Source organism: Lotus japonicus, chromosome 3 (genome assembly GCF_012489685.1).
Source record: "Lotus japonicus ecotype B-129 chromosome 3, LjGifu_v1.2".
Taxonomy (NCBI): Eukaryota; Viridiplantae; Streptophyta; class Magnoliopsida; order Fabales; family Fabaceae; genus Lotus; species Lotus japonicus.
The window spans coordinates 84,387,309-84,628,659 of record NC_080043.1 but is presented as its reverse complement, the minus strand read 5'-3'; the positions used below and the strand labels follow the sequence as shown (position 1 = coordinate 84,628,659).

At 36.1% G+C, this 241,351-nt stretch overlaps 27 protein-coding genes, 3 long non-coding RNA genes, 21 other non-coding genes and 2 pseudogenes across 56 annotated transcripts; 27 read left to right on the top strand and 26 right to left on the bottom strand.

Moving 5' to 3' along the window:
* The first annotated feature begins 4,383 nt into the window (after nt 1-4,383).
* On the top strand, nt 4,384-8,153 carry LOC130746679 (transketolase, chloroplastic). Its single transcript, XM_057599373.1, has 7 exons — nt 4,384-4,915; nt 5,341-5,431; nt 5,558-5,663; nt 5,763-6,045; nt 6,309-6,457; nt 6,547-6,700; nt 6,980-8,153. Exons 1-7 carry the CDS (start codon nt 4,436-4,438, stop codon nt 7,937-7,939), a joined length of 2,223 nt encoding a protein of 740 aa, XP_057455356.1. The 5' UTR covers nt 4,384-4,435; the 3' UTR covers nt 7,940-8,153.
* Nucleotides 8,154-11,210: 3,057 nt separating this feature from the next.
* On the top strand, nt 11,211-17,606 carry LOC130746680 (3-phosphoshikimate 1-carboxyvinyltransferase 2). Its single transcript, XM_057599374.1, has 8 exons — nt 11,211-11,795; nt 12,183-12,424; nt 12,771-12,924; nt 13,549-13,763; nt 13,844-13,961; nt 15,679-15,889; nt 17,042-17,103; nt 17,190-17,606. Exons 1-8 carry the CDS (start codon nt 11,442-11,444, stop codon nt 17,406-17,408), a joined length of 1,575 nt encoding a protein of 524 aa, XP_057455357.1. The 5' UTR covers nt 11,211-11,441; the 3' UTR covers nt 17,409-17,606.
* Nucleotides 17,607-21,943: 4,337 nt separating this feature from the next.
* Nucleotides 21,944-24,304, top strand: LOC130746682 (UDP-glucuronate 4-epimerase 3). The gene has a single exon (XM_057599379.1). It carries the CDS (start codon nt 22,520-22,522, stop codon nt 23,834-23,836), a length of 1,317 nt encoding a protein of 438 aa, XP_057455362.1. The 5' UTR covers nt 21,944-22,519; the 3' UTR covers nt 23,837-24,304.
* A 7,795-nt stretch (nt 24,305-32,099) lies between these two features.
* LOC130746683 (probable rRNA-processing protein EBP2 homolog) lies at nt 32,100-33,995 on the bottom strand. 2 transcript variants are annotated; one of them, XM_057599380.1, is made up of 2 exons: nt 33,891-33,995; nt 32,100-33,251 (listed from the first exon to the last, which is right to left on the bottom strand). In XM_057599380.1, exon 2 carries the CDS (start codon nt 33,244-33,246, stop codon nt 32,380-32,382), a length of 867 nt encoding a protein of 288 aa, XP_057455363.1. In that variant the 5' UTR covers nt 33,247-33,251; nt 33,891-33,995; the 3' UTR covers nt 32,100-32,379. The 2 variants fall into 2 exon arrangements, with proteins under 2 accessions (XP_057455363.1, XP_057455364.1); XM_057599381.1 differs by having other exon boundaries at nt 33,766-33,895.
* A 3,809-nt stretch (nt 33,996-37,804) lies between these two features.
* LOC130709709 (U5 spliceosomal RNA) lies at nt 37,805-37,920 on the top strand. The gene has a single exon (XR_009010183.1). It is a non-coding gene; the product is annotated as a U5 spliceosomal RNA (small nuclear RNA).
* A 1,516-nt stretch (nt 37,921-39,436) lies between these two features.
* Nucleotides 39,437-44,052, bottom strand: LOC130746676 (uncharacterized). Its single transcript, XR_009022170.1, has 3 exons — nt 41,465-44,052; nt 41,000-41,245; nt 39,437-40,473 (listed from the first exon to the last, which is right to left on the bottom strand). It is a non-coding gene; the product is annotated as an uncharacterized LOC130746676 (long non-coding RNA).
* LOC130709708 (U5 spliceosomal RNA) lies at nt 39,835-39,950 on the top strand. Its single transcript, XR_009010182.1, has one exon. It is a non-coding gene; the product is annotated as a U5 spliceosomal RNA (small nuclear RNA).
* Nucleotides 40,608-40,798, top strand: LOC130709701 (U2 spliceosomal RNA). Its single transcript, XR_009010178.1, has one exon. It is a non-coding gene; the product is annotated as a U2 spliceosomal RNA (small nuclear RNA).
* Nucleotides 41,766-41,926, bottom strand: LOC130709606 (U1 spliceosomal RNA). The gene has a single exon (XR_009010086.1). It is a non-coding gene; the product is annotated as a U1 spliceosomal RNA (small nuclear RNA).
* LOC130709712 (U5 spliceosomal RNA) lies at nt 43,368-43,483 on the top strand. Its single transcript, XR_009010185.1, has one exon. It is a non-coding gene; the product is annotated as a U5 spliceosomal RNA (small nuclear RNA).
* A 243-nt stretch (nt 44,053-44,295) lies between the features above and the next one.
* LOC130709704 (U2 spliceosomal RNA) lies at nt 44,296-44,466 on the top strand (annotated as a pseudogene).
* A 1,120-nt stretch (nt 44,467-45,586) lies between these two features.
* On the bottom strand, nt 45,587-45,747 carry LOC130709652 (U1 spliceosomal RNA). Its single transcript, XR_009010130.1, has one exon. It is a non-coding gene; the product is annotated as a U1 spliceosomal RNA (small nuclear RNA).
* Nucleotides 45,748-49,028: 3,281 nt separating this feature from the next.
* LOC130709706 (U5 spliceosomal RNA) lies at nt 49,029-49,146 on the top strand. Its single transcript, XR_009010180.1, has one exon. It is a non-coding gene; the product is annotated as a U5 spliceosomal RNA (small nuclear RNA).
* An 853-nt stretch (nt 49,147-49,999) lies between these two features.
* On the top strand, nt 50,000-50,195 carry LOC130709675 (U2 spliceosomal RNA). The gene has a single exon (XR_009010152.1). It is a non-coding gene; the product is annotated as a U2 spliceosomal RNA (small nuclear RNA).
* Nucleotides 50,196-52,300: 2,105 nt separating this feature from the next.
* Nucleotides 52,301-52,418, top strand: LOC130709713 (U5 spliceosomal RNA). The gene has a single exon (XR_009010186.1). It is a non-coding gene; the product is annotated as a U5 spliceosomal RNA (small nuclear RNA).
* A 669-nt stretch (nt 52,419-53,087) lies between these two features.
* On the top strand, nt 53,088-53,283 carry LOC130709664 (U2 spliceosomal RNA). Its single transcript, XR_009010141.1, has one exon. It is a non-coding gene; the product is annotated as a U2 spliceosomal RNA (small nuclear RNA).
* Nucleotides 53,284-54,558: 1,275 nt separating this feature from the next.
* LOC130709629 (U1 spliceosomal RNA) lies at nt 54,559-54,719 on the bottom strand. The gene has a single exon (XR_009010108.1). It is a non-coding gene; the product is annotated as a U1 spliceosomal RNA (small nuclear RNA).
* Nucleotides 54,720-55,742: 1,023 nt separating this feature from the next.
* On the bottom strand, nt 55,743-55,845 carry LOC130709716 (U6 spliceosomal RNA). Its single transcript, XR_009010189.1, has one exon. It is a non-coding gene; the product is annotated as a U6 spliceosomal RNA (small nuclear RNA).
* A 9,240-nt stretch (nt 55,846-65,085) lies between these two features.
* On the bottom strand, nt 65,086-66,666 carry LOC130744885 (uncharacterized). The gene has a single exon (XM_057597045.1). It carries the CDS (start codon nt 66,664-66,666, stop codon nt 65,086-65,088), a length of 1,581 nt encoding a protein of 526 aa, XP_057453028.1.
* A 1,472-nt stretch (nt 66,667-68,138) lies between these two features.
* Nucleotides 68,139-81,418, top strand: LOC130746675 (uncharacterized). Its single transcript, XR_009022169.1, has 4 exons — nt 68,139-69,951; nt 78,663-78,818; nt 79,501-79,712; nt 81,168-81,418. It is a non-coding gene; the product is annotated as an uncharacterized LOC130746675 (long non-coding RNA).
* LOC130709715 (U6 spliceosomal RNA) lies at nt 68,256-68,358 on the top strand. The gene has a single exon (XR_009010188.1). It is a non-coding gene; the product is annotated as a U6 spliceosomal RNA (small nuclear RNA).
* LOC130709698 (U2 spliceosomal RNA) lies at nt 69,577-69,772 on the bottom strand. The gene has a single exon (XR_009010175.1). It is a non-coding gene; the product is annotated as a U2 spliceosomal RNA (small nuclear RNA).
* LOC130709707 (U5 spliceosomal RNA) lies at nt 70,557-70,672 on the bottom strand. Its single transcript, XR_009010181.1, has one exon. It is a non-coding gene; the product is annotated as a U5 spliceosomal RNA (small nuclear RNA).
* LOC130709618 (U1 spliceosomal RNA) lies at nt 71,394-71,554 on the top strand. Its single transcript, XR_009010097.1, has one exon. It is a non-coding gene; the product is annotated as a U1 spliceosomal RNA (small nuclear RNA).
* Nucleotides 73,076-73,276, bottom strand: LOC130709687 (U2 spliceosomal RNA). Its single transcript, XR_009010164.1, has one exon. It is a non-coding gene; the product is annotated as a U2 spliceosomal RNA (small nuclear RNA).
* Nucleotides 74,302-74,417, bottom strand: LOC130709714 (U5 spliceosomal RNA). Its single transcript, XR_009010187.1, has one exon. It is a non-coding gene; the product is annotated as a U5 spliceosomal RNA (small nuclear RNA).
* On the top strand, nt 77,535-77,695 carry LOC130709640 (U1 spliceosomal RNA). Its single transcript, XR_009010119.1, has one exon. It is a non-coding gene; the product is annotated as a U1 spliceosomal RNA (small nuclear RNA).
* On the bottom strand, nt 79,881-79,998 carry LOC130709710 (U5 spliceosomal RNA). Its single transcript, XR_009010184.1, has one exon. It is a non-coding gene; the product is annotated as a U5 spliceosomal RNA (small nuclear RNA).
* A 1,895-nt stretch (nt 81,419-83,313) lies between the features above and the next one.
* On the bottom strand, nt 83,314-85,654 carry LOC130746674 (40S ribosomal protein S13-like). The gene is made up of 5 exons (XM_057599372.1): nt 85,496-85,654; nt 85,325-85,397; nt 84,449-84,587; nt 84,184-84,370; nt 83,314-83,482 (listed from the first exon to the last, which is right to left on the bottom strand). The coding sequence occupies exons 1-5, from the start codon at nt 85,516-85,518 to the stop codon at nt 83,449-83,451; spliced, it is 456 nt and encodes a 151-aa protein (XP_057455355.1). The 5' UTR covers nt 85,519-85,654; the 3' UTR covers nt 83,314-83,448.
* Nucleotides 85,655-90,788: 5,134 nt separating this feature from the next.
* LOC130746673 (pentatricopeptide repeat-containing protein At2g45350, chloroplastic) lies at nt 90,789-92,933 on the bottom strand. The gene has a single exon (XM_057599371.1). It carries the CDS (start codon nt 92,772-92,774, stop codon nt 90,897-90,899), a length of 1,878 nt encoding a protein of 625 aa, XP_057455354.1. The 5' UTR covers nt 92,775-92,933; the 3' UTR covers nt 90,789-90,896.
* A 3,835-nt stretch (nt 92,934-96,768) lies between these two features.
* Nucleotides 96,769-98,282, top strand: LOC130746672 (uncharacterized). The gene is made up of 2 exons (XM_057599370.1): nt 96,769-96,976; nt 97,369-98,282. The coding sequence occupies exons 1-2, from the start codon at nt 96,917-96,919 to the stop codon at nt 97,993-97,995; spliced, it is 687 nt and encodes a 228-aa protein (XP_057455353.1). The 5' UTR covers nt 96,769-96,916; the 3' UTR covers nt 97,996-98,282.
* An 8,827-nt stretch (nt 98,283-107,109) lies between these two features.
* On the bottom strand, nt 107,110-109,416 carry LOC130744884 (uncharacterized). Its single transcript, XM_057597044.1, has 5 exons — nt 109,408-109,416; nt 108,951-109,088; nt 108,560-108,859; nt 107,605-108,466; nt 107,110-107,437 (listed from the first exon to the last, which is right to left on the bottom strand). The coding sequence occupies exons 1-5, from the start codon at nt 109,414-109,416 to the stop codon at nt 107,427-107,429; spliced, it is 1,320 nt and encodes a 439-aa protein (XP_057453027.1). The 3' UTR covers nt 107,110-107,426.
* A 709-nt stretch (nt 109,417-110,125) lies between these two features.
* LOC130746671 (uncharacterized) lies at nt 110,126-113,174 on the bottom strand. Its single transcript, XM_057599369.1, has 2 exons — nt 110,982-113,174; nt 110,126-110,844 (listed from the first exon to the last, which is right to left on the bottom strand). Exons 1-2 carry the CDS (start codon nt 111,036-111,038, stop codon nt 110,242-110,244), a joined length of 660 nt encoding a protein of 219 aa, XP_057455352.1. The 5' UTR covers nt 111,039-113,174; the 3' UTR covers nt 110,126-110,241.
* Nucleotides 113,175-113,311: 137 nt separating this feature from the next.
* LOC130746670 (uncharacterized) lies at nt 113,312-116,609 on the bottom strand. Of its 3 annotated transcripts, none has more exons than XM_057599367.1 (6): nt 116,090-116,609; nt 115,825-115,985; nt 115,670-115,750; nt 115,039-115,114; nt 114,865-114,933; nt 113,312-113,685 (listed from the first exon to the last, which is right to left on the bottom strand). In XM_057599367.1, the coding sequence occupies exons 1-6, from the start codon at nt 116,427-116,429 to the stop codon at nt 113,534-113,536; spliced, it is 879 nt and encodes a 292-aa protein (XP_057455350.1). In that variant the 5' UTR covers nt 116,430-116,609; the 3' UTR covers nt 113,312-113,533. The 3 variants fall into 3 exon arrangements, with proteins under 3 accessions (XP_057455350.1, XP_057455348.1, XP_057455349.1); XM_057599365.1 differs by having other exon boundaries at nt 114,865-114,945; nt 116,090-116,601; XM_057599366.1 differs by having other exon boundaries at nt 114,865-114,945; nt 115,825-115,982; nt 116,090-116,597.
* A 1,294-nt stretch (nt 116,610-117,903) lies between these two features.
* On the bottom strand, nt 117,904-122,188 carry LOC130746669 (probable protein S-acyltransferase 14). Its single transcript, XM_057599364.1, has 7 exons — nt 121,715-122,188; nt 121,151-121,370; nt 120,971-121,062; nt 119,893-120,016; nt 119,736-119,821; nt 119,333-119,398; nt 117,904-118,646 (listed from the first exon to the last, which is right to left on the bottom strand). Exons 1-7 carry the CDS (start codon nt 121,922-121,924, stop codon nt 118,527-118,529), a joined length of 918 nt encoding a protein of 305 aa, XP_057455347.1. The 5' UTR covers nt 121,925-122,188; the 3' UTR covers nt 117,904-118,526.
* A 7,611-nt stretch (nt 122,189-129,799) lies between these two features.
* LOC130746666 (protein BRI1-5 ENHANCED 1-like) lies at nt 129,800-132,718 on the top strand. Its single transcript, XM_057599363.1, has 4 exons — nt 129,800-129,951; nt 130,907-131,449; nt 132,143-132,338; nt 132,434-132,718. The coding sequence occupies exons 1-4, from the start codon at nt 129,825-129,827 to the stop codon at nt 132,576-132,578; spliced, it is 1,011 nt and encodes a 336-aa protein (XP_057455346.1). The 5' UTR covers nt 129,800-129,824; the 3' UTR covers nt 132,579-132,718.
* Nucleotides 132,719-132,901: 183 nt separating this feature from the next.
* On the top strand, nt 132,902-143,811 carry LOC130746665 (protein transport Sec1a-like). Of its 2 annotated transcripts, XM_057599362.1 has the most exons (21): nt 132,902-134,352; nt 134,502-134,557; nt 134,660-134,741; nt 135,304-135,382; nt 136,970-137,020; nt 137,169-137,265; nt 137,362-137,394; nt 137,813-137,938; nt 138,908-139,099; nt 139,178-139,261; nt 139,354-139,452; nt 139,536-139,612; nt 139,848-139,944; nt 140,166-140,291; nt 140,386-140,481; nt 141,049-141,165; nt 141,371-141,451; nt 141,841-142,049; nt 142,158-142,248; nt 142,335-142,424; nt 143,533-143,811. In XM_057599362.1, exons 1-21 carry the CDS (start codon nt 134,271-134,273, stop codon nt 143,584-143,586), a joined length of 2,019 nt encoding a protein of 672 aa, XP_057455345.1. In that variant the 5' UTR covers nt 132,902-134,270; the 3' UTR covers nt 143,587-143,811. The 2 variants fall into 2 exon arrangements, with proteins under 2 accessions (XP_057455345.1, XP_057455344.1); XM_057599361.1 differs by having other exon boundaries at nt 137,169-137,394.
* A 311-nt stretch (nt 143,812-144,122) lies between these two features.
* Nucleotides 144,123-144,195, bottom strand: TRNAK-CUU (transfer RNA lysine (anticodon CUU)). The gene has a single exon. It is a non-coding gene; the product is annotated as a tRNA-Lys (tRNA).
* A 1,233-nt stretch (nt 144,196-145,428) lies between these two features.
* Nucleotides 145,429-151,268, bottom strand: LOC130746664 (ATP-dependent DNA helicase 2 subunit KU80). Its single transcript, XM_057599360.1, has 12 exons — nt 151,027-151,268; nt 150,785-150,877; nt 150,635-150,686; nt 149,637-149,768; nt 148,609-149,012; nt 147,674-147,960; nt 147,372-147,567; nt 147,046-147,252; nt 146,567-146,734; nt 146,183-146,488; nt 145,906-146,036; nt 145,429-145,806 (listed from the first exon to the last, which is right to left on the bottom strand). The coding sequence occupies exons 1-12, from the start codon at nt 151,039-151,041 to the stop codon at nt 145,755-145,757; spliced, it is 2,043 nt and encodes a 680-aa protein (XP_057455343.1). The 5' UTR covers nt 151,042-151,268; the 3' UTR covers nt 145,429-145,754.
* Nucleotides 151,269-154,613: 3,345 nt separating this feature from the next.
* LOC130742848 (uncharacterized) lies at nt 154,614-157,038 on the top strand. The gene is made up of 7 exons (XM_057594942.1): nt 154,614-154,912; nt 155,013-155,069; nt 155,205-155,330; nt 155,983-156,052; nt 156,214-156,306; nt 156,421-156,534; nt 156,782-157,038. The coding sequence occupies exons 1-7, from the start codon at nt 154,761-154,763 to the stop codon at nt 156,833-156,835; spliced, it is 666 nt and encodes a 221-aa protein (XP_057450925.1). The 5' UTR covers nt 154,614-154,760; the 3' UTR covers nt 156,836-157,038.
* A 1,619-nt stretch (nt 157,039-158,657) lies between these two features.
* LOC130746663 (proteasome subunit beta type-1) lies at nt 158,658-161,897 on the bottom strand. The gene is made up of 7 exons (XM_057599359.1): nt 161,718-161,897; nt 161,521-161,628; nt 161,204-161,285; nt 159,443-159,572; nt 159,221-159,363; nt 159,042-159,128; nt 158,658-158,965 (listed from the first exon to the last, which is right to left on the bottom strand). Exons 1-7 carry the CDS (start codon nt 161,762-161,764, stop codon nt 158,891-158,893), a joined length of 672 nt encoding a protein of 223 aa, XP_057455342.1. The 5' UTR covers nt 161,765-161,897; the 3' UTR covers nt 158,658-158,890.
* Nucleotides 161,898-167,885: 5,988 nt separating this feature from the next.
* LOC130746661 (pentatricopeptide repeat-containing protein At1g09220, mitochondrial) lies at nt 167,886-170,197 on the top strand. The gene has a single exon (XM_057599358.1). The coding sequence runs from the start codon at nt 167,931-167,933 to the stop codon at nt 169,476-169,478; it is 1,548 nt and encodes a 515-aa protein (XP_057455341.1). The 5' UTR covers nt 167,886-167,930; the 3' UTR covers nt 169,479-170,197.
* A 37-nt stretch (nt 170,198-170,234) lies between these two features.
* On the top strand, nt 170,235-171,952 carry LOC130746662 (ribosomal RNA-processing protein 14-C-like; annotated as a pseudogene).
* A 456-nt stretch (nt 171,953-172,408) lies between these two features.
* LOC130746660 (uncharacterized) lies at nt 172,409-177,809 on the bottom strand. Its single transcript, XM_057599356.1, has 9 exons — nt 177,395-177,809; nt 176,842-177,306; nt 175,704-175,820; nt 175,193-175,340; nt 174,879-174,968; nt 173,920-173,974; nt 173,532-173,654; nt 173,054-173,110; nt 172,409-172,922 (listed from the first exon to the last, which is right to left on the bottom strand). The coding sequence occupies exons 2-9, from the start codon at nt 177,006-177,008 to the stop codon at nt 172,798-172,800; spliced, it is 882 nt and encodes a 293-aa protein (XP_057455339.1). The 5' UTR covers nt 177,009-177,306; nt 177,395-177,809; the 3' UTR covers nt 172,409-172,797.
* A 1,118-nt stretch (nt 177,810-178,927) lies between these two features.
* Nucleotides 178,928-183,966, bottom strand: LOC130746659 (AT-hook motif nuclear-localized protein 1-like). 2 transcript variants are annotated; one of them, XM_057599355.1, is made up of 7 exons: nt 183,815-183,940; nt 183,621-183,670; nt 182,583-182,993; nt 182,221-182,288; nt 181,539-181,670; nt 179,837-179,998; nt 178,928-179,565 (listed from the first exon to the last, which is right to left on the bottom strand). In XM_057599355.1, the coding sequence occupies exons 3-7, from the start codon at nt 182,944-182,946 to the stop codon at nt 179,254-179,256; spliced, it is 1,038 nt and encodes a 345-aa protein (XP_057455338.1). In that variant the 5' UTR covers nt 182,947-182,993; nt 183,621-183,670; nt 183,815-183,940; the 3' UTR covers nt 178,928-179,253. The 2 variants fall into 2 exon arrangements, with proteins under 2 accessions (XP_057455338.1, XP_057455337.1); XM_057599354.1 differs by lacking the exon at nt 183,621-183,670 and having other exon boundaries at nt 183,815-183,966.
* A 4,814-nt stretch (nt 183,967-188,780) lies between these two features.
* Nucleotides 188,781-192,014, bottom strand: LOC130746658 (pentatricopeptide repeat-containing protein At5g39710-like). The gene is made up of 2 exons (XM_057599353.1): nt 189,853-192,014; nt 188,781-189,085 (listed from the first exon to the last, which is right to left on the bottom strand). The coding sequence occupies exon 1, from the start codon at nt 191,918-191,920 to the stop codon at nt 191,327-191,329; it is 594 nt and encodes a 197-aa protein (XP_057455336.1). The 5' UTR covers nt 191,921-192,014; the 3' UTR covers nt 188,781-189,085; nt 189,853-191,326.
* Nucleotides 192,015-196,178: 4,164 nt separating this feature from the next.
* LOC130746655 (uncharacterized) lies at nt 196,179-198,613 on the top strand. The gene has a single exon (XM_057599351.1). It carries the CDS (start codon nt 196,360-196,362, stop codon nt 198,235-198,237), a length of 1,878 nt encoding a protein of 625 aa, XP_057455334.1. The 5' UTR covers nt 196,179-196,359; the 3' UTR covers nt 198,238-198,613.
* Nucleotides 198,614-198,851: 238 nt separating this feature from the next.
* LOC130746657 (uncharacterized) lies at nt 198,852-202,342 on the top strand. The gene is made up of 3 exons (XR_009022168.1): nt 198,852-200,195; nt 201,395-201,554; nt 201,671-202,342. It is a non-coding gene; the product is annotated as an uncharacterized LOC130746657 (long non-coding RNA).
* LOC130746656 (LOB domain-containing protein 19-like) lies at nt 201,566-205,847 on the bottom strand. The gene is made up of 2 exons (XM_057599352.1): nt 205,397-205,847; nt 201,566-202,112 (listed from the first exon to the last, which is right to left on the bottom strand). Exons 1-2 carry the CDS (start codon nt 205,688-205,690, stop codon nt 201,768-201,770), a joined length of 639 nt encoding a protein of 212 aa, XP_057455335.1. The 5' UTR covers nt 205,691-205,847; the 3' UTR covers nt 201,566-201,767.
* A 10,955-nt stretch (nt 205,848-216,802) lies between these two features.
* Nucleotides 216,803-222,416, top strand: LOC130746654 (LOB domain-containing protein 30-like). The gene is made up of 2 exons (XM_057599350.1): nt 216,803-217,820; nt 221,574-222,416. The coding sequence occupies exons 1-2, from the start codon at nt 217,512-217,514 to the stop codon at nt 221,958-221,960; spliced, it is 696 nt and encodes a 231-aa protein (XP_057455333.1). The 5' UTR covers nt 216,803-217,511; the 3' UTR covers nt 221,961-222,416.
* Nucleotides 222,417-222,871: 455 nt separating this feature from the next.
* LOC130746653 (protein phosphatase 1 regulatory inhibitor subunit PPP1R7 homolog) lies at nt 222,872-225,769 on the bottom strand. The gene is made up of 7 exons (XM_057599348.1): nt 225,148-225,769; nt 224,821-225,051; nt 224,595-224,741; nt 224,250-224,392; nt 224,048-224,162; nt 223,178-223,322; nt 222,872-223,075 (listed from the first exon to the last, which is right to left on the bottom strand). The coding sequence occupies exons 1-6, from the start codon at nt 225,535-225,537 to the stop codon at nt 223,242-223,244; spliced, it is 1,107 nt and encodes a 368-aa protein (XP_057455331.1). The 5' UTR covers nt 225,538-225,769; the 3' UTR covers nt 222,872-223,075; nt 223,178-223,241.
* Nucleotides 225,770-227,090: 1,321 nt separating this feature from the next.
* On the top strand, nt 227,091-238,203 carry LOC130746651 (brefeldin A-inhibited guanine nucleotide-exchange protein 2). The gene is made up of 11 exons (XM_057599346.1): nt 227,091-228,545; nt 230,717-231,034; nt 231,269-231,614; nt 231,705-232,127; nt 232,216-232,508; nt 232,905-233,178; nt 233,879-234,381; nt 235,208-235,529; nt 235,646-236,027; nt 236,196-236,878; nt 237,393-238,203. Exons 1-11 carry the CDS (start codon nt 227,344-227,346, stop codon nt 238,002-238,004), a joined length of 5,358 nt encoding a protein of 1,785 aa, XP_057455329.1. The 5' UTR covers nt 227,091-227,343; the 3' UTR covers nt 238,005-238,203.
* A 522-nt stretch (nt 238,204-238,725) lies between these two features.
* LOC130746652 (probable calcium-binding protein CML18) lies at nt 238,726-240,348 on the top strand. Its single transcript, XM_057599347.1, has one exon. It carries the CDS (start codon nt 239,364-239,366, stop codon nt 239,970-239,972), a length of 609 nt encoding a protein of 202 aa, XP_057455330.1. The 5' UTR covers nt 238,726-239,363; the 3' UTR covers nt 239,973-240,348.
* The last annotated feature ends 1,003 nt before the right edge of the window (nt 240,349-241,351 follow it).

The following is a 241,351-nucleotide window of genomic DNA, read 5'->3' as shown; positions in this document are numbered from 1 at the left end:
CTGAAGCCCCAACCAAACAGAACAGGAGCTCTTTCAAGAAGAGAGAAGAAAATCAAAGAGACCAGAATCATATCACAACTAATCACTAATCAGCCTCAATGCCTCATTAACCAGTAAAAATCATAGAGAAACAAGAACAAGAAAATATATCAAAAGCTAAGAAGGGTCAACGTTGATGTATCAGGTTGTCAACTTTTTCACCATTAACAAACACAACTGAGTTTAGTGAGTTCCATGAAACCTAACTATCAAGTCTGGCCGGGTAGAAACATTAATTAAGGGTATAGAAATCGGGAAGAAAAAGGAGAATAGAACACTTTTTTTTGATTCAGATAATGAAAAATCCATTAAAAAGTCTTTGGAGAACAATTGAGATCATTACTAAATCTGAAACATTCCTCAAATTTTCAAGATTCAGACCTGCATCTCTCAATTTTTCTCGGACCCCAAAACAAAACCACAATATGAAAACATTCAAAATGAAAACTTTCAATAACAAAGTAGCAGATCGAGCCAACTCTTCCCCTCAACCACAGAAAATGGCGGGTGGGAGGGGTAGCTCACTTGGTTGAGCTAAGGGTAGAAGTAGGTGTTGGAGACTTGGTTGAGCTAAGGGTAGAAGTAGGTGTTGGAGATGGAAGTCCAGGGTTCGAACCCTGAGAAGGAACATTTGTAATTGCTAACAACTAACCACTAACATTTGCCTATCCAAAAAAAAAAACCACAGAAAAGGACTTTTTTGTAACATTACATTTTTATCTTTTTTATTTTTTTTCATCAACAAGTCACTACACCTGCTGTACCAGGTAATTTTGGTCTTTCATGGTGAAAGACCTATTACTCTCATCCACCCTAGAAGCCACCATGTAAAAATAATATAAAATTTACTTCTTATATAAAATTTACTTTGAGATTGTCAAAACGTATTTTGATATAACTTCACAAAAACTGTCCAAAAAGAAACTAAATATGATTCTAATATCAATCTTACAATATAATTAAGTTCACAGGAATGAATTTAGTTTGTGTAAATAATTTAATGAAAAACTAAAGTTAAATTACTAGTTCACTAATCTTAAATATTACTAGTTCACATAAAACTAAGATTGTGATAACTAGAGTTAAATTATCATAGTATTAAGTAGATCAATAATATTTAAGATAAGTAAAATATATAGTCCACTAATCTTAAATATTACTAGTTCACATAAAACTAAGATTGTGATGAATCAGCCCAAGTTTTCTTAAGATCAGTTAAATCAAACACTTCGAATAAATCAATCTTAAGGTTAACACATACATATCTTTTTATGCTGGTGTAGTAATGAAACTAAAAACTACAACAAATAAAAACAAATGGTATCTATAAAATTAATTAAAATAAATTTATTAATCGTCGAGAATAATGATTAATTATTTATGATTTCTTATTAATAATTTTGATTTTACTATCTAGGTTCATGTCACTTAGGGCCCGTTTGGTATGCTGTATAGTATAAGGTCTGATAGTATAAGACCTGATTGTATTAGGCCTGATAGTATAAGGCCTGATAAAAATTTAATAATATACAACGTTTGGTGTGACATTGTATAACTTATTGTATTGTTTAACTTAATACAATCATATGTTTGGTGAAGTAATGAATAGTGATGGATAGTATAAAAAATAAATGTTTGTACAAAATTACCCTTTAACAAATAGTCAATAGTCAATATCACACCCAGGAAACTCAAGTGGCCAAGCCAAAACCCAACCCCATGTTATAAAGCACAAGTCCAGAAATAAAAAAGGAGAAAAATTGGTTCCCTTTTCCAATTGACAGATAGTACAGTCAGAACCTTGGTTCCCTTTCCCATAGGACAGTCACGCTCAGTAGCACAATAACAGATAACCTTGGTTCCCTTTCTAATTGATAATAAGAAAAATTGAATATTTTTACCCAGGATTTGAGCCAAACCTAGAGAGAATATGTTATTTTTCTTTGAATCTTGGTGATATGAGGTTAAAAAAAAGCCTAGAGGGTCAAGAGCCTGCAGAAAAAAGGTTCTGGAATTTTCCCGGCTTCGCCGGAGAAGAAGGCTGATAATGGCGGAAAGCGGCGGCAAAACTCGTCGTAGATGAAAAAGCTAAAGGGGATTGTTCCTCTCTTCAATCTGATTACTATGGTGACATTTTCGTGGCCAATGGAGATTGGAGAGGAGAGATATCGTCAGTTGCAGGTCGAGTTGCTCGCGGGGAAGCGTCCAGATCGCGGCAGAGCTTCTTCTGATGGGTTCCTGGCTTGTTCCTCTTCATGTTGGATGTTAGAAGCGGTGATTTTGTGGAGGTTTTGGGTCTGGTTCGAGAGCCACAGATCCCACAATCGATTTGGGGGAAATTAAAACAGCGTGAAAGGTGAGAAGGTGAAAGGAAGAAGAAGAGGAGAAAGGGCTAGGAGAAAAAATAGAACAGAGGAGGAAGAAGAGGAACGTGGGAGGAAGAAGAGAAGGGTGAAATGAGGAAGAAGATGAATGAAGGTATAGCAGAGATGGAGAGGAACGTGACAACGTGAAAGATGAATGGGGATAGGGTTGGAATATTTGTTAAATAGCTAATACATCAAAACTTATCAGGCCTTATCCTCCCTTTGGGTGATGGATTAAGTTATCCATCATTTTAATGTATTAGAAGAGATTGATGGATAAAGTTATCCAATACGATGTAAGCTCCAAACAACTGATAAAACCATAACGTATTGTATAAGCTTTTACAATCAGGCCTAATACGGTGCACCAAACGGACCCTTAGTTTTTGTTTGAAAATACAAGTGTCTGCCACATAAACTTTACTAAATGATGCAGACAATATAACATAAGCATTTATCGAACATTTGAACATCTTGTCCGAGTTTAGTTTTAGGTGAGAATTAGAATCAAATAGCCGTATGACTAAAGTGTAAATTTGCTCAACGGAGAACCATAATAAAAAAAAAGTCTTAATTCCAGTTTGGGTCCCTAATGTTTCAGAAATGGGCGATTTGCACCCTCATGTCTAAAAGTTGCGGTCAAGGTCCCTTTTGTATCCCAACTGTGCTAACGAAGCCCTTCCGTTAGCTTCCGTCCGTTGACCAAACGGAAATGGCTTACGTGTAATTTTATTTTCTTTAAACATTTTTTTTGTCCAAAATCATTCCCCAATTCATCAAACCCGATTCCCCCCAAAATTTTCTCAAATTGAACCCTATATTTCCAATTGAACCCTAATTTCATCCATTTTTTTTGTATTTGATGGATCGCCATCGTTCAAGAAATGGTTGTATATCTTTCCTGATAAATATTTTGTTATCACCTTTTTTTTAAAGAATTTTGTTATCATTTTTTTAAAAGAATTTTGTTATCATCTTTGCTCAAACATGAATTTAGAAACAAAATTAGTTTTAGTTGTGTGTATCCAAACATCATATTTCCCTACCAAATCATGTTAGAATAGACTGAAAGTGATTTCGATTAGTTCTCTTCTGAATCCAAACAAAATGACTTTGCTCCCCAACCAGTATTTTATCATAGAAAGAAACAAAAAATAAAACAAAATCAAAAGAATAAGAAAAAGGCCATCTGAAATTGGCCACACCACCAAACCACCAACCCCAAATACAATTTTAATAATCTTTCCAAAATAAATAAATAAATTGATAGCAATATCAACACTCTACTTTTAACACTTTATTTTTAGTTTCTACTGTTGAAATTCATGTAGGTCTCACAAAGTGAGATTCATATTTTTTATGGACTCACATGAATTCAACAAATAAAAAAAAAGTGTTGGATCAAATAATGTCCAACTCAATTGATAAAATTAGTTGAGTTGCTTAAGCACTTAAGCCCCGTTTGGAAGAACTTATTTGAGTTTATTTAATACCATAAACACTTATATCAGTGTTTGGGAAAGCTTATGCAAACAGCTTACGGTAAGCTATAAGTTGTTTTGAGCTTATTTTCATAAGCTATTATGAATAGCTTATGAAAAAAATGCTTATGTCTATATATAACGTATTTTCAATTTATTTCAATAAACTTTTTAAAATAGCTTATGAATAAACGTTTATGTGATACACGCCTATAACCATAAGCGTTTAACTAAGCTGCTTTCTCAAACATGACTTTAGCCGGGGTTTGATCTGATCTTTGAGCGATATGTAATGGTAAATGATCTGTTCAGAGAGATTTATCTCATCAATATAATTTTCAAATCTCAAGAAGATTAATCTCGTGGATGTCCGCTCTCGGTTAAAAAATATTATTTGATTTCTCTTTCTAACACTATAGTCCACACCAGCTCTCTTTGGGCGACATCATCAACGTCTCTCTACAAAACCAAACACTCACATCTGCAAAATGAACCCTTCTTCTTCTTCTTCTTCTTCTCATTCTCACTCTCTCTCTCACTTCACCAACCATGGCTTCTACCTCAACCTCCCCCTCCCTCTCTCTCTCCCAAGCCCTCCTCACGCGCCCCTCTTCCCTCCCCTCCTCCACGCGCCTCTCCCTCCCCGCCTTCTCCGGCCTCCGCCAATCCACCACCCTCTCCCTCTCCCTCTCCCACACTCCAACCACTCACCGCCGCCTTCCCGCCGCCGTCAAAGCCTCCGTTGCGGCGGAGACTGCGAAGAAGGTGACCACTGATGAGTCGCTGGTGGACAAGTCGGTCAACACGATCCGGTTCCTGGCTGTGGATGCGGTGGAGAAGGCGAATTCCGGTCACCCGGGTCTCCCCATGGGTTGCGCTCCGATGGGTCACGTGCTCTACGATGAGATCATGAGGTACAACCCCAAAAACCCCAAGTGGTTCAACCGCGATCGGTTCGTTCTGTCTGCGGGTCATGGTTGCATGCTCCACTATGCTCTGCTTCACCTTGCTGGCTTCGACAGCGTTAAGGTAATCCAAAAAACTCTATCTGGGTCGGGTTGGTTTTGTGAAAAGGTTGAAGCTTCGGTGTTTGGAGTGGAAATCCTATCTGGGTTTGAGAAATTTTGTTATATGGGGTTTAGTGTTCTGGTAGTTTAGTCTGAAAATTGTGTTCAGATCTAATGGGTTTGTGTTTGTGATTGTTTCTCTGCATGTTGTTGACTTCTGAGTGTGTGGGAATTTGTTTACAGTCATAGTTTCTAACAAGTCAATTTAATTTATGATGAGATTACTTCTGAAAAAAGAGTGAGGATGAACTACTGAGAAAGAGTGTATTAAAAAGAGTGTGGTATATGTATTCTTCTTTTGTTTATGATCTGTTTGTGGGAAGTATTATCTTGAATATCTTGATCAAAGACTTAATTGAGGTTGATGTATTGGGGTTCGATGTTTAGGAAGAAGATTTGAAGGAATTCCGGCAATGGGGGAGCAGAACTCCGGGACATCCTGAGAACTTTGAGACCCCTGGAATTGAAGTCACAACAGGTTAGATATAACTTTGACTTTATATACTAGCATAGTGCCTGCTATGACTTGTGAGTTTCATTTAGTTTTCTGATTTTCTTTTTCTTTTTAATGTTTATTTACCATGTATTATTGCAAAATTTGCAGGTCCTCTTGGTCAGGGGATTGCCAATGCTGTTGGTTTGGCCCTTGCAGAGAAGCACTTGGCAGCAAGATATAACAAGCCTGACAGTGAAATTGTTGATCATTACACGTAAAATAGCTAAATCCTATGCCTCCCCCTTCCCCCCTTTTCTCCAAATTATAGGTGCTAGTTGTTTGACATTTTGCTTGTGGCATATGTTTTCTGCAGGTATGTTATATTGGGTGATGGTTGTCAGATGGAGGGGATTGCAAATGAAGCATGCTCACTTGCCGGTCACTGGGGACTGGGGAAGCTTATAGCATTTTATGATGACAATCACATTTCTATTGATGGTAACACAGATATTGCATTCACTGAGAGTGTTGATAGTCGTTTTGAGGGACTTGGATGGCATGTTATTTGGGTGAAGAATGGAAACAATGGCTATGATGATATTCGTGCTGCTATTAAGGAAGCAAAAGCTGTCCCAGACAAACCCACATTGATCAAGGTTAGTTTTAATACGGCAATATATATATATATATATATATATATATATATAGGGTTTTAGCGTGTAATTGTAGCTAGCAAAGTCTGATGTGTTGATATTTTACTCTACATGTTGATGAATTCTTTTAAACTGAAGCTACCAACTTGATTTCTTTTGCTAAAGAATGCATAGTTCTCCTTTGAGAAACTGAAAGCTATAGATGTGAAATTAAAGTAGGAAGTGCTGGTGGTCAGTATTTGCTGATTCTTTTATCCATTCCACAGGTCACAACAACCATTGGTTTTGGTTCTCCTAACAAAGCTAACTCCTACAGTGTGCATGGAAGTGCACTTGGTGCCAAAGAAGTTGAAGCCACCAGAGCGAACCTTGCATGGCCGCATGAGCCTTTCCATGTGCCTGAGGATGTCAAAAAGTATGCATGATGGGTTTAGATATTTCTTTGTTTTCTATCTCTGTTGAGATTTATATGATACTGAACAAGAATTGCTTGTCTGTTCCCAGACACTGGAGTCGCCATATCCCTGAGGGTGCTGCACTTGAGGCTGAGTGGAATGCCAAGTTTGCTGAATATGAAAAGAAATACAAGGAGGAAGCTGCAGAGTTTAAGTCTATTATTAATGGTGATTTACCTGCTGGTTGGGAGAAAGCACTTCCGGTGAGTATTCAAATTTTTATAGGTTGTTCATAATCTTTACATGGAGGTAACTTATTAAGGTTTACACTTTACACTGCGTACTATCCAAAATTGATCTTGACTGATGTCAACAAGTGTCTTGATTAGATAAACCTGTTATTTAATTTTTTTTACACACACATTCAGTTGCTGTCTGTATGGCAATATAAGCTTTATAATATTGTTCAAATAAGAAAATCTGGCAACCAACGAATTATGTCTCCGATATCAATAATGATTACTCTTCCAATTTGATTTCAGACATACACTCCAGAGACCCCAGCTGATGCCACCAGAAATCTGTCTCAGACTAACCTAAATGCCCTTGCAAAGGTTCTTCCTGGTCTGCTTGGTGGTAGTGCAGATCTTGCTTCTTCCAACATGACCTTGCTGAAAATGTTTGGGAACTTCCAAAAGGACACTCCGGCGGAGCGTAATGTCAGATTTGGTGTTAGAGAACATGGAATGGGAGCTATCTGCAATGGTATTGCTCTTCACAGCCCTGGACTGATTCCTTACTGTGCAACTTTCTTTGTTTTCACCGACTACATGAGAGGTGCCATAAGGCTTTCTGCCCTGTCTGAGGCTGGGGTTATATATGTCATGACCCATGATTCCATAGGGCTCGGAGAGGATGGGCCAACCCACCAGCCGATAGAGCATCTTGCGAGCTTCCGGGCAATGCCGAACATCCTGATGCTTCGTCCTGCAGATGGTAATGAAACAGCTGGAGCTTACAAAGTTGCTGTGGTTAACAGGAAGAGACCCTCTATCCTTGCCCTTTCCAGGCAAAAATTGCCCAATCTTCCTGGAACTTCAATTGAAGGAGTTGAAAAGGGTGGGTACACCATTTCCGACAACTCAACCGGCAACAAGCCCGATGTCATTCTGATCGGAACTGGTTCTGAGTTGGAAATTGCTGCCAAAGCTGCTGATGATCTAAGAAAGGAAGGGAAGGCAGTTAGAGTTGTTTCCTTCGTCTCATGGGAACTTTTCGATGAGCAATCAGAAGCTTACAAGGAGAGTGTTCTACCTTCCGCTGTTTCAGCTAGAGTTAGCATTGAGGCAGGGTCAACATTTGGGTGGGAGAAAATTGTTGGAAGCAAGGGGAAGGCAATAGGTATTGATCATTTTGGAGCCAGTGCTCCTGCGGGGAGAATATACAAGGAGTTCGGTATCACTAAGGAAGCTGTTATTGCTGCAGCTAAAGAGCTTATCTAGATTGTATTAGTTTCTGCACATTTTGAACTTTCTGTTTTCCTTCTGATTTCGGGTTTGATATTTACAGAGAGGGCTGTTTCAAGAGCATTCCGTTGCTTGAATAAGAAAAGGTTAGATTACTGTTGCTTGGGATTGTAAGTGAAGCAACATAGATCAAAGAAGAGTGTAATGCAACTAATAAATTTTTATGAACTCGGATTGTCACTTGTTTGAATTTTCATGCCCGTTCATCTAGTCCTTCAAGTATGCTTGTGTATTTTCTTTCACTCTTTGGCAGTGTACAATTATAGATGCATTTGAATAATTTGGAATCCCTGCAGGAAATACTAAAATCACGTAGTCAAAGAATTTGAGCTATTCGATCAAAATCATATGGCTTAAATTTTGAGTTTATATGAGCTTTCTGATCTCTAATGAAACCTATCAGCTATCTGATTTTGATAGAATGGCCAAGATTACTTGAATGCTTGAATTTAAGATTGTCTTGACTGCAGGTAACTCAAATGTTGAATTCTAAATGTTCTGAATACATGAAACACCTATGTGAATATCTTTAAAGGGACATCAAGAATACTTCCCAGTAAAGTTCTAACTTTCCAAGGCATAACAATGGTTCCACAATACTATATGATTATGAAATTTGTTTTATTGTTTTTCTTACTTATCAGTTGATTTTAAAATTTGTTTGTTTTATGTTATTTAATAAGATAATGCTAATTGCGAAGCAAATAGCTGTTAGATAGACAAAGAAAGCGCCACTATTACATATAAGAGAAGTGTCTAAACATTTTTTAACCTATGTATATTTCTTTACCAAATATAAATTCCTTTGATATTAACTTACAGAAAAAAAAACTATGATACAAATATGGGAGTGTTGAAGAATAAAAAATAAGAAAGTTTCTTTTAAACATTGTGCAAAAGAAAAGGGAAACACTAGCAAATAAGTTGATTCATGTGATACTTACTTAGTCCCCCTTAAGTAATATTTTGAATTCTACTCAAATAGTCTGTTTAAGCCTCTAGGTAAGGGTTCGATTCTATACCAGAGTACCGAAACACATACCATTTTAAGGCAAAATAGTCACAAGTGATTTAATTTTTTTATTTTATTTTTAATATCATTTCTTAATAATGATATTAAAAGGTACAAATCATCACACTTTCCACGAATGGGTTTGGTAAGAGTCGCAGCCAGCCACTAGTGACTACACAGACCGTCGCTGGCTCACCAACCCAAAGTGGGACACCTTTTACCAAATAATTTTTTTGGTGCACCGAAAACACCTTTTACCAAATACTAATAATAACAATTGTTCCAAACTTTTTTTTAAAAAAAAAATTAGTTGCTCCATTATCCATGAAGATGGAAAGTTATAGGAGTTTTTTTTTTCTACATCGGAATATTAACAACGAAACGAAAAAAACTAAGGAAGAGCCAAACGATCCCTCAAGACAAGGATTTTTAAGTCCGACGGCGGGGTATCTAGGATACACAACGCCATGGATGAAGTGAATGCCCCTCTCCTGGCTAGCCAATCCGCCGATTGATTGCAGTCCCGACTAATATCAGAAATAGATACCTTCCACGGTCAACTGATAAGCTCTCGGATGTCGCTAAGAATGGGGAAGAATATGTGTCTTCATCCTCCAGCGTCCGAATCAGTTCGCTGCAATCCACACTGCAATATACCTCCCTGAATCCGCGATCCCACACTACCTGCAAGCCAAGTTTCAATGCCCTTGCTTCCGATAGCATAACACTGCCACCTGCAAGATAATTGTGGAAACCGCAGACCCACTGCCCCTGATGATCACGAACTAGTCCACCAGAACCCATAAACCTGCCAGCGTGATTAAAGCTTCCGTCGACACAGAGGCTAATCGATCCTTTCGGTGGTGGCAGCCACTTTCTCAGCATCCAATTTCCATCATCATCGTTCATCCCCTTCTTGATTTCATCGTGATCCTGGCACACCCGACGCCAAGCCTCGCCGCTGGACCACGGAGCCTCTTAAAAAATCATATTGTTCCGCCACTTCCAACAACCCCACAAACAAGCCACAAACTGAGTTCCATGCCTTCCCTGTATTTGACGCTTAACCCAAGACCCACATCCATGCTGCAGAAATCCTAGCCAAGACAAGGCTCCAGCGCGCATCCAAATCTCTTTTGAATGAGGGCAATCCCTCAGGCAGTGGATTGCGTCTTCATCTGATGCAGAACAACGAGAACAGCTAGGGGTCGCTGCCATATTACAGTTAAAGCGACACCGATTCGTTTGTTGTTTGACTATCTGAAAAAAATTAAATAATAATATAGACAATACTCCCTCCGTTCCTATTTATAAGAACCAAACTAATATTTCACGCCCCTTAAGAAAGTGGTTGGTAGTATTAAACTTATTCAAATTTATCTCAACTTTCCAAAACCACCCCAACTTATATTTTTATATTTCTATTTATCATTAATGAGTTGCATAGTGGAAAGAAAGAGAAACCTCTATTAAATGAGGGTATTTTTGCAAAAAAATAATTAATGTATCTTAAAATTTGAATTGGTTCTTATAAAAAGGACCAAGTTACACCTTCATTTGGTTCTTATGAATAGGAACGGAGAGAATATTTGATTTTAAAATAATTGAACTATCTCTTGTAACCAACAAAAAAAAATTGAACTATATATATATATATATATATTTTACATGGAGGGGACAATTGAACTATATTTTATTCTAATAATTTAGTTATTCTAATAGCTAAATTATAATGAATTTAATTTGTATGCACTAATTGATAGTGTAAAAAGTTTTAACCATGCAACCATTATCATTTTTTCATTATTAATTTTTAATTAAAAACATGTTAAATCAATGAAATCTAATTGAATAAGTGTGTAAAACTTTTACAATGTTATTCCAAGAAAGTAAACTCAATTACAATTAGTGTCATCATATACTGAAGAGGAGTAGCTCTGTTGACAATGTATGCTGAGTGTGTGGGAAGAGCTCTCGGGTTCGATCCCTACAAAATACACTCTAGGAGAGAGATGATAAGTCTTAACTGTGATTAAATTTCGAATCTGAGTGGATCCAAATGGTGGTTTGGTACTGGATGTTTATAAAAACAAATTAGTGCCATCATATGCCTTGAGCCTCTTAAATTATTTTATAGTTCTCAAACATAATTATGTGACACTCATTTTTCTTTAAAGAAAGGCAATATAATTAGTATATTACTCTAATGGTAGGTGAGGTTCATATACTTACACCATGTTTTTTTTTCCTCAATTATTTTGGTGTAAAGAATTCAGCATCATGTTAGTTGGTAACTAAAACTCTCTTCATCTCATCTGAGTCACAGTCAATCCAACAACCACTACTCTCACCAACCCCAATCTATAGTTCTCACAAAACCCTCCATTGCAGAGAGAGAAACTCAACAACAAAGTATTGAGGAGGAAGAAACTAGGAACAAAGTTTAAAACTTTGAACAAAACTGAAATGGCCCAGGTGAGCAGAATCCACAATCTACCTCAAACCACTCCAATCCTTCACCATTCTTCCAACCCCCAGAAACCCAAATCAGCAAACTCAATTTCATTGAGGTCACACCTTTGGGGTTCCTCAAAATCATGGAGCTTGAAGCATAAAAATGGAGGCTTTATAGGAAATTGTGATGTGGGTAACGGCTATTCGGGTGTGTTTAAGGTTTCTGCCTCAGTTGCTGCGGCGGAGAAGCCGTCAACGGCGCCGGAGATCGTGTTGGAACCCATCAGGGAAATTGCTGGCACCATCACATTGCCTGGTTCCAAGTCTTTGTCCAATCGAATTCTGCTTCTTGCTGCTCTCTCTGAGGTGAAGCTTGTTTGTTCAATTGTATCTATATTTTTTTGTATTTATTCATTTTGGGGTTCTATGATTAGGAGCTGAAGTTTGATATGCTATTGATTTTTGAATATTTATATAGTGAGAAATGGGGTAATATGAAGTCACTAACTTTGTCTGGAATGGATGATATTAATATACTTACTCTTGTTTTGGACTTCATAAAAATTTGGCATGCAAGATCTACAATAAAAAGTTATAAATCAACATTTGGATTGATTTAAGCTTTTCTTTACTCGGCGGGCACTTGGAGTGGTGTGTCAAGTTCAGTTCCATTCTCATTGTATTATTTTAACAGCTTATAATTACTTAATAGATGTGTTGTTGAGTAGAAATAGTTCTGTTATTTTTATTCAGGGAACAACTGTTGTAGACAACTTGTTGAATAGTGAGGATGTTCATTACATGCTTGGTGCATTGAGGACCCTTGGACTGCATGTGGAAGATGACAAGGCAACGAAACAAGCAATTGTGGAAGGCTGTGGGGGGTTGTTTCCCACTAGTGAATCTAAAGATGAAGTTAATTTATTCCTTGGAAATGCTGGTACCGCAATGCGACCTTTGACAGCAGCTGTGACTGCTGCAGGTGGAAACGCAAGGTTTGTCTTCAATGTATTTAATTCATCCTGATTTTTGAATTACTCCTCGTATGACTAACCACAACCTAGTACTGATTCTCCTTCTATCTTGTTATAATCTAAAAATCTCATCCAGATTAGTCAAGTTACTACTTAAAAGGCACTTTTAGTTACAGATGTGTTTAACATGAAATTGAATGTCAATTTCTAGCATATAAATATATACTGTGAGGAATGTGCCAGAGGGCCTTCCAACTGATTGTCCTCAACCTCACTACTTTCTTCAGTTGGAACTTGGAATTATATCTTCTAGCATGAATGCACGTCTGAGTCTCTAAATTGCTATTTCATGTTCTATATATCTCAGCTACATACTTGACGGGGTTCCCCGGATGAGAGAGAGACCGATTGAGGATTTGGTAACTGGTCTTAAGCAGCTTGGTGCAGATGTTGATTGTTTTCTTGGTACAAAGTGTCCACCTGTCCGTGTAATTGGCAAGGGAGGACTTCCTGGGGGAAAGGTGAGGTTTGCATCAGCTTTGATTAGATGCTGCATCAATTGCTCTATCTATGCTTTTGTGTTAATTATATTGCCCCTGCTGGTACCATAGTTTTTCTCTTTTTTTAAGACACTTTCACAGAACACCAGATTCTGTACCAGAGTTTCACGATAATTGAAGTTAGAATTATCACGGTCTTGAGTTTTGACATGTTAGAAGTTAGAACAAGTCAAATTTCACAACTTCTTTTAACATATGAGCTTTCACTATTGGGTGAAAAAATAAATAATTTAAGGAGCTGCCATTCCACCTCTTCTTTAGATTGACTTATATAGCTTTTGGATTCGATTTTTGAAGGCCAGATGGATATTTTCCTTTACAGAAGTTATCCCTCACCTGTATATTTCTACTCTTCAAATGTCCATTGTGCATCGAGACATTACCTTTCCTTTGAAAAGAAAGTTTACTTAATTTCTAACTGATAACCTCATTCTTAAACTTTACATATAATCATTTAAATCATACTTAATTTTAAAAATACTAAGCATTTTTAGTTCTCTTCCCCACTTTTAATCTCTCGAAAGGAATTTTTGTAATGATTTTTGTTTGATCCATTTTGAATTTTTTATCCCATCTCACATGCAGGTGAAACTGTCTGGATCAATTAGCAGTCAATACCTGACTGCTTTGCTTATGGCAGCTCCTTTGGCTCTTGGTGATGTGGAGATTGAGATTATTGATAAACTGATTTCTGTTCCATATGTTGAAATGACCTTGAAGTTGATGGAGCGCTTTGGAGTCACTGTGGAACACAGTGGTAATTGGGATAAGTTCTTGGTTCGTGGAGGTCAAAAGTACAAGTAGGTTTCTTTGGTTTAGAGGTGAATCACTTTTTTAGCATCTGAATGCAATGAGATTAAAACCTGACATGTCCTACCAGGTCTCCTGGCAATGCCTTTGTTGAAGGTGATGCTTCAAGTGCCAGTTACTTCCTAGCTGGTGCAGCAGTTACTGGTGGGACTATCACTGTTCATGGCTGTGGGACAAGCAGTTTGCAGGTATTTGTGCTTGACATTAATTACAGATATTTTATATTTTCTGGCCTGTACTGTATCTGTCCTAATTATACCCTCTTCTTTTCTCTTCCCCCTGGCTCCTGAAAGAAGAGTCCATCATTGTATTATTAGTAGCTCTTGGATGTACTGTTTCATCTATTGAGTAGATTCTTCTGTGATTATGAAATTATCCTTTGTAGTAAACTCCTCCCTCTCTTTAACAATCAATATCATCATGTGAACTCTAAGACCATCTTTGACCTCCCTCTTTCTTTATATGTTTGATAGGGTTAGTAGGATGAATAAGCCTCCTATTGCTTAAGTGTATGTGAGAGTTAGTTGAGAAGGAATAGTATAAATAAGAGAAAAGGGTTTCTCGGAGTTAGTTTTTGGAATGTTTGGGTTTTGGGATAACTGTATTGGGATTCAGTTAGGGCTCTGTTACTGCTCAACTGAATTGGGATTCAGTTGACAGTTCTATCTCTAATTCTTCATCTTCTCCAGAATAATATTCAGTTTCTACTTGGAAATCTCAGATTCCTGTGCAGGTTCTTCCCCTGTTGTTGTTCTTCTGTGCAGAATCATTACTAGTTCTATCAATGTTTTTTCATTACTCTTATCGTTTAAAAGTAACAAAATAATTGTCAAGTGAAAAATGTAGCGCCTCAAATATCGATGTTTTGATACTGGAACTGTTGAAACAGCTGCATAATACATTGCTTTCGGACTTTCGGTACGAATTGGCATGTAGATAACTTTATACCCACCTTAAAGCTTATTCTGAAATAAAATCTCTGTATTTAAACTGAATTTGAGAGTTAGGTTAATAAGACACAAAGCTTGCTTTTGAAAGAATTCAGGACGAATCTGAGAATTTTGTTTTTTAGTACTGAGGACAATAACAAGTTTCAAGGCTTGAGGAAGAGGAATTCATTTTGACAATATAGTTATAAGTTATAACGGATAGGTAAAATGTGAACTTCAGCTTAGACCTTTAGGCTACCGACCATGAGAGGATGACCTACAAGGTGTTGCCTGTTATGGTGTTGATGAAAAGCAATGGACTCAAACTTGGCCAGATGGTGAGGAGAAGTACCTTTGATAAATGGGAAAACAAGTCCTAAATATTTTTCCCTTCACAATCCTTCAGATAAGAATGGCAGGGGTAGGGTATGATTGGCTTGTTCTTGGTGGAGTATGGATGCTTGTAATTATAAACTTGGAATCTTTTCACTCCGTTTTGTTTGGAACATCATAAGGTTTTAAGTCCTTTGGTCTTCTTCATGACTTCATGGGATTCTACTGTTGTCTGTGTTTCTGTTTTCTTTTTTTAAGGTCTCTCATCTCCCCTTCCTTCCTTCTCAATAACTTTTTTTAAACTTTTTCTCCCCCTTTTTTCTTTCCCATAATATCTTTCCAAATAAAGAAGAGAAAATGCCTCAATTATTCATTGGAACTGTTTAAGTAAACAAATAAGTTCAAGCCAGGAAACGGAAGCATATTGCAGAGATTATTTTTAATTGGTTATTATCAGATTCTATCATTTTGCAATATGAAGTTCAAATCATGCAAAAGTAACTTTGATTTCATATATTCATTTAAAAGGGATCCATGGTGTGAATAATTACTGATACCACTGAAAGATCAACCCAATGCAGCCATTTTAAATTCTATTATTTTTTAATTTGTGATTCTAATTAACTTTTGCTATTTTTTAAAGGGAGACGTAAAATTTGCTGAAGTTCTTGAAAAGATGGGAGCTAAAGTTACATGGACAGAAAACAGTGTCACTCTTACCGGACCTCCACGAGATTCTTCTGGTCGTAAAGTCTTGCAAGGCATCGATGTCAATATGAACAAGATGCCAGATGTTGCAATGACACTTGCTGTTGTAGCCCTATTTGCTAATGGTCCCACTGCTATAAGAGATGGTATGTTTTAGCTGTTTGTGCTCTAAGATCTTGTTTTAGCATATTTGTTTTGTTGTGGTTAATGAAACTAGCATAGCTACATTGATATTTTTATTGGATTACCCACTATGTCCATATAACTATGTAAAATGCTTGAACTTTTAACTCGTAAACTTAATTTTTGGGTAGTACAGCTGTGGGTACTTTCTCTGAGTCTGCGTAGTGCAGCTGACATAAACATACTGCACTATGTGCTCTTCTAAACTTTGTTCATAGCTGAATAACCTGGATCACCAGGTCTTAGTGCCTATCAGGACCTCACTAATGACAGTTTTTTCGCAAACGGGTCAAACCTGAGTGACCCATCAACCCTCCCAGACTGGCCTGAACCCCATTTTTTTCTTTCTAAATTAAGTTTCAGAAAAGCTACTTGAAGATTTGAACACGGTACATGAATGATCCCTGTGCTGTAATGCATTTTGCCATTATACCCCGTGTCCTCTTGAGTTATGTTCTCAGTTTTTAAATTTATATCATTATCAAACCAATCTGAAATTTCAAACATAACTGGGCAATTATTATAGCTATTTTGGTTACATCATACTATACTTTTTTCTTATGTTCATTGTATATTTTCATGAAGTTTCTAATATTTATTTATTTTCTTCCTCTTTGTTTGGGTTTTATGCTTTGATGGTTAACCTAACGACCTGGTCTTTTTATTGGGTTGACTTCTGGTTTGGATTATACAACTATGCTCTGCTTGACTTATAGATAGTGTTAAGCAACTCTATAAGCTTTGGAAGCCCCATGGTGCAAGCAATTTCACATGGTTCTTTTTTGCCATCTTGAGTATAAACTAGATATGACCTTGTTTGTGGGGGGGTAAGAACCTAAGGAACATGAAAGCTTCGTTCTGAGCTTATTTATCTTAAGGAACATGAAAGCTTCGTTCTGAGCTTATTTATCTTTTTTTTATAAATCTCTTTAATACTTCAAAGGTGCTAGTTTCATCCAAAAGGGAATAAAGAAAGGGGTAAACTTTTCTCTTGTAAGCATGATGGGTGCATTTTATGTCATTCTTTATTTTATGCATTTAAAATATCTACTATACCATTTAGCTGAGACTTGTTTGCAGCACTCCCATTTATTCTTTGTTTGCTCTATTTTCAGTGGCAAGTTGGAGAGTTAAAGAGACAGAGAGAATGATAGCAATCTGCACAGAACTCAGAAAGGTAAATGTGTTGCTGTTTCCTTTGCGATTTCTAAGTCACTTTTTTTCTTTTCATCTCACTGGCCTACTACTATCTTGGTATTTCAGCTAGGAGCAACAGTTGAAGAAGGTCCTGATTACTGTGTGATAACTCCACCTGAGAAATTGAATATCACATCAATAGACACGTACGATGACCATAGAATGGCCATGGCATTTTCTCTTGCTGCTTGTGGAGATGTTCCAGTAACCATCAAGGATCCTGGTTGCACAAGGAAAACATTCCCTGACTATTTTGAAGTCCTTGAGAGGTTTACCAAGCATTAAGTTTTCCTGTACATTCAGTAGTGTAAGAGAGAGAGAGAGAGAGAGATAAAACACTCACAAATCTGTGAGATGGCTTGGTTTTGTTTCTATATATTCCCTTAAAGGACTTGAGATAATTTATATTGTTGAAATGAGGCATTGGTCCTGTTGTGTGAATGTAACTTAATCCTGAATACTGACTCAAGCGTTATTTCTTCATACTTTGTGGTGTGATATTGGCTTCATAATCAATTTTAGAATGTAGTGCATCTTAGCTGTTTATTCCATGTCACTTCATCACTTGGGAGCTGGGAGGGGACCTTGTCTTTTTGTTATTAATTTTGATTTTTGAGCCAAAGATACCAGATAATTTGTGGCCAAGAAAAGAGTCTAGTTTCTCCTCATAACTCAAGTGGTAGTAGAGCTAGAGGACATAAACTAATTGCATGTTTGGTTATGCCTTGAGAGTCTTGCAATCAATTGAGTAAGTGTAGCTTTTGGAGTTACTGTATTTTGAATTGTGTATCAGCCACTAATCCAAAACACGCATTGAGTGTAGAGTTCAAATAATGTAATCTCTTAAAATATCATTTCCTCCTCTCTGACTCCATCCCTATGTCCCCACCTCTATAGATGAAAAGAAAAAGAAGAAGAGTCCAGTTAGCAAATGGGCCATGTTTGAGTCAAGAAAATTGTAGTATTTGGCATCCAAACATAATGAAACAAAGTTATATGTTATGTTTTGTTTCATTCTAATCTCTTCACTGACATAAAATTACAAGTTTGAGTGCTCTGCAACAAATAGCAATGCAAGTGTGAACCTGGCTGTAACGTACCATAATGTGCATCCTACTGAGTTTTTGTTATGATGACATTCTTGGCAATTGCAATACAAACAAAATGTGGTACTCGTGAAATTCACCGTAGAATTCATAGCCCATGGAACATTTTTGACTAATCTAATCAATGATGTGCGGCAAAATGTTTCCCTTCCTCATGTGATAAAGTACAAGCCAAGTTCATTATTCTGGTTCACATGGCCATCTCATGACTAAAAATTCATGTAGCAGCAGCACCAGTGTGGGTGTTTAACTAGATGCATGTGATCCTGCATTAAATATTTTATGGTTATAAACAGTCTGGTTTGATAATAAAATATTTGTAAGGTCCAGCTTAGGTTAACTCCAATAAATCATGGAAAATGATGATACATGGATTAAAAAGAAAGAAAATCATGATGGTTTTATAACATTTTTTTTCTCCAGAATTTTGTTTGTTCGGATTGCACATGGGAAGGGATACTGACTCACAAGGGTTATCAATTTTTGTCCCTTACCTAAAAAGTGATCAGGAGAAAATCAATATATAATTAAAAACAGTACCACTAGTCCACTAGTCACCTTTAAAATTTGTTCTGTTTTTAACTTTTTACTCATTCATGTGTTGTGGGCTTCGGATAGCTTCGAATATCATGATTTTTTTTTAATTTGAATATCATGATATTATGTTGTCAGAAAGGTACAAAGTAAATTATACATAGATGTTGTTCCTATGAGAGTATGGAGATTCTCCCATCAATTCTGGTGGTGCAAGATGATGAAAATGACTGAGAACACGATAGCGCAATGTGAATCCATAGCGGAGTAGGTACTGCAAAATGTATTTTGATGCTTAGTTCTAGAAGAGCATTATGAAAATAATTATGAGTAATGCATAGCTTATAATATGATTAATTAAGGTTGTATATATAGAGGTATGAATGAATAGTGATCGAAATGTTTACCTTTTGCCAGGTTGTTGTATAGCTAATATCAGATAAAATATGTAAGTTATGTGTTTGTCGTTTTGCTGCCCAACTTGACAGTGATCACTTGATCATGTAGTTATTTGGACCGATCAGAACGATGTTGGGTTGTGTTTCATTTGGGTTGATCACAATTCACAATAATAGAGAATGAGATTTTAGTCCAAAACAATTTCTGTTATCACTTTGTAAATTTGGTGGGAATTAAGTTTCATTGTTGAGATTGAAGGAGTGAGAATATGAAGCTAATCATGAAGGAAATAACACTAACCCAAAAGAATGAGACATTTCTGCATTACATACACATCTTCCAAGATGATTTTTTCATGTAAGAAGGACAAGTGAAGGGAAAGAAACATATGAAATCTCATGTAAGATCTCACTGATTACAATATGACACGCATGACCAATGGTGGCTATTATATTAGTGATTAGTTACACTAGTTTTTCACAAAACCAGTAGTGCATTTTTTCCTTCACTATTACTCTTCTTCCCTTGAATATTTATGAGTCAAAAAAATCCTCAAGGACCTTGTGAGTGAAGCAATCTTGTCCTCATCTTTGAGATTGTTCTACATTAACCCTTACGTGTACTGGCGCACATGATACTTTGCTGCCCCAAACATGAATATAATTGTACCATATGGATTCTTTGGGAGATGCTTTTCCCCTCATTTTCAAATTTGTTTTGCACTTCAAGTTGCTCATTCAACGCATTCTCATTCCTTTCTGGGGCCCCTTCTCTTCTCTCTAACTCACACGCACTCTAGCAAGTCGACAACAATAAGTATATGGGTTTCATTAATTTTATATATATTTCACAAACAAATTTTATATACGGTTTACTATATTTATATCTACACCAACATCATAACCGCTTTCGTAAGAGTTTATTTGAATTTGTCCTATAATATAAATATTTATGTGTTTGAGAAAACTTTTATTATTTACCTTACAAGTTATTTTGAGCATGAGCTCGTATGGTCTATAGTTGAAATGGTTTTGCTCAACAATTCATCTGACATGTATCTACAAAGATGACAAATTAATCGAGTTTAAAGACACAAATCACTTTTTCTAAGGCTCAGAGTCTTAGGGCTTATGGGCCGATATGATGGAAGATTGAGGAGCCTAAGTTTAGGCTAGAAGACTGTTATCTCCTAATTAGTGAATTATTGCTTTAGCCATCTATTCGTAGAAAGTCAATTATGTGTATCTACATAAATTTTTATTAGGCAAGAATGACAGAAAAAAGTAAGTTAAATCATTTTTTACCTTAGCTTGGTCTCTTTATTCACTGTATGAACAAGACTAATTTTTATGATATGTTCAAATTAGTTTATGAGTAAATATTTATGTCTACTTATAACATATTTTGAGTTTTTTTCAATAAGGTTCCTAAATTAGCTAATAAATAAACACGAATCGTTATAAACACTTAATTAAGTTGTTTAGTTAAATATATAGGGCGTTATCATTGCTTATAAAAACATATATCGACCCTTATCATTAATTATCATGATAATAAGACTATTTCATGCTTTGAATGTAAGTTTTTTTTTTCTGTAAAGTGTTCACTTAAGTTAAGTTTGTCTTGGCTTTCCATGATCTTTAGGGGACATAGAAGAAAAGAGAAGAAAAAAAAAGGAGGACTACAAGTACAACAGCTAATACTAAGACCCACAAAGTGGACCTTATCTAGTTAGCAGCTATCACAAATTAAGCATGGTAAGAAAATGGGGTAAGAAAAGATATAATAAATTATGCTTTAACTATTGGATGCCTTTGTTGATGGAAATGTTTCTGCTGAATCTCTACTTCTAAGAAGATATACATGTCTGGGAAAATAAGGAATTTTTCTTTACATTGGTGATCAGTTTGAGCCTTCAAAATGATCATTTGACTCAGTTGAGTTGGATATAAAGGGAAAATCAGTAAGTCTCTTGATGAGAAAGTTACATCAAAGTATCAAATACACTTTATGCTCACCGTTTACTTCGATTATAAGTAATGCATGTTATTAATGAGCATCTCAATTATTTGAAGCAACTAACTGCAAGTAATTTTCCACCAAAAATGCTCAAGTTAACTTTTTTTAAAATTAAATGAAGTAATGCCTATTAAGTGAAAGTCCTCAAATTTCAACATCTACTCTATATCATGTTAATTAGACACGAATTTAATTAATCTGAGGTGTCAAGTTTAGAATATATTTTATCTCTACAATAGATTTTTTTAGCATGACTTTCATCCCAAATTAGTAAAAATGAGTAGTTGTTTGTAGTTTGACTCTCTAGAAGTTTAATAATGGAGATATCTAATTTAAGAAATCAACAAATTTTCAGTCTTAAACAAAAGAATTCACACCCTTTAAGGTGATCTAAATTTCAAACTCCCACAAATTTCACACGCTTATTCTAGTGGTGAAGAAATAGAGACTCCTTTAATAGCAAAAAGCCTCAAAATATCATCCATTGTATTTGCAAATTCAACAAGCCACCCGTTATCATGTTCCTTAAATTCCAAACTTGAAAACTCCCATCCCCAATTAAAAATAAGAACTTTCCTCCACTCAATTACATCCTTAAACAAAGAGTGCACATAAAATCCTTATTTAAAACTCCTAAATTCAAGGATCTCCAGCCAATCAAATTGGCAATCAGCATTTTTTTAGAGAGATGAGAAAATAGACACCTTTGAATTTTGCGACTACCCCACCCACTTATATTGCATTTCTTCAATAGACACATTTTGTTCTTGTTGTTGTTGTTTCTAAGAAGCAAAGGAGAGACAGTGACTAAAAAACTACACAAAATCCTAGTCCCATTAACATGTGCTAAGTTTTTCAACCCTCTCCCAATCTCCCTGATTTAACATTCATTAAAATCAAAATCAAATCTTGAAGCCTTTTTTGTCTATTAAACCCAAAAGAGAGTGGCCTCCACCTCCAACCCATCTCTTCAAGAAACAACAAGATTCTCCCAAATACAGCTTGGAAGAAAAAAGTGTCTCTTTTGAAAAAAACAACTCACCCCCATTCACCAAAACCCTCACTTTTTTTTCTTTATTCCTTTGCAATTTTTTTCAATTTTGGATTCCCTCCGTCACTTTCCTCATCTCAGAACCAAACAAGGAGAAAGAAGAAACACCATCATCATTTTTTCTGCAATGCCTAATTTCTGAGATAGAAACCCTAATTTTGAATTTCTGACACCTGAATTGGGTGAAATTGAAAGAACAAACCCAGAAGCTAGAACCGTGAATCTGCATCGAAACAGAGGAAGAAAAATCGTGGGCACCCTTCAAAATCGCATTTTTTCCCGTGGAGATGTCTCAGCTGAAGCAAATGTCGCACACCGATAGTGCCCCTTCGACGCCGGGGAAGTTCAAGATGGAGAAGGCCTCCTACTTCAACCGCGCACGGTGGCACGCCTCGCCGGCGAAGCTCGCCTTGTGGTCAATCGTTTTCTCGGCGGCGATCTTGATCTTCTTTTTCCGGTCGCCGGCGACGTCATCTATCTCCGCTGATCCCTCCCGGCGTTCCCTCAGGACATCCAACTGGGGCGGTCCGGTCTGGGAGAAGAAGGTTCGGTCCTCTGCCAGGGTCCGGTCCAGGAATGGATTCTCCGTTCTGGTCACCGGCGCCGCGGGTTTCGTCGGGACACATGTGTCCGCCGCCTTGAAGCGCCGCGGTGATGGGGTGCTGGGAATTGACAACTTCAATGACTACTATGACCCTTCTCTGAAGCGTTCACGCCAGGCCCTGTTGGAGCGTACCGGGGTGTTCATTGTGGAAGGTGATATCAATGATGCTGCGCTGTTGAAGAAGCTCTTTGAGGTTGTGCCGTTCACGCATGTGATGCATTTGGCTGCTCAGGCTGGTGTGAGGTATGCTATGGAGAATCCTGGCTCTTATGTGCATAGTAACATTGCTGGTTTTGTCAATTTGCTTGAGGTTTGTAAGACTGTGAACCCTCAACCTGCTATTGTGTGGGCTTCTTCTAGCTCAGTTTATGGGTTGAATACTAAGGTCCCCTTTTCTGAGAAGGATAGGACTGACCAGCCTGCTAGCTTGTATGCTGCTACTAAGAAGGCTGGTGAAGAGATTGCTCATACTTATAACCATATATATGGCCTTTCCTTGACCGGTTTGAGGTTCTTCACTGTTTATGGACCTTGGGGTAGGCCTGACATGGCCTACTTCTTCTTCACTAAGGATATTTTGAAGGGGAAGAGCATCCCCATCTTTGAGGCTGCGAATCATGGCACCGTTGCTAGGGATTTTACTTACATTGATGACATTGTGAGGGGCTGCTTGGGTGCGTTGGATACCGCGGAGAAGAGCACTGGCAGTGGCGGGAAGAAGAAGGGGCCGGCGCAGTTGAGGGTGTTCAATCTGGGGAATACTTCTCCTGTCCCGGTGAGTGAGCTTGTGAGCATTTTGGAGAGGCTGTTGAAGGTTAAGGCGAAGAGGAACGTGATGAGGTTGCCGCGGAATGGGGATGTGCAGTTTACTCATGCAAACATTAGCTACGCGCAGAGGGAGCTTGGGTATAAGCCTGTCACAGATCTTCAGGCTGGTTTGAAGAAATTTGTGCGGTGGTACCTGAACTACTATTCTGGTGGGAAGAAAGCTGTTGAGTGACAGATTCTTTTAGCCACATGATTGGATCTTTGAATTCTTGTTCATTGTGATTCTTGTGATTGTTCCTTAATTAGCATTTCTTTGTTAGTTGCATGATCACCATGTTTCATAGCTGTCAAAGATACCATATCAGGAGGAAACAAGGTTCCTGCACTGAGGAAGTTTTGTTGCCGGTGGAGACTGGAGATTAATGCCTCTGGGAACCTATTTCCAGTGTCAAAGAAAACAAGATACATCATATTCTCTTTTATTCTTTTTTCCTGAATGTAATTGTTGTAGTTTTAGAAATGTAGCATTCATGACTGATAGAGCATATGCTGATTGGTGGCAGTGTATAATTGTTAAGAAAAAATGAGTAAAATCATACAATAGTTTGATTTCCAGTTTTCGGACTGAATGAATCAATAAGACATGTATTTTATTTGCATATGTAATTTTTCAGCTATAAATGAACTCCTGTATTAGTAATTTTGTGCACAACTCTACTACTTTCTATGTTGCTATTGTTTTTGTAGGTGGCTTAGTGCACCAGGCACCCTTTTTCCTGGAACAACCTGCCTGCATTTATATTTTTATCAGTAGAATTTTAGAAAGATCATGAATGTTGCTACACATACTTGAATTTATTATATAAGTGGAGAAGGATCTTTAATGAAGCATGATCATCTTGCTGTTGACGCTTTATTACTATTTGGAGATCAGTTTTTTAAATAACTTGAGGTATGAACTTGGAATTTCATAGCTTTTTTGGCAAGTTCATATGAACTTGCCATTTCCATAGCCTTTTGTTTTTTCTATATTTGCTTGTATCACCATACTTTTGTTGGAGTCTTGCTGTTTTAAGAACCTACTTATACATTAATTAGGAAATTTTACAATATATTCCTAATATAACCTTTCTAACTTTATTTCCCTGTCCTTTATGCCTGGATTCCAAGTTTCACCCTTTGGGAATGTAGAGTTATGATGTATGAGTTTGATCTTGGGGAGAATGTGTTGGTATGAGATGTTGCTTCCGGACATTCACAGTTTATCTGGAGTTCTGAATTTCACCTCTTCCTTTGCCCATTTACATGTATGTTTGGTAAACTTTCCATTTATGTGAGTAATGAAGGCCTTTTGCTAGAAGTAATGAGGTTTCTACTTTCTACAAATATTTAAGCATGTGATTCTTGTCCTAAAGAAGTGAGCAATTTTGAATATTTGTTGGTCATGAAGATTGAATTATTCTTGTTGGAAGTTGGAACTTACAAGTTATCAATTGTTGTCTTATCCCATGTGCTATAATTAGATTAGGATATAAATGGATTGAAATCTCTGGCAATGTAAATTAAGCCAATAGTTATATCATCATATATCATGCCTTAGGTATCTATTAAGCAAATGAATGTTGCTTGGAAGTTTGGATATCCTGTTACATTCCATTGCTAGATTAGAATTATGAACCTTCCTTGTTACTTGCTACTACCGCATTACTTGCCACTTGGTTGCATTTAATTTAGCAAGATTTGAATTGTTATTTTCGTGCTAATATGTTCAGACTGATGGAAAGGGATGAAATGGAGTAGAACAGGATAAAATTATATAGGGTTCCATTGCTTGGTTAGTTCAAAATATGATGGAATGAAATTGAGCATGGTGGAATGAAATTCATCCTATTTCATCCAATGCTCCACTTTTTTCTCCTCCAAGTTGGGAGGAAAGGGATGGATTAAGTCTTTTACTCTCTTCTATGATTATATATTCAAATAGTGGAGTGTGTGTTTGGATACAAGCCAAAAGGACTATCAAGCTATCAGATCAACTAAGATTTTTTTACTTTTTCGCTCGAATTTCATATTAATGTACCTTCACATTGAAGAAAACTGGTCTCTAGAGTGGTAACTTTGTTCTATTCCATATCATTCTGTACTCTTTTAAATGTCTAAACATGCAGGTTTACCATCTATCCACCTTCACTGTATAACTTGTAGAACACCAATTATATATCTTCTTCCAATTATAATGTTTCTCATTAACTAAGATCATAAGAATGCTTGCTAGTTGCTACCTATGCTGGAATTTACTTACTGCAAAAATGTGCTTACAACATGAAGATTACTATTTTCATTTTTTTATGTTTTTGTTGGGGGTGATGGATGGGGAATGAGTTAAAGGCTGAATTCACCTGCACCTGCTACAACCATACCTGATATTTCCAAGCTAGTGAAATGTAATTGAAGTTGCAAGACAAGCGCGCATGTGTTCTCACCTAAATTTCCTTTTGTAGTTTTTTTCTTCCCCTTCTTTTCCTAATGGAATAAATGCCTGATTACACAGATCTGCATTTACAACTTAACACATGACTCAATCACAGTTCAACATGTGACTGAAAAAGTTAACAATCTTTTCAAGAATTCGGTGCTGTTTGGAGGTTAGGTGGACAATGTGGTTTGGCAATTGCATAACAAAGTGACCATTACCAATTAACCATGGAGATGCTCACACATACACTTATAATATTTTTGTGAATAACATTACTTGCATTGCAGCCACGTTTTCGCCCCAATTATTCTGATCGAGGAATATCCATATTCTGTGTCATTCTCTGAAATGCATCCATCTTCTCTACACGTAATACTGGTCCAACTACAATGGTTTGAGTCTTTGAGATATATTTTTATAATCACTCTACCTACCGCTCTTGAGCAAATGGCTTCAATTACTGATTAAGTTTGTTATACTTCTTTTGTATTGACCCAATTCATATTTTATTTATGATTATATAAAAACATTATAGTAGCCAATGCCGTGCTTAACACGACCAAGTAGAAGTTATGATTTCAGTATTTAGTTTATAATTATAGATAATATGAAATTATTCTATGTGTATTTATTCATTAACTTAAATTTTTAAAATAGTTGGTTCTCAATATGTATGAGAGTCTCTATGACAAAGTTGTATAGAGGCTGATTCTTAGTGTCCTTATTATTTCTAATACAAAATTGCTTGATCAGCACAAGCAATGTGGACTTGCGCATTTTCCACAGTTCTTAAGTCTTAACTAATGAACTCTTGCATGAGGAGTAGTGTTAGAACATAGAAAGTGTTTATGAATTGTTTATTGCCATCTCCACATTTCTACGTTTTTTTTCATTAGAATTGGAAATCATGATTTTTTAAGGTGGAAATGTGAAAGCAACTTTAGGATTGAGCATCCATGTTTCAAGAGCGTTTTTACAAACACTTAGTGTGTGTTTGTCTACATTTCATCCTCAACATATTAGTTAAGATGATCCTTCCTCCACCTTGCGTTCACGTTTTTTGCATTCCTCACTGAGGTTTACGTTTTTGGTACATGGAAATCTGCCCCAATGGGTTGTAACGAGAAAACAAGCGTACCTTTAGTGGATTCGGATCCTCTTAGTCTTAGGTATAGATTTTCTCTTTTTTCAAGTTAAAATTTTATGTTTATCTCTCCTTATATATTAAATAGGTGAGATCCTAGATAGACACAATGTTTCAATTAACATATCAATTCACAGATGATATTCCACCCTTAGTTCTCTAGATTGAAATGTTAGAATGACATATGACAGAGTTTTGCGGTTTTCTTAGGCGAAAAAAACAGTGAATCAAAGTTGTTGGATTAAACTCAAAGTTGGTTTTTCTTAACTTGTGTTAAACGTTTCAAACACACCCTTAAGCTATTGGGATAGATTATTCATGACAATTTTTTTATCAACTTTTTTCATGTGTGACTAACATCAAAATGAAATTCTCAAAATTATTGGTTGAAAGTGAAGGGTCTTCTTGCCTTGTTCTTAGTGTGTTTGAATTTCTGTTTAACTCAATATGGATTAAAGTTGAACTAGACGTGACAAAACTCTTCTTCTCCAATCCACATTAAACTGAACATGTCATATACGTTTCTCCGTTAATACCTTAACGTATGTGAAATCATGTTTACTTTTGCAATAACGCCAAACTAAACATACACCATCATGGAAGATAAAAAGACAAAGGAAGTACGAGAAGTGTAGATGGTTACTGTATGAAAATAGTGCTGTTTCATGCAAGTTCTTACTTCAATCAATGCTCATAATTGACATGCCTACTTGGTCGGTGCTCTTGCAGGGACAGAGTATGATAAAGCCTCTGTCTGTGCATGGAAGGCAGCAAGTCCATAATTCAATGGGCAGACCCACTTGAAACATGCAATTGGGTCATGTTGAACAGGTAACTTTTTTTGGATGCATTTCATAAATGTACTTTTATATGATTGATTTGAAGGTGGTGGAAATAAAAACGGATAATTGATACAAAATTTCTTCAACAAAGTTAATCAAGAATACCTAGTCCAAGAAAAAAAAATGCATCATAAAATGGCACTTATGGACATATCGGCTAAGTGAAATATGATATAGATTTATTGAAATGTATGGCAATGCAAATTAATAAAACAGAGTTAAAATGCTTTAATTTGGGCACTTTTGTGCATTCTATTTGATTCCACTGCAAGCTAAGATTTATAAACCTATCTTAGTTTGTTATATAATTACCCACTAGAGCATTAAGTGTCATATGGATGCATTTAATTTAGCAAGATTAGAATTGCAAAATTTCTGCTTCAGCATAAACACAGTGTTATCAGCTATTTTCCTAACACAAATTATATATAGCTTCTTCCAATCCTTCACTTCCTGGTACAAAATGAAGTTTCTGATATAGATTTTTATTTGTTTTCATTGGGGTGATGACTGATGAGTGGGGGAGAAAGTAAAGACTGATGAAATCTCTCTGGTCTCTCATTTCGGTTTTTTTATCTGTTCTTTGTAATAAAATAAATGCCTCCTTACACAATTTTGCATTTTAGAACTGCATACGTGACTTAATTCAAATTCAACATGTGACTGCAAAAGTTAACATTTGTTTATTAAGGTGTCCAAGTATGGAGAAACTCGTTCATTATGTATATGCTTGTACACATTATTATATGCCTTAACTTTGACTCTGCATTAAAGCTTAAAAAATAGTAGAAATGTGCAGGGACATTCTAATAACTTCGTTAATCCATATTGAATTGCATGTTTCAACTTTCAATTAGACCTACTTCACAGGAGGACCAAAACAAATGTAAAATCATAGTTAAAACTTAAATAGCCCTTGTTCTACATTTCACTATGAACACAATTTCTGAGTACGCTGATGGTTCTTCTGAAAAGCTAGTCTGCATCATTGTGGAAGTAAATCAACCCTCCAAGATAATTAACATGTACATATTATTATGTGCTTTAACAAGTTAGAATTCCAAGGTTAAATACTATGACTTGGCATCCAAAGTATGACACAACTTCAATATCAATTTTACATTATTACATTTTTCCAACTTTTGGATTGTTTCCTTTAGTGAGGGAGTCACTTCAAGATTGAAGTACAAACACACTCATTGATTAAGAAATCAATGATTGATATTGTCATCACAGTCTATATTGCTGATGAATTGGCCACATTTGACATATGTGGATAAAAGAAACCAGGGAATTGAATAATAGGATTACGTAGAGAATTGAAGAAATTAGAGAATTATGATCATTCTGACAGTTTGAGGGTTGAGAATCCAATTGAAGAAAACAAATGGAATTAAATTGATTGGGTTCCATCTGTGTAAGGGAAAACGGAAATATAAATATCAGAATTTCGGAATATAAACAAGAGCCCGATTGGATATATACTTGTCGGAGCTTATCTACTAGAAAAAACACTAGATAAGCTCCAACAGTTGCTCCTTGGTTTGCATCCAAACGGGTTGGCTCTAACCTAAGAAGATGAAAAAATTGAAGCTCAGTTGTGTGAAAATAATTTTCCATTACACGACAATAAAACATAAAACAAAAGGGCCCTTGCAAGAACTGAGTTTCTCTTTTGTCAAAAGAACTGAGTTTCTAAGACAAATAGACAATAACAAATGACCCAACAACCTCATTTGGGTTTTGTCAACATGTAACAAAGCCGAAGACCCCCTTGATAAGTTGCCAATAAGATAAATGGTACAATCCAAGTTGCCAATAATGTTGGCTCATAGACAGTGATGATATAGTTTAGGAATTGGGACGTGTATAGGAATGACCAGGGTTCAGCGCTGAATCCTACACATAAGAATAAGGACGAGCACTGACAGAGATATGAGGGACAATGCATGTGATAGTTACTACCACCAGGCTTAAGGGAAACTACTACCATTAGCAAACAACAAATACTTCAGTTGCTACACCAGAATATATTCTTGGGTTAAATATGTTTATGGTCCATGTGTATTGAGGACAGTTTGAGTTTGGCCCCTATTTTTTTCAAAGTAAAGCAACCATCCCTCCGATTACACTTTTCGTAACAAACCACCCTTAACTCCGCCAGTCCTTGCCAAATGCCATCACCTGAGGGGCAACTTTCTTTTTGGTCCACCGGTGCTCCATGGGCATTTTAGACTTTACATTCAGGGGCTTTTAGACTTTTCCCCTTTTCTCCTTCTCCCTCTCACTCTCTCTCCTCTCACTTCAATCATCTCCAACAGCACCCTCTCATGGATTCTTTGTTTTCTCTAACCCCAAAACTCTTATCATTGAATTGCAACCCTCTTCACCCTCTTCTTCAAAATTAACCCACTATCACTATGTCGATTTCATAACAACTCTATGCAGGAACCAATACTCATAACGTTATCTCAAAACTCTTACTAAATGAAACCACAATCCAAATAACACTTGAGAGCAGCAAGAACCCAGCAAAAAAAATGAACAGGACAAACTTTGCAACATTACTCTATAAAGATCAACTAAGCTTCATGGGCATCAATTTCAAGTTTCAACCTCGCAAAACAGAAACTCAAGATTCAAGACCTGAGAATCATAAATCCCCAACTTATCAGAGAGCTTGCTGCAAGCCTGAGAATCACAAATCCAGAAATCAATCGTTACATTTCTGCACAGAAAGGAAAAAGGAAAAAATGGTGAATGGATTTGGGAACGAACAGTGCGACGGTCGGGGACGCAACCGACGGCGACGAGGAGCTCGCCGATGGCATCGAAGGCGCCTTCGCTGTCGAGTCCGAAATCGAGGTCGTCATCAGCGAGGACGTTGACGATGTAATCGACGATTGGCTCAGAGAACTATGTTTTCTCCAAAAACAAAATCTAACAACAAATTCAGCGCTGACAGATCTAACCCAGATCTTGCTTCAACCCAGAACTTGCTTCACCTTGGCTCTCTCTGATCTCATCTCTGTCTTTCTCCTGAATCTCTCTTTCTCTCACAATGTCTATATTGCAGATGTGGTTTGAAAACCCTGGTTCTCTTCTTAGACACATGGCTTTGGTACAGAGGTTGGGAAGTGAGGTTATGGTGGGGTATATGACAAGGTTGATGGAGGCGAAGAACCTCGTACTGCTGCGGTTAGGGTCACGGTGGCTGGAAGGTGGTGTTGGGTTCTTGCCTTGGTGGTTTATGCGTTCTTGCCTTCTGGTTTCTGGGTTCTTCCTGTGGTGGTCAGGGTCAGTGAAGATTGGTTGGGAAAGATGGGTTTCTCATTTACATTTTTGCCCTTTTATCATCCATTAAATCCTGGCCATTTAATTGAAAAATATTTCAAGATGCTAAGATCTGATGGTTATAAATAATGGAGTACCGGTGGACCAAAAAAAAGGTTACTCACCCTAGTGGCATTTGGCAAGGACTGGCGGAGTTAAGGGTGGTTTGTTACGAAAAGTGTAATCGGAGGGATGGTTGCTTTACTTTGAAAAAAATAGGGGTCAAACTCAAACTGTCCTCAATACACAGGGACCATAAACATATTTAACCCTATATTCTTTATATTGAGTGCTCAAATCTTTGATTTTTATCTGCATTTGTTTTCATTTAATATGAAGAAGAAGCATGCAAGAGCCATCACTCATAATCAGGGTAGAGAGATAAGGCCTTATTCATAAAGAACATTATTGATTTATACAGATAATGCTACTCCTCAGTAAGGGTTTTCACAAGAAATGGTCTAAAGCCAATTACTCAGCCACTTGCTATTTGACAAAAGCAGCAAAATGAACATGACCGCATATAGTCAATTACATTATTGTCAATGGGGACAACTTTAATGCATTTTGATGGTTTGGATTATCATAGTGCAGCCCAAAAGCTGGAAATTTTTAATTCATTCTTTGTCTTAAAGGTAAATAACATGGAAATAAAACCTATATTAGTCTATTCAGATAAAAGCATAAGAAAAACCAGTACTTGTTCAAACAATAAATTGAAAAAAGAAAGTACTAGAAATATATGTCTACATTACACTACTCATGAGCCACATCATATAGCAATGGGCAGCATAACCAAACAGATCATTTAAAAAAGCATCAAAATTGAATAGATTCATAATTGTTGATAAAGCTATAGATCTATCATAAGTCCAACAAAGAAAAGGAACTAAAACAGTAGATAAAAAATCCCAAGATAGGACCATTGGCACAATTGATGACATCGCTTCCTCGGATAACAAATTGAAGAAGATTGCATTTTACCTCTTTCTCTTCCTATCTCCTGCAACAGCACCCTTGTTGAATGTCTTGAAATCATTAGTGGTGTCAGCTGAATTCTGCTTCTTCCCTCCCTTCTTGCCCCCAAAACCATATCTAGATTCCCTAGCCTCCCTTTTTTGTGGTTTCTTTCCTTGCTTTGCCTTACCACCTGCCTTACCTCCTGACCGATCACCTGGAGACACTCCTGGCCTTTTTTTGTTTGCCCTCGTGAACACTTTTCCATCCTCAAAGTTAAAAGTACTATCTGCATCATTGCCATTGTCAGCAAACCCACTCTGTTGCCTCTGCTTCCTCCATATCTTAACAGATTCGATATTCTCCTTCTTCTGCTTGGCCCTTTCTTTTAATTTCTGGGCCTGAACCTCTTTGGCCAATCTCTTGGCCTCCCTGGCCTTTCTTCTCTCATCAGCCTCCTCCATCTTCCGCTTCTCTGCTAATATCCGACCTTTCACCTTTACCATATGGCTATCTGTCTTCACCATCTCAGCATAGTAATCTGCAGGTCTCAGAAAAGGGAGACCCATTGACTGAAGTTTCTCAAAGGCCTGCCTAGTTCCCTCCAATGCCTGTGTGTAAAATGCAAGCTCTCGTTTCAAGTCATCATTGACATCTACTTCCTCCTCTTGATCAATATCAATGGAGAGTTTGTGTATCCATTCCACATTTTCAGGCCAACTTATGTCTCCTAGTTTATCCAAAAGACCATCTCGGTTATACACTGCAGTTTTAGATGGTTCAGCTAATTTCACATCTTCTTCAGAATCAGATTCAGATTGTGACATTTCCTCATTCCTATCTTCAGTTTCACCATCAACCATCGTATCATCACTTACCAAAGGCGCCATTTAACCTATACAAATATTAAAAAAAATTCATTTTAGACCAAAATAGTCCAGTACAACATCATTCACAACTAAACTTGATAATTCATATTCTGGAAATAAATGTTAAAGGAGCCCGCATATATCATACTGGATGAGACAACACAAGAATCAAAATTAATTTTCATGACCGTGATTCTACAACCAAAACAGATCACTTTCACACATAGCAGGTAAATTGACACACAAAAAAATCAACATAAGCATAATAACTATTACTAATGCACAATAACAGACAAAAAATCAGAACAAGTGCAACACATAATTCTTTTCTTTCAATACAGAGAGTCCAATCCTTTCAATAGATACAGGAAACAAAAGGGGAGAAAAACAATTATCTGATTATTGAAGCCTCATACCCAAAAACAAAATGAACATTCATACTCCTAGATCTGTCTAAAATCATCCAAAATTAAAAAATCAAAAAGCACAGAAAAAAGGGGGTTTTGTAATTTTTGGCATAAACCCTAAAATTTGAATCACCTAGAGTCACTGAGCAAAGCGAAATCCAAGGAAACGAGAGCAGATAATAACGAAGGAATTATGTTGGATTAAAGCATGATGAAGAAGCAAGAATTAGAGCAGAAGAGAGTGAAGAAATCAATCACCTTGTTGGAAGAGAATGAATCTCGAGTTTTAGGGTTTAGAGGGAGTGGCTGCACAATCACGGTTTTGGGTTTTAGCCTTATGGACTATTTTTCTTCTCATATTTTAATACCCAAAAAACCCTCATCACTTTTTTTTTTTTACTTTTATAGTTTTATTATTATTATTATTTTGAAACCACAAAATCAGTCTTTAATCTTAATAGGAGATCGATACGTTGTTAATTAATAAATTGGAGAATATAATATATATATACATTAAAAAAATTTATATATACAAGTGTTTTTTTAAGAATATATATACAAGTTTAAATTGACTTTAACCAAGCATGATGAACTAAGAGGATATGATTATTTATAAACAAATATTTAAAATTTACAGCTCACTTAATTTTAAATATTATTGGTGCCTATAAGATTTGGATGATTTAACACAACAATCTCCTATGTATACACTTGAAATATAAAACTGAGTGAATTGAGGTAGTGGTCAGAAATGTGCCCCTTAAACAAGTACTAGGGGTTCGATTCTCTACTTTTGTGAATAACAAAATTTCATTGGTCAATCTCTTTTTTTTTCTTAAAGGACATAATGATGAATCGCTACGCCAACTCACTTACTTATTTTGGTCATCCGCCTACCACTCAATGCATCAACTATGAGATGAATGATTAATCTCGTGACTACCGGTTGTGAGGTGCTTTTACCAAGACAAAAAAATGAAAATATTAAAAGGAAATATGAATGATTTTTATTATCACATCATTTGAGAAAATCACATCTCAAACATCTTTGAAATGTAATCAATTGACATGGTTAAAGATTAAGCCATGTTTGGAATAACTTATTTTTTAGCATAAGTGCTTATGTAAGTTTTTGAGAGAGCTTATATAAATAACTTATGACTTACTTATAAGTTGTATTGAGCTTGTTTTCATGAACTCTTTAGATTAGCTTATGAATAAGAGTTTATGCTTATTTATAACTTATTTTCAGCTTATTACAATAAGTTTTTCAAATATCTTATGATTAAACGTTTATTGTCATAAGCACTTAATTAAGTTATTTACCCAAACGCACGTTAAAAGTCATTTGATCATCGTGAATATCAATAAAGAGAAGTGTTAGCAACACTAACTTTAATACTCTCATTAATTGATGATCCACTAAATTATTTTTCTCGCTCTCAGTGTGGGGTGCGTATTGACTTTAAAGTTTAAAGCCACTTTTGTAGGTGGTTGTTAGGGTGCAAGTGCACCCTAGGTCTTGCATGGTGCAAGACCAAAAAATATCTGCTATAACAGGTATATTTGACCGGTTGTAATAAAAAAAGAATTAAATGATTTAGTTAGTACCATTTTTACCCTTATGGGTTGACCCAATTGAATATACTTTACTGACTCAATTCACCATTTCCACCGAACACACAGAAGCCAAAATCTCCATTGAAATGAGTTGAACCAGATATATTCCTCACCATTACTCCTCATGTCTAAAATTTCGTTCCTTTTTGTATCATAAAATTTCTTTTCTTTTGCCATTCGAAATCAGATATGTTCAGTGGCTGATATTGTTCTAAGATTGTAAGATAATAACGTGGGTAGTCTCTTGGATCTAGTTTGAACACATTGTGGGTAGTTGCAGACTGCTCTGGTTCATGTGGCTCAGCTGCGAACCCAGAAAATCCCATCTATAAAATGAGTACTTACTTTCAATAGAAGGAAAACTGAGAGCTAAGCAGATACCATAGTCAGAGCACTAAGGGCCCGTGTCATCACCCCCTGAGGTTGTTGCAATTCCGCTGGTAGTACCAAGAGCTGCCTATCACTTGTAGAGTTCGCAATAGATACCAGTTGAGAATGACTAGCAGAGGATGAGAGATCTGGTGCGGAAGATCCCCCTTTTCTTGGACCTCCCTCTAGGTCGACCACAGGGTCTGATTGTGTGTATTACAGTGGGAGATTGAAGTGTGTCTCCTGAAGCACTGGTAGTAAAATCATGAATCAAGGGTAACATAGCCTACAATAATCGAAATCATTTCCAGACTAGAATTCAGTCCAACTACATAACCATGATTCAACATAATATATCATTTTGGTTAAAAGAAAGAGAAGAAGAGAGTTGGAAGAGACTCACTCACTCGGTTAGTAGTGGCGGTGGAAGAAATAGTTCCGTGAAAGTGACCAAATCCACCATCGCAGGGCTCCGACCAAATCAACCACCGCACGACGGCCTCAATCCATCAAAATCAGGGATTGCACGACATGTCTCAAGCCATCTCAAGCAGAAACATCAAACCCATGAAACCTGACCCATAATACCCGACCCAAGAACCAAAACATGAAGGGGCTTTCTTGTCATATACACATTTAATTAAAAAAATAATTTTTTTATCCTTTAACAGTCAAATACGGTAACCAGTTCCACACCTAGCCAGATGGCATAATCTAATTGGGTCTCGCCTATCTTGCACCGGTGCAAGACCCACATCCTATTACACCTTATCCTCCACCACTTTTGTAAACGAAAATGCTTTTTGGTACGATAGTACCATCGACAAACACAAACAAATTAAGTCAATTGGTTGATATATCCTCAAATTTACGCTGAACACAAAATTGGATTTTTTCAAACAATCAATAAAATTACAATAGGTCAGCATTTGGCGGTTTCGTTATAAAAATATTTTGTGGTCTATTGCATTGCTCTTTTGTAAAAAGATATGTTCTTTTACTGAACTAGGGTCCCAAGCTCATGGATAAAGTCTAAGCTTAGGGCTTGTGATTAGTGTTAGAGTGAGTTCATTTTCCTTGGTATTGTGCCTCTTATGATAAGCCCATTTTGTCTCTTGGCCTCCTGGTGTACCTCTAACCAACCATAATGGTGATTATAATTCTTATTGAATATGGGGTGGTTATGGGCAGCTATTCGCTACCCCTTGGAGGTCGAGGGTTTCCATTAATGTGTTGTTACGTTTACCATTATGTTGTCTACTTTGCTCTCTTTTGGTAAACGATTCAATAGTTTGAATAATTCTTACCAGTTCGGTTATGTGTTGTACCTTAGCCCGTGAATCTATAAGCTTATTAAGCCTAACTTGAGTTTTGGGGGAATCATAGCCCCAAGCCCATAAGCGTGGGCGTTTATTGGGCTTAAATTAAGTTTTAGGAAAATCGAGATATTTTAGTATGTGAAAATAGTAAATTGTGCATGTGCAAGAAGTTAGTTACAATACTCTCCCCTTCTATAGAATCAATCAATTTGCCACTTCAATTTTTAAATTGACTTTGGACTAACCTTGGAATGTGGACATGAAATCTGTGAAATTATAAAATCATTTTTCATTTGATTGATTAGTTCAATTACTTAGATTAATGGACAACTGACTAAATGATGAGGTCTTGACTTATAGTCATTTGAGTAGTGACATTAGAACAATCGTTTGAACACAAGAGGTAGTCAAACTTGTTGATTGAAGGTGCTTGTCTCACGCATTGCTCTTCCACCTATAGAGAGGTGAGAAGAAAAGTGAATCAAAAGATATTTCTACAAAAATTGGATAAGAACAAAAAAAATAATAGTATGATGTCGAATGATAGCTCAAATGGTAAAGAGTTAGGTCACATGAGGGTTGGGTAGGGGAGGTTCAGGATCAAACCTTAGAGGAAGCAATTTATCTTTCCAATGTACCAAAAAACAGTATGACACCATGATATTACATAATATTTTCCAATTAGTAACTTAAAATGATAATTACAAAGAGTTCAAGCCATAGTTATAGAAGATAAACACTGTTTTTGTAAGTGAAACATGATTTGCCTAATTGTAATTAAGTCCCACACCGAAAAGCTTCTAAGAGTTCATAGCATGAGAATATATATAAAAACTAATGTTGTGATATTGATCAAAGGCATGGAGCCATGTAGTGTGCACAGAGCGAACTATTCTTTCGCCTTTTACTAAAGAATACCGTGTGCACTCTACTTCAAGTGGCATACGTTAATTTTTGAATGGTCTTCCCTTTCAAGGGCGACCTACAAATCAAGTTTAAAGAATTGGTTCATGTTGGTTTCTGGCATTTTTGGTTTGTTTGATCCAGTTTTCATGTTTGCAGTTTTATGTGGTGCGGTTTATGTGTGAACATGTAAACACGGGCTTTTTTACATAAATGGTGTAATTTGAATTGGTCATTTGCTCTACTAGATAATTGTCAAAATAAATTCAGAGACAAAAAGTTAATTGAATACACGATGAGGCCAATCTTTTCAAAGCTAAAATTTTCAGTGTTAAAAAATCTTCAAGACTTCAACCAAACATTTTAAATTTTCAGTATTCTAAAAAGTACATGTTACAAATATTTTACATAATGAATGTTTAGTGTTAAGTTGCCCGATTTGTTATGCTACACTACTTTTGAAACCTAAGTACAGGAAGCAAATCTTAAATTAAATTGAAAGGAAGTTGAAAAAAATAGCATATTCTCATGAGTTTGGAAGTGTACTTGAGCATTTGGGGAGAGAGGGGTCATTTTATTAACAGGTGCGGTTTTAAGATCTAAATCATCAAGAAGTTTGTCAAAGGGTCTCACCATAGTCATCCTATTTTGTCCATAGTACTTAATTACTTATCCTTGTAGTTGTAGCCTTCCCCTTGAGCCTGCTATGTTTGCTGTGTTTTTTTTTAAGAAGCAACTTGTACATTTTCTGTCATTCATTAGCATAAAAAAGAATGTGAGCACAATGAAATAAGTCTCAGCATAATTGAATTATTTTAACATAAACAAGTTCAAAACTCATCAATTTATAAAAAAACTGCTCTCGCATCTCTTTATCGAAAAGAATTAGATTCATTCTCATTATAATTTTCAAGAACACTAGCAGTTGCACCAAACGTGTTTATCAAACTTGTTATTGATTTAAATTGTGAACTTCATCTAGTTTCACCACGACATTGTAGAGTATCATTTTGATTCAAACATGTTCCTCAACTATCTTGACTGTTTGTTGCTCTGTAACTTAACATGGCTTTTTAGTGAAACACAAACCACATTGATTATATCAACTAATTTTTTAAAAAACTCCTGAATTTCATCAAATTATTTAACCCCTACAACAAGTATTAGTTGAAGTAAATTGACAAAACAATGAATATAATAGCATACTTACATTCTGAAAAATCTACAAAAGGACTAAGAATAAAAAAGTTATATATATAAATATGTATAATCCGTATGAAAAATACTTGGGGGCCGTGACCCATGCTTGCCCCTTGCTAGATAGCCTCCAATGTTTGCTGTGTTGGTTTTGAAGTGTCACTCATGACCATTAAAAAGAATTTGAGTAATGCTAGCAAATATCCACAATGAAATAAGTTTCAGCATAATGTTTCAACAACTACAAATACATACTAATTTCTTTTTGAATAACATCTTTTTGTTGGGAGTGCACATAGTTAAAATTAGTAGGAAATCAGACATTGATTTGTAAAAGCAACTTGAATTTTCATTTAACATTGGATGATACAAGCTTTAGATTTCCAGACACTAACATATGCCTACAAGCTACAAATGTAAATTTGTCATCCTACAAGCTGCAAATGTAAACATGTTCAACATTTAATCTAACTTACCCCTTGCACTCTTCAACCTGTAACTACTATGTCTCATGTTTTTGCAATGACAATTGAGTCTTCAACCATTGTATGTTACAGGATTTTTCTCACCTAATGCCTAGACAGCTTACCTTTCTTCAAATTATTTAAGAATCCTTAACTCAGAATGAAAACTACCAAAGATCAGGGCATTATCATAGAAGACAAAAGAATGACAAGTTGTGACTTGAACATGGTATGCTTACTTGTAATTAAGTCCCACACCGAAGAGTTGCTAACAGTTCCTAGCTTGAGAATATATATAAAAGCTATGATGCTATGTTGATAAAAGCACGGAGCCATGTAGTGTGCACAGAGCGAACTATTCTTTCGCCTTTTACTAAAGAATACCGTGTGCACTCTACAATTAGTGGCATACGCTAATTTTTGAATGGTCTTCCCTTTCAAGGGTGACCTACAAATCAAGTTTAACTTTAACTTTTTCAAGGGTAGTCACAACCTCATTATCTTGTTGCAGCCAAGGTAACATGTGCAAAGAACAATGATTCTTGAAAATTCCATGTATAAGCACCAAGTCTTGAAAAGTTCCTGAATGTTTGCCAAGGAGATTGAGATTCTGTATCACATGATGCCATAGTTCATAAGGGGATCCATTGAACCACTCTCAGAGCACACTTGGGTTAGAGACAGACTCATCAATACCGAGCTCAATCAGATTGTCTTGGCACATTAAGGACAGATATTAGCATATGCTTGAGGAACCATCTACTTAAAGGAAAAACAACAATCAACTTGCTTAAAGATCTCATAGCCACACACAGACAACACAAAAGATGGAAGAACTGCTGGAGTGAAAACCTACTTGCTTAAAGATCTCATAGCCACAAAACTTCTTTTGATGTCTGTGGGGATGGAAAAGGACACGCATCCAAAGGAAGCCAAGTAAAAGTGTTCATGATATAGTAACCAGAACTACTGCAAATAAATATAAAAGTGTTAATTATATACTCAATGACATATGTATTACCTCTCATGTCCCACATTGCTTGTGTATCACAACTGAAGCACATGCATTAGAATAAAAGGAGAGGCATGGCATTGTTAGAAGCATACCTTTCTCAGCCTTTTGGCTAAGATCAAGTGTAATATCTGTTCTTATCAGTTTAATATCTGATATGTGAGTCAATGACTCACACGGTATTAAATTAATTTCTTTAGGGGGAAGGTCCATTACAGTAGCTTGCTGCTGGGATCTTCAAGCGTCTGCCTTACACTATTGCAAGGGCCTGGCGCACCCCACCCAAACCTAGTTCAACATTTAGATTTCTAAAAGCATTATGCCATTCTCTCTCTTTAGTGCATATTGTTCTCCCCACTTGTAATTCTATCTAAGATACTTTCTATAAAAACATGACACAAGAATTGGAAATTTCTTAGTATTGGCAAATATCCAGAATTAAACAAGTCTCAGTATAATGTTTCTACAACTGCTAAAACATACCAATTTCTTTTTGAATCACATCTTTTGGTTGAGGGAGCAGAGTTAAAATTAGAAGGAAACCAGACATTGATATGTAAAAGCAATGACAATTGGGTCTTGAAACATGATTCTAGCCTCATCCTTGGATCTAACTGTAATACTCTGCTTCAACCAGAAATTTATATCTTCCTCATGGCCTAGAAGAGCCATCGATTCCTTTTTATGTTGTTGGGAAGAAAACATCATTATTCTGCAAACCACATCTAACTGCAACAGTATTAGAGGACAATGAAAGATAGAGGACAGTAAAAAATTAAGTGGAATCAAAATAGTAAAGAATTTCTCTCTAAGTACTATTCACAAGATAGCTCAACCTTCTTCTAACAAAGGGAATCCATAATTATAAAAGACAAGAGGACTTGTGACTAAAGAGATGCTGACAATTCATAGCATGAGAACTTATATAAAAGCTCTAATATGGTGTACCTGACTGGTTGCCAAGGAAATTCTGCATAACATGACAACAATGCATAAATGCTAATGTTTCTCCAGTGTGGGACTAAATAAATGCTTCGATCTCAACTTTCATCTATCAACTCAACGTGCCCCTAATACTTCTCCAGTATGGGACCAACTCTAGTGCCAATATGTCATTAATCGCAATTGTAACTTGTCTAATTTTTTCTTGATTTTGGCCTGGCTCTCAAGTTTTTCAGGTTCACTCACAGAAAAGCGTTGGACCAACACAGAAGGCTGAGGGGGAAATCGAAAGTTTTAAATAAAATTGGAGGGGGCCGCGCGAACGCAGGCCCCCACTACCACAAATTATGACGTAGGCTCCACCACTTGGGTAGACCTTAGAGTGGCACCCTTCCTAAGTGCAATGGAAGTCACCACCCTAGGCCATGGTCCTTCTTGATCAACCATTGACCCCGTCCAGGTAAGTATGTTGTAACGTTGAACCTACCTTCTCTCTTATACCACACTCTACACTCTCCCTTCTCATGCTTCTTCAGTGTGGGACTAAATACTTCAACCTTCTCACTTCAACTTGGTAACAAGGATGCTGCTGATTGCTGCCTATTATCAATGTAGTATCTTCTTTTTTCTTCTAATACACTCTTAAGTGGTAAGGATACTAAAACATCAAGCAAGCACGCAAAGCAAAACATGCTCTCAGACACCAAGCAATTCTTAAAACTGTTTAGTCCTTATAAAACCTGATTCCATCTTCCTGTTGGTATCATCTGGAATCTGGATGACCTTATCCTCCTTATTATATCCATTGCTCAACTGAAATTGATGTATCTTATGTTTTTGTAAGGGCAATTGGGTCTTCAACCATGACTTATCCCTTGGCATCAGCCTTGATTCGTAACAACAGTTCAGCAATATTATCCCTTGGTATCAGCTCCATTTTTCTGGGATGATTACATATCATAAAGTGGGAACAACAATAATTCAAAACAATTATTGACATCCACCAGAAAAGGATAAGCTGAAACTGAAAACAATTTCAAAGAAGCTAGAACAATTTTTTGAGGAAGCACCAAGATAAAAAAAAAATCCTATTCTACTCATGCAATTTGGAGAGATTTCCTTATTATTGTGACAAGGACAGTCAGGTTCTTGTACTCGTCTAAAATGATATGTTGATATAGAAAAATTCAAGCTGCATAATCTGTCTATTATCTTATGTGGAATCAGGTTATCCTTTAGTCCCTATAAATTTGCGCCAAGCCTTCTTTAAGTTCTAATAACTAAGGCCTTTTGCCTTCTTTTAGAGTTAAAGGCAAGAGTTCACCTCTTACTCCAAATAGGAAAATAAGTATGCATAGTTATGATCAGTAGAGAAAATACTTGAATGAGTGGAAAACTGGAAATACCATCCCCAGCCAGAGCTAGTATACAATTATGTATTTTAGAAAATAGGAAAGTATCAGATTGCAATATTTGTGAAGATGATAATAGTCACAAGGCTATGCACCTTCTTTACTTTCCCAGTACAATGCAATGCAAAAGCAAACATGATTGCTGATAGAATCCCAACTAGATAGTTTGATCCCTGGGCCTAAATTGACTAACCAATATTCTGCCAACCACTTGTAAGTTCTAACTGCATCACCATTGGGTAAGAACAAAAGAAAGAATAGTATGGTTACAAAATCTTTTTCAGCTAATGCACAGAACCTTTGTTCAAATTAAGTATCAGTAACGGGAAATGATAATTACCAAGAATTCAAGACATATCTGTAGATGACAAAAGCAGTGTTTGTAAGTGTAGCATGATTTGCCTACTTGTAACTAAGTCCCACACCGAAGAGTTGCTAACAGTTGCTAGCATGAGAATATATATAAAAGCTATGATGTTGTGTTTATGAAAGCACGGAGCCATGTAGTGTGCACAGAGCGAACTATTCTTTCGCCTTTTACTAAAGAATACCGTGTGCACTCTACTTCAAGTGGCATACGCTAATTTTTGAATGGTCTTCCCTTTCAAGGGTGACCTACAAATCAAGTTTAACTTTTTCAAGGGTAGTCTCAATCTCCTTATCTAGGTGCAGCCAAGGTATCATGGTCACTGAACAATGACCCTTGAAAATTCTAAAATCCTATGCATAAGCACCAAGTCTTGAGAAGGATTCTGTATAACATCACATCAGTGCTATTATCTGGAACAATTTGAACCTGCTTTCCAAGTATCTTGAATATATCAACAACATAGCTTGGATTACTCTTGTTGAAGCTTGCATTCTATCAACATAAGAGTTCATAAGGGGATTCATTCATTGCACCACTCTTAGAGCAAACTTTGGCTATAGACTCATCTACGCCGAGCCCAACCAGATTGCTTGGGCACATTCAATACAGATATTAGTATGCATGAGGATCCATCTATTTAAAGGAAATACTGCAATCTACTGATTTAGGGTGAGAGAAAGGGTAACAAGAGTAAAATGGAAAGTAAAGCTGAAAAATTTAAGTGAGTATAAAATAAAAAGCCCCACATTGGGTGGAAGTGAGAGTTAACAGACCATAAGGAGTTACATCTCATCCAGAGGTAGAGATTTTTGTCAATAAACACTACTTTATTTTTGTAAATTGATCCTTCGAGTTTATGTAAGATAGTTTCTTCCAAGAACAAACAGTTAATAGACCATACGGACTAAGTGTAAAATCTTTCCCACAAGCATAGAAAAAAGTAGAGGGGGATATAACACACAATAGGATTAGGACACTTTCACATGTAGTAGTATAAAGAGAGTAAAGGAGTATAATTAGAGCATATGAGCAAGCAAAACTTCTGAGTGAATGACATTTCTTCCTCTCACTATTCTTATCAGTTTAATATCTGATATGTGAGTCAATGACTCACACGATTTTAAATTAATTTTTTCAGGGAGAAGGTTCACTACAGTAGCTTGCTGCCTGGGTTCTTCAAGCGTCGTCCATGCCTTACACTACTGCAAGGGCCTGGCGCACTCGACCCAAAACTAGTTCAACATTTTTAATTCTGAATGTAGTAAGTAATATTATATGTTAGTGTTCATCCAATTCTGTATATCATTTACAAGATCCAACAATATGAAGTACCTAAGCCTATACATCGACGGAGTTAAGTTGATATTCTTATCTTTCCCTGCCATCCAAACTCCATCTCTCAACCATATCAAAATTGTAAATGAAAAATCTACTAATTTAATGACTTTTTCCAACTATAGGTTGGTACTTACGACAAAATATGGCATCTAATTGGGCTGTAAGCATGTATTTTGGTCATGTGATTTTGCAATAAAAAATTGCATTTAACCCCTTGTGTTCCCTCCGTCCATGTCCCTGAAGAGACAGAAACGTGTTTAGCACTTGTTTATAAGCACTAATAATTTGTTCAGCTTAGGCAGTGTGGGGCTCATACAAAGCTGAAGAAACACAAATCCTGCTCAGCCTCAACATGAGAAGCATAATAATTTATCAATTAAAAACAGGACTATAGTACATCAGATATGAAGGCTAATTTAAGTGGTGAGCATAATAAAACATCAAGAAAGCAAGAAAAGCAAAACATACTATCAGACACCAAACAATTCTATAGAAGTTAAGAAAACAACATTTGCAAATAATCAGCAGTTGCTTACACTCAACATTTACAAACATGACATTGCGACATTGCTTACCACATGAGAAATGTATATATAATCATGGCTGTACAGTGTTCAGTGCAAAGAATAAAAAAAGGAGATCTGAAACATTATAGAACACTTTGACGCATTGTATTGAAGGCAGGAACCATTCTTAAATGAAGGGACACTCTCTGGTGTTATTGAATTATAGACTCTGTCTAATTTTGGTTGCCTAAATCAGGAATTGAATTTTAAAATAAATATAGGTAACTCCTCAACCCATCATCACAAACAAAAGGGATTAAGTACCTACCATACTATTTCTTTTATGTATCATCTTCTGCTTGCTATAAAACCATTATTCAACGTTTTTACTTTGGAGAGGCACTAAATCTACTAATTTAGTCAGGGACCAAATTACATGTCCAAAATATTTTTATTAATTGGGATGAAAAATTGGGAAATTAAAAAATTTGAAATAATATTGGAGGGGGCCGCGCGAACGCAGGCTCCCACTGCCACAAATTATGACGTAGGCTCCACCACTTGGGTAGACCTTAAAGTGGCACCCTTCCTAAGTGCAATGGAAGTCACCACCCTAGGCCATTGTCCTTCATGATCAACCATTGACCCCGTCCAGGTAAGTATGTTGTAATGTTGAACCTACCTTCTATTATATAGCAGACTCTACCCTCTCCCTTCTCATGCTTCTTCAGTGTGGGACTAAAATGTGAGGGAGGAAGGATGCTTCTTCAGTGAAGGACTAAATGCTTCCATCTCAACTTCAACTTCAATTTGGTAACAAGCATGCTGCTGATTGCTTCCTATTATCAATGTATTATCTTCTTCTTCTTATTTCTAAACACTATTAAGTGGTAAGCATCATAAATCATCAAGCAAGCAAGCAAGAAAAACACACTCTCAGTCTCAGACACCAAGCAATTCTTAAAACTGTTTACTCCTTATAAAACCTGATTTCATCTTCCTGTTGGTATCTTCTGGACAATCTTATCCTCCTTATTTGATCCATTGCTCAACTGAAATTGATGTATCTAATGTTTTAGCAATGGCAATTGGGTCTTCAACCATGATTCTAGCCTCTTCCGGGAACCTAATTGTGTTCCTGTCAAGCTCATTCAGCGTTGATGCGTAACAGTTCAGCAATATTAACCCTTGGCAGCAGCTCCATTTTTATGGGATGATAACATCATATCAAATTTGGGAAGAGCAACAATTCAAAACAATTATTAACATCCACCCGAAAAGGATAAGCTGAAACTGAAAACAATTTCAAAGAATCTAGAATCTTTTTTGAGGGAATAAATAATCATGCACGTTTAGCAATCTTCATAAACAAGATAAAAGAATCCTATATATCTTCTCATGCTATTTGGAGAGATTTCCTTATTATTATGATAAGGACAGTCAGGTTCTTATGTTCTACCATATGATATACTGATATAGACAAATTCAAGCTGTGTATGATGTGGAGTCAGATTATCCTTTAAGCCATCTCACCGAGCCTTGTTATGCAGAGTCATACCCTTCATTTGTTGGAATCCTTTGGCCACAACTGTGACGCATTCTACACTGAAGTTGCTTCTCAGAAGCTTCATGAGGACTTGGTTCGGTTGGTTGATAACCCGCACAGCGATTATAGCAATCGAAGGAGGGCTTTCAGGTTGTTAATGGCTTGGGCTGAGTCACAGGAAGTTGCCCGTGGTGGTGCGTTTCGTCATGTTTATTGTGTCAGTTTCTTTTGACTCATGCTATAACTTCATCCATGTTTAAGTTATTATGAGCTTATTTCTATAACTTGTTCCTAATAGCTTATAATGAATAAGACTTATGTTTACTTATGACATATTTTCAGCTTAGTTTCTCAATTTAAACACTTGTTGACATAAGCATTTTCAGACATTCAATACTATAAAGTGACATTGGTTTTATGACATGGTGGTAAATTTTCCTTTGATCACAAATATGTCCAGAGCATTACTATGAGTTACATCTCCCTCTATCTATCCGTTAATGCTATGATAGATTCTAGATACCTGCACTGTGTGGTTTGTTATATACTATGAATCTATGATTCCCGATTCTGACATCCAAGCCTGTGAATTTGCATGCCTGCACTGAGGCATCTTGTTTAACCTGCATTCTATGCAGACCATGTTGAGCAACTCTCACGTCTTAGATAGTTTTTGAGCTAGAGTCGAACTTCCCGAATTCTAATAGGAGAAATGCGGTGTTACCTGAATGAGTTGGTGTTTGGTTTACTACTTTATGATGTTTACCTGAACTCTTGAATAAAGTTGCTTTTCAATGCCCTCCTATTCTTATGGAGAAGGGTGAAGAGAGAAAATGGTTTTCCCCCACCCTCTTTTCCTCCATGTTATCCAATTAGAAATGTTAGAGAATTACAATATCACTATCTGCTCCGGCCTCCATGTTATCCAATATCACTTGGTCTATTGTATGCAGCCTTACCTTGTTTTTTTTTATACAAGAGATTGTTTCCAGGACTTGCACCTGTACCATATTTCAAATTTGCTGATAGAATTTCAATTTCTATATCTATATAGATAAGAGTTGTATTTGCTGATAGAATTTTCACATTACATTATTTGTATGTGGTTGTAGGAATATTTAACTTTGAGGTGGTTGGATAGGTGCAAGAAATCACTTGATGTCATCAGGGATATTTGGGAAACCAGTACAAAGGATGAACTTGAAGAAGTGTGGCTTGAGGCTGTAGGTCTTAATGATCAGCTAGAACGGGTAATTGACAAATATTGGAAGCTGGCAGCTGCTGAGATGAACGTGGCTGAACAACCTCAAAAGGCTGGCCTTACCAAGCATGACGGTGAAGCTGTTCACCTCAATGAACTAGCTATCTGAAAGATGTGAAGGTGATGAATCTGAAACTGCTCAGAATAGAAAGCTGAAGTAATATTAGTATATGTAACTAAGAAGTGAGTTCTATAGTGACACTACGAGCCACCTAGTTAGAAATTGTAAGGCTGAGAGGCCTTTCAGTCTTTTATTTATTCCTTTTAGCCTTTACTTTAAGTTTTATGCTTTATTATTTTGATATTTTAGTTATTTATTAGTCCCTACAAGCTGCAAATGTAAACTTGTCAGTACCCTACAAGCTACAAATGCCTGTAAGCATGTTAACATTTAATTTAAATTACCATTTATTATATTAGTAAAAGTAAAAGTCAGTGACGACTCAAGGTCCTTAACATTTGCACTGTCTCTTAACCTGTAACTATTATGTTTCATCTTTTTGCAAAGACAATTGGATCTTCAACCATGATCTTCTAGCCTCATCCTGGGATTCAACTGTGTTCCTGTTAAGCTCATTCGGTCCTAACTGCAAGGAATATTTTCCCTCGTTCAGTAATACTCTGCTTCCACCAGCAATAATATCTCTTCCTCATGGCAAAGAAGTACCAATTCCTATTTTTTTTTGTTGGGCTGATAACATATCAGGATTTGGGAAGAGCAATAACATAAAACAAATATAACATTTATATGAATAGGGTAAGCTGAAACTGAAAACAATTTCAAAGAAAGCTAGAATCAACTTTTGAAGGGAAAAAACACATTTAGAAGTCTTAATACAAAGAAGATAGAAAAATAGAGAAGTATTAGATGATTGCAATTTTTGTGAAAATGACAATAGTCACAAGGCTATGCAAAACAAGGATCTTATACATTCCCAACACTATGCAATACAAAAGCAAATAAGATAACTGATTGAATCCAGCTACATAACGTTTTTTTTAGATTGACTAACATAACTACCAAAGTCCCGCATTGAAGAGTTTTTGATGCAAAAGTCCCACATTGAGGAGTTGCTGACAATTCATAGCATGAGAACTTATATAAAAGCTCTAATATGGTGTCAGGTATAAGCACGGAGCCATGTAGTGTGCACATAGCGAACTATTCTTTCGCCTTTTACTAAAGAATACCGTGTGCACTCTACAATTAGTGGCATATGCTAATTTTTGAATGGTCTTCCCTTTTTAGGGTGACCTACAAATCAAGTTTAACTTTTTAACTTTTTCAAGGGTAGTCATTAGCACTAAGGTATCATGGGCACATAAGCTTGAGAAGTACCTGAATGTTTGCCAAGGAGATTTTGTATAACATGGCGCCAGTGCTATTATGTGGAGCAATTTGAACCTGCTTTTCAAGTATCCTGAATAGATCAACAACATAGCTTGGATTACCCTTGTTGAAGCTTTTGTATTCTCTCAACACAAGAGTTCATAAGGGGATTCATCCATTGCACCACTCATAGCAAACTTGGGCTATAGACTCATCTACACCGAGCCCAAGCAGATTGTCTTGGCACATTCAATACAGATATTAGCATACATGAGGATCCAACTATTTAAAGGAAAAACAGCAATCAACTGATTTAGGGTGAGGGAAAAGGTAACAAGAGTAAAATGGAAAGTAATGTTGACAATTCAAGTGAGTACAAAATAAATAGGAGACCCACATTGGGTGGAAGTGAAAGTTAACAGATATTAGCATGCATGAGGTTCCATTCCATCTATTTAAAGAAAAAACAGCAATCAACTTGCTTAAAGATCTCATAGCCACATACAGACAACACAGAAGATGGAAGGACTGCTGGAGTGAAAACCTACTTGCTTAAAGATCTCATAGCCACAAAACTTCTTTTGATGTCTCTGTGGGGATGGAAAAGGACACACACATCAGAAGGAAGCCAAGTAATAAAAGTGTTCATGATATATAGTCACCAGAACTGCAAATACTCAATGAATTTGTATCACCTTTCATGTCCCACACTGCTTGTGCATGACAACTGAAGCACATACAATAGATATAAAAGCAGAGGCATGGCAATGTAAGAAGCATACCTTTCTCGGCCTTTTGGCTAAGATCAAGTGTAGTATCTGTTCTTATCAGTTTAATATCTGATATGTGCGTCAATGACTCACATGATATTAAATTAATTTTTTTAGGGGGAAGGTCCATTACAGTAGCTTGCTGCTGGGATCTTCAAGTGTCGCCCATGCCTTACACTACTGCAAGGGCCTGGCGCACCCCACCCAAACCTAGTTTAACATTTTGATTTCTTAAAGCATTATGCCATACTTTAATGCATATTGTTCTGCCCACTTGTAGGACTTAACCCAACATAACAAAATGACACAGAAGAAGTATTGGCAAATATCCAGAATTAAACAAGTCTCAGTATAAAGTTTCTACAACTGCTAAAACATACCAATTTCTTTTTGAATCACATCTTTTGGTTGAGAGAGTAGAGTTAAAATTAGAAGGAAACCAGACATTGATATGTAAAAGCAATGACAATTGGGTCTTGAAACATAATTCTAGCCTCATCCTGGGATCTAACTGTGTTCATGTCAAGCTCATTAAGCCATTTAGGGAAATTCTTTCCTTGTCCTAAGTCCCAATTGCTAGGAATATTTTCCCTTCTTCAGTAATACTCTGCTTCAACCAGAAAGAGCTATCAATTCCTGTTTTAGTTGGGCAGATAACATCATTATTCTGCCAACCTGATAGGAACCCAAATATTAGTAGTCCTAGTATTGCTAAGGTATATGTTAGGAAGGGTAGAAGGAGGAATAAAATTGATTCCCACTAGTGATAACTGCCAAGCTGATGTGGCAGTATCTTCAGGGTGCTAGGAGTGTGAAAGAGAGAGAATGCTGAGATGAGAATGAGTATATAAGCATGTATTGGGAGAGAGGGGGGTAGGCTTGATTGGGATTAGGCTTGGGAGAGTAGCGACATTCTCGAAATGCCTCAGTTTCTTTTTTGTTGTTCTCTGTAAATTCCCTAAATTGGATCTGAGGTTTTCTCAGTTTCCAGTACCAACCAATAGAAAACCATTTCAATTCATTTTCCTTTCTCTGGATTTCTGGGTCCTAACACAACCACATCTAACTGCAACAGCATTAGAGGACAATGAAAGATAGAGGACAGTAAAAAATTAAGCGGAATCAAAATAGTGAAGAATTTCTCTCTAAGTACTATTCACAAGAAGGCTCAACCTTCTTCTAACAAAGGTTTTGAAGTGTCACTCATTACCATTAAAAAGAATTTGAGTAATGGTAGCAAATATCCACAATCAAATAAGTTTCAGCATAATGTTTCAACAACTACAGATACATACCAGTAGGAAATCAGACATTGATTTGTAAAAGCAACTTTGAATTTTCATTTAACATTGGATGATACAAGCTTTAGATTTCCAGACACTAACATATGCCTACAAGATACAAATGTAAACTTGTCATCCTGCAAGCTGCAAATGTAAACATGTTCAACATTTAATCTAAATTACCCCTTGCACTCTTCAACCTGTAACTACTATGTCTCATGTTTTTGCAATGACAATTGAGTCTTCAACCATGATTCTAGCCTCATCCTGGGACCTAATTGAGTTCCTGTGAAGCTCATTCAGCCTTAATGAGAAACAGTTTGACTAACTCAATATTCACCCAACCACATATAAATGCACCAGCATAAGAGGACAATGAAAGATAGAGGACAGTAAAAAATTAAGCGGAATCGAATCAGCGAAGAATTTCTCTCCATATTTCTCTCTATGTACTATTCACAAGAAGGTGTACAAACTCTGAGAGATCCCCCAGAATTAACAAAACAAATGTTCAAAAGATGTTTTCAGTTTGAATATATCTATAAGAGCTAATTTGCCCTTTATCTCTTAACATCTTGTCAAAGTTTGAGGGTTGAAGGTGTTTAATTCACACATTTTTTTGCTGATGAGGAGTCAAATTCACCAATTGGTTATTTACACCATTTTCTAACTTTCAAGGACTGATCAGGCGTGAAGAGAAGAAAAGTGGATCAAAAGAACTGAAATAGTTGGTATACTCTAATTTTCTCTAAAGCTAGGGTTAAGAACAAAAGAAATAATTGTATGTTACAGGATTTTTCTCGCCTAATGCCTAGACAGCTTACTTTTCTTCAAAATTAAGAATCCTTAACTCAGAATAATAACTAACAAAGATCAGGGCATTATCTTAGAAGACAAAAGAATGACAAGCTGTGACTTGAACATGGTATGCCTACTTGTAATTAAGTCCCACATCGAAGACTTGCTAACAGTTCCTAGCTTGAGAATATATATAAAAGCTATGATGCTGTGTTGATCAAAGCACGGAGCCACGTAGTGTGCACAGAGCGAACTATTCTTTCGCCTTTTACTAAAGAATACTGTGTGCACTCTACAAATAGTGGCATACGCTAATTTTTGAGTGGTCTTCCCTTTCAAGGGTGACCTATAAGTCAAGTTTAACTTTTACTTTTTCAAGGTTAGCCACAACCTCATTATCTTGTAGCAGAGTCTTGAGAAGTACCTGAATGTTTGCCAAGGAGATTGAGATTCTGTATCACATGATGCCAGAGTTCATAAGGGGATCCATTGAACCACTCTCAGAGCACACTTGGGTTAGAGACAGACTCATCAATACCGAGCTCAATCAGATTGTCTTGGCACATTAAGGACAGATATTAGCATATGCTTGAGGATCCATCTACTTAAAGGAAAAACAGCAATCAACTTGCTTAAAGATCTTAAAGCCACATACAGACAACATAGAAGATGGAAGAACTGCTGGAGTGAAAACCTACTTGCTTAAAGATCTCATAGTCACATACAGACAACACAGAAGATGGAAGAACTGCTGACGTTAAAACATACTTGCTTAAAGATCTCATAGCCACAACTTCTTTTGATGTCTCTGTGGGGATGGAAAAGGACACACATCAGAAGGAAGCCAAGTAAAAGTGTTCATGATATATAGTAACCGGAACTGCAAATAAATATAAAAGTGTTAATTATATTCTCAATGACATTTGCATTACCTCTCATGTCCCACACTGCTTGTGCATCAAAACTAAAGCACATGCATTAGATATAAAAGCAGAGGCATGGCATTGTTAGAAGCATACCTTTCTCGGCCTTTTGGCTAAGATCAAGTGTAGTATCTGTTCTTATCAGTTTAATATCTGATATGTGAGTCAATGACTCACACGATATTAAATTAATTTTTTTAGGGGGAAGGTCCATTACAGTAGCTTGCTGCTGGGATCTTCAAGCGTTGCCCATGCCTTACACTACTGCAAGGGCCAGGCGCACCCGTCCCAAACTTAGTTTAACATTTTTTATTCTAAATTGAATAATTAATTCTTTATGTTAGTGTTCAAACAAATATATTCTATATAATTAACAAGATCCAACCAAAGTGATTTTGAAATAATGTTCTTACAGATAAAGGAATCTGCTTAAAGAGATCATATTCTTCAACAATTCCAATACTGCGAGTTGAGATCTGGTTATAAATCATGTTTCCATGCCATCTAAACTTGATCTCTCAACCATACCAAAATTGTGAACAAAAGATCTCTACATTCAATGGCTTTTCAGTTTTCTCCAACTATATGGTACTTATGACGAACCATGGCATCCAATTGGGCTGTAAGCATGTGTTCTGGTCATGTAATTTTGCAATGACAAATGGTATTCAGCCCTTGTGTTCCCTACATGTCTCCTTTCTTCTCAAATTCAGTGGCATTTCACTGCAACACATTTATTTTGGAATACACTCTTCCTTCAGCACTGAATACCCCATCCTCTGCTACCATAACTATTACACCAACACTCCCTTAAATTAAACAACTAACAAACATCAAAATTTACTCCAAAGGTCCATTCTCTCTCCATATTGCTCTGCCAAAATGAGATTCTAAGATACTAAACTGAACCAAAAATTATTGAAAAACAAAATGACACAGAAGAACTGGAAATTTCTTTGAATTCTGGGAAATAAAGAAGAAGAAAAAAACCAATATTTTGTAACTCCGCATTAATTGTGCACTTGTTTATGATTACTAGTAATTTGTTAAGATCAGCCGATGTGGGACTCATACAAAGCTGAAGAAACAAATCCTGCTCAGCCTCAAAACAAGAAGCATCATTTATCAATTAAAAACACTAGATTATAGTACATCAGATGTAAAATGGCAAGCAAAGTAAAACACTCAGTCTCAGACACCGAACACTAAAAGAAATAAGAGAGATCTGAAACATTATCGAGCACTTTCACGCAAATGGCATACACTAATTTTTGAATGGTCTTTCCTTTTTAGGATAACCAACAAATCAAGTCCAACTTTGATATTGAGAATTGGCAGTCACAACCTCATTAAGGTGCAGCCAAGGTATCATGGGAATGAACCTTGAAGATTCTAAAATCCAATGCATAAGCATAAAAATTGTAGTTCACATCTATATCTTATCTGATAGTGTACCTAAATGGTTGCTAAGGAAATTCTGCATAAATTATAATGCTTGTTCATTGTGGGACTGAATAAAATATATAGCCTGAGGGTAAAATAAAAAATTTAGTACTAATATTGGAGGGGGCCGCGCGAACGCAGGCCCCCACTACCACAAATTATGACGTAGGCTCCACCACTTGGGTAGACCTTAGAGTGGCACCCTTCCTAAGTGCAATGGAAGTCACCACCCTAGACCATGGTCCTTCATGATCAACCATTGACCCCGTCCAGGTAAGTATGTTGTAACGTTGAACCTACCTTCTATTATATACCACACTCTACCCTCTCCCTTCTCATGCTTCTTCAGTGTGGGACTAAAATGTGACGCATAATAAAACATCAAGCAAGCAAGCAAAGCAAAGCAAAACACACTCTCAGTCTGAGACACCAAGCAATTCTTAAAACTGTTTACTCCTTATAAAACCTGATTCTATCTTCCTGTTGGTATCTTCTAGACGACCTTATCCTCCTTATTATAACCATTGCTAAACTGAAATTGATGTATCTTATGTTTTTGCAATGGTAATTGGGTCTTCAACCATGATTCTAGCTTTTTTCCTGTGACCTAATTGTGTTCCTCTAAAACTCATTGCAATGGCAATTAGTTATGATGCAAATGAAGGAGCTATAAAAGTTCAAAATTGTCAAAATTTAGGAGCTATAAGTTTAGTACAAGTACTGGACAAAGATATATACCTAAAGAACCTTAAGCCTCCCACTGTCAACACCGTATACATCATGACTAGAAGACACAAGCCAGCCCTTTAACTTAAGATTAATAAGTCAATCATGAATAGTTCAATCTGCTTAAAGAGAAAAAGTAATCTGCAAAGCATGTATGTATTCTGGACTTCTGGTCATGTGATCTTGCAATAACAATGTATTCACAATGAAATTATTTTCACCTGTTAATCCAAAAGCCTTAACTATTCCTTCAGCAGTCAACATCCCCTCCTCTGGTGTCATAGGTATTAAGCCCTGTGAAGAAGAAAGAGATAAAAAAAGGCAAGTTTGAATGAGAAATAGAAAGAAATTGTTAAGCTCAGCAGGTGTGGGACTCATACAAAGCAAAGCTGAAGAAACACAAATCATGCTCAGCCTCAACAAAAGAAGCATCATTGATCAATTGAAAACAACAGAACGGATGTAAAGGCTAAACCATCCATTCTTAAAGGAAGAAGAACAAGAACAAGAACAAAGTAAGGTTGGTTAATGCAGAGTTCAAAACACAGCAACTGAAAGGGTATGAAAAGGAAAATCAAAAAAATTCGGACCATTTCTCGATTTGTGCGTGTCATCCTTGCGCAGGGGCCATGCTAATCTTCTCTGTATCATTCCAATTTTATCGGATGTCCCCGAAGGGACGAACCATGATGCTCGGCATTTGATTATAAACACTTGTATTGTTGAAGGTTCAACCGATGTGGGACTCAGAGACCTTAAAACACAAGAAGACTGATGCTCTGCTCTGCCTCAACATTATCAGCATCCAAACCCAAACTCCTCCTTTCCTTCCTTCGTGTGTTAGGAAGATCAAGTTAGGAACACACACACAGCATCTTCTCCCAAAAAATATTGTGTTGCTTTTCCAAAACTATAGATAGTTATAAGTGCAAAACGACAACGTTTCAACACACTATGATTAGTGTGGAGTCATTTCAAGTCTCACACACCTCCAGAAGATGGTCACAGAGCTGAGTACATAGGCTGATAGGCCTCTGTAGCCTCTTCATTACACTACTGTGTGACTGTGTCGCGTGCATCCTTGGACTTGACATCTAATTTTGAACTTTTTTTATTTTATTTTAAAACATTTTTTCCTCCAAAATTTATATAGGAACGCTCCACACTATAAAAATAATACAATAAAGTCTTATTTACACTCTAAATTCCATCAAATATAGAAAGAAAAAAAAAATAGCAGCTTGAAGAACCTAATGTTCAGCTTGATCTAACGGTAAATAAAACGGCAGTGACAAATCAACCACCGTTGTCATGAGTATAAGCGAGAATGTTTTCTCTCATCTTCTCTTTCACTTTTCTATTCCCTCACTTGCCAAAATAAACACACGTTTTTACTATAATCTAACCTATCTACGTAAGAATATGTGAGACAATTTTACTTTTACAAATGCTTTGTTTGGTAGAGAAGAGAGAGATAGAAAAGAGAGAATAGAGAAGAGAGAAGTTGAGTAGAGAGAAATAGGTGAGAAATAAAGTAGATTTAGATGTTGTTTGGTATGGTAGAGATAAAGGAGAGAGATAAAAAATAATGAAGTGGAAGAAAGAGAAAATATTAACTATTGATTAAAAAAGCATTTTTAAAAACAAAAAAGTCAAAGAAAGCAAATAGTGGCGGTTATAAACTGCCACTAAATATGACAGACTTGAAAAAAAAATTATAAAAATTGGCCTCCCCGTTCACTGTTCATTTTCTCTCCAATTTGGGGAGACCAAATAAAAGCATGGGGCCCACCATTTAAACTCTCTCTTCTCTCATCTCTTCACCAACCAAACAAGGGTGCTTTGGGTTTCTCCACCCTATTTCTCTCTCCCCTCAATCTCTTCTCTATCTCTTCAACACCAAACACAGTGTTTATGTCTTTCTCCATATAAGAAGAAAGTGTAAAATTAAATAAGTCACTCCTCACAAGTCACAATTAAACGAAGATGATCGCCAAGTCGGAGTCTCACGAGTGTTAAACTTCGAGGGACTCAATGCACGCTCTAATTTTTGTGTAGAATTGTGACTAGTGTAGCTTGCTGCATTTGACAATAATTTAACCCTAAAAATTCATTATTTGAGATATTTGTAATATGCACTTTTTAGAGTATAATCATGTATTTTCTTAAAAAAAAATTAAAAGTATTTTTCATTGAAATAATCATATTCGAGCTTAAGTAAAATTTTATGAATAATAAAATTGCAGGGTCTACAACAACGACCTCAAACGGAACAGACTTTAGCCGAGACAGTAGAGATTGAGAATGTTTTGGATGTACTCCTCGAACAGGAGGAGGTGGTTTGGTGTCAGCGGTCCAGAGCCAATTGGTTACATTATGGAGATAAAAACACTCACTTCTTTCATTCCAAAGCGTCACAACGCCGTAAGCGTAATTCGATTGAGGAATTAAAAGATGAACGTGGCCGCACCATGGTGGAAGACAAGGATATTTACAGGGTACTAGCAGACTATTTTATGGAGCTTTTCTCGTCTAGTGCACCTACCAATATTCCTGCGCGCAGTGACGTCTCTTGTGGCTGGTAGGGTTACACCGCACCACCTACAGCTGCTAGCCGAGCCTTTTACAAGGGAAGATGTTGAGGAAGCCCTAGCCCAGATGCACCCAACCAAGGCACCGGGGTGCGATGGGCTACCCGCTTTGTTTTACCAAAAATTCTGGCATATTATTGGGGATGATGTTTCTTCTTTTTGCTTGCGAGTCCTTCATGGCGAGGTGTCACCAGGTATTATAAACAAAACTCTCCTTGTTCTAATACCTAAAGTTAAGAAACCCATGCATGCAAATCAGTTTAGGCCGATTAGTCTGTGTAACGTTATTTTTAAAATTATTACTAAGACTATGGCGAACAGATTGAAACTCATATTGCCTGACATTATTTGTGAATCCTAAAGTGCTTTTGTTCTAGGCCGTCTAATTACGGATAATGCCTTAGTGGCGTTCGAGTGCTTTCACTATATGAAGAAAAAAATATGTGGTCGTAATGGCGTGATGGCTCTGAAACTAGACATGTCAAAAGCCTATGATAGAGTTGAGTGGCATTTTTTTTGCGAGTGTTTTGGAACAAATGGGGTTCCCCCCCAACTGGGTCCATTTGATCATGTCATGTGTTACTACAGTTAACTTCTATATTATGCTGAATGGTGCGCCTCAAGAGGCATTCTCCCCAAATAGAGGCTTAAGACAGGGAGATCCTCTCTCTCTCCTTATCTCTTTATTTTGTGTGGAGAAGTGTTTTCTGCTTTGATTAATCAAGCTGTCTTATCTTCAGCTTTGCATGGCATTAAGATTGCGCGTTCTGCCCCAGTAATCTCACACCTGTTGTTTGTAGATGACAGTGTTGTCTTTGCTCGTGCTACGACGCAAGAAGCACTGACAATTAAGGCTATTCTAGCCTCATATAAGCAAGCTTCTGGGCAAGTCATTAACCTTGATAAGTCTATGCTCTCCTGTAGCCGAAATGTGCCTGAGAATCGTTTCCATGAGCTTAAACAGTTATTGAATGTAAAGGCAGTGGAGTGTTATGACAAGTATCTGGGACTTCCTACCATCATAGGTAAGTCAAAAACCCAACTTTTCTCTTTTGTCAAGGACCGGGTTTGGAAGAAGCTAAAAGGGTGGAAGGAAAAGTCTCTCTCACGAGCAGGTAGGGAGGTTCTTGTTAAGGCTGTGGCTCAATCCATTCCATCCTATGTTATGTCATGTTTTTTATTGTCTGATGGTATATGCTCAGATATTGAGGGGATGATTAGCCGTTTTTACTGGGGTGGTGACGTCACTAAGCGTGGTATGCATTGGTTAAGTTGGAAATCATTGTGCAAATCAAAGGATCGTGGTGGGATAGGTTTCCGGGATTTCAAAAAATTTAATATGGCTTTGGTGGCGAAGAATTGGTGGCGCTTACTTAATTGTCCTGACTCTTTGCTTGGAAAAGTGTTTAAAGCGGTTTATTATCCGAGGGACACAATTTTTACTGCGAAAAAGGGTTGTCGTCCGAGTTACTCATGGTCTAGTGTTCTCCGTTCAGGACAAGCTCTACGGAAAGGTGGTATGTGGAGGGTAGGAGACGGTAAAACTATTCGAGCTTGGCAAGATAAATGGGTGCCAAGGAACTCCCCTTTGGTGTTTAGTGAGACTTTAGCACAGGAATTGAGTATTCCAAAGGTGTCAGACTTGATGCTACTTGGATCCTTAACTTGGAACAAACAATTAATTGATTTTATATGCTCCCCCCCCCCCCACGGCAAACTCCATTATGGCAGTACCTTTGCCTCTGTTTCCCCAGCATGACATTTTCTTTTGGCCCATGACTCCTAATGGTTTATATTCAACAAAGACAGGCTATCAATTCTTGCAAATGGAGGAGGAAAATGTTGTTGGCATGGTTTCTTCTGTGCCATCTTTGACTAGTGCAGCGTGGAGGAAACTTTGGAAGGCCCCAACTCTTCCTAGATACCGTGAGACAGGTTGGCGTGCTTGCTTGGGTGCTCTTCCCGTCCGTGAAGTTCTCCATGCTCGCGGTTTGGAGATAGACCCAACCTGCCCCCGTTGTCATGCAGCGCAAGAATCAGTGCACCATGCACTCTTATTCTGTCCGATTGTGAAAGCTATGTGGTTTGCGAGCAACTTGGGATTACGTCTTCACCAGGAGCGTAAGTTCCATGAGTTTATGCTTGATTTTCTGCAGGTGGTTGATGAGGAGGCGTTGGGTTTCTTCCTGGAGACTCTCTATGTTGTTTGGAGCACGCGTAATGAACTGGTTTTTCACAAGGTACAGGGCACGGTAGATCAGATGCTGAGGAAGGCCTCCATGCTCCATCCGGGTCCAGCTATGGTGGCACCATCAGCCCGCCAAGTGCAGCACCACCCCTCTCGGTGGTTGCGTCCATCGGCTGGCCTGTTCAAGATTAATTTTGACGCCTCGGTTACGCGGGAAGGTCAGGGAGGTTTCAGATTCATTGCTCGCGATTGGCAGGGAGAAGTTCTTGCTTCAGCTGTTTGGCATTATGGACCGGTCACATCTCCAACGGTGGCAGAAGCTTTGTCTATGCGGTGGTCGATGATTTTGGCACGGGACCTTGGTTTTCGGCGAGTTGTTTTCGAAACAGATTGCTTACCTTTATCTGAAGCCTGGAAACGCAATGATGGTTGCTCTTTTTTGAATTAGATTGTGAGGGATTGCTATTTTTTGCTTTCAAACTTTGATGTTTTTTCTTTATTGTTCGTCCGTCGCACAGGTAACTGTGCGGCTGATGCTTTAGTTTCTTTATCGTTTTTGTTTGTCCAATCTGATGTACTGGCTTCTGTGCCGTTTGTTTCTTCTTAATTGAATGAGGTTGATTTCAAAAATAAAAAAAAAATTTATGAATAATATAACTTCTCTATCAAGTATTTAACCGACATTTACATCAATTTGATTGAACATAATAAAGTGAATTCTTAAATATAGAGTGCAAGTTTTTCAATGAATTTTATTATTAAGCGATTCTTATTGTCTAAACTCTAATCTGCTGGCTCAAATTAAAACAAGCTTACTGCGTGGGAAGACATTCTTGAGCATAAGGTTTTTTATTAACATTTTTTAACGCTAGACTTTTTCTTAACTTGCATTGAAAATGAAAGGTCATTTTTTATGTACCAAAAATATGAAAGGTCTTGAAATATATTGACAACAATGTATTAAATAATTCTTTTTTTCGATACTTCGGAAAAATAACAGAACAAAACAGAAACTACAAACCACCCACTAAGTCATATAGGAGCAGCGTTTGTAAATCCGGCCATGGCTCCTCCATCATCGTCAAAGGGGTCGGTCTAGAGAAATACTTGGCCAAGTAGTCTGCAACTCCATTGCAATGACGCGGAATGTATCGTAATGAAACACTCCAATTCCTCTGCAGCAGCTCCACAATCTGTTGAACCTCTAGGACAAACCTTGCAGTATCTGTGTCCTCAATTGCAGCCAATAACTCCTTGCAATCACTCTCACATATCAGGTCTCGGATTCCCTTGCTCCAAGCCAAGCGTAATCCATCCCGCAAGGCTATAGTTTCTGCCAAGAAAGCATTACCCCCACAAACATGAGATGCAAAGCCACACATCCAAGCCCCATGCTCATCCCGCAGCACCCCTCCAGAACCCATAACATCTTCATGTTCACGGAAGCTCCCATCTATATTTAGTTTTAATTTCCCTGGTGGTGGCCTCTCCCACTTCAGGTTCACTACCTCCCCTCTATCTACTGTCATTCCAGACTTGCTGCAACGTTTGAAGTCCTCAAAGTCCTGAAAAATTCGCCTCACGACTTCTTGGACTGACCCCGGGTTATCCTCAAAAATTCTTTTATTTCTCCACTTCCAAATGCCCCATAGACATGATAGGAACAGCAGCTCATGGGTACCTCGCGCCATAACTTCAACCCAGGGCCCTGCATCAACACACCAGAAACCACTCCACGAAGGTGCCCCAATTCTGAGCCAAACCTCTCTTGCGTGAGGGCATTCTCGCAAGCAATGAATAACATCTTCACTATGGCTTGAGCAGCTTCCACAAGCTGCATTTGCTGCAATATGACACCTGAAACGATGCCTATTAGTGGGGAGAGCTTCATGAATGATTTTCCAAACAAAAAGTCTAATTTTCTCTGGGACACCTAGCTTCCAAACCCAGGAGTAGTTTCGACTCCCAGACCTGTCCCTCTGACTCGCATTTAGCCAGGCATAGGCTTCCTTCACTGTATATTTCCCTGTTCTTCCCGGTTCCCAGACCCAACTGTCAACACGATTCTGAACAACCTGAGGAGTGATCCCTTGCAACCGGGCCAAGACTTGAGGAGGCAAGGGCGTATATACCTGGTCCAACACCCAGTTCCCATTATGAACTAGGTCTCCCAAAGTAAGTTGCGTATCTGCGATGTTCACGTAAGGAATCTGATTCGCTATTTTCCCCATCCCACTCCAATCAGCGTACCACAACGATGTTGTTCCAGTCCCCATTCTGAAGTTGAACCCCTCCTTAAGCCTGTCCCGGGCTTTGAGGATCCCTTTCCACACTGGCGACGCATTCTGGACTTGCTGGACTTGCATCAGAGATGAATTAGAGAGATATTTTTCCCTCATCACGCGAACCCACAACTTACCCGGTTTATCAATGAGGTTCCAAACTGCCTTGCCAAGGAGAGCTGCATTAGCATGATCCATATCCTTAACTCCAAGCCCTCCATATGCCTTCTCCTCCGTAACTATATCCCAGTTAATTAGGTGCCATCCTCGATTATTTTTCTGTTTTGACCACAAAAACCTTCTCATAGTTTTGTTCAGCTCCATGATAATTGATCTAGGTAACCAGAACACTTGCATCATGTAAGTTGGAATCGCTGCCATCACTGACTTAACCAAACAAGTTCTCCCCGCCAGATTCAGCATGCTGCACTTCCATGAAGACAGTTTCTGTTTTACGTTCTCCAGAAGGAACTGAACATCCATCTTTCTCATGTTACCACTTTTGAGGGGGAACCCTAGGTATCTGCCTAGGTCTCTCACGAACGGAATTGGAGCAATCCCAGAAATCACATCACGGATCCCCGGCCTGACTCCCTTAGAAGTTATAGCCTTGGATTTCTGCAGATTAATTTTCAAACCTGAACTGTTACAAAATTGTTGTAATGTTTGAGCCACCAAATTTACCTGTTCAGAAGTAGCCTGGCAGAATAATAGGACATCATCTGCAAAGAAGAGATGAGAGATCGGGTGACCGCCATTCGAGACTCTCACTGGTTTCCAAGCTCCAGAATCTACCAGCTCCTGAATTCTGACCGAAAGCCTCTCCATAACGAGCACAAACAAATAAGGGGAGATCGGATCACCTTGGCGGAGACCTCTTCCAGGTTTAAAGGGGGTTAGGCGCTTGCCACTCCACAGCAAGGAAATCTCGAAAGAGCTAATGCAGCACATGATCAGCTCCACTATCTTAGGCGGAAATTTGAAAAGCACAAGGGTTTCCTGAAGGAATGCCCAAGACACACTGTCATAGGCCTTCTCTAGGTCAATTTTAAATGCCAGACTTCCCTTCCTTGAGGTAGATCTGCTCATATGGTGTATCACTTCTTGAGCTACAAAAGCATTATCCATTGTACCCCTCCCTGGTAAGAAGCTACTCTGCATTGGGCCTATGATCATGTCTAGGAAAGGTCTAATTCTGCTCGCCAAAACCTTTGTTATAATCTTGTACGTCACATTGCACAAGCTTATGGGGCGGAACTCACGAATCGTGGATGGATTATCAACCTTAGGAATTAGCACAACCAAGGTTTCCATCAAGTCTGTGTTTACTATGCCTGAGTCAAAAGCTTGTTTCACCATCCTCCAAAGATCTTCCCCTACTCGGTTCCAATACTTTTTATAGAAAAAAGGTTGAAACCCATCCACTCCTGGAGCTGTGAAAGATTTCATTGACATTAGGGCCCTTCTCACTTCCTCCTTCTCAACCGATTCACCCATAAGGTAGCAAGCCGCATCTGATAGCTGAGGAAAAGCTCCATGGGGAAACGGCGAGCCTTGCCAATTCGGGTCAGCAGCAAAGAGATTTTGAAAATAAGTTTGTGCTTCCATAGCTAACACATTTGGGTCCTCACACCAATCTCCTGAAGCCAACTTTAACCGATGGATTTTCTTTCTTTTCCCTCGGAGCACTGCCTGAGCATGGAAGTATGAAGTATTACGGTCTCCAAGCCGAACTCTATTATCTCTAGCTTTTTGGTACCAAAGAATTTCTTCTTGCTTCAAAATATTCAGGAATTCATTCTGCAGCTGGGCTTCAAACTGCACCAAATCAGAGGAGATTTTAATGCCTAGTTCCCGCTGCACACCTCTCAACCGCGCCTCCACTCTACGCTTCCTCCTATAGATGTCCCCAAATACGTGCTCGTTAAATGAAAGTGAATCTGTGCGCACCCTTTGCAGCTTGGTTTGGATAGAATCTTCATCATTCCTCCAAGCATTTTCCACCACTGTCTGGTACTCAGGGTGCTCCGCCCAAGCTGCCATGAATTTAAATGGACAATTCCCATGGTTCCGATGGTTGGCGCCACAGGAGATGAGCAACGGACAGTGATCTGAATGGACCCTACTCAGGCACTCAACATAAGCATTTGGAAAAGCCACCCTCCAGTCCACATCCCCAATTGCTCTGTCTAATTTTTTGGATAAAACTAGCCTGTTGTTATGTTTCCTAAACCAAGTGTACTTACCACCCACAAGGCCAAGGTCTATTAAACGACATTCTTCCATCATAGCAGCAAAACGAGCGGCTCTAGCTCCATAGAACTCCCCCCCCCCTCGCACTTCAGAAGGCAAGAGGACTTCATTGAAATCACCAGTTAGGAGCCACGGTTGGACTATCATGCTCCTAACCTCCGTTAAATGATCCCACAAAAGCCCACGCTGACAGGGGGTAGGAGAAGCATAAATCGCTGAACACACCCATGAATAACTTTCCCTCCACAGTTCGAAGGTTATTGCTTGGCTGTGGTGACACAACACTCTAGTGGACACAGCAGTGCTGTCATTTTTCAACACCCAGATTCCCCCTCTAAAACCGACTGCCTCTTCCAGGAAGATAGGAGAGAAACTCAGAGAGTTCCAAAAATGACGAACTCTGGCAAAACTGCAGCGAGGTTCGACGATAATGCAGATATCTGGTTTCTTATGTTGCACCAGATCTTTCACATATAACTTGCCATTCTCATGCATGGCACCCCTAATGTTCCAAGAAACAATAGTAAAGTCTTCAAACTCTATCATTAAATATGTACAATAATTAGGGGACATAGTCCCTTGGCCCCCAACGAGGCAAACATAGGGTTTACTTATCATGAATTGTAATTCCCATAGGCCTGCTTGAGCCTGCAGTATCCCTATTTCCATTAGCAGGGAGGTTTCTTAACCTTGCCATGTAGTCATCTATTTCTCCAAAACTCTCACTGGAACCCCCAAAAACAATTTTGTTACTACTTGAGGGCCCCATTTTAATTTCCTTTGCCTTCATATCACGCACCGCTGTCTCCCACTCTTCTCCACGCGCCCTTCTCTTTTTTGTATCACTTGTTGAAGTTGTTGCGAGCCCACTACCAATGCCAAATTTCAAGCCTTGCACATTCTTAGGCTGAAGACTAGGCAGCATTGACTTCACCTCCTTGGATTTTAGAGCCCCATGATTGGTTTTTGATTTATGCTGCCCATGATTAGCATTAACTCCCTTGTCTTTATTGGTTTTGACTTCCACTTTTTGAGCCATCTGTTTCGTCAGTTTCTTTTTCTTCTTTGAAACCACCATCCACTCACCAAATATTTCCTCTGGTGGTTTCAAATTTGAAATCTTTTTCTGTGGGCCCCCCTCCTTAGAATTAGCAACTTCCATGCAATCATCATTATTGGTTGCCACAATTGTCGGAGATTCCATCACCTCATGGGCAACCGTTTCAATGTCGTTTCTGGGCTCGGGTTGCACCTTGTGTCCGCCCGCCACGCTGCCTGGCGGCGTTGAGTTAGCACCCTCTTCAACTGACATCCCGTTCTCCTTCACCTGCGGTTCTGCTTGCTCTTTCTCTTTCACCTTCGATTGAGGTGGAGTGGTGCATTCCCTGCTCCTGTGTCCATAGCACCCACATTTGGTGCAGATGATGTGAAGACCCTCATATTCTATGTTGTACCAATAATCCTCAATCATGATTTTCCCGTAGACCGGCTTGGATAAATCCAGTTCGACACAGATCCTTGCAAAGCGACCTCGTTCACCTCGTAGCGTGTTGATATCTACTCGAATTGGCGTACCAATCACTTGAGCCACAGACATCAGGAAGCTTTCGTCATAGAAAGCCACATTCAATCCTGGGATACGAATCCAGGCTAGAGTCTTCTTCACTTTTGCCGCTAGTGAAATGAATTCCGCACTCCAAGTGGATACCGCTAGATAATGATCAAAGATCATCCACGGACCTCCCCCAATCACCTTATTACGATCCTCCACCACGTCAAACTTGACCATGAAGAACCCATTTCCCACATCCAACAATTCAAAATCTCCTGATAATCTCCAGGTAGACGCCAGCTTAGCTTTCATCACCGGGTATCCCAATTTTTTGCCTAGAAGGCACACCACCAGGGCCTCTTTCCAAGGAGCACACATGTTCTCAATGACAGACTTATCCACCACAATTCTTGGTAGTCTCGGGTCACCCCCCACAAATTCCATTCTCATCTTTCCCTGCTCAAAAAGATCCACTCTTTCCTTCGGGGCATCAGCCTTCGCCCCTCCCATGAGTTTGTCCCTGAATGACATACGATGCGTTTTCCCGTCCCCTTCCGGGGGCTTTTCCCTGTGCAGAGAACCACCACCACCGCCGTCCGGGGGGTTGGAGGCTTGCGTCTCCATCTCACAGTCCATAGTTTTATACAAGTGAAATAAAAAATTTAATCTAAAATTTCAACTCATCTTAATTAACGATGTGTCACCACTCATTATTTTGATAAGTTGATCGGACCATCACGTTCGGCAAGCATCAAAGCTGAGCAATTTTTCAAATATTGAGGATAATATCTAAATTTTACTATAGTGAGAGATAATTTTTAAACTTTACCTATATAATTATTCAAAAAAAATATAGAGACTAAAAACATAATTAATCCTACTTTCTTAGACTACCCACAATGGTGTTGAATGTGGGCAGTTTAATGTTGAAAGTGGGGTTTAATGGTGTTGAAAGTGAGTGTTGAAAGTTGGAGGGAGGAGAGAGGTGTTGAAAATTTTCAACACTTGTGAAACCTGCAGCATGGGACACGTGGCACGGCCTGGCTGGTGATCGCCAGGCGCGTGCCACACACGCGCGGACAAGGCGTGTTATGGGCAGGGCGTGGCAGCAGGCGGGTCCCAGGCGGACCGGTGGTGGGACGCGTGGCACGCGTCGGTTGGGCACCGTGCGTGCCACGCGTCAGAGGAGAGAGAGACGGTCTGATGAGTGACGCGTGTCACGCGTTGATTGGTCCGGGCGATTTTCTTTTATCCTAATCTTTCCAACTCAATTATTTCATTCAAAAAAAATTTTAAAAAATATAAAAAATTTACCAAAATTCATGATTTTTTTTCTCTATAAATAGAGACTTGGTTCGTTTGATTTGGACACAGAAAAAAAAACCAAGTTTTCCATCATCTTATTCATCTTAATCTTTCTACTATCCCCTTTGTTAAGTGTTTTAATTTAATTTACGTTAAAAAAATATTACGTTAATTTAATTTAATTTAAATAAATAAAAAAAACATTAAATTAAATTAAATCGATAATAGTTTGTTTAATTTAATTTTTATCGTAAATTTTAATTTTATGAAATCATAAAAAGAAAAATATAAAATTAAATCAAAATATGAAATAAAAATGGTGGGGTAGGGGGTAGGGTGTTGAATGAAAAACCATTGGAGTGGGTAAAAGTTGAATGAAGTGTTGAACTGGAGAGAGAAGGTGATGTGGAGTGTTGGGAAGAGAAAAAGTGGAGTGTTGAAGGTGTTGAATGTTGAAACCATTGTGGGTAGTCTTATAGAAAGTTTCTGTACAAAATTTGGAGGAAAGATGTTTAAATATAAAATAAGAGGAATAGATGTCAAGTCAAAGGACGCAGGAGACACAGTATTGTAATCAAAGGTGCTAGAAAGGTCTATGTACTAAGCTATGTGACTGTCTTTTTGGGAGAACTTGAAATGACTCCACACTAAATATCATAATTAACTTTATTTATTTATTTATCGGTGCATTGAAACGTTGTCGTTGTGCCCTTTAAACTATTTATTATAGTTTTGGAAAAGCAAAACAATATTTTGTGAAGATCTGTGTCTTCCAAGGGAGGAAAGGAGGAGTTTGGGTTTGGGTGCTGATAATGTTGAGGCAGATAAAGCAGACTTGTGTTTTAGTGTCTCTGAGTCCCACACCGGTTGAACTTTCAACAAAACAAGTGTTTATAAACAAATACCGAACATATAAGCTCGTCCCTTCGGGGACATCCGATAAAATTGGAACGATACAGAGAAGATTAGCATGGCCCCTGCGCAAGGATGACACGCACAAATCGAGAAATGGTCCAAATTTTTTTGATTTTTGATTTTTCTCTTCATTCAGCTGCTGTGTTTTGCATTCTGCATTTACCTTCTTCATCTTCTTCTTCCTTTAAGAATGCATTAGCCTTTACATCTCTTGTTTTTAATTGATAAATGATGCAGCTATGATTTATGTTTCTTCAGCTTTGTATGAGTCCCACACCGGCTGAGCTAAGCAAATTCTTTTTTTTTTTCCTCATTCAAAGATGAATTTTCTTTCTTTCTTCTTCACAGGGCTTTAATTTCATTGTGAATTTGGTGACACATGGTGATGGAGGGAACACAAGTTCACAACACAAGGGGTAAATACATTTTGTTATTGCAAAATTCCATTACCAGAATACATACATGCTTACAAGTTACAGCCCAATTGATAAGTACCAACCTTCAAAAGATCTTTTATTCACAAAATTTTGATATGGTTGACAGATGAAGTTTAGATGGCATGGAAACATGATTTAACCTGATCTCAACTCTCAAGTATTTGAATTGTTGTGTTTAAGAATATCAACATAACTCTCTTTAATCAGCAGATTGCTTTCATGTATTTCAGTGCTGACAATGGGGGGCTTAAGGTTCTCTAGTTATATATCTGGCAGTTTGGGGCAATTTCTTTAGGCAATAAAATCTAAAGACACTATTAATTCAATTAACATTCAAATTAAGTTCTACTTTGATTTAATAATTGTCCTCAATCTTTTGGTAGAAAGCGCCTTAGATATCAAAACTTATAGAAGGCTCGGTGATATGGCCTAAAGGATAATCTGACTCCATATCATACGCAGCTCGAATTTGTCTATATCAATATATCATGGTAGAACATAAGAACCTGACTGTCCTTGTCAAAATAATAAGGAAACCTCTACAAATAGTATGAGAAGATAGGACAATTTTATCTTGTTTATGAAGATTGCTAAACATGCTTATTTATTTCCTCAAAATTGTTCTAGCTTCTTTGAAATTGTTTTTAGTTTCAGGTGATCCTTTTCGTGTGGATGTTAATTATTGTTTTGAATTATTTCTCTTCCCAAATTATGATATGTTATCAACCCAGAAAAATGGAGCTGATGCCAAGGGTTAATATTGCTGAAGCTGAACTATTACAAATCATGGTTGTATTGAAGAATACTAACCGAAGCAGATTGCTTTATTTCAGTAGGCAGATTGATTTACTTAATTTATTTGGAAATCAAAATTTTGGACTAGATTTGGGTAGGGTGTGCCAGGCCCTTGCAGTAGTGTAAGGCATGAGCGACGCTTGAAGATCCCAGCAGCAAGCTACTGAAGTGGACCTTCCCCCTAAAAAAATTAATTTAATATCATGTGAGTCATTGACTCACATATCAGATATTAAACTGATAAGAACAGATACTACACTTGATCTTAGCCAAAAGGCCGAGAAAGGTATGCTTATTACACTGTCATGCCTCTGGTTTTATATCTAATGTATGTGCTTCAGTTGTTATGCACAAGCAGGGTGGGACATGAGAGGTGATGCAGCAATGAGAGGCAGAAATGTCATTCACTCTAGAAGTTTTGCTTGCTGCTCTAAATATACTCCTTTACTCTCTTAACACTACTACATGTGTAAGTGTCCTAATCCTATTGTGTGTTAGATCCCCCTCTACTTTTTTTTATGCTTGTGTGAAAGATTTTACACTTAGTCCTTATGGTCTATTAACTGTTTATTCTTGAAAGAAGTTATCTAATATAAACTCGAAGGATCAACTTGCAAAAAGAAAGTAGTGTTTATTGACAAAAATCTCTTCCTCTGGATGAAATGTAACTCCTTATGGTCTGTTAACTCTCACTTCCACCCAACTCACTTAAATTTTTCAACTTTACTTTCCATGTTACTCTTGTTACCCTTTCCCTCACCATAAATCAGTTGATTACAGTATTTCCTTTAAATAGATGGATACTCATGCATGCTAATATCTGTATTAAATGTGCCCAGACAAAGTTTATAGCCAAAGTTTTCTCTAAGAGTGGTGCAATGGATGGATCCCCTTATGAAATCTTATGTTAATAGAATGCAAGCTTCAACAAGGGTAGTACTTCTAAAGACTTAGTACTCATGCATAGAATTTTAGAATTTTCAAGGGTCATTGTTCTGTGCCAATGATACCTTGGCTGTACCTAGATAATGAGGTTGTGACTACCCTTGAAAAAGTTAAACTTGATTTGTAGGTCACCCTTGAAAGAGAAGACCATTCAAAAATTAGCGTATGCCACTAATTGTAGAGTGCACACGGTATTCTTTAGTAAAAGGCGAAAGAATAGTTCGCTCTGTGCACACTACATGGCTCCGTGCTTTGATAAACACAACATCATAGCTCTTATATATATTCTCATGCTAGGAACTGTTAGCAACTCTTCGGTGTGGGACTTAATTACAAGTAGGCAAATCATGCTTCACTTACAAACACTTACTGATACTTAATTTGAATAAAGGTTTTGTGCATTAGCTGAAAAAGATTTTGTAACCATACTATTCTTTCTTTTGTTCTTACCCAATGGTGATGCAGTTAGAACTTACAAGTGGTTAGCAGAATATTGGTTAGTCAATTTAGGCCAAGGGATCATACTATCTAGTTGGGATTCTATCAGCAATCATGTTTGCTTTTGAATTGCATTCTACTGGGAAAGTAAAGAAGATCCTTGTTTATTTGCATAGCCTTGTGACTATTGTCATCTTCACAAATATTGCAATCTGATACTTTCCTATTTTCTAAAATACATAATTTGTATACTAGCGCTCTGGCTGGGGATGGTATTTCCAGTTATGCACTCATTCAAGTAAGGAGGATAAGGTTGTCCAGAAGATACCAACAGGAAGATGAAATCAGGTTTTATAAGGAGTAAACAGTTTTAAGAATTGTTTGGTGTCTGAGACTGAGAGTGTGTTTTGCTTTGCTTGCTTGCTTGATGTTTTATTATGCGTCACATTTTAGTCCCACACTGAAGAAGCATGAGAAGGGAGAGGGTAGAGTCTGCTATATAATAGAAGGTAGGTTCAACATTACAACATACTTACCTGGACGGGGTCAATGGTTGATCATGAAGGACCATGGCCTAGGGTGGTGACTTCCATTGCACTTAGGAAGGGTGCCACTTTAAGGTCTACCCAAGTGGTGGAGCCTACGTCATAATTTGTGGTAGTGGGGGCCTGCGTTCGCGCGGCCCCCTCCAATATTAGTTAAAACTTTTGATTTCCCCCTCAGCCTTCTGTGTTGGTGCAACGCTTTGTTGTGAGTGAACCTGAAAAACTTGAGAGCCAGGCCGAAATCAAGAAAAAAATGAGACAAGTTACAATCGTGATTAATGACATATTGGCACTAGAGTTGGTCCCATACTGAAGAAATATTAGGGGGCACGTTGAGATGAAAGTTGAGATGGAAGCATTTATTTAGTCCCACACTGGAGAAACATTAGAATTTATGCAGAAAAGCATTGATGTCATGTTATGAAGAATTTCCTTGGCAACCATTCAGGTACACTATCTATCAGAAAAGAAATAGATGTTACTCAGTGTTTATACCTGACACCATATTAGAGCTTTTATATAAGTTCTCATGCTATGAATTGTCAGCATCTCTTTAGTCACAAGTCCTCTTGTCTTCTATAATTATGGATTCCCTTTGCTAGAAGAAGGTTGAGCCTTCTTGTGAATAGTACTTAGAGAGAAATTCTTCACTATTTTGATTCCACTTAATTTTTTACTGTCCTCTATCTTTCATTGTCCTCTAATGCTGTTGCAGTTAGATGTGGTTGGCAGAATAATGATGTTATCTGCCCAACAAAAAAAAGGAATTGATGGCTCTTCTAGGCCATTAGGAAGAGATGAATTTGTGGTTGAAGCAGAGTATTACTGAAGAAGGGAAAATATTCCTAGCAGTTGGGACTTGGGACAAGGAAAGAATTTCCCTTAATGGCTGAATGAGCTTGACAGGAACACAGTTAGATCCCAGGATGAGGCTAGAATCATGTTTCAAGACCTAATTGTCATTGCTTTTACATATCAATGTCTGGTTTCCTTCTAATTTTAACTCTGCTCTCTCAACCAAAAGATGTGATTCAAAAAGAAATTGATATGTTTTAGCAGTTGTAGAAACATGGCATACTGAGACTTGTTTAATTCTGGATATTTGCCAATACTAAGAAATTTCCAGTTCCTGTGTCATTTTGTTTTTCTAGAAAGTATCTTGGAATATATTTTGGGTTAAGTCTTACAAGTGAGCAGAACAATATGCATTGAAGAGAGGGAATGGATATTTGGATTGAATTGTGTTGATAGTTAATTGTTTAATTTTGAGGGAGTGATGAGGTAATAGTTATGACAGCCGAGGCTGGGATATTGACTGCTGAAGGAAGAGTGTATCCCAAATGTGTTACAGTGAAATACCATTGTGAATTTGATGACTGGATTTGATGAGAAATGGCAGGCTTGGAGGGAACACAAAGGGTGATTACAATTTGTTATTGGAAATTGTGATGGTTGAGAGATATAGAGTTTGGCTGGCATGGGAAAGATGATTTACCAACTTAACTCAGCAGAATCCTTCTAGTCATGATGAATTCCATGTTGAAGAGGGGAGGCCGGAGGGGGCTTAAAGTTCTCTAGATATATATATTTGAATTGTAAAATATAATTGGGTTAACACTATGAATAACTTTCTATTTAGAATTAAAAATGTTGAACTAGGTTTGGGTGGGGTGCGCCAGGCCCTTGCAATAGTGTAAGGCATGGGCGACGCTTGAAGATCCCAGTCCAGTAGCAAGCTACTGTAATGGACCTTCCCCCTAAAAAAATTAATTTAATATCGTGTGAGTCATTGACTCACATATCAGATATTAAACTGATAAGAACAGATACTACACTTGATCTTAGCCAAAAGGCCGAGAAAGGTATGCTTCTAACATTGCCATGCCTCTTTTTATATCTAATGTGTGTGCTTCAGTTGTGATACACAAGCAATGTGGGACATCAAAGGTGATACAGTGAGAGGCAGAAATGCCATTTACTCAGAAATTTTGCTTGCTCATATGCTCTAAATGTACTTCTTTACTCTCTTAATACTACTATATATCACATACTGTCATTCAAAAGGGGTTATTTTGTTCAAATTTGGAGTTATTCTGAAATTGTCCTAGTGTGTTAGATCTCCCTCTACTTTATCCTATGCTTGTGTGAAAGATTTTACACTAACTTCACATGGTTTGTTAACTGTTTGTTATTGGAAGAAACTATCGTATATTCGTATATAAACTGGAAGGATCAATTTACAAAAAGAAAGTAGGTTTTATTGACAAAAATCTCTTCCTCTGGATGAAATGTAACTCCTTATGGTCTGTTAACTCTCACTTCCACCGAGTGGGGCTTTTTATTTTGTACTCACTTGAATTTTTCAACTTTACAAGTTTACTTTCCATTTTACTCTTGTTAAACTTTCCCTCACCCTAAATCAGTTGATTGCTGTATTTCCTTTAAATAGATGGATCCTCATGCATGCTAATATCTGTATTGAATGCGCCCAGACAATCTGGTTAAGTACATGGATCCTCATGCATGCTAATATCTGTATTGAATGTGCCCAGACAATCTGGTTGGATTGGCGTCGATGAGTCTATAGCCAAAGTTTGCTCTAAGAGTGGTGCAATGGATGGATCCCCTTATGAACTCTTATGTTGATAGAATACAAGCTTCAACAAGGGTAATCCAAGATATGCATTTGATATATTTAGAAAGCAGGTTCAAATTGGTTCCAGATAATAGCTCTAATGTCATGTTATACATATACTTCTCAAGACCTTCAAGGGTAGGATTTTAGAATTTTCAAGGGTCATTGTTCTGTGACCATGATACCTTGGCTGCACCTAGATAAGTAGATTGAGACTACCCTTGTCCCTTGAAAAAGTTAAACTTGATTTGTAGGCCACCCTTGAAAGGGAAGACCATTCAAAAATTAGCGTATGCCACTTGAAGTAGAGCGCACACGGTATCCTTTAGTAAAAGGCGAAAGAATAGTTCGCTCTGTGCACACTACATGGCTCCTTGCTTTGATAAACACAACATCATAGCTTTTATATATATTCTCATGCTAGCAACTGATAAGATTAAACCTCCTTTGATCCAAGTTTATCGCCGGAAAAAGAAGAATTTCAGGTCTGGAACCACCATGGGGGGTGGCGCAGCCACTACTGTGGCCATGGAGACTGCTGAGCAGCCAAAACAGCAAGGAGAGAGGGGAAATACGAATTTGGCAGATGGATAGGGGCAGTTACCAGTCTGTAGTTATTAGGAGTTAGCAGTTATTATGTGTGTATGTCAGTTTGAATTCAAAATAGAAACTGCACTATGCAGTTGTATAAATAATAGATGTAGCCTATTAGATGATCATCCAGGAAATTATAAGTTTGGTAGTATGGAGAGAACAGGCTCTCGAACTCCTGCTGTATTGTACTATTCCCAGTAGAGATTCTTCATCTCTGCAGTATCAATAATAATTATCCATTATTCTATTCCCCTATCTTATCATTGATCGTCTTACAAAATATGCACATTTCTTGGCCTTGGGTCATCCCTATACAGCTACTGAGGTTGCTGCAGTATTCCTTCAAGAAATTGTCAGGCTCCATGGTTTTCCTTCCTCCATTGTATCTGATCGAGATCCCCTTTTCTTGAGCAATTTTTGGAAGGCACTTTTCCGAGCAGCAGGTACTCAATTGAAATTTAGTTCTGCTTATCATCCCCAAACTGATGGCCAAACCGAAGTTGTCAACCGGTGCTTGGAGGTGTACTTGCGCTGTCTTACAGGTTCCAAACCCAAAAAATGGGTTTCTTCCATGGGCTGAATTCTGGTTTAATACTAATTATAATGCTTCCAGCAAAATGTCACCTTTTCAAGCCTTGTATGGGCAGGATCCTCCTCTTCTTTTCAAAGGTTCGACCATTCCTTCCAAGTTAGATGAGGTTAATAAACTTTCTAAGGACCGGGACGAATTGTTGGCAGATTTGCGAGACAACTTGCTTAAGTCTCAGGATATCATGCGTACATATGCCAACAAACACAGAAGACAAGTGGAATTTGAAGCTGGCGATTGGGTCTTCTTGAAGTTGCAGCCTTATAGAAGGCGATCTTTGGCTCAACGAGTTAATCAGAAACTCAGTCCACGATTCTATGGGCCATTCCAAGTGCTAGCCAAAGTTGGAGCTGTAGCTTATAAATTGGACTTTCCTTCCCATAGCAGAATTCATCCGGTGTTCCATGTCTCTCTTCTTAAGAAAGCCATTGGCGATTCGTTTCAATCTCAGCCCTTGCCTCCCATGCTATCTGAAGATCACGAGTTGCAAGTTTATCCCGAATCGGTTCTCAATGTTCGTGAAGATTCTCCTGGTAATGTTGAGGTTCTGATTTCCTGGCAGAATCTTCCTTCTTGTGAGAATAGTTGGGAATCGGTGGCCCGCATTCATGAAGCCTTTCCAGACTTTCACCTTGAGGACAAGGTGAATCTTCAAGGGGGGGTATTGATAAGATTAAACCTCCTTTGATCCAAGTTTATCGCCGGAAAAAGAAGAATTTCAGGTCTGGAACCACCATGGGGGGTGGCGCAGCCACTACTGTGGCCATGGAGACTGCTGAGCAGCCAAAACAGCAAGGAGTGAGGGGAAATACGAATTTGGCAGATGGATAGGGGCAGTTACCAGTCTGTAGTTATTAGGAGTTAGCAGTTATTATGTGTGTATGTCAGTTTGAATTCAAAATAGAAACTGCACTATGCAGTTGTATAAATAATAGATGTAGCCTATTAGATGATCATCCAGGAAATTATAAGTTTGGTAGTATGGAGAGAACAGGCTCTCGAACTCCTGCTGTATTGTACTATTCCCAGTAGAGATTCTTCATCTCTGCAGTATCAATAATAATTATCCATTATTCTATTCCCCTATCTTATCAGCAACTGTTAGCAACTCTTTGGCATGGGACTTAGTTACAAGTGTGCAAATCATGCTTCACTTACAAACACTGCTTTTGTCATCTACAGTTATGTCTTGAACTCTTGGTAATTATTTCAAGTTACTGATACTTAATTTGAATAAAGGTTATGTGCATTAGCTGAAAAAGATTTTGTAACCATACTATTCTTTCTTTTGTGTCTATACTATTCTTTCTTTTGTTCTTTTGTTCTTTTGTTCTTTCTTTTGTTCTTTTGGGAAAGTAAAGAAGGTCCTTGTTTATTTGCATAGCCTTGTGACTATTGTCATCTTCACAAATATTGCAATCTGATACTTTCCTATTTTCTAAAATACATAATTTGTATACTAGCTCTGGCTGGGGATGGTAATTTCTCTACTGATCATAACTATGCATACTTATTTTCCTATTTGGAGTAAGAGGTGAACTTTTGCCTTTAACTCTAAAAGAAGGCAAAAGGCCTTAGTTATTAGAACTTAAAGAAGGCTTGGCGCAAATCTATAGGGCCTAAAGGATAACCTGATTCCACATAAGATAATAGACAGATTATGCAGCTTGAATTTGTCTATATCAACATATCATTTTAGACGAATACAAGAACCTGACTGTCCTTGTCAAAATAATATCCAAATAGCATGAGAAGATAGGATTTTTGACTTGTTTATTAAAATTGCTAAACGTGCTTATTTATTTCCTCAAAAAAATTGTTCTAGCTTCTTTGAAATTGTTTTCAGTTTCAGCTTATTCTTTTATGGTGGATGTCAATAATTGTTTTGAATTATTGCTGTTCCCACATTATGATATGTTATCATCCCAGAAAAATGGAGCTGATGCCAAGGGATAATATTGCTGAACTGTTGTTACGAATCAAGGCTGATTCCAAGGGATAGTCATGGTTGAAGACCCAATTGCCATTGCAAAAACATATATAAGATGCATCAATTTCATTTGAGCAATGGATCAAATAAGGAGGATAAGGTTGTCCAGAAGATACCAACAGGAAGATGAAATCAGGTTTTATAAGGAGTAAACAGTTTTAAGAATTGCTTGGTGTCTGAGACTGAGAGTGTGTTTTGCTTTGCTTGCTTGCTTGATGTTTTATTATGCGTCACATTTTAGTCCCACACTGAAGAAGCATGAGAAGGGAGAGGGTGGAGTGTGGTATATAATAGAAGGTAGGTTCAACGTTACAACATACTTACCTGGACGGGGTCAATGGTTGATCATGAAGGACCATGGTCTAGGGTGGTGACTTCCATTGCACTTAGGAAGGGTGCCACTCTAAGGTCTACCCAAGTGGTGGAGCCTACGTCATAATTTGTGGTAGTGGGGACCTGCGTTCGCGCGGCCCCCTCCAATATTAGTTCAAACTTTTGATTTTTTATTTCCCTCTCAGCGTTCTGTGTTGGTCTAACATTTTTTTTGTGAGTGAACCTGGTTTCTGTGATCTTTAATTTTTGTGTAGGTACAAAATCAAGATAAAATTGAGACAATAAAATTTTTTGGACATGTAATTCAACATATTAGGGCTAGAGTTGCAATATTTAGTCCCGTACTGAGACACATTGTCACTAGAGTTGCAGTCCATACTAAAGAAGTATTAGGGGCACGTTGAGATGATAGATGAAAGTTGAGACCGAAGCATTAATTTAGTCCCACACTGGAGAAAGATTAGAATTTATGCAGAATAGCATTGATGTCATGTTATGCAGAATAGTATTTAGTCCAAACACTGCTTTTGTCATCTACAGTTATGTCATCTACACTGCTTTTTATATCTAATGTGTGTGCTTCAGTTGTGACACACAAGCAATGTGGGACATCAAAGGTGATACAGTGAGAGGCAGAAATGCCATTTACTCAGAAGTTTTGCTTGCTCATATGCTCTAAATATACTCATTTACTCTCTTAGTTCTACTATATATCTCATACTGTCATTCAAAAGGGGGTTATTTCGTTCAAATTTGGAGTTATTCTGAAATTGTCCTAGTGTGTTAGATCTCCCTCTACTTTTTCCTATGCTTGTGTGGGAGATTTTACACTAACTCCTTGTGGTCTGTTAACTGTTTGATATATGAAGAAACTATCTTATATGAACGGGAAGGATCAATTTATAAAAAGAAAGCAGTGTTTATTTTCTAAAATCTCTTCCTCTTGAGCAGAATTTGAATGAAAAGTAACTCCTTATCATCTCTGTTAACTTTCACTTCCACCCAATGTGAGACTTCTTTTTATTTTGTACTCACTTGAATTGTCAACATTACTTACCATTTTACTCTTGTTCCCCTTTCTCTCACCCATTGCTGTTTTTCCTCTGAATAGATGGATCCTCATGCAAACTAATATCTGTATTGAATGTGCCAAGACAATATGCTCGGGTTCGGTATTGATGAGTTTATAGCCCAAGTGTGCTCTAAGTGTGGTGCAATGGATCCCCTTATGAACTCTTATGTTGAAAGAATGCAAGCTTCAACAAGGGTAATTCATGCTATCTTGTCTATTTATTTAGCTTTGGTAATCTTTGATACTCCTCTTCACTATCTTACATATTGTTATGCTCTGTTCTTAAAATGGATAAGATACATCCAACTACTGTTGATCTGTCCAAGATAATTTCACTGATGTGATGTTATACAGAATTTCCTTGGCAACCATTCAGCTACTATCAGACAAGATATAGATGTTACACAGCATCTTTTAGACTTTAGTTTAGAACGGAAGTAAGGATGCACTTCTCATTACTACCACAATCATAAATTGAACTAGAGTTGTAGGTGACCCTAGAAAGGGAAGACCATTAAAATTGTTCAGTTTCAACTTATCATTTTTCACATAATGTTAAACTTGTTTCATGTTATTGCTCTTCCTAAATTCTGATATGTTATCAACCGAAAAAAAAAAAGGAATTGATGGCTCTTCTTGACCATGAGAAAGAGTAATATTGCTGTTGGTGGAAGCAGTGTATTACTGAAGAAGGGAAAATACTCCTAACAGTTGATACAAGGAAAAAGGATCCAAATATGGGAAGTTACTCATCAAGGCTGAATGAGTTTGACAGGAACACAATTAGGTCCTAGGATGAGGCTAGAATCATGTTTGAAGACTCAATTGCCATTGCAAAAACATATATAACATACATCCATTTTGTTTAAGCATTTAGGTCCCACGATGAGGGTAGAATCTTGCTTCCGCTTGCATGCTGATAATGTTGAGGCAGAGCAGATAACTTGGGCTATAGACAAGAGTGGTACAATGGGAGTGGTGCAATGGATCCCTTTTGTTGAGAGAATGCAAGCTTCAACAAGGGTAATCAAATTGTTCCAGATAGCACTGATGTCATGTTATACATGAATCTCCTTGGCAAACATTCAGGTAGTTCTCAAGACTTGGTGGTCATGCTTAGGTTTTTAGAATTTTAAAGGGTCATTGTTCCGTGCACATGATACCTTGGCTGTAACTAGATAATGAGGTTAACAGGTTGTGACTACCCAAATCTCAATATCACCATCTCAAAGTTTAAAAGTTGAACTCGATTTGTAGGTCACCCTAAAAAGGGAAGACCATTCAAAAATTATCGTATGCCACTTGATGTAGAGTGCACACGGTATTCTTTAGTAAAAGGCGAAAGAATAGTTCGCTTTGTGCACACTACATGGCTCCGTGCTTATACCTAACACCATATTAGAGCTTTTATATAGTTCTCATGCTATGAATTGTCAGCAACTATTCAGTGTGGGACTTACAAGTAGGCATACCATGTTCAAGTCACAACTTGTCATTCTTTTGTCTTCTATGATAATGCCCTGATCTTTGGTAGTTATTATTCTGAGTTAAGGATTCTTAAATAATTTGAAGAAAGGTAAGCTGCCTAGGCATTAGGTGAGAAAAATCCTGTAACATACAATTATTTCTTTTGTTCTTAACCCTTGCTTTAGAGAAAATTAGAGTATACCAACTATTTCAGTTCTTTTGATTCACTTTTCTTCTCTTCACACCTGATCAGTCCTTGAAAGTTAGAAAATGGTCCAAATAACCAATTGGTGAATTTGACCCCTCATGAGCAAAACGATATGTGAGATTAAACACCTTCAACCCTCAAACTTGGACAAGATGTAAGAGATAAATAGCAAATTAGCTCTTATAGATTCAAACTGAAAACATCTTTTAGACATTTGTTTTGTTAATTCTAGAGGACCTCTTAGAATTTGTACACTTTCTTGTGAATAGTACATAGAGAGAGAAATTCTTCCCTGATTCGATTCCGCTTAATTTTTTACTGTACTCTATCTTTCATTGTCCTCTAATGCTGGTGCATTTATATGTGGTTGGCAGAATATTGGTGAGTTAGTCAAACTGTTTCACTTTCTCATCAAGGCTGAATGAGCTTCCCAGGAACTCAATTAGGTCCTAGGATGAGACTAGAAACATGGTTGAAGACTCAATAGTCATTGTAAAAACATGAGACATAGTAGTTACACTGTTACAGGTTGATGAGAGAGTGCAAGGGGTAATTTAGATTAAATGTAGAACATGTTTACATTTGCAGCTTGTAGGATGACAAATTTACATTTGTAGCTTGTAGGCGTATGTTAGCGTCTGGAAATCTAAAGCTTGTATCATCCAGTGTTAAATGGGAATTCAAAATTGCTTTTACAAATCAATGTCTGATTTCCTACTAATTTTAACCATATGTACCAACAAAAAGATGTTATTCAAAAAGAAAGTGGTATATGTATTTGTAGTTCTTGAAACATTGTGCTGAAACTTAGTTCATTGTAGATATTTGCTAGCATTACTCAAATTCTTTTTATTGGTAATGAATGACAGAAAATATACAAGTAAACCAGCACAGCAAACATTGAAGGCTAATAGGCTATCTAGCGACGGGCAGGCATGGATCACGGCCCCCAAGTCATTTTTTACGGATTATACATATTTATATATATAACTTTTTTGTTCTTAGTCCTTTTGTACATCTTTCAGAATGTAAGTATGTTATTATATTCATTGTTTTTGTCCATTTACCTCAACTAATACTTGTTGTAGCAGTTAAATAATTTGATGAAATTCATGAGTTTTTTAAAAAAATTAGTTGATATAATCAATGTGGTTTGTGTTTCACTAAAAAGCCATGATAAGTTACAGAGCAACAAGCAGTCAAGATAGTTGAGGAACATGTTTGAATCAAAATGATACTCTACAATGTCGTGGCAAAACTAGATGAAGTTCACAATTTAAATCAATAATAAGTTTGATAAACACATTTGGTGCAACTGCTAGTGTTCTTGAAAATTATAATGAGAATGCATCTAATTCTTTTTGACAAAGAGATGCGAGAGCGGTTTTTCATAAATTGATGAAACTTTTGAACTTGTTTATGTTAAAATAATTCAATTATGCTGAGACTTATTCCATTGTGCTCACATTCTTTTTTATGCTAATGAATGACATAAAATGTACAAGTTGCTTCTTCAAAAAAAAAAACATAGCAGGCTCAGGGGGAAGGCTACAACTACAAGGATAAGTAATTAAGTACTATGGACAAAATAGGAAGACTATGGTGAGACTCTTTGACAAACTTCTTGATGATTTAGATCTTAAAGCTGCACCTGTTAATAAAATGACCACTCTCGCCCCAAATGCTCAAGTACACCTCCAAACTCATGAGAATATGCTATTTTTCAACTTCCTTTCAATTTAATTTAAGATTTGCTTCCTGTACTCAGGTTTTAAAAGTAGTGTAGCATAACGAATTGGACAACTTAACACTAAACATTCATTATTGGAAATATTTGTAACATGCACTTTTTAGAATATTGAAAATTTGAAATGTTTGGTTTGTCTTGAAGATTTTTTAATACTGAAAATTTTAGCTTTGAAAGGATTGGCCTCATCGTGTTTTCAATTAACTTCTTGTCTCTGAATTTATTTTGGCAATTATCTAGTAGAGCAAATGACCTATTCAAATTACACCATTTGTGTAAAAAAGCCCGTGTTTACATGTTCACACATAAAACTGCACCAAATATCGAACAACTGGGACCAATTCATGGTACATGCTTGCACATAAAACAGCGACAAGAAAACAGGATCAAACAAACCAAAAATGCCAAAACCAGCATGAACCGATTCTTTAATTTAATGAACATGTTCTCTCATGGTTCAGTGAAAGTGTGAAACCGTTATGATTTTCCTATTTATAACAGTCTTCTTAAAATTCTTAAATGCATAGGCTTAAGACTCCAAATTTGTAAGTGTTGGTAACTGCATCAAATTAGAGGCCAGTTTATCCCTTACACGATTTTTTAATTTATATTACTTGCAACCCCTAAGCAAAAGAGGTTTACAAACCAAAATGTCTACTTTACAATAAATAGACTTTTAGGCCAATTAGATTTCATATAAGATAAAAATAATATCTTTTGAAAAGCTAATAGAAGTGAAATTAGAAAATTCAGAAAATGAGACATTGCATGTGCACATAAAACCAGTGGAACTTTATCAACATCCAATAATTGTCCCTGCCCATATTGCGAGTTGTGAAGGAGATAACAAGCGCACTTGTTTACCAGAGTCTGCAGATTCACCTATTTCAAATAACACTTTTTTTGGATTATTATTTTTGTGACTTTTGTTAGATCATATTGAGAAATATGCAACTGAAATCCACCGGCATTATTTAATGTGCCTCGTGCAACACATTTATATAATCGGATGATTTTCCCACTACATAAGAAACGTCCTTCTTGATTTTGAGGTATCTACAGGGGGTGATTCTAGTGATAGCTTGCAGAAAGACATCAAAACATGTACTTAGATTTCAGTACCACCAATAAGAACTGTCTATGATTTATTTACCAATGTTGTCGTGCTTATGGAAGGCGCAATTAATTCAATACCACCAATACCATCACTCCGATATCAAATTTAAACTACTGTGGGGTGGGGTAAAAAGAAGAGTATACTAGAAAAATAACAAAATCCAAATCAGAAATACCACCGGAAAAGAGTTTAACATGAATTTCAAGTGCATCAAAATTTGAAAATCACATCATGGAAATAAATTTGCTTAGCTGATAGTAAAATCTCTATCACCGAACATCTCACTCTAAGCCACAAGTGTGCTGGCAGTAGTTGATTCACTGCAACAGATAATAAACCAATTATTAGAAAACGACAAGACAGTAACTTACATCCTGCAGGTAACAGCAAGAGAATATGGAAGGCAGTAATAACAGAAATGAGATGCAACATTGCAATTCTGTGATTGATGAACATTGATATATAGCCCGGCACACTAAGAATACTAAAATCAGACGCACACAACAGAACAGAAAGCAAGTTGCATACAATTTGCCAAATCCTTGTATTGTTTTATTTGGTCGCATACTAATCAGTATTTACTCCTAAAAATAACTAACAAAAACTCTAACCAAGCAACACAAACTTTCAGAGCAGAGCATAAGATTTTGGAGGGCAATTAGTACAAAAGTCAAGAGAATGCAGCATGCATGACTGCAAGCGAGCCTTGTTAACTAATTTAACTCGTTCAAACAGCCATTGATAAACATTTAACATAAAGAATTTTTAAGAACAAGGTGCCAAAAACTACCCCTGAACAGATATAAATAATTAATGATCGAAAACTTAGTTTAAAAAATTAATATCAATTGTAACAAAAATGAAATGTCAAGAGGGTATAGAGAGACATTGAAAATAAAGAACCGACAAAATCATAAACAAAATAAGAAAATCAGCCCTTAAATACTTAAGGAAAGGAAAAACAATGGACAAATTTTGTAAAAAATGCCAATTATAAAGAAGATAAAGGTTAAATACTTACTACTTCCAGACAGGTGGGAGTTTCTTTGTCTTCTTATAGTAACGAGCAAGGCGGTGGATCCTGCTCTCAACCAAAATTAATCTGAATTTAGAATCCTTGTCCTTTCTATTCCTCTCCAAGTGCTTCCTGATTGAGACTGCCTTCTTGATCAGGTGATACAGATCTTCAGGAATTTCAGGAGCAAGTCCTAAAAAATCACAAAAGAGAGATCAAAATATACTTCCGCAAGGCAATACTTTAAACAGCAACAAGGATGAAAGAATACCATGAGCCTTCAATATACGCAGAATCTTGCTTCCAGTGACACTCTTCACCTGAGCGATTCCATGAGAGTCACGAAGAATAACACCAATCTGAGATGGGGTCAAACCCTTCTTGGCAAACTTGCAGATGTTCTCCTCAACCTGTACAATCAAAACATCAGACAACAAACTCAACAAAATCCAAACCAAGCTACTACGTTATTAACATAATAAAATTTAACATAATACTATAAAATGAAAACAAAAAAACTAAAGTGAAAATCCTATCAGTTATCCTGAGTATAAAGAGTACCCATTAACATTTAAATGCACCAGTAAGGGTAACAGGCAAGAAATGTTCATTTCATCCATGCCCAGTTTAATATTTGACATGTCAGGAAAAACAAATTGACCACTCTAAACTCTAAAGTGACTAATGAACTTCAAGAGTTACAACCATCAATGAAAAAATCAACTAAGATTGTGATCAAATACACAAACAATGATAATAAACTATGAAATGATAAATGTTAAATTTGATCACAATCTTAACAAGCCCATTTGTAATTGATTAGAACAATCCTGAATTTCTGCCCAAATCCTAACAAGCCCATTTGAAATCGATTACAAATGGGTTTGTTGCTTGTCTCTATTACGTTTGGAAATGCGTAATAATCAAAATACATTTGTGCCCAAACCCGTAATAATCAATATATCTCTCAGATTGTGATCAAATACACAAGCAACAGTCCTGAATTTCTGACCAAACCTTAACAAGCCCATTTGTATTCGATTATAATAAAGTGAAACAACCAACGAATCACACATTACAAAAACATGAATCGATATATGAAGGCTGAAAATGAAGAATTAAAGCAAAAGGGGTTTAGAATTCTGACATCTTGAGAAGCGATCTTGAGCCAGCTGGGTGGGGAACGCTTGTATGGAAGAGCTGAACTGGAAATACCCTTACTGAAATCACATTGAACGAAACAGCACAAAACTACGTTAGAACAGAGCGAAAGAGATAGAGAGAAGAGAAGCGTGGGAAGGAGAAGGTGGGAACTCACCCGCCACTGTGCATACGCCCCATGATGGTGAGTGGTTGAGAAGGACACCGTACTCCGCTTGCTGCGCCGCCGCCACCAGAAGAAGAAGAACTGCAACGACGAGATGGAAGGAGTGGAACACTGTGAATGTAAATATGAAGGAGGAAGCTAGGGTATGCGTCGTTAATTGGATTAGGCCCATATAATCATTTGTTGGGTCAGGCCTCGTTTATTTTTTATAAAATAAAATAGATTGAAAAATAAAAAAATATAACTTAATATTGAAAACTCAAAACAAAATTAAAATTAAAATAATGTAATATTTTAAAATTATTGATAAAAAAATAAAATGCCTTCATTCTTGGATTAAAAATCAAGCTCGTAGCCAGCATTGTACCAGGTTTGTTGCTTGTCTCTAGGGCGTTAGGAAGATCCTTGGTCGTTACGAAAGGTTTGCGTTATATGCGTCATGACTATGATAAGTTTGCAAGGTTTATGTCTCCACACATTCTAGACATGGGGGAGTTTTGCTTGAAGTCTAGATGGTATCCTCCTCCTTGTGATTCTATAAAACTAAACGTGGATGATAGTTATAGCGTCGGAGATGATTCCATATGATGGGGTGGTCTCGCTCACGATGAGCAGGGGCAAATGGTTGTGTCATGTGTGGATTATGTGTTTGAGGTGGGTGGAAATTCCATGATTGTGGGGGCTTTGGCGTTACGTGAGGACCTCGTCATGGTTTGGAACCATGCCTATATGGATGTGGATTGTGCGAAATTGACTATAACGCTAGCAAATTCAGATAGTAGGAGGTTCCTTCCATGGATCCAAGCAATTGAGCGAATGCTTAGTAGAAATTGGAAGGTGAGTCATCGTCGCGTGCCTAGAGAGTGCACTGCACCTTCGAATTGGTTAGCCAAGCTAGGGTCTAGTTCTCCCGCTGCTGGTATTAGTATAGTAAACGTGCCTCATATCATACTGTCATACAGTGCCAAAGACTCATTCTGAGAGATTTATTGTTTGTTCATTAGTTGTTGTTTTAACTGTTTGTTTTCCGAATAAAAAAAATAGAGAAAAACTTTGTAGAGAATGACAAAGGACCACTTTGATCATTTTTATGAATTGAAAGGAACTAGTTTCTTGTTAATTGAGGAATACCTTGATACACAAACAAATATGATCATTTGTAAGAAATGGAGTCTTTAAAAATTGCTTTGTAGTGAATGAAGTATCAAGAAATCTCCCCACGTATGAAGGGGAGGTTAGCTTCCGAATCAGGGACGGAGGGAGTGGGGTGACTCCCTCATGCTCCCGTCACCCCCAAGTTGGAAAATTTTCTGACCAGTACTTGTGAAAAAATATTTTTTTGCACCCCCCACTTTTAACCAGTGGGTAAAGTAGAGTACCTTTCATTTCTTTTTTCCTTCTCTCAACTTCCGTCCCACACCACACACACACTTCTCTTTCATTTGTTCTCCTTCTTTCTTGGTGGCCCCCATTTCATTCTTTTATTCTTTTTTTTTGTCTTTTACTTACCTTACACACAAACACACACAAACAAATTATCTCTTTCTCTCCTTCATTCTTCACCGACCAGCAAAGTTGAATTTGGGCAAAACTCATTTTTACTTAATCCTTGAAGCTTGCTATCAATACTATGGACACTTGAGCTCAAAGACTCCATTTTTATGGTACTGGTAAGCACCCTTCCTCCCCCCTCTTTCACTATTATTTGTTTTCTTTTTGAACCTTCTTGCATCTAAATCTCCATTTCAGTTCTTTGATAATTTGTGAATAATACCGTGTTTGTAAAAGCAGTGAAAAGGTTTGCTACTCAAGGTCCTCGTTTGCTGAGAGCTTCCACAGGTTATTGACTTATTGTCTACTTAGAGTGAAAGGTACGATTCTTTTGTTTCTCTTGTTTCAGAATTAGTTTTCCTGTTTCTACTTGGAGAGTGAACTTGAATACAAGTATAGTATGAAAAAAGTGGCTGCGTCTACCGTGTGTCAGTTTGAAACTGACACACGGTGCTTCAGTTTCATTTTTAAAGTAATTAGACAAAAATATCCTCTATTTCTGATAAAATTCCATATTTCTCCCTCATCATCTCCACCGTCCCAACACCACCATTTGCTCCTACACCACCGCTTCTTCAATGCTTTGTGATCATACTCCATTTTGTTTCTGAAATCAAACTTAATTTGCGTTTTTGCTTAATTTTTGGGACTTTGGGTTGTAATGAGCATTTCCTCCACATTTATCCTTCATCTTATCTCTTTGTTTTTCATCTTTTCTCCTACCCCTTTCTCCTAACTTCTTCCCAGTTTTTTTTTTCCTTTACTTCATCTGTTACCACCGGCAACACTGTAGCCTCACCGCTGAAGAACAGTAGCCTCGCCGTTGCAGCACTGTGGCTTCGCCGCAAATCTGGGTTTGCATTGCTGAATTTTCAGATCTGGGTTTCTGGTGGGGGAGGCTTTGGGTAGAAGTTGTTGTGTTTATGGATCTGATTCTTGGTGGGGTAGCTCCGATTTGCTTGAACCTTGATGGCTTCCTTGGATTTCTCCACACCTCAGCGGTCATGGGAAACTCCATTCCCCTCCATCGTTTTTTGCAGCGTGGGGGTGAGGGTCAGTGGATGTGGAAGGGAGAAGGAGTGGGCTGCGGAGGAGGGCGGTGGGGGAAGGAAAAGGGGGTGGGGAGGGAGAGGAGCAGGAAAGGTGGTGGGATGGGTTTGCAGTCTGCACTCTAGAAGACGTGAATCATGGTCAAGATTGGGGGAGAAGGTGGGGGTGGGTTGGAGAAGAAGAAGGGTGTTTTTCTAAATTAAAATATAATTAACAAATGAATTGTTTTAATGCTAATTTATCTGTACCGTTAAAATTTAAAAATATTAGATCTAACAGTACATATGAAACTAAAGCACTGTGTGTCAGTTTGTAGATGAAACCAGTGTTATAAAACTCGGCTCGAACCGGCCGGTTCGACCGGTTGAGCCGGGAACCGGATCCTAAGCCGGTTCGAGCCGAGCATCGGATCGGCCATGCAATCCACCTGTTGCGAACCGGAAAAAATCGGCCGGTTCAGTAAAAAAACCGGTGACTCGGTCCTTACGGTTGGACCGGTTCGCTATTTAAAAAAAAACTGAAAACTCAAATTCTAAAACAAAACAAAGGTGACGAGGATTTGAAGGAGAGGAACGACGGTGACAGCAAAAATTGATGAGAAAACGTGGATCTTCAGCAAAAATTGATGTTTGGATGTTCTATTTTGGAACCGATTTCAGCAATCAGACGCGGATCCCATTGATGCTGCTCTGAGTTGCTTCTCTGTCACAGTGACGCGATTCTCTCCAAATCTAGGATCCATCTAATTTCTTATTCTATTTATAACCCTTTCTTCTTGCACTTGGATCTGTTTCTCATCTGGGCATGTGGGATGATTTTAGAAGAGAAAGGACTTGGAGAAAAAAAAGCTATATGCGTGCAGTTGTTTCTCATCTCACCTCTGTTTCTTTTCCTTTCTATCCTCTGTCTTTTTTATTTTTCTTTGTGTGCGGCGGTTGCACAGTGCATATCCTCTCCACTTGTGTGTGTGCTTATCTTAGGGTTATTGTTTTTTTTTAGACAAACTTAAGTTAGTGTTAAATTAGATTACAATGTTAGTGGTGTTGGGCTGAATGGCCCAAGTACCCAACCGTAGAAGGATTAAAAAAAAATTTCATTAAATATTATTCAAATTAGCATATTAATACAAAGTTTTAAAAACTATGGTGGTTGAATGAAATTAAATTTAAATAGTCATTAATTTAGGAAAATAAATTAATAATTTTTCTAATAGTATATAATATATTATTATTAATTTAGTGAAAGTGAAGATTAGATGAAGGGATAAATTTTTTTTTAGTGTCAACCGAGTCAAACGGTTCAACCAGTGACCCAGTGGTTGAACCATTGACTCATTGACCCAGTGCCTCGACCGAGTCGATTACCGGTCCGAGTCTGATAGCACTGGATGAAACCGAAAAAAGTTTTCATGTTTTCTTGTTTCCTATACTTTATTCAAGTTTTGAGTGAAAAAAGTAGTACTAGTATGCTAAGAAAGTTGAATTTTACTGTTTCTATGACATAAATTCCTGATGGCTGATGCATGATTGATAAGTTCCAAATTTATAGTCCAGTCACTTTTGTCAAGTCTCATTTTTTGTTCTTGTCAGAATGCTTATGAGCTGGTTAGTATTTCTTGTACTCAAACTAATTATATACTTCTTATGCTTATAAACATTTGCTAGTTATTTATGATTTTTTTCACATGCTTTATGAGAAAAATTAAATTTTTTTTATAAATTACATTCCTTTAAATCTTCGTCACCCCCTTATAAAATTCCTGGCTCCGCCCCTGTTCCGAATGTGAAATTTGATTTTTTTCATGGTTGTCCAAGTTCTTCTATTTACTATTAGGTCTAATCCATGCCATGCAATCAGATACTAGTTAGTCATTGTTTCATACAATCAATCATTAAAAATTTAAAATAAAAGTACACAAATCAAAGGAAATAATGTGAGTAGATCTCAACCCTTCATTTCTTTTAAAACAGATCAAAGGCTGAAACTAAAAGAAACTTAAATAGTGTCTTTTATGTGTGATGTACCCAATCATTTCTTTATGTGGATTAAATCAGTTTCTCTACCCGGTTCTCATACTATAAGATTAACACACCAAACTCCATTTCATTTTCGTGTAGTATGATACATGTATGTAAATAGTATTAAGGTTTTCCAAAATTTATAAAATTAACACAGCCAATTTACTCTTTTCTTTTCTTGATACCTCTATTTTTTTCTGGAACTAACAAATGTTTAGTGACCATTTGACTATTTTTTTCTGGAACTAACAAATGTTTAGTGACCATTTGAAAATTCTGATTGGGTAAAAGTCCTATCTTCAGCTTCCATGGACACGGTGGTGATGTGCAGTGCTTGATAAAGAAGACAGGTCAAGGAAGGGTTGAAGGAAATAGAAGAAATAATCAACCCACTTGAGAGAACCTTATTTAATCCACACAAGAAAATGATTGGGTACATCACACATAAAAGACACTATTTAATTTTCTCTTAGTTTCAGCCTTTGATCTATTTTAAAAGAAATGGAGGGCTGAGATCTACTCACATTATTTCCTCAAGTTTTTCCCTACTTTAGAGGATCCCCACCCTAAAGAAATAGTCCAATCAGTTAGTTTTGTGTCAAAGGAAAACATGTTTCTTAAAAATGTTTCCCCATCGTAAGTGGTTTGATATTGGAAACACATCATAGAGCACAAGATTCACATTTCACTATTAGACTTGTATTCAGATAGAAGAGAGACTACCTTACCTATATGAACATTATACCAAGATGGATATGATTCAGATCAGGAATTTACAAACTACTTAACAGAGAATAAATCTCAGTAACCTGAGGGTGTGTCCTATCTTGTACAGAGAACTGGTGAACAATTCCCCCCAGTTCAATCCAACTACAACCTGGAATTTTCTTCAAATTTTTTTCTTCCATTTTTGTTCTAACTCTTTTAACTTCGTCCCACATGCCCAAACTGGCATAAATATTAGACAGGAGCACATAGGAACTTGGACTGCTTGAATTAAGCTGAATCAATTGTTGAGCTATAGGCTCTCCTATCGAGAAGATTTCATAGCTTTGGCAAGCACTAAGCAAAGTCTTCCAAATGACATCATTGGGTTCAATAGGCATCTTCTCAATGAGTTTCATGGCTTCTTCAACGTGTCCTGCTCGGCTAAGCATATCCACCATGCAACCATAGTGCTGCACTTTAGGTTCCAGTTTGTACACTTTTTTCATGAGCTCAAAACATATCAATCCCTCCTTCAACATCCCAGCATGCCTACAAGCACTCAACAGTCCAATGAATGTGATATCATCAGGTATAATAGAAAGCCTTTCCATTTCCATGAGAAAATCAAAAGCCATTACACCCATTCCATGAACAGCTAAGCCACCAATCACAGCATTCCAATGATCAATGCATTTTTGTTCAATATTCTCAAACACTGAGATGGCACTATCAATGCTACCACACTTGGAATACATGTCAATCAGAGCAACGCCAAGATTACCACTCAGAGAATAACCATTGTCCATCAAATATCGATGTATCACAACTCCATCCTCAACATGTCCTAACTGAGCAATTGCTGTAAGAACAATCAACAACGTTGTATCATCAGGTAACATATTTGTCGCACTTCTCATATCATGAAATAGTTTCAAAGCCTCGACGCAGTACCCATTCTGAACATATCCAGCCATCATTGTGTTACAAGAAATGGTGTCTCTCCTGGGCATTTCATCAAACAAACTCCTCGCAGCAAGAACATCACCCGATTTCGCGTAACCGGCTATCATAGTAGCCCAACTGACCAGATCCCTTTCCGGCATCTTATCAAATAATGCTTGAGCATCCTCCATCTTCCCATGCTTCACACAGCCATCAATCATCGTGTTCCAAGAAACCAAGTCCCTCTCAGGCATTTTAAGAAACAAACTCCAAGCAAACTTCAGCCCATCTTCACATCTCACATACCCTCCAATCATTGAATTCCAAGTAATCAAATTCTTCTCCTCAACCAACATACCATCAAACAACTCACGCGCTTTTCCAACCGCCCCACATTTCACATACCCATCAATCATCGAGTTATAAGAAACAGAATCCCTCTCAGGCATTCTGTCAAACACTTGCCGCGCAAACTCAACACACCCACACCTCACAAACAAACTCACCAAGCAATTCTGCAAAAACACATCAGACACAATATCTGTCTTACACAACAACCCATGAACCTGCATTCCCTCCTTCATCAAACCCACCTGAGAACACGCCTTCAAAACCAGCGAAAATGAGTACTTATCCAAACAAACCCCATTTTCAAGCATCAAAGAGAGCAAAACCATTGCCCCTTTTGGGTCACGGCCATGAGAATAAGACCTGATCACCGCATTCCAAAGAAAAGGGTCATCATCTTGCTCACTGGGAGCGCGAACAGCATGGTGCTTGAAGAAGATGCAGCGAGCAAACTCAACAAGAGGCTCATGGGGTGAAGAAATGAAAGTGAGGACAAGTTTTGTGGTGAGTGTGGTGTTTTTTATGAACCCGGTTGTTATCATGCGTGCATGGATTTGATTCACGTGGTCTATGGTTGTGCATTTTGGGAGCATGATGAGTGTGGGAATGGTTGATGCCCATGGCTGGTGTGAAGAATTTGCACAAACAAGCATCAATGGCTAAAATATTGAACTTCTTTGGCAATAAATGATGTGTAGAAATGTGAGGTTTTCTTAGTGCAAAGCTTGCACTGTTTCATCAATTGGGCTAAGGGAAGGTTTAGCACTAGCACTCCCATTTGTGCCATCAAGGTTGCCTTGCCTCACATTTGGATAAGGTTATCTTTGATTTGAGGGAAGATGGATGGTGTTCTTTATTTTACTTTTTTGTTTGTTTGTTTTATTTCTTGGTTTTTTTAGAGTCTCATAACTCTCATCTTGTGCAGTCTCCATGTTCTATTCTTTTGTAATGATTCTAATTGGGACCTTGGTTCACTTGATTATGAATATGAAGTACTCATTCCTCTTCCGTTCCACCTTCCGTTCCAGAAAGTTTGTAGTTTAAGATTGTGGCACAAAGACTAAGAAAGTAATTATTGATAGTATAATTTGACTAGATTGCCCTTATTTAATTTTACTAGTATGATGTGCAACTGTTAAATTATAATTAGATAAAGAAGAATGTAAGTTAATAGAGAAGAGTTGTGGTTTGTACTTTATTAATATGAAAGGTGATAAGTGAGAGAAAATATATTAAATGAGGGTATAGGTGGAAAAAATTAGCAAAAAAATGCATTGGTTTTCTAAAACAACAAACATTTTGGGATATTAAAAGATGGTCCAAAACAACAAATTTTATGGAACGAAGGGAGTATGTTATGTTGGGTCGGTCTCGGATATGGGCAACCTTATTCTAACTTTACCCCCCAAATGGGGTGTTTTTGTCAAGGTGACCATTTATGACTTTATGTATCCCCATATCTTTTTATTTGATATGGAGAAGTTCTTTGTACAATGCTAAGGCTCAAGAAGTGAATGAAAGATTGATTTTTTCATGAGATTAAATTTGGTAAAGGTGGTGAGATAATATTATATCGTCTTTGAGGGATAGCTTAAGTGGTAAGAGTCAGATGACACATGAGTTGGAAAATAGAAGGTCAATGGATCAATCTCTGACGGGTGGTGCAATTTAACTTTCTGATAGATTGTTCGTCAATAAGATTGTTGATGTATTTACCAATAAATTTATCAATTTACTTTAATGTCTTATTACAAAGCAGACTTGTAAATAAACTATCAGACCAGGTCAAAGTTTCTATTGGCTCAAGCTCAGGCCTAAAAGAAATTATATGACATATGATATAACATGCCACACTCAGCCCTTGAATTTTTTAATTAGATCAGACCTATTTAAGCAAAACTTAACCCAACCTATTTCCCTTAAAACACTTATTTTCCTATATTTATTTGGTTAATAAAATAATATTATTATTGTTTTATTAAATTTGAAACCTTCAAATCAATCTATTTCATACACACACCTGTCCCCTTTCGTTATTATACATTAATGATAACCACAAAAATCTACCGTATCCATACAAGAAAAGAAACATTATATATTAATTTTAAGATTGATGTTGCATGTCGACGAGTGTGACAAATACGATGCGTCACCCTTCGCAACTTGTTAAATATATTACTAATCGAGTAAGACTACTTCCCTTCTAATCTTGTAGTACCTTTTTTTGACTGCAATATAATCTCATGAGGTTAATTTAGTTTAACAAGTGGATTGAAGTTACGTTCAAATATGGCTGTATGCTTGTTTTGATGTTCGAGCTAAATTTTACAGTATAAAGTGACTTCATATATCTCAAAAGAATCAGTGAAGTATGAATATATAGAATTTAAACACAGACATCTACGTTCACCTCCTTTACCCATCCATGCCATTTATGTCTGAGGCATGTACACGAATTTCTTTTCAAGAAATAAAAAGTACAAGAGAAAAAGTCAAGAGTACTAGCAGCTATCAGCAAGTTATAACGATAAGCAAGATAATATATCAACACTTCGATGCCATGTCTGATGTGATAGGGATGTAATAAATATAATGAAAAAGAAAAAATAAATAAGAAGAGATAAAGTTGTATGACATGTGTGATTTTATTAAAAAAAGTTAATTAACTTAATCAGAGCTGTTTGTTCATTTATCTTTGATGGTGTCGACCCCATTAAAAAAATGTGGTTGTCAACTTGTCATAATGACAAAGTGGTGGAGAGGAAAGTGCTTCCCTGCCGTGGGAGCGGGGATGCAAACCGTTTCCCCACTCCTACTTCCCCTCATTTTCTTCATCTCCATCCTTTATCCCCATGAAGGTGAATTTTTGTCGATCTCCTCCCTGTTCATCACCTCCTCATGGGAATCCAACACGTCATTAAAACAATTTTTAAAAAGTGTAATCAAATAAACCCTAATTCTCAAAACATACCTTTAAACATTCAACTCATCGAAAAAAGTGAAATATTTATTATGAGAAATTTATTTTTTATTTCAAGCCAAACTTTTTTTTATTGAAATTAGTTTAGGTTTTTTTTCTGTTTCAAGATTTTTTATTAGTTTTAATTTTTTTATTATATATTTAATTTTTTATTAAGGGTGATATTATACATATAGGGCGAGACCTCATCATTAGGCAGAGAGACATATACCTATCCGGCCCCAAGTCCCCGAATGATAGCTCAAGTGGTAAAGAATGGTGAAGATGAATGGTGAGATGAATGGTGAAGAGTTTAGGGTTCAAACCCTGAGCATGACTAATTTACTAATATTTCTAATAATTAACATTTGCCTATTAAAAAAATATACCTATCCCCAAACTTATCTTGGGAGGATTTTTTTGTCCTCTCCCTATCTCCATTGACAAAATTTCCTTATGATCAATGCTCCAAATGGGGTAGTCCCCGTGGGAATCACCATATACTGGTGGAAATTCTCATCCCTAATTATTCTCATAATAAATTATTTTTTTGAAGTTTGAACTTGTGTCATTATCATCCTTACATGGAGTAACTTTCCTTTTACGTACCAAACTAACATTTTTTTGTTTCCCAAGGTATTCCACAATCAATAACCATGAGATTAATTCACCGAGGCTCTGAGATCAAATTAATTGGATATGCCTCCCTCTCTCAACAAATGTTTCTCCATACACACTGCTAAATCAATGCTTTATTTTCTTTTAATTTCATATAATTATTGATGAACCAATAATGCTAAAGAAGTTAGAAATTTTATAGTGTTTTAACTGATTTTTCTACAAATAATTCTATTAATCCATTCATTTTTTTCATCAAACAACTTTTTACTTTTACTGGTGTTATTTGAAAATTATATCTTACCTCCCAACAAACTAATTTTTCAAGTTTGAAATTTTTTTATGAAAAAAAGTTTGGATGAATTCAACTTTGGTTTCCACCACGAGCAGAGCATGCCTTGGGACCAAATGTACTTATAAGTTATAAATCGCCACCGACACATCCTTCACATTAATAACAGAAATCGAACACACTCTTTTGATGAGAAGTGATCCGTCCTTGACAACACTAAATGAACATGTACGTGCTAGTTTATGAGATTGAAATTGACGACTGAGTTTAAATACCCCATTTAGAGAACCCCATATAAAAAAAGAATTATGATACATTTACATTCTCGATCACTTCATTTACACATCATTTTCTCCTTATTAATTATTTTTTCTCTTTCAATCATATCATTAAACACATCTTTTACAATCTCTTTTTACTTTCTATAGGTCTTCTCACCACTTAATTAAGTTATGTTCACACTTCAAATTAAGTGTAAGAATAGATATAAAGAAAAAAGAGAAATTAAAAGATGTCACCAATGATATATATATACTTGAAAGAAAAGAAAAATGTAGATAAAAAGTGAGTGTGTATATGTATCATAACTTTATAAAAAACTATACCGTTAATTATAATCCAGCTAAAATCTCTACCTCTTATCTGTCTTTTTCCCATTGCACTTTAATCTACACGTTCAAATTGTTGTAGCTAAAAACAAAAGCAAATTGCCTTGCCAAAATGTCAACGCTCTCACATATATCTGACGACGCCGCATTCTCAATAAAAATCAAATATATGATCTCTCTCTCAACTCTCAAGTCTCACCAAACACCATTTATCAACGCTTCCTTCCCCGTACTGTCCTTGTACCTCTGTACTTGGTCGTTTCTCCAACCACACAAGAAAGAAACTGAAAAGATAACCAGAAACACAACACATGCACCATGAAGCTCGTTTGGTCCCCAGAAACAGCCTTACAAGCTTACCTAGACACTGTTCAATCTGTAAGAATTCAATTACCTTTCTCCTAACAAACAATTAAAATCAATTAGATACATATCTAGGTTTTTTTCTTCATCTAGCTTCTTCTTTCTTTACCACAATTTTCTTTTTTACCATCTCCCCTATTTTATTTTCAAATCCCCACTTGATAAATCGTATTAAGTTGTCGTTCGGGTAATAGGGTTGCTGACACTCAAACTTTATTTATGTTTGGGTGAGTTCGTGTAGATAGAGGAGGTTTCCATCCTCGGTGAGTTGATGTATTGATCTCTATGATGTTATGTTGTGCTTCCGTTTCTTCTTAATTGAATGAATCACTTTTAAAAAAAAATTGAATTTAGTTGAATTTCAATGTGATTTTTTCAAGCAATTTTTCTAATTTTTTTTTTGGCAGTGTGAGAAAGTCAAGGAATCAGGGGTAGCTGAGCTTCTCTCCTCCATGGCAGCTGGATGGAACGCCAAGTTCATCGTCGAATGCTGGTCCCATGGCGGCCCCATCGCGGCTAGCCTCGGCCTCGCGGTCGCGGCTCGCAACACAGGTGCAAGGCACGTGTGCATAGTCAAAGACGAGCTGTCGAGATTGCACTACATGAAGGCCCTCGCCGAGATGGGCGTATCTCCGCCGCAGGAGGTGGTAGTCGGAGAGGCAGCAACGGTGGTGGGGAGCCAGAGCCTCGCCGGACTTGACTTTCTGGTGGTGGATTGCACCGGCAGCAACTTCGCTAAGGTTCTGAGGGTGGCGAAGGTGGGCCCCAGAGGGGCAGTTTTGGCATGCAAAAATGCGTGTCAGAGAAACGGTTACAGGTTGTTCCGGTGGAGCTGGGTGCTTGAGAGAGGCACACGTGTGGTTAGGTCGGTGTTCTTGCCGGTTGGAAAAGGTTTGGATATTGCTTACATAGGGAGTACTGGATCAAGTGGTGCAGCAGCAGCAACAGCTGCAACTGCTTCAAAGGCTCCTAGCCGTTGGATTAAGCACATAGATCAACAATCAGGTGAAGAACACCTTTTCAGAGAGGGGTAGATGAAGATGATGCTTAATTTGTTGGTCTTCACTCTTGTTCAGTTAATTAGAAAATAAATAAAATAAAATATAAGTGGCTGCTAAAACTTATGTACTTGTAAATAAATTAGTTTGATGAGTTCTGATGACTTTCGAGGATGGGAGACCAAGCTATGCCAAATTGCTTTTAAATATGGTGGATGGATGTACTTTTGATGCAATATGACATTTTCAGCTTGTATTTTATATGTTTGTATGCAAGGAAAGAGGTGAAGAGCCTTAGATTTGGCGGGTATTATTATATATAATGATGTATGTGAAAGATATAGTTTCGTCCGTTAAAAATGTATCATAAAATAATACGGAAGATATTTTAGTTTTTAAAATTAAAAATTCCCAGTAAATAAATATCGGTTCGATGGGTAAGAATGTGTCACTCTACATTAAAAGATTGTGTGTTCAATTTCAATTATTGGAGTAAGAGTTATGTTAGTGAGAAATTTGACATATAGTTGTGATCGAACCGAACCCGCCCAAACGTTTTATAAATTGAAAATAGTTGATATGTTCAAGTTAGTTATTTAAACAATTACAAAATGATTTTTATAGTGCTAATAATCGGCCAGACATTTAATAGGCGCCGATCGCAGTGGTAAAAAATGGTTGTTTGAACTTTTAGGTCAAGAGTTTGATTCTTAGGATCCGCGCTCTTAGAGAGACATTTGTCCTTTACCACACCTTAATTGTAATTGTGAGAACAATTTAATACACAAAAAATAAATCGGTTGGGCAAACTTTTCCTTGGTGGTTCATTTGTCTTTTTTAATTCCATTTAAAACTAAAGGTAAAAAATTATTCTTAATTTGTGATGTCAAAGGTTTAAGTCTATTTAATTTGTATACTCCATCCGTTCTTATATAATTGCGGTTGCATCACAAGTATTAAGAATTAATAATTAATGTTCTTGTAGAATTAGTATCTAACTTTCTCTTACACCCTTTATCTCTCTTATTGATTCTAACTTTTCAATTTTCCAACCACTAATAAATGAAGGATACAGTTGGTAAAGTGTAATCAATGTTATCTTGAAATTGTAAAAGTGACAAATAAATAATAGGAAAAAAAAAGATCAAAATAATGGCAGTTATATATAAACAGATAGAGTATAATTTATTAGGGTGGCAAAGTGACTACTCGTCCAACCTGACTTTCAATCCAACTTGACATAACACTCGTGGTTTAAGAGACTAGAAGAGAGGAAGAGAAAAATGTGAGAAAAAAAATAGAATTTATAGGTTGGTTGGTGTGATAAAAAGAGAAGAAAATTTATACATAAAACTATTTTTTTTTATAAAATGACATGTTTACCCTAAATATAAAATATTAAAAATTGATTAATATAGATAAATTATTGAAGTTTAAAAATGGTGGAAGTGAGATGAAAAATGAGTTGAATATGTTTTTGATCCTAACTTATACACCTGATTATAAAATGTTTTTTTTTCTTTTTTGGTTCTTGAAATTTTTTATTTCAATGATTATGTCTCTAATTAAATAAATTTAAAATAGTATTTAATAAACTTGAGTAATGCGTGTCTAGTGTTTATCATTTAACTTCTTATTCACTAATTGAAATAAGATAAACATAACAATGACAGCAACATGAACCCTTATTCGAAATTGTAGTCCATGATTAATAATAAATACTCCATAACCGAGCTTGTTGTCAATCAAGCATATTTGAGCTATAGAACCTAGATAGGAAAAAAAAAATTATCAGTGCCAATACAAATATTTTGAGTACTTCAATAAAAAAAACTCTTTTCCATAAGAGCTTATAAAGAAGCTCACCCATGACCTACAACCTCATAGTCCTCGTACTAGGTAGTATAACATGAAACAATTTGATAATCAAACGAGTGCCAATACAAATATAAACTGTGTATAATTTAAAAGTGTTAAACTAACCTTATAGAAACGTCAATATACCTTCAAATTAGATGATCAATAAACTGCTTGTTATCCTTTTTATGCTGTTAACAATAAAGAGAATAACCAACGACTTTAGCAACATACTTTCCAAAAAAGGCGCATTCAACCCGAACCATATTAAGAAAATTGAGAAATTATAAAACCTTACTCATAATGATCAAAGATCGAAAAAATATGAATAAGCATTGAACATTGTGTGTATATCTTGGACAAGTTCAATAGTAATTCTTTTCTGCTTTGTTCCATCTTTCTCAAACTCAGTTTCAGCACTTGCACCAGTGAGAATTCCAATCACATTTGCAAAATCATAGAAACATTAATCCAAAACCCAGAACAGTAATTTAAAAATCAAAAGACTAAAAATAGTATATACCTATAAGAAAAGACGTATAAAGGTCCTTAAACATTATATCAGATATTGGCACAAAATTGTAAGGGCTTAAGTTGATGGCCTTGTTGGGAACCAAGCGCACAAATGTATGAATATCAAAGTTGATCTTGAATGGGTGCGAGGTTGGACGGAAATCACGACCGCTTTCACCAACACCAAAAAACAAAATCTGATATCAACGTCCTTCACTCAGCAAAGAATGGAATCGGTATATAAGAGTCTTCCTAACCGTAACATGAATCTTACAACCCTGAAATTCAATAAAATGAGGAAATTTGAGATTTATAGTTTTTAAAAAAAGAAAGTAATACATGGTTATTATGTGAAAAGGTGATTTACCTTGTCATCCATAAGAATCATGTTCATGGAAAGTGGAAGCTTTGAGCCATATAAGCTCGGACTAAGCCATAACCGGTTCACCTTTGCAACAATAGACCAGTTCTCCTTTGAGGAATCGATGGTGGCGAGATCGTCGATAGCCATTGGAACAAAGTATATTTCAAAGCTAATAGTTGGTGGGAAGGGATGATGAAGTTAAATAATAGCATGAGATGATTTATATAGGAATTTTAGAATTAGGGTTACTGGTCAATGAATGTTAAAAAAGAAAAGAAAAAAAAGGTTGGACGGTAATACAAATCTGATTGCAAGGAGGTAAATTTTTTTTTTCAGGTCAATTTTCATGATTGAAATTAATTATTATGGACCAAATACCATGCGTTACACGTGAATTACTCATTCTGATGAGTAATTAAAGGAAAATAGGAGTTAAGATTAACATGATGTTATTACAGTATTTAAGGTTTGACTTTTATTGCAAATCATATTAATTTCTTTCAAGAATTAATTTCTTTATTTTCGCACAAAAAAAAAACAGTGCGTATTTCTTTCAAGAACGGGTCATTAATATGGTTCTCAAAATTAAGTTTTTAAGGTTTGACTTGTAAAGCAGCATTAACATGGTGTGAATGCTTGAAAGAAATTAACCCGTGACTTGCTCAGCAGAATTAACACCCTTTTAATTCTTGACTTCTTTTCCTTAACAGAATTAACACCATTAATTCTTCATTCAGTGCAGGTGCTGAATCTCAAATTCAAGGCTGTGAATATCTGTTTTAAAAATAGTTTGAAGATTCAGATTCAAACAAAAAAGTTTCTGCAGCCTAAACATTGAATTTGAGAATGTTTTTAGTTTTCACCTTACCAAATTACCTTTTTCATGCCTACCAAAAATTCAATTTTTTTTGAAAAATGATAATCAATGGTATAATGGTATATGTATACAACTTTTATGTTAACAATTAATTAGGGGTTATAAAACAATAAAAACAAAATCATCATTCAAATGACTTTGAATAATGGGCCTCCATAAAAAAACTGAAATTAAAATGAGCTTCTACTATTTTGGTCCAAAACAATCAGAAGGTAACACTTGTCATGCAAAGAGAGGGGTGGGTGAGAGTCATTCTTGGAGTGCCAAATCATGGAGGTAGGACTCACAACCTTCCTCTTTTCTAAAGTATATAGATAGATTTTCTATTTTAGATTGTAATTTAAAAGTAATTTTTCTTATTTTTATTATTTCATTTCATTTCATGTTAACTCATTTGAATTTCATCATTATAATATTTTTTTACTATGACTAACACAATAGTCAATACTTTGACAAAAATGATATTATCATGATGAAAATAATAATTTTATTTTATTGAGCAACCAATATATCATGAGTCCGCAAAATATGATGACGGGAAAATATAAATAGTCAATAAGTAGAAGTTGGATAGTGAAAAATACTTTCTAGATCATGCCAAAATAAATTACTCCTTTCTTTCCTTTTTTTTGGTTTAATAAGTTTTTTGTCCTTGAACTATTCTAAGTGAGGTTTGGAATTTGTCGCTTGTTGACGTAACTTCCGAAATATACCCCCAAACTTAGGGAAATAGCCGAAATTGGTCCTCATTGAAGTGGTGGCTCCGACCACTGTGCTTAGTTGTCACCACCTATAGTTTGAGATAATTGTGATTGAACTTTGAAGTGAAGTTCTTGGTTCCGAAATTGAAGGGAGAGTGAAATGTTAATCTAGGATGCACCTTTTTTTTTACTGAAAAACATAGTTTCTTCTAATCTCTTTCGGAAAGAAAGATCCACCAACCTCAATAATTGATCCCTTGTGGTTTTAGTGCAGCAATACAAAATCAAAGTAGTCATAAAAATATAAAATTTAACTATGGATCCCTCAAAGAGTTGGGTCTAAATTTTCAAATGAAACCAGCAAAAACAATAAAGTATTACAATGACGACAAAGCTAGAAGTGAAATTCATTAAAAGAGAAGTTTCATTAATCGTCACTGTTGTAGGATTCTCTGATCTGTCCCTGAGTTCATTCTTAAAAACACTTAGTTGATCATTTAAGTGATTTTCTTAAGGCTGATTGCCCCCATACCAAGGTTGTTTTTGAAGATATTGGAGTCAATACCATCCTAATTTGGCCAATTAGCACCTGCACTCATTCCAGTTCTAAGGGAAGTTCGTCAAGCCCATCCTTCACTCTTTCAAAACCATAGGAATATGAATCATACAAGCCAATTCTCTCAAGCAGCTTTTTACACTCTTGGCAGTGTGCTGTTATTCTTGAAGAGCACAAAACGTATGAACATGGATTTCAACTCATGTGATGAGCTTAGACCCTTGTGGAGGGAGCTTGAGGTGTTTGGCTTTGAGTTAGAATGACTCAAACCACATTATGAGGCAGCCTTAGCCTTAGGCTATGCTTTCTCAGTTGGATTGGGAATTGTCTTAAACATCCCATGACAGGGTTACCAGAATAATGAGGTTGCATCGCATATGTAGTCATGTTGATCCATTTCTTTTGATATTTACAATATTTCCAATGCATGCGATTCACACCATTTCTTCAAGCTTAGGACAGTACTCACAAAAAAGAAGCTTTAGAAATAGGGAGGAATAGTGGTGTATAATATGAAGCTGGAGTTGAACCAAATTAGGTAATTTTAGAAGATCAACTGAGGAATCAGCTGAAAATCAACTGACATGATGAAAGAGCTTGTATTTTATAATGATGTATGCATGTAAACATATATAAAAGTTTCCTCCGTTAAAAATGTATAGTAAAATAGTATGAAAGATATTTGAGTTTTTAAAATTTAAAATATGAAACGAACAAATATCGGCTCGATTGATAAGAACGTATCACTTTACTTTTAATAATTGTGTTCGATTTCAATTATTGATGTGAGGATTGTGTTGGTGAAAAATTTGACACGTGATTATGACCAGATCAAGCCTACCTAAACTTTTTATTTCCAAAAAATAAAAAATAATTGATTCGTTAAATTAATTATTTAAACAATTACAAAATTAGAGTAGGTGAGTCACAATTGTAAAAGCTGATGTTTCAACTTCTAGGTTGAGAGTTCGATTCCTATGAGCCGCACTTGTAGAAAGACTTTTGACTGTCGCCACACCTTAGTCAGAATTACAAGAACAATTTATCACACACAAAATAAATTGGTCGGGAAAAATTTACTCGGTAGTTCATTTGTCTTTTTTTATTCCATTTAAAAATCAAAATAACATTCAAAGTAAGAAGTTATTCTTAATTTCTGATGTCAAAGGTTTGAGCCCATTAGTACATAATTTATTAGGGTGGTAAAGTGACTCAACTCGTCCAACCCGGCTTCCAATCTGATAGAACCAGAGAAAACGAGAAAAGGAGAGAGAGAGAAGAGAGAGAAACTGTAACAGAATCTGAACTGAATTTCTATTTTCATTATGCTGAATATTACAATAGTGAGTAGATGACTTATATAGAGTGCCGGTAGCTTGCTCTTCAAGCTAACTATTCAGTTATCAAATCCTAACTGAATCCTAACTAATAACAGCTGTCATTACAGCTGTATCCAGCTGTCGATATTTACATATCCCTATTCTACCCTTATACACTTATACACCCCCACAAACTGAAGGTGGTTGCACAAACTTGTGTTTGTCAAGCACATTCAGTTTGTCCCTTAGAAACTGAAACCGAGTGGGGGGTAGGGCCTTTGTAAAGATGTCAGCTTTCTGATGCTCTGAAGAGATGTGTTGAACCACAAGTTGCTTTGCCTGAACCCTTTCTCTTACAAAAAAAATGTCCATTTCCATGTGTTTAGTTCTGGAATGAAGAATGGGATTATGTGTGAGCAACACTGTACTCATGTTGTCACAGAGAATCAGAGGTGTTTGAAATGGAAGATGCAACTCAGTAAGGAGAGACTGGACCCATAAAAGTTCTGCTGTGGTGTTGGCCAAGCTCCTATATTCTGCCTCAGTGCTGGATCTTGCTACTAAAGTCTGCTTTTTAGCTGTCCAAGAGATGAGATTGGGACCAAGGAAGACACATGATCCAGATGTAGACCTCCTATCATCTGGATCAGCCCCCCAATCTGCATCACAGAATGCAACAAGAGGAAGAGGTTTGCTGAGAGAACAAGGTTGCAGAACAACCCCATGAGAGATAGTCCCTTTGAGATATCTTAAGATTCTCTTTACTGCCTTCCAGTGCTCTTCATGTGGCTGAGCTAAAAACTGACACACTTTGTTCACAGAAAAAGCAATTTCTGGCCTGGTAATTGTTGCATACTGAAGAGCCCCCACAATACTTCGATACAAGGTTGGATCAGACATGAGAGTGCCACCATGTCTTGAGAGTTTAAGACCATGTTGCATAGGAGTTGAAAAACTAGCTGCATCACTCATCCCAGCCTTGTCCAGCAGATCAGTAATGTATTTGGTTTGATTAAGCAACAAAGTGCCATTAGACAAGTGGGAAACCTGCACTCCAAGAAAGTAATCCAGCTGGCCAAGTTGCTTGAGGGCAAAAGTAGAGTGAAGTTTGTCAATAAGTTGCTGAATTTGAGGCATAGAAGCCCCTGTGATGATTATGTCATCTACATAGATGAGCATGTAAATACAACCCTGAGAAGTGTTATATGTGAACAAAGATGGGTCACATTTACTTGCAGTAAAACCAAAGTGAAGAAGAGCCTCCTTCAGCTTTTGAAACCAGGCCCTAGGAGCCTGTTTAAGTCCATAAAGAGCTTTGTGTAACTTACACACTAGAGCCTTATTCCCTTGTTCAAATCCAGGTGGCTGAGACATATACACTTCCTCTTCTAGTACACCATTCAAAAATGCATTATTTACATCCAATTGCTGAATAGGCCATCCTTGAGAGATTGCCAATGAGAGAATGAGACGAATTGTGATGGGCTTGACCACTGGTGAGAAGGTTTCTGAATAATCAAAACCATGAACTTGACTATAGCCCTTAGCTACCAACCTAGCCTTGTACTTGTTAACTGAACCATCCTGATTTTCCTTTATTCTGAAGATCCATTTGCAGCCCACTGGTTTTCTATGTGGTGGAAGAGGCACTAGGGACCATGTACCATTATGCATGAGAGCATCATACTCCTCTTGCATAGCCTTAAACCATTTCTGATCCCCCAAAGCTTGTTTAACTGATGTAGGCTCAGCCTGAGTAAGAAGAAGTGTAGGCTGGAGCCTTGGCTTGACAATACCAGATTTAGCTCTAGTTTGCATTGGATGAGTATTTGCAGGAACAATTGCAACTGATGTGGGAACAGACTCTCCACAGAGAGGAGCCTCTGAAGGTGCTGGAGAACTAGGCTGTTGTGAAGAATCTGAGGAAATAAGACTCACTGGCTGTGCAACAGTGGCTGACTGACCTGATTGAGCACTTGCTGCTGGCTGAGAGATAGAATGCTCTTGTACAGAAGGTGCTGGAGCTTCCTGAGGTTGAAAAATAGGCACTGTAGGTGGCTGATCTGCAGGCAATCCTCTAGAAATAAGAGGAATATGAGATACTGGATTGCACAGATCATCTGAGGTACAAGGAGAGCTTGCTGTGTGAAACAGTTCCTCATAGGGAAATCTATGTTCATGAAACAATACATCCCTTGAAACATATATTCTTCCTGTAGAATCTAGGCATTTGTAACCTTTGTGACTAGATGAATAGCCAATGAACACACATTCTTTAGAATGAAGAGACAATTTATTAGAGTTATAGGGTCTAAGATAAGGAAAACAAGCTGAACCAAAGATTTTGAGGCTTTTATAATCTGGAAGTTTGCCATAAAGTTTGGAGAAGGGACTGTGTCCTTGAAGAGTAGCAGTAGGCATCCTATTTATTAGATAAGTGGCAGCTAAGAAGGCATGATCCCAATATTCAAGAGGAATTTTAGCATGGGAAAGAAGAGTAAGACCAGTCTCTACAATATGCCTATGTTTCCTTTCCACACTACCATTTTGATGGTGTGTGTGAGGACATGTTAACCTGTGAACAACTCCCAGATTTGTAAAATGAGAGATTAAGGGTTTAAACTCCCCTCCTCCATCAGTTTGAACACTTTTGAGTTTGTGACCAAACTGAGGTTCAACCATGGATTGAAAATTAAGAAAAGTAGCACATGTATCTGATTTTCTTTTCAAAGGAAAAATCCAGGTAAAGCGAGTGAATGCATCAACACAAGTAAGAAAGTAATAAAATCCACAAGATGACTCTTTGGAGGAAGGCCCCCAAAGGTCTGCAAAAACTAATTCAAAAGGAGTAGAGTAAGTGGTAGAAGACAAAGAAGAAGGCAATCTATGAGATTTGCCTAAGCAACAAGCTTTGCAAAATGAAAATATGCTTTTATTGCTGGGAATTAGTATATTATAATGAGATAAAGCAAGTTTGAGTACATCATGATGGGGATGACCCATTCTATAGTGCCACAAATCATACAAAGAAATATTGCTACTGCTACTACTATCAACAACATCAGCGTGAGTGTTGGATTGTGTAAAAGAAGACAAAGAAGGTAAACTACTACTGGTAGCAAAAACTGCTTTATTGACCCTAGGCTGTGAGACAAGAGCAGCCTGGTGATGCCGAAAGGAAAGTGCTGAAGAAGACTGGCTTGAGGACAAAGAAGCTCGAGTGAGAGGTCCATCAAAGGAGTAGAGACCATCTTCACCCACACGTCCTGTGAGAAGAAGCTCAGAGGTGTCCTGATTACGAACACAACAGTAAGTAGCATGAAAGGAAAAATACACATTGTTATCCCTAGCAAACCTACTAACAGAAACAAGATTCTTTGTAATGGAAGGAACTAACAACAGTTTATTAAGAATAAGAACAGCTTTAGGGTTAAAAATTGAGGGAAGAGAAGCTGAACCTATGGATTGAATAGGCAATCCTTGACCATTGCCCATGTAAATCTGTTCTGAGGAGCTCACTGGACTGTTATCAACAAACACAGCAGGGTTATTGGTGACATGGTGAGTAGCACCAGAGTCAGGAAACCACTGTACTGCTGCTGCAGCTGCAGTAGGAGAAGGACCCTGAGAAGGAACAGTAGCAAGCATTGCTTGTGGTGGTGCTTGAGGTGGTGCAGTAGGAGGAGTAAAACCTCTGGGAATAGCTCCTGCCTGTTGTTGTGGTCTGGCAGAAAATTGAGAGCCCCAAGTACCATGTACAGTAGGAGGTGCACACCAAGGACCAAAAGGATTGTGCATTCCAGCTCCAAGACCAGTATAGGGACCAAAACCTCCATATTGAGCATTAGGAAATCCCAGATTTCCTCCAGAGAACCCTAAATTGAGTCCAGAAAATCCCAAATTTGCTCCAGGAAACCCTAAATTCGTGTAGGGACCAAAACCCCCAAATTGAGCATTAGGAAACCCTAAATTCCCAAATTGAGCTCCAGAAAACCCTAAATTGGGTGCAGTAGTCGAATTTCCAAAATTGGATTGACCAATAGCACCATTCGAACCATTCGATGCTGTCGCAGGCTTCGACCAGCAAGAACTAACATCATGACCAAACTTGTGACAAAACGTACACTGGAGAGTGCTGCGACCTCTCCCGCGACCGCGTCCACGGCCATAACTACCTCCATAGTTGCCATTGATGCTTCCTCCATTGTCGCGATCGTGCTCATCACTCTGCACCGCAGATTGTGACGCTGAAGGTGGTTGCCACGGAGACGATGGAGAAGGATTGGCCACCGGTGGTGGTTGCGACACTGGTGCAGGAATCTGAGAAGGAACTTGGGTAAGAAAAACAGATGCAGTGGAATCTGCATGCTACTTCTTCTTCATGCGCTCAAAGCGTGCTTCATGAGCAATCACCATGGCCTCAACTTCAGAGATGGTGAAAAAGGTGTCACGACTGTAAATCACAGTCATCAACGCACTATACTCATCTGGAAGTCCATCAAAGATGGCTTCAAGATGATCACGAAACAGAACTGGCTCACCAATCGAAGTCAGTGTATTGACAATAGTCTTGATTCGCTTGAGATACTCTGTAGCAGTCTTTGTTCCTTTTGTGATTGTCTTCAATTCAGAGCGCAGTTGAGTAGATTGAGCCTTGGAATGTGCGTTTATGAATTTCCTCCCAGATCTGCCATGAATGTCGACACTGAACCACTGTAGGAAGAAGAGAAGCAGATAGTGTTGAGAGCAACCAAGTAAACAAAGTAGAATCTTGTTGCTCCCATTCAGAGTATGCTGAATTCACTGTTTCTGTCAATCGATCTTCCTCAGTCAAGAACTGTTCTGGAATTTGCAGTGGATCTTGAATGAATTTCTGCAATTTGTGAGCCCTAATCACTCCTTCAACCAGTTGTTTCCAGGAGTAGAAATTCGTGTCATCAAGCTTGATGACAGCATGAGTCAAAGCTTTCTCATGCAAAGAAGAAGATGAGGGAAGCGTAGAAGAAGAAGATGAGGGAAGCGTTGAAGATGAAGCTTCTGCCATTGAACCTAAGCTCTAGATACCATGATAGAACCAGAGAAAACGAGAAAAGGAGAGAGAGAGAAGAGAGAGAAACTGTAACAGAATCTGAAACTGAATTTCTATTTTCATTATGCTGAATATTACAATAGTGAGTAGATGACTTATATAGAGTGCCGGTAGCTTGCTCTTCAAGCTAACTATTCAGTTATCAAATCCTAACTGAATCCTAACTAATAACAGCTGTCATTACAGCTGTATCCAGCTGTCGATATTTACATATCCCTATTCTACCCTTATACACTTATACAATCCAACTTTACATAATACTCTCTCAGCCTCAGGTAATAGACTAGAAAAGAGGAAGATAGAAAAATGTGAGGAAAAGAATAGAATTTGTAGGTTGAATGGTATGATAGAAAAAGAATAACAACTATGATGACATAAAAATATTTTGTGTTAAATGAGATGTTTACCCTAAATACAAATATCAAACTTTGATTAGCGTAGACAAATTGGAGTTTAAAAAGGGTAGAAGTGAGATAAAAAAAGGGTTAAACACACCTAAGAAGCATTCGTTGGGAAAGGTTACCCACTTAACGTGATCTCAGAGCCTCGAAGGATTAGTCTCATGGCTGTCGGTTGTGGGGATACCTTGGGAAACAAAAAAAAACATAATAGGGCCTGCATAATAACAACCTTATAAAACCTCAAATTGATCTCAAAATATAATCTTATACACGAAATACCAATGACAATTGAATACAAAGGATAAGAGTGCAAAAGTTTGGATTGGGTCGCATTAGGACTTATTTTCACAACATTTAGTAACTGGAATCATATTCTGCACTGAAGTTCTCTTTTGTTTCAGCATTTACATTCAAGGCTTCTTAATTTGGCCAGTGACAAAAAAATTACGGGCCAAATGTTTTACACACAATAAACTAAACACAAAGTAATACTACTAAATTGCAAATTGCTCTTATTCTATTTTACAATCCAAAGATAACAAGGGAAAAAACACTCAAGCCTTGAAAACTTAACATACAGTTAGATCTACACAATATTTATGGCCTTAAACTTCAATCTGCACTTTCTTCTGTGGAGAGGTGACTCTAAAAATGTGTTCCTCTCCAGTACAATGATCTACTTGAACAATCCAACGGCTCCTCCTTTTTTGAACAACATTGTCATTATCCTTCACATTATTTGGATCTATTTTGGTCACTAGCAACCCTTCTCCTATAGGCAAAAAAGATGCCTTCAATTGCCTCCACCTTGATGCCCTGTGCCTAATATTATACCCAACCACAATTGCCCCATCTTTGTTAGCCCCTTTCAATGCTGCTACAAAAACTTCCTTTGCACTAGTGATGTCACAATCTACTAGCACACAATCAGCTCCTTTGTAATCACCTAGGAGAAGGCACTTAGCATCTCCCACAACAAACTCAAGACCATGTCTATGAACTCCCAGAGCCTTTTTTGATGCTTGCAATTCATTCTCCCCGCAACAAACACACACCGCACGGCCAGCGGTCTGGTGTGCGGCTGCAGCCAGCGCCAGTGTGGCAGGCCCAGCCACTCCGGCATTGGCCACCACCATGAGCTGTGCATTATTGCCTGCTGCAAGGGCAGATATGAACTCAGCTACATCAGGTTCTTTGCCCTTTTTGGCCTGTAAAATCAAAGAAAAAGGTCAAGTCACAAAAGAGAGTGACACAAGGCAAAGCATAACCATCTTCATTTATTGGAGAGTATAATTTTCTTAGAGTGTAACAGATTCAAAGTATAAGACATGCTCCTGTTGCTTACCATTTTGAGAGCCTGGATATAAGCTCTCTTGGCTTTCTCAGCGGACCAACCAGACATGCTATTGCAGATTTCTTTGGGTTTAATTTGAAGTTATCTTTGATGGGAGAAAACTGTCGCTTCAAGTTGTTGAGTACCTATCAGCATTTATATATACAAATGTGGTATCTGGCTCCAATATTTAATTGAATCAACCCATGTGTAATTTAAATTTGAATTCTTCTCATATGAAGTTACAATTTCCTACTCTCAATTATGTAGCTAGATGTCTTCATTTTTGTGAGAGTACATCTTTTGATATCAGTTCAAATTAATTTTCATCTAAAGGAGAGTTAGCCCCACCATATATAATATTTTAAGTGTTCCATAATTGATTCTCCTTGAGAAATGTCTCGAGTTCAAGTCTTATGCAATGGAACAAACCTCTATCCTGGAGAGCTAGTCTCGATGTAGATGTTTCCGGCTCGAATACCTCCGGTGGATCATACCTGTATAGGAAGAAACAGAGGAGTTTTTCTTTTAATACTTGTTCAATTAACAATAGATTTAAACATGAGAATTGACAAGTAATCAGTAAAATAATCTTGTATGAATTAAATTGTTTTAAGATATTCAAAAACTCAGCTTTTTATGGACTTGTGAGCCTTGAAGCAAGTAAGCAACTGGGGGAGGCTACTATTGTAGTAGATTCCTCTGAATTGTGCCGTCCAAACAGGCACCAATTTTGTTGAAAGTCTCGCTAAAAGATAAATATACATAAATTTAGCATGGTGGATTCTCTCTCATATACATACAAAAAGCGCACACACACACACACACGTTATGGCATACCTGAGGGAATTTTTCTTTTCCTTTGCTAATATCATGATGATTAAGATCATAAGATGGAATCTGAGATCTGATCTGAGTTTCCCTCAGTTCATTATATTAAACAACATGATGCAAACTCATTTGACCCGTTTGCTGAGAAGCTAATAAAATTTTACATTAATATACACAGTAAAAAAGCCTCCTGTAACATGAGTTTGTAAGCTAGTATCAGTTTTTGAGTCTTTATATGTTAATATTATGATTATAATGTACTTTTACATTAATTCTACAGTATATATATTATATAATTATAACCATTATTAATTACTCAGTTTAGGGACAAACATGCACACTTCTTATTATACCTGAGTGGAGCCAACCAATTTATCTAGTGAGCTGGTGTTAGATTTTATCAGTGACAGTGTTGGGTATCTGTTAGATTGTGATAGTCACCACCTTAATTCAGAATTTATTCAGACATCACCACCTGACAGCTGGCAGTTGCAGATCTGATAGATTTAGAGCAGCCTCTATAATTACATTATTTTGTAATCAAAACAATGAATTGAATAACATTAACACAAAGTGCATTCACAAGACCCAAAACCTATGCGTAAGTTAAAACAACTTGTGTCAGGTGATCTACGAGGTTGGTGGTTTGATAGCTCATTTCTAAAGAGACTTTCTCACTTAAGATGTGCTAAATCTCACATTAGCATCACATAAGACCTGAGTTCTAATTGTCTAAGAACAATGAAAAATCCCTAGGATTCTCTATCAAACATAATTATATAGTTGGGGTGGTGGTGTTGTCTCTATGTCTGCGAATCCAATTTGTATATAGGAATGGTCACACACAATGTTTCCGAAGTAATCATATTTTCATCACCGCCCAAATCCTAGTGTGTGCCTAGACTATAATCAAAATCTGTCCCGAAACAACTATGTTATACTTATATACATTTGATTGATTTGAACATAAAACACCTTGACATCCTCAATGCATATGCATCAACTATAAGCACTTCTAGTCCAATCATTGACTATGGCAGTTAACCGTCCAATCATTGACTATGGCAGTTAACCCTTCGGAAGCTTGTCATCTAGGCGGAGAAAATTAGAAGTCATGCTTTGATCCTAATTGTAATTTTGTATTTGATTGGCTTGATCGACCAACCTGATTGACATTAACAAGAAAGAAATTATAATTTAAAATCATTCATGTGATTCTTACACAATAGCTTAAGCTTTTGAGATAATTGTTGTTTGACACTAACTGTGTAACCATTTGAGCCGACCAAAACAATATTGAAATGAGTGATCCATTTGGACTGCGACCAAAACAAACTTTCTTTGAGCTAATTTATCAACTACGATTTTTGCCAAATAGACTCAAAAGAGCACACTTATTTAATGGACAAAATTAATAGTAAAACACACTTAGTTTAATACTTTCCACACAATTTTCATCTCCACTCCTGTACACCATACTTTATAAGGTGACACAAAATGCTCAACATATGTGCAATAAAAAAGCATGCAATTCAAGAATGAAAATGGTTACAATAAATTAATGTTAAGGTAACCTGATTTATTGGACTAAGTTTCACCACCATACTCTCTTTCTTAATCTTAAATGTAGAGCATGAGCTTGCGCAAGCCCATACATTTCTATTGCTAAACTAAGACAACAACCCAAAACTCATATTTTACAAACAACATCAACAGTTACCAACAACCAAAACTCACTCAATATTGATCCTAACCACTTTCTTTGCTCTGGCCCCGAAATCGGTTCCTGCTTCATAATTTGATGCAGATCCTCCCGTTCTTCTAGCCTGCTCCAGAGATGGACGTGGCCACACCTGATTCCTGTTCTGCTCACCACTGCTAGAATCTGCAACATTTCCATGCTCTAAATTCAGACAATATTCTAATTAAAGGGTTCCCCAACACACAAATTGTAGTATTAAACAACCATGGAAACATATTTTTGTTGTCTGTCATCAATCAATAGACAGAAGCATCCCCAACTTATAGCCTACTCATGCAAGTTTAGTAATTAAATGTGAAGAAGACAAGGAAAACTTGATTTGATTTTCCTTGCTCATGTATTGGAGCCAAGTTATCAAAACATGCTACACCATTTTATCACTTGTGTACTTATACATTATCAGTCACTGCTACATGAATTTCAAATCTAGACAGTTACATGCCAAAAGCACTGAACATTTAAGTGCAATATTGGTAGCATACCACTATTGTAGTATACCATATAATTACAGAGAAGATGAATACAGCAGTTGCTGACTTGCAGTAACAATCAACATAACGTTCTGGCTCAAAAAATAACTCAGGAAGGGAACATCAAAATAACAAAAAGATTTAAAACTATGATATAGAATCATGATCAGGAATATCTTGCAAGAAGAGGGTTAGTTGATGACACCATATCAAACCATAACATGCAAAAGTTCACTCTGCCAATACATCATACTCTTAATATTCTTAATGTCTATCTGGAAGCATAGTAATTATTTTATAAACTCTTGTTAAGTTGTAAGGACTCTCCCTCCATGCGGACAGTATGGAATTTTTTGGGCAGTCAACCTTAAAAAGTGACAAACATCAAACCATCATCATTGTTCTTGTGCAACCTTTGTGGGGGGGGGGTACTCTAGCATACAATTGATTTCATTTTAAAAATCAAAATCATACATCATTTATAAAGGAATATGCCAAAAGAATTTCCACCCTCACAAATTCCAATCATTCAAAAAGCCTGGTATAGTAATTTTCCTTGTACATGGAAGCATACTATGATGTCCATATAATTAAAGAGCTCACAAACCAATATATAATACCTCTACATAGTCACAATTTGCAAGCTAAATTAGGTTAAAGTTATTTTGCTTCAAGATTCAAGCCACAGATCAAACCATATAACAATATGCAATTCTTCCCATACAGGCTTCTTCTAAGACTTTCAAACAACAGAGGTTTGAACAAAATAAACTTGATTGAGCATAGGTCACAAAATCACACAGGATACATTATCGACTCAAAGAAAGCTTACCCTGGTTCCGGTGCACATCGTATCCAGGCAAATGCCCAATATTATTTCCTTTCCATGCTTCCTCAAAGCCTGCCAGGTCATCTGAAACATTAAACAACAATAACATACATCACTATTGAGAGAAAAAATATTGAATCACTCTAGATATTGTCAAAGAGAACAGCAGGAACAAACCTTCATTTAGATTGTGTAGTGTCTGCATTGTATCAACCTTGCCATCAGAATCAAGCTTCCTTAAAACTGAATGGCCCTATATAAATGACACACAAGTCAAATTTAACAAATACTCCTTTCCTTTCATACTTGCACAGATGTTAATCAATAAGATAAAAGTCTGAACAAGGAGCACTACATATTGCATCAATGGACATAGCAAGAAAACTTTTTTATTTATTTCTTATAGTAGGTATTATTCTTTGCTGATTGAAGAATAACAGCCAATTTCATAGCAATTCAAGTCTCCTTCATGTTTACGACTACAATTGTACGTCAACATCATGACATCATGTACATGAGGAATGCATTATTAGGAAAATTAGATACGGCTCTGTCTGGAAGAGCTTATTTGAGCTAATCTTATAGCACTTATGCAATTGTTTGAGCTTATGTAAATAGCTTATGGCCTACCTAAAAGCTATTTTGAGCTTATGTTAATAGGCTGTTAGGTTGTTTATATTAGCCTATGAATAAGAGCTTATGTTCATCTGTAACTTATTTTCACCTTCTTTCAATGTGTTTTTCAAATTAGCTTATAAATAAGCGCTTATAAACACCCAATTATGCTGTTTACCTAAACCCAACACACCTTGTCATTGATTCCTCTGGTGATCCTATGTGTTGCCTGGCCTGTGGTTGAGTCAGCTTCTTTGCTTTCCTCCATTGCCACCTGAATCACACATAACATTAGAGTAAAAAATAACCTTCAGTGACAACAATTGATTATTAGAGGAAGTCACATACCCCATCTGCCCCAATCTTTCTGGATCTGGTAGAAGTATAATATGCACCATCTATACCCCCATAAGTAACTCTACTAGTCTGAAAAGAAATTTTCCCACCCTTTGGGGGTTCTGACATGAAAGGGTCATTCTTATAAGTTACACCACTGCTTTTCCTCTCTACTAGACATAACACAAAGTAGTAAATAGATTAATAAAGCAAATAGAACAAGTTAAACCAAATATATTAAAAAAATGACAAAACAAGAACAGAATGAAGATATTACTATTAACATGATCATCATCATCATCATCTGGGTGCTCCACAGATGGTTCTCCAGTTTGAGGGAAACTAGTATTAGTGCCCTCATCATCAGAGCCTAATTCTTGTATAACTACCCCTTTATCTCTGCTTGTGTTCTGCATTGCTCTTGATGCAAAACTTGGTCCCCTCATGCTACCAAAAGGGTCACTGAAAAAAGGATCATCAAATGGATCCCTCCCTCCAAAAAGACTTGGCATCATCATATTTCTACCGAATCCAAAAGGACTAAAACCACCAGAATTCCTAGCCCCGTTTGATTCATAAACATTATCTCGTCGAACTTCTTCTTTACCCTCCTGCATGTTCTTTATACAAAATCTTCACAACAGAAAATCCTAGAAAAATTGCAGGAAAAACAAAGGAGGAACCAGAACATAACCATTTGTATGTTGTTCCGGTTTTATAAGAAAGGGACACAGAGACACGACGCGATGAGGAGGGAAGGACACGTGGATTTTGTTTCACAAAAAAGCTAGAACCTTCTGGCTCTCTCTCTCCCCCTATCAACATTGGATGCAATAGCATTCAATTTCTTTTTAAAATCATTTTTTTTAGAAAGTACAAGTTTATTGAATGCGAAAAAAGAAAAAAGTCTAGATATAGATCATCTAACAATGGATTATTTGAGATTCCTTCTTTTGTTTTTTATATAAAAACATAACTCACTTTATTATTAACGAAGTATTTAATATTCCCTCCAGTCCTATTTATAAGCAACAAAAAGAATTCACATAGTTTAAGAAATGTAGTTAAACTAGATAAAATGCATTAAATTTGTCTTAAATCAAAATAAACTTCCAAAATTACCTTTTGTTATTAGTGTTGGAAAGTGGGAAAGAGAGAAAATAATTAATGAGACACATTTTACAAGTTAGAATTAATAAGGACATTATTGAAAAAAAATTAATTAATATAGCTCAAACTTTCATTTGCTCTTATAAAAATGACTAAGATTTTTCTTCTCTTTCATGCTTATAAATAGGATCGGAGGGAGTATTTTTTTTCAAAATTGCAAAAGATGGTGAGATTTTAAAAAAAAAATTAACTTGGAGAAAAAAAATTCATAAAAAGTTAACCTAGTAGCTAAAGTAGAAAGAAAGTTGATAATTTTGCAAGTTTTTTTTTTTTTTTTTTTTTTGATTACATAATTTTGCAAGTTTTTATATAAGGGTAATCAAAAAATTTAATATAATTTTTCATAAATTTATTGCTAGTAACATGTTCATTTTTTTTAATCATTATTAGACCATGCTTCTCTTTTGGGCTTTTGTGACGTGAATTGGGCCATTAAAAAAACTCCCATTATTTAAACATTTATCTTTCGACCAAAAAAAATTTATCTCACATTTTATAAAAAAAATGGTTACAAGAGGAAGACAATCTTTAGAATTTATCAAGGTTTCACTAAGTTTCTGAATTTTAAAATTATTTCCTATCCTCAATTTACCATAAACCCCAACATATGTGAGGAGAAAATGAAAATTTAAGTATATGAAATTAAAAGAAGAAACACACTCGCTTAATTTTAATAGTAAGTAAGGGACAAAATTGGCTTATAAAGTGCAATCAAGTTAAAAAAAAAAACATGGTAAAACACATAAGGAGTCTGCCACTTTGAGAATAATATATACATTTTGGTGCTGTTTGGCAGCATCGTAACTCTGTTTCTTCCTTCTTCCTTCTTCCTTCTTCCTTCTTCCTTCTTCATTTCTCGATGTCCCAAAACAATTGAAATTATAATAGAATACACACCTATGCATTACCTTGGATTTGAAGTTGTCAAACATTCATCCATTAATTTTTCAACCAAGGATTATAATTTCTAAAATAATTTCACACCTTATTTTCTAAGATACACACCGTTTTAGAGGAGCCAAATACATAAAACACAAAAACCAGTAATAGAATTTACAGAACTAAGAACTTTGTCCATTCTAGGAACTAGAAACAAAAAGAAAAAGAACTGACTTAACAGAATTTTAAAAATAAATTCAAGGACTATCTCAATGAAATTAATAAAGTTCAAAGAGGCTGATCAACAAGAAGTACCGAGTAGAGAATCAATTCCAGCACTTAACTGCTAGTATACTAAAAATTGAATGGAAGAAATTAAGAGAATTGCATTGCTTGAGGAAAAGTTCCTGACGTTATCTGGAACTCAAAGACAAACACAACCCGTCCATATGTTCCTTCCCCCTCATTGCTCCTTTCCTTTCAACTTGGCACAGACACCTTCACAAAACATTTTTTTTTAAATCACACCATGTGTCTGTGCAGCAGATGAATTGCTAGGAGCCTGGATTTTACTTACACGATAGATTTTGTTAGAGTGTGAATTTAGAGGGTTCTGGAGTCTGCATGTCTTTTGTTACATGAAGTGTATATACTGGCCTTTAGGACTACTGGGAATCGAAGTCGGGTTTTGATGGATACTCGAGACCTTGTAGAGCTGGCATCCTTCGTATGTCTTCTTCTGAATATGCAGGGATGAACCAGTATTTCTTGTCCATCCCAAAAACCTGATATCAAACCAACATAAATACGATGTAACTGCAAGATCCCATATTATTCCATAATAATAACAGAATAAGAGTACCCCAGCAACCATATACCCAGCGAATCCAAAAGGAAAATACCAAATTCACAAGGTCCACAAATATATAATTATTTTCCATGAAGCAACAATCCCAAAAGCAGATTTCAGTTCTTGAATCACCACGTGACTTAGCCTATTTTAAAGATATACAATTTTTATATTCTCAGGACCTTCCATGATTTTCTTATAAGATATGTGTGTAATTTCCATCCAAGAAGACCATACCATGTCATTCAAGAACCCGAAAGGATCCAACATGAATGGGATTATACGTTTACATCTCTAACATTTTCACTACACAAGAGCCTATTGAGTCGGGAGTGAAGGTAAATAAGGCCTAGGCACACCCACATGAATGATTTTATACTTATATATCAACATTATTCTTAGGATACAGAATGATTAGGGTATGAAGTATAGGATTAACATAAAAAACACAAATTCTAAAAATTTATTTAAGATACAAACAGAATCCCTAAGAGAGATATTGACACCATTTATCAATGATTTTTTTTAGAGTTGGCATGAAAGTCAACCATAGAGAACATAAAAAAATATTGCGATATAAAACAATGTTCCAAAAGAATTTTTTATACAGCACATACAAACCTGTTCAAAATTTTTTCGACGACCAAGATCATACCGCCATTTTGGAGTAGTTTTCTTCTCATATGCCTGCTCACAATGAACAAAGAATTTATCAGCACCCACTTCACATGGGCAATGCTTCACGCAATAAGGAAGCATATGAAAGTGTTATGTAGAAGAATATTGGAACATTTTCACAACAAGCGCGCACACACACGGCATTTACCCTCTGCACCAGAGGATACAGTTCACGTATAAAAGTTGTTCATTAATTTAAATGTAACTAAATACTGTCATTCAACTAGAGTCAGAAAAGTTTCCTCAAGTAAAAGGTCAGAAAAAGTATAAGAGATCACAAACAAAAGGAGCACGAAAAAGTAACAAAAAAACAATGTTTCAAGCTAATTTATACACAAAAGTTTACCTCAATAGTGGTCGTATTACCAGCCACCAATGATATGTGCATAATAAGAAATCCCAAGACACTCAATGCAAAAGCCAGGTTCAAAACTGCAGGTTATAAAATATTGTTACATAAATTCACAATGAAACCAACAGCTAACAATATTTAGGGACCCTACCAAAAGCAAGAAAAGTTGTAGCAAGAGATCCAGGCGTTCCAGGAATTTCTCCATCACTAAAAAACGCTATGAAATGTGGCAGTAAGGATGCAGTCACAAGAGTTGTCTCAAGGAAGGTGTAGAACTGCACGAAGATTTAATCAAATCATATAAACCAAGGAAAGTTTTTATATTGACATAGTAACACCAAAAATTTGAAGACTTACTACATGTCAAATCATACACTTTATACTATTGACACATGAACAACAATCACAGCTATAATATCTTTAAAAGCAAAAATGCCAGAAGAAAATTTACTGCTTAGTTAGCCTTAACATGGTCACTACCAAAACATCTAATAATGCTAGGACCTACAATACGATTCATATCAATCTGTCTACTGGAATTAGGATTAAAAAGTCTCTGTTCCTTCACTTCCTTACGCTTATGAAAAAGAGCGGCATCCACTATTGCACGCAAGGAGACAAATCAGAAGAAACAACCAATATCACCATTACAATCACACTAGCGATCCAAAGAATGTTATTGACCACATGTATAGTTAAGATTGGGAAATTATAAAACTGCAACTTCCAGTTGCTCAATTATTCTGAGAGTAAAGCTTAGGCTAAGTCATGAAACATGATCATTAGGAACAACAGTCTCCTATTAGTTACCAACTCTGCATTGTCATAAATAAGTTCCACTTTCAATTCACCACTACTAGTATAGCACCATTGCACATGAATATCACTGGGACAGACCAGAATATGAGTATCCATTCAATTCTAAAACAAAGGGTTTGATTTGCATTTGAAATTTCAATAGCATGGTTAATAGGCTATATTAATGAACTCACACAAGAAAAGGACAATTTTAAACCATGGTACAGTTAAGAACTAGCATGTGCATATTTGTACATCTAACCCAAAATTAACTGAACCCAAGAAGTAAAATAAAATGGAGGACATCACAAGATTATTAGCACAGTTCTACAGCAAGTCATGGAAGACAAATACAATCATCGCACTAGAAAGTAATAGTGCTCAATAATAAATTGATGCCAAAATAATAACTCCAGCTAAGGTGTTCATACCAAGAAAAGAAGAAAATACTTGTAATTTAGCGCTCCAACACAGTTAACAACCCACACGCAGTGGTGGTCCATCTTTAGCACACAACGCCCACCTGGTTTCAAACCAAAAAATATCGAATTATGCTTACTTATTTTCAACGTGGCAATACAAAAATGGAAACATCTGTGCCTAAAACTCACAAACTGAACAATGATGGCATCGAGGTGGCTTAAGCTGGGTGCATTTCCGGCAATACCGTGTCCGTTCATTTAACGAATCACTCTGCACATTACTAAATTCTGACCCAACTAATGGGTCAGCCTCTCCTCTTTCTTCATCAACTTTAGGCCTCCAGTTTGGTGGTACACTTCCCGGATCAATAAATACAACAGAAAAGTAACTCCACAATAGCATAACCAACTGCATAATAATCATGAGAAAAAAAATCCAAATTATCACAAACACTTCATTCACATACTGAAGAAACAACACCTCCTTAATCTGTAAAACTAATCAAGTTTAACAGCAGACGAAAATCATTACGCCACATTAAAGGCTAAAATAAAATGAATTCCCAGCTAATGAAAACTCATAGATTGCAGTATCATCTTCAAATTAACACACTCTAGCCCATCATATAAATTCCCAAGTGACACCCATTTTCTGTTTGCAGCAACTAAATTCAAACAAATTGACAATCATCATAGCCTGAACTTCCAAAGCAATTCAAAAACACTAACAAAAAAACAGCTCAGGAAGCTTACCAAAGCATGAAACAAGATCAACACCAGCATGGAAATAAGAAAATCAAGCCCTCCAGCATACAAAGCAGGGACGTAATTGGTGACAACAACAGCATAGTAGGTAACACCAACGACACCAAGGACCAATAGGATCATGATCGAGCCCAGTCCTCGCAGAGCAGTGCAGAACTTGAACACGTTCCAAGCCATCGTAGCTCCAGATCTATGCATACTCAAGAAACCCACAAAGATTCAACCAGAAACCTTGATTCAACAAATGGAACACGACACAGCACCCTGAAAATCAACAATTTCCCCGAAGAAGACGCATGGAGAAGAAGCACCGACACGAAGCAAGGAAATTGTTGGTTGCGCGATGTGGATTCCAATCTAGGGTTTATAGAGAATTTGGGGATTTTGATTTTGATTTTGATGTTGGAGTGAAAGAGAAGATGGAAGTAAACACACACAGAGAGAGAGGAATGGGGCAAATAAATTAAAATGCTGGTTTTATTTAATTTATTTTCCTTTTTTTGTTTTGTTTTTTATATGTTTTTTTTCCTTTGGAAATTTATTACAAGATCTAAGAGAGAAATTTAGCTATAATTACATGTAGCTAGCTACTGCTGAAAAAGTGAAAATGTTCCAACAACTGCACTACTCTTTCCCAAATAAAATTTTAATTATTGTAAGAATTTAATTAGTTAGCTATTGATTGCTACTATTATTAGTAATAATATAATGAATAGATGATGGAGTATCTAACAGCTGCTACATTTGGTCAAAAGTCTAGAAGGTGGAGTATAGGACTTCACGGATTCATTAAGTTATGGCTTAATTGCAATTTTCGTCCCTGATGTTAAGCCTTTGTGCAATTTGAATCCCATTTATTTAAAACGAGCGATTTTAGTCCTAAAACTTTCAATTTGTGCCAATTAAGTCCACCGTTAGTCTACCGTTTAATTCAAACAGAATTTACATATGTGGCTGCTCATTAATGATGTGGCTTGGACACATTTTGCCACTAAGATGTCACTCGGACTCCACGTAGTAAAAATATAATTAATTAAAATTCTAAAAAATAAAAAATTCATAATTTATTTAACTTTAATCCAATTAAATCATTCATCCCTAATCATGATCCATCTTCATCTCGAGTGAATCAACAACAAAAATTTGGAAATAAATTTCAGAAGTAACAACAAATCAAGAAGCTATATAAATTTCAGAAACAAAAATAAACTTTTCCCCTTCCTTCACCCAAATCCAGAAAACAAAAAAATATTTCTAGAGAACAACAAATCTGAACCAACAGATCTCTTTCCATTACCCATAAACCAACCCCACAAAGCTCTTCCCTTTACCCAGATGGCAACAACCATGAATCACTGCTCCCCTCCATCGTCGCACGACTTCCGCAGCCAAGTACGCATGAAGTCGCTCTCCTTGCTGTGCGTCCAAGATCCTTTCCCTTTTTACCCCATTCTCTCTCTCTCTCTCTCTCTCTCTCTCTCTCTCTCTCTCTCTCTCTCTTTGATCTGGATATCTCTAGATCTGGAGACGCTAAGAAGCACCACAATTCCAGAGAGAACCTGAATCTGGCTTTCTCTCGAACCTGAATCTGGCTTTGGTGTGCAAAGAAAAAAGAAGTAAGGATTTGGTGCCACTTCTCTTCTCCTATGGTTTTCCTCTGTAAGGATTTGGTGCCCACTTCTATTATCCAATGTTTTTCCTCTCTCATCATTTGGGCCTGAAAAAAGACTCCTTATTAGAACAGTGGCACGGGTCTGGAAATCATAGAGATTTGAGTTTGATTTTTCTGGAGATCAGGTTTTGATCTTTTTTAATTTTGGTGAAGATGATGGAATAAGGATAACAAAGATGAAGGAATGCAGATGGTAGAAGAGTGATAAGTTTTTTTTTTTAAGTTGAGTGATTTGAAATAAAAAAAATCATTTAGGTATAATTTCATTTTTATTTAATTACTGATGTGTCATTTTTGTTGGTGTAATTAGCAAAAAAGAATCCTGATAAGAATATTCCGTTTTAAATTTAACGGAGACTAACGGCTGGACTAAATTGGCACAAATTGAAAGTTTGTGGACTAAAATCGCTCGTTTTAAACAAAGGGGATTCAAATTGCACAAAGGTCTAACATCAGGGACGAAAAGTGCAATTAAGCCTTAAGTTATCAAGAGAAAACATCATGGCATAATTGAAAATTTTGTTTTCTAGAAAAGCTATCAACCCACTCTTTTAAACACGCTCTAATACATTTTTATTGTGATTGATTTTTTTTAAAACGTTCAAAAAAACAAATTCACATTTTTAAAAGTCAACACGAGAGATTAAATATATTGACTATTCGAACTCGGATGAGGGACTAATTTACTAACATTTCTAACAACTAACATTTGTCTATCAAAAACAAAAAACAAAAAGGTATGCTAAAGAGTGTATTGGTAGCAATCTTCAATTTTAGAAATGCTAGCAACACACTCTTTTCAGTCTTTTGAATAGATTGACACACCCTTTTGTTTTTTAATTAACCTTTTAGCACCAAATTTTGAGTAATTATACATTCATACTTTACTTTCTTTTTTTATCACATCTCCATTCATTTTCTTCCTATCTATTTTCTTTTCACATCACATTACATATTATCAAAGTTATAACACCGATCTAGACATGTCGGTCTGATCAGTTAAACCAGGAAAATCTCGAAGAATGTATAACGGGCGAGAATTGGCCAAGAACCGGTTAAACCAGGAAAAACCTGGTCAAATTTGGCCAAAACCAATGTTATTGGTTCGGCCAGAACTGGTTTGAACCAATCTAAAATAAAAGATTTTAGAAAAATTATATATTTTTATTTAAAACTAATAACAAAATATTTATTTAATTAGAATACTCATATATATGAATAATTATTTTTTTATCTTTCCATTATTCATTTTTATCTTATAAAATATACATTATGATGATTTTATGTTAGTTTCAGATTTAATTTGATTTAATTTCTTGAAATTTTATGTTTATAAATTATTTGATATATAATATATTATTAAATATATATTTAATTATTACTCGTTCAACTATGATTGAACCATTGAGCCGTGAACCTGAACCTATGCTTTCACCGATTCAATATTCGGCCTGATTTTAAAAACATTGTTTATTATATCTCTCACTTCTCTACTTCTATTTCCTTATATCTCTAAAGTTAGGGATGACAATTTTGCCCAAACCCATGAGTACCCGCCCGAACCCGATCCGATTTGACGGGCAAAATCCGAGTTGACTGGATTTGGGTTTGGGTTTGGGTTTAGGTTTTGCTCGTTACTGTAGCCATGTACGGGTTTGGGTTTGGTATTAGTTAAATCCGTGTCCATACCCGCCCAAACCCGAACCCAAAGATACCCGAAACATAAAATTACAAAAAAACCCTCACATATATATATATTTATAAACTTTGTTTTTAGTGTTTGATGATTAATTGTACTTTTGTATGTTTGAGAAAGTAAACTCTAAACTATTGTTGTCTCACTTTAGTGATGGATGAGGATGATGAATAGTATTTTTTTTTTCTTTCTATGAATTTCACTTTTTTTTATATGAAAGTAATTAAGTTCTGGATTGAGTTGCTACGTAACTAATAGGTTTGAGTTTGGGTTTCGGGTAAATTCGAAACCCAATGGATTTGGGCATGGATTTCATTTTATCGCCCATAAGGTTTGTGCTTGGGTTCTGAGATTTGGGTTTGGGTTTGGGTTTGGTAATTGTAAAACCCGTGTCCGATCCTACCCGTTGTCATCCCATCTAAAGTGAAGGTTGAGTTTAAGTGTGAATGGATCTTTATGCCCAAATTTTTATTCTTCTTTTTGGTGATTATGGTGGGAGTGTTACATGCACTTTGACAAATAAGCCCTAGTTGGGAAAGAAAAATTTGTTTCTCGTCAGGTAAGATTCACGTATCCTTTTGGAATCCTACAATCAGTGTTATCAGACTCGGACCGGTGATCGACTCGGTCGAGACACTGGGTCAATGAGTCAATGGTTCAACCACTGGGTCATTGGTTCGATTGTTTGACTCGGTTTATATTAAAAAATTATAATAATTTAAAATATTTAGTATATTATATATATAAAATAATATGCATGCTTCCTAACAAGAAGCAAAGTGGTGTATTGGAAATTTGGATTAGCATTCTTCCCTCTAGGTCCTGTGTTCAAGTCCTAACTATGACAATTTTTTTAAATAACTCTCAATTGAATATCATTTGACCAAATAATTAACATTAAATATAAATTAATTACAGTTTGACCATTAAAAACAGTTTTTAAAAAAAAAGGCAAAAAAAAAAAAAACTGACCGGTTCATAAAAAAACCGGTCGAGTCACCGGTTTATTCCCTGAACCGGCCGGTCCAAACCGGTTCATGCCGGTTGAATTACATGGCCGATCCATTAAATGGCTCGGACCGGTCAGGGGTTCGGTTCCCGGTTCAACCGGTCGAACTGGCCGGTCCGGTCCGAGTTTTATAACACTGCCTACAATTCACTTATCATTTTCCACATAATCCTACATTAGCATAAATCAAATTAGTATAAATCATTTGAATAAACAAATTACATTCCATTTTCTCAAGATTTTTTTTATAAGTTAGAAATGTTATTAAATTAATATCTTCTCCGGGTTCGAATCCGGGACCCTTCACCCCACTCAACCCTTATGTCTCTAACTCTTACCACTTGAGCTATCCTTCGGGGAAGATGATTATGATTAATGAAAGGTAAATTTAAAATTTGAATTGGGGTTTTATTTGGTAAGAATATTTTTGTTCATGGAAACAAGTTTTGATTGCTGTTTTCCATCCTTTTAGTAGGGGATATCTTGAGTTTCCCTTGATTGAATTTCTTATTTGTGAAGAAATTAACCAAATAGGACTTTGCTGTTTATGAGACAGATGTTAGAACAAAAAGAGACTGAGATTAAGGTTGGAAAATATATCTCAGATTTGTTGTTGATGTCACAAATGTAAGAGAAGTGTCTTAGAATAAACCCAGCAAAATCAAAATACCAGAAGAGAAATGCCAAGGTATATATGGGAGGGAGGTACATCATGAATGATCAATATTTTTTTTTTGATCAATATTGAGTATCTCACAAAAGCGAGAAGCTATCTCATAAAAAGTTATAGGTAAAATCTTCCAAAGAGCAAGACAGTCATATGCCAAAATCTGCCAAGGAAGAACTTCCACCTTTATCAATCAAACAAAGTAACTAACTCACCGGTAAAGAAGGGTGAAGCACCACAATTGGAGGAGGAGGAATGGAATTGGCTAGGAAAACGGTTCAAACCCATTTCATTTTAGAGAATGTTTGGTTTCATGTTTGTAAATGTTATGATGATTCATTCTCCATCGTTAGAATTAACTTTTAGTGTTTATACATTTTAGGGTTAAATATGTTTTTGTCTGCGTGGCTGGAATTATATATTAAAATCTAAAATGGTCTTTGAAAAAAAATTGTTCATGATATTTTTTATTTGATTAAGTTAGGTCTTATAACTTCATAAGTCCATTTCAAAAAAAAAAAAAAGACTTCATAAGTCATATTTGATATTTTTTTACCCGGCTGGCCACCAATTTAGCGATCCTAATCACATATAGGGGTGCAAATAAAATTCTCATATTAGTTTTAGTCATCTAAAATTTTCTTTAAACATTTTTTACTTTTTTTCCTTCACTCCTCTTCTTCACCTTCCCCTTTCTTCCTAACCACCACTACCACTACATATAAAAAAATTGATCACTATTCATTTAATTGAGTACTATTCACTGTCTTGACAAGTGGAAATTCATTTGTGAAATCTCTTCTAACAAATAAATTTTTTTTGGAGTTTGAAGTTGTATTCTCATCCTTATAAGGTTGCCAGACTCGAGAGTTTACGCAAACTCGTTTTGGTGAGGTAAACTCGTTTCGTTGAGTTAACTCGTAGACTCGTTAGAGTCTAACAAAATAAAAAACCTTAATAAAATATGTCTGGTGTATAAAGAATACATACTACAACCACTAATTAAGGAGAAACTAACCAAATAAATTCAACATCAAACTTCATAATAAAGCAAAGTTCAATAAAATACATAAAGAATCAAAGTATCAAGAGCGCATAATTCATAATAAAGTCGTAGAGATAGCTCAATATTTGAAGCGGAGACGACGACTTGCAGCGGTGATGTCTCCTCTTCTCCTAGTTCGAAGGTGAAGGAGAATGTTGGATTGAAATGAGAAACTTTATCTTTCTCTCAGTCTTTATTAAAAGTTTTTCATGAAAACCCAAAATTGCCACATTTAACTTAGGGATTTAGGGAAAAATTCGTTTCTCGCCTCTCGTTGTTCCGGAATGAAAAAACGGGTATAGGCCCCAAAGCCCTAACAAAGCAAGGGTGAGGTAATATCCTAATCTTTTTAGATAAAATGTCAAAAAAAGATCTTTTACACTAATGTCTAAATCCCCTTTTATAGAGGGGGAATACATGAAGCCCTAATTTCTATACTAACGGGGCTAGTTGGGCCTTAATATACTCGATTCAACTTCCCTACATAACATGATCACCCTAGGCGATCGTCCCTAGGTGAGCCTCTAATCTAACCAAGTCTTCTCTTTCGCTGTTAGCGGGTTCCTCTTCGCATAGCCTTCATTGTCCATGGGCGAGCCCCTATAGGACATGAGGTCTCGCCCAGTCTACTCGTAGACTTGGTGTAGAATCACGAGTTTACAGGGTCAGCAAAATTTTGGTCGATTCTTGGAATTTTAGAGTTTACTTGCAAGTTGACTCGTTTTGGGGACATAAATCGTAAGATTCTAAGAGTCAACTCGAGAGTTTGACAACCTTACTTATAAGGATCTAGTTTGTCTACAATTAATAGACTAATATATTGTTGGTATGGTAAATTCCTTATAATATCACTTTTAATTGGCTTTATTACCAAATAGAGTTATCCCAGTTTTTAACACGCATATCTCTTTTATGATAAATTTCAGGCGTACATGCATGAAACGATGTATCGGCTCTGGAGATCCGTTAATAAAGACAAAGAACAAAACATAGTTGGAGTTTTACACATATAGACATCTATAAACATAGGACATATTTGAAACATGAAAACATTAATGGAATGTTAAATATATAATAAAAGTTGCGTGACGCAATACACTAAATGAGGAGATAACAACTCAATTGAGGATACTTTCAGGAGTAAAATTGTACAGCTAGATAGCAAATTGTGCAATATACCTTACATTAATTAACAAAGCTAAAACAGCTGGAATAGAACATGGAACATGTCTCTTAGCGTGAGTAAATCAATTAAATATTTAGCATGTATTTATTGTGGGGATTATAAAAGATTACATCTATTTATGAGCTTATGGGAGAGGAAAAGGGGAAAATATAATTGAACACAATAACTATTTCAAAATATTATAATTAAATATTGCATTGTAATTTCACTAACAATTAGATCAAAAATGGTATAACAGAGAGAAAATACATTAAAAGTGTCCGAGGATCTTTTTGATAAGAGTTGTCCACCAAGTAAAATGTTACTCGCATGAAAATTTGTATCCTCAACATATGAAAGTTATGACCAGCTGAGCTAAGTTGACCAAAATTATTGATTTTGATTAAATATAATAGTTATACTAATAAGCATTATAACTAGCAAAATAGAAAAAAAAAGTCAACCAAATAAAATACTTGAAATGGGAAAAATAAATAATTTATGTTTTTTTACGAACGCATCCTACAACTGGCAATTAAGTGGATAATTTTCTCGAAACTCTAAGGTCACATTAAATGGGTAGGTCACTCACAACAAATTATTCTTTGTACACGCTATCAAAGAATTGATTGAACACTCAACTAAATACTTAAGGATTCTGGCCGTCGCTAGAATTTGCTCATAAAATAAATAATATCTAGTACTTGCATTAAATTATATATGAAATATAATTTTAATATTGAATTACATTATTTAAGCAAAAAAAAAAGTCATTTGAGTGAACTCTATAAATATTTCCCCTTATGACAAGGCAGGGAGAGCTGAGACAGAGAGGAAGAGAGACATGGAAGATGATAAAGGTACAGTTTGTGTAACAGGTGCAACAGGGTATGTAGCATCATGGCTAATTATGAGGCTTCTTCAACATGGTTACTCTGTCCGAGCCACCGTTAGATCTCACCATGCTGCAGGTACATATATATACGTTTTAGATTGAAAACTAGCTATATGCAGGGCAACTTATCACACTGAGTCAGTGTTGTTTTGTGTTTGGGGTGTGAGGTGAGTGGAGCTGTGCTGTGTTGCACTTTTCTAGGGGATCAATAGGGTGTTTGTTGAGGGTTGATTTAGAGGCCGTATCCTTTTTTCGATTTAGGTGTTGCATACTTGCATTTGACAAGGGATGTTCCTCCTGACTTCCTGTTATTCTGTGGGGTGTCTTCTTTTTGTCATTTGTGAGGTGCATAAAATGTTGTTTAAAAAAAACATGCATAAATATCATTAGTTATTCAGATTATACTAGTCTTGGCTAAAATTTGATGCTTCATGCCTTTGCTTACAATTTAGATTTAAGAGATTAAAACTATGTTGCTAACACCAAAATTTGGATAAAGAACAGGAATTTCATTATTCTACAAACTAGAGATCTTGATGCTTAATTAGCTCACAGTTGATTACCAAGCTCAAGGTTTTCAAGTGTAATTGTATTAATAGGAGTAATTGCATTCACCTCCCATGATGTTTCTCATTATTGCACAGATTTCTTCTTTACTTTGCAAAATGTATTGACCCTCTTTCATATATATCATCTAAAAAAAGACAGAGGGGTGTTAAGTGTTAAAATGTGAAATTTTAGGGAAGGTTGATGCAATGATAATAAATATCAGGGGAGAGTAATAGGGGGAGGTCAGTGCAACAATGGTAAATCTCAGTAAGTTATTGCAATTTCCCCTTTGTAATAACTATTTAGAAGTGAGTGTGGTCCAAAAACCATGAATCGGTTCAAATTCCAATACTCACACTTATAAACCATATCCTTGCTATTGAACTCACCTATGTGAGACTTCTTTCAACTTTCATCAACTACATATAAAAGCTAGGATCTTACTAGCATACGCTCTAATATGTATATGATACATGTATCAGAGAACAAGAAAGACCTCAGCTATCTAACAAACTTACCGGAAGCATCAAAGAGGCTTCGAATCTTCCATGCTGACCTCAACCAAGCAGGTAGTTTTGACAATGCTATTCAAGGGTGCGCGGGAGTGTTCCACCTCGCGCACCCAATGGACGTGCAAGGCCAAGAGCCTGAAGAAGCGGTCACAAAACGTGCTGTGGAAGGAACTCTAGGAATTTTGAAGGCGTGTCTGGAGTCAAAGACAGTGAAGCGAGTGATTTACACTTCTAGTGCCGTAACGGCCCTGTTCAATGGAAATTTAAATATTAATGGTGATCAAAACTTGGTGGTGGATGAAGATTCATGGAGCGATTTAGAAATTTGCCGAAGTTGGAAGCTTGTGAGCTCTTCGTACTTGGTCTCCAAAACTTTAACTGAGAAGGCTTTCTTGGAGTTTGGAGAACATAATGGATTGGAGGTGGTCAGCTTGGTTCTTCCTTTGGTTGTAGGACCTTTTGTTTGTCCCAAAATACCATCATCTGTCTATATAGCACTTGCCATGATCATCGGTACGCATTTTAACGTCTGCAATTTTTATGATAAAAGTTAGTTAAATCACTTTATAATTTTATGATAAGTGGATTAGAATTTTCATATCTTATTTATTAATTAATTTATAATATAATCAGAGTTGGTTCATTAGGATAAGGTAAATTAACCCTCGTCATTTAGACAATCTCATCGTTAAAGTAACCCTCGTCATTTTAGTAATCACATTTTATGTTGGAGCCTTGGAGGTGATTAATCAGGCAGTCATTTCATAGGGAAAAAAAACCTAGGAAAAAAACATAAAATGTGATTTCTAGGTCATTTTAAAATACTGAAATAAAAAAGTTAGTTGCCGTAAAATTACTGGAATAAATCCGGTAAATTAACAAGTTTGAGAAAAGGACTACTCTACCTTCTTTGTGTTGCTCACCCACGTTTTAAGGAACCAATTAACGTACAATATGCACTTCATATCTGTATAAGTGTATATCACTGTTATAAATTCATCTCTGCATCGATCGGAATTTTGGGGATTTTCAAATTGAAACAAAAGGCCAAAATAAAAGTATCCTTGTCTTATATAATCTGAGACTTGAATTAATTAAGTTGAAGTATATATAACACTTTAATTCTGATTAAATCAAACTTTTTCTCTTAATATATTTTAGGCGTTCTTGTTAATTTTTGTTCACAGTGCACTCTTGTTAATTTAGGAGACGAGAGTCGATACGATTATCTCACCAACTCATACATGGTGCACATAGATGATGCCACCAGTGCTCTTATATTTCTTTTTAATCATGGTAATGCTAATGGAAGGTATATTTGTTCCTCAACCCAAATATCATTTTACCAAATGTATGAATTTCTTCGTGGAAGATATCCAGGGCATCACATAACAATTCCAAAGTAAGTTTAATTTTATTTATTTTTTCGTTTTTAATTACATCTTTAATGGCTTTTGTGTATCTAACCTTTTAATAATTATTTTGCTATAACACAAGGGAGATGACAATTGCAAATAGTGATCGAAAGTTCAGTGTTCTATCATCAACAAAGCTCTTGAATACTGGGTTCAAGTTTGAGCATGGCATCAATGAAATGTATGATGGAGCTGTACAGTGCTGCAAAGAGAAGGGCTTTCTTTAGTTCGTCTAGGAACTAAACAAGAAGATATGCAATAATGTATTTAGAACATTATAGTTGATAATAATAGCTAGCTAGTTACTTAGGATATTTATTTTATTATGTTGAGGTTAAAATCATATTTAATTCTTTATTTTTTAATTAAAAAGTGATTTTTTTTTAAAATAAGCTAAAACAAACATCTAAAAACTTTAGACAATTTATTTTTAAATTAAAAAGTTATTTTTCCAAAAATAATATGAAACAAACACACTCTCAAATAACTTTTTCAAATAATCTATCTTCAATTTTTTTATTTCACTTCACACTTTTTTCACTAAAATTTGAAAACACTTTCTCTTATACAATTACAACTTATAGAAAAGTGGCGTATTATAGTACGCATCTTCAAATTCGAGTTCCAAAGTATAAGTAACTTGAATGCTTGTCATATTTCATTGAGAACCTATATGCTTGTACCTATACCCACTAGCTTTGAGCACTACTCCCTTGCTTCCGGTCCTGGGGAAAAAATGTGAAAAGATGCCCAAAAAAATATGTTTTTAAGCCCTTAGGTAGCTTACTTCAAGGCAAGGAAATGCATTATCGCTTAGCAAGAATCAACTTTAAAAAAATCTTTTCCAAACACCCTCAAATTTGTTTAGCAAAAATTACTTGAATAAGCTAATTTCTTCCGGTTTAGGTTCTTGTTTTAGCTTTGAATGTCTGTGGTGCCAAATTACATTTAAAAATTCCACATATGAAGGGTGAATCATCATTTTATGAGTCACATAAACAAAATTATGCATTAAGAACTAAGACAGATAATAATACTTCGTTGTGGGGTGATTAGCTTTTTATTTTTACTAATCACCCCTTTGTCTGCTTTGTCTCTTTTTTAGCTTTGTTTTTCAAAGCTGTGATTAATACACTCTTTCGTTTTCTATAAAAGAAACTAATATTTATTATATTTACAGGGACTAATAATGTATATAAGTGAAATATAATACTACCTCCGGTTCTCTTTATAAGAAATTGAAAAAAAAATATTCACATAGATTAAGAAATGTAGTTAAAATAGTTAAAATGCATTAAATTTATCTTGAATTAAAATAAACTTCCAAAATTACCATTTGTTATTAGTGTTGGAGAGTGTGAAAGAGAGAGAATCAATTATTCACATTACTAGTTAAAATTAATAGGGGCGTCATTGGAAAAAAAAATCATTAATGTAGCAATTCCGACTGTTTGCAACATGCGAATGCCTCCTTCCCACTTTCGATCTATGCTTTTTGTAACTTTCATGGGTTATTTTCATTTGGTTCTTATAAAAATGACTAGGATTTGTCTTTTCTTTAGTTCTTATAAATAAGATCGGAAGTAGTAATAGATTATGAGAGGTGGAATTGTCTCAACTCTCAACTCTCATGTCTCTCTCTCTATTGAATTATAAATTGGTGTATTCATATTTTTGTATATTTTTGTATTGAGTTAAAGTACGTTTATACTTTTATTACAAGCAACACGACACAAGACAATATGGAAACGACATCGTTCTAACCGGAGTATAAAACCGCATTCACACGTCATGTAACGACTTTCTGAGGCTCATTCTTCATCCCCAACGGATTTTTCTCTCTTTCTCTCCCCGCCACTCTCTCCCTTCTCCAATCTGCATTCACACCTCCAATTCGCAACCATTGCTCTGCCACAACCATGTCATTGTCCGATTCCGAAACCTCCTATGGCGGTGGTGGCGCGTCCGAGTACAAGCCCTTCCGTCAAATCAGCCGTGACCGTAAGACCGCATCTCTTTCTTTCTTTTCCCTGTTTGTTTCTCCAGAAAAAAAGGGGACAATGTAGGTAGATACTGCGGTTCCATTTAGTGAAGTACTGAGATTTGTATTGGCTTCATTTGTTTTGTTGGTTGTTTTTTTTCTTTCATAGGATTGTTATATGAAATGCTTAGATCGGCGAAATCAGGGGATTCGAAGGCGTGGAAGGTGTGTGTGAACTTTAATATGAACATTTTGCTATATGTTTACATTTGCATCTTCTTTTTAGTTAGCTGATGTTGAACATTTTTGTCCTGAATCTAACAACAGGTGCTTATAATGGATAAAGTCACTGTGAAAGTTATGTCACATTCATGTAAAATGGCAGATATTACAGACCAAGAAGTTTCCTGTAAGAACTCTAACAGATATAGCATTTTTTGAGCTTATTTCTTTTTCTGCATGTCTTCTTCAAAAGCCCTCACTTGGTGAGCTAAGGGAAATGAAGGGATTGCAAGGTGAAGGGTCAGGGTTCAAATCCTGGTGAATGAACTAATTTACTAACAATTAACAACTAACATTTGCCTATAAAAAAAAACAACCAATGGTACCATAGAAAAATATAAATGTGGATGTCATCATGTCACTGGTTTTGTAAGAAGCTCTTCTAACTGTCAATAAATGCTGAAATTATTAAAGAAGCGATTGCTGGTGTCAAATCTCAAATGCCACTCTTAACTTCCCAGAGTTTTAAGAAATCAGACAGCAAGATTAAGAGTGTTTCTCACTTCTCAGCATGTGTGCTATTTTAAGTGATTGAATAAAATAAAAAAATCATGTTCGACAATATTTCTCATTCATTGAGGCTGAAGCCATATTAACATGTTACAAATGAACCAACTTCAGTACATTTTCTGTTCTGTAGTTAATCTTACAATATTGATAGAATATAACTTGTTGACATCTCATTGCAGTGGTGGAAGACCTTTTCCGGAGAAGGCAACCATTACCATCTATGGATGCTGTTTATTTCATCCAGCCTTCAAAAGAGAAGTAATTTTGTTTCTCAATTAATAATTTCCTTTTCTTTCTTATGTCAGTAACAAATAGAAAAAATCATGTCAAAGTTAAATAATTGATTGTTATTGAAGGACAAGTCTTCCGTTATAAGAATTAATTGGGTCTCTCAATGAATATAAACCATTGTTTATCTTCCTCGGCGTTATTCAAAACATAGGGACTGCATTGTTGCTAGCATTCACTCTGCAAGCATGTATAGCTGGCCTGTTGTCTGCTTCTTTGCTGTCAACATGTCATTTTCCATATACCAGATTTATATATGTTTTCTGTAATATAATTTAAAAATTTGATGCCACATGCTTATTTATCATGGAAAAAGAGGGCTATAAGCTGTATCAAAGTAGAAAATTCAGGGAGTTTATTTTTAATTATTTGTTATGAGGAAGATTTTTGTAAGAATTGTGTTAGGAACCTGCACTGTATTATCAGTTTAGGGTAGGCCAATAGGTTTTTCTTTATTCAGTGACATAGATCTCTCTAAAGAGAGAGTATGTTAAGGAAAATTGGGAGACCTAATAGCTAATTCTCCTTCTTGGCTTATAGGAGCCGTAAACCATGTATAGGGAACCATCACCACAGAAAGATAGAGACTGGATTGGAAGGATTTTTTATGATTCAAAATTATCTTCTGTAATTACACAAATGAGAGAATATTTTCTGAAGCTTTGTTGTTCGCTCTCAAAGTTTTATGAATTAGGAAGTTATCACACATGCACAATATATATTAGTAGTGTACAGTGTATTGGTAGAGATACAATAAATTTCAACAGGACATGTACCATGAGACTTCTACAATAGTAGAGGTCAACTAAGCAAGGACAATGCTTGTCCATTTTCCCTGCCTTGAATAATACATTCATCCCTTCCTAGAAAAGTGCAATTGAATTAAAACTAAGCTTGAATGCTATCTACAATTGAATTAAAACTAGAGTCTGCATCCTCAACTGTCCAAGCTTGAATCTTTGAATGATATTCAATCAGCAATGAAAATGTTTTTATACTGCATTGTGGTAAATGTGAGGAAAACAGACTGGAGTGAGACCAACATCTAACCAATCTCTGGTTGTACTCCAGGAAAACACAACATAAAGGACTAAAATATGATTTCTGTTAAAATTGATCTTTCCATTAGATATTTCGATATGTGTAATTAAAATCTGAAATAGTTTTAAATAGTTGAAACTGGCAAAGCACTTGCATCTTGATATATAAAATTAGTTCCAATTAAATGTACTTATAGACCTTCAAATTAAGAAAAATACATCATTTTTCTATATAACATCCATCAATATCACCTTTAAAGTAAAACGAATTCCACACATCCATCCTTTCCCATCTTAAATCTATTGGTGGTACCAGTGCACAATTATTTGCATTTTATTTATATTAGATTGTAATTGAGGGTTAAAATTCTCTAATTTGAGTAATTTCATTTCCATTTGAACCCGATGACCTATCTCCTCTTCCATGCATTATTTTTACCATTCTTTCTTTCTGTTATTTCATATGTTTTGACTTGCATATTTATCCATATTAAACATATCTTTTGCTAGCATGCAGTGTGGTCATGTTCTTGTCTGATATGTCTGGAAGGGAGCCCCTATACAGGAAGTATGCGGAGAATTCTGGTTTTTCCAAAATTTAGTATTGTTTCATCTTTTACACGCTTGACTTAAGATTAAATTGATTGTTTATTCATTTTTTCTTTTTTTCATTGGGGGCGGGCGCTGTCTTTTCTTTGTTCATATGCAACGTTCAGAGCCTATGTATTTTTCAGTTCACCAATCCCAAAGGAACTTGTAAACCACATCAAGTGTGATACAAGTGTCTTACCCCGCATAGGTGCACTGAGAGAGGTCAAGACTTTTTTTCCCCTTCTATCTAGCAGTTATCACCAAGTAGTCATCACCAAATTGTTTTTGGCTAAATTTGCTGTTGGTTTTCTTTTGCAGATGAATTTGGAATACTTTCCGATAGATAGCCAGGTATGTAATCCGACAATGTATTTAAATCATGATATTGAACAATCCGCATTAGTAGTTTAGTGACTTTGTCTATTTATCCTGCCTACTCTGAACCTATCTTATCAGTAATCCTTCTTATATTAATATTCATTCAACTGTCTAAGTTGTAAGAACAAATTACCTGGATGAGTTAAATGATTTATAAGAGTAATTCTACATGCGTGATTTTGTCATATGATCCCAAGGCTTTATTCCTTTTTAACTTTCTAAATCTAAACTTAACAGTGTTCTCATGGAATTTGGATTGCATTGCCTGCAAACTTCATAACTGATAAGACAGAGCAATACATAATACTTCAACAATGATTGACACTTGATATTGTATTCTTTTCCAAGAAAAGATTCACCTTGACCTTTTCAGATAATGCTCTGAATGCAGGCATTTACCACGGATCAAGAAACAGCAATGGAAGAACTTTATGGCAATACTGAGAATACTCGCAGATTTAATGCTTTCATGAATAATATGGCAATTCGAATAGCTACAGTTTTTGCTTCTTTGAAGGTATCACTGCCACACCTTACATTCTATATTTGTAACTGAACCAGATTAAATGTTTTAACGAATTACTTCTCTTGCTTACTGAAATGAGAGACAAGATGGTTAGAGCTATGGTATATTGTTGAAGTCATGACTTGTCTGCTTTTTCTCTCCTGTGTTTCCTACTGTGTCTTCTTATGCAATATACCCTTTCTACCACAGAGTTGGGCTTTGCATATCTTGGGGTATCTCCAATTAATTTTTTGAGTAGAAATCACATAGAATCAAATACTTACTACATTCTACTACCCCAGGGATATTCCAGGGGTTTTGCCTATTCGGGACAAATTCTGTTTTTCTCACTATTTCAATTCAAGGATGTTATGGTTAATCAAGATATATGAACGTTGTTGGCAATCTTTGCTGCATGTTCAAATTCTAATATACCAAGTCATACTTCATACTTGACTCTCCTTTGATTTACTCTTGTCTATCATTGGTATGTCTTAACCAATTTTATCTTCGTTTGAATTTGAGAGCAACCTTTAAGGCCAAATGGTTCAAATCACTAATTAATGTCCTTCCATTAGTTTCTCCAATTAAACTCAACTAAATTTCTCAACTTGAGACCATGTCTTTCCTTCTTTTTTCTTTCTTGTTTGGTTACATCAAAGGAAAAAATGCAATTGCCGGGGCTTGTAAACTCATAACTTTTCAATTCAAAATAAATTTTAAGCAATTGTCCTGTCTGTCTTGGCACTGAATCCCTTTCTTTATGTAATTATGTCTTATACTACAAATAATGTAAAGATATTATTATATACGCCCTATCTCATTAGTTTCATTTAATGCATGAATTCTTGTAAAAAATATAGCTTTAGTCATAATTCTGGGTTCATTCTAAAGTGGAATAAGTTGACAGTTCAATGCAGCTCATAAATAAGGATTTATTTACACTAATGATTTCTGAAAGATCATGTCCTAATTTTTTAGGAGCTACCTTATGTGTGGCATCGTGCCGCAAAGGAAAGTGACGAGTCTACACCAACAGCAAGTCGTGAATTAATTCCTACCAAGCTTGCTAGTGCAGTGTGGGACATGGTTTCTAAATATAAATCTACCATTCCCAACTTTCCACAAAATGAAACATGTGACCTGCTCATTATTGATAGATCCATAGATCAGGTTGAAAATTTTCCTCTTCACTATGTATGTTTCATTTTATGTCTCACTTTAGATAACTTTGTTTAATCTGCATCACAGATTGCTCCTGTCATTCATGAATGGACCTATGATGCTATGTGTCATGATTTGTTGGATATGGATGGAAATAAATATGAGATTGAGGTATGGAATTATGTTTGGTTCCTCTCCTCTTCATCTTGTAGGCAAGTTTTTACATTTTGCTGCTTCTAATTCTGAGATAGCAATCATTTTAGGTTCCTAGCAAAACTGGGGGTCCACCTCAAAAAAAGGAGGTCCTTTTAGAAGACCATGATTCAGTGTGGCTTGAACTTCGCCATACACATATAGCTGATGTACGTTTCATTCAATCTATTATTTGCTCAATTGTACATATTTAAATAAAATCTCAATGCTGTTTTACCGACTACAATACCAGGCTAGTGAAAGACTGCATGAAAAGTTCACCAACTTTGTATCCAAGAACAAAGCAGCACAAATCCAACAAAGTGGAAGGTTCGCACTGGCACCTTTCTCCTTACTTTATGAAAGAAATGGCTATTTCATGAATGGAACTCCAAATTAAGGTCCTAGCTTTCACTGAATAGTCATTATTCATTTCACCCGTAGCATGTTTGGGCAAGTTTTTTCCATTTCTTTTCTCACCTATAGCTTATTTGCACTTATTTTGAAAATACACCTTGGGACCTGGTTTTATGCACTTATAAGCAAAAAAAATAATTCTATGCAGAGATGGTAGTGAATTATCTACACGAGATTTGCAAAAAATGGTACAAGCTTTGCCCCAATACACTGAGCAAGTGGAAAAGATTTCACTCCATGTAGAGGTGATTTAACTGTTCCATCTTTACTTTCATTGACTTCTCTCTCTCTCGTAGTAATCCAGGAAGAGGTTTTGGTTGCAGCTTAAGAATAATGGAGAACTCATGCTCACCTTAGACTCACACAAAGAGCTGAAATATACAACTCTTTGAAGTAAATAAGGGTCACAACCCAAAAATGAAATATTTTTCCGATATTGACCATTCTGCTTGATTAATTCAAACAGGTAGCCGGAAAGATCAACAAAATCATCAGAGATACAGATCTTCGAGAGCTTGGACAGTTGGAGCAAGATCTTGTTTTCGGGGATGCTGGAGCCAAGGAGGTTATTATGTTTTTAAGGACAAAGCAGGTTTTTACCGATGACATATGTTAGAGGCAATATCATTTGTTTTTCAACACAATGTAAAGTACACTGTCTTACAAAAACTTTTGTGCACGTGCAGAATACAACTCCAGAATATAAGTTGCGTTTGTTGATGATTTATGCATCTGTCTATCCTGAAAAGTTTGAGGGTGATAAAGCTACAAAGCTAATGCAGGTCAATATAAACTCCTATGAATTGTACATGGTTCATATATTCTCCTCATTATTTTTTTTATTACACTTATGAATAAAATTTACAAATATGCTTGATATTCCTGCTTTTTATAACTCGGAAATTTGTTATACAAGATATTCAATATTCTGATCAGAATTGTATTCTTTAGAAGGTTAGTAGGCAAAACTGACTAAAATCAACTTGTGTCGTTGTGCCTAACTCTGACTTGCTATATATTCATGTCTCATTTTTTTTTGAAGTTAGGAAATGATTTTTGTGCATATGAATTTGACACACTTTATTTATAACTGCATCATAAATAAATTTGGAGGTGTCTAAGACACTGGACAAAATAGGTTGCCTGTCACAACTTGATACATCTGATTTCTGAAGTCCAATATGATTTTCCAGGCATTCAGCCTCTATCTACTGTTGTTACTAGATTTTGTAATCAGAGAAAAGAACTACTATAAGCAAGTATTATAGAATTTTGTACCAAAAACGTGTGTTTTTTAAGTTACGCCTAAGCAAAGTGGTTTACATTGATGATTTTGTTTGTCTAACTAGTTGGCAAAACTATCACCTGATGACATGAAAGTTATCAGTAATATGCAACTGCTGGGGGGACCATCAAAGAATAAGTCATCTGCTAGCAGTTTCTCACTGAAGTTCAGTAACCAGAAGGTAAACATATATTCATTTCATGCTTAAGTCAAAATGAGGAAACATGTTAAGCACTGAGTTTCAGACTACAACTAAAATAGAAATGTGACCTGTGGCTTCCTTTTTGAAAAGAATTTTATATATTTCAAGCTAACGAAATACTCTCTAGGATGGATACTTTTATATCAAACCATAATATCTGTAAAAAATTGTTTTTCTTGCATAGACAAAGCAAGGAGCACGTAAAGATCGTACTGAAGAGGAGGAGGAAACATGGCAACTATTTCGATTTTATCCCGTGATTGAGGTTTGACTAATGATCATGCAAGCCTTTTGATTTGCCAAATTTATTTACTTACAGAGAGCTACCCTTAGATGACCTGATTTCTTTAATTTATTTATTTTTCTTTTAATTTTTGATTGGGGGATCATGGGGTTAAAAAGTTCATTTTCCAGTTCATTTGATTTTATGATAGAAAAAAGCAAGTGATAATCTGAAGAAGATTGATCTGCCTAATTTTCTGACTTTTGTTGTTGTTGTTGGTGTAATTGTGAGAGAAAGAATCCGAGTTAAACTAATGGATATCGCATAATTCTTTTTTTGTTTGATTTAGCATAGCATGATGAGTTTCAAATACTTTGTTATAGTATTGTATATGATCAATTTTAAAGTGTAGATGGCATTGTCTTGGTCAGGAGCTCATTGAAAACCTTAATAAAAGTGAATTACCAAAGAATGAATATTCATGTATAAACGAACCAAGCTCTGCTGCCCGATCAGGGGGCTCTGTTAGAAACGTCCCACAACGAACCCAGGCAGCTCCAACTGCTGCTCCTCATTCAATGAGATCTAGGCGGACAGCAAACTGGGCACGATCTCGTGCTTCTGACGATGGATATTCAAGGTGACATGAACTATCTTTTGACAGAATGTTTATGTACTAGAAACAAATTGTGCTTTGAGATGGATGCAGTTTTAATCCTGAACTTATAGATTTTTCCTCCTTCAATAGTGACTCCACGTTGAAGAGCATGTCTACTGATTTCAAGAAGATGGGAAAGCGAATCTTTGTTTTTATTATTGGCGGCGCAACTCGATCTGAGGTAAGATATAATCAAGAACTTTTGTAACCATCTCAGGAGTGTTGCCATTCTAATCTTCACTCATGTTATTATTTTGTTATTTTCAGCTGCGAGTTTGCCACAAATTGACATCAAAACTAAAGAGGGAAGTAATCCTAGGTACTACTTCCGTTGATGATCCTCCACAATATCTTACGGTAATAAGTTCTTAATCATTTTCAGTAACTTCTTGCATTGAGTAGTACAAGGCTCTCATCATGCAATTTTTCATTTAAACAATGGCCGGATTATATCCATAGATGATAGATCATCAACTAAGGTGTGTCATGTCATTGAGAAAAAAACTACAAAAATCTAAGGATTACAATGTCCAACAGAAATTAGAGATATCATGGCAACACTAGATTGTAGTATCCAGAATGTACTAATAATTATAATAGTGCAAACCATCATATTTGGACAAGTTTTTAGCTTATAGGCTTTTGGGGAACAAATTGTATCCTATACCAAGAAATAATTCGAAGCATTGATCTTCTAATATTTCCCTTCTCCAACTACTAATCAATTTTAAATCATTCCACCCGATAACCTTTATCTGTTTTAACTATCACATTTTACATATTGCCAGGAAAGCTTTCTGGTCTAATTAAGTACCATTATTTGAACTGATATGGTGGTTCTGCAGTTACACGTGTTGTCATCACCTTTATTCCAAGGCTTCTGTTCAGTTTTTATTGGGACTCCATTTTGACTTCTGTCCTTTTTTTTCTCTTATGAAAACTAAAACATCAATGTTAATTAACCACAAGAAACTATTTGGAACACCCTCAATGCAACAGAGAAAAGAAAAAAAACAACATAAAGTGAAATACATAGATGGAAGAAAAGGGAAATATAGAGGATGAAAGTTGAAATTTAATACATATTTATTGAGAAACATTTCCATCAGAATATAGATATCTATAAAAGAATACCATAACAAGAAGAAAAATGTTAGCAACACACTTTCTTAAAGACACAGTCTAACAAGAAAAAGCATGCCTGGCTAATTTCCATAGCTTTTGTAGTATACAAAGTTTAACTTTATAGCCATAAACTAAAATTCTCAAAATGAATGACTGAGAAGCTATGGTATAATGGTCATGAAGCACAATGTCTGTCTCTTTGCGCTCCATGAGCAAAATATTGTGTAAATTATGATAGGCATAGATTTTAGGTTAGGAAAGAAGAGTTTGATTAAATTAGTTGCTTATTATTTGTTTATTTCTCTTATAATTGGTTAATTTGCATTTTCCTGATGTGCAGAAATTGAAGTTATTGGGTGACAACAATATTGGAATGGATGGACTCCGGCTATAGATAATTTCTTAGACTGGTATAACTACCAGGAGGTTGGCTAATGGCTATCCCTTTTGTATCAATTATTCACTGGTAATTGTCTATTTGTTTAGGCATAGAAAGTTTATTGCCACTTGACAAGGGATGAACACAGGCCCCCTTTTAGTTTTGTTTTATACAAATTTTGTCACGTCCATTCATGGTATTTCATTTTCACATAATTTCATATCTCTCATATACGAAGGACATTTGGTATAATCTATCAAGACATACATTAAAAGTATAATGCAATTGCTTAATGTTTTTAAATACTTGTTGGGAAAATAAAGGTTTTTATACAAAATAGTTATAGCAATTTCAATGTCATCATCCACTTTTATGAAATAAAATTACATGCGTTTCCAATAAAAGACAAAAAACTTAATACTCAGTAGGAAATCTGGAAATGTATTTTTGGATGAAAAGTTAAGATAAAAGTCTTTTAGACACGGGTGTTTTCCGTCGCAAATTTCGTCACCAATTATGTCATCGTAAATAATAAAAAAACACAAAAGAATCGCCCACCGTGGGGCTCGAACCCACGACCACAAGGTTAAGAGCCTTGCGCTCTACCAGCTGAGCTAGACGGGCTTTTGTTTATTCAGTAATTTTGACGCTATATATTTGTTTTTTAGTGGGAAGTCGGTCCTACAAACACAATTGCGATGCACCCAACAAACCCTTTGATAAATGTGCACCATAATATAACATAAGTATCTACAAAAATACTAAGAAAAAGGTAATTGTAAAACATGGTCTCATATATTAGCAACTTGAAAAAAATTCACTATATTCATAGCTTCTCAATTTCTTTTTTTTGGTAATATGAAAGTAAACACTTGCTTATCGGACAGAGAGCAAACACCTCTAAATTATCATATAGGGCATTAGTGGCATGCTAGGAAGGTCAGTAGAGACTCACTCCTTGGTAAGAGCGTCGAAGGATCTTTTCAAATAGGGAAGCAAGAGTTATACCTGGAACCTGAAATCAGTTGTATCAACCCAAGTTTACAGTTTCTCAATTTCTTAATCTGTACTCTAAGAGCATTGATCAATAAGAAGTAAATATATCCCACAAAATGCTTAAAAAATATTGAATGACTTTTAATTTGCTGCTTTGATTTGCTAATTTGATCAATAAGAGCATTAATCAGTACTCTAGAAAGGATGAGCATTCTCTGTATCACAAGAAAAATATTTAATATGTTCTACGCAAACAAATGCTTAAAATTTTTTCAACATTGACCTTAGCAAGGCAACTAGAGACAAATTCTCAACGATTGCTAGCCAAATGGTTAAGTGGTTTTTTTAACAACTGGGTCAAAGATTCAGTCCTTAAAACTAATCATAAAAGAACATTTAACGTTCACCGCACTCGGCCAAAGTTATTCGAAAGCAGTTTAATCATAACAAATTGCAGTGTCATGTGAACTTACGAATCACAAAAACATAAATTAATATATAGTCTTTCCAATTGATTATTAGTATTGCATAATTATTTGTGACGACTAATCAATTTGAGCTATTTTGCACACACCCAGAATGAAATAAAAATTGCAGATACTGAGGCATACTTTCAAGTTTCAAGGGTTATGAATGCAGATATCAGATTGTCTTTGTGGTGACTTGTCCTAGAACTCTGGGTATGTTTCATACAACCACGGTGTAGGGAACTTGGACTGCAAAATTACAAAAACAACTAGAAAGTGTTCATCAAATAGAGAAGGTAAGAATTTATCTTCACACTCCCAACCAGTCATGCTGGTGCACCAAAAGTTATATAAAGAAACAGTAGGAATATAACAAGAAATCATAAGAAAATAATTGAGCAAAGTGAACTTGGTATGCAGCATGCATAAAAGCTGAGCTACTCGTGGATACACAAAAAAGACCAAAATTTAATGTTCCATCAGCACACCCTTATATTGGGGTGAATAACATTAGTTCATCCAAATTGGGAAATACTACTTCATATTTAATTACAACTGCACTGTCACATCCTGAACTAGAGTATGAACATTTCATCTATCAAGTACGTATGCCCGCAGAATGCCAAATTCTAATTTCTCGCATATGAAATCCAAGTGTCAGAATCTCAAGTGAATTCAAATGAATGATACAACGTCTTCCTATTTTTGTCAAATAACATGTTATGTTTCAGATTTAACCAAGAAACTTCTGGCTTCATCATCAGTAACTTCACTGTATCATGAAACCAAATAACAAATTATAATCTGTTAATAAGTAAAAACTGGAAAAGCTAAAATGAATTGAACCGTAGGAAAGAGATCAAGCAAAAACCTGTCTGCAGCTTCTGTTTTGGAGATCAAGGTGAGTTCTTTAGAAGCAAGATATTCACAGAAACCATCAAGGTTTTTCTCTCGACAGAAATTGCAAAGATGTTTTAGGAAATCATTGAACTGTTTTGGCTCCTTCACAAAAGTAGTTTGTAAAGTTAACAACTTACCATGAAACTCAAATATAAACAAGAAGCCTACGTAGATAAAACAAACTATTTCGAACGAAGAGGGATATAACAGATAATTAAAAGGTAAACAGAAAAATGCTAGATGTTTACCTGCTCAAGAATGCAACCCTTGCGAAGCACAACTAAACACTCCAGTGCTTTGGGATAGTTATCACCATCATTGGAGTCCTCTACAAGGTCAAATATTTTATTTTTCATATCCTTGATCGCTTTCACAACCCATTCTGGACTATCTCTGCGTGAAATCATGGCTTCAAAATCTTGGACTGGAGTCACATCCCCAATGTTCTCGACTTTAACAGATTCAATAAGATTGGCAGGCTGAGCGGTAATGTTTCCTTTACCCTCTTCATCCATTGAAGAAGATATATTTTCTTGCAATAAGCGCCTTTTCTTCTGCAATAAGATATTTCAAATGTAAAACATAGTTGATGTTAGATACAGACTAAGAGCAAAGCACACAGACATTCTTACCAGGGGATTTTCCTTTAGCTCAAAAGACCTACAAAATGCGTCTATCACAGATTGATTTTGCAAAACTAGGTCTGCATCAGGCTCTGTAATTTTCTTCAGTGTATCATCAATAGGAGGTACCGCAGCATCTGGATGCTTTGATTTCACCTCCAGAAAACGATAAAAGCGCTTAAAAAGATACATAAATATGTGTTAGTTTTATCTTAAGGATGTATTTCATTTTGGGGACACGGATAGTTAGTTACAGGTCTCTCTACCTGCAAATTAATCTTAAACCAGTTATTACACAACGGAGTAAGTTAGCTGATTAACTTTTAAATATACAGGATAGGGAGGATTGAACATAATTTCTCAAAATCTAAAAGCATCCAGTACTGACTGTACCCAATAAGGAATTCTAAATACAGATTCACAGGTCAAGTAACAATCATAAGACACAGAAAACCCATGTCAGGAACAAAAATTGATAGAATATGTACCTCCAGGACTGGATTCGGAGTAAAGTCAGGTCGTAAAACTTCCTCTTTCCCTTGTGGTGCAAGATCAAGCATTTTTACCAAGTTAGCTGCTGACTCTAGCTGTTGTTCATTTGGCTGACACGATGCTGGAAAATTGGTGAAAGAGGAGAATTGAAACTCTCGTACATCCTCAGCAAAAGGAAGTACATTGAAATAAAATGAATCAGGCTGCACAGCATTATCATAGAACCAAGAAATTAATGACCATTAAAAATAAAGAGCTAGAACTGAAGCCAGTGAAGGTAAACCAATAAAAAATACAAGAAACTTAGACAAGAAAGGCCTACAATATTATCTCCGTCAGATAAATTGGGTGTCAAGACCCCAATGACAACATTTGCTTGTCCCTGCCTCCATACACACCGTAAAATCGCCACCTTATTCATTTCCTTCATAGCCCTTGCTAGTGCAGAAACTGCAAGTATGGCTTTGGTATTTTCAGGTTCAGCTATGAAAACATAGACATCTTTCATGTACTGGTGTCTTTAAGGCAGATTTTCAGAAAGAAGGAAGATGAATAATGAGTCAGCATAGCAAACCTCCATTGACAAATTTGAATAAAAATATATTCTATTAAAGCTTGTCTTACCTCAATACATTCGAAGAATCAGTAAATCCCAAAAGCTTTACACCCTTTTCTGTTTTGAACTTAACAGCCTCCCACTCAGTAGAGGATATAGGAACTATTTGAGGCCCATAACGATAACCTTTAATTCTTTGATCTGGAGGGATAACTTTATCAGGATCTTCAGAACTCTTGTATTCATATTCAACTTTGACTTCATGTGTGGCATATTTATCATTTAGAGGAGCCTTATCAGAATATCTCTTCAGAGTTGGAAATTTCTCTTCTGCTGTTTTCTTGTATACCATTACCTGATTATAGTTTTCATGAACCAATATAAATTTTGTTACTAAAAATGTTTTATTTAAAAAACCAACTGAATAACTAAAACAGTTGCATGGATTATCTGCTTGCTAAACAGAGAAGAAAGAAAAATATAGACAAAATAAACTAGTATTGTTCAAGTTCAACTATAAATTCTTGCATACAGCTTGATACACATAACTCCAAAATAAATTATATCTATTATTCTAGGATACCATACCACAAATCTCATGATTTAAGTATTTTGGATCTATAGTGGGTGGGGGAGATAGAGGGAAATGTCAAACGGTGGACCGAAGTAGGATAGATGAAATGGAAGAAATGTTTCAGTGTAATTTGTGACAAAACTTAAGCCTTAAAAAACCAATCAAGCTAAAAGGAAACTTGTACTGTACAACTATGAGACCTGCAATATTATGTAGGACTGAATATGGAGGTAAAATAATCCCAGCATTGCAAAGTTGAGAATTTTATGAAAACAACAACATAGGATTAGGAAATGAGCAACACGCAAAATGATGGATGATTTATCAGCTACAGTGGGTTATGTCCAAAAAATGAAACTAACAGCACCTGAAAATAACATTTGTCATGGCCCTAGAAAATAAATTCATATATCATACCATAGATCTCACCTTAATCCTCAGTTTTGGGCTGAGTTCAAGATCCCCTCTGAAAACTGTAACTGGAGTTATAGTCCGGGTTTTAATAGCACCAAACAAAGAAATTGGATTCTCCACATACAACAATCTCGTTGATGTTTCCTCAGCAAAAATATTTAATAAACGATCATTCTCATCCATTGTTCTCTTGTTTCCATCTTGACTAATCTTTCCTCTGAGAATTATACTTTCCATTTTCATACCATGGATGGTCATTTGCTTAGCAATGGCGGTAACTTGCTCTTCTTTTGTTCCTTCAAAAGGATATTTTATTGGACATTGTGCATTTGTAATAAGACACACACGTTTCTTCCCTTTATTAGTTTCTCCAAACTTTTTTATTAACATATCCAAGCCAACAATGACAGCATCAAGAACTAACATCAAAGTCAAGGTAAACAGAAAAGGGTAAAAGAAAGCTAATCAGGTAAAACCCACGACAGGAGGAAAGAAACAACTTCCTTTTGGAAAGTTTAATAGTTCAACTTAAAAAAAATTGCTACAGATTATATCCCTTAAATTTTAATGAGACAGAATGGTGTTCAGGAAAATATTAAGTCGTTACACCAATCATACAAGAAAAGCATCATCGACAAAAATTAAGTGAAATAAAGTGTTACTTTTGAATAATCAATTAAACTGTATAATGGAACATGAGATTTCGATGTAAAGAATTAGTGAATTACATATATATAACCAATTATTGTAAAAGCAAACAGAAGGAATTAAAATTAAAGATAGATGGCATTGAGAATAAGCTGCAGAAACCAGAAAAAGAAATCTAAAGTATCTTATAGTATAAAAGTAAAGAACTTGCAAATAGGGATACTTTTAATGAAGATGGTATAGTAAAACAAGTAGTACGAATATTTCAAAGTAGGTCAAACTCAAAAGCATATAATTTTGTTTGACGAGAAGATGATTTAAGATATATTATATAATAAACTAAGAGTTAACAAGTAAAACTTTCCAGAACATGAAACCATGAACTTTGTGGATACAATCACCATTAGAGGTTCCTCGAGGCAGTTGTTGCAAGGCCTCAACAATATCTCCATCGACCACTTTAATATTTTTCAAAACCACAACATGGTCATATCCACCCACTTCTGTAGTTAGTTCATTGTCAGTGTCTGAAAAATGACAACATAAGCATAGGTGAGAGAGGGCTTTAATCAAACTCCAACAACAACAAATGCCTTTTTCCACTAGGCGGAGAAGTCAACTACATGTATAAACAGAGCAATAATATCATATCGTAATTCGTAAATCATGCCCAGAGATAAAACCATTCAAATCTATGACTTTGGCCTACAGTTTTCTAGGTTTCCCTCTACTTCTATTAGGCTAGCCTCCATCTAATTTACTCTCCTTACTAAGGCTTTTACAAGTCTTCTCTGCACATGCCCAAACAACCTAAGGTAAGAGTTTACCATCTTTTCCACAATAGATGTTACCCACAAAATTTCCTTTAATGCACTTATTTCTAATTATCTTGTATGACACCTCTTATACCTCTTAACACTGTCATCTCTATAACATTAAGCTAATTTTTTACTTGACCAATTAACCCCTCAAGTTTAGTATCATACAATATAATAGCAAGTATTCGTAATGTTGTACAGTAAAATTTCCCCCTTTCAAGCTTGAATAGTATTTTCTTTTAATCCTAAACTCCTCAAAGCACTCCTTCAAAACATTGAAAAATGACTGAATCAAAGGAAATAAATAGCAAAGTGAAACATTGCAGTAATAGTTACAGTAACAATAGGAAATCAAAATGGAAAACATTAGTGTAGTCAACCGAGCAAAGACTCTACTTAGTCAGCTAAAGTAGAAGATAATCAAGGAAGAGCCAGTGATTTCTATCAATTACTGAATTCCAAATAGCTAACAAGTAACAAGTAGTGCATCAATGAAACCAATAAACACCAAGCCACCATCAATCCATCATGCATTGCATATTTGCTGCATCAGAAAGATTAAAGTAAGTAAGTACCTTCTGTTCCAAATAAGACAATTCCCACTTCATCATATTTGTTATAGATCAGCTGCACATTATATTATATTCATAAAGAATCATGTTAATGAAGCTCAAAGTAAGCAAAACCTAACACAAGATTATGATAACAAATTCAAAAATCAAAACCTTCTTCTGTACAAGCAAGGAAGTCACTTTCTCAATTTCAGGAAGAACGGAGTGCATGGTTGGGCCAACATCAAGCAGCAAAAGCAACGCTTCCTGTTTTTTACAGAAAAAATACATTTTTGCATTCACAAGGAAATGGGGGTTTCAGCAGAAAATGAGTAAATTAGAAGTAAAACCCTAAACCCAGATGAGTGAAGATAAGGGATGCAAAAGGGTATTGAGAAAGGAAGAAAAAATCGAACCTTGTTACGAGCCATGAATGGAAAAGAAGAGAGAGAGAGCTCAAACTTGCAGAAGAAGATGGAGTATGCTGGCTCTTTCAACTTCCCGCTTCATAAGGTGAGCTTAAATACCCAAGTCTCACGAAGGTCCCACTACCCACACGCTTATGCTCTCATTTGATTCAATGGAAAGAGGAGGGAAAGAAAAAGTTTAGGGGAGAAAGAGAGGAAAGAGAAGATAAACAAAGAGAAATATGTGACGAATATAATATTTGTGGGTTGCTTGGTCGCAGATTTCTTGGTGACGAATGTCTCTAACTACCCTCACTCTGTTTGGATAGGAGAGGTACCGCTTGTTGCCTACCATTTGGTAAATGATGATGTACCGGTTTCATTGCCTGTTTCGATTTGATTTATATGATTGGCTAATTTAAAAAAAAATAAGAGAAAGAATGATATGTATGTTATGTCCTCTTGTTTGGTTTAATAGAAACTAGAAAGAGAGAAAATTAATTTTGAATAAATAAATGTAATAATGATAGAGGAATAAAATGGAAAAGTGGGAGTAAGATATTCAATCACTATATTGATTTTCTTGGTAAAAATGAGAGATTGGAAAAATGTGTCATTTCTTAGTTCTTACCATCTCACTCTCTCTCTCTCTCTCTCTCTCTCTCTCTCTCTCTCTCTCTCTCTCTCTCTCTCTCTCTCTCTCTCTCTCTCTCTCTCTCTCTCTCTCTCTCTCTCTATCTCTCTCTCTCTTGTTTGTTTGTGTCAAATAAGATTGAATAGTGTTATTCTCTTCTTTAACTCTTTCTTTGTCGTTTCTATCTACTCAAATCAACATATACCAAACATTACGATAATAATAGAAAAGTGGTGGAAAAATTAAGTTTCCATAGTTTGTTTTGCGTTTTTTGATTTTTTTATCAATGATGTTTAAATTAAAATTGCAAATCTACTAAAATACAATTTAAGTCTTGTTTCACTGTTAATGTGTCATTTTTTTTCTGTCTTTTGCATTTCTTTGGGTTTGACTCTTTTTCGCTACCATTATTGGGTTGGGCTTCAATAGCATGCAAGCCTTTTAAGGTTGCGTTGCAATGGTTTTGACGATTATGGTTGGGATGGAGTAGTCGTCAGGTTGTGTACCCATGATTAACGGCGATTGAAGCACCGCCTCCTATAGGCTCTACGAATCATCCTTCCTGCCTTTCTTTTCGCGGGATTTGCGCATAAAAGTGGAAGGTATAACCTCATCTGTCGTCTCGGTAGGATCTCACGACGATATTAATATCACGTGAACAGCAAAAAAAAATTATATGGTTATGTGTGCATTTGTTTTAGCTTATTTTTAGAAGAAGAAAAAAAATCTAATTTTAATAAAAATTTCACTTCTTTTTCTGAAATTTAAAGATGTTTGTTTCAGTTTTTAAAGAATTATTATTTAAAAAAACTGAAATTAGATTATTTAAAAAAACTACTTTTATTAGCTTATCAGAAAAAATTATTATGATAGATGAGAGATAAGATAATAAAAAGTGATTTTAAATAATGTAATCAAACATAAATCAACTTATACTTTTTCTAAAAATCTCTAAGAAATATTCATTTTTTTATAATTAAAAATCATTATTGTTTTAACGAAACATCATACTAATATTTAACCGGTAAATAAGCCAAAATGTCAGCGGCTACAAGAGAATCAACTTAAGGAGGAACCTCATCAATCCACATTAAGCCTAATAGTCTTTTGTATTTTTAAAAATAATCCAAAAATTGCAATAATAATCCAGAAATTGCAATAGAAAATAAAAAAAGTGGTTTGCTAAGATTTTTTGCTTCTTCTTCAGTTCTAGAATAGTCTTGACAAAGGATTACCGACTTCGCGAGACCTTTCCGATCTACTCATGGCCTTGCTCTATATGGGTCCTTGCTTTCTTGATCTTTAATGCTCTTTATTTTATAATAGTAGTTGTATTATTTTCTTTTGGAGAATGAAAATTGTATTTTCATTAACAAAAATCGCGGGTAATGGGTACGACTACGAGCATATGAGTACTCAGAGGGTACGATGACGACATTCAAACTACTACCACGTAAGTACGAGGACAAGTACATATATCTTTTGAAAACGCGAGTACGGGAATGAGTACTACAGTCCCCTACCAAGACTCTATTCATTGCCTTCCTGTCCCCGAATGATAACTCAAGTGGTAAGAGTCAGAGACATAAAGGTTGAGTAGAATAAGGGGTAAAGGGTCCATAATTCGAACCATAACGAAGACTAATTTACTAACATTATTATATCTCCGTAAAAAAAAAAGGCTTAATTGCACTTTTACTCCCTTAAGTATTATCGTTGTGCGATTTGCCTCCCTTAAGTTTAAAAGGAGCGATTTGTCTTTCTTATGTATCAATTTGTGCCAAATTGGTCATTCCGTTAAGTAGGCATCCAATTACTAACGGAATTTGCTGAGGTGGCACTGCTATTTACACCACCCTAACATTTATTTGCACTACTTGACTAATTACACCATCTTAAATGATGCATAAGTAAATTAAAAAAAAAAACGAATGGAATTCTCTCTTGCCCAGGCCGGCATATCCACCTGCTCATTCGTTCCTTATCTGTTTCAATTCATCTTGCTTGGCTTCTCTTCTGCAACTGGTGTCTGGTGCTTCTCGTTCCCGTTCTGCTATGGGTCTTCTGCTGGGTCTTTTCCTCCATCTACAACAACCCGCAAACCCGCTTTATCTTTTCCTTCACCAAATCGGCCCGTTCAAAGAATTTCTAGGTTACGAGCTCGAAGACCCATTGCAGACTCGTCGCATCAGAGAGCAAGGAAGATGCTTCTGGGTTCCAGAAAGTCGTCGGAAAATGATTCGAGTTCATGGAGTCCACTTTACCCGGTAGGAGCTGGTGGACCTTGTCGAAGCTCCCGGAAGACGACGTAGAGGCGACGACGGTGATGCCCACTCTCCGGTGAATGTGGGAATTGGTTGCCGATGAGCAATGGATTACGATTGTGGCGTTTGGGTTTTGAGGTTTCTGATTTGGAAGCTTTGAGTTTCTGATCTGGGAAGGGAGAAGTAGATGGAGTGGGTTATGGATCTGAAGGTCTGGGTTTTGTTCTCTATTTTCCTCCTCTCATTCACCTTCTTCTTTTTTGCTTGTGATTTTTCGGAAAATTGATTTGGGGAAAGACGGAGGAGAGGAGGAGGGATTGGGGTTGGTGAAGAAAAGGAATGGTGGTGGTGATGCTGTGGTGGTATGAAAAATTAAAAGAAAAGATTAAATTAAAAGAAAAAAAGAATATTTTTAGTGAAAAAATGTGACATGGCATCTAAGTGGTATATGTCAGAGACACGTCATTTAATAAGGCCATGTAAGCTTCCTCCGTTAGTAGTTGGATGTCTACTTAACACAATGATCAATTTGGCACAAATTGATACATAAGGGAGGCAAATCGCTCCTTTTAAACTTAAGGGAGGCAAATCGCACAACGATGATACTTAAGGGAGCAAAAGTGCAATTAAGCCAAAAAAAAAAAAAACATTGCCTCCCTGTACGAAATCGTTAAGAGACCCACCGTCCTTAATATCCACGAAAAAAATATGGGCGTGGAAACGAAGACCACCGTCCTTGTTCCTACTCCCAAAGTTGTTATTCTGAAAGTGCCTTCTTGTAAATTCCCAATATTAAGTGCTTTCTTTCATTTCCATTTTCATTTTCAGCACCTGACAAAGTAACAATGGCTTCAATGGCATCTTCAAGCTTCTTCTGCAACCTCAAGTTTCACACCAAACCCAACATTAGTAGTTACTCTCTTTCTCGTATTCACCTCTGTCAGAAGAAGCAGAAGCAGGAGGACAACGACATCCCCACCGGCCAAATCAACCGAAGGTAGGTTGCTCTCTCAATCTCTTACAACTTCCTTTCCTCCTGATTAATTATTTTGATTATTCTGAATATCTCACACTTTGAACTTTTTCTTATCTTAAAGAGCACTCATATTGAGAAGCAGCGAGTTAGCAACCATTGGTGCCCTCTTCAATCTGAGGTACCCCTCCTCCTCCTTGTTTCTCATTGTTACATTGGAAAATCACTTTTTGTTTTAATTTGAATGTCACTACTTGATGAATATATGATGAGAAATTTAGGTAGTGAAAAAGGAGATTAATTTTGTTTGATGCAGTGGGAAAAAGCCTGATTATCTTGGAGTTCAGAAAAACCCACCAGCATTAGCTCTGTGTCCAGCAACTAAGAACTGCGTTTCAACCTCTGAGAATGTCACTGATCTCATCCATTATGCTCCTCCTTGGTAAACTTCCCTTCTTTTCTGCTCATGTTAATTTTAATTTAACCTTGATATTGTGAGATTATATGAATGAGTTGAAGCCTTAGAGGCTAGAGCATCTTTGCTTTGCATTTGAGTATCATAATTAATCACTTCTAGGAAAAAAAAAGTCACAAATTGTAGCTTCACAAGTTATCCAACACGTTTATTTGGCCTAAACTTCTGGTACAGTAAATGATGTTGGTAAAATGGCATTACTAGGAGGTCTGCTAAACCAAATTTGGAAGTATTTGCATGTTTGGATATCTGGTGGAAAATCACGGTGAGACCAAAATCATGGTGGACACTTGCATAAGCTAAGACAAGTTGCTTCAGTGCTTAACTTTGGCTTCACCGTGGTTGCATGAATCACGTTGAAATAGTGCAATTAGAATCATTTATCACGTTTTTAAGTTAGACAATCAGTGTTGGTTTGACCCCCGAGCTGTTGAGTTCATTGACTTATATATTGGTAGGTGGAAGTAGTGCAATGTTTTATTTCTTTTTATTATTATTTAGTTTTATTTAGCTTGGTGCTTCCTTTGAGTATGGTCCTACCAAGATCCAGACTTTATTAGACTAATAAAGAAGAATCATGTTGTCACTCCATCTTAAGTTTTTTTATTCTTTTGTACAGGAACTATAGCCCTGAAAGTAGGAAAAACCCTGTGAGCAGAGAAGAGGCAATAGAGGAACTGATTGAAGTGGTAATAGATATGATTGAAATCACTAGTTTTACCTCTAGATTGTAATGTACTAATTTTCTTTCCCTTGTCCCTGGCTATGAACAAAGATTGTAGTAGCTGGTTTTTTGCACTTCTCGAATCATTGAAGTAAAGCTAAAAATCACTCCTGGATTTATCTGCAGATAGAATCAACAAGACCAGACAAGTTTACACCAAAAATAGTTGAAAGGAAAGAAGACTATCTTCTCGTGGAGTACCAAAGCTCAATCTTGGGGGTATGTGTAATTGTCATCCAAGGAGGCTCATCATGAAATAAATTATTGTTTAATACTTTTAGATGATATCAAGAACTTGCTCTAATTCTCTCTGCTCTGTTATGTGCTAACCAGCTTGTGGATGATGTTGAGTTCTGGTTCCCACCGGGTAAGGGTTCGACTGTGGAGTATCGATCTGCATCGCGGTTGGGAAACTTTGATTTTGACATGAATAGAAAAAGAATCAAGGTAAAGTTTTATCAGTGCTGTGTTCTTTTTTATGGTTACATAAAGTGATTCTTGGTTCCATTCTAGTACTCTCACTTCCTTCATATCAAGAAAAGCACTATGGTTAACTGAATTTGTAATTTTTTATTCTCAATTAATCACTTATCTTAACTAGACATAAATTTAGTAAAAAAGGTATGTCAAAAATCCAAGTTATGTATCTCTTCCTTGCATACTAATATGATGAACACATCTTGCTTGTTGACAGGCACTGCGAGAAGAGTTGGAGAAGAAAGGATGGGCTTCTCAAGACAGCATATGAGTAAAACTTGTGCTGAAATCGTATGAGCACTGAAGCCTCTTTAACTGGTTGAATTCATCCTGATTGTAATTCGTATGCTTTGCAACATTTTTTTACTAGACTACAAAGCTCACAGAATCATTGAAAAAATGTTTAGAATTTTGGAAATCATTTAGAACAATACATAAGCTCTTGGGAAGGAATGAAATGAACATACGACCTCAGATCTTCTCGAAGTATTGTTTGGTCTATTACTTTACTAACCAATGTGACATGTTTACTTTTAATCATATAAAATTTGTAGAGACAAAAGTCAAAATAGTTCACATTAAGGATGATAATTAGACTTGGTCTATATAATAAAATAGTACTAATAAAGAATGAATTTTATATCCATTAAATAAATCTAGCTATAAAAATAAATATAATATTCAACCATAGGTCTCTTCAACACACTAGTTTTTACTGGTTCAAGTTTGCATCACTTATCATGTCATTACTTTTCACAACATTAGAGCACAATACCGCAATGGATGGAGTTTCTGTAGAGTCACACACATTCATGAAGCTCAACTTCCTCTATGTCTTCCTCGTTTCCGCCCCATTCCCCTATGCCCCCCCGATAATCTATAGAAAAATGAGCTGGAAAATGAGGAAGCTTCTCGCACACCACATGCAAGGATCATAAAGAATCACAAAGCTACCGCATTATCCCCTATTAAACACTATACAAAACCTCACCTACCTCGGACGAGGTCTTAACCCTCATCAGGAAGTAGGAACCCTCAATCTCATCCTACATGACATGCCCCAAATACCCAAAGCTATCACATTATTCCGTATTAAACATTATACAAAACCTCACCTACCTCGGACGAGGTCTTAGCCCTCATCAGGAAGTAGGAACCCTCAATCTCATCCTACATGACATGCCCCAAATACCCAAACTCGAGCCACCCCACCAAACCATTGTGGACCACCACGACCTCCTTGCTTCGCCATTGTGACTCCAGAGCCATCTACCCTCGGTCTTTCTTCTCCTTTCTTTCCTGGATCTAGGTGTCATCACTAGTGAAGAAGTGAGAGGGCTCGAACCTTTAGCATAAATACCAACATTTTTTATGGTCGTTGGTTAGTAAGATGCAGGTAATCTTTTGTAAAATCGACTTAGTGATCTCTTACAATAAATCATGATGCAACAACGGTCTCTCATCTCCTTTCTATCCTAGGTCTAGGTGTCAGCACTAGTGAAGAAGTGAGAGGGCTTGAACCTTTAGCTTTAGCATAAATACCAACATTTTGTTATGCGTCATTGGGGTGTAAGATGCAGCTAATCTGTTGTAAAATCGACTTAGTGATCTCTTACAATAAATTATGATGCAACAACTTCTATTTCATTTGCTGTTTGGGTCAGTGTGGATGGATTCTTCCTCAAACTGCTAGTTGATGGTAGAATTTGACCACTTTATTGCTGGATCTTCAACCATCGAGTATTTTAAATTAAGTTAGAAATTATATTTTCCACCATTGGTTATGTTGTTAATATTAATGAGCCAACTCGATATAGAACATTTCTGTGGCAACATAAATGTATGGTTCAATTGAAATAGAAGAAATAGATTCAAATTTATATATATAAATATCTATCCAATATGGACGTAGGCATACTGTCAATATGTCCTCCATGTCAGTTTTTTTTTTTTTTAATAAGGATTAAACACTCAGATGTTAGATATCACAATCCGCAATTCAGATTATATAAACTCTAGTTCTGGAGCCGAAGCTGATTTCGCTAGAGATAACAGAACCAAATTTCATAGGCATTTTTTTAAGACAAAAGACATGAAAGAAAGCTAAGAAATAGGCACCGATAACATCCAATACAAAAACATAAAGTGAAACCACAGTCTAGTAATGATGAGAACAGAGTCTAGCACTAGTTCAAACTGATTTCACTGGAAATGCAATTCTTAATTTCACCTCATGGGTAAAACCCACTACAACATTTATAATTCAAGGAGCATTTCAAACATTGTCATCCCAGTCTGGCATGAACAATAAATCTGTGTAAAAGCATCAGTCTTTCCTGAGTTCCATGTATTCACGACGAATACCACTGGCATTTAGGATGACAATTTCAAGCTTATCTCCCTGTAAAAACATAGCCATAGTAAGTTAAAAGGTTATCCTACAGTCAAATGACAATAACACATGTAAACAAACATACAGTGTATATATCTCTCTCGGTTGCGGATGCAAAAACAGTTTTGACCAGATCAACTGCTTCGGTTTCAGACAGTGGAGTAACAGCATCCTGCAAGACATTGTATTTTCACCATACATGTCAGTCAAATGAAATTTGTAGAACTAAATATTTCAAGCAAAACACAAATTTAAGAATTTCACCTGGGCAGGCAAAAGGAGTGGACTAGGGGACTTCAGTTGGTTGTCAAGGAATGGCATAATGAGTGTGGATCCGGAACCCTGAGAGCTATATCCAACCCTCTCATAGGAACCGACAGCATCATATGTGAAGACACAACCCTTTCCTATTTAAGGTTGAAGGTAAGCAATTAGCAAATGCAAAATAGGACATGAGCAAGAATAGTTAAGCTAGAAATAGTGCACCTTCACTGTCAAGGCCACCCAAAACATTGAAAGAGTAATACGGGAAGAAGCGTTTGTAATAAAGAGTGTTTGAAAGCAACTGAGCCATTGCAGGGCAGCTCATTTGCTTGTTGTGTTGATGTTGATATATCTGCATTCAGAATCAAAATATTTAATATTATATAACATTTTTTATCAGAGGATTCGAATTTTAGTCAGAGTAAATTCGAAACAAGCGAGTCACAGAAGGTACAGAACAATATACGAGGCCAAACACATCGGTTTCTCCACAATAACTAACACTTAACTACTTAAATAATCAGGTGATGTATACATAGATAGACGACTAGAAGCAATAATATTCTGCAATTAGTATTATAAAATCAATCCAGCACACTATTCTAGTAAAAACATTTTTAAATCAAGTTTCTTAAAATGCACATGTGGCAATCTCAGAGAGTAATTTTTCCAAAAATGATAATCTGACACAGGAAAGTCTGACAACTAAAACTAGCTACTGAACACTAGGTAAACTTTTCAGTTTTCTCCAATCCTTCTTATTATCTTCTTCAACAGTTGTGCGGAGCAGAACCCTTTCCTAGTACAACAAAATGAACAAACTTCCATACAACCAACAAATGTCAAAGTACTCCCTACCATCTTCATTTCAATTTATGATCGAATACAAGTAGTTGCAAGACACTACTTCAACTCTTACAATGGTTCAATTTTAAAATGAAGATTTTCAATTTTCAATTATTTGTTATTGACGAATTTTGTCCTAGTTTGGATTATCTGAGTCGAGTTTAAAATAGGGTTATCATATCAGTGTTTGGTTCTGTTGGAGCTATAAATTGACCCTCAGGGCAAACATTGAGGACCATTTTGGCATAACATTGAGATCTTCTCTTCATCAGAGTATTTGAACCCCAAGTCAAAGGCATGTTCTACATACACTAGAGGGTAAGTATGTGTTTGGTGAGCACCTGCCAAACATAATTTTGAATAGAGTTGATTTTTGTAAAATTAGCCTAGTAAAACATAGTTTAAACTTTAAAGTAAAGTGATTCATGTTTGTATTTCGTCCACTTAAATGCAAAAAAGCTAGAAAGAATTGCTGTTATCATAACCAAGTTTCAACTCTAAATCAGATGAGAAAAATTTGGTGAACATGTTTCCAAACATCTTAGTGTGTGTTTGGATAACCATTAGCAGAATTGATTCTACTAAAATTGCGTATGGTAAACGTGAGTTAAAATGATGCAATTTATGTTTGGATACCTTTACGAATAAAGTGTTTTTTTAGGGTAATGTTATGAGATTCAGCTACATGCCTATGTAATCTCAGAACTGGTTATGTTTAACACAGAAAAAACTATTTGTTGTGGCAAGTAGATCCAATTCTTGACCCATGAAATCAATTTATTGGTTTACCCAAACATCATTTCAACCAATTAGAATTGATTTTAACCAAATCGAATTGATTCTGCTTTCCAAACATGCTCTTTTAAGCGGTCTGGATGGTGCAAACGCAGAACCAAACACTCTACGACTCTAGGATTGTTGTTCTATTGTTCTAATTTCTAAATCAGTTATGAGGTAAAAAAAACTGAAACCAAGCAAAGTTCTCTTCTAAACTAAACCACAAATCTACACAGGATCTACTAAGTAAATGGTAATCAACATAGAGAGAAGCTTCCAGACAGAACAGAATGCAATTGCTAACATGCTAAGTCATCGGAATTTTCAATCTAAATAGTATTTGTTTGTTAATAAACTCACCAAATGCCTAGCGGAGAGAACCTTCTGCAAAGCTTTGACATCAGCTTGAAAACCAGAAGAAGCCATCACACTCTTCTCAGCTCTGTCACCAAACAAAAAACCCCGATATCACACTCAAATTCACAATAGTAACAAAAGCTGATTGAGTTCAAGCGAAATTTTCAAAGATTAAATTTTTCCATTGAGTTTAAGCTGATTGAGCTTAACCCAAAAAACCCAGTTTACATCCTCAAATAACAAACACAAGCAACAACAAAAAACAGCGAAATTTGAAAAGATTAAAATCTTGAAATTAGGGTAAGAATTAATTAACATACAGTTGGGAGATTTTGGAGTACTCGCGAGTGAGGATGTTGTAACCGGTGGACATTCTGGTATCCGCTGCAATGACACAGTAATCGGCTCCAGCAATTGCAACACAAGATCTACAAATCAAAATCAAAACTGTAAAAACTGGGTGTTACTGAAAAAGAGAAAAGAGATTGAGAGAGAGAGAGAGAGAGAGAGTGAGTACCCTCCATTGTTGTCGTATGGAGACCAATTTGCGTGCTGCTTCGTCATTGTTGATGGGAGTGAGTGAAACCTAACGAAGAAGATGAAGAATTAGGGCGTGAAATAGGAACAAGGTTTGGGTTTTTCACTCTTTTCACTTCGGATCTCTTTGCAAACACGAAACTCAGCAAACGACGTCGTTGGCTTCTCTCCCTTTTGTAAGACAACTCTTCATCATCACCTTCTTATTGAACAAGAAAAAAAAATGTCTACAAAAAATAAAAAAACTACAAGAGAATATATTATACTAGTATCTCAACCCGTACGTCGCACGGAGAATAATATGGAAAAAGAAAAAAAATAAAGTTAAGAGTAATGAATAATAATTTTTATATGGTCATTTTTTTAACTGAATTGAGTTACATTCAGGTATGATTTGGTTATGTTTGATATTTAATTTTGATTTTAGAGAGAACACTATCATACGCAGAATCATGTACGTATTATATTCATAGGTATAATCTTTTATTCGTTGATCCCCATGAGTTAAAAACAAATTAATAAAATATAAGATAAATTTCATCCAAATTGACATAACTTAGAATACTAAAATGACCCACATCTGAAATAGTGTTTTAATTAGAGGTACAAATAACCAAATTACATAACAAATAGATTCAGAAAGATCCTTAAAAATGTGAAAATAACTTAAACCAGGAAATTTATTACAAAATAAATAATAGCAATATAAAAATACATTTGATGAAGTGACACTTTTTCCTTTTCTTTTTCATAAGTTTCTACCTGCAAAGAATGAGACACCATAAAAACTAAAAATTGCATCCGTGAGCCAAGCCATAATCTCTATGTTATCTTTTACTTTAATTTGAAATTTCTTTTGAATTGTACACTTTCCATGGTATCTATTTATCATGTTATCTTTGTAATTCTGTCAAAAAATATGTTATCTTTGTAATTGTATAATTATCACTTACCATATCCAATACTTTCCATGTTATCTTTTAGCATGTTATATTTTTTAATGTTCTTTTTAATTATATACTTTTCATGTTATCTTTTAGCATGTTATATTTTTGTCTAATTTTTTTTCGTGACCCATGCCCAAATTTTTTTGACAGAAGGAATGAAAGGAAATCGTGACCCATGCCAAAAAAAATTTGGTACAGACCCATGCCAAAATATTGTTTATCATGGAGAGATACCGTTTGACTTTTCCTAATTAATTGCATAGTTGTTAGTTTGTGGAATTAAAAATAGAGATTTTAAGGAAATTTCATTGGTTTTTATTGTAAAAATTACTGCTAAATTGTCACATATGGAGTTATGAGAACAACTCTCTCAAATGTGTATATATTAAAAATAAAACATAATAAATAGAGAAAAGTAATTGTAAATTGTCTCATCCAACACTCACACCCGCTACCAAATTTTATAATGTAACCAACCACGCAAGGTTAATGACTTTTATAATGTGACCAACCACGCAAGATTAATGACTTTCATCACGTTTTACACTTCTTCATCCTCATTCAAGGTTGGCTTCCTTGATAGTGTACAACCCCAGATATGTCAACATTCGAGAAGCCTGTAAAATCTGCTAAAGACTTCTCATTAGACTTCAAAATGTGGTCAATTTTTATAAGACATAATTTCCTCAAGTCAGATTCTTTAATTTTCAAATCTGCAAAAATAAGTATAAGACTGTCAAAAAAAAAGAATAAGTATTATTCATATTACAATATGCACTGGGATGAATTTTTGATATATGTTTAGCAAGACACCTGGTATGTCAAGGGATACGGGTAATGAGTATTCAATGCCTTCAGCTAACAACTTCCAAGAACTTTCCCATACAGTGTCTGGTCTGATCAAAGTATTTATCATCAATATTGAGGCAAATAGCCTTCTTAGTTCATTTCCTGATGCGCCAATCTCGGTAGCCTCTTTGATAGCATTCACATACTCTGTATCTTCATTTTGTATCGGATTCAGATATGGATTTTGTGATTGCTAATGAGAAGGAAATACTAATAAACCTCACATACTTTTGGAAGTATGATAACCCTCACATATAGTGGGTTAAATTTATAGTGACATTTAAGTTTTAACCATTTAAAATTTAAGTTTATCTAGAAAAAATCACGTTCAAAAAGTTTCTTTACAAAAATTGAAAATTGTTATTTAACTTAATGGGGCGGCAAACTAAAGTGGGTAACTAATTTTTTTTTATACATCGGAAAGATAAATTGCACCCACCGGGAACCGATCCCTGGACCTACCCCTACCAACCCATATGTCCCCCAGCTCCTACCACTTGAGTTATCCTACGGGGATAAAAGTGGGTAGCTAATCTAGTAAAAAGTATAACCATTTCAAAAAAAATATATGGTAAAAAGTATAACAAAATTTTAAATTTATTTATTTTGAAAATTTCAATTGTCACTTTCATCTTTTGTGACCAGGTGCACGCGTTGGAAGAAAGAAAACCTGCTCTATTTTTTTAGGTGAAATTTGCTCTATTTTTAATCTACATGCTTTTGGATATATTGATCTTGTTGCTCTAGATTGTTTTTATATTTTGAACAACATAATTAAATAATTTTTAGTTAAATGGAATATTTAGTTAGTATTTTTTTGGTATGAGGTTTTTTTAGATGAGGTTTATATAGGAGGGTGAGTGGGGTGATGTGTAGATTTTAGATGAGAATGAGTTAAAGTGCTATTCAAAGAAACCTTGAGGGATGTGAGTGTTCTACTAAAAAAACATATCATTTGAAACTTATCACACTCCAAATAGACCACATTCAATGTACAACAATATAAAATGTTTAAATTATACTACCATTTTGGTATTTCTATAATTGTATCAAAATGGAATTGAAATATCTTAACTTTCTTTTTTTGGTTTACGAATTGTTGATTATAAAATTCTATTTTATTTCATAATGTATGAAGTATTTCCAAATCTTCCACTATCAATTAAATAACTTCATTTGTAAAAAAAAATTTATATACCTTACATAACTTACTTTTTGTTTCATTTACTCTCCCCTTCTATCGAATATTTACTCTCTCACCATTGATTTTTAGTTTTTACGCAGCAAAAGGAAGATATCAATATTTTCAAATGCATTCGTTAATAATCACCATAGATATGAAATAACAACAAAATATCAATTTTTTGATTAACGAAAATTCAAGGAAACATAAAAAAGGAAAAATTAAAATAAGCATCTAAAGAATAATTCCATAACTCCCAAAATGAAATGGAATAATACTTTCAATTGGAATTGAAAAACAAAATTAGTCCTTCTCCACTTTGATAACTTTCTTCAAACAATTACCAGAAGATCCATCCGCCACAAGGTTAGCTTCATTTTCAACTTTCCTCTTAGATGTGGTAACTTGATCACCTGTCTGTATAACATCGTTGTCATCACTGGCAGTAGTGAACTCCGAGAGCAAGTTCAGCAATGATAAAATTGACATGCAAATGATTGTTAATATACCATAGTTTAGTTTCTAGATAGTTAAGAATGAAATTACAAACTTTGTTTAATACCTTTGGGGTATTGATCAACATAGAAGTATTCTTAGAAGAACTATTAATTTCAAAAAGCGATCCAATGGCTTTACCTTTAAATTCCTATGAAAAAGGTAAAAGGATTGATTAGAAACTTTTTAATTTAAATATTTTTTTTGTTCACATACATATTTAAAATAAATTATCCATTCACTAAATAATAACAATTTAATTTGAAAATCTATGTAGAATATCATTGAAGAATTGTTCAGATCAAAAGTGTTATTAGGAGTTGCTTCAATGCCATATAGTGATCCAACAACCTTTCCACAATGGTGCTACAAATAAGAAATAAGGTTAAAGTTGAAGTTATTAATGTAAAACAAAATATTATTATTATTATTATTAATCTTATCTACACATACCAAATTGTGAATTTAAGAATATAAATAATTGATTGGTGAACCAAATATTTACTCATCAATCAACAGATCTATATTGAGAATCTTCTTATTCCCCTTTCCATAATGAGTGAGCTGAGGTTTACCATATAACAATATCTAATTACATTGGCAAACAATTTGTTTAATTATTGGAAAAAATCAAGTCAATAGATGATGGAAAAGATGAAGTAGTAAATGTTAAAAAAATTCGTTTATTAGTCTTAAAAAATAGTTTTTTTTAATTCAAATTAAAAAAAAGATTATATAAATAAAAAAAAGAGATTCCCATATGTTTAATTAAAAAAAAGAGTTTGTTATTTGTTTGCATTCAAATATTCAAAAAATGATTATATAAATGAAAAAATGAAATCACCGTAGGTCTATTTTTTACTGTCTATTTTTAAAAAAAGGAGTTGGTTTTTTTAAAGATAAAATAGAAACATAAGGAAATACGAACCAAAAAAGATGTACTTACCAACCAGAAACGATGTATCAATGCCTAGGTTGATCAAATCAGAATATGGAACGAATGATAATCTAAACATGAGAATGTTTGTTTCTGTAATCATATTAGCTGTAGTTTTTTCTTGGAAGTTCAGACGATATGAGTGACGTGTTGAATTTTGTAAATATACATGATGATCCATCAATACCATGTCAATACTACACATATATGATGGATTGTCAAAGGAAGGTAGAGTCCATAGACCTAATATCCTTGCAGCATGTTGCTTTTGAAAGAGAAATCTGATATAAGGTTTATCATGGTTGAGAAGAAGAAGGGTGAAGTAGAGAAAGTTGTGTGAGGATTTGTGAGATGGAGAACGTGAATTATGAAGCCTGTGATATTGGTCTTTTTATAATGAATGTTTTTTTTATAAATATTTTAAATTTTAAATTTTGAATTTGTCTCTTTTTTATGAGTTGAAGATGGATGAATAAATGACCAGATGCATTGGCAATTTTGTTTCCCAAAACTTTTGACCACACATGTTGAAAAAAATCTGAATAAGAATAACAGGTGTATCGGATTTTTATGTTAGCTGGTTGTTTTTTTTATTTGAGAGAAGTTAGCTGGTAGTTACGTTTGTTTTTTCTTTTCTTTTATATTTTGAATTTCAAATTTCAAATAGTGGAGGTTTATTAGATGAATATTATGAAGCTTGACTATATAATATTTCATGAATTTTAATAGCTTGCCACATGTCCCTATAATCGTGGAAGCTGTAAATTGCTGACACCTAAGCTTTTAATGACTCCCAAACTATATATTATTAGATATCCACATACATATGTTATTACATGTACTCAAATATAAATTATATTAATTCTACCCGAGAATATTTTTTTTAAAGAACTATACCCCATAATATCAATACTTCATAAAGTTCTATATTTTTACGATAAAAAAAAAGTTCTATTTTCTTACTATCATGAATAAATAAAGAATCAATTTGAGGGACATATGAGTTGTTGGGTAAAGAAAGGTCAGGGATCGATTCCTAGCGGGTGCAATTTATTTTTTCAATTTAACAAAAAAAGAATTCATTGTTCTAATTTTTTTTTTTTCTGAAATCGTTGTTCTAAAATTAAATAAATTGAAAGGATTTACAGATATATTTTGGGAAAAAAATTAAATAGCATTTAATTAATTTTCTACTTTACATAACATTTTTTTAGACATTGAAGCCAAGGAAGAATTAACATACAATTGGGACTGTAATGTGGTTGTGGAATAGGTGTCGTGGGAGAAAAATAACATGACGGATTGCTTAGCTCGGAAGGGGTCACAAGAGCGGACTGGACTGCTCGTTCGGTTTGGAGACTACCTCCATCCTTTGCTGTGCAGCCGATTTGCCGTGATGTGTTAGCTTAGTTAATTTTCTTGTTATTTTTTCTCTTGTAACAAAAAAATAGACATTGAATTACAATATTCACCAACTTGTAGTGGTACTATAGCGTTTCAAAACCAACAGAACGCAACATATGTCCTTTCTCCACGCATATTACAGAAACATTATATAACCAACAAGACCTAGCACAATTAATTAGTAGATAATTGAACTCTTTAACTATCTAGGTTAAAGTTTTATCTTAATTAAGCGGTGCATATAGAAAAACATTTTTATAGAAAAAGTTTATGCATCTCGAGCCTCGAAAGTTTCGATTAGTTTTATAGCTGATATACTTGAAAAATAAAATATGGGTATATGTAGCTGTGTGTAATCACCCTTTTACTGCACATATCATGTCACACCTGAAGCTGAGGCATCAAGTTTCAGCTTGTGCTGCAGCCATAGTTCCCACCACCTTCACCACCACCACCACCATCTCTCACAAAACTCTCCACCCTATTGAATATCCTAAAGCCACACTTCCTCCATTCTCACCCAACCCCAAGCACCCACAACACTTGCTCTCCCTTCTCCTCAAAGACCCATCTCACCTCCAAGCTGTTCACCAAGTCCACTCTCACATCACCACCTCTGGCCTCTTCCACCACCCTTTCCACAACACCTCAACCTCCTTACTTCTCTTCAACAATATCATCCGTTGCTACTCCCTCAGCCCCTTCCCCCACCAAGCAATTCACTTCTCCATCCACACGCTCAACCACTCCAGCACCTTCTTCACGTACTCTTCCCTTGATACATTCACCTTCGCGTTCCTTTCGCAAGCCTGCGCCTACTCGAACTGCACCCGCTTCGGGATTCAGCTCCATGCACTCGTTTTCAAGGTGGGTTTTCAGTTTCATGTCTATGTTCAAACTGGGTTGCTGCAAATGTACTCCATTGGGGGCCTCTTAGTTGAAGCTGCCCAGGTGTTCGATGAAATGCCGCATAGAAGTACTGTCACTTGGAATGTTTTTATCAATGGGTTGGTTAAATGGGGTGAGGTTGAGCTTGCTCTTTCTGTGTTTGATCGAATGCGGGATCGGAGTGTGGTGTCGTGGACTCTTGTTATTGACGCATACACTCGCATGAATCAGCCTATGAAAGCTTTAGCTTTGTTTAGGAAAATGGTGGAAGTTGATGGTATAGAGCCTACTGAAGTTACCCTTTTGACTATTTTTCCAGCTATTGCGAACCTTGGTTATATTAAGCTATGCCAATCAGTTCATGGCTATGCAGAGAAAAGGGGGTTCAATGTCATTGATATACGCATTACTAATGCACTAATTGATCTGTATGCAAAGTGTGGGTGCATAGAAAGCGCGAGTAGATTTTTCCAGGAGATACCTGACTGGAGGAAGAATTTGGTTTCATGGAATTCACTTATATCTGGTTTTGCTATGAACGGGATGGCGAGGGAAGCTGTGGAGAATTTTGAAAACATGGAGAAGGCTGGGCTGAGGCCAAACCATGTGGCATTCCTGAGTGTTTTGAGTGCCTGCAGTCATGGAGGGTTGGTTGAGGAGGGGCTCAAGTTTTTCAACAAAATGGTGAATGATTGTCAAATTGTGCCAGATATCAGGCACTATGGTTGTGTGGTGGATATGTTGGGGAGGGCTGGGAGGTTAGAAGAAGCTGAAAAGGTTGCTCTGCAGGTGCCTCATGAGGTTGCCAATGATGTAATATGGAGGACACTTCTGGGTGCTTGTAGTGTTCATAATAATGTTGAGATTGGACAGAGGGTGACTGAGAAAATACTGGAGATCGAAAAAGGACACGGTGGGGATTATGTTCTTATGTCTAATATTTTTGTTGGTGTTGGGAGATATAAGGATGCTGAAAGATTAAGGGAAGTGATAGATGAGAGAATTGCCATTAAAATTCCTGGCTACAGTTTACTCTAAATGGTATATAAATAATAATGTTGGTGATACATTTGAAACAGATTGATCACTTTCTGCCTTTCTTGCTTGGAGAGAGGTGGTATTGAAACTGTGAACATCGGGGAAGTTCCCTTTTAGGGCCACTCATAACTAGGCCAAAGGCATATATGCAGGGCACTGCTCTTTGCTTCAGATATTCTGGACGAGCTCAAATCATCAAATTGCGGTAACACTTATTGCCAATTACTTTGTCCTTCGAGAAATCTTGTGTCCAGATGCACATGAAAAGCTAATAAATATTATTTAAACTTGTATAGATAAACATTCTAAATATGATTTGTCCCAGAGCATCAGGTTCAATAAAAGAAATACGTCACACTGTAACAATGTTTGATATGCTTTGTAGGTTGTATCTGTAACTTATTCATCATGTAGTTTTAGATTTCAATATGCATTACACTAGTTTCCTTTTGATTTCCCAGTTCCCTGTCTTGATTTGGAGAATTTGAAAATGTTCTCTTTTTGAAGTTTGAACCCAACGCACGTTAAAACTGTTGAAAGAAATTGCCCAGCTGTCAGTGTTTTATTTGTTTCATTTTATCTGTTTTAGATAGAGTCGAGAAGTTAAGTTTTCTGGTCTTTAGGAGTTAGTTGCTACATTCTGAAGGTTGTATCAGTCGTTTGTTCGTTTTTTTGTCACCGAACGCTGCCTCAGCCGGAGCTGGATATCGCATCATCGAGCGCTGTGTTCATCTTTGAAAGTAAGATTTTGGAGTGATGAAGAAGAAGCAAAGGGTTGTTGCAGAGGCTGATGCTGGTCAAGATTTGGATTCTGCGATTCATGAGCATGCCCTTTTCTTTGACAAATTGATAGACCTCATTAGTCATTCCTGCCAAGTTTTATCTGTCAACTGATGAGGACAAGCCATGGTTTCAGGGTCTGAGCAATGCTAAAAAAGCTGCGAAAAAGAAAGAAACTAAGGAAAATATTAAGAAGACTCAAACAGACCTTTGGACCCTGACAAACCTGCTACAACTACACTTGATCTGCTTAAGCAGAGCTTGGGAAAAGATAGAGAAAATGACAGTGATGGGGAGCAGGGTGTTGCTAAGCCTTTCATGTCAGGATCAGTAGTCAGTACCTATGAAGAACTTCGGCAAAGGCTTTATTGCAAGCTTGAAGAGTTCCGGTCAGGTCGCAACAGTGAAAATTCAGACAGGTCTAAGAAGATGGAAGAGAGAAATGTTAGGAGAGGATGTGATGGCAACAAACGCAAGAGGGATATGAGACTGATGAAAGTAAGCCTGCACCTGGTGAGTTGGTGGAGAAAGTGAAGGATTCTGCAGAGGCTTCCAAGGAGCTTGTGTTTGGCCAGGGTAAACTTCAAAATGAAGAAATACTAGGGAAGAAGTGAAAAGTTTCAAAGCAAAAGGAACTTGAAATGGCTAAGAAGTTTGAGGGAGTGAAGCACAAAGATCCTGAGAAGGCTGAAGCTTTTGCTAAAAAGCAATCATGGAAAGCAGCAATGAATAGAGCTTCAGGGATTAAGGTCCATGGTGATCCCAAACTTATGCAGAAAAGCTTGAAGCAGGAGAAGAAGAAGCAGGAGAAAAACCCAGAGAAATGGAAGGAGAGAATTCAAACCAGGGACCAGTTGAAGGCAGGCAAGCAGCAAAAAAGGTCACAAAATATAGCTGAGAGGATTCAGCAGAAGAAAATGAGAATTTTTTTATGCATTATTATTATACTGCTTACATAGAATTGGAGTGTTCCAAGTGTTTAGATTTCTTAAAACTTCATGTTATATTTTGGCAATTCTGCACCCCTCTTTTCTAGCATTTTGTTGAGCAATAATTATAAAAAAACTGACAGCTGGGCAATTTCTTTTAACAAAAACATGTTAAAAGCTTTTGCAACTTAGTTTGATTTATCTGATTGTGGAAAATGGGTCTGCGTTTCGACCAAGATTCTTTCTATAAGGCTTTCATTTGATAAGTGATAATTCATGTCTCCTATCTCCTTATTTGCTCAACGAATTTGTTCAGAATATAAGACTTGCTAGTTAGAGATCTGTTCAAGTTAAGCAGTAAACAGTTTCAAACAGAGTAGCTTGGCAGTTGAAAAATACCTTGGAAACTTCATTTTCTTACAAATTTTAGAGTACTGAAAAATCATTACTTTCTGTAATAACTACCTCTAAATAACAGTTTTCCCTAACAGTTGAACTCTGGGTGCCCATAGATATGTAGAAAAAAAACAAGCAAGTCTCAGCTTGAAAATTATAACCCTAACCTCTTAAGTCTATCTTTCTCTGATCATACAGGTAGTTAAACTGCTTGTTACCCAAACCTAGTATTTTGAAGAGATGATCCTGTCACACCAACTCTTGTATGCATTATTTTTTATTGGGTTTCGCCATCCATGCAATATTTATCAGTGAGTTTTTTTAGTGCCTTGAGGGCACTGTCTTAATACTTCAATGCACTATTGCTGTAATGTTTGTCAATACTTTCTCTTTCTTATTTCTTAACAACTGCCTTAGCAAAATCCTTAATTAAGAGCGAAAAATGTTGGTTGACATTTTCATGAAACACCATCGATTTACATTTGGGTGGGGTGGGGTAGGGTAGGGTGGGCGGCGTGTGCAGGAAATTAGAAGACACTAACTGTAATCTGATAAGAAAAATTGTGAGAAGATTTGTTGGTGCATAGATGTACTATTATAAAAACTCTGTTCTAAGTTATATTCATCATTTTTTATTTGTCAATATTCACCAATCACCATTAGAATGTTATTAATATTAACCCACAAAGATCTCATGGTGGATATTCTCTTACTTGCTCACTTCATGAGGTTTCTCCAATATTTTTAACACTCATTGAGATGTCCATTATGGACATTCTACTATAAGACTTTACAAGGAAAAATCCTAACGAGAAAAAGTTTCAATGAAAGACAGAAAGAGTAAGCAAAATGTTGATCAAGGAAAAAAGGATATTCTCTGTTCTATCTCTCTAAAGTATAATGTAAGGTCTCTTAATTGACATGTTCGGATTCACGCTCAGATTTTCCACAATCATTTCTACCCATAATCAATTCCCATTCCAACATGAAAATCTACGGTGTATGCAAACATGCACATCTTTTCTGACTCTTGAAAGCATTACTTAAATGAATATGTAAACAACAATTTCTCCTTTCTTAAAAGATCACAAGTGAGCAAGGTTGTCTCCTTTAACATATCTTCCTTTTTGCTAAGCAATTGTCTTCATAACAAAGTAGGAGTTCCTCCACTTACTGTGATACTTACATAAGTCACTAGAATTATGCCAGAACTTCTAAAAAGGAATGGGCTGTCTACCAGGCCATGATTCAATCTTTTCGAAATACTTGGGTGGAACAACACCATCAAAACCTTCTGTCAAGATCACCTTGTTGTCAGAAATGTAAAGCTTCAAACCTTCTGAAATAGGATGAGAGAAAAAAAAAAAGTGAAGAAGCAGTAGTCAGTTGTCTTAAAGCAAATGACAAAAATGTTCAAAATCTCAAGATAAACTTGTTCACATTCAGAACATGGTTTGAAGATCATCATACCCTCTAATGCTTTTCTAACATCTAAAAAGATCAGAACATTAACATCGCGCCTCATTCCTGTGGAAAAAAATCAGAATTAAATAAGAAATTAGGTAAATACCTTGGCCTAAGGTAAATACACATTTGCAAAGATTAAAAAGATACAAATAAGACTTTGGATGACTGACTATTTATCATTTAAATCTCTTTTATGTTCAGCATTACTACTATCCTGCCCTCAGGTAAATACACATAAGCAAAGGATAAATGGTAACGAAAATTTAAAATTTGTCATTTGGATTCCACAATTGGTAGAAAGCTAGAATATCAATCCCAATAGACACCATCTCTTTGTCATTCATTCTGAATTTTAAACCTAACCACCATCCTTAATATTTCAGAAGGAAAGTTATCTTTCCTAACCATAATGAAACAAAAGTATCCAGATTTAGATTTCTCCATGGTTAAATAGGATTCTTTTCAAGAAATATCACATTACCACTTATTACTTCTCCATCTGTTGGTAAACCGCAAGAGAAATGAACATGTAATCTCTTCATGCGCTTCAGACCAGAGCCTAGAATTGATTCCAAGTTCCTTCTGTAGGTTCCATGCACACAAACTGCATATAATCACCAAATGAAACAAATAAATTAGCATCAAAATATAAATATTTGCAGAATAGGACTTGCTAAGATATACAGCTTTTCAGCAATCGGAAGTATTTATGTTAATATCATATCTGAGTTCATGGTAAATAGGACATATGTTAAAATATTTTCAAACGATAATCTCACATTATATATAATTCAGCAGTTAATATGTTGCTACGTATAGGGTTCACCTTGAACAGACTCTATAGTAACACAATTCTAATAATTATTCACCTGAAATTTCTTCTGCTGAAAGTATTGGTTTCAATAAGCTTTCAGTTTCAACAGCCTGCAGATCAAAAGTCAATAATCATATTGTCAGAGAAGATGAAGAAAATTGGATGAAAATACAATCCAAAAGCTTCACATAACATAAGAGAGACCATTAATCTAATATTAACTTAAAATTCTATGCAATAGGACTAATTATTGGAAACAAAACATCAATAGTTAAAAAACTGATTAAGAGAAAAAGACAGACAATATTACACTTCCATTCACTTGACTGGAAGAATTTTAAATATATTTTCCACCAAGGGCAATATACATGAAGGGTCAAAAAAATTAGCTCATTCATAGAAGAAATAATTGACACCTATTATCAGCATTTGTTTTCAAGCAAGAATATGAGCTATTCCAATCCCAATTCCAGGAAGAGTTTGGATTTTTTTAAACATCAAACCCCATTGACTTTCTACCTCCATCGACCTTAACAGACCATGATACTTGCATGACAAATATAAGTTATTTTCTGTACTAAAAATATCATATTTCAAGTGCCTTGGAGGCTTGGACTTGGATCAATACATTTCATGACAGCACAGATTTGATAGCGTAACATTTAACTTATGAATATATCTTGAAGCCATATTAGCAATTCTTATACAGAAAACAAAAACTTATGCAGTGATTTAGAACTTCAGATTATCAGATATATATGACTTCATGTTAATATCACTGTACAAAGATGCACAAGGGAAGAGAGAATAAAGAAAAACACCAAGTATTAGAGATTTCATTAATGACATCTGATCACAACAATGGCTAAAAGCAAATTTCAATAGAGTGCTAGGTGCATTACCATTTCCATGGGTTACAGAGTATAGTCCCAAACACTTTAAGTTCAAATATTTCTCCAAAACTTCAAAAGGCAATTGAATGTGTCAACATTTGATGAAAAAGAGATATTTTACCGTAATTGTGTGGCCTTGGTTTGCACGAATTAGTAGTTCTCCATTCTCTTCTATCAGACTGAAGCGCTGCTTATTATCCTTCCGGACAGCCTGATGTTAACCATGAGGTCATTTAGAATAAAAAGTTTTCTTCAGTTAATTCATAGGAAAGTGAAATTAACATTACAATAAAACTGTTTACATTAATGATCAATGTTAAAAGTATATTTTTCTGAGCAAATATTATGTATTCCTCATATTTTTCTGTACAGGCTATTGGTCCTCTTAAAAAAAGGAACAAAACTCAAATCATGCAGCTAAGTACATCAACTGACCTCCCTAATATCATCAATAGTGTGGGATCTCAGGGGAATATTGGCAAGTGTCTTAAGATTCAGCTTAAGTAGATCATTAACGTTCACGTAGCCATCACTCCGCAAATTCAAATTCAATTCGGATGCCATATGACGTAAAATTCGAGTACTGCAGATATTAGACAAAAATATAGATTAATTGAATTTGTTAGTGCAAGAATCAAACGCAAAAACAGTTTAATCAATTGATATCAAGTTCATTCATTCTGTCACTCCATTACCAGCAAATAAAGTACATAAATTTTCATAAAAACCTTATTTGGTAGGCTTAAATTACAAAATTTAACTCACATGGTTTTCTTCCTGGATCAAAGCATAACATAGTTGTTTTTATACATAAAGGGACTAAGAATATCATTTTGTTATACAAACAAAATAACGACAAACGAAACTCACATTTTACAGCCGAGTCAAGAAAAATAAAAGGAAATGTTTATTAAAAAAAATTATTAGAGGGTCTAGTAGTGCTTACAGGAGCCTACCAAGGGCGTCAATTTTGTCCTTTCCTGAGCCACCTTCCCCACCTCGCCCTCTTGTTCTTTCTCTATCATTTCTCATATCAAAAGCCTTTCCTCTGCCACTACTAGCACTGCCCACAAAATATTAAAAACATAAACTTTCTGCTTGATTCTGTAATGGTAGCTACTGAATGAAGTGATAAGTGACTAAATGTAAAGTAATAGTTATCAATCCCAGATTGCAGTGCGTAACCAAAACAATCATAGCAGGGTAGTATACATAGTGAGATGGCCACTATTATGAATATATAGATAATTACACACTTTTACATGACACATAGATACATGCTCAAATAATAATAATAAGAAAACCAAATTAAGTTACATACTTTTACATGACACATATCTTGTACTGAAAACAGTAACATGATTTTGAAGGTAGAAAGACTCTCTCTCATTAGTACACAAATTGAAGCCAGCCACGGCTTCATACGAAACACCAACAATTAGGTAGTCTAGGCTCAAAAAATGCTCAACGTGATGCAGTACCATATCAATAACTTCACTTGAAAATTGAATGCTTTCATGAGCATGGTCACGAAAGAAGGTAAAGAAAACAAGGTCAATGCTTTGTTTCAAAACTATGACAAGCCTTACTCAAGGTTCAAAGTTGATTCATCAGGTCCTGCAAACTATACACTAGATAGTGTTGCAAATTCGTAAAAGAGTAAAAAAAAATCCTGATTTAGTTGAACTGAATTCTTCAATTTGAATGTCAGATTTTTCTCAAACTCAGCATCAGCTGTTAGTAACCAATGTTCATCACTCGCTCACAGTGACACCCAAAGCTTCACCACCTAATTTGATGGTCTTGTTTATGCATATATAGACCTTCATATATCTTCTAATTCCACTGAGCTTATTGAAAGCAGCACATAGTACCATGCCCAATTGCCCATCATATCAAACCCTTTGACTAATCAAACCCTCGAAAATTCACAAATTTTCAAACCACACACACCCTTTTAACACGTGATCATAATTTCAGAAAAAGAAGCTAACTTTGCAATCAAAACACGAAAAAAAGCCACACCAACAACACGATTTAGTAAAATATAACATGCTTGAAGAATGGAGAAGAGAGAAGAATACCTGGGTGTGGCGCGAGAGTAGGATGTATTGGCGTTGTTGTTGTTGTCCATTGAAGGTGAAGCAAAGGACCTGAGTGTGGAAGATGAGAAGGAAGGAGAGAGAAGTGGAAGGCGGAGAGTGCAGCGGCGTAAGACAGTGATGGCGGTGTTGGTCACCGAAGCAAACATGGAATTGAAAATTTGAAATGTAAGACAAGAGAAGATGATGAAGTGAATGAGAGAGAGTGAAACTTAAAACGACGTAGCGTAGAATAGGGAAGGAATTTGTATGAGTAAATAGCCATTTTGGTCCTTGATTGTGTTCACTTGTGACGGACTGGAGTCGTTTTTTATCCCTGAATGTGTTACCGTCGGTCAAGTTGATGCTCTGTGACGGAAAAATTCATGTGTTATCATTTTTGCCACGTTGGCTTGCCACATGATCAATGACTCAGATCTTCTTATGCCACCTTAGTCAATTTAGTCCCTACAGAAAATAAAAATAAAAAAACTCTGAAATCATAAAAATAAAAAATACATATAAAAAAAGAAACTCAAGATCTTCATCATCTTACCCACAAAAAAAAAAATTTATTCATCTCCCAAACATCATTTTTTTCACCTTAATCTCTTTTCCAAACAAAATCCCAAAAAGTATTGACATAAAACACGCAAAAAATTGCAATTTGAGTTCCAAATCGGCGAAAAACAATGAAAATTTTGATAAAGATTGATTTGGGAAAATTTGGCTCAACAGCGACGAAAACGATGAAGCGAAGAAGGACGAGAGCGGCCATGCCGGAAAGACGGCGAGGAAGGCCTTGACCTTTTGGGGTCGGCTCCTGATGAGGTTGCTGCAGATGCACAGGGAAAAGTTTGGATTTTGGGTTAGATGAAGATTTGGGTATTTGAATCAGATATAAATTTCTGTGTTTTGGGTTAGAATTTTATTTGGAAAAGAAATTAAGATGAAAAAGATGATGTTTGGGAGATGAATATGTTACCTTACCTTTGAATTTTATATAATAATAATATAGGGTTAGCTATAGCTATTGGGGCATTTGGTTTTTACCTTTGAATAACACTCTTTTCTTAGTTATTTCACTGCTGCAATTCTCTTTTGCTGTATTCTTACCACCGTATCTGGAAAAGGTGTGGGGTGGTGATGTGATGATGCTGTTGGGTTAATTTAGGTTTTGGTCTAGAGGAGGATAAATTAGTCAAAAGGAAAATACTAACATTAATCACATAATTGGTGTTTTAAATTAATTTAAGTGTAAATTTCTGGTCTTCCATGCTAAACAATCTAACCACACTTTCATGCTAATCGCCACCATATTTTTAAGTCATTTAAGGAAGAAATTACTAATTCACATACCAATATAAATATGTTTTTCATCAAGAAATAAGTATATATTTTGAAAATAGTAACGTGAAATAGATAGGATAAAGAAACACTTTTTAGAAGAAGAAAAATCCAATGTAAAATTACATATAAGTGAGAAAATGTATTTTTAAAATAATGATGTAAAATAAATAAATAAAAATTATGGTTATTTTTTTCTTCTTCAAAAAACTAACAAGAGATAAAGACACTACAAAACCGATAATGAATCCTTCAACAAGATCGTTTCAAACTCTGCATCAAATCTATCAACAACTGTCGATGGGCTATGAGCTCCTTTTCTAGCAAGGCAATCCGCCGCACTATTTTCTATAATGAAAAACAAACAGCCCTGTGCTGAGTCCCTATAAAATAAGGGTAGCCAAGTACTGCTTAGGCTAGAACAACCTTCTACTAGTAAATCTACACATTTGGTGGTACAATTTTTGTATTGAAAATAAGCTAAAAAGACAAATCAATATAAATATTAAGTTAAGCGTATACTATAATTTAGAGAAACTTAATGCAACTCTTTTAACAAACCTTTATAAGAGAAAGTGGTGAATAAAACCCTCATGACCAAATGACTTCAAATATATCACCCCCTGCTCAATTAACTCATTTATCATTTTCCATATTTTCATTTTATTTTGCTTTTGCTATTTAGGAACGTTTACGCTGCTCAACATACAGAATAAAAGACACAGACAAAATCAAAATCACATACTTCAACAAATTCAGTCATAAATAAACAGGCAAACAAGGTACATCATTACATCAGAATTAGCCTACTACTACTACTACTACTACTACTACTACTACTACTACTACTACTACTCATAATACTGCAGAGTGCTGCATCTACCTAATCAGCTGATAATAAATCAGATACTCTACCTAGCCGCAACTTAAAACACTACATTCTACAGTGATAGACATCAGAACCAGGTTTTGGAACAATCATGGATAATAGAGAACACTGCAAACATAAAAAATAAACAACTCAGAGGTAAATGTTGTCAGCAAGACGAATGCAGATTGATGATCAACTTAACTATCAGGCAAAGATATGTTAATATCAGTAGCTGTCTTTCTTGAGTCTGGCATGGAGTGCATGTTGACCCAGTTGTCTCTTCGGAAGGCGTTGTTGGGAGGAGGAGCGAGGCTTGAGTTAAGGGTTCCGGAATTTGGCAGTACATGTCCACCACCCATAACATGTACATCCTCTTTTTCAGCACTAGTTGCGGGTGGAGCAGAAGAAACTGCCATCACTGGTGTAACAGTAACAGATGTATAATCAGACTTGGGCTTCTTTGGTTTCTGATCTTGCTGGCTGTTTGGTAGAAAACTTCCCACCACCACCTGATATAAAAGAGAACATGGATTAGATATCCAAGTGATCGTTCTTCTGAGGAATAGTTGTTGTATCAGAATCAACACCAGAGCAATACTACAGTGCGCTTGTTAAGGTATGCAAGCTAGCCTCTTGTTTCTATTCTCAAACCTTTTTTGTTTGGCAATATACACAGGGAAATTATGTGGTTCTTTCTTAGTTTCTTCAAAAGTTCAAAGAGAAAATTTCATAAGAGCTTGTGCACTGTTGAGAGCAAGTCAAGAGTAGGAGGGTGCTTACCTGAACGGGACTGGCAGCTACAAGAAGACCAGCAACTCCACCACCTACAACGCGGCCATCAGGGCTTGCCAGCGAGACGCTCATTCCACCTGACCTGCTTCTAGTTCCTTGGTTCTCAGTAGGCATGAATGATCCAGACAAGGAAAGTATCTCAAAACGACCCTGCAAGGAAAGAGTTTTTAGAAAAAAATGAAACAAGAGATTAGCACATCATGACCGCATCAACCATCAAATTCAAGTTAACAAAAAAAAAACATTTTTGAATACAAGTCCTCTTAATTATTTTCACATCCAAGAAGCCCCTTTTTTATCATTTATAAATTTCGTGTATACTCTGCTAGACTCCATCAAGATTACTCATTTTTGGTCAAGCTTCTAAAATTCCTTGCTCTGATGCAGCTATTTCTAATAGTATATTGTAGGATCGGTAAAATCCTAACAGCCAAACAGTAGAGGAATAAGGATAAAAGAGTACTTTTTTTAATGAGAAACTAATATTATTTATAATAAAAAAGACACAAAGAAGGAAATCCTTCTTTTACAAGGGAAACCCCTTTCCAAATGTAAAAACCTGTACATCTACTACTTGTCATCGTGAGCAACATATACATTAATTGTGCAAAGAGCTTAAGCTTCCCCATATGTTCGCATTATAATTATCTCATGTGAATTATTAGAAGTATAATATAAAATCCTTCATGTGTTTTCCCCTAAGAGCTTAAGCTTTTGCAAAAGGTTCACGACATGGTATTAGAATCTCTATGACCAAGTGGTCTAGAATTCAATTCTTGGTACCACAATTGTTCTAATAAAAAATTGAATTCAGTACAAGGTAGGGTTTGTGCTTGTTCACGCTTCAAGCCCAATGGGCTCTTGTGTGAGGGGGCGCATTAGAAATATAATATATTATAAACCCATTCAAATGCCTTTTCCCAACAGCTAAGCTTTTGGGATAGTTGGTTTACGACATGAATAATCAATATCAAGATCTTGCCATGATCTACTATTGACACCAGATAACATAATGAGCAGTGACTAAAAACTGACTGCATAATACATGTTAGTATAATTGTACCATAAGATCAAATTCAACTTTCTCACCATCTCGATTAATTTTACTATGAGTACAAAACTTCACCTACATAAACTCAGGACATCATTATTAATATTTCAAGTTTTCTACCCTGATTACAAATATTAGCTATACAATAATTATAAAAATAAGCAATCCCAATATGCTCATACTACTAGTTCAAGGAAGTTATTAATTTATAATAACCATATTGGCATGCATGGTGCATAGGCATACAATATCAAACAGATGCAACATAACTTGGGCAGGATACACATCAAGGTCAAGAACTAAAAAAGAAAAAGGGTTACAGGCTTTCTGGCCCAAAAGAAAATAGTCAATCAAATCAACAATGACGGTTCCAAATCGAAACCATTTATAGGGAATAGGCAATAGCCAAAGTTCCCTTCAGAGTGGTTTTTACCAAAGTTGCTAAGTTTATGAAGTAGAGCAAAATAAAACAGAACAAGGTGTTTTTTATCAGAAAGACGTTTCGAATGAATGTAGGCTTTTAACAATTTGAGAATTTCTATTTGTTTAACAAAAATTGCATTAAAATGTCTTCATGGAAAAGGAAAGCTTGGAAAGATAAAATAAAACATCAGTCAATGGCATGATTTACTGCCGTACCTCATAGGTCAAAGTACCCCCAGAAGAATCAGGCTGACGAAGTGTGACATTTGAAATCACACCATTAGCAGATAAGATGCATATAGCTCGGGGCCCTTGTTGAGAAAAGGATATGACCTTCATTGTGATGTCCTGCAACAACAAAAGAGTAACATTATACAGCTATATCTTAGAAAGACTTAGCAGAAAAAAAACATAACTCTTAGGGAAGGTAAGAATAAAGGTTTATCTTCGTCAAATAGGAAAAAACTACAAAATATTGATCTTCTTCCCTTATATTTAAACTATTTGTTGTGTATTTTTCCTCATGTAACAAAAAAAAACTATTTGTTATGAAATAAAACTAAATTCGCAGGATCTTCACAGCGCCCCTACACCATGTAACTATTTAAGTGAGCATTTTTTTTTTTGATAGGACAGTTTAAATATATTTTTCCATGGCAATAAATGAGAACTAAAAATGGTGATCGAGAACAAGTTTATAAATTATAACACCATAAAAAACAGATATTGTTTAAAAGAGAGAAAACTGAAGCTTAGCCAACAAGTGATTTTATTATAACACTGCAAAGGATTTTATGAAGCTTTACACTATTTTTGTAAGGGTAAGTATAGTAAGAGATAAATTCGTCTAGCAGTGGTATAAGCTAGAACCCTTGTCCTGCCCCCCTGTAAAGCATACCTCACCAGCATTGACAGTGATGATATGCGGCATAAAGCTTGTACCATCAGAGCATGCATTCAAGTCACCTACAGAAATACCAGCAAAAGAATACATATTACTGAACTGTTTCAAACTTAATAAGCAGTAATATCTATAAAAGCAGTCAAACATTTTCCCCTTGACATATGCCATATGAATTATCTGCGCAATGACAGAAGTTCACAATCATATAAAATGCAGTTAGATTTGATGACATTTCCCAACCAATTAGAACTCAGAAGTGGGTCATAATTCAGAAATTAAGCGGTGCCAATTAACTTCATCAAAAGAAAAACAGCACCAAAATAATGACAAACATAAGCATTAGAAAAAACAAATACCTAGATGATGATCCAACCCAATTTTTTTCGACTGCTTGTATTCCATCCCGCGTGGCTTCCCTCGTTTCCCAGATGAATAGTCATTAGAAGGCGGAACTGAAGATGAGATTGGCAATGGTGACAATGCCATGGAGACAGGCCCATCTGGTCCATATTTCCTTGGTCTACCCCGTTTCTTCTTAATTGTAACATCCAACCCTACACTCACCGGTGAGCCAACAATAGCTGCAGCAGTACCTGCTGATGCTGGTGCAGGGACATGAACTTGGTTCGGAGCTTCACTCCTCGGTGCCACATGATAAGCTGATGGAGCTTCTGCTCCTATCACTGTAACCCCAGAACTGATACCTTCTCTTGCTTCCATGCATATATTGAATTACCACTCTCAAGCCAATTTGACCAAACCAGAACCTACAACCCCAGAAAAGAATACAGAACAATCAGAAATCAAATGGGTTTTTGCATTTTTCACATGTAATTACAAAAATCATAGCTTTTTAGCAAAAACATTAGTGCCCTCAAACCTTGTTGAGCATGTTTGTAAGGCACAGTGAAAACCCATCAAAGGATCTTACAGAAGAGAAAGAAAAGATGCAGACTTTGGTTCAGATTGGAGATTCACAACAAAGAAATGCAGTGATTTTCCATCAAAGTTAAAAAAATTTGTCTTTGTTTAACTTCAAATACAGGAAAACCAGAAATTTACCACATAACATGAGATGAAAAAATATTTATCAACCATTATTGAAAAATAACAAAAAAATTAGTAAATAGTACAATTTTATAAAAAAATTATGAAAAATAGGTTAAAAAAATATCAATCATTTGCAGAAGGCTTCTAAAAACACCAAAAGGCTTTTCAGAAACATAAAAATATGCTGCACCCTACAGCATAAACCTGCTTCATCTCCAGCATTTTCCTAAACTTTAAAAGACAGAAAGCTGAAAACAGGGAAAAAAATTAATAATATATTCCAGAAATAATAGAATGAAAAATTTAAAACAAAGCTCTTATATTCAGAATGCAAAGATCATGACCTGTCAGTGTGATTTCCACACTTAAGCAAGCTTCTTCTAAATCTGAAAACCTGTATTCAGGTTTCTTATTCAGCTCAACCAGAACTCAACTAGCTCACTCACCCCAAGAAGATGAAAATTAAAAAAAAATATATGAAAAAGGAAAAAAATAGCACAAAATAAGAAAAATGGTCAAGAAATTCAAAGCAACTTACAATGAAAATTTTCCGTTGGCTGATGGGATTTTCCAAAGCTGCTTGAAATTTGAAAGTTGAAAATGAGAGAAAATGGAAAGATGAAAATAAATACTACTGTTACAGCAATTAACAATAATAATAACTCTCGGGAGAAAAAAACCAAAGATAAAACAGAAAGATAAAGTGCTCTAAATAAATAAATAATATTAATTACAAAGATTTTTTATTTTATTTGAATTTTTTTCCTAAACCCGATAAATACAATTTGGTTAAGAACAATTTGACGTCCGTGAAGGGCAATTAAAAATTTGAAAAATTTGTGTGTATATTAAATTTTGAAATTCGAATGATGGTTAATATGGTAAATTTGGTAAAAAGCGTTATAATTAGAGTGCAATAAAGTGATGTCTTTTTCTTTTATTGACAAATTAATTAATTTGTTTTTGGCACTTAAAGCTGCAAATGCAGGGTTGGACGGCCAAACCTTTATGTTTCCGCTGACCTGCTTTTTGTCTTTTTACTCAAAATGAAAGACCGATAATTGTACTATTATGCCCTTGATGGCATCTCTTAATTATAGTGTAATGCCACTGAAGTGAGGTGAAGTGCACCTCTTGTCTTCTTTCCTTTTGCTTTTTTTAGGAAAATAATTCTTCAAACTATTTTTTAATTGTGTTTGGTGGCTTATTTATTTATAATAGAAGCTAGAATTGTTTATTTTTCTCTTATAAAAAGTACTGTAATGTAAATCCATAAAATAAATTTACATTTTCTCCTAAGAATGGTAAAATTACTTTTACAATGTTATTTATGTGTTAACCGATGTATCCTACATTCGTAATAGTCGTTTGACTAATTCAATAATAGAATGTTGATTTCATTTTCAAGAGTTAGGCTTTTACAATGTTTTTTTAAACACAAATTTATTTTCTTAAATTGCATATACTTACTTTCAAAAAAAAATTGCATATAGTTTGTCAAAAAAAGTTTATTAAACTCATTTTATTAAATTTTTAAATAAATCGGAACTTAATTATTGAATAAGGGAATGAAAATGATTAATAAAGAAAGAGATTAATTTCATAAAAAATACTATAAATAGTTTTTCCTCCTCATATAAATACCATTATTTATGTTATTTTCAAACATAAATTTGTTTTCAAATTTACGTTTACTAAACTCATTTTTATTAAATTTTTAAAATAAACGGAGCCCTTGATTTTTGGTAGTAAAATAAACGGAACCCTTAATTAGGCCTGTCCACCAACCCGTGACCCGTCCGAAACCCGAGAAATCCGACTATTTTAATGAATAAACGGGTGGGTCGGGTCGGGTACCGGTTTGTGCGGATGAAAAAAACGTGGTTAGATGCGGTTTTAACGGTCGGGTGCGGATATGAATTTTATTTTTCGTCGGTACCCGAACCGACCGTCCCACCATCTAACTTATCTGTTCATAAAGCTATATGCATGTGATATATGAGTACCTGACTACCTATTTCCCTTTCTTTACCTGTACAACGTCCCATATTATCTCAAAAGTTGTGATAAAATCAATAAATAAATGTGCGGTGTAATCACTTCTTGTCCCCTGGTGTCATTTCATCATTATATTTACTGAATATAGCTTCTGTACCTATAACTTTTCTCTTCTAGCCAGCTGCAAACACATTTTAATACAATATTTCTTTCTCCAAAACGTGTATAAAGCTGCAAGCTCATATATTAATTATTTATATACATAAGTAAAAGTAAAAACATATTTTTTTATTCAAAGTAAGGACACAATATCACTTACCCACTTACACTCACACAAATTATTTACCCAGAGTCCAAAGAGAACCCAAGGAGCCACCATCGATCACCCTATCATCTCATTCTGCCGCAGGAAGTGGTGAAGTGCACCTTTCTGGCCCCATCGAGCATCTTTCTTCTTCCCATCTCGAAGCTCCACCGAGACGTTGTCGTTGAAGCTCCGCAGCAGCAAGATCAGCTTTTGATCTCTCTATTTTCTATCTTTTAGTTTATCACGTTTATCTCTTCTGTTTTTTTCCGGAAAAGTTATGGATTTAAATGGTTTCTCTGTATCTCTTTCTCGCTCTCATCTCTTCTTCTTTTTTGCCAAAATTTCTGGATTTGAATGAATAACCGCATGAACCCACCCGAGTAACCCGCTATTCGCCCAACCCGAAACCCGAAAAAACCGATAACCTTCTCGGACGGTCACGGTCCAGTATGTGTGGTGGTCGGTTTTGGTCGGATCGAGCTTTTTTGGCCCGAATCCGTCCGAAACCGACCGGTGGACACCCCTACCCTTAATTATTAAGAAAGGAATAAAAGTAAAGAAATAAAAAATGCTAAAAATATGGCTATTTCTCCTCTTATAAATACGAGTATTAGAATATTCTTTGAAGTTTTTCTAAATTTCTAGAGAATTCGATGGTTTCAATTCTAGGGCAATTTAGTAAATACATATATTTAAAAATAATTGAAAATTTGCTAATTATTTAAAGTTGACTCGGGATATTAATGCATATGTATGCATTTATGCAATCTAGTAAAGAAAAAGGAAAGAAGAGATGAGATATTTATTACTTACCAGAATCTGAATGCATGCAATGGCACGTGACAGTGGGGATTGGTCCTTGTAGAAGGTAGCTGCCATAGTTGGGAAAGGCTTTGCTTACCCGTGAGTGGGTGAAACAGAAAATGTTTTTCTTTTTTCTTTTCTTTTCTTAAAAAAGCAAGGAAGATAAATGCTATCTTGTCCACAAAGTCGTGACTTGCATCAACAAATTTAAAGTTACGTTTCAACTAATCTAACCTAAATTTTATTTTTATAATTTTCATAAACGTACGTCTCACCTGATTATGGTTTTGAAATTATAATATAGTGAAAAACTTAATGTGACCAACTGACAAATTATGTACCGAATATTCAATTTGGGAGGGACCAAACAAATTTGAGTGTGGGAGGGATCAAATTTCAAACTTTATAAAATGCTTCTCATGGAAGATGTAAAAGCCAATTATAATTAAGAGAAAACGGTTGATTCATCCTCAGTTTAATTTTTTTTTTCAATTGCCAATGCATTAAAATTTATTCTTATTTTAATTAAAATTAAAAAGAAGTGTAACATTTTGAACTATACAACATATGATTGGATGTAAGCTTTTCAGCAAGTGTTCATATCCATTAATCTTATTAATCAATATACTCTATTGTGTAAATGTTAGACATTATTTTGATGGTGAAATTATCACTTTCTCTAATTTTTCATGTAGCTTGCTGCGGTACCTTAAATCAGATCAAGGTAGGGTACATAAAATGATACGTACCAATAATATACACGTCTGATTGAATCATACATGCTCTAAATGATGTACCAATAAAAAAATATGCTCTAAATTTTAAATGTTAATGTTCTTATCATTATTTGCAAAGTATTCCTCCGGACAATTCTCAACCCTTCTTCTCCCCTGTATCACCAAAAAATTGTTTCAAAACAGAGGTGTCGGGCACCATCATTCACCGGTTACGATATCCAGATGTCGCCTTTTCTATCATCAATAAACCTTGACGGCTAAAATCCTATTTCACATGACAATAATCTACTAAATTACTTAATGCGGGTATCATACCCCAAAAAAAAAATTGGATACCACATAATTCACCATTTTTCATTCATCTCATTCATTCTCTTCTATTTCTATCTTTTCAAGCAATGTATAGATTTTTTTTTATCTTGTTTATCTCATCTATTTCACTCTACATTTTCTCTCTTCTTGTCTCATCCCCTTTGAGTCTTTGAGTTTAGCCTATGCTCCTACATGGGCTCTGTGCATTTTGCTCCCTTGTCGCATGGTCTAACTTTGGTGAAACTCCGGGATTTTGCTCCCTCATGTGCCGAATGGATCTTGGATATAATGATATGGTGAGGTGATGAAGCTAGAACCTATAACACACTCTAACTTTGGTTTATTAAGTCCATTGATTAACTCCGATAAACTACTTCAAGAAAATCATACATGTAATGCTTGAACTAACAATTCATTGATAAATTAATTGCTTAGGATGATGATAGGTGAGGAATATAACCAACTTAACATTTTTTATGTGGCATTATCTTTTTAATTGAGTACAGGATCTATGCCTAATCATTAAGATGAGATTTTTTTAATAAAGAATCATTTATATTAAATTTATTTGAATTTTGATACCTCTAGTATCATGATTGTTTGAATCTAGTTGATCGGATAAATCTGACCAAATCACCTGGACGGGTGTTGATTGAAGAGGAATGACAAAACTCCGGTGCGGGTGGAGGGACTAAGAACTATGATAGATTAATGTGTATCTTATGTTCTCCAAGCCTTGACTTTTATAGAGTTTGAGATTGCACGGTTCGAAACAGTCATGAGTGTCCAGTACATCCTCGAGATCCATTTCTGTCTTGGGTGATGGTCCATAGTTATTTGATTGGTCAATTGGAATTGATCGTCCTTATGATTTATCGGGTGAGGAGACAACATGATCGACCCGGGGATGATCGGCTGGAGCGTCTCCCAAAATAGTCATCTAGTTCTAGTCCACAAGAATTACGGAGCTTGAGGTAATAGAGTTTAAGTGTCCGTCGAAAGTCGTGCTTGATCAGGTGAGGAGACATCACGATCGATCCGAAGGGTGATCAGTTGAGCGTCTCCCATAACACTAGTTTTTATGTTTTAAAATGAGTAATTGTGATCTCTCATATTTGTTTAATGTTATACTTGTTGTCATTCTGTCGGGTCTTCATCCAAAATGTTAACATGTGATTAGGGGAGTGATATGACATTGATGAATTACATAGGTCACGCACGCACCCATGGCATTCTGAATTTCTGATGTGAGGGACACAATCCTCCGTTCTAAAACAGGGGGCTTAAATCGATACCACGAAGAGCAGAAATACAATTAAACAAAAAATATTAATTGACGTCTCGAAATTAAATTCATTTTTGAGACCAGAGATATATTTGTTCATCATAAAAGAAAAGATGGTGTTGAATAAAGTAAAGAAAGAAGTGTACATTCAAGTTGGACTTGGAGGTCAAGAACCAAAGTCCAATGTCCTGACTTCTGACTCCTCTATTCCACGTGTAGGACACCGTACCAATGAGCATGAGGTACTCATCCTAGGTTGCTTCAACTTTCAGACTCTCTATCTCTCTCTGTTAGTGCAGGTCACATGCTCTATTCGAGTCATGGTCAAACCCAATGTAATGACACCTGCCACCTTGTCTTCATCTCCTTCCAGTGTCCATATAAAAAGACATACCATATTTCACAAAAAGATAAATAAAAAATTAAAAAGTGAAATTTATATCTTATTAATCAGGTAAACCAAGTCTTGTTTCTGCATTTTTAGATATAAGTTAATAAGTGTTACGTGAGCAAACTTGAATGTACAAATATTTTCATTCACTCTACAACAGATACTCAAACATAACCTTAACTTTTTCAAACTAAAACCAAAGACACTCTGTTCAAAATGGATGGAAAACTACTGAATAAAAAAGGATCAAATCCATAACTTCAATTAAAATTTTGGAAGAAAAATCACACAGTTAATTAATATGTACAAAAATCATAAAAATGGGAAAGTAGGGGAAAAAATCTGCAAATCAAGCCATAAAAAAACTCAAAGCAGTGCAGTTTGAAAACTTTATAAATAATTTTTGGAAGATAAAACAGCAATGAACTTCCTTAATGGAACAGAGGAGTAAATTCCTTACAAGCAAAAGAAAATTTGAACCTAATACACAAATAAGGGGTTAGTGAAAAATTGAAAAAAGAAAAATAGAGGTTGCTCTTTCAGAAAATCCTCCAATCCCTCTATCAAAAGGTTGAATAAGAGTAATTTTTACAAAACCAAACCGAGTCTTCCAATTTCATTATGTCCAAAAATCTTTAAGATGGATATTCAGAATACTAGGAAAATTTTCAAACAATTCTTGCATTCCCTTGAATAAGAAAATTTCCAAGATAACCAGGACATTGTTCAAGAGAATGTTAACCTGATAAAGGATTGTAGTAACCTAAAACTACAAGGTGTTTGCCATCTCTTGTTGTTCTGCTATCAGTAACAATGACACGATAGAATGAGTGGTTCCTGCAACCAAGTCTCGTTAATCGAATCCTGACCACCATATTTCAACTCTAACTCTCCTGCATTAGTACAGACACAGGAGGGAACCAAAAATTCAGTTAGGGGAAAGCTGATATAACTCTGAAAGTTTTTGAAACCATTCTGCACCAGTGCTACCGAATTCGCTTCCCACCCCAATGAACTACGAACCAGTTGTTTTATCTTGGTATTTCCATGGCCACTTTCTTGCCTCAACACTTTCGTGGAGAAGGAGAATGTTTTTTGGTTCAATCTGTAGCTTTGCAAGCATGGTAAGATTCAAACTTTATCATTCATGTGACATAATAAATGGCAGATCATGTCAGATAATACTTTCTTGATTTCAGCAACCCTCACTCAAAATCATTGAAATTCATAAAATCATGAAACATGATTCCCAACACACTGAAAGTAAATTAGCAACAGTAAGAGGACCTTTTGATTTAAAAAACATAAGGAAAACCATTTCTACTTATGATTGAAAGCAAGTTACTTCATACTTGAAAATTTTAAAAAATATCTAAAGATCACATTTGGTTCATCAGAATGACATTTGAATGAAATAAAATCACCAATACCTCTAAGTTGTTACGGATTTCTAAAGCAGAGGAGATAGATGAGGGAAATGATTAACCTGGTCAAGAAGGAGGTCTTTGATAGCTGTAGAGTTCCAGGTAAAAAATGATAAATTGCTTTCCTAGCAAGGGAGAACTTTCCATATTAGAAGTATCCAAGTTTCATATCATCAATACCTCTAAGTTTATATTAGACACTTGCTGGAGCATATGAACAATTCCCACCATTAAGTAACAGGCCATCCAAGGACATTTCAGCTAGCACATTGAGAAGAGGATAAATTTCACATCTCCTGACGTCAATTTCACTAAGTACTTCTTGTAGCTCAGAATCATAGAGATTACAGCTCCTCAATGTGTTTTGAATAACACAACTCATCTCATTGGACCTTCCATCATAATGTAGAGCTTTAATAAGAGCAAGTACAGTACAAATATGAGGAGCAAAACCATAATGCAGCATCTCCATGTACATACTATACGCCTTATGAACATTAAGAGATCTACAATGATCAAATATTGATAAATTATAAACAGCTCCATCTGGCTTATAATTCCCGTGAAGCATTGTGTCACGAGCTCTGGCTGCTTCATCCACTAAACCCCTCATGTGTAAACCTTTGACAAGCCTTACGCCCTTACCACACTCTTAAATTCATTATCATTGCAGTTCTCTATCAGAGTATCATATGCTGTATAAGTTGGCATAAACAAACACTGTTCAGAAACCCTCCACATTAGATCACTCTTAGTTTCTCTTGTCCTACCTTTCTTATTAAGTCCATTCAATCACACACTATATTGAACAGAAGCTGGCAAAGAACCGTTGTGATCCATTTCATATTCCAAGTTATTAACCTTTTCTAGGTTACCTTCAGCACAAAAAGCATTCATCAAACTAGAATAAACAACCTCATCTGACAGGTCTTCCATAAGTGATTCATACATGCCTTCATCTAGCCAACTCGGCATGAACTTTTCATTAGCCTCCAACTTCATTTCAAAAGCCTTCCCCGGCTCCCGGTTTCGACAAAACCCCGATATAACCTTGTTATAACTAACAGCATCAGGGGACAAATCCATCTCAGGCATGCCCCTAAAAATCCCCACAGCCTCCTCAACCCTCCCCAAAAAGAAATACCCATAAATAAGCGCGTTGTAAGTAACAATAGACGGCGAAAACCCAGTAACAAAATCAGGCAAAAAACCCTTCTTTACCATTTCATCATGCAAATGAAAAACCTTACTGAATTCACCTTCAGCATAATAAGCGTACATCAATGTAGTATAAGTATACTCACGTGGCGACATACCCCCGCGCAGCATCTCTAGGAGGAGATAAAAAGCTTCGTCAGTCTTCTTTGCTGCCATACGTTTCAGCATCAGGCACAATGCCCTTCTCAACCATCTCCTTCTTCATTTCAAGCGCCTTCTCCATCTCCTCATCTCCACAAAACTTTGGATATATATTTACATTATCGATTAATTTTTATTTATATTGAGAAATGTTAGTTGTTAGTAAATTAGTAGAAATTATCTCTCATCAGAGTTCGAACCCTTCACTTTCACCTTCAATTATCCCTCCTCCTCAAGGTTCTAGTATTTCACAACAACCAATGGGTTGGTATGTGGGATGTTGAACGACCAAAAAAATACAAGATTTTTATGGGATTAAAACATAACTGGATGGATGGATGGATGAAAAACTCTAATTACCTTATGCGAGAAGATTGACCATGTTCTTAAAAATAATAGATTTGTATTGATGAAAAACTAACTGGACTGCCCTGACATGCCTAATAGATAGTTCAAGCCCAAGTCGTATAATTAAACAACCTTTCTTAAAGTCGAGTCAAGCCAGACTTTTGACGGATCAGGTCGCAACCTTTCTTTAGGTACGGTTGTGGATCAGATTAATGTTGTTTCCTCTATTCTTGATTTTTATGAGGCGATTTTTTGCTAGAAGGTTAACCTTGGTGAGTTGCAACTCTCTTTTAACGAAATGTGCATTCTGCATATGTTGGTTAGCTTTCGAGATATATGGATGTTAAGGCAATGGACAGTTACGATAAGTATTTTAGACTTCCCGTTATCATTGTCAATGAGAGGGTGTGGAAGGGGCTGAAGGGGTGGATGGAGGATTCCTTGTCTAGAGCGGGGAGGGAAGTGGTTGTGAAATTTGTGGCACAAGCGATTTTAGCATCTGTGATGAGCTGTTTTGGTATTCATGCGTCACTTTGTTCTGAAATTGAAAGGATGATTACTGAGTTTTGTTGAGGTGGGGATGTTACTAAATGAAAGATGAATTGGACGTGATGTAGCAAGTTTGCTCAACCTAAAGTTGTGGGTAGGGATGGCACCCGCGCGGGGCGGGGGCGGGGAGTGGCCCCCCCATCCCCGCATCTCTCTTTTGTCCCCGTCCCCATCCCCATTCCCCACGGCGGGGTAAATTTTCACCCCTTCCCCAATCCCCACCTCCACACAGGTCCCCACGGGTCCCCATGGGGACCATTAACACATCATTAAAAATATAATAAAACTAAATTAAATATAAAAAATACACAAATTTCTTCCTGGACCACAAATGTATAGAAACCACGGATGAGAATAGAACATGTCAAATTCCATGAAAATGTGAAATAGGGTTATACTTATAATGGTAAGAAATCTAGGGTTTTATAATTGACTGTTTGTATTCTTTTTTTTACAACCGACTGATTGTATTCTTATTTTTAAACTTTTATATATAATTGGCTATTTTTTTTTTGAACTCTATATAATTGGCTATGATACTTTATATTTTTTATTACATACTTGACTTTGATTACTAAAGGTATTATTAATTTTTACCATATATATACGGGGCGGGGTCCCCGCGGGGCGGGGAGGGTGATCCCCATCCCCATCCCCAAATTTGTTTCGGGGGGATTTTTGTCCCCATCCCCACCCCCACAGGGAAAAATTCCCCAGGATCGGGGCCCCAAACGGGGCAGTCCCCACGGGGATCCCCATATACAGGTGGAAATTGCCATCCCTAGTTGTGGGTGGTCTTTTGTTTCCACAATTACCAAACTTTTAATACCCTCTCTTGGCTAAACAATTGTGGCGCTTGTTAAAGGTCTAAGATTTTTTTATGGTGAGGATCTACAAGGCGTGCTTTTATCATATTTTGTCCTTAGCACTAGCTAAACGGAGCTCAAGACGGGTTGAAAAACATACGCTAGAAGATGCCAGCCGTTGGCGCAAGGGTCGCGATTCAGGCTTTGCATTTATTTTTGTTTTCTTCATAGGCTTGAGGTTGGTATTTGAAATTTATGTTCATGGAGAGACTTTGTCCGTGTGTTTTGTGCATCCTTGACTACAATTTCTTCATGTTAGGTGATTTCATGATTATGGCTTTGATCATTGCTTTTTGGGAAAAAAAAGGTTTTTCATATCTGCATTTTGGGCAATTCAAAGGTTAGAAGGGTTCTCTCATGAAAACATGAATGGAGACTTCTCTAACATCAAGCCACCATGAGCAAGATGCATCATATATAAGTCATATATATGCCTTAAGTATTTGTGATGCATCGGCAAAATGCATCACTAATCATTAAGTCTTAAGAATCTGTGATGCATCATTAGGGCACCGAGGGTAGATGCATCATAATTCATGAGTCAAAAGCTAGTTTATCTATAAACACTATAGAGAAGCATATCAAAATTTTACTATTTATGAGAGGGGTTTTTTCCTATCATTACTTTATTCTACTTTTATTATTGATTCAATACTAAAATTCACTTTTTTTAGTTAAAACTTTAATTCAAGTTATAGTTGTTAATAATTTATGCATTAAATAATAAATTCTATTTACTCATTATATGTAGTAATTTATATTATGAAGTGAGATGTAGAAATAAAAGAGAGATACAAGATATTTCTACATAAGTTTTTTGACCGTATAAGATAGGATTTTATTAATCAACTATCAAAAGATTGGATGAAAGAATTTCATCTAAACCCAACGGATATTCTTCCAATCCTACAAAGCAATAATGCGATAAAGCAAACTTGGCTAAAAAGTCTACATCCATGTTGCTAGAACGACAAACATGAAACAAATGAAAACAGCGAAACAAACGGGAAACAACAATACAATCAGAAATAACACTAGCTAAATAGGAATAAGATTGTGTCCTCCTTCTCCAAGCATTAAAAATTATCGGTCTCCACCACAATGCTTTGAAAACCAAGCTCAAATGCCAAATTGAGACTCCCGAATTGCCATAACTTCATCCAGGGAGCTATTCTTCACGGTTGGCCACCTTGATGAAGCAGACACAAGCACCCCCCAACCTCAGCAGACCAAAGCCCATCAACAACCCCTCCAACAACGCAGCATCCACGTTGAGCTTCACCATACTATGTCGTGGCCGAGTCCTTCGTTGCCTTGGCGACCCAGGAACTCGAGTACCCTGCTGCAACGAAGAACCCCCTAGAAAAGCATCACCCACATCACCTTCCAGCCCCACCGTGACTAGTGCCCCAACACGCTCCAACACCTACTCTTGAGTCATCCTCATTCCCTCAAAACACCACTTATTTCTCCTCTCCCAACAGAGACATAACCATATCAGTCACTCAATCATCACGCTGCTGCAAAATCTACTCCAGCCATTGGAGAACTGAAAACCCCGAAGGAGCATGAAATGAAATATAATAATGTAACTAGTGTTTTACCTGTGCGTTGCACAATAAAATTTACTATTATATTTGATATATCGATCAATATTTTAATTATAAAAAATATAAGATACTAAGAATGTAGATATTTAAAAAACATAAATTCAGACACTCAATTCTAGTGTTTTATACCTATACACGGAATTAACTAACATAAAAATTTCAAAAAACACATAAATCGATAGGCCAAAATCTTCAATTTTACACGGGGTATAATTCAAATATAGGGAATATTAGTATCAAAGTTCGAGGACAATAATCAATGTAAAAACTGAAATCGCATGACATTGTTTACTTCCTAATTTATTTTATAATTATAATTACCAAATCATAATACTTTAGATCAGGTTCTTTATATCAATTTCATCAATTTCTCTAATCATATAATAACATGTGTCTAATTGTTTAAAACTTAAACATTAAGGCCCAGTTTGGAAGAGCTTATTTGAGCTTATCTGACAGCATAAGCTCTTATGCCAGTGTTTGGGAGAACTTATGCAAACAGCTTATGGTCTGCCATAAGCTATTTTCAGCTTATTTTCATAAGCTACTCAGGATAGCTTATGAAAAACAGCTTATGCTTATACACAGCTTATTTTTAATTTATTTCAATAAATTTTTAAAAATAGCTTATGAATAAGCGCTTATGACCATAAGCGCTTAATTAAGTTGTTTATCCAAACGGGGCCTAAGTCTTAATTTATTTATTTTTTATGTAGTAATTTTTTTCCTTTAAAACTTAACCATTAAGTCTTAATAATTATGTAAGTTTTTTCCTTAATTGTTAATAATTGAATGAATTGTGTAGTAATTAGTAATTTAAAAAATGGAAATTAAAATCTTGAAACCTGGAATGCATAATAAATGAAACTCTAAATTTTGTACTTATATATAAAGAGAGGTGAGAAAGGGAGAGGAGACAAGAGAGGAAAAACAAAGAATAGAGGTTGAGAAGAAGAGAGAGTGACATGACATGACATGACACACACAAAAAGCCTTTCAGTTTCACTGCAGCAAACACCACACCACATCACATAGATAGATAATAAACCACCCCAAACTTCTCACTCTCTTCTTCTTGTTCTTCAAAAAAAACATGAGCAAATTAGAACAAGACGAAGATCTCTTCCTCCCAGATCTGACGGTTCCTGTTGCGCCGGACCCACCACATCACATCCTCCCCACCACATCAGATACCACCTCCTTCTCCCTCCCGGAAATCGTCCTCTTCCCTTCTTCCTCCTCCGATTCACCACCGAGTCACTCCTCCGCCGCCGACTCACCACCAACCACCGCCGCCGCGGCGAAACCCTTCTTCATCAGCCCTGACCCCCACATCTCCACCCAATTCTACACCTTCAACCCTGACTCTCACGCGCTCATGATCACCTGCCTCCTCGAGCGCCGCCTCGCCACCCCCTCCGAGATCCGCGCCGCCACGCCGCGCCCGGTTCTCAAATCATGGCGCAACGTCTGGAAGGATCGCAACGAGGAAACCGCTTACCTCACCGCGTGGAAGCGCATCCAGGACAAGCTCGAAGCACGCGTTGATCAGAACGGTAACCACTTCCTCTGCTTCAAGAACAACACCAATCAATTCGTCTCACATGTTAACCAGTGGCAGGACATCGTCATGAGCTTCCACAGCGACACCGATTTGAAGCATCTCGGTCTTAGGGAGACTGTGGAGAGGATTAAGCAGGTTTGGACTGTTGGTGCTAAATTCTATGGGATCCCTGAGAGTTACATTAGGGTTTGTGTCGCCGCGTGTCCGGTATGCAACGCCGCGGCTTCCGGGTCGAATTCGGCTGCTGCCGCGGCTGCGCAGAATAAGCGGCGTAGGTTTGAGTATACTGAGTCGTTTGATGTGCCTGCTAAGGAGGTTCCTTGTAGGTTGCAGCAGTTGGCGGCGAAGCATAAGGTTGTGCTCTGCATTAGGCAGAAGTATATTCGGTATAAGCCGTTTATGGCTGAGGTTAAGGATTATGCTTGCCATAGGGCGGGGCAGCCTGCTGCTAAGAAATCAAAGGTTTTGAAGAGGGAGCCTTATGCTTCGAAGAGATGCGGGTGCGGGTTTCGGATTAGGGCTATTGTGCCGATTGCGAATTATAATGAGAAGGATAAGAGTTTTGTGTATCAGGAGGAGGGGATGGCGGTTTTCAAGCTGTATGCTGTGCATTCGGGGCATGAGCCGGGGCCGTTGGATGGGAATGCTAGGATTATGCACCGGGTTGTGGGGCACAAGGGAAGCTATATGACGGATCAGGAAAATGTGGTGTATGGGGTGAGTGAGGAGATGGATAATGAAGGGTTTGGGTTGATGGGGAAGGATGAAGGGGATTTGCAGTTCTCGATTTTGCAGCAAGTGCAGGAATTGAAAGCTGAAGTTGGGATGTTGGAAGGGAAGCTTTCCAAGATTCCGCAGGAGTTCATGGGTTCGGTATCAAGGGAATTGTTTGACATTGTGAATAAAATTAGAAATATAGGGGAAGTTGGTTCGAAACCGATTGAGTTGCTTACGGATAAGTCAGATGATGTCTTGGTTGGGGATAATGATCTGGCAAACTGGAGCAATCATCATGACAGGATTTATGGGGATGGCAAGGACACAGAGCTGATTGAGGACGATGAAGATAGTTTCGGCCGCACTTTAGGTGAAGTGGTTTCTTGGGGAGACCATATGACATCAGAGTGCAGAGATCAGAAGGAGCTGATGAGTGAAACTTGCAAGCCTGAAAAGTGGTTGAAATGCAGTGAGTTTGATGAGAAAAGCATCCTTGATTGTGGTGAGGATACTAAACTAACCAAGCCCATCAGGCATGACGAGGCTATAGTATCAGATGAAGGTCTTGGCTGTATACAGGTTGATAGTTTCTACCAAGACAATCCTAAATGGTATGATTCTCCTTGTGCTTTGGATACTGGTGTTGCAGATTGTGAGAATAGTGGATTCCGTCATGGAGAGATTTTATAATCCCATGAACATCAAAGTTAATCCACTCTAACTTAGAGATCAGATTCTGCTGTGCGTATTTACCCCTTTCAACAAAAAGAAGTGGGATTGTACATTTATGTATACTGAAGATTGGAGCCGCTCACTTGCGTTATAGGTGTATTTATTGAGTGTGGTTCTGTAAAGTATTGACCAGTTATGCTTCTTGCACATAACTTTGTTATGAGTATGACTATATTTGTTAAACTTGTTCTTGGCCTTAAGATTTTTTTTCTAGGTCCTTCTTATAATGCACATTAGTGTTTTTGGTGATCTATTTTTGAGCTAAGACATTTGTGTATGTATTATGAGGAGCCAGTGGTGATTTATTGTAATATTGAATTGTGGTGTCTCTGAACTCGCTCTTTATGACGCGTAACCATTTTCTTTATATATTTACTCAATTCATTCGGCTTTTGGTTCTATGTGAAGATTGCCAACAGCCAAGCCGCAGGGGGTGAGACTACCCAATATATCATCAATGGCTCAGCCCCAGTTTTGAATTCATCTTGCCACTTTGTTTTGGCAATTGCTTTTATACCGAATTGAAGATTGCGGGATTTCAGTAGCTATACAACAAATGCCATCAGGTACATATACATTCGATCTCTCCCTTTTTGGAACTTCTGAAATATGATGCCTAAGGATTCTTGTAACCTCTGAATTTTGTATTGTGGCTTCTATAGGAAATCTCTTAACTGTGTCTGTTGCATTTATGCTTGATGCCTGATTGGCTACTAAATAATATCCAAATCTGTTCATTCATCACAAGCATGAAATTGGCAATTTTGTTGGTCTCATTGGTTGGCAATAATTATTGTTGTTCTTTATTGGGTAAAGGGAAATACCTAGGGTTTCGATCGTGCGCAATCCCGACTTCCCATCGCGTCACGTCTCATTTCTTTTGTTACCAAGGTATGAATGGGTGGTATCTTAGCCTTCCAGACTAGTCAAAGGGCTTAGTGCACAGCCAGCTTGTGTTGGAGGCCAATGGATGTGGGGGTATCTTCTGGGGGAAGGGAAGATATGGAATCAACTATTTTCATGGTCAAACGAATTCTTGTGTCACTGTCTAATTACTTGTCCTGTTCATCTCATTTTCTGAAAGACATACATATAATACTCCTTATGAGTGTCCTCTAGCCGTGTCTACTTTTAGTTTGGGCCCCAAAAACAGAATGTGCGAACTTAAAGTTCAGACTTTCAGGTTCCTTGCACATCTTGTGAACTGAGGTTACAATCCCTCAGCTCAAAATTATATATTAGATGATCGTTCTAGCTTAATTTGTCTATCTCGTGCTGCCCATTAACTTCTACATCCTTAAATGGCATTTGTTATGTGCATTCATTTTAGATAAACATCACCTTTCCTTTTTTGTGTTATTGGCTATTGCTAGTGTTTGTATTAGCATTTTTAGTGCCTAATTATAATTTACACGCGCCTTGCTCTGAAGGCAACTCATCTGGAGAAAGTTGTCAGATTCTGCAAGGATCAAGTAGATCATGTTATAGTCTTAAATTAGATATGTTCATAAATAGATTGTGGGCTTGCTGTTTTGAACACACATCACATCATACAGCATGCACTCAGCTTTGACCAGAATGAAAGGACTTAAATCCTAAGATCAAAGTTGGTTAATTTCTCTTTGTTGTAGTTATAGCTCTGAGATCAGGGGATTGTACATCTCTAGCCCTTAGCTGTTTTGTTGTTCTGCTTTGCCAGGCTTCAGAATTTTCTTTTATTCTCTGCTTTGCATGCTTTTTTAGTGAAGATTGTAATTGTAAAGCTATAAAGGCCGGACAACTCGGATCACAGTTATGTGACCACTTTCTATCTCTGAGTCCCATTTGCAGCGGATCAGTGCTGTTAATCGCAGAAAATAGTGGAAAGCCAAAAATCCGCTTTGTCACGCCCTCAGAGTGGAAAATAGCTGATAGCGGTGAGCCCTTAGAGCGCTATAGCGCCGCACCCACGATAACTGCTATTTGACAACACTGCAGCGGATCAAATGTGAAATTGGAATTTCTTATATGGAGAGAGAATTATTTAGTAGTGTCTTATATCCCTTGTTTTGTTGAATGCATATGTTACAATTTTGTAATTGTTTTTTTGTCCAAAATATTTTGAGATACAGTTTATGATATGCAGTACTGTATACTTTAAAAAACAATCCTCACTGGTGTCATACATTGATTTAGAGTATTCTAGTTATTTACTCATTTTACATTTCTCCCTCTGGGTGATTGTTTTACTCTGAATGTTATCAAATTCTATTTTTTTTGGGTTAATTCATTGATGATATTTATGAAGTTGGTCTGTAATATTCTCATAAGCAGAACAGCTGATGATGAGGATTTGTAGTTCTTTTGCCTCAGTTTATAATAAGGACTGTATTCTGGTGCAGTTCAGGGGAAAAGAACTCTGATTTTGTGGATATATTTTGGATTTTCATCTGTGTTACACTTTTATGGGTCCTGGTGTTGACATTGTTGGTCTTTAGTGGTTTATTTGGTCATGCTTTGTTGACAAACATTTATTGCAGCGGTCCAGAAATTTGTGATGGACATAACGTAATACTCCTATAACAAAGTTCTGATTGTGTAGAAGTTTGTGATGAACTGGATGTTATAACAGCAGACATGATCAGAAAGTTTTATGGAAACTTGTACTGTTGCTTCCGTATGTCATTAATTGAATATTTTATCGCTGCGTGGGTCATTAAGATGCTCTCGTAACGTTGATTGTTCAATAGATAATTAATTTATTTGTTCTATAGTTATTGCCTAGCTTGTGGATTGACGAGTGTGCTTCATTTAGCTACTATCTGAACTATTGACAATAATCAAATGCTGTAGATTGAGCTCGTATTTTAAACAATCTGCGCTTCCAAGATGATCACATGAACACAAAGAACTTGATGTTGTTGCTTTTATAATCCACTCCATGGCCCTTGCTTTCTCCACAAGGCAATGGTTGTAATCCAAAGACATGATTTCATTTTTAGCCTAGTCAGAAATCACAACTCATGCTTATGCATTGCTAGACATGTACATTTAGTAATCCCTTAAAATTCCCTTGTTTTTTGAACATGTTCCATAAATAATCAATTTTGAATTTGAATTTTATGTTCCTCGACAGGTTTTCACGACATTTGAATTGGAACATTTACAGCAGCAAAAATAGCCTTTCGCAGTCACATGGCTAAGAAAGCTCTCAGTATATGTCAATTGCTGATAGTTTGAAGATGCATGGCATTTTAAGCAGCATATTTTGACATTTGGATGTTTCAGAATCCAAGGTACCTAATACTAGTATTTAAACCTGATACAACATTGCATAGTGAATACTACTATTGTATTACAACTACTTTGATTACCAAAAGTTGGAAATTTCTTAGCCGAGGTACCATTACAGGCTAAGCAAATGAAGCAAATTAGACAAAAGAAGAAGAAGAAGAACAAGCATTGGCATTGGAATGCTAGAATTAGATGAAAGCAAATTGGAAAAAACCTTAGTGAGAATCAGATGGCTGGAATCTTACTCCAGGCAAGTACCTAGACACAAATTCTCGAGCCAAAGCTTGGAGCTCCCCATCCTCAAGTTGTTGATCTGATGTGTTGAAAAAGTTGCTCAACTCTAATGATGTTGAATGTGGCTGTAGAGGGTCAAAGTGCATATACATGTTAGAGGCACTTTGCAAGTCAACATTTGTTGCCAAGTGATCTGAGGAGGAATGAAAGCTTGTTGGCGAAGAGGATTGAGGGTTTTGAAGAGAAGGAGCTACTGGGATTGGGAGGGGCTGCATTGTTGCCAGACGTGCTTGAACATAGGTTAACTCTGCCTGCAAGTTCATGACCTGCGCCACACAAATTCAGAGCAAACAAATCATTGTGTTCTAATAGGTTATACATATAAAAAGAGTTTGGTTGTGAAGTTTGTCATCTCTCTATAGTTGTTTGTTCAATTCATTTGACAGAAATCGGCTACACACCGCAAGTGCTGATCGTGCATTTAGGATTTTGTTCTTCCAAAGAGATTCGCTTAAAAGGTAAAGTAAGTCACTACTACCGTTGATGAACACCATAATTTATTATACGTGTGTAAGTATATTAGCTTGACCGCAACTGTTATTAACACCTAATAACTATATAATTTTGTAGCCAAGTCAATACAGCAAACTAGCTTTTGCCCAGTCATAAAACAAGCTAATAGTAAAGAAATGTCAGAGATAGATATGGATTATGCCCACTTACATGCATCATGTCATGTGCACGAGAGTTTAATACATTTTGGAATGCTCCAAATTATCCACATACATGTAAAGAATATTCTTAATTAGGCATTAAAGGATAAACTTGAATACTTTATATGGCTGTTACATATAATTCCAGCAGAGAAGACATAATCAAACTTATCAAAACAACTTCTCCATTCAGGGAAGAGAATCTAGAAGTGAGTACTTAATTGGTATAGTTGGTAAGTAATCACTCACAAGATGGAATTCTACCTAATTAAAGTTAAGGAATCTGTTAGTGTAAATCTGCCCAATAATTGCCACGAAACTGGAAAAAACATGATAGTGTGTCAGAGTACTGCGTGCAAGTATTAAATTACTACTTTCTCTGTGGTTAATAATCACAAGAATCAAATGCTCTGCTCCCAATTATTGCATCTTAGAATTTAGAATTCTTAATGCATTACTTAAAGACAAGGGAAAGGTTGTTGCTTTTATATACCGGATAAGATTATGCAAAACTTTGTAGTATGTGTATCAATAATAACCTTACTAGTTACAAATTTACAATAGTTCATAGATCACTCAAAGCAACACTAGAAATTGGTAGGTTCTTCCAAGCTACTTCATGTCATAAATTAATTAACCACTTTAAGTCTGTATCCGAACAAGACGAAATAAAAGAAACCTAACTTTGAGTGTTTGACCATCATGTATGTGCGTGTGTATTGTAAAACAGTTTTTTTTTTCATAAAAAATATAAATTCAGTGAGAGCATTTTTTAGACATGTAAAATTATTTATAAAGTGTAATGGTATTTTCATTTTTCTTATTGTTCATGGGACTAGGAGTCTTTACATATACAATACATATTTGAAACTAAGTTCCTAATAGAAAAGTAATAACTAGGTAAAGCCCTTTTAAGAATACATTTATATACCATTCAAAAAAGAATACATTTATATATGAAGGCTTTTGAAAGAAAATCAAAGGGAGGAATAAATATCTTATGATTAATTAAGATAATTATTTAATATTTATAAAAATATATTTAAAAAATAAATCAAATATTAGGAGATTATATTTATGGAAATCTATCATTTTACCTCCATTTCCTCCAAAATCCTCCGATAAACATTCTCTAAAATGGCAACTATCCATTTCTTAATTTTTTAATCTTTAATGAATATCTTCGTACTTTCAGAAAATTGTAGTTACTCATCTCAATTAATAATTTTTCTGCGGCTTGAACATGTATTCTCACCCTTATATTATTTCAATCCACTTCTTTGTACCAAAAAAATTTTTCAATCCATTTCTGATTTGATCAACCACTAGTAGTCGGCAATAATATCTTAAACACAAAATGATAAGTACAAAGCGCTTGTATTAAAAAAAGTTAATATTGACTCCAACATTGTTGAATTACAAAAGTAGATATATAGTTAACAATTTTGAAAGACCCAATATGTAATTTCCAAGGTCAGACTACAATTTACTGACAGATTAAATATTAAGAGGATGCTGGAAAATTATTCAAGAGGAGTATTTACATTATCTTTAGGTAGTTAAAATAATAGATTATGAATATTGATCACTATTTAATTTGCTAACATACAAATGTGTACCGTAAATAATGGGTAATAATAGGCTGAAAGTCAATACCAAAATCATTTGAATATTTCTCGAGCTGCTAACTGCGTTGCTTGCTAACTCAGGCAAGCCTCCGCAGTCAGCCACACCAGTTGGCGGCTGCCACCACCATTCCGTCCTTCTTAAAATATTGATACTTAACATGATTTTCACAAAGTTTATTTTATTGAGAAACATAATTTTCACACTTGCTACATTGATTTCAGGTTCCCAAATTTTTGTGCTAAATCCAATTAACCTTTTGAGTAGGTTTTGTATCCCTTATGTTATAGTATAGTTTACTTGATTATACATATTTGGACTTTAGACCTTGAAATTGCAAAAACCTACCTACTCTTATAGGGGAGCCCTATATGAGTTATAGAAAACATAGCCAAAGCAAGAAAACGTGTGAAAGGAAACAGTACATTGTACATACTAATAATATCCTAAATGATAAGATCTTGACCTACGAGGAATGGTAAACAGTGATACTTGTCAAGAAGCGACTACACTCAAGAGTTCAAGTGCAGGACTTCACACCCTAGCGCATGTTAGCACGATCACTAGCTAGCCGTGTTTGATTAACATGATGATGATGATGACTAATCTTTATCTTTCCTCCTTTTCTCATATTATTAGACCAATTTGACAAAAAAATCCAAACATAAACCGCCTCATGAAGTATTAAATAGTTGATTGACCTACACTTACTTTTGAATTCTGGATTCGACAAATAATAAGTCTGTCTTTGATGTCTGATGTAAACATGTCCAGAAAATTCTAACAATTCATCCTAACAAATGAATCATCCGATTTTTGAACTTGTATCATGATTCTTACGGGATCCAGCTAGCTTATCAATTACTAAATTAAACTACAGATTTTTTGTATACTATATGATACTAATTATATTTCAAGGTGGATAATTAAAAAGTTACAAGTAATTACAAAATAAATATAGAATGATTTATACAAAGAAAGAACAACAAAGATAGTTTGATGGGGGATAATCTCACTTTTCTAACATGTATTGTACTATGGTGTCTTCTAAAAAATGCAACCTCCTAAGGAAGTTAAACAAATTAGTGAATGTTTAGTTCTCCATTTGTATTAGTCATCAATAAGAAAACACACATCTTAATACCAAAATTCACAAACAAACTTAAACCCTTTGGTTTGATTTGCTTTCTACACATGCTACATTGTTACTCATATATAGCAAACACAAAGAAGGAATTGAAAGGAAAGTTGAAAACTGGGAAGATATATACCTGTTGTTGAAGAAAAAAGATGTGGCCAACACAGCCATAAACTGGGTCTCTAACCCTAGCAAGTGCCTCATAGCAGAGAGTAACAACAGCATCAAGACGCTTGTGAGCAGGGATCTTCATGAGTAACTTAGAGGCATTGCTAGCACCAAACACCTTGTGAACCGCCGCAAAATGAGCCGTTCCTTGCTCGGAGTCAAAGTAAGGTGCAAATATGCATCCCTTCACACACTTTCTCCGAAGAAACTTGCACGCACCACAAGGCCCACCTCGCTCAACACTACTTCCACAATCCATATTCACAGTACTACTAATCTGCAGCAAAATCTTTCTGATCTTGTTCAGGGTTCAATCAAATTCTCTTGTGGGTCAGAAAGAAAGAGAGACAAATAAAAGATGATGAAAGGTTTGTTTGTAGCTTGTGAGCTTAGATTTTGATATGGAAAGAATAAGTGTCTGCTTTTGGTGGTGGGTCACTCACCTTTGCTATATAGTTAGTTGGTTCAATTTTAATTTGGCTTATAGTTCATAATTTTTTTTCTTAGCTAATGTATCTCATATCAGTACTGAGATTAATTTTTCGTTTCAAAGTCAAGGGACTAAGAAGTAGGAGGTCTGCCAAAAATAAATAAATTCATATATAAGGGTTAACAATTGAATCTTAAACTATTATTTAGGGATAAAATGTTAAACCACTATACGCTGATCAACCACAGTTAGTAGATAGTTAAACTCCTTAAATGTTTAATTGAAAATTTAATCCTTGAGTGATGTATATGAGAAAAGATTTGTTGAAAGAGATATATTAACTCAATGTGATGTTAGATTCTTGACAAAACTAGTAAATTAAATACTTTGATAATACAAGACAATATTTTCGGGTGCAATGTTTTGTTGTTAGTTTAATTTGTGTGAGGGGGGCTGAATTTTGTTGAAAGATTGAAACTTTAAAGCCACGCAATTAAGTAAGTAAATGGTGAGAAGCGAAGGGAATATTAATAAAGGGAAAGAAGAAGAGGGATTGCGTGAAGCAAAGACAGTGATTGTAGGTGACAGCATGAGCTATTAGCTTCTTCTTCCAACCGCCGCACTGGGAGAGGAGAGGCACGTGCCAGAGCAAAGCACGTGGGACAAACATATATATTCTACTATTCATGATATATGTCATATATATCTATCATCATAAGTTAATGTTTTTGTTGTTAATTCTCATCAGCTGTCAACTCTGCTTTTACTTTGCTGTTCCTCAAAATGACAGAAAAGAGAAGATAAGTGGAAGGAAGAGATGACACCAATGAAGTGGAACACTGTTGGTGCACTGTGTTTCTGTTGATAAAGTCATGCTTTCTTTCACCTCGTACAGAACCTCCTCCTGGTTCATATCATGCCCTGATTCTCCAATCTCCATGCAGTACGAGATTAAATTTCCTTCTGCGCGCCATTCTTCTTTTTACTTTTTGGACTGGCCTGGTTTTGAAGGTGACAAACGTATATAGTGGGGTTGCAATGAGTTGGGGGGAGCTTATGTGCATGAGATTACATTAGGCTTAATTCACTACAAATTATTAAAGTAATTAGAATTTAGTGTCAAGTTAAGTAGTACCCCTAACTTGCAGATACAGAGCATAGTAACTTCAAGTTAGGACATTATTTGGCCTATAGGAGGGTGACCAATTTGATCGAGGTTATGTAAACTGTGAGCAAATAAGTGTAACTCATGAACTTTTCATTGATAATTAATTTTAACGTTGACTGAATTAGGACTAATTTTTTTTAGGTAAGCAAAAATGGTATAAATAATGAAGTACAATGGGTACTTCAACCAATTATAAGGAATCAGTTAGCAGATTGCTAATTTGCAGTATACTACTTACACACAGCTCTTAAAAAGACAACATGCAAAATCAAAATAGAAAATTAGAAAGCTGCCATAAAATAGAGGGTACCAGTGTGTGCACTTTGGCAGCCCCTAACACACATCCTACAATCCACTCTGCCAATTCTGAACTAGCAAAATAAAGTACCAAGGTGGTCCACGAGAGTAGCAGTTGCAAAACACAAGGAAAACTTATCTGATTAAGTCCAGACAAGATGATACCCTCACAGAGATGCAATTACAATACACGGCTGAGCTTGCCACTCATAAATAGAATAATTAAAGCCCTTTACTTTACCTCTAAGCCAGCTCCATGATTTGAATTGGATCTCATCTATAACCTTATCAATATTCAACGGAACATTATTGAAGATATAGTTATTCCAAGAGTTCCAAATGGCCCAAATGATAGCTAGCCACACTGCCCAAGCTCCCTGCTTTTGTGATTTCGCCCACCACGGTTGAACATGTTGCAGAAAGTGTTCCTTACCGTTGTTAGGAAGCACAGTGGAAAAACCGAACCAGTTATAACAGGCCATCCATATATTTCAAGCTGCTGGACAAGAAAAGAGGAGGTGCATTGAGGTTTCTTCCTGTAGCAAACACATGGGACATCGAACATCCGCAGGTGGGGGAAGGGCATGCCGTTTGCTGAGATTTACTCTTGACTGAATTCTATCATGAAAGACTTTCCAACTGAAAGCCAGCACATTTGAAGGGACTGTAACACTCCATAAATACTTGAATGTATCTTCAATTAAATCTGGACCATGATCTTGCAAGCTTATGTAAGCTGATTGCACTGAGTATTTACCTTCCGGGTTGGCTAACCAAAGCCAAGAATCTGCAGAATTCAGGGATGGGTCGACTTATACGGGTGACGATAAATTTTATGAGTTTTTCATCAGCCGACATCCCAGGTGAGTTACGTCAGCTTAGAGTTTCCTAAGTTGTCGCTAAATTGTAGCATCGATAGCAGGACGCCAGGACCAACACTATAAATTAGGTTCACACCATACAACAACTTCAACATTGACGCTAAAATTAGCGTAAGTGATGACTTTTGTTTACTTAACCTTGACAATAGTCCGACACCAAAAACAATGTTTTTCTTATAGCGATTTAATTAAAGTCTTAAATGAGTTAAATGTGTCAAAATTATTTTGGAAATTCAGGAAGATTAAGGTTTTAGACAATTGTTTGCTTATAGCATTTTTTAAGGACAATGGAGTGTGGTGGAACCATTACCTCTATTGGGAGGTGGAGTTAGAGTCTAAGGTGTTGGGTTATTTTTAATAACCTAATATGTGGGGTTACAAATTAAGACAATTATATTTAAGCTAATAATAAATATTGGGCTGATAGTGTAGTTCAAGGTAGGAAAACCTGATTCGAACTATTTTGTATTACAGTTCCTGCATAATTTAGAAGATATAAAGCTGCCCAAACTAATTGCTTAAAGAAGTATGGGTGAGTGTTTCTCCCCTACCCAGAATTTCCTGAAGTTTAATACTAATGGGCCTGTTTGGGAAACTCTGGTCAAAGTAAAATAGTGTGCTGATAAGTAATTATAAAGGGGAGGTTATTAGATGTTTTTCAAAGCCAATTTGGAGGGTTGGGCGTTTGCAGCCGAAGCGGCAACCATTTATCATGCTCTTGTTTTATCATGAGTTCAGGATAAAAAAAAAATCAAAAATCATCATTCTTGACTGTGATTCATCTCTTGTGGTGGGCTGGATTAAAAATAGTAGGACTATGTTTGGTTGGAGGGAGGGGAAAGGAAAAGGAAAGAAAATACGAAAATCGACATTTCCGTGTTTTCTTTTATTTTCCTTTCCCTTCACCCCAACCAAACAAAGCCTAGAAGTAGACCTTGAAGCTGAAAAGATAAATGATGTGATGTGAAATGTATAGAAAAATGTAAAATTGGTGAAAATGAGATGAAAGTTAAGTAAATGTAAATGAATAAAAAATTAGACGGCAAAGCCCTTCATTGATTATTAAACATAATTCTTTGTTAATCGGATACATAAAAAATAATAAAAGAGTCTTAGAAATAGTCATGAAAAAACCTGAAATTTTGACGAAAAAAATGAAATGCGATTGTGGAGGTTGAAACCACGACAATATCACTAGCTACTCCTTTTAAGGCTAGTCTTCACCAGGAAAATTAATTTTTTAATATGTTTAACCTTACAATTCTAGAACTAGCAATGTTGTTCAACGGTGTAAAAAAAATGTTGTTCAAGATAAGTCAAGTTTCTTTAAAACTTATATAAACTATAGCAAGCAATAAAATAAAAATAAAAATAAAAATAATATATTATATATTATTATTATTAATAGCCACTCGTGCCAGGACTTCCATTAAAGAACTTATAATTTCATGCATTATTTTTTTCCTAATCAAACACCCACTCAATAGAGAATACTTATGGTTAAATCAAAAAATATATACTAGCAAGCTTTAACCACATTTTCATAATAATAATAATTATTATAATTATAATACTAATTTTTATTATTAATATTATTAAAAGTATCAAGAGGAAGCTATCAAATCCGCTAAATTTTAATTATTATTTTTACGTAGTGCAATTAATATTGTCATTATTATTATGTACCTAAAAGAAAGTATTATTATATATTAATAGTCATTAAATACACTAGCAAGCTTTAACCACTTTCCCATAGTAAATATAATAATAAAATTATTATTATTATTATTATTAATGTTATTAATTAAAATTTAAAAATATAAAAAAAGAAGCTACAAAACCATTAAATAATTAATTAATTATTATTATTATGTTTATGTTGTGCAACTAATATTATCATTAAGTACCTAAAATAAAGTATAATTACTATTATATATTAATTATTTTTTTGACGGGATTATATATTAATAGTTATTATATACACTATAAAGCTTTAACCACTTTCCTATAATAATAATAATAATAATAATAATAATAATGAATTCAAAAAAAATATAATAATAATATAATATAATATAAAATAATATAATATAATATAATATGATATAGTATAATATTAATATAATATAATATGATATGATATAATATAATATAATATAATATAATATAATATAATATAATATGATAATGATATTATTATTATTATATTATTAAATTGAGAAGAAGAAACAACTAAATATTTAAATTTATTATTATTATTACTATTATTATTATTATTATGTTTATATGGTTCAATTAATATTAATTATTATTAAGTGCCTAAAAGAAAGTATTATCAACTTGAAATTATGAAATATAATTTCATAATTTTAATGAAAAATGACTTTTATTATCTCATATATTTATATAAGATGTTCAATCAAAAACATATATTTTACTAACCTGATTTATTTATTTGACTAAAGAAAATATAGAAAATAAATTATTATAAAATATAAAGAAAAGCCATGCATATGAGAAAATAAATAGTGAGTTTAATATCTCCACGTTGAATTCATTGAATTTATCTCTCCACATTTATAAATATATCCATTTGTGCAAGAGTGATTTTTATATTATAAATTATTTTAAATTTATAAAATATTGTCTAAGTGTAGTACAAATTGTTTTTTTTAAACAAGTGTTGTACAAAATGTTAACATTATAAAAAAAATTACTAACAAATAATAAATTATAAAATGAGAAAATAATATATTAATGAGTTTTCCTTGAGATGATTATTAGGGTTCATACAAGGAAAGTTATTCAACATTAAAAGAAAAACATTTATTCCTCAATAATTCTCTCTCTCTCTCTCACACACACACACACATATATATATATATATATATATATTTGTATTGTTTAACATTTTAAAATATACACTTATAAATAAGCTTAAAAGAAGTAGCTAGTGATCTTAATCTGTATCATATCTTACAAAATGGATGCGAAATCAGATCCAAGAACCAATGTGACTACAACCAAAGATGAGGTCCTCCTTTCTCACAACATCGACCGCCAGCTCTTCTCACGCTTGGTGGTGGAACTTGAACGTGAAACCAATCAATCCTCACATGTTATGGCCTTCATCTTGTGGGTTGAAAAGAAGAGTCTCCTAAAAGTGGTGGAAAGCGTGCTCAAACGGCCGACCACTTATCTTAGCCTCCTCGCAAATGAGGTTATCACGCTCATGGCTTGCATTGAAAGTGTTGATTTTCCTTATGCTGATGCTAATGAAAGTCCCTTGCCTTTGATCCAGAGCCTAATGTGCAAAGAAATCAGACTTCGATACTTTCATTCTAATCGCATGGCAATCAGCAGTGAAGTGACCCAAATACTCAATGATGTATGTTTAAGTGCTTTCACTGACATAGTGCCCCAGGTGCAACATGCAAAAGCTCGAAAGGAAAAAATTTATCATGTTGAAAATTATTATGGGCCAGTGCCCTACAATCCTTATCACATGCAACAGGTAGTTGGGGATAGATGAGTGTCCAATAAATGAGGAAGTCACTGAGAAAAATTTTCCTAATACAATAGTATTGTAATTTTATATTTGTATCACTTAATATTTTTAGACCACCTTCTTTGATTAAGCATGGTTAATTTTGTTTAACATGTCAACTTTTTTCCCCTCACCTAATTTTTCTGGTTTTGTCACCACAGGTTGTGTATTGTGTTCCTGCTCCTGGGGTTGAATTTGTGCCCCAACAAGTTGTTGTAAAAGTGCCACATTCGAATGAATTGGGACATTCTGAAGCTCATCATGATGATAATCAAGTTGAAACATATGATGCTTTAGAAAAAATGAATTTAAGTAAAGATATCATTGAGGATTTAGCCAAGTTAGGGTTTACTGAGGTTGATGATGATGTTACTAGAGCTGCTGCTGCTAGAGGCAAGGGAAAGGAGGTGACTCGAGATGAAAGGCATGTATAATGTTGAGATCATGGACCATGTATAATTTATGTCATGGATTCTCAGTCCTGTTGTTGCTTGGTGTTTTTATTTATTTCGGTTTTTTCCTAATCGAGCTCATTGTCTTGAGTAGCTTACTTGAATTTTGGTGGTTTTTTCTATTTTTCTTTGGCTAGTTGATTGGGTTTTATTGCTTCTAGTTTGGGTGTAATATCTTAGGGTTTTCTTGCTGGTTTTTTTTATTTTCCGGCCATGGGTTTTGGGTTCGGATCTGATCCAGAGACCGCCGACAGAGGGTGGTCGATCTCCCTTTTCTCGCCTCTGTTTTCCCTTTTGTCAGTGGTTTTCTTTGTTCGTGCTTATGCCACATGGGTTTTGCAATTCTTATCATGTGGTGGATGTCCCTACAAGAACAAGTGATTTGGATGCTTATGCCACATGGATTTTTTAATTCTACTCCCATGGTGGCCTGTTCAGTTTGTCCAGGGATATGAGAAGGTTGTGGCTGCCTTTATGGTTTGATCAAGAAGCTTCTGTTTTGGAAGGTGTTTGTGGTGTTTATTTGAAGGATCACAAAAGTAAAGGCCCCCGTGTGTATACTGTGTTGTGTTCTGATTGCTAGGTTTCATCTTGCTTGTGGAGAAGTATTGCCAAGGAGTCAACAGTGGCGGTTCTGGCCCCCGTGTTCTAATTGCTAGGTTTAATCTTATGAATTTTTTAAAATAGATCCTGTATCAAATTTCTCACAAGTTCCACCCCAGTCATTCATGTAGAAAATTATGATATCTAGATTTTTAAAATGGAGTCTTTGGATCTTTAGGAAGCTATAGAAGAGGATTATGAAGTTATTCCGTAAAAAAAAATTCCCACCATGGCCTAAATCAAGAATTATAAAGAGAAAAAAAAATCAGATAACATGTATTTTCACAGATGTTTCAACCATCATCTTCACTAGGATCATGATTTTATAAACAACAAAGGCAATTTGGGATTATGGGGTTCAACCATGCATCTTTTTCTTTCATGAAAATTCTTGAAAGGTTAAAGTTACCTTAGGAAAATATTGTTGTTCATTGTTAATTTGCTGTCAAGCAGAACACTATATACTTGCTTTGGATATGAAAAGTACATAATTAACCAATATATACTTAAATGATCTTCAAGCATGTCGGTTACTTTAGTTAGCAAGGCTCAAGAAAAACCCCTGAACGTAAAAGAAGACTAACATTCTTTTCTTTTCCTGCTTCAAAAAGGCCTTCCTCACTCGTGTTCATGTTGCTTTTGGTCAAATCGGTTTCTTTAATTTTGGGTATCTTTTGAAAGCAAAGTACCCTATTATGAAGAAAGGTGCCATGTCCTAATTGATTGTTTGATTTCCATGTAGGCCGCATTTGTAATAGTTTATGAGTTTATCTTTTAATTAGTATAAACATTTATACAATTTTTTAGGTAACTTATTAAAATATACTTTTAATCAATTTATAAGATATTTTAAACTTAATTTTATAATTAAATACACTCATATTAAAATTAACTTAATTATGAATAAACGTTTATTTTTATTATATATAACCTAGCTATTTATAAGTTTATTTTAATAAAAAAATTAAATTAGCTTATAAATAAATGTGTATATGATAATTGTTTAGTGTTATTTTTTTAAAGTTAAAATAGATATTATATAAATAAGAAATGTTGAGAAACAACCCCTCTCAACATGAGTATAGTAACCTAGCCAGCATAACACCAGACAAAATTCAGCTCGTATAGCAAAAACCTCTCAAAGAACTCGCACGCACAAGAGCGTGTTAAAAACCTAGTAAAAACTTCAAGCGACTACTCCTCTAAAAAGATGTTCATAAAAGTCGAAAAACGGCGACAAATTCGACTGAAGGAAACAACCAAGCCGCTCGACACCCACAACAAAGACCAATCCAAAAGAGCAGGCCAAAAGCCCCAACAGATAAAACCAAACCATGTTATATAGATGATACCTAAAAACCAAGAAAAAAACAAACATAAATACATCAATGATAGCACAGGTTCTAAAGATAGTTTCCAAACTCGTAGCAGTGGCACAAAAAGGGATCACTCATCCAAACTCGTGTAGAAACCAAGACGCTAAGGCCGGAAGGCAACCGTAACCACAACGAACGATCTACACAAAACAAGGACCGACGACCAACAACCACACATGATCCAACCAGCCGCACCACACCAACTTTCACCGACACGAGTCAACTATATCTAGCGTACCCCAAAACCACCGTTGCCATTAAACCTCAGGGCAAAAGCAAAACTATTTTTTTAAACACACTTATAATTTATGTCAAAAGAATTGATATCTCATGAGCGGAAAATGGCTCTTGCATGCAATGGAAGCATAAGGGGGAAAGGATCTTAATATAATAAAAAGCTAGAGCCACTAGATTTATAGATACCTTGACTAGAATGAATTAACAACCGATAAAAGTGATTGTTTAAATTTCATGATTGATTTGGTCCAGGCCCTTTCTTTGACCCATTTAATTTCAAGTCCTTTAACATCACCTTCCTTTTCATAATTTGGACTAAAGTTCATTAGCCTCATAAATTATTGTACTTAAGCAGCTAATTTGCCGCTTGTCCAGGTGACATCCTGTGGTTCAAAACACAATTATTCAAACTGAAATTCCTGTGTAAGTAATCATAATTGAGTTGTATATTATTTTTTGTAATACCCAGGTGTTGACCGCACGGGTGAAGGGAACTCGTGGGGTCCTCAATTATATTACACTCTTGATGGTGCATTATATATTGTTTTTGCTATCAAGTATCAAGAGATCAAGCTTAGGCATGAGTAATTTATGTCTCCGAATGATAACTCAAGTGGTAAAAGATAGGTGATATAAGGTTTTGGGAGGGTGAAGGGTCCAGGGTTCGAACCATAATAATGATTAATTTACTAACATTACTAACAACTAACATTTGTCCATAAAAAATGTGTATCAGTATAAGTTGACATGAAAATATATTTATCTCAATTTATAATATGATTTTTTTCACACTTTTTATTTTTATTTTAAAATGAATGCTAACATATTAACACTACCCACGATCGAATAACCAAACCACTATAAGATAACGGAGAATTAGCAGCGGTTAATTTGCTCATTTAGCGGCGGTTGTTGCAACCGCGGCTAAATATAGACTAGCGGCGGTTCATCGAATTATACTAGATTTGGCTCTAATATCGTTTGCGACAAGAGTAGAGCTCAATGACGGAGCTTGTGTGTGTCGGCGGCGAAGGGCACGGTGGAGGAGAAAGCAGTGGAGAGGGAAAAAGAGAGAACCCTAAGGAATGGAGGAATGGAGAAGACGTAATGAAAATTAGAGCTCCACTCAAATTGAGATGACGCATAACGTCGGTTACGATCTTCGTTAATATTTTAAGAAAATTGTCATCTTTACGTCAGTCCTATCCACCGCTAGTCACAATATTAATTTAATTTATGATCCCTTATCCAATTTTTGCTGTTTAATTTGAAACCACTCCCATTAACAATAAACACCACAGTTTGCCTTTTACTTAGCGTCGCCCAACGTAACTGACGACAAACTTTAGTTTAGTGGCGGCTATTATCAACCACTGCTAATTATCTGACGCTAAATTTACCATGGCAGTCAATGTTAATAGAACTATCTGTTTAATGTTTTTGAGTGTATTAGTAAAATTGATTTCATTGGTCAAGAATGGGATCCACTTAGCAAAATAATTGTTTGGTTCTGCGCGCATTAAACATAATTTAAATTTAGAGGTTTTGCAACTCAATTTTATAACATTGCTCATAACTATTTTTTCATAAATCATTTGACTTTGGCAGACGTTTACTATACGTGATTTTTATTGAATAAATTCTGATTCCGTTAACGCTTACTCAAACACAATTTAATATATTAGAAAATGTGGTATCCCGTACCACACTAAAAAACACCATCGGTATATTTATCAAAAGGGGTTGTCTAACCCAGACTTTATCATGGGTCATTTAAACAACCCCTTATCAAAAGAAAAATGATATGTGGAGTATCTAATTGTTTAAAGATCTAAGTATCATTAAAATATAGGATGCCTTAGATTAAACTTACATTAGTTAGCAAAGTTACAATATAATATACTTTAATTTTCTTTCAAATTATCTATCTTCTTTAAAGTGTGTATTTTTTAAAAAATTTATGATAATTGGGTGTTAATGTGTTACTCATATTTTCCTTTTCAATCTTGAGCCGTATGAAAGTTGGAATCACCTAATATTACTAGTATTTTTTTTTGAAGAAACCTATATTACTAGTAGGTATCCAACTATATATCATTCGCAGTCGCACTCTCTCGTTCTTTGCTCATCACCCACTAATTTATACAAGAGTCATCACGCGGCATAGTAAAAACACACATAATGACCCAATTTAAGACAAGTAAAGGAACCTTGGAGATTCACGTCATTCTCTAGCACCAAGTCGATTACTCCCTTATGCGTTTTTTGGTAGCTTGTAGTAAAGAATGGGAATCCAAAAGTCCATGTCATTTTCAACTCTTGTGTGATTGAAAGAAAGAGTTGGCGTCTTTTCCCCTCCACGCAGCTTTAAACACGCAGTGCCAAATACATAGACACACTCCCCTCGACACACGTTTTCTTCTCCTTTATACAAACCCCTCATAATTCACAGTTCCTTATTCAACAAAATTAAATCCTCTTTAATTTCAAGATTCTTACATATATCCTCTGCTCCAAATCAAAACCTTCCTTCATGTCTCACACCATCACTCTCTCATGAGGTTGAACTTGTTTAGATAGAGAGAGAAAGAGGGCAAGGGGGAAAATCTAGCAAGCAAATGAAAGGAAAGTGAAGGTGTTGAGGATAATACTACTAAGCTAGAGGGGTTATCACATGTTTGCTTCACGCAAACACCTAAATGTTTGGGTTAACCCCTTTTCTCCCAAGTACGCGTGGCTTTAAAGATTTCTTCTAGCCTTTTCATACCCATCATTCAAATTAAAATACTATAACCCCACCAACACCCTATAACTCCTCCTACAAACACCACCATTCCCCTCTTCTTCTTCTTCTTCTCCCCCTCCTCCTCTTTGTTCCTCTCTTAATTTCTCTCTCCTTCAAATGCCAACCATTTCACAAACCTTAATTAGTTTCTTGACCTAATTACAAGCATTTCGATCTTAACCAAACTATCTTACAGCCGATAGTAGTGAGATTAATTTCTCGCCCTATGAATTACAAGTCTTTCAATACCTTTCCATAAAAAGTTGCAATCATAGGCTAATTACAAAAAAAATTAAAGACGAGCATGAACTCTAGTTGTAGCAATAGTGGTGGTGGTGGCTGTGGTGTTGGTCCTTGTGGCGCGTGCAAGTTCTTGAGGAGGAAGTGTGTGCCGGGTTGTGTATTTGCGCCATACTTCGATTCGGAACAAGGTGCAGCTCACTTTGCGGCTGTTCACAAGGTTTTTGGAGCCAGCAACGTTTCCAAGCTGCTACTTAACCTGCCGGAGCAGAAGCGTCTTGATGCGGTGATCACCATTTGTTATGAAGCGCAGGCAAGGATGAGAGACCCTGTGTATGGTTGTGTTGCTCATATCTTCGCTCTTCAGCAACAGGTAAATTAATTAATTATATTGATTACTTAACTAATATTGGTTGAATAATTAGAATTTTCTTTTGAATGTTTATAAATAGAATACTTTAAATCATGTGATTCTGGATAAGGATGACGATGTTCTTGGCATGTTTAATTTTGGGTTTCTTATCAGTATAAGCCAGCTATGGTGCTATAGGTGAATCTTATGTAGAATGTTGTCAGCTCTTTGGGACTCCCCTTTTTCTTCTTCACTTAGAATAGAGTGCCTTAATAACAGAAAATTTAGACAAGTCCATAGATTGTAGGATATAAACTTACTATTTATTTAATTTATATAATTAGTACTTGCCATCAATTGCAAAGCCATAGAATGTAATGTAAACCTCCCCCCTTGTTTTAGTCAAGCATTGAAATTTGAAAAGGAGATTTTTTCATTTTATTTTACTACTATCATACACAACTTTCTTTGTATAGCCAGAGGACTGATGAAAGTATATGGGATCCGTTAATTTTTATTTTTTAGGGACATCTTTTATACTCCAAAAAAACACATTTTTTCAGTGTTACACAACTTTCTTACTATTTAAAGTGTATTTTTATTTTATTCGACATTATTATGAAACTATGTTTTTTCTAAGTAGAAAGTTATTCAGTCAGTAGTATTAAAAAAATAGAGGTAATTAGCATAAAAAAGTAGAGGTACCCTCCAATTTGTAGTAATGCTTTAATTTGTGCCCATTGAAAGAGGAACTTAATTGGGTTTGAGACTTTGAGGGTTTGGGGAAAGAGGAAACAAGGTAGAGAGGCATGGAACATAGGGGGGGACAGTTTCTATGCTTTTTACTGAAATCCATAACACTTTGTTGATTAAGAAATGATGATGTGGTCGGCAGTTAATAGAGTCAAGAGTCTATAGATTGGATTGAACAACGTTTTGGTTTTGTGCTGGTTTTAGGGGAGATGGTCGGTTAGTTTCTTGGGTTTTGTTTGCCAATTTTGATAGGGGCAGTACGTTTTCTGTCCCTATTAAATTACCTCATTAAGTTCTTTTAATGTCCCAGTCCTTTTAATTTGAGAAAAAAAAACTTTATTAAAAAATGCACAGCAATCTCACCCACCTTTATTAAAACTTTGAAAATAGAGATGAACTTTGAGAAAGTGAAGGAACCATCAAACTAGCAAATCTTCCTTAATAAAATTGTAAAAAAAAAAACACATTAAAAGATACAAAATAAGAAACACATATTAAGAGGGCGACACCATCTGAGCAAACTTCATGCCTGATTGTTTCCCTATTAAAATGTCACTTCTTGCCCTAGTCAAAATGTCATAAGGCTTTGACAAGTCAAAACTCCACCGACAGCAACATCAGCTTTCTCCCTGTTAGCTCAGCACCAACGTCATCCACTGTTGTAATCACACTGAAACTTTCAACATGAAGTTTTTTTCTTTTTTTCTCATTTCTCAGCTTTCTTGGGCCTTCCCCTAACCCTAGATGGTTTCACTTGATCCCGAGGTAAAGAAATGCTCAAAGCACCCTCTAAAGAAGAAGCAGTGAGCCGCTCAACAAAGCCAGGATCATGGGAAACCTCTAGAGTGAAAGAGAGAGAGGATCAATAGCAACACAAAGTTCATCAACACCTTCAAGCTCGGCAACAATGTAGCTCAAAAAAATAAATATCATGGAAGAACATTGTGGAGGGAAACATGGGACGTAGAGCAATCTCTAGAGAGTCCAACAATCATCGTTTATTCATCCTTAGATAAAGGCATCATTCGTCGGTCCTCCATTTCCCTATTAACAACATAAACCCCATCAAGCTCTGACAACATTTGAGCTCTATATGCAGTCGATCCTAGATCATAAAACCTATGCCGTAGGAATCTCGCCAAATCCAACGATAAGAACATTCCACCCAAACGAAAAAAAAAACCATTAGGAGGTTAATCGCTTGAGAAGCCATCTATAATGAAGAAAACCTAACCAACTCATAATGATATATCCTCCCAAATTTCTTGTGCCTTTGGACGAATACATTTACAACCCTCACAATTGGGGCAAAAAGCCCACAAAATTGATGGTAATCGACGCAATCTAGGATTCCGTCGCCAAAAAGGGTGAAGATTGACTGGAAATTAACGTCTTTTTCTATCTTACGATCCTGGCCTTCGTCGCTCGCCATTTCACCATCGAGATAAACACTTCTTCTTCCTCTGACTCGAGTCGACGTCGTCACTCGCCATCTGCATCACCTTCCTCTTAAAAAGCACCGCTCTCATAAGAGCCGACATCAGTTGGGTGGTGAACCTTAGCAGAGCAAATGTGTGGCTCTCCATTCACCCCTGATTTCTTGCTCGCCATATATACATTGGTCTATTGTTCAAAATTATGTAAGGATATCTTTTTTTGGTACATCAGAAAGATAAATTACACCCTCAAGGGATTCATCCTTGGACCTCTCCAACCCACATGTCACTCAGCTCTTACCACTTAAGTTATAATTCGGGGACTATGTAAGCATATATAAATATAAAGGCTAAATATAAATTCTAATAAAGGCAAATTATGAATTCCGAACAATTAATAAGAAGTTCTAAAGAATAATATTTCAAACACGAGTAGACGGTTTAATTTACGCTCGTTCACCATTTCCTTTTACTGTTTATTTTAAGATAATTTTTTTAGTGCCTATCTAAAAATTGAGGAGTTTCATACCTTTTATGTCCCTTCGGGGAATGATGTCCCTTCGGGGACATCCGATAATCTTGAATGATTATTTCTCTTCTGAAATAAATTTTCATAATTTACTATCTTATCATAAATATTTTAAACAATAGATTGAAAAATATAACACAATTTTTTAAGGTATCGAAATCACACCCCTATCTATTAAAATATCTTATTTACTTATATAATCACTAGCCCCCGAAGGATAACTTAAATGGTAAGAGCTAGAAACATAAGGGTTGAGTGAGATGAAGGGTGGATGGTCCAGAGTTCGAACTCTGAGGATGACTAATTTACTAACATTACTAACAAATAACATTTTCCTATAAAAAACTTATACAATCACTAATTAGCTAATCCCTATGGACTCCTAATTGACCACTTTAATAAATTTCTGATTTTCAAACAATATTAATCATTTTCAAAATATACTACTGGTATAATGAAGTTTACTACTTTTTTTTTTATACATGGGAGAAGAAGTTTAATACTAGTACTCTAATCATACTATTGATCAGTTTATTTCCCCCAAAATTACTTGGTTCCTTCAATACATTTGTTTTATAACCTCGAGAAGTTTGGTTTTAAAGTCACGCTTTCATACTTGTCATTCATAAGTTCATTCACTATCATAAAACTCAACATTTTTGTGTACAATGTCGTAATAAGTAGGTCCTAATCTTTTTATAATTATACATATCAACCTCTCATGATGATGTTCCTTAGTCAAGAACCAACTTGGAGTTGTGAGTTGTCCCTTTTTATTAAGGCAAATGTATCTAATTTTTATTTTGGTTATTAAAAAAATGCATTCTAGTAGTATATAATTGGGATAAAAATACGTAAAAAAGAAGCCTCTCCAAATAGCTTTTAAATACATACTATTTCATTTGTTTCAGAATTAACTGTCCATATAAGCAGAATTTTTTTTTCTTCATAATAATTGTTCACTTAGATGTAGTAATTGATTCTTACAAATAATAAACTTATCCACTAACTTTTCATGCTCGTGACCTTTTTGACTTCTTTAATTTGTTTCTTCAGGTTGTGAGTTTACAAGGAGAACTCTCCTACTTACAAGGTCAACTTGCCACAATAGAGTTACACCAACGACCACCACCTTCTCCGCCACAAGCAACCATAGCTCCTCCTCTTCCTCCTCCGCTGTTTTCAATAGCCAACCTCCCATTAGCTCCTGCCTCTAACATGCAAGTCGCATATGACTTATCTTCACTTTTTGAACCCATGGGCCAAAGTTCTTCATGGCACATGCATCATAGGCCCGTAGACTCACATCAATGTTTTGGTAGTGCCACTAGTAGTGGTGGTGGTGGTGATCTTCAAGCATTGGCCCATGAGCTGTTGCATAGACATGGATCTGCCCCAGTTGCATGCTCAAATGCCTCGTCATCTTACTCGCTTTCCAAATGATCAATATTGATTTGATGCTCTTTTCTTCAGTTGATATATGGAATTTTCAATGTTTAATATTGGGAAAGTATTACGATCATGGTTCTTTAATTCAAAATGGTCTTTCTTTCTGCTGGGAATTTAATTTTAAGAATGTTGTGATTGAAAAGACAATCACCCATTGAAGTCGTTGAATGTTCTAAATTTTATAAATTTCTTACGGGTGGAGACTCTCATGGTGTGAGAGGTATCTCGGTTATGAAATGAGAGGAAGCGTGTGAGTTTATCCTTTTATAACCACATTGGATGAGAAGTAAATTAACCACATTAATGAAAGACACCACGTCTTTCACCCAAAACCTTAAAGCAAAGAATGGATGAGTCTTTTCACTTATATATAGTTCAACACTCTCCTTTTTATTTAATATGAGACTTGTTTATTTTATTTATTATTCCCACTGGTTCCCAATAGAGACTAATTGTTTGAGTGTGTTTCATATATGTAGAGAATCAAACTCTTTAACGAACTCTCTTGACAAAGGGGAATATTATTCACAAAGGGGAATATTATCCACAAGGCGCCTTCTGGACTATTGTGGGTGAGTTGTAAAATCATCTTGTCTCTTTCCTAATTGAGAAGGATGTTTTCAATACCTTTCATTATTAATGAATGATGTTTCCCTTTAAAAATTGTAACTGTATAGTCTCATACTTATATAGTCTCGAGACACTTGTTGTTCTACTATGAGATTGGTTCATTCATGTGTCCCTTTGCCTAGAAGCTTTGCCCGGAGTCACTCCTTGCCCGTGCCTTCTCAAGACAGTCGATCGCTCCCCATCCATGTCATATATGAATGTCACATGCATGAAGCGATTGACCTGTTTCTTGTAGTGCTACTTTGGCTACCGTACAATCAATACAAGGTAAAAAGTTTGCACGAAAGTCTTACTTCAAAAATTGGTTGCCAAAAAGGACACAAATAAAACAAAATCTTGTCTGCAAAACAATACACATAACAAGCATATTCATTCGACTGGTAACCAATGGTCTGGCCACATAATGTTTCCAATGGTTTATAAGCATATTTTCTTCATTAGGTGTGCAGAGCCAAATCATCAATCTTTCAAACCAGAATCTGCATGCATAACAGGCTTGCAGAAATTAATTAATGTGCAATCTAAAACATAATTGACATTTAACAATGACAAAAGCATACAAGGGTCAATATAAAACTTACAAATGGATACAAAAAGACGAAGGTTCAAAGCTACTGTTTGGGAAAAGCAGAAGCCAAGAAGCTTCTAAGAAAATACATTAGAATCAATTTGTTGGATGTTGGGGAAGATTTCCCTTAAGATGGCGGCATAGTTGGATAACTTAGCCTGCAAGAAAAGAGCAAGACTAGTTGTTAAGAAATACATCATTCAACTGAAATTTAATGGAAAGAACACCGTGATAATTTAGGCAAGATACTTTTATGTATGTTTGTATTAGGGTTGTGTGTGTAGTGAGAGGATATGAAGAGCTAATTTTGAACGTTGGTTCATGGTTTTGTAGTCAAGATGAATTCTCCTCTCCACAGTAGAGTATTCTCTCACCTTATTCTCTCTATCCCCCCCCCCCCCCTCTTTGTATGTGAGGGTGTCAATACAAGCTGCCCACTAAAAACCTAATACTTGGGGGGACCCAAAAGGGATGAAAGGATCTGTCCTGAAACTACAGAAAATTTCAACAAACAAATGACACTTTAACAAATTCTCCAGCCAAATCCCAAATGTCATACATAGTACAGAAATGCAACAATGTGTTGGAAAAAACCACAATCACGTGAATAAGCATCATGATTAAAAGAATGAAGCTTTTCAATGACCTCATTGCTACTTGCTAGAGGAAATGGGGGCTAATATGCTCTTAATGAAACTCAGTGGAAGACTATCCTGACTATATGCTCATCCAAAATCAAATGATAGCTGAAACTAATGAATTACTCGACCCAAATAGTAAATGAAGCTCATAATGTATTGAAAAGGCCATTATATAGCCCAATCTTGTAATATAATCATTTCATTAAAAAATGTAAATTTTGTAAGGATAAAAATAACCGTACACATGGGTTATTTTCTAGATAGATGGTGGTAAGCTTCTCTGTTGAACCAGCGACAGCCTCATCAAATCCTTCGAGTGAGTCTATTTGGTTGTCATTAAGCCACAAATCTTCTAACCTGCAGTAGATCAAACGAGGCAATGAACTCGCAACACAAGACCGGAAAATATTATCAGCAGGGGAGGAATCAGAGAAATAGACATACTGCGTCAGATTCTGAATGTCATCCACAGAGGTTAACTTATTTGATGACACATCTAAAACACGGAGATTGACTAAAGATGACAGACCTTCCATTTTTGTGATACCATTATGGCTCAAGTAGAGTTCTTCCAGAGCTATACAACCCTGTATCCCTAAAAAGTTAGCAACTACAAATGAAATCAATATCAAAAGAAGACTTGCAAGTTGCAACCCACCCCATCCAGCAATTCATCAACATGTTCAAATTGACTATTACTTCTCTAAAGCTTTACTTGATTGAAATTTAAAAATGAATGTTCTCCTAAACCAACATTGAAGATAATGAAATAGTAGGCAACAGAATCACCTCAAGTCCAGTCATGGAAGTGAGACGATTGCTTTGCAAACTAAGCTTCTTAATGCATTGCAGACCACACAAGTTCACAGCTTTAATTCGATTCCGTCCAAGCCAAAGCTCCTGCAAATTCACCAGGCTAGCCAAATTCTCCATAACCTGAATCACAAACCGAATCGAAAAATCAAAAACCTTACAAAACCAAACCGTGTCATCCACATTCATTCATTTCACTAACCCGTAATTTGTTAGAACCAAGCTCGAGAATCTGCAATTCATGGAAGTGATCAATCTCCTCAATCTTAGCTACTTCATTTTTCGATACATAGAGTTCCTTCAGCGTATCGGAAACCTTCGACAACCCGTGCAGCGAAGTGATTTGGTTGAACGAAACATCGAAAACGAAAAGCTTCTTGAATATGCTAACATCTGGAATGTTCCTCAATTGATTATCCCGCAGCACGAGCTCCTGCGTCAAAAATGAAAAATCAGATACACAAACAAACGGTGATTTAGGGTTTCAGCGAATCGAACGCGATGAACGTTGAGTGAGGGAGGTTTGTACCTGGAGCGAGGAGAGGGTGGTCCAGGAAGAGAGAGGGTGGATTGCGTCGTCGGCGAAGAGATTCTGCCGGAGGGAGAGTTTGTTGAGATTGGAGAGGTTCGCTATGCGAGGGTCGAGGGTGGTTAAGCGATTCGCGGTGAGGTCTAACTCGGTGAGGTTTGGGGGTAACTCGACCGAGTCTAGGTCGTGAAGCTGGTAGCTGGTGAGATCCAGAAGCGTCGATGAAGGATCGTCTTCGGCTTCAGGTGGTGGTGGTGATGATGCGATTTCCACTGCTTCTTTCTCCTCCATAGATGAGAGTGGTGTTCTTTCTAGCACGAACAATGTGGGAGGAATGTCGCAGTTTCTGGTTTGCGTTTGGGAGGAAAGGGCGAAACTTTTTCCCAGCATCTCCTATTACTTCAATTCCGAAAATAACCTCAGTTTTTTTTTTCTCCAAAAACTCGTCATAAGTTCGGATTGTAGGCTGCAACTCGCCTGCAAGAAGCCGGAGCCAGAATTGCTAGTCGGTGAGCCATACGGCGGTGAATTCGTTCCTGGGCCTTGTATACACCGTCTGTCACACTATGGGAGTTGGATATGCCCATGGCCATTACCTTAACCGCAAGGATGGGCTGCCCCTATTTGAAAATTGTAGTTGTTTTTCAATGAGTGACTTTCCTAAATGTTCTCACCTTTAGAAGCCCTAATTTGTTTTCTAACAAACGACACCTTCTTAACATAAACTAGTTTTCTAATTAACCTTTCAAAATTTAGTTTTGGGAATTATAATTTTGCTTATAGAAGATAATTTCGAAACCTAGTAAAAATTATACGTTCTAAAAACCAAATTCCAGAAGATTGTTAAAGTGAGTTGCATTTTTTGAATGACAGGACTTGAAAACAGTATTTTTGGTAAAGTTTAAGAAATTAGACTGGTTGAGACACTGATGTAAATGTTCAACTATGATTTGATATAAGTTGAACATTTGAACCAGTGTTTCGACCAATCTATTTTTTAAACATTCGTAGCTATAAACTTATGAAAGAAACCTCAAACTTATGTTCATAGTCATCCCCACACAACCTCCAAGGTATGTAAGATTGACACTTCCATAAACTAAACCGTTAACATTAAATTTCACTTATCCTGATAGAGAAAAACTCCAACCGACCAAATTTTTCTGATGCGTTAGAGTGCTAACAACCCCTACTCTGCAACCGAGTAGGCTACAAATGTGGTGGAACACTTGTTATCGATCCATGTAAATAACTTCATGAAACTTAAACTATTCTACTTGAAACACAATTTATTTCTATCTTTTAAAATAATCTAAAGCAATATACTAAATATACTAAAGAGATGGAACAATGTTAAGAATTGTTAGGAAAGTTCTCCAAAAATCAAGACTTAGAAATCCATATTAAAGAAACTTAGGTCAGAATTATCTATATGTTATGAGCATTGTTGAGGTTACCTTTTTGGATCGCCCAAAAAATTGATTTTAAGATCAAAGTTAATTATTAAATGCGAGATCTTAAATTAGTTCGTCGAATTAAAATTAATTGTAAGAATCTTCAACAAGAAACAAAACACATAAATGTGAAATAAACTTATACACTAAACACATGCTAACTAAATTAAGAAATAAGGTTATAAGCTACTCTGCCACGTTCAAAAAAAAAAAAGAAAAAAAAAAGGTTATAAGCTACTCGAATAATTTATAAACATTGCAATCTCAGTTTAATATGAAACTAAAATCTAAACTTAGAAATGTAATATTTTATTAAAAATAATATCCGCAGAAAAAAACAGAACATGAGTTTTCCACTTCTCCGGCGAATGCATTTCTCATGAAAACGCGTAAGTACCCTTGCCCAATCCACTTAATTACATCCAATAACCGTGATGATTCCAAACGAACACAAGGGCTATAACGTCAATTACGTACAGAGCAAGCGAACCCAAAAAGCGCCATTTCAAGACTCAGAAAGAACCAGTAACCTTCCCCGCGATTCAGATCCCACACTCTCACTCGCTTCCCCCGACTCACCAAGTCACCTCGCCGCCATTGTTGAACCACCGCGCCGAGTTTCACCAACTCATTCTCACAGCACCATGGCATCAAGATCGTAGCAGAAAATCGCCCGCATTCTGTTTCTCCTGAGGCTATTAGGCCTCGCGACGCCGAGTCAAAACTCGCTCCGAACTCGGGAATGGCTTCCTCGGAAGCCGATTCCCGTCTGAGCCAGGTCCTCGTCCCCGCACTCGAGAAGATCATCAAGAACGCTTCGTGGCGAAAGCACGCGAGGCTCGCTCATGAGTGCAAATCCACCATCGAGAGGCTCAACCGCAGCACGCCGCAGCTTCCTCCCGGTTCTCCGTCCGATACCGAACCGGAAAACTCGGATCCCGGTCCACTCCACGACGGCGGTCCGGTCGAGTACTCGCTTGCCGAGTCCGAGTCGATTCTTAGCCCTCTCATCAATGCCGCTAGCTCCGGCGTTCTGAAGATCGCCGATCCCGCCGTTGATGCCATCCAGAAGCTTATCGCGCATGGATACCTCCGCGGCGAAGCGGATCCCGGTGGCACCGCTGATGAGGCCAAGCTGCTGTCGAATTTGATTGAATCGGTTTGCAAATGCCATGATCTGAGCGACGATGCGATGGAGCTGCTGGTGTTGAAGACGCTGTTATCCGCGGTGACGTCAATTTCGCTGCGAATTCACGGTGATTGCTTGCTTCTGATTGTGAGAACGTGTTATGATATATATCTTGTGAGTAAGAATATGGTGAATCAGACAACGGCGAAGGCGTCGCTGATTCAGATGCTGGTGATTGTGTTTAGAAGAATGGAAGCAGATTCATCCACAGTGCCTATTCAGCCTATTGTGGTGGCTGAATTGATGCAGGCAGCGGAGAAATCTGATGCGGACAGTTCCATGACGCAGTTTGTGCAAGGGTTTATCACGAAGATAATGCAGGACATTGATGGGGTTTTGAACCCCGTGACGCCTAGTGGGAAGGTTTCATTGTTAGGTGGGCATGATGGTGCGTTTGAGACCACCACGGTGGAGACCACGAACCCCACGGATTTACTGGATTCCACTGATAAGGACATGTTGGACGCTAAGTATTGGGAAATCAGTATGTACAAGACGGCATTGGAGGGAAGGAAGGGGGAGCTGGTGGATGGGGAGCTGGTGGAGGAAAGGGATGATGATTTGGAAGTTCAGATTGGGAACAAGCTGAGGAGAGATGCTTTCTTGGTGTTTCGGGCGCTTTGTAAATTGTCTATGAAGACACCCCCTAAGGATGCATCTGCGGATCCGCAGTTGATGAAGGGGAAGATCGTTGCATTAGAGTTGTTGAAGATCTTGCTGGAGAACGCGGGAGCTGTCTTCCGGACTAGTGAAAGGTAATCTTATTTTGCTGGAGTGGAGTTCCCTATTAGGACTTGATTTAGAAGTTGGCATTTTTGTGTCTTTGTTTAATTTTGCTGGTAGACAACCAAAAGGTGTAGTTTGATTTCTGCATTAATCTTAGTAGTCAAGGTGGTAAACATAACTACAGACGTTCTCTTAATAACGCATACTACTTTCATGTTATGTGGTTAGAATTTAGGAATATAGAATCTGTCATAAGATGTCACCGAATAACTCATAACTCCTAGTAGAAAATGATTTCAGCCAATCTGGACATTGAGTTATACCGAGTCCGTATGGATATTTTTGCTTGCTTTGAAATTATTTCATACCATAATATCAACATAAAGTGATGAAGTGCATAAAATTTTCTTGGATTAATTTGAAGCATTTTGAGCATGATACGTGTGAAGTATACTTTCGGTCCGGTGGTGGATTTTGGAAATAAGACATCCTATGGAAACCATTTTTGTTGATAAATTTAATTATGCTGGCATCAATGTCAACAGATCCTAGCTCTAGTTTGAATGGCTGGTCAGGGACTCTAAGATTAAGCTTCACAAGTTGGAGGATATTCTTACCGATCAATGCTGTCTTCTCACCAATATCTTTAAGGAGGATATGTTCTGGTTTCTATTAGAATGGACCATCTCTCTTGTGAACTAATTTTGAACTGAATAATCATTATGCTTCCTAGGCACAAAATTATATTTTAAAGTTGGTTGATATGGTCATTAGTCAGGAGTTGTTTGTCTAATATAAACTTTAAAACTAATGTGGTGTTCGTTTGTACGGTGTGAAAGTGCTCTTTGTTGGTATTGATGTCTGGATTGTTTCTGCATCTTCCTTTCCTTTCTGTAAAGCTTACAATCTGGATCCCACATTCCCACTGCATGCTACATATGATATTTGTGATCCTATTCCATGGTGAAAATATTAGTCCAACTTTTGTCTTTCATTTTCGCATTTTATTAAAATGAAAGGAGAACTGCCACCGGTATTCACTGTTAGATTTCTTCAATCTCAATAGGAGTGATTACCAATGTCATCTTGAAGTAAAAATAGGGACTTTGTTGTATTTAATTTTATGCAATTCCTGAATTCATCTACAGATGAAGTTATTTATATTTGTTTTTCATTTTTCCTATTGTTTGCACCATTGGGATCAAGGAACCTAGAATTTTCGGTTCTTTGAGGATGCAATTAGTGTGCAATGACAATGTAAATTTTTTTCCCATCTCTAGCTGCAGAGAGGAAGTTAAACATATAAACATATTTGGTAATCAAGATTGATTGTCTTTCGGTTTTTCTTAGGTTTTTGAAATTAATTGACATTTAAAATTGGAAGAATATTTCCTGCTGGAGATTTAAAAGCTATATTATTAATACCTACTGTCGACATCTCCAGCCAAGCCAACGGGTTAGGCCTTTTCCTTTGCTAGGGTTACTGGCTATCTGCCGGAAGTTTTGGGTTAAATACCAACATTTTAGCAACAAATCCAATAAATCTATACCTCTCAATAGGAGTATTGGTTTTTTTGGAAAGGGTATTGACTTCTGATAATTTTGTTTTTGCTTATACCTGACAATATCTTGCTATTTATAGTAATGAATTTCTATAACTTGGTTTTGTTTCCTTGCTCAATAATCTATGCTACGTATGTCTTAGTTTTTGTGCCTCACCAGGCAAGTTGTGTACCTTAGCAAGGGCTTCCTGTTTCAAGCTACCTGTAAACATAAATGAACAATTGGATCAATGTATAGATGGATAATCATTTCTTAATTTAGTTATTTTTTTATTTGTGGCCTCTGTCATTCATAACTTTGAATTCTCCTTATGTCCTCACAACTGATTCATCAGGAGTTAATGGAGTAGTGAATTATATTTAGTAAACCTTCTGTTCATTACTTGCATGTGATTCATCCTCCACGATATATTTTTTAGCATTGACTGTTAATGTGTTATATTTTTTTTGTCTATTATCTTTTGCATGGAACTCTCTGTTTTGAGTTAGAAATGTCTTTGTTTTGAATTATCATTATTGCAAATTTTCTTCTCTTTTTTTCTATACACTACTTGACATTATTCCTTTTCATCTTTTCATATAACTTCACTGGACGATAAGTATACTACTAATGGTTGCATTTGATTGCGGTTGTGCAGGTTTTTAGGTGCCATCAAGCAGTACTTATGTTTGTCATTGTTGAAGAACAGTGCTTCAACTCTTTTGATTGTTTTTCAGCTATCATGCTCCATATTCATCAGTCTGGTATCAAGATTTAGGGCTGGATTGAAAGCAGAAATTGGAGTTTTTTTCCCTATGATTGTTCTCAGGGTCCTAGAAAATGTTTCTCAGCCTAATTTTCAACAAAAGATGATAGTGCTTCGATTTCTGGAGAAGCTTTGTGTTGATTCACAGATTTTGGTTGACATATTTATCAACTACGACTGTGATGTTAATTCATCAAACATATTTGAGAGGTGTGCTATTTTATTTCATTTTGATCTTTCGGTGCACAATTTATTTTACTTTATGAATAATCTGTGAATTCTTCATGTTTAGAATACAGATTTCAAGTTCAGTTGCATTTCCATGTTCCTGGATTGTTTTCAAACACCGTGCATGCTTGCACTGTGGTTGTTTTGATTGTCACTTATTGCACTCTGTATATAAATATTTTATATGATTATATCTAATTGTTATGTTCCTCTTAGGATGGTCAATGGACTTCTTAAAACTGCTCAGGGTGTCCCTCCTGGTGTAACGACCACCCTTTTGCCTCCTCAAGAAGCAACACTAAAACTCGAAGCCATGAAAAGCTTGGTTGCTGTCCTAAAATCAATGGGTGACTGGATGAACAAACAACTGCAGATTCCAGATCCTCATTCAGCCAAGAAAGTTGAAGCAACTGATAATGGAACTGAAGCTGGAGGTTTCACCACGGTTAATGGGAATGTAGAAGACTCAGTTGAAGGATCCGATACTCATTCTGAAATCTCTAATGATGCGTCTGATGTTTCATCTATTGAGCAACGCCGAGCTTATAAACTGGAACTTCAGGTAAAGAAATGAATAGGATCTTGAGAAGCAAGTATATCTTTGTTCTTGCTTTTGCTATTTATTAATGAAGCTAATGCAAGTTTATGCCAGGAAGGTATATCACTATTTAATAGGAAGCCTAAGAAAGGAATTGAGTTCCTCATCAATGCCAAGAAGGTAGGTGATTCTCCGGAGGATATAGCTGCTTTTCTTAAAGATGCGTCTGGGTTAAACAAGACTTTGATTGGTGATTATCTGGGAGAAAGGGAAGAATTATCCTTGAAGGTGATGCATGCATATGTGGATTCCTTTAACTTTGAAGGCATGGAGTTTGATGAGGCAATCAGGGTCTTTCTTCAAGGATTTAGACTGCCTGGTGAGGCACAAAAAATTGATCGGATCATGGAAAAGTTTGCTGAACATTATTACAAATGTAATCCAAAGGTCTTTTCTAGTGCTGACACAGCATATGTCCTTGGTTTTTCTGTGATACTGCTCAATACGGATGCTCACAATCCTATGGTGAAGAACAAGGTATGGGCTGATAATTCTATTAATTGATGTACAAATAATTATGATAGGCATTGTAGCTTATTTTCTGTATGGTTGTTGAGTTATGCAGATGTCTGCTGATGATTTCATAAGAAACAATCGTGGAATTGATGATGGAAAAGATCTGCCTGAGGAATACTTGAGGTCATTGTTTGAAAGAATATCCAGAAATGAGATCAAAATGAAAGAAAGTGATATCGCCCCTCAACAAAGACAGGCTGTGAACCCAAATAGAATTTTAGGCTTGGATAGTATATTGAACATTGTGATTCGTAAGCGTGGGGAAGAGAGTCATATGGAAACCAGTGATGATCTTATCCGTCATATGCAAGAACAATTCAAAGAAAAAGCTCGCAAAACTGAGTATGTTCACCCATATTTTCCCCCTCTCTAGACGAAATTATTTACTTTCCGAACTCCTCTCTGGCCAAGTAGAATATTTTACCTAGTGCTGTTTTTGGCATGAAGTATGTTGACATCAGGCTATTTATGGATCCTACCATATTTACTAGTATTTATCTACGTTTTACATGATTCATGTCTGATTTAAGTCTAGTGTGTGTCAATCAGAAATGTTGCCTTTCTTTTTTTTAATCTTTCAGATCTAATTATTTCACTTGTTTCGAATTTTTGAAGTTGACTAATTCTTCTAACAATAAAAAAACATTCTTTTATATTGCAGTTTCTTTCATAATTTTTTTGGGGAAAACCTTGGTTATTTGAATAATTTCTTAATATTTATCTGCTTGCATTTTGTAGGTCAGTCCATTATGCAGCCACAGATGTTGTTATCCTTAGATTCATGATTGAGGTGTGTTGGGCACCTACGTTAGCTGCCTTCAGTGTACCCCTCGATCAAAGTGACGATGAGGTTGTAATATCTCTGTGTCTTGAAGGCTTCCGCCATGCTATTCATGTTACTTCTGTAATGTCCATGAAGACTCATAGAGATGCTTTTGTGACTTCGTTAGCAAAGTTTACCTCACTGCATTCTCCTGCAGATATTAAGCAGAAAAATGTTGAGGCAATTAAGGTTGGTGAATTTAAACATCTCTTCGAGGACGCTTTTGAACAATGTAATAAGCTGAAGTTAATATTAATTAGCAATAGCAATTCTCATATGTCAATGTCTCAATACTTCCTACACACACATTGTGAATGCCCCCTTTTAAATGCATAGTTGCCTTTATGTATTCATTGCATTCACATGGCATCTCTTATTATTTCCAAGTTCATGTTTACTTGTCTTCAATGGACGGTCTAATCCTTTTTCATAGTTGTCTATGTTTTTTACACATCTGCAAGTGCTTTTATCACTATATACATACCACTGAAACAAAATAAGTTTCAATTTCCCTTGTGCAAATGTTCTAATTAATTAATCTACTATTGGAGTTTTTGTGTGTGTGTGTGGAATTCACTTACTGAAAATGATTATCAGAATGATATATGCGGGATCTTTTTAGTTTGTGGCAATGTATTCCTGAGGTGTAAAACAAAGTTTTATGCTTTTGTTGATAACTTGACATGACTTTGTATTTTCCACCTGTATTGTTGATAGGCAAAGTTTTTGTGTGTGTGTGTGGAATTCACTTACTGAAAATGATTATCAGAATGATATATGCGGGATCTTTTTAGTTTGTGGCAATGTATTCCTGAGGTATAAAACAAAGTTTTATGCTTTTGTTGATAACTTGACATGACTTTGTATTTTCCACCTGTATTGTTGATAGGCAATAGTTGCTATTGCTGATGAGGATGGAAATTACTTACAAGAAGCTTGGGAGCATATCTTGACCTGTGTTTCCCGGTTTGAGCATCTACATCTTCTTGGAGAGGGAGCTCCACCTGATGCTACATTCTTTGCCTTTCCTCAGAATGATTCAGAAACAAAGCAAGCAAAATCAACCATTCTTCCTGTTTTGAAGAAGAAGGGAGCTGGGAGGATGCAGTATGCAGCTGCCACATTAATGCGGGGTTCATATGATAGTGCTGGAATTGGCGGTAATGTTTCTGGAGCAGTCACATCAGAACAAGTGAACAATCTAGTTTCTAATTTGAATATGTTGGAACAAGTTGGAAGCTCTGAAATGAATCGCATATTCACTCGGAGTCAGAAGTTGAACAGCGAGGCCATAATAGATTTTGTTAAGGCTTTATGCAAGGTGTCCATGGAGGAACTAAGATCTCCATCTGATCCACGGGTTTTCAGCCTCACAAAGATGGTTGAGATTGCGTATGTATTACTCACCTACTTCTTCATTCATGTTACCTCTTTGCCCTCACTCTGAACTTTAAAAAAAAATCTATTTCTCATGGTTCTTAGGGTTCATGTGTTTAGGTTTATTACAAAAGCGGCAAAGTTAATAGCACCTGGTGCCCTGATTTCTAGGCATTGCAATATTTTCTTTTGTTTATAAAATGAGCACTTTTACCATCCTGGTTTTCTCTTTATTGGTTGATCGCCCCTTTTAAATCCCCACATCTTTCACAATTCTTTGTAGTTTGGGTAAATCGGTGAATTGAACTTTTTTTCTATCCAATTCTGGTAAAGTATCATATGGGTTGCATGTGAAGAGATCATTTGTTGAAATCTAAGTTTCTGACGGTAAACCAGTGGACAAAGTGTACAATTATATTGTTGGAGACATTACAAGTGTGTCCAAAGATCAAGAAGTAGGTTTTCTCTTTATTGGTTGATCGCCCCTTTTAAATCCCCACATCTCTTTCACAATTCTTTGTAGTTTGGGTAAATCGGTGAATTGAACTTTTTTTTTTCTATCCAATTCTGGTAAAGTATCATATGGGTTGCATGTGAAGAGATCATTTGTTGAAATCTAAGTTTCTGACGGTAAACCTGTGGACAAAGTGTTCAATTTTATTGTTGGAGACATTACAAGTGTGTCCAAAGATCAAGATTGGAAGAGCATGGGAAGGTGTCATTTGTCTGGAAATCAGATGTTGGGGAAGAGCATCAAGCATATGATTTATGTTTCATGATTGATTGATGTTTATATACTGCTGTCTATATTATATTGTTTGACATCATTATTGCGTAACAGGCACTACAATATGAACCGCATCAGGCTTGTATGGTCAAGCATCTGGCATGTTCTCTCTGATTTCTTTGTAACCATTGGCTGTTCTGCGAATCTTTCAATTGCAATTTTTGCAATGGATTCCTTGCGTCAGTTATCAATGAAGTTTCTGGAGCGGGAAGAGTTGGCTAATTATAATTTTCAAAATGAACTTATGAAGCCTTTTGTCATTGTTATGCGAAAGAGTAATGCTGTTGAAATTAGAGAACTAATTATCAGATGTGTCTCTCAAATGGTTCTATCCCGTGTCAACAATGTCAAATCAGGGTGGAAGAGCATGTTCATGGTAGAGCTTATCAACTCTTGTTGTCTATAGAGAGCTTCAATTAACACAAATGTTGTTTTGATTGCCTATTGATTGTTTTTCCACCCTCCACTTATTGCTTATAGGCTTGATTACAGGTATTCACGACTGCAGCTTATGATGATCACAAAAACATTGTACTGTTGGCTTTCGAAATTATGGAGAAGATTATTCGAGATTACTTTCCATACATCACTGAGACTGAAACCACCACCTTCACAGACTGTGTGAATTGTCTAATTGCATTCACCAATAGTAGATTCAACAAAGAGATTAGCCTAAATGCAATTGGTTTTCTTCGATTCTGTGCAACAAAACTAGCTGCAGGAGACCTTGGCTCCTCATCCAGGAATAAAGATAAGGAAGTTCCTGGAAAGATTTCCTCACCTTCACCTAGAACAGGAAAAGAAGATAGACAATCTAATGGAGAGATGACTGACAAGGATGATCATCTCCATTTCTGGTTTCCTTTGTTGGCAGGTGTGGATATTATATTAAGTTTATGTAGACTTGAATTAGGGAAAAATTACTGAATTCATGTTTCTTAACATTGTCACATAATTAGTGCAAGCTTTCTACCATCTTACTTCATGTTTTAAGAAGCTTAGCATGTTACCAACGTGCTTATTTGATGTCTATTTTCTGCAGGTCTATCTGAGCTTAGCTTTGACCCAAGGCCTGAGATTAGGAAGAGTGCCTTGGAAGTCCTATTTGAAACCTTACGCAACCATGGAAATCTCTTTTCCCTACCTTTATGGGAAAGAGTATTTGAGTCTGTCCTCTTTCCAATATTTGAATATGTCCGACATTCTATTGACCCTTCAGGGGGTAGTTCACCGGTTAATGAAGAAGAGACTGATGGTGAGCTTAATCAGGATGCTTGGGTTTATGAGACCTGCACATTGGCCCTCCAATTGGTTGTAGATCTTTTTGTCAACTTTTACAGCACTGTCAATCCACTTATAAAAAAGGTGCTGATACTCCTGGTAAGCTTTATAAAGCGTCCTCATCAAAACCTTGCTGGCATTGGTATTGCTGCATTTGTTCGTTTGATGAGTAATGCTGGGGAGCTATTTTCTGATGTAAAGTGGTTAGAAGTGGTTTTATCTCTAAAAGAAGCAGCAAATGCAACACTCCCCAACTTTTCATTCCTCGAGAGTGAAGACTTTGTGGCTAGTAATCATGAACATGCTTCAACAACAGCCGGAGATGATACCGATCTTGCCGAGTCTGGTTTGCTAGATAATTCAGAAAGCCTAAGAAATCAGCATATTTATGTTTATATCACTGATGCAAAAAGCCGAGCAGGTGTTCAACTGTTACTGATTCAGGTGAGGTTCTTTTTCTGTTCCACTAAAATTGTGGACAGTACTAGTTATATGTGCCAGAATGGAGGGTATGCATCTTTCCATTCATACCTCATGCTGATTGTCAAGTAACCACTTAATCCCAAAAGCGTAAGCTGTTGGGTAAGGGTCACATTAATGGTTTTATATTTTATATTCTAACACGCCCCCTCACGTAAGAGTCCTTTGGGCTTGAAGCGTGGATAAATGCACAGGCCCACCTACCATGTGCTTAATTAAATTCCACTTTTTAATTAGAAAGTGAGGGGAGCAAGGATCGAACTCTAGACCTCTCGGTCATAGAGGCTCTGATACCATGTCAAGTAACCACTTAATCCCAAAAGCTTAAGCTGTTGGGTAAGGGTCACATTAATGGTTTTATATTATATTCTAACACTGATATATATCATTGACTCTTTATTCACCTGTATGCGTCTGAATCAAAATAGATGCAAGTGATGTTGAAAATTGATGTTAACTCTCTTCCTGAAATTGGCAGGCGGTGATGGAGATCTATAACATGTTTCGGTCCCACCTTTCATCAAAAACCATGCTAGTCTTGTTTGACGCTTTGCACAATGTAGCATTACATGCGCACAAGATTAACAGCAATAGCATTTTGCGTTCTAAGCTTCAAGAGTTTGGTTCTATGACCCAAATGCAAGACCCTCCACTGTTACGCCTTGAAAATGAATCATACCAAATATGCCTTACATTTTTACAGAACCTTGTTGTCGACAAGCCTCCTACTTATGAAGCAGCTGAGGTTGAATCTCATCTTGTTCGATTTTGTCAAGAGGTTTTGGAGTTTTACATTGAAGTTGCAGGCTTTGGACAAAAATCTGAATCTTCTAATGGTAGAAAGCCACATTGGTCAATTCCTTTAGGCTCTGGGAAGAGGAGAGAATTAGCTGCACGTTCACCTCTTGTTGTGGCTACTCTGCAGGCTATTTGTAGTTTGGGAGATATTTCTTTTGAGAAGAACCTGTCTCATTTTTTCCCTCTTCTCTCTAGCCTGGTAAGTTGTGAACATGGTTCAAACGATGTCCAAGTTGCTCTCAGTGATATGCTTAGTTTATCAGTTGGTCCTGTTTTGCTTCAGTCATGTTGATAATTTCGATAAGACTAACCATGCAATTTGAGATATAGGATATTTTTGTTTGAATCCTTGTTCATAATTTTCTCGGCGCCGTCCTCTTGGATTACATGTCAATAATATTCTTTGGCAGTGTATGAAAAGTTGATAGTAATTGCGTTAGCTACACCTTCCTAGAGGCTTAATGTTGTATTTCCTTTTTCCTTTTACTCAATTTTTTTTTCCATAGAATTAATTTTGCAGCATTATATCATGTAAATATTAGTTTATATTGAATTTCTTGCTGTATGGTGATTAACTTGCTAGTTGTAAAACGGGAGTTCTAATTTCCCTTTTCTGAGAATATTTTTTATTAGAAAGAAAATTGACTTACTCAAGATAATTAAAATTAAATATTAATATTATGATTAAGAAAATTTACAAAATCAATACTCATTAGTTGTGCAATTATATAGCTTGTTTTGTTGTATAATTTTTCAAGCTGGAAGCTTATATTTGTACTCGTAATGTTGTTATTTTTAGCTAGATGAACTGAAGATATTTGTGCCTTAGCTTCATCTGATGGGCTGAACACTTTTTTTTTGGTCAATAGGGTTGAACACTTGAACGGCCTATAAATAAGTTACATGAAACCATGTAAAACATGTAATAGAGATATGTAACAAGACAGATATGACATAAATAAAAGCACCTTTGGCTTTAAGTTCAAAATAGAAGACTAGTTCTGTTAAGTGCATTGTTAAAACACCTTTGGCTTCTATCCTTATTACATAATTAAACCTTCGCATGGATTATAATGTAACACAAGTTTCCCCCTTTAAAATGGGTGTCTTTATCGCAAGATCCAAACACAGTCGCCAGGGTAAATTGCTGTCATCCATCTTGCAGTCCAGAGGAAACCCACCACAGATAGAGAACAAAATAGTTGTAGGCCTAAGAAAGTGAAATTTACCACCAGCACTTAATATTGGTGATATTTATTTATTTTTTTACTTTTTGACACCCACCAAACAAGACCTTAATCAGACTCAAAGTTGAACCAGTCACCCTAAACTCAACATCCTTATCTGCTTGTGTACGTGTTTAGATGAACTGAATTTCTAAAAACTATGGATGGAAGATGAGAAAAATATGAAGCTGCCGTTTTATCTCAGAACACAGAAAGTGTTCACCCTTTTGCAGAGAGAATGAAACCTCGTGGAGGTTGGAGATTATCACAAGGTGACAAAAGGACCTGTCATAAAGCTACACAGCTGATATACAAATACCAGCCCCATACGCAACCAAGTCCCTTTATATTCACCCAGCGTTATTAATCATTTACTTTACACAGTGAGTCAACTGTATCAACACAGTTCTTAGTTTCCCTCAATCATGTTGCAACCCTTCACTACTTGCTTCACCTTTCTCCACCAAAAAACCAAATTCCTCCTCAATCAGTCAAGAAGAAGATCCAACAACAGATTCTCTTCAATTTCTGACTTTTCAGTCTCTTCTTTCCTTCACATGGAGGTTTCTAGCCAGTTTCAACAAGTTTTCAAGTTTATTGATTCCAATGGTGATGGGAAGATATCAGCCACTGAGTTAAGTGAACTGCTTTTATGCCTGGGATCATACAATAAGTGCACAGCAGCTAAAGAAGCTGAGGGCATGGTCAGGGTGTTGGACTTCAATGGAGATGGGTTTGTAGACTTGGACGAGTTCATAGTTGTCATGAATGGCATCAGAGAAGAAATCAATAATGATGTTGGAAGTAGCAAGCAGCAAGAGGATTACCTCATGGATGCTTTTCTTGTATTTGACACTGATAAGAATGGCCTAATCTCACCTAAGGAGCTACGTAGAGTTTTGCTCAATCTAGGATGTGATAGTTGCAGTCTCAGAGATTGTGAGCGTATGATCAAAGGGGTTGATAAGAATGGAGATGGGTTTGTGGATTTTGAAGAATTTCGATCCATGATGAAAACAGGACTTACCAACTAACAAGAGCTTGAAACATGGGTTGTTTTGTGCTGCATTTCAGTGTTAGTTTCTTTCTTGTTCTGTTTACTTCACTCACGTGTTCTCTGTCCTTATTGCTCCTAAAGATTGTTTTATTGGATGATAGGAGAGGTTAAACATCAGAATAGTTCAACAGCCTTCTGATTAAGCTGGTTAATTAGTTTAGAGGAGGATAATTATTGTATATTATTCTGTTTAGATAGATAATGCCTTTTGAGCATGGGAATGATAGTGTGACACCTAGTAAAAAGAGGATCTGGTTTCTCTAATTTCTTATCATTGTCTATGTCCTTTATTTTCTTGGGATACTTCATAATAAAGTGGACAAAATCATATGATTTTGTATCTTCCAGTCTCACTGTCTCTATTTTAATGATTTGATTTAATTAAAAAAGATTAACTTGAGTGATGGGCACTGTTCTCTGTTTGTCCATGCCTCAAAAAGAGATTGTCAAGTTGCTACTCTGTCTTTTTGCCTTGATAGAACACAGAATTAATAGGCACCACTCTTTTCATAAATGTCAAGGAAACGTGGGAGTTTAGTGGAGCCCCCCCCCCCGCCCTCAATACCCCACGGCAAAGAAATTAGCATGAGTTTTTAATTTTATGATACGAGTATGGAAATATGGAAATAGGCCGCATATATGTCTAGATTACTAATAAAGTGCAGCATAGCCGGTAAATAGTTGAACTCCTTAAATATTTAATCTAGAGTTAGAGTTCGGTCTCGGAACATTGTATATGAAGAATCAATTATTAAAATAGACATACTCACTTAATGTGATCTCAAAGTCTTAAGAGAATTAGTCTCATGACTATTGACCATTGCTTTGAGAATACTTGTTGCTACAATTTTTTGACGTAATCTACTTAAAATAAAAATTTTAAAACTTGACCTATCATAGATTTTAGGCTTAGAAATATTTTTATTATAAAGGCTCAATATAAACGTGGTACTCCAAGATGAGTGTTCTCCTATTCCAACTTCTCCGGAGCCTGCGGTAGCACAACTGAGATAGCGATGGGTTCTTTGGGACGGAGCGAAAGAAGTTTTGGGAATTCAAGAGAGAAGGTCACGGCGAGACGAGCCGCTTATAATAAGATTGAAGTGCAGTGATGTATGTAGTTGAGGCATCCTAACAAACCGGTAGACTTGAACCTTGTTCCGATCCTTATAATAAGATCTAAACCAACAAGTTATTTTATCAAAATAGGCTAAGAGACTCATAAGTTAGTGAGCTAAAATTACGAAAACAAATTTGACCTAATGTCTACATGATTATAAACTGACAAGTAGAGATGGAAATAAATTGAGTTGTGTTCGATTTCCTAAGGTCCATTTAAAATCTCACTTATATTTA

Bases quoted from the DNA above. Each gene is read 5' to 3' on its own strand.
- LOC130746656 (XM_057599352.1), bottom strand. From the start codon at position 205,690: ATGGATTGTGGAAGTAGTGTTGAGCGAGGTGGGCCTTGTGGTGCGTGC. The intron at 202,113-205,396 runs GTATATATCTTC...TGTGTGGCGCAG, and splicing joins TCTTTTTTCTTCAACAACAG to GTCATGAACTTGCAGGCAGA.
- LOC130746653 (XM_057599348.1), bottom strand. From the start codon at position 225,537: ATGCTGGGAAAAAGTTTCGCCCTTTCCTCCCAAACGCAAACCAGAAAC. The intron at 224,742-224,820 runs GTTAGTGAAATG...TTTGTGATTCAG, and splicing joins TTGGTTCTAACAAATTACGG to GTTATGGAGAATTTGGCTAG. The intron at 224,393-224,594 runs GTGATTCTGTTG...TTAGGGATACAG, and splicing joins CTTCCATGACTGGACTTGAG to GGTTGTATAGCTCTGGAAGA.
- LOC130746671 (XM_057599369.1), bottom strand. From the start codon at position 111,038: ATGTCTGGTTGGTCCGCTGAGAAAGCCAAGAGAGCTTATATCCAGGCT. The intron at 110,845-110,981 runs GTAAGCAACAGG...TTGATTTTACAG, and splicing joins ATATCCAGGCTCTCAAAATG to GCCAAAAAGGGCAAAGAACC.
- LOC130746666 (XM_057599363.1), top strand. From the start codon at position 129,825: ATGGAAGATGATAAAGGTACAGTTTGTGTAACAGGTGCAACAGGGTAT. The intron at 129,952-130,906 runs GTACATATATAT...TACATGTATCAG, and splicing joins TAGATCTCACCATGCTGCAG to AGAACAAGAAAGACCTCAGC. The intron at 131,450-132,142 runs GTACGCATTTTA...TTGTTAATTTAG, and splicing joins AGCACTTGCCATGATCATCG to GAGACGAGAGTCGATACGAT.
- LOC130746651 (XM_057599346.1), top strand. From the start codon at position 227,344: ATGGCTTCCTCGGAAGCCGATTCCCGTCTGAGCCAGGTCCTCGTCCCC. The intron at 232,128-232,215 runs GTATGGGCTGAT...TGAGTTATGCAG, and splicing joins ATCCTATGGTGAAGAACAAG to ATGTCTGCTGATGATTTCAT. The intron at 236,879-237,392 runs GTGAGGTTCTTT...TGAAATTGGCAG, and splicing joins TTCAACTGTTACTGATTCAG to GCGGTGATGGAGATCTATAA.
- LOC130746682 (XM_057599379.1), top strand. From the start codon at position 22,520: ATGTCTCAGCTGAAGCAAATGTCGCACACCGATAGTGCCCCTTCGACG.
- LOC130746672 (XM_057599370.1), top strand. From the start codon at position 96,917: ATGAAGCTCGTTTGGTCCCCAGAAACAGCCTTACAAGCTTACCTAGAC. The intron at 96,977-97,368 runs GTAAGAATTCAA...TTTTTTTGGCAG, and splicing joins ACCTAGACACTGTTCAATCT to TGTGAGAAAGTCAAGGAATC.
- LOC130746661 (XM_057599358.1), top strand. From the start codon at position 167,931: ATGTCACACCTGAAGCTGAGGCATCAAGTTTCAGCTTGTGCTGCAGCC.
- LOC130746655 (XM_057599351.1), top strand. From the start codon at position 196,360: ATGAGCAAATTAGAACAAGACGAAGATCTCTTCCTCCCAGATCTGACG.
- LOC130746679 (XM_057599373.1), top strand. From the start codon at position 4,436: ATGGCTTCTACCTCAACCTCCCCCTCCCTCTCTCTCTCCCAAGCCCTC. The intron at 4,916-5,340 runs GTAATCCAAAAA...TTCGATGTTTAG, and splicing joins CTGGCTTCGACAGCGTTAAG to GAAGAAGATTTGAAGGAATT. The intron at 5,664-5,762 runs GTAAAATAGCTA...TGTTTTCTGCAG, and splicing joins GAAATTGTTGATCATTACAC to GTATGTTATATTGGGTGATG.
- LOC130746658 (XM_057599353.1), bottom strand. From the start codon at position 191,920: ATGCTGAAACGTATGGCAGCAAAGAAGACTGACGAAGCTTTTTATCTC.
- LOC130744884 (XM_057597044.1), bottom strand. The intron at 108,860-108,950 runs GTGAATTCAGCA...TTCTTCCTACAG, and splicing joins AAGATCGATTGACAGAAACA to TGGTTCAGTGTCGACATTCA. The intron at 108,467-108,559 runs GTGATTGCTCAT...GTTCCTTCTCAG, and splicing joins TCTCTGAAGTTGAGGCCATG to ATTCCTGCACCAGTGTCGCA.
- LOC130746659 (XM_057599354.1), bottom strand. From the start codon at position 182,946: ATGGAAGCAAGAGAAGGTATCAGTTCTGGGGTTACAGTGATAGGAGCA. The intron at 182,289-182,582 runs GTATTTGTTTTT...GTATTTCTGTAG, and splicing joins TGGGTTGGATCATCATCTAG to GTGACTTGAATGCATGCTCT. The intron at 179,999-181,538 runs GTACGGCAGTAA...CTTTCCTTGCAG, and splicing joins GGGGTACTTTGACCTATGAG to GGTCGTTTTGAGATACTTTC.
- LOC130744885 (XM_057597045.1), bottom strand. From the start codon at position 66,666: ATGGACTGTGAGATGGAGACGCAAGCCTCCAACCCCCCGGACGGCGGT.
- LOC130746660 (XM_057599356.1), bottom strand. From the start codon at position 177,008: ATGTTTGCTTCGGTGACCAACACCGCCATCACTGTCTTACGCCGCTGC. The intron at 173,975-174,878 runs GTAAAATATCTC...TTTGATCTGCAG, and splicing joins ACCAAGGCCACACAATTACG to GCTGTTGAAACTGAAAGCTT. The intron at 172,923-173,053 runs GTATGATGATCT...ATCCTATTTCAG, and splicing joins TGTTAGAAAAGCATTAGAGG to AAGGTTTGAAGCTTTACATT.
- LOC130746664 (XM_057599360.1), bottom strand. The intron at 150,687-150,784 runs GTTTTGATTTTT...TATAATGTGCAG, and splicing joins CCTTGCTTGTACAGAAGAAG to CTGATCTATAACAAATATGA. The intron at 146,735-147,045 runs GTACATATTCTA...TATCTTTTTAAG, and splicing joins CTCCGAATCCAGTCCTGGAG to CGCTTTTATCGTTTTCTGGA.
- LOC130746663 (XM_057599359.1), bottom strand. From the start codon at position 161,764: ATGACGAAGCAGCACGCAAATTGGTCTCCATACGACAACAATGGAGG. The intron at 161,286-161,520 runs GTATGTTAATTA...GTTTGGTGACAG, and splicing joins TACTCCAAAATCTCCCAACT to AGCTGAGAAGAGTGTGATGG. The intron at 159,573-161,203 runs GTGAGTTTATTA...TTCTGAATGCAG, and splicing joins TTCTCTCCGCTAGGCATTTG to ATATATCAACATCAACACAA.
- LOC130746654 (XM_057599350.1), top strand. From the start codon at position 217,512: ATGAACTCTAGTTGTAGCAATAGTGGTGGTGGTGGCTGTGGTGTTGGT. The intron at 217,821-221,573 runs GTAAATTAATTA...TTGTTTCTTCAG, and splicing joins TCTTCGCTCTTCAGCAACAG to GTTGTGAGTTTACAAGGAGA.
- LOC130746669 (XM_057599364.1), bottom strand. From the start codon at position 121,924: ATGCATAGATCTGGAGCTACGATGGCTTGGAACGTGTTCAAGTTCTGC. The intron at 120,017-120,970 runs GTATGAACACCT...ATCTTCGTGCAG, and splicing joins AGTATTTTCTTCTTTTCTTG to TTCTACACCTTCCTTGAGAC. The intron at 118,647-119,332 runs GTTTGTATGTGC...GTTTGATATCAG, and splicing joins GTCGAAAAAATTTTGAACAG to GTTTTTGGGATGGACAAGAA.
- LOC130746665 (XM_057599361.1), top strand. From the start codon at position 134,271: ATGTCATTGTCCGATTCCGAAACCTCCTATGGCGGTGGTGGCGCGTCC. The intron at 137,021-137,168 runs GTATGCGGAGAA...TGCAACGTTCAG, and splicing joins AGGGAGCCCCTATACAGGAA to AGCCTATGTATTTTTCAGTT. The intron at 139,453-139,535 runs GTACGTTTCATT...CTACAATACCAG, and splicing joins GCCATACACATATAGCTGAT to GCTAGTGAAAGACTGCATGA.
- LOC130746670 (XM_057599365.1), bottom strand. From the start codon at position 116,429: ATGCAGGAGGGTAAAGAAGAAGTTCGACGAGATAATGTTTATGAATCA. The intron at 115,751-115,824 runs GTATGTGACTTC...TGTGTGATTCAG, and splicing joins GAAAGATTGGGGCAGATGGG to GTGGCAATGGAGGAAAGCAA. The intron at 114,946-115,038 runs GTTTGTTCCTGC...TTAATGTTTCAG, and splicing joins ACTACACAATCTAAATGAAG to ATGACCTGGCAGGCTTTGAG.
- LOC130742848 (XM_057594942.1), top strand. From the start codon at position 154,761: ATGGCTTCAATGGCATCTTCAAGCTTCTTCTGCAACCTCAAGTTTCAC. The intron at 154,913-155,012 runs GTAGGTTGCTCT...CTTATCTTAAAG, and splicing joins ACCGGCCAAATCAACCGAAG to AGCACTCATATTGAGAAGCA. The intron at 156,053-156,213 runs GTAATAGATATG...ATTTATCTGCAG, and splicing joins TAGAGGAACTGATTGAAGTG to ATAGAATCAACAAGACCAGA.
- LOC130746680 (XM_057599374.1), top strand. From the start codon at position 11,442: ATGGCCCAGGTGAGCAGAATCCACAATCTACCTCAAACCACTCCAATC. The intron at 12,425-12,770 runs GTTTGTCTTCAA...TATATATCTCAG, and splicing joins GCTGCAGGTGGAAACGCAAG to CTACATACTTGACGGGGTTC. The intron at 15,890-17,041 runs GTATGTTTTAGC...CTCTATTTTCAG, and splicing joins TCCCACTGCTATAAGAGATG to TGGCAAGTTGGAGAGTTAAA.
- LOC130746673 (XM_057599371.1), bottom strand. From the start codon at position 92,774: ATGCTTGTTTGTGCAAATTCTTCACACCAGCCATGGGCATCAACCATT.
- LOC130746674 (XM_057599372.1), bottom strand. From the start codon at position 85,518: ATGGGGCGTATGCACAGTGGCGG. The intron at 84,588-85,324 runs GTCAGAATTCTA...TTGATTGTACAG, and splicing joins TCAAGATCGCTTCTCAAGAT to GTTGAGGAGAACATCTGCAA. The intron at 83,483-84,183 runs GTAAGTATTTAA...TATCTGTTGCAG, and splicing joins CTCCCACCTGTCTGGAAGTA to TGAATCAACTACTGCCAGCA.
- LOC130746652 (XM_057599347.1), top strand. From the start codon at position 239,364: ATGTTGCAACCCTTCACTACTTGCTTCACCTTTCTCCACCAAAAAACC.
- LOC130746683 (XM_057599380.1), bottom strand. From the start codon at position 33,246: ATGGCGCCTTTGGTAAGTGATGATACGATGGTTGATGGTGAAACTGAA.